This window comes from Lampetra fluviatilis, chromosome 31, assembly GCF_964198595.1.
Source record: "Lampetra fluviatilis chromosome 31, kcLamFluv1.1, whole genome shotgun sequence".
Classification (NCBI taxonomy): domain Eukaryota; kingdom Metazoa; phylum Chordata; class Hyperoartia; order Petromyzontiformes; family Petromyzontidae; genus Lampetra; species Lampetra fluviatilis.
In genome coordinates this window covers 8,987,435-9,257,382 of record NC_136305.1, presented here as the reverse complement: position 1 = coordinate 9,257,382, position 269,948 = coordinate 8,987,435, and the positions used below count along the sequence as shown (strand labels likewise).

General features: G+C 46.6%; 2 protein-coding genes across 4 annotated transcripts; both read left to right on the top strand.

Annotated features, from left to right (window-relative positions):
* Positions 1 to 40,467: 40,467 nt before the first annotated feature.
* On the top strand, positions 40,468 to 117,695 carry LOC144943523 (uncharacterized). The gene is made up of 53 exons (XM_078871051.1): positions 40,468 to 40,799; positions 59,825 to 60,016; positions 63,998 to 64,020; positions 64,627 to 64,668; positions 66,083 to 66,136; positions 67,355 to 67,465; positions 68,137 to 68,208; positions 69,332 to 69,376; positions 70,651 to 70,704; positions 72,535 to 72,588; positions 73,580 to 73,633; positions 75,305 to 75,358; positions 76,112 to 76,165; positions 76,878 to 76,922; positions 77,547 to 77,600; positions 78,553 to 78,597; positions 79,142 to 79,195; positions 80,131 to 80,229; positions 82,345 to 82,389; positions 83,862 to 83,960; positions 84,397 to 84,450; positions 85,573 to 85,680; positions 85,902 to 85,955; positions 86,293 to 86,391; positions 87,077 to 87,130; positions 87,517 to 87,615; positions 88,866 to 88,919; positions 89,385 to 89,438; positions 89,974 to 90,027; positions 90,636 to 90,689; positions 91,553 to 91,597; positions 93,322 to 93,420; positions 95,547 to 95,654; positions 96,505 to 96,558; positions 97,680 to 97,733; positions 98,631 to 98,684; positions 100,028 to 100,081; positions 100,612 to 100,719; positions 102,495 to 102,548; positions 102,803 to 102,856; positions 103,271 to 103,432; positions 105,136 to 105,243; positions 106,980 to 107,087; positions 107,724 to 107,777; positions 108,520 to 108,627; positions 110,029 to 110,082; positions 110,365 to 110,472; positions 110,825 to 110,878; positions 111,844 to 111,951; positions 112,795 to 113,077; positions 113,675 to 113,865; positions 114,991 to 115,230; positions 116,130 to 117,695. Exons 1-53 carry the CDS (start codon positions 40,712 to 40,714, stop codon positions 116,274 to 116,276), a joined length of 4,431 nt encoding a protein of 1,476 aa, XP_078727177.1. The 5' UTR covers positions 40,468 to 40,711; the 3' UTR covers positions 116,277 to 117,695.
* An 11,364-nt stretch (positions 117,696 to 129,059) lies between these two features.
* LOC144943522 (uncharacterized) lies at positions 129,060 to 268,426 on the top strand. Of its 3 annotated transcripts, XM_078871048.1 has the most exons (20): positions 129,060 to 129,252; positions 133,106 to 135,649; positions 175,375 to 175,504; positions 184,704 to 184,812; positions 186,501 to 186,605; positions 188,348 to 189,131; positions 202,421 to 202,630; positions 210,063 to 210,301; positions 211,140 to 211,263; positions 211,913 to 212,102; positions 221,266 to 221,787; positions 238,292 to 238,419; positions 238,868 to 239,018; positions 242,793 to 242,904; positions 245,462 to 245,530; positions 250,026 to 250,182; positions 256,118 to 256,165; positions 258,019 to 258,132; positions 259,810 to 259,998; positions 260,937 to 268,426. In XM_078871048.1, exons 2-20 carry the CDS (start codon positions 133,130 to 133,132, stop codon positions 261,135 to 261,137), a joined length of 6,102 nt encoding a protein of 2,033 aa, XP_078727174.1. In that variant the 5' UTR covers positions 129,060 to 129,252; positions 133,106 to 133,129; the 3' UTR covers positions 261,138 to 268,426. The 3 variants fall into 3 exon arrangements, with proteins under 3 accessions (XP_078727174.1, XP_078727175.1, XP_078727176.1); XM_078871049.1 differs by lacking the exon at positions 258,019 to 258,132; XM_078871050.1 differs by lacking the exons at positions 256,118 to 256,165; positions 258,019 to 258,132.
* Positions 268,427 to 269,948: the final 1,522 nt, after the last annotated feature.

Sequence of the window (269,948 nt, the reverse complement as noted above, 5' to 3'; positions counted from 1 at the left end):
AAACATTTTAATTTGAAAAAAAACAATCATCCGTAAATGATTGTACGGGAAGCCTCTAAACAGCTGGGAAATTAAAATGTAAATGCTCTGTGTGATTGCGCGATACTAACGTCATGGATGCACACCGTGGGGCGCCACGGTGGCTAGATGTTAACTACCTCGTCTGGTATACAGGAGGTCGTGGGTTCGATCCCCACCGTGCCACCTGTATATTTGGAGTTTGTGTTCTCCCCGTGATCGCTTGGATTTTTCTCCAGGTCCTCCGGTTATTCCCTTCACAATTAGAAACATGCATTATGAGTATATGTCTGCTCTAAATTTCCACACGATAAGCCATTTCGTTGAGCTGTCATTCGTGGCCAAGTCGCTTCTGAAAAAGCGCTAAATAGTTCACCTGGTAAAACTGAATTCGTAAGCGTTTTTCGCGGAGTTAAGAGCGAGCCACCTGACTGGAAGTCGCTCTTCACCTTGCTAACACCTGTGGGTCCTGCTGGACCACAGCTTCATTTGGCGCCTCAACGTTTAATGCCTCGTGTCCCCAGCAGCGCGGCCAAGGTAGCGGCTATTCATTACTGGCACATCTGGGCCTAATATTGTAATTTTGAGTGACAAGCAATTGTAAGTTAACAGCTTCCCTGTTTGGCGCATATCGTGAGCCACACACCAACATGTATTTCTTGATGTCATTATTTAAGTAGGAGCCAGAATAATAATATGCATTTCATATTCTATTTGCTTTTAATTTACCACAAATGTTCAGTTATTCATCACAATTATTTGCGTGACATTGAAAGAGACAAAAGTAAAAAAAAACTGAAAATTTTTAAATTTTTACACAACGTAATTAAACTGGATGTACGTAGCCAACAATTTCACATACTTACAGGGCGTTTACATGCGATGGTAACTAATACAGCCTTAATTATTTTGCGATGTAGTTAGGAATAATTTGTTAGAATAAATCCCCGCACGCGTGAAGGTATTTGTGCCACGTCTGCTGGCGGCAGAGGCACACACACGCCGGATGTGGCCCAGCTTGCTCCTCCGCCGCTTATTAAAACATACCTCCCGTTTCACACATTTTGTTTACCCTCGCCGCTAGGAAGGTGTTCAGTGTCAATGAAGTCCTCAAGTATCACTTGCCAACCGTTCAGAAAATCTGATGCAATATCTCAGCATATGCCTGAAATATATGCACTGGTTTTTAAACAGAAAATATATTGTTTTTTTTGTTGCACAAAATATGGCAGTCGTTCCGTGTGGTTTCTTTTTATTGAAGGAGTGTTCATGAAATTTAGCTAAAAGCCAGTGGCCCACTCCGCTGTGCGACCTCTGGAGAGGTCCTCGTTCGCTGCCTGCAAATGATTTTGTGGCCTCGTTGTGGTTGCTGACGATTTTCCACGTAAAAAAATAATTCCAGCCATTCTCAATCCACCACGCCATGTCAGTCGTAGATTTTTTTTTTGGCCGAGGAAACTCCAACTCGGATCCCTGGGTGCATGCTAACCGCTGCGCCACCGCTCTGCTCATTGCAGTGGACATCTGTGAAAAAGAACGTTTAAAGCTCATCGGATTCCTCCAGTATAAATAACTATTCTGATTCTGGCTTGCATTGTTCGCTTCGTTGTAGCTCCACAACGTTCGCGCTGCGCTCGATGTGGTGAAAATGTACAACAAAGAAAACCAATCTCTCAAGATTTGCGTCTCTCCAAGCTTAGCCATCGAGCTGCGGTGACAATTTGTTTTCTCGCGAGCGCGCCGAGCGGAGGCCCAAAGCACTGTAAGTCTCCTGGGAGACCCCGACCGCAAAGGCCTCCACAGCTGCGTCGCCCCCCCCCCACCGCTTGCTTCGGTCGCTGGAAGCGGCAACGGACGAAGTGTAAGCACCCCCCCACCACCACCACAGCTTCAGGGGCCCCGCGGTGTGCAGCTACAGCTCGGCCAGGCGTCGGTCGTGAATCGCGGTGCAGGCAGCAGCGTTGTGTAAATCCTGGTCAATCTGTCCTTTTTGTCGTGAGCCTTTGTAGATGTTTAATCGGCATCCAGCGGCTAAGTTTCAAGCAGCACGCAAATGCTCATGCCCTTTTGTTTGGCGTGATGAAAAACAATCATGAGCAGTTTTGGAAATTATGCAGAGACTAAGTGCTTTTTGTACACGTGTTTTTGTGCTTTGTTTGAAAGTTAATGGTTGTCCAGCCTGCACTATTTTTCTGTTATAATTATGATGATCATTTACATTTGTAAGAAGCATTTCATCCGTAGATCCAAATGCACCATGCATGGAAAGCAGGAAATTAACAGAACCAGCTGGGTAAACGGCCAGAACTATGGGGTAAAGGCCATTTTTACGAGGTGAGTTTTCAAGACAGGGCTTAACTATATTATGGGGTGTTTCTCGTCATTTACAGATTTGATCCAGCGCTAATGTCCTGTAAGGAGCTGTATGGCTTGAAAGTAAACTCTCTGGTCCAGGTAAAATTCATGGAGGGTTTGTTTAAACATTTGGTGGAGTTTTTTTTAATAAAATTAACTGTCATGTTACAATATAGGAACTCACAGAAAGGCGTTATACATTACATGGTTTTTTAAAAAAGTGTGGTTAAAATGTTGCCACTAATTCCAAAATGTAATTCAATTGCCATGAATGTACATATATATTACGTTTTGGGTATGTTTAAATCTTACATTGGGAAATGTACAATAAAAATGGGTTCTTGAGCAGTCGTCTCGCTTGCAGGTGCCGTACACTGAGCTTACAGTCACACGACTGGTCCCTTGTCATCGACCCTTTGCGAGTCGATGCATGGGGACAAGGGAAGGAAAAAAACCCAAAACTGGTGCCCTCTCAGCGAGCCAAACCCAGCCAGTGGTGTAACGGCTTACTGCTCAATGGAAATTCCTATGCTCCCTGAACCAATGGATTGCGGCTTTCGACAGGAAATTTACTCAGCCATTCCCTCCTCGCGTTTAAATTCCCTCGTTTCCCCCCCCATCACCACCACCATCTCCAACTTATTCGAGGCCTCAGGCTGCAAGACGGCAATAATGCGGCCAAACGCTTTGGGCTCTGGCCTGCTGACTCGAGTATTCGAGTGCCGATCGTTTCGGCAGTCGTTGTCGCGGGCGTTGCGTTTCGTTCGTGGGTTCTCAACGCAGCGCGCCTCTCTGCGGATGCACAGCTAACAAGAGGAAGCGATACATGACCACAAACACACGTACATGTGGCAGCGAACAAAGCATGTGCACGTGGCCTGAAGATAGCTGTTGGCTGGAAGTCCCGGTTTTGTATTTGGCTGAACGTGCCAAACTTCGACAAGCATATCCAGATGTTTCGTTGAGAGAAAAAAAACACGAATCGGACGCACACATGTAAAGACACATTGTATTTGTGCACGACATGATGTGTAAGAATGGAATTTTATTGTTTGAAACCGCACTAACCATGCATTCGAATGAATGCAGTTCTGTTTTGTGAGCGCGCAGCTTTTAAGCGTTATGGTTTACGAAGATAATTGTACGTGTCGTATAAATAACTCTCCCGCTTTCTGATGTACGTTCAGGGTGTTCACGTTTTGGCAGTTAACTGAAGGCCCCCTTAAAACACTTGTAGGTAGTTCTCCATAAATTAATCTGTAATTACCGACAGCTCGGTGTGACTGAATCAGCCACGTGTTTTCAAAGCTTAAGGTTGCACCATCTGCATGCTGAAGAACTTTCCCCCTTACTCGCCCGTTCATCCTTACGGCATCTCATTGTCCGTGCCCACATCTGGCACCGATGAAGCTGAGAAGATTACCAGGTTCACTATCAAGTGACCCACTGGGCCATGGGGGGATCTTTGAAGCTGAGTCGGCCACATGTGCCTTCATTACGCTACGCTTCTTTCATATCGGTGGTGGCACGGCCCAGCGGTAGCATGTTCACCGCTTGTTGCGGAGGATCCCGGTTTGAATCTGGAAGGCTGCCCTGGTTAATAACGTGGGTGTGCTAACCGTAACATATGCACCGCCTGCTTCACGGTGGACGTTAAATATCCCGTGCTGTCATTGGAAAAAGAACGTGCCATTGTGAGCCGACATCACGGTCCAAATTTGAAAAATTACCTCCGAATGGTTTGTGAAACTCATAGCAATCGTGACCAACCCCCAGGGCCCCCCCTTCCTTAATGTGACACTCCTGAAAAATACACGTTTTACTCATTGAGGCTTTCTCCGGGTAAGTGAGACTGGATTTAATATTCTCTCTCGTACCTGCGTCTGGTAGTGCCAACCACGCACTGTAAAATGTAACGATCGCTGTGGACAGAAGCGCCACAGTCATTGTTGCGTTGCCTTTATTCAACCCGTAAACCACAACCGTGTAATGTAAAACAAATGGATTTTTTTTTTGCATTTGCAGAATAATATCAGGGCGATAGGGCAAAACATGAAAACTGAAACAGGCGTCCACGTGGCACCTTCCATTGATGTGGTGCTGTAAATCAGAATGTAAGGGGCAATGCGCCCAAGTGGCGAGGAATGCGGCGCTCGTGATAACGTTGAATGCCGGTGGGGTTTTTTTTTTGGTGCAGCGTTGAATAATGTCGGAATGAATGGGCTGTTCGTGGGTTTACCGGCCGGAGCATGTGTGGTGTCGCGCTTCTCCTCTCGTGGACACTCACAGCGAAACTCGTTCTCTCTTTCTCGCCCATCGCGTAGCGAAAAACACGGCGGGGACACGGCATGGAAAACGATCCATGGACAACGGTATAGCGAAATGAATGGGTGTATTCCACGGGGATTGTTTGCAGGCCCGCGTTGAACGTTTTATTTATTAAACTTAAAGCCAGTTGGAATTTCCTGAATGCACACCAAGCCCTCGCTGGGTCGTGATAGATTCGTGCCGACGTTTATAGTCGGGACGCCAATGAGTCATGGAAACATTTATCCCGGCGATCGTGTCGGCGGGAGAGGTGGTGCGTTGCGGCTCGACCTCATGTTACATCCACCAAATAGTGGGCTTCAGTTGCGTCGCAGTTTCAAATTGTGACCGTCTCGTGTATGTTTTATTTTTTCCATTAGCATGGCTCGGGTAAAGTTGCAGGGGACGTTTTGGGCAATGGCCTTTCAAACAAGCAGTCAAAGTGATTTCCTGCTCAAATGAGCATTGAGGCGGTGCTCGTAATCTTGTTCGCAGCCTTGGTCAAGTGGTGGAAATTACACATTCCTGTGAACGGAGTGAGTCTGTCAATATGACAACCACTGTTGACCTCCCTGCAAAGTGCTTTTCAATGTATCAACCTCGGAGGGGATGATGAGCTGAGTCAAACTCCAACCAGGATTTGATCTCGCAGCCTTCTGTTTGTGAGCCGCTTCGCTCTTCCACGTAGCCACATGGCTGACGAATGTGTTGCGTTTTAGTTTTTTTTTTGCGCTTGTTCCAGCACAGCCAACGCGGGATTACGAAAAACATGTATCTTCGTACAGCTCCCATGCTGACTGTAGGCGCAGAAAGAACAGTGGTTTGTGTTTAACACTCGTATGTGTGACTCACTGCAAAAATCTCTACTGGAATCCATAACCTTTTGTGGCAGACGTGAGATAATTAAAACTGTTAGCTTGCAGCCCTTCTTGGGTGAAGATGACAGCCCTAATAAGTTAAATACAGGTATTTGTTGTTACCTTACGTCAATGAGCAGTTGTGTGTTTCGGGGAAACTTTGCACTGATTAAAAAAAAATCCTTACTGGTGCACAACAATGGCAGAAGATGTTGTTTTCTGGAGAATATCAATAGCAACTTTTAAATACTATATACACCCATTTTCTTTTTCCTTTAAACAAAAACATTGGGCTCCTTGTGTTTGTAACATGATGCCAAGTCTGTAATGCTCGTTCGTAAAACTGAGCAACGACTTGATAACATTTCCCCTAGTGGATTTATTCTTGCGAATCATTTAATGTGCAAAGGAACTTTACATTTAAGCCATTTAAGCCCAAGTTAAGATGTTGCCTTGGTGTCATTGTTAGCGCACTCGGCTTGCAATCCAGAGGTGTGCGGTTGATTCAATTTCCCGGCACGGCATTCAAAGTAATAGTTCCAGTTTCTTAACCCCCCCCTCCTCGCCTCTGTCCCCCAGCAGTATAAATGGTTACACCACAGTCGCGGCGTAATCCCACCTCATCCAAGATGTTTGATCAGCCGTGATATGCAGGCCAAATACCCCGTGGATAGGGGCTGTCGAGGTCTCCCACTCGTGCAGCCCTTTCCACGAGCAGTGACCGTGATAGCCATTGCAGGAACGCACCTCTGCCGTTACCTTCTTACCCGACGTACGTAGCGTGTCACTTTGATGTCACCATCTTACAACGGGGGGGGGGAGGCATTTGCGTCGCAAGTTAGCCGCCTTCCCTGGTGACGGAGCTTCGTCAGCGAGCCCTGAGCACCGCGTCCGCTGGGAAGGCACGCGTGGAAAAGAAAGGCACGCGTGGGAGGCTGGGAGTGAAAGGTTTCAGTGGGAATTGCTCCGAGCGAGCGAGCGAGCTAGCGGCGAGCAGAAGCGCAGGGGCGCGGGACGAAAGGCGTGCTGTGGACATGCTGTGGACGTGATGAGTGGTGCACAACAACAACGACAAAAGAGATGCTTAGCAGGGTTTTTTTTTAGCGTCTTCATTTTTTACACACATACAACAACTACTGCACAGTATTGCCTCTTTAAAAATAATACAAAGAATAATAATGAAGTTTGTAAATAAATATACACGAGGCTTAGCTGATCGCCCTGCTTCGTGGTTTAATCGTGATTATGTACTCATAACTAGATTATCTCTTTGTTTTAACGATGTGGCCGATGGAGTACTGGAATACATGTATTTATTAATTCATAAGAAATCACGACTCCGGGACTTGCATCCGATATGTAGCGTTTAGAGACACTCATGGGAGCCAATTACAGTGTGACCATTGACCCAATTTGCACTGCATTCGGTACTCCACGCAATCTCAATGTCGCAGCAGGTGCCTGTCTTCATTAAACTGGCCAGTTATTCCAGTGGAAAATAATTTAATGAAATTAGGATTTTACTCTGGCTTGTATATGCAGCATGTATGTCGAACTTTTTTCGCAGCGTACTTAGCCATCCGTGCTAATCAGTTGGAAAGAAAAGAGTTTAGAATGTAGGCCTAAATAGGTCCAATGTTGAAGCTAGCCTTGGCTTGCCGGTGGTTTAATGAAACGCTGGAGATGTTTTTTTTAGCGGAAGAGCTCCAACGAAGAGAGAGAGCATTTTCGCAAAAAGCTAGTTTCTGCTGACACGGGGATATCCGATCCACAGATGAGACATCTCACGGGGGAAATCATCGCCACGCACACACAGCAAACGCTTCTCCATCCTCTTCATAGCAGCAGCGTGTCGTCCACAACGTCACCTTTGTGACTCAAAGTTAAGAGGCGAACTCTTGTTTGAATGAGCATCGAGGCGTTGCTCATCTCATACTCGTGGCCCTGAGCCAGTGGTGGAAATTCCATGTTACCATGACGGGAGTAAGTCTCATCCCCAGCACGGACAGTTTCACTTCCCCGCAAAGTGGTGCTTATTGTTGATTGAGAAATAACACATTACGTTGGTGCCATACTAGTTCTAAACAGTGTATGAAACCTCTGAGAATTCACTCCTGGATGCCATGTGAGTCATGTGAGTTATTTTACCATAATTCTAGATTTGAAGCTTTCGTCACTGCAAGGATTCATATTCTTAGGTTTTTTCGGTAAAGTCACGTAGGTAAATGTTTTTTATTAATTAAATTTAATTTATTATTATTAATTTTAATTTTTTTACCTACGTGACTTTACCGAAAAAACCTAAGAATATTATTTTACCATACCTCACGATGCTCGTCAGTGTGGGTAGCACTTGCCACCAATTCGTCGCCGTGGACAGGAGTTCAACTCAGGTAGCCAGATTCACAGAGCATTGTGTGGACCCCATTTCCGGAACCAGCCGTTCGTTCACACCATGTGCTATGAATATGCTCCCTGGGTCTTTAACATACGAGACCAGGCAGTGTCAGTCGAAGCCAAACCTAAACAAGTGTTACTTTTGAAACTACTTTTTACGACTCTACTTTTTTTTATGGAACTGTGTTCACTTAGCAATTCATTTGCTTCCATTTATTGCCTTCTGTCATATGGAATTAATTTAAGAGGCCTGCAGGGTGCCACAGTTAATTGGATATTTAGGGAAACAAAGTTAATTTAAACCCGAGGAATGTGCTGTATAAAACATTGCATTCAACTACTGTAGCTGTGGAGGCTGAGGTCCCTTGCACTGTGCCTGAGAGGAATTTAAACAGGAAGTTTTCCAAGGAAGAAAAAAAGAATCTGCATCTGGCTTTTGAGATTTTCCCAGTCTCAATGTTCGTTGGAAATCATTGGGGCGATATTAAGCAGAAGGAGTACAGTTTTGAACTTTGTGGTGGTGCAATGCAATGGATGGCACTTAAAGGGTTCGTACTTTCTAAACTAAACTTTTATTTTATTTTACCAGGTAAGGCCGCACTGAGCTAGTTGACTCTTTTTCTGAAGCGACCTGGCCACAAATGACAGCTCAACGAAGTGGGGTTCAGACCATGCCTGCGGCATAGACATGCAACGTTAGAAATATGCGCTTTAATTGCACGTAAACATCCCAAGTCTCAACCTCTTGTTACAAAAGTAGCACAACGATGTTCAGCACATGGCATGAGATCACATTCACTGTCAATAAGTTGGTCCATGACTATTATTTTCCAGACTGTTGTTCATGGTCACGTGACGTGTTTAATAAGTCATGAGTGCCCTCATCGTGATGAATCAAAAATCAGTTATCATACTTTTTTGTATTTTTTGATAAAGTCACGGAGGTAAAAAATAAAATAAATTAAAATGAAAACAACTAAATTAAATTAAATGTAGTTGTTTTCATTTTTATTTATTTTATTTTTTACCCACGTGACTTTACCAAAACAAACAAAAAGTATGGATCCTTGCTGTCACGAAAACTTCAAATCTAGAATCAGTCATCATAATTAGAATCCCTTCATCATTATCATCACCGATAGTCACCGCTATTTATGATTAAGCATTACACTTATGTACATGGCTGCCTTGCCAACTGCCTTGCTGGAACATCTCGGACATACCCATTGTCTTGCAGGTCTTATTCTACGGCGGCAAGCGTGCGGTTGTGCGGTTGCTGTGCTCAGTGGTTGTTGTCGAGGCCAAGTCGGGAATGTAAGAAGGTTGTAGTCGCCATGTGTGAGGAGGCTAGGTGGTTGTTGTCGAGGGGATGTAGGAAAGTGGTTGTCGCCATGTGTGAGCAGGCGTTGATGGGTGTTGTTGGGGTGGTGTAAGAAGGTTGTAGTCGCCATGTGTGAGGAGGCATTGATGCTTGTTGTCAAGGGAATCTAAGAAGGTTGTGGTCGTCATGTGAGGCGTTGGAGGTCGTTGTTGGGGGGATGTAAGTTGGTTGTAGTTGTCATGTGTGAGAAGGCTCAGTTGTTGTTGTCGAGGGGGTGCAAGAAGGTTGTAGTCTTCATTCGTGAGGAGGCTCCTGCGAGTGATGTGTCGTTGGTGGCGGGTCGGTTGAATGGGCTTCCTGTGGTGCACGGTGCCAGTGGAGGTTTGGGCTTGGCCTGGGCAAAGAGGCTTCAAGGCTGAGTAGGGGGTGCACTCTCTTCAGCGGGGGCAGCAGAGGCAGTCACAGCAGCAGCTTGGGTCAATTTTCTGAAGAGGAAGAAAAACTGGCTTAGAAGTTGCCCCCCCTTGGGTCCCCATGTGCCTTGCGGACAGGGCCAGGGATTGGGTGGATTGGTAAAGGATCTCAACCATTTCACTCTGAGATACAGTGCTTGTATTGCATGTAGGGGTTTTACTATTATTCTCCGTGCCTTGCAGTTTGTACCTTTGAGAAAGTTTAACATATCCAGTGAACAAGCAATGCTCGTGTCGTTTTTTTTGTGATGGGTTAAATGGAGGGTGGGCTTATGATGCCTGTAGAATGGTGATGAGAGATGCAGACTGTAAGATGGTGATTATGTATGTTGAGATTGATCCGTTAGGCTGGTAGACCGTACCAAGAACACAATATATAGTACTGTAATATGCCAAGGGGCAGTATTTCCCAGCAGGAAACGTGTTTCCTAATAAACAAAATCAAAGCCTTTCCTAGGTCAATCCCTCTCGTCCTCCTTCTCACCATATACACGTTCTCCATATCTATACCCGTACACCCTGTGGTTTTCGTAATAATACTCGTACACCCTGTGGTGGTTGTCGTAATAATGCCCGAGTGTTCGCATGTTTTTGGTTCTTCTATAATTACAAATTCGCTGTTGGAACACGCAGGACAATCTGTATTTACAGCATGAAACATAAAAGTCTAACGCTTGATATTTTGCAAAGGCTCAATGCATTTATAAATGTTTGGGTGGAGTACGTTTCAAAGCCAAGATTTTTACAATAGTCTTGATTGACGAGGAGCATATCTGTTTTAATGCTTTCCAACCACATTTGACAGCATTAATGCATTTTCTTTGTCCGTCTGTCTGTAACGTTCGGTTATGAGATTACGCTCGGAAACATGATCCAATGTAAATGAAATCCGAGCATCAACGTCGTGTTGCTTCCAAGAACGTACCCTAGAGAAACTGGACACATTGATCGAAAACTCGTCCATAACTTGGCATGCTATTTATTTATCTCTACGAAACAAACAAACAAAACATCTAATTACTTAAATTTCGATTCAAAGCTTTCGTGACTGCAGGGATTCATCATCCCTTCTACGTGACTTTACCGAAAGAACCAAGTATATCTAAATAATTAGTTATTGGTGGCTGTAGGTGCCTCTAAGGACCGTCAAATTACAAAGCTCGTGGTAAAACGGGTTTAGGCTGCGAGTCCTGTGCTCACCAACCACTCCCCTGCGATGGTATGAGGATGTGGGCATGACTCAAGACCTTAGGCAGCGCCTTCATGTGCACGAAGCGCACAGTCCTCCAGCTTGTATGGCCTTCCCATGATGCGCTCGTGTCTCGGGGGTTTTCACAAGCTGTGTTTTACTTGGCCGTGGTCTTTACCGTCCTGGCCTTCACAATAATGACCGTTTCGCTCACTGGAAGCAAATGGCGAGTGCTGTGGTGCGTGTGTGTCGAGCGAGACAAAGTTGTGTCTGGAATAACCATTTGCATTGGCAATTGCCAAATCTGTTATACATTAAAGAAACGTTTAACATTAGAAATATCATTTCGGACTACAAATGTGGCCGTTGCTGATTGTGAAGTATAAAAGGGCGTCTTGACTTAACAAGTTACCAAGAATCTCTACCTTCCCGGCAAGCCCATTCTCTCACCATGTACCCTTCCACCTTGATGACTTTGGTAGTGTAGCGCTGCATTTTGGTCGCGAGTCGTTATTTTGCTGATGTTGCATTGTATGCAAATCCACACTTTTTCAAACGACTGATGCGATTTGTGCTTTGTTTGAAAACTGCAAGCGGTGAGCAAAACCTCTGGAAAGTTGCTAGTTCTTTCATGCATGATAATTAGCCACCACACCAATTAGCACCCCAAGGGAGGCCTCTGTTTAGTTTTGAGCTCACCTTCATTGTCCTGATCCATGGATTGGGCCAATGTGAAAGACACTCTTATTAAACTGACCCTGCCACCCGACGTAGTTGTGCTTTGCCGATCTCTTCTTGCATGTACTGCACAAGTCTGTGGACTCCATCCTGGAACACCAGTGTGGTATTAAATCTCACCTCGTGTGCAAAACAGTGTAAGCGATTCCCCCTGGAGTAGTGTGTACGTGGCATGGGCTGGGCCATATCCAAGGCTTGTGACACATCGCCCCCATTGTTCCGTAGGATATATTCTGGCTTTGTAAGCAGCTGTCTCTGCCTGCGTGTACACAAGTAAAGCATTGTCCTAGGGGTCGTTTATTCCTGTGCATTCAAGCAAATAATCGACACCGTTAAAGACAAATGTTGTACGTCTTTTTAATTATTTGATCAACTCCACGAGCTTGTACCATTGTACGGTGGACAAGTTGTGATGTAAACGAATCAAGCATTTACCACTTTAAATGTAACACGTTCAATGACTTGTGCTGAGACTTTCATAAATCTTGTGGTCGTGTTCTTAAGTGTAACTCCTGTATATATATATGTTTTTGCTGTTGTGATGTTATGTCGCGGGTTTTTTTTTATTAAGAAAACGAGACAAAGGCAGCAGCCACTCTCTTGCCACAAGAATGCGAGGAAATGCAGATCAGATGTTGGCGTTGGCGACGGCCAGCGGCCGTCTGTTTTCCATGACATGGTTTATTTTGAAGCTGCATGGCAACTCCACGAAGACCCCTCTCCTCCCCCACAGCGACCCCAACCAACTTCTCTGCAAAAGCCACAAAGCGTGTAAAAGACATTCGCAGGTTACGCGAAGGCTGACTGACGGGACAACGTGAAATCACAACAAATAGTGCCACCCTCAATGTTGACGCGTGCACGAGCGATGCCAATGGCTATTTTCCCGACACGGGTGCAATGAAAGGAGATTTCATTCATTCGTTGATTTATATTTCTCATAGGTCATGATCATCTAGTGCTGGATGGCAATATATCTATATACTGAAATTCGCATTCTTTTTTCCCCCATCCGATATAAACTCCTCTGTAATTGACTAAGCGTCGCCAGGCGGTGATAATGTCACGTTGTTACAGAACACAGTGCACGGCAAAGGTTTGTGAGAAAGGGCGATGAAAAACGAATTGAGAAATGTCTCTCCGGCTGTTGGTAGTTTGGAAAATTGTGGGTGTGACTTTTTGGACTTGGTAAATGATGTGTGTTTGTGGAATGACTGCGGTTAAAAGTGTATTTGAGTCAGTGGTGAAGGCAGAATGAGGCGGGCGAGGGGAGAGAGGGAGAGAGGGACCCCACACAAGAAACTAAACAATTTATTTATTTTAACATTAATATAGTTCATCTGCAAAGCGTAACTTTCAGCAGCTATATCATTAATGACAATTATTGTCCATTGGACGTTTATTATTACACGGTTAGAGCATAAAGCATTGAACGTCCCACGCAAGTTCTGAACATTTACCATCAATCCCTGAAGAAACGTGACGACCTCAAGTGCACGTTAATCACCGTTTATAGCCAAGTGCTAACCCTGTGCCCATTCACCGGACACTTGGTTCAGAATGGGAGAATATTTCATGATCAATGCACCTAAACCAGTGGTTCTTAACCTGGGGCGCATGCAGGCCCTGGGGATGCGATATGCCCTTTCTGGCGGGTGACAGACATGCCAGGTTTTTTTCGAAATTAAATAATCGAAATACAAATTAAGCACGGGCACATAAGTACAACTACTTTTGATTTAAAGCTTTCGTGACTGCAGGGATTCATATTCTTGGTTCTTTCGGTAAAGTCATGTAGAAGGGAAATAATAAAATAAAATAAAATACTTTTTTAAATAATTTTATTATTTCCCTTCTACGTGACTTTACCGAGAGAACCAAGAATATACAACTACTTTGTTTCATTCAACCTTTTTATTTATTGACATGATACATTGTTTAACGATTCAGAACCAAAGGGGTGCAAGGCTACAGTAATGGTTGAGAACCACTGACCTAAACCATGGGCCCAGTCGCCAGCAGCTCTGGATCCAACAATCATTGGCTTTGGTTGGGATGGTGAAGCGACAGGGGTGCTAAGACTCACAAGACACCTCCTAGATCTGACCACTGCCATATATTTTAAAGTGACGACTTTTAAGGAATTGATCGTTCTCAAGAGGGTCCACCGAGGAGATAAAGCCATGGCATCAGTTCGGGTGGAAGTGCTAGTTGGGTTATTGCATCGCAGGATAACGAGAGGTGGTGGTGGCTTGGGGAGCCCTTCATACAACAGTGGATTGAGCATGACTGATTCTAATGAATGGTATGTAGTATCATCCTCAAAGAGGGTCAGGAATAGGCTCATCTGCACATCACCTCGGGGGGGGGGGGGGGGAGTTAATGGGTCACTTAAGCTCATTAATGATTACTTACCAAAATATTGCTACTCCAAAGATTCTGAGTATTGTGATGTAAAGCTTTCGTGACTGCAGGGATTCATATTCTTGGTTTTTGTGGTAAAGTCACGTGAAATCCACAGCAAGAACATTTTCTTGCTGTGGATTTCACACCTGATGATGATTGCTTGTGTTGCAGTCGAAACGTCGTGAGAATATTTATTGTTTTATATTTTTATTAGTTTATTACTTCCCTTCTACGTGACTTTACCGAAAGAACCAATAATAAGAAGTCTGGGTATTGTTTTGTGATAAAGGAGCGGTCTCAACTGTTATGCATACTTGTGCATTATTTATAAAAGCAGTTTACTTAAGCCCAGGTTTGATTAAAATCGAGTTACCTCTTCGGTGGTGGGGAGATCTCCCAAAATATATATTTTTCTAATTCAGAATATACAATCCTCAGAAAGTGAAGAACTAAAAAATATTGATTTGTCATTGGTATTTTCTCAATGTGTTGGACTTACTGGTGGGCAGTAGCCTGAGCGAATTTACATCGAGTCTAATATTCACTTTGCGACAAGAGTGTAAATTAAAAAGCGTGCAACGTTTCAGTTGTAATTAAAGTGTCGCCCATGTCATAGCATCAACCTGTAGCGATTCCAACCAGTGAAGGAGTGATGCCCATTAAATGGACCTTACCACAATCACACCAACATGAAAACATCACCACACGCACAAGAATTAAAACCAAAACATATTTGTATATTTGACTTAAAGCTTTCGTGACTGCAGGAATTCATATTCTTTGGGTCTTTCGGTAAAGCCACATAGATATGTTTTCTATCTATGTGGCTTTACCGAAAAACCCAAATAATATTTATATTCCTGTAAACTTAAACGCAGGTTATTGTTGCCAACGCAATGATCCCATATTTGTTTTTGGGTTGGGCCACGTGGTTGGTAGCTTAATGCCAACATTAATGTATTTAACTTCACCACGACCCAAAGAGATTGTCAAGTTTACAAAGATACCAATTACTCGACACGTGCATGCAGGGTGGTCCAGATGTCGCGTGACTCCTATTTAGTTTTCTAAAACTTGCTTAACATTTTTAAAGGTTTATTTAAAACAGAAATGAATATGCAGAGGGGGAAAAATGTTAGGGGATCAATTAATTGGAGGTCACAAGACAAACTGGACCACTCTGTACAGTTCAATACTGAATTCATTCTGACCAATCAAGTTCCTCCCAATGAGCTGCTTGAGAATTTTCGTGACCGAATTCAACAATCAGCGTGGGCCGACGTTTACGAGTCCACGTTCTGCGTGTTCGCATTGCGTGTCACTCGACACCTCGGATGCCCGTGCAAACGAGAACGTTCCATCTCCGAGGAATTATCCCGATTTAAAAAAAATCTCCCAGTAAACCGTGCACATTTTTTTTTTGAAAATGACAACAATCAAATGTGCGCACGCGTGGACGTAAGTCGGTCGCGCAAGACGCGACAACTCTCCACCCCCCCCCCCAAGTCGCCATACTCGTGCCTCGTCCCACAGCTGGTTCTGCGCTTGATGAGCTCGAGAAGACCCCAACCGCCTTCTTCTGCTCGACCACGACTACCGCTCGATACCCGCGGCTCGGCGACGGTTCACATTTTCCTGGCATCTCCCCCCCACCAACACCACCCCCACCACCTCCTCCTCCCCACCACCTCCTCCTCCTCCCCACCTCACCCCCACCCTGGCCAGCACGCACGCCCGCCCGCTCGCCCACCCCCGGTCACCGGGGCCAGGCCAAACAACAGAGAAGAAAAAAAACCCGCCGCCTGCCAGACACATCTGCAAGAAATTATGGAACCTGTCTGCACGTGGGAGGGTAGAGGAGACTCCCCTGGCAGTGATAGCGGCCGTGCGCGGAGGCCCTTGGCGGGGGGGGGGAGAGACTGCGCACACGGCGCGATGTTCTTGGGGATGTACAGTACCCGAGCGGGCGTACAGTCTTCTCCATTTGAGCCTTGCGCACCCTGCAAGTTAACCTGCGCCGCGCTCGCTCGTCCGTTCTCTGCGGCCAGCAGAGTCCGACGCGCGCGGGATCTTGCCGCGCCTGTTGAGCGGGCACCGGGCAACGCCGAGCCCCGGGGGGGTGGGGGGTGGAGATTTGCACGTGGAAGAGACTTCGGATCGAGGACTCTTCCACGTGGAGCAGCCGCCGAGGTGGTTCGGGCGGACGACAGTTGAACAATCGAAACTGTAGCACAAATTTTTTTTTGTGTGGGGGGGGGGGCATCACGACGGAAGAATAGTGCAGGCCAGAAAACCCATAAGTTAGCCATAAAGCCCACAGGTTTTACACGTGTTTTTTTGTGTGTGAATGTCAGCCAAAGGTAGGGAACACACCTGAGACGATGACCACCATGGAGATGGAGTGATGCTATCACCTGGTGTGCAATAGTGAGACGATTTGAAATTTAACAATTATACTGCAGTTTATTTACGTGCGTTTTTTTTAATTAAAACTATTCGGCTCCTTGTGCATTAGCAATCTTTGAAAAAAAATCCCATAATCTTCCTGACATCCGCTTCGACTTGAAGTGCTGGAGAACTACATTTTTTCCAAACGTCTTCATAATTCAAACCAACAAAAACTTCAACAATGAACGCCCCTTTGCGTTTTGTGTGCATTTCGAGTTGGTGCCTGGCAGGCCCAGTTCTATTGGACGTAACCGCACGTCTTGGGACTCCCTTCGGAAGAGCGCCTGGTTCTCCCTAGTGTGCGTATAAACGCACTAAAGCACTCAAGAGAGATGGCTCCGGGGACTCATTAATGGCCACGTCAGATCACGGAGCCAGCACCACAGATCCTGGCTCCGGACACAGGTTGCACAAAGCAAGTTCTCGTTGTGTAGCAAATGGATGGCTGCGAACGGTCACCAGTGACGGAACACACAGACACAAAGTGAAGCCAATTTAAAACTTGGTTGTGCTCTTTGCTCATCCCAAGCTCTTCGAGATGAAATGTGCCACTATATTTGATTGAGTATCGTGAAGAGCCATGTAAGCACGTGGCCTAATAGAGGCCCATTGAAGGGAGCCCCGAGAAGGTCATTTGCCGTCTATTAAAACTTCAAAGTAACGACTGGCTCAACCAGTCGAGTTTAGGCCTACTGGAGCAGTAAGAAAAGTGTAAATGGCCCCAAAAAAGAATGCTCTAGAAGCATATTTCCAGTCGACCATCTACTCTCCACAGTGCCCTGTAAGGACCGGAAAAGGAAAGTTCAGTCGTGCAGAGTCGAGGCAGTTTCTGGTTGGCAACTCACAGTACCAACCACAATATCTTGTTAACAAATTGAGAAAAAAAAACGGAGTCGTGGACTGCCCATCTTGAAGTCTTTCTAGAATTGGCAAGAGTGAGCACTGGAAACAGGCAAGAAGCCAGTAACATTAGTTCTCTCTTTCCTGTGTATAGAGCAAAGTTAACGATTTCCAGATCGGGAGGGGTGGGTGGGGGCATATTTCATGTCTTAAAAAGTGAGGGAGCAAGCAGTGGTGAGGCGGTGCACATATGGCGAGACAAAAGCCAGTGTCTTGATGGGATGTGGCGCTGACCACAGACGTGTTCACTCGGTGTCTGGACCCCCAGCGCAGTCAGCGAGGCCGTGTTGCCAGCCGCACTGTGGTTATGTTTTCCAGCAGAAAGACGCAAAGCTACTGACGTTTTTTGTGTGAATGCGCGTTAGTCTGCACGACAGCAGATTTAACGCGAGGATTTGATCGTGCCAAATTGTGTGGCAGCAGTTGACTTGTTTTTTTTCGTTTCAACTGCATCGGTAGATGTCTGAATTACGTTGCTGTGTCCTCACTAAAAGCTGAACTAGACGTTTGCTCAACCAACAAAACACATTTCAAAGACTAAAGAAAATATCTCGTTTTAAAACTAATTTGATAGCATTTTGTCTTTCAGACTGCACGGATCTGCTTTTTCAGAGGTTGGAAAATATCTACACAAGCACTGTCAATGCTTTTAAAAAGCTCTGCTTATATGGTTTAAATATTTTCTTTTTCAGATGGGCCGTGGTGATTTTTTTGAAGAGGAGAAAAGGGGGAAACAAGAAAGAATAGCGAGCATTCCATCCTTAAAGGGGAAGGAGGCGTGAAGTGAGCCAGTGCAGGGAGGTGAGAGGACAGCGTGGAGTGGGTGCCCTTGCGAGGGAGGATGAGGGCCCCATCCATTCCCTCACCAGAGAGGAGGTGGTGTCACGTGATGCCAGGGCAGGGGACTGAAGGGATCTGGGAGAGAGGGCGGGGGGGTGCAGGAGAGGGAGAGTACACGAAGCTTGCAATCCGCCCTCTCAGCAAGTTCCAGAAGATGTATTAAATGCACAAGCTGCCAAAGTGTATTAGGCATCAAATTATGGGTGCTCCATTCCACGCACCCACTCTAGAGCCCCCTCCCTACCCCCATTTGGGTGTGGGGTAGGGTTGATTCCATACACGGACTTTACAGTGGAATTGTCTGTGCCGCGTCGGCACAACTCCATCCAGCAATAATACAACTTGGTGGATTTCGTGAGGGCCTCTAAGACGCCACACTGCCTTTAACGGCCCCTCGCAGCTGTAGACTGCTCTGGCGGGACAGCGAGAGAGAGATACGGCTACGCCCAGGAGCCATCGGCGAACCTGTTAATAGAACCGTCTCATCGAGTTTCATGCCGCTTGGCTCTATGCCGTGGTGGCAATTGTCGCTCGCCTGCTGTGGAATGAGTCATCGCGATTATCCTGCTGTACTCTGGTGGCGGAGCGTATAAGCTACTCCCGACATAATTGTCTGGCTCAACCGCCTCAATGTAAAATCAAATTTGCTGCACATCAAACATCAGCCATACGAATATGAATTGTTTAGCATGCTGAGATATGAACCCAGCACACCTGAGTTTTATCCCTGGCCATGGCTAAAAACCAGTGGCTCTTAATATCCTAAACCAGTCATGGGCATCTCTCTTCTACAACCCGCACTGAACGTGTGCGACAAAGTCGTGACTAACGGGGTTTGAGGAGGCCTTAGGTCTAGCACTGGAATTGATAATCACCAGTATTGTCTTTATTTCTGATTGTGAATGAAGCATGGACGGCATCTAAACACATTGCTGCAGCTGTGAGAGTGAGGATGAGGCCCCCGAATGATCATGCTGCTTAATAAGTCAATCTTATAAGCGACACAAGGGTCCCATCAAAATAAACTCTTGCCAAGCACGACGGTTCGCCAAGCACGATGGAATAATTTTCCTACCCCGGAGTTTCCATACCTGGTCGGGCCGAAATGCGTTGCAGAGCTCACTATGCGTCTCAGTCTCCGTATTCTTTTCCAGAGCCACACACATGCTAGAATAACAAACAAGGGGCAGTGTGATATACCACGTTGCAATAAAGAGGGGAACAAGAACAGGATGGTGTGAGTGCCTTCGGAGAGTTGAACATGATAGTGAAAATGAGCACACTAGTGAGTCATGAAGAAGACAGTTTTTTAATCAGTGCACTCTTCTGCCAGCTTTGAAAAGGTGATCTGAAGCATGGATATTGGCAAAGAAATGGAGCAAAGCAGAAAATTGCACAAAGAAGCATTGGAGAGATGCGTTGCTTAGAATTGCACCGAGGGACAGAAAAGGAACACACGGATCAGGAAAGAAACACGAACCAAAGACATCGTGTTGACAAGTAAGATAAATGAGATTAACCAGGTCACGTGAATGGGATGATGGCTGATGGGCGAGACTGGTGACGGAATGGCAACCATAGGAGGGAGAGTACATCCAAGAGCACGACCCCCTCGGGCAGTGAGCGATAAGATGAGTTCATGCGGAGTAGAGAAACGGACGATAGCAGCACTAGACCCAGATGGATGGTGACGGAATGGGAAGGCCTTCCTGCAATAGCGTATAGACAATGGCTTATGATGGTAAGGACTGTACCACATTATGCCTCCTAAAACACGTTAAAATATTAGCTGTTAAAAATTGCTTTATTATGATTTGCATGCAAATGCTGCTTGGATGCTGAGCGAGTTTGAGTGCCGGTTTAAGAGCCGATTTCACGTAAAAGTAGAGATCAATTTTACACCGGGAAAAAATGGCTTATGGCCGTCTGCTTATAATAATGATGACATGCGGTCACGAAAATGCAAACATCCCTTCATGTAAACTCTGCAGTGGTATGCACTTTTAAAAAAAAACTTTAAAAAAAAATATGTGTGGTGCTGCAGTGGGTCGTATTGCATTGTCATAGAACCTCTGATGTTAAATGCCAGGATTCTTTAAATAGACGTGTGCGTGTGCTGGTAACGCATGGCTAAGTTGTTGGTTCGCAATTAACGTCGTTATTTCCGTTGAGCAAAGGCGCATAGTTTTCTGTGCAAGTATTGGAATAATCGCTCTCATATTTGACTCTGCACTCTTTGACCTGTGTTGTTGCTCAGATGACAACTCCACGGCAACAGTGTTCCTTGCAGAGGCCTGGCACTTTGGGCCACTCAGCTTCTGCCACGTTCACTCATGGAAGGAATTCGATGCACTGGCACTGTGACCTAAATGCTTTTGTGTTTGAAAAAAAAATCACGTTCGTAATAAAAACTGAATAATTTTTCCACCCGTTGTTGATGCATAGCGTTTTTTTATATTTCCCCCCTGCTGACCTGTGTAGAGGTGGGCTATGTTTGTTATGAATAGCTCTTCCTAAAGGTGGTCGGGTCGCCCTGGGAGCTATTATCTTTTCAGAGCGCTCAACTGGTATCCCTAAAATCTTGGGTTCAAATCCAAACAGCCATTGCAGTGATTTTCTGGGTTCTCAAATTTTTGCTGGTTCAAAATCACCAATGACTTCACGAAAGACCATTATTTATTATTTCAAGATCAATGTCATCATTGCTTTCGGTAAAGTCACGTAGAAAGGAAATAATAAAATAATAAAAATAAAACATAATAAAATAAAATTCTCACGACGTTTCGGCCACAACACGAGCAGCCGTCCTCAGGTGAAGAACAGGTCTGTCGAAAAGACATCGTCCGAATGACAGTTGAAACGTGCATCATTTCCGACAGCCCTGTTCTTCACCTGAGGACGGCTGCTTGCGTTGTGGCCGAAACGTCGTGAGAATTTTATTTTACTGCTTTATTTTTTATTATTTTATTATTTCCCTTCTACGTGACTTTACCGAAAGAACCAAGAAGATGAATACCTGCAGTCACGAAAGCTTTAAATCGAAAAAAAAATTGCTAATCCTATTACATCCACGCTTCGTCAATGCTTTCTGCCCTTTACCAGATCCTGCAGCTGCTGCACTGTCGACATGCAACCTCCAGAATCTGTCCTGAAAGCCTCCCGCCATCTTCTCTTAGGTCTTCCCCTTGCTCGCTGAACTCGTGGAGACCACTCCAATGCCTGCTTGGTAGCAAGTCCTTCCCCATCCAGCACACGTCTTACCCAGCACGATATTTTGTTTTCCCTAATCATATCGACAACACTTATCAGCCATGTCCTGCATTGCTTATCCTGTCTGTTTATCACATTCATAGTATCCATCTAAAACATCCTTGCTAAAATGCCAACAACTTATCTTTGAGCTGCTTAGTTGAGTTTAAATGTAGTTAACTATTTGGCATAGTTCCTGCTTTGAGGGCAACAGTTTTGGTTTCATCAACCTTTGCAATAAATATCACTGCAGCTGGGCAAGTGACAGTGTGCATACGTGGCAATTGAAGGGTATTCAGAAGTGGTTATGCGACGGCATCTTCCACAGCCCGTTCTTTTTTAAATCCTTTATATTAAGTTCACTTGCTTGCTTGTTTGCGTGCTTACGACCGTGCAAATCTTTCGGTCGTTTTTAAACCCACTTCCCGTGATCCAATCGAGCTGACATTTTGCACACAGACTCGTTGTGCGTGACAATTTATTTTAGTGAAAAAATGTTTCCAAAATTTTACACTTTTTAGGAATTTTTTTTATTATATTTAATTACCAATTGCTTAATGGTGGCAGGCAATCATCTGACCCATAGGTGGCAGCCATCTCAAGCCAGAGGACGAGAGGACTCTAGCCGCCACGCATATAAAGGATTTATAGTGAAAAACTTTGTTTTTACGGGTTAATTTTTTCCCATTGCGTTCGCATTGTAATCCCCGTTGGCAACAGGAGCTACCTGAGTGGGCTGCACGGCTCGGGTGGAACTCAAGGGCTGCTGTAGCAATCTGGGATAGGCCCACTTGCCCAGTTCGCTATTAAGTGCTCATGGGAATGCATAATTTGACACAACGTGATGCAATGCTTACTGCAATGCGTTACCAAAATGAGTGTGTCCTCGTTTTAGGGCATGATGTCAATATGTCAGGAGGAATACGGTTGGGAAAAGGAATACAATTAAATAATAGCGTTTGCCTGCCGATATCCTCGTGCATTCCTGTCTGCCTGTGCGTGCCACGTGTTCACAATAGTGGCAAATGAAACACCACGTTGATGATGATGAGGTTTGATTCTTAAAGTATTCTGGTACAACCATTTACGTATCTTTTAACAGTGGACATATAAAAATGTGTAAATGCACTATAATTGCTTCCACGTGGGCAGAAGTTTTTGGATGCATGGGAATACTTATCTCCTTCACAGTTGAAACGTGCATCAGAGTTCAAGCGAGCATCTATTACTGTGTACGGTTTTCGTGTGACACGAGGTTTGTCTCCGTTTTAACAACGCTGTGAATTTCAACAAAACTGTAGAAAGAAGAACTATGCATTGCGATGTAGATTTTTATTTTTAAAAAAAGATGTTTGTTATTTCCCCAAGTTTTATCTAGATTGTGTTCGTTGTATCCCGAGACGAAGATTCATTTTGGAAGTCTCGCAACAGCAGTGCAACCCTTCCTGGTAGAGAACGGCCCACAGAAGTGGATATCACAGAGCTCCCTCCGAGAATCCTCGAGTGATTTCTAATTTACAGAAATGGGGAGCATCGCAAGGTAACGTTTAATTCTCAGACCTGCAATATTTCAAAATGAAAAGCAGAACCAAATATTTAATGTCATGTCTTGTGTGTGTGTGTGCAGTCATTGGTGACCAAGCTGAGACCAGATAACCCCCAGATTATACCACAGGCAGCTGAAACCCAGAGTCGAACCACTGCAATGCAGTGTTGATTTACCCGTACAATTGCTTCTCAAGAGCAATGGGAACGCAATTCAATCTCTCATGAAAGGGTAAACAACGTCTGACAGGTCATACTTGTACAGTGCTCACAGCAGTGATTACAGCTTACACTCGCAGAGTTTGGGTAAGGAAATGGAGAGTGCTGTTCGTGTTTTTTAGTCCCCCCCCTTCCCAATCCCCTTCGCTGTTGCTGTGCCAACCTCAGCTTTAATTCTGAGTCAGGAGCCACGGGAGAATATTATTTTTCTGCTCCGTTGCACGAACGTACAAACATGAGCGCATATGCAGCCACTCAATGCAGCTGCTCGAGCAGCAGCAGCGCACCGTCGTCGTGCCACATAACCAGGGCCCTGCATTTCACGCAGAAGAGGGCCCCCGCATATCAATTCAGAGGACCTCAGGTGGCATTCTGCCCCCAGGCCTCCAGGAACCTCTGAGTGGGCCTGCTTAAGAAGATTGACAGTGGGCTTCCTCCAGCAACATCCCAACTCACACACATTCTTTGACACATTTATCACGAGTGTAAGAATCAATGTTAATTCACACATTGATACACGCCTCTTATCAGTATAGGACAACAAAATTGCAAATGCCCTTCAAGTAATGGTATGAATTGTACAGAATTGTGCTTCGCACATACATTAGCACGTGCAAAACCTCTGCTCAGCATGGACCAGTGGGCCAGATATCCTCCACAGGGTCTCTCAAGAGCTCCCTCTATTGTAGACTCTTCTGCCAGCAGTGGCATGCGTGAGCAATTGCAAGGCTTTACCTGTAACTGTGGCTTCATCCGTGCTGCTGGACCCCTTCCTAACCCATGCAATATTGTCTCGTTTAGTGACTGCAAATACCTGAGTGATATAGGGCATCCTGTTGAGACACTGGGCCAGCGCTATCTGCAGATCGCTAGCTGTTGGGAGGACAGTAAAGATAGGCAGAGAAACGCCACGTGGGAAGATCAAAGCTGGGGGGGTGCTTTCGGTGACATTTTGGAGACTCGGTGGGGGGGGGGCCTTGCGGTTTCTCCGACATGTGTTAAGTCCAACAAAGGTTTCCTTTATACGGCATTTACACTCAAAACAAACGATGCACACCAGTGGCCACAACTATGACCAGATGCATTGCTGTGTGTCGCAGACTGAAGCAGCTCTTAACGTCTTCATCTCTGAGACGGAAGGTGGTGTCAATGCGCGTGGATTGAATCGGCTCAGCAGATTTGATATCGTGTCTGCTCGTGTTGTTTGGTTTCGAGTGCAATCCAATTTGTGTTTATAAAAGCGTCCAACTGTGACTGCATCTCAAGCCACTGTGTACGTGGAGGGAATGTACTCATCGAAAGGCTTTGAGGAACCTTGTTATTAAAAAAAAACATATGTTAAGGCAGTGAATTCTGGGAAGTATTTTACAAAGATGGAAAATAATCAATGACTGTCTTTACCAGCATCATCTTTCTTGTTTGAAGAGCGCACAAGCGTCGTGATTACATCTACCCCTCTATTTAAGGAACGCAACAGGAGGACTTCTCCACACATCTGGCTGTCGCCTGATGAAGCTAGTTGTAATTACTGGCGAAATGTTGTGGCTTGGCTCTCCAACACACCGCTGTGCTGTACTCGTAACGAATTGGCATGTTCTGTTTACATGACAAACCTTACTAATTGTGCGATGGCGGGTTAAACAACACATTTATATATTTACGCAATCTAACCTAAAAAAACTGTACAGTATTATGGATCATCTTTCTTCTTCGATCGTCATCATCACCGTCATTTTCACGTGCACGTCCGTCTCCGTATGGCTGCTTTCTGAAAATGTTTTAAGAGCTCCCAAACTCCTGCTCTATACTTTCTGTACGAATACATGAAGATGGAGCAGAACGGAGGCCCCAAACATGTGCACGGATTTGTGCGACGTGGTTTGCTACATCCTCTCAGCTCTCTCCCCATGCAAGGCACGCCCCCCAAACTTGTGATTGACGCGATTCCGCACAATGGTGGAGACATTCCTCATCGTAGGCTCTGCCCTAACGCGATCCACTTTGGGCCATTCTGAAATTGTGGACAGAAAAGTGGCAGAATTGGTGGGGGGATGGGATTGTGTGTGGAAGTGGCTGCACATAATTTACAAACCAGTGGAAATGTTTTCCAATTTTAAATTAAACGACTGTCATTTCCTCCAAAAAGTTGCATACCGGTGGACAAATAGCTGCATGAATTGGCAGCGCATCCCAGACATATAGTTACTGGAGACCCGGGGGCAGAAGGCCATTCGAGTCCCCAGGTCTGCTGCGTGGCCGTCTTTCGTCTGATGCCTCGGGCAAGTTTGTTCCTTTTGCCCCCCCCACTCCCCTTTGTGGGCAGCCCGAGAAATTAGGCCTCAGACCTTCTGTGAGTAAGCTGGTGCAGGGGATTTGTAGGCAATGCACGAAAAATATTTCTTGTGGTGACTTATAGTCCGGCGCAGATCTTCATTGAGTATTGAAGTGTGTACTCTGTACAGTGTAGTATTTTTGAGTCAAGTTGCACACAATTTAGTGTACAGGTTAAAGGTATTATTACCCCCCTCCACCCACCCCTGTGCGTGTCTTGTAAACACGAGCCCCTCGTTTAATCCAGCCGAGCTTATGGATGTACTGTGACTATCACTGTCTCGGTGTTGTTCCGTTTGGAGATTGCATTGATAATTAACTCCAATGAAGTAAAGTGAGCTCAACTCCCTTGGCTTAAATGGATCCAGTGTGTAAGGCAGTTGTTTATGGGCGAGGCTTAATTATGGACCCGCAAATTACACTGTGCCCATTGCTCGCGGCCATTCAATCGGTCGGTGAACACTGACAACGAGAGTAAGGCCATTTGGGCCTTGGGAAAATTTTGAGGAAACGGCACTGCCACTCAGGTCCGAGTTACACGACACCATGGGGTATTGTCGTGAATTCATTTAGTCGGCATATTTTATTTTAGTCATAGTCTCAGTCTAGTCGATAATAAACCTCGTAGGGTTTGAGCCAAGTCTTAGGCCTGTGGATATCATGTACTCATTCTCTTAATCTAGTTGTCTAAAGACACAAAAAATATTTTTTTGTTGGTTATTACATTTTCGCGAATAGCTGATTTTGTCTCGTAACATTCAGTCATACATTGGGGTTTGGAGAGTAGTTTAAGTCATAATTACGCTTGTATGTATGTTAAACTTCTTTCGCATCGTACATTGCTAACCGTGATAATCGGAGGTGCGATTTCCATCCACCCGCAGTCATTGTTGACAAAAAAAAGCGCTTCATTGCGAAAATTTTCCCTCTGATTTCATGAGCAAAAGATCCCACCGGTGGGGTGTGCAGTGAGTGGAGCGGGCCATGAGATTAGAAGTCAAGGAGCTGCGCCGTATGCTCACCACACGCGAAGCATTGGGAGCTTGGCGACTCCTCCGTGGCTCTTCTGTTACTCCCACAGAGGTCAACGCACCAGCCAGAGGTCGGTGTCCCGGCTCATCATGGACGAGGTCGGAATCCCAGGGCGCCCGACGGCATTTGCAGCGTGTAGCCCACCAGAGAGGGCCTCTGACGAGCGGTGTTGTCATGGTTATTAATGTTCCTCGGCGATGTGGAAACAAGCAGCGTACTTTACACAAATTTTCTGGTGGGTTATGTTGTGGGCCGCAGAGTGCGGCAACGATCCATTGTTGTACTCTGCTACGCTCCAACGCCTAAGTACTCCACCTTCACCAACCTGCACTCACCAGCGTGGTGATTTATGGGCAATAATCCTCATGCCCTGCACAGCGTGAGCGACCCTCATCCAGCAGCGGTTTTACAAAGTGTTGTACAAGCATGGGGTGTCAGGCTTGAGTCACAAGTTACAGGTTTGTTGGTGAACCAGTGTTGAGGCTGATCCACAGAGAACGTGGGACGTCACATGCAGCATCATGTTGTACATAGAGATACCCACAACCCTTCTATCAGAAGCAGGCCAATGCTTCTATTGGAGAATATACAGGGTGTTTAAAACAGTTAGACCCGATTTCAAATCGCTATATCTCTGCAACCACAAACCGCCCATGAATGAAACTCTTACCACTTCAAAGGGCGGGGCATAGAGAGGGCGGAGCGTAGAGTGTCAAATGATTACCGCTAGATGCCTCTCCCAGTGCACAAACAGCCCCTAGCCTCAGTCATTCGCAAGATGGTAACCCCGCAACACGAGGGGCATTTTGCGTTCTGCAGTTAGGCAAGACTGAATCTGTAATTGCGGTGCAGCGTGCGTTTCAACGGCGTTTTGGCATTGATCCGTCAATGTCAAAGAGCATTCGTCGTTGGTACCGACAATATGAGGAATCAGGCTGTTGATGTAAGGGGAAGAGCACAGGGCGACCACGCACCTCAGAGGAAAACGTGAGAAGAGAGGCGTTTGGAACGAATTCAACTATTGTCTCGATGTTGTCCGTACAGCAGGTGGAGGGCACATACAGCATTTATAAAATGGTTAGCAAAACTTGATAACTCATTAAACTATTTGTAACTTTTTGTGTAATTGTAACATGTTGACATCGTGAAATATACTGCTTTGAAATTAGGTCCATCATTTTAAACACCCTGTATTGCTAATTAAAAAAGGGACTCAAAGTCGGGGTTTGTCATCCCGTGATATTAAAGAGGGGACATGAAATACGCTAACTGCAGGAGTACAGTGCGAACATGTTTAGAGAATGTAGGAAGGCTTCCAAAATACTGTATATAATAATTTCACAGATGCTGGGAAGGAGGCCAAGAAGGAAACGAAGGACAGCTTGGGGAGTCAGCAAATAAGCTATATGAAAACAACACACTTGAATATACCAGCGTGTTTGCTATAAATCCGAACGCTGCAGCATGGATATTATCGTGGACAAACACAAAATAATAATTTAAGTTTATAAAGCGCCCTGAAACAATCCTTCTCAGGGCGCTTTTTGCATTCAATCTGGCGACCTGATTTAGCAAACACGCGCTTAGTTTGGGTCGAACACGGAGCTCGGCTCCGTTTGTTTTCCACCATCGTCAAGCATCACAGACACTGGGCTCCCCCTCCCAGTTGTCCCACTCCTCCAGGGAAACGTCCTCGTTATGGCCAAACCATCCCAATCTCCTCTCGGCCCAACAACCTCTTAATCTCATTCTTTTGTATGGCTGATGTAGATGCAGAAGCAACAACTACGGCTTCACATTCAGGTGGTCAAGCAAGATAACCGCGTCAGGAGCGGCGCAGTGTATCGCTGTAATGCCTCCGTCATATATGTAGATCTGGCATTGCGTTGTTAAACGTTGTATATGGTCTCTTCTGGATGACCACAGGGCGTACACTACTGGAGAGTTTTAATTTCCCACTTGTGCATCAGGTATCCGCATCTGCCATGGCGTGTGCGGATGCGGTTTATGGTTGACCACGGGCTCTTCAATTTAAATCATGAAATGAACACCTGTCCGGCCAGCATCCACAACACGTATGCCAGCCAGAGCGCCCTCTCTTCCTTCGACTGGCACAGATGAACTCATTACTCGCACCGCTGTTCTACACCCCCCCCCCTCCCATTGTCAATTGGCGCAATAGGAGATGGGCATTTCTCAGGCCGCGCGCGCATTCATTACTTGAAGCCGTGGATTGCAATGAGGATCGCCTCCCTCCCCGGGTGCATCCCAGGTGCTCTTGGCGAAACGCGCCCGTTTTGAGCGCTGATTATCTGCACGTGTGCGAAGCTGCTGCTTCGATTCACGCAGGAGTGGCGCGTAGCTGCGAGACATCACACCCCCCCCCTCCCGTTATGACGCCCGCTACTCATCTTGCTCGTAGGCCACGCGGGGCGTTCATCAGGCAGCGGGGTTGACGGCTCCTCCGGCGACACCGACCGCTGCTCGAACCCCCCCCCCCCCTCGGGTGACAACGATGGTGGAGGCGGGCCCTGCCCTGCGCTTTGTCTCCGGCAATGTGACACGTGGCTCGCCTTAACCCCACGGTGGCGAGATGTTATCTTTCTTCGGCTGGTATGCAGGAGGTCGAGGGTTTGAACTCGTCGACCGACGCCTTGTGGATTTGGACTTTGCATGTCCCTTTCTCGTTCTCCCCCGTGGTCGCGTTATTTTATTTTTCTCCGGGTTTTTTCCCTCCATATTTAGAAACATGCATTTATATTATTTTACATTTTTGTCTGCTATAAATATCCACATGTTAAGCCACTTCGTTGAGCTATTATTTGTGGCCAGATCGCTGCTGTAAAGAAGCTAATAGCTCAGTGGCTTTATCTGATTAGATTTTTAAAAAATTTAGTTAATTTTTTATTTTTACGTGATTTGCTTAACTTTGCGATACTCTCCACTTTCATCGTGTTTTTTTTATATTGTTTGTTGGAACGTTCTGAGCCGCCCCTACCTGGACAGCTGTAAAGCTCATCCGATTGCTCCAGCATAAATACATATTATGATTATTATTATTCTTAACCCAGTGTAAACAGGCGAAAAATGCACGTTTCCAACATGAAACACATTAGTGCATTTTGGTGTGTTGAGGCAGACAGCTGCAATATGGTTTCTTTCACGAATATTAAAGGAGTGCTCTCCATGAATAAATCATCCAAAATGCTCCAGACCTCGTCACATTTCAGACGCTAATCGGGGTTGAGCCAGGATAGTGCTTGAATGAGCTACCATCATGCATTACAGGTGGTATGGGTTGCTGTGGGGCTATGCTGTCGGCAGCAGAGGCGCTAGTGCAGCGAAGTACGTACGGTAGTTGTACTGAAGTAGGGGAGCGTACACCCACGTGTACGCTCCCCTCCTTCACCAACGCGCACTCACCGGTCTGGCGAACGTATAGCCAAGTAACCCCCAGCACCCACACGGCATGGTGAGGCCCTCATTCTGCAGTGGGATGATAAAGGGCAGCACTTGTAACGTACACAGAGACGGGCACTGCATCGCGCGCTTTCAGTTGCGTGTCTGCGGCCGTCTGGAACGCTCTTCCTTCCGATATTAGGAAGCCATTGGGAACTATGCACTTTTAAATCTATACTGAAAACTCATTTCTTTAGAACTGATTTTTGTGTTTAGTTTGTTGTCCTTCCCCGGCACCTCCGATTAGCACGGTTGGCTACGTACGGTACGAAAGAAGTTCAACATAAATACATTACAGGAGCGTTACTTAAATATTCAGCTCAAAGGTAAAATTCAATTCCATGCATTATATCTGGCCATAGTTTCCATGCAGTGCCTCAGCTCTGGCTCCTGCCAGATTCACAAAGATCCCTCCAGCCCTTCATACTTTTGTTCCACACCCCTCCCTGCCATATATGGCTCCGTACATATAAATAATGTCTTTGTTTCGTTTCCTGGCTCAAGAGCAGTGTCTCACAGTAGGTGAACTGGACGAGTATGGACCCAGTCGTTTCCACTGCTGCGCAATGGCGACTGCATTCGTTTGCGCGTGCCCACCGCAATAGGTGCTGTGCATTCCATCACATGGACCGTCTCGAAGACACAGGTCGCCTTGGAAACGCAAGTGTTTTATTTTAAAATCGATAAATGCGCACATATTGTTTGAGGTGGTGCTTATCTCCCGTGTACAGCCCCTGAGCCATTGGTGGACATTCCACATTGCTATGGCGGGTATGGGATTTATTATTCCATAGGACTTCGAATGTTGTCTTCTCCACAAAGGGGCGGTAACTAGTGTTATCAATCGGAATGGGAGACTGAGTCTAACTCCACATGGAATTTTAACTCGCAAGCTTCCAATCGGGAGCCACTCGCTCAAATGCTGAGTGACCAGACCAGATACATTTAACACATTCCTCCTGCGGAGGGAGCTGGTAGGAACGTCGGGTTGCTCGGTCAATGGCCAGGGTCAACGGCGGCGTGGTGTATTCCGCAAATATGCCCGACCGTGAGGGCGAGCACAAGCCGGCGTGAGTAGGTGAAACGTTGAGTTTTATAAGGGCACCACGGGGTGAGCAGCCCCTCCCCACCCAGCCCCACCCCTCCCACCGCCCACCCAGCCCCACCCTCCCCACCCAGCCCCTCCCCACCCAGCCCCTCCCCACCCGCCCCACCCAGCCCCTCCCCACCCAGCCCCTCGCCACCCTCCCCACCCAGCCCCTCCCTCCCCACCCAGCCCCTCCCTGCACGACGGACACAATAATCCCCTGTGGGCTGGTGTAACCAGGAGGTTTCTACCAGTGTTATTTGCGCTGCTTGTGTCAGTGGACTTCCTCAACAATGAACTTAAAAAGTACAAATAAAAACACAATTTCAGTAACTTCTTAAACATACAAATAATCTGCATTCGTTTTTATATGCAAAACATCAATACTTAAATATATATTAGACCTATTTACTAAATGTATGCACAGAATGCAATATTTCTGTTCAAAAGGGGAACAAAACTGATTTAAAGAATCGCAGACAGCATTGCCGATTGCACATGCAACATTATTCGCGAAGATCATAGGAGACTGAATAATGGACAATATAGAGGCCAACCAACCACATGAGCCAGCTGGATTGAGGAAAGGGTTTTCTACCATGATCACTTTCATAACTATCAACTAGATCCTAGAAAAGACAAAATGAGAGTCAAAGTCCCACTGTGTCTGGATTTCGGAGACTATGAAAAGGGCATTGTATGCAGTGGAAACTGAAGTAGTGATATAGGCTTTCACAAAGCAAGGCCTTAATAAAAAAAAACATATATAGTCTTGAAAACAATGTATAAACTGCTACATTGAGATGGCGTGAAGACAGCAAAAATATACAACTCACAAGTGAAAGGAGAGGCTCACCAAGCATATTTGGAGAAACAGAGGACATTCACATACAATTGTTTTAAAGGAATAAAAAGGAAAGTTTGAGCTCTCAGATTCACTCGTAACACAGGCGTCGTAACAACCGATGAAAATGTATTGCGGGAAATTGTTCTAGAACTGCACAAAGATGGTCGCAACGTTGGGCTCAAAATAAATTATCAACAATAAAAACCAATAGGGCAAAAAATAAAACCAGGTCTTAAAACGTCTCACCTAGCACGAGCTGATCTCCATTCACAAACACAGCACGCCCCCAGCCGCCTGCTCAGGTTTCACCTTCAAACGTGGGGCTTCTGGACCCCATTAAATCGCAATGTTATGGGAATCATTCATGAAGGTCCCACATGTCCATGTTACGCGTGGTCGTCGTGATAGCTTTTAGACATTTTTTTTGCCCTCGGAAAGGCGTTTGATATCCACGGTGTGTAAGTACAATGTTTGCTTACGAGTTTGGAACAATCCTGGGACTGGTAAAGAACCCTAGTCCTTGTGTGGATGGTGCTCATTTCATCGCCGAGGTGTGATGTTCTGTAAAGAGCCACCTGGCCTCGGTCATTGCAACTGAACCCAATCACTCCTCGCACAGACTTGTCATACAGCCTAGTACAAAGCAATCAATTTTAACTTTTTGTGTGTGTTTTAAGTCATCTTAAAACCAGGTCACATTTCTTGGGCTGTGACTGTGCAAGATGCATATGGTTCTCCAAAGCCTTCCACAATAAATCAGTGCTGCAGCAGGAGAGGTGGTGGGTGGGTGGGTGGTGGCTGTTGTGAAGGGAGATTTGATCACCCGCTGGGCTGGCAGCAATCTGTGTGGGTGATGGTGAGGGCAGCGAAGCAAGGGGAGGAGCCATAACACGACCCTGCTCCGTTGTTTTAAAAACGTGTGGACGGCTCGTTGCGTTAAGTTGTGAGCATAAAAGAGCACAACGCACCACTTGTTGGAATTTCTTACACCGTTTCAGAAGGGGTTTATACGGCGATTAAAATAATTGCCGTGATTATCATCATTATTAAAATAATTAGAAATCCACGCGGCGTGCTTTACATGAAATAAAGGACAAAAAAGGAAAAATAATGGGAGACAAGGGGGGCGGGGGCAATGTCGAGGCAACCGGGACTGGAGGTGCACAACGGCACCAAGGGGCAGAACCGCCAGAACCTGCCACTGACAATGGCCCAGCGCTGACAATGGCCCAGCAACCTCGACCAAACAAGAGCAATGAAGTCCAGAGGCCGATGTTTAAGACATTCCAGTGCCAGTGAGGTCCAGGGGCCCAACCAGAGGTGGAGTTTGACTTCTATATTTGGCGGGGGGTGGGGGCAGGCGTTCGCTTTGTCCCTCATATTATGAATCGTAGGTGCACATAATTACCTATTTATTTGTAATCACAATGGTAGATTACTGAAAATAAATTAATAAATGTGCCCAGTTTGGGCGGGGCTTCCCCCCCCCCGTAAACTCCGTCCATGGGCCCAATACCAAAGAATTCCAAAGGCCCAGCGCTGATGAGGTCCCACACAAGCCAGTCTGAATAACAGCTAAATTGCTGATGAGATCCAACCACAATGAGGGCCGGGATGGCCGACGCCAACAAAGTCTTAATGTCGATGAGGTCTTAAGACTCGGCGTAAAATGAGGCCCAGAATAAGTACGTGAAAGGCGGTGGTTATAAGGGCCGTTATTCGTTAAGTCAGTGGTTCTTAACATTTCCTGCAGCCATGCACCCCTTTGGTTCTCAATCGTAAAGAAAAATCATAATTTTAATAAATACATTGGTTTTATTCAACAAAGTAGTTGCATATTCTTTGGTTCTTTCGGTAAAGTCACGTAGATAGGTTCAAAGAAAATAACAAAAAACTACGACGTTTCGATTGCAACAAAAGCAGTCGTCTTCAGGAAAAGGGGGGTTAGCTTCCAAAGGCAAACCGTTTATAAGGGTTTGAAATGGACGTAGCCCAAATGTCAGTAGCCAATGTTAATGCAGGTGGTGGGCAGCCAACCTGACAGTGGTTGGTTTTCCACCAATCAAAGGGCTGACAGGTGAAAATTAGCATGTTAATGGGAGATTAGCATGTTAATGGTAAAATCTCAGAGCCATGATCAAGGAAAAGTTGGCGCGCGAAGTGGCTGTGTTGGTGTGAAGCCTGTGAAATGGGCGTAGAGCGCAACTAACATCGGAAGGTAGTAGGATGTCAACATTATAGCCAGTTATGATTTAAACTGATTGATAACGTCCTTCCAATGATTGCTCAGTTTGTACCCATCTTCTCGGTTGAAATTGTGTCTATGTCTATATATATGTGTAATGAGAGCCTATGTCCGGCTCACGTGGTGATTGGCTCTGCCGGTCCTGCTCTACAGCCAATGGGGGGAGAGCCTGGGAGCATGGCCCTGGCGTGATCGAGGGATGTCAGCTAGGATGATTGGTTCTGCTACTCTTGGCCTCAGCCAATGGGAAGACAAGTCAGGGGCGTGGTCCCGGGAGTTGATGGAGGAATCTGGAACATTCAGCGCAGGCTATTAATGATTGGCTGGAGCGTACCACGTGACCCAGGCATTAAATAAGGGAAGAGCCGAATGACACGTGGTCAGACAAGGAACGAAGAGAGAGAGGGGCCACGCGCGAGCGGGGCTCCGAGTGCCACGTGGCGGTGCGTCTCTTGCAATCTGTCTGCTCACTCCCCGTTGCCTGCCAGCAACGTGGAGTGCTTGTGAACTGAGGAAAGTAAATAAAAGGACCGATTCCACAAGCCGTCTCCAGAGTGTTATTACATATGGATGGATTCATGAACGAATCTTTGTTGATAGCCAGTGGGCTTTAAAAGTACCTTCGTCTTAGAGAAATCAATTTTGTGTGAGTCCACCGCATTAAAACAATGATCAGCCATGGCTGAGGTATTGGTCCTACCGTGTTTCAGATCTGCCTTATGTTCACGAATACGGTCCGAGACGTGTCGCTTAGTTTCTCCAATGTAACTCCTGCTGCAGACACAGCTTAGTTTGTAGATGCCGGGGTATTGATCACATCCTTCACAGATGGGATCAGATCACAAATTGTATTTCCTGTGTTAAATCGAACCTGGATCTTGTGTTTGCTCATGATTTTGGAAATATTTTTGGTTACCCCTGCTATGTATAGCAGGGTGATGGTTTTGATTGGGTCCTCACTTGGTTCAATCCCAACGGTTGGGGTGATAGCTTTACGGATTGTGTAGTCTGAATATCCATTAATCTTGAGAGCTTGGTGTACGTGCTCCAGTGCACTGGCTAGGTGATGATGGTCGGAAATACATCGAGCTCTATGGTGTCGAGTTTTGATGAGGGACTTCTTCTGGGATGGATGGTGGTGGGAGTCAGGTTTTAGATATGCATCCGTATGGGTGGCTTTCCTGTAGACAGCGTCCCATTGAGTAATCTGGTTTCTTTTCGATTAAAACATCCAATAATGGTAACTTACCATTCTTTTCCACCTCCATGATGGCTGTGTGTATGGAATTGATGTGGTTGAGGAATTGGATCAGAGCTGGTCGGCCATGTGGCCAGATGACGAACGTGTCCGCTACGTACCTCTTCCACAAGGACGGACGTAGAGTGGATTCTTGGATTGCATCTGTCTCAAATTTTTCCATTAAAATTTTGGTTACAACTGGAGATAAGGGAGAACCCATTGGGGTACCTTCAACTTGTTTGTAGAATGTTCCATTCCAGGTGATGTGAGTGTTGGTGAGGCAGTGTCTCACCAGGGCCGGTACATCAGCATTCAGTCCTTGTTGGACCAAATCTTAATTGATTGCAATGGTGTCAGATACAGGAACTTTGGTAAACAAAGAGACTACATCGAAACTAACGAGCAAACCACCTGGAGATAGTGAGATGTCCTTAATTAACGAAACCAAGTGAGCTGAGTTAAGTACAGCTGAGGTGGTCTTACCAGTGAATGGTTGTAAGATCTCAGAGATCGGGCCAGTTTGTAGGTGGGTGAGTCAATGGTAGAGACGATAGGATGTGCGTTCTTTAAGGGCAGAGCCGGCCCCGACCCAGGAGAATACAAGTCGGGTCCCCGCAGGGACCAGGGTTCGATGTGGCTACCGTCATCTGAAGATCTACGTTCTACATCCAGTAGAGTCTCCAACACGTGGTCCGGAACCCAATCCGGGGTCCGGTCCGTTGTAGCTAACTCGAAGTGTGTTAGTGTAGTTAGCCGGGTGGTCCACCACCCTAGGCTGTTATCTGGTAAATCGGCAGCTACCCCTTTGTGTATTCGTGTTGGAATAATAAATGTGTTGCTTCTAAGAAGTATGTCTGCTACTCAGTTGAGCCCACTACATGCATATTAAAATAGCCGTACCAACGGTAATCCCTTTTGAAGTATGGTGCCCTTTATAGGCAAGCATTTAAATAATGTATTACTTTATGATTCGCTTCCATGCAGCACTAAGGCGGTAGCTATCCGAACGATTACAATTATTTATATTTATTTCAATTTCGATAGATTATCTTATTAGTCTTGGCCAGTAGTAGCTAGTTTTGCACGGAACTTCAACATTATCAAAATCAATTGAGTGTCCTTGTTGGCACGCGTGTTCTGCTACTGCTGATAGTTGTATTTGGGAGTATTTAATATTTCTCTGATGTTCTTTTAGTCTCGTGCTGATCATTCGTCCTGTTTGCCCAACATAACATTTTCCACACGTGCAGTTAATTCTGTACACACCTTCTGTCGATAGCTTTGGTAATACATCTGTTGTACCAGATATTAATTTCTGTATTTTATGTACCGTGCCAAATCTGACTCGGATGTTTAGTTTTTCCAAACATCTGGCTAGTTTATGAGTTACTCCCGCAATCACGTCCTTCCAATGATCGCTGAGTTTTTACCCATCCTTTCGGTTTAAATTGTGTATGTGTCTGTATATATGGATGGCTTCATGCGCGAATCTTTGTTAATACCCAGTGGGCTTGCAAAGTTCCTTCGTCTCAGAGAAATCTATTTCCTGAGCCAACCGGATTAAAACAATGATCAGCCACGGCTGAAGTGTTGGTCCTCCCGTGTTACAAATCTGCCTTATGCTCACGAACACGGCAATCAATGGAAGGATGTCGTCAACCAGTTTAAGTCATAACTGGCTGTGATGTTTTCATATACTCACTTTTAAATATGTTGTAGTCATTTTGTATTACTTTAGTATAAATACATGTTAATTTTGATTGATGTTTTTTTTTTTCTCCTGACTTTATGTGAACGAAAAGACACAAATTCGCCCGTTTTCTCATTGATAATAGGTACATTTCAAAATATCACTGTCCTGGTCACAAAAGCAAAGTTTGTGGGGAATAATAGCCATTTGCTGTACTTTTGAGGCATGAGCAATTAGGAAATAATACTTACTACCCAGGAACAAAAAAATATTTGTTACACAGTGATATTAATTCTTATTATTCCTCAACTGGAGGCCCTTCCGACAGCAGTGGCTTGTGCAAGCAAATGCAGGGCTGCACCTTTACCTGCTATACGTTGTATTATGAATGCAATTTACGAATAAGTTTGCCTGTGTACGCGTCCGTTTTAGATTCATGCATGCATTACACTTCAAGGCAGAAGAATTTGTATACAGCATTATATTGAGTGCAAATTTGAACGAAAAAAACGCTGTGTGAGGATAATCCCGGCAGTATACGAGCACGGGGATAAAGGGGGGGGGGGGAACGTAGCATTCAACAAAAGGTCGATTGTAAGTTAGAGTGGAGTTTGAATGCCGACTTCCCTGTGCGTGAAGAATTGCCAGCAGGGCCAACACAAGCACTTGGAAAGAGATTAAAATTGATGAATCCAACTATTTTATTGCAATTATTGCTGTAAAAAACAGCCGCACACTTTACTATTGTGGAATTCAGAAGAAGTGCCGTACAGCGATGGATTGTGAAATTAAATTTGGAAATTTTAATCACGTGCCAAAAGTTCCATTTGTTATAGAATTCAAAATTCAGAGCCAAAACAAATCTACCTCCTGACACAATTTTCGTTGTCTTAGTCCAGAATTCAGCCACTCTTTTATTTTAGTTTGCGTAAGTTCGCCGACCAAGCTGCACTGCTTTGGATTTGAAAGTGAACTTGTATATGACAGACGAGACACGAAGAGTGGAAAGAGATTGGATAGACTTGGCCAGTGGAGCGGATTCACTGATCACACAAAGTCTAACTCTAGATCATGTCTTTGCTACCTAAATTAAGTGGCGAGCCATTTACGGCTCAATAGAAGTCATACTGGTGAATTGTGTCCACGTGGGTGTTCAGGTTTATTTATGCACGAGTGGTTGCCTTCGTCATTACCTACATGGTATTTTGTAAATACTTTGTGTAGCATCGCTTTACTTTAATGCATGCACACACGACGTGCACTCTATGGAACACGAGCGCTGACGCATGTATGTATGGGGATGCCACTTTAAAGTCTTGAGGCTCCAGATGCACATCCCTGGTCCGATAAAGAGTGCATAAATAGCCTGCCACTTCTGAGTAATGCCACATCCAAGACCACATCTCCAGATGCCCTGGCCTCTGCGTGCTTGAAACAGGCCAGGGTTTTATATCGTTTTGGTCAGAGGACCCGGAAAACATTTGCAACTCTATCCTTGCAGGTTTCGGCAGCACATTAAACTAAATTCGACTTATGGAACCAAATAAGTCTGGCCGCAGTACAGACAAATTGCTTCCGTGCTTGTGTTCAGCAGCAACCACAGTGTATTATCAGAATTTTGTCACGCCCCACTATAACTAAACTTTAAATACTATTAGAATTATAAGTTACAATCCATTGTCAATCCACTCCTGGGTGACGACGTTCCCACTCCCATGTCATTCATGGGGGTTTTTTGGACTATACTTCACCATGCCAGTCGGTGCATGTTGCAGAAAGGGTTGAGCCGGGGCGGTATGGGGAGTCTGGATAGGGTTATGTCACTAACATTATCTGCGGTGAGGAATAGAACGTATATCTCCACGTTCATTGCGCAGTGCGCGAACCACTGCTCCATTCCCCACCGTCGCGATGCCTGCAGTGCGTCAAACACAGCACGACACGCATTCGGTGGTTGAGCAGGACGTGTGCGAATCGAACCCCGACGAGATTCGTGATTTGTGCTGGGGGCGCATGTCGCTAGATCTGCCACGTGGCATCTTTTGATGCCGGAATTCTCGTGCCACGTGGGAGGCTGCGTCGGGGCAGCGCCGGGGCGGGAGAGGAGTTCCTGGCAGGCGGCAGAGGCCCTCACGGTCTCGCCGAGCGGTGAGGATCCGCAGGCCCCCCCCCCCTTCGCGCGTCACGCCTCCGGTGCCGAGTATGAACCCACTGCATCTGCCCGAACGGCGAAGCAGTGAGCACGGATGGCGATGTGGGGTTGGTTTTTTTCTTCTTTAGATTGGTACCACGTGCCGTCCGACGTTTCACTCCATGTGTTGGGAGCTTCTTGTAGGCATTGAATGGAGAAGCTCAGTATCTACCTCGATGTAAAGATTGACGGCTGCTTGAAGCTGTCCACTGGTACACACGCGTGGAAAAAAATTCCGACAGTTGAATCGTGGAATGGCTTAGAGAAGCAAAGTGGCTCGTGCATGTATGAGATGCGTCAGGCATCAGGTAAATGCAGCTCTGTTTTCCTACACCATGTGTTGACTGGGCCGACGGGGAGCCATGGGTGAGTCGAGGGAGTTTACAATGCAGGAAATGCACTGCTTAATTACCTCTACAGAGTGAGTTCAACACCAATTTAGCATGGGTGGATCTTTCTGCTGCGGTGGTAAAGATATACAAACTTTAGAAAACCGGCGGTAGCAGATTTGTGGAAAATTATATGCTAAAGTAATTGAAGCAGACTTGTCATGAGAAATTTGTGCAAAATTTGAAAGGTTTTAGGTCCACCGACTATGTTTGCTGGTCTGGTGGCTAACTCACGGTGAAAAGTTCTGCCATTGAAACGCCCTGTCCCTTAAGTTTCGTTGTCACATGTCACTTTTATTTAAAAAAGAATTATCCACAAAAGTAAAATCAAGTACTGTACCATGTGTTGCACATTCACGAAACTCTCAATTGTCCATGAAAACATGGTGACTAAAAAAAAGTCAAAATGCCTAAAGTTTTCCTTACTCCGTAACTTTTCTTTAAAAAAAAAATGTGAAACCTCAAAGTAGGTCGTTTCTGTTTTATTTTAATAGTATGGTTTTTTTTTTCAAGAACGTTAGAGAATGCAGTTTGGGCAGCAGACGTATAATAAGACTCCTGAGAGCGGGGAGGAGTCGCGGTGCTCCTTGGGCCGTCCTCCCGTTATATGGACGCGTCCGCGGCCCTCTCTGATTCGCTGGCCGAGCCGCTGAGCGGAATAATTCGCTAAAGCTGGGACCGGGCGGTAATGAGGAGGGTAAAATTTAAGTGGCCCGCTGAAAGGATCGGATTACAGCCATGTTGGGGGTCTTGCTGAGGAATACTTTACCCGGCTGTTAAAGCGGTGTGGTGCAGCCCTGCGCAAGGCAAGCCTTGGTATTCATTCTGCTGTGGAGAACCTGCTGGCAGACGGTCCGACCCCAAACATATGACTCCTCGGTAGTTCGCAAGGACTACACTTTGTTGGCGTGACAAAGAGTCTGCATGTCGGTGTAGACATGTTCAGCTCTGTGGATATACGGCAATTGGGAGTGGTGCTGCTGCTAGCGGCGGTGACGGTCGTCAGGTGCCAAGAGGACGACCTCTGTAAGTGACGATGGCCTTCGCACTCCAGCCTGGAGCCTGCCTCCAGGTGTCGGTCCCCTTCGAGCAACTTTGTACTCGGTTAAAGTGGCACTGCCACTGCAGAAGGGGGCGACAGCTTTGCGTTTAACGAACGTTTCGTTTTGTTCATTTTAATTCGCCCGTCAACGTGCAGATTTTTCGTGCAATTACACATTTTCTCGTGACAAGCGATGCGTGCGAGATGCCGATGTTCATGCAAACTGGCAAATGTTGCCACGAGCCCTACAGTTGAATGGTTTCCCGCTCGGTGGGGCAATTTGTGAGCGTTAATTGTGGCAGAGGGCAGTCTGGTCATGGGAACAAAGCCACCGTGTGTCGTAAAATACCACGGGTGTATGTATTCCTTTGTCCGCACTGCATAGTTCACGCGCGGTGGCGGCTCTGAATGCATCGGGCACTTGGGAGGGTTTTAGTTAAATTTGGCATGAACATCGCGGTCTGTGTGAAAAGTGTTACGGGATTTTGTCAGAGTTTAAATAAGGGGATGTAAAATTGTGATGACCGATGCTTATTTGGGGAGTGAAAAAGTGAATGTGTAAAAAAGTTATGGCCGTTGCATTCGCTCTATCAGAGCAATTGGGATGAGTTTTTGATGTATCATCAGCTGCTGCTGTGCATGTGGCATGCGGTGCAGTTCAGGAAAACTAAATAAAAAACGCAGCCGTAAAAAAACGTGAACGCAGTGACTGCGCCTTTCAGTTAAGAGCTATATAAAAAAGAATTCAGGTGCATTCTTCCGTCCATCATTTCTATTGAGTGAGAATTTTAGCCTGACTTGGTTGGCTTACGGAATTACTTACCTCGCACCGTTGCTGCATAGTGGACCCCACACACTGCATTCATTTGGTGGAACTGTGTTCACTCGTGCTTTGGTGGAACTTGCGGGGTGACTGGCGGGTTGATTGATCGATGTCCTTTATTTAAACAGGTGAGCGTTCATTGAGATGTTCCCTGCTGTAGTGGCTTTACGGGTCACGCTAAATCAATTGCTGTCATACCATAAGTGCCATAGTTTAAATAAACTTTTCTTTAAAAAATATCCTCAGGATTAATGTTTTTGCTTTTAAAACGCCAAAGTATTTTTGGCACAATATTAACACCAAATAAACTTTAGAACAGAAATAGGCTTGCAAAGTGCTCTTAGATTTTTGAAGTTAAAAGGTCCTCTTTATATCTGTGAGACCGTAACGTCTCCCAAGTGTGTAAGATAAATAAAGAATGTTTACAGTAACCAAATTTATAAATCCCTCTTTTCCTGCAATTGGATTCCTAAAGTTCTGGGAAAATATCCGAAAATAAAGTTAGGGGGAAAAATCTTCAGCTCGAATGGGGGGGGTTTGATGTTGCTTATTTCATGTTTTCATTTGTATTATTTATTTGTTTATAGCACTTGTATAGTATAAATACAGCTTGTACCGCACGCGGCACGTGGCAAAACCTGCATATCCACTTGTGTTCTATGCTCAGCCACTGTGTGGAGCAGGATGTGCGTGCATCTACCCTGGAGCGCAACCTCCGAGCTGGGAATTTAAAGCCCTCTCTGCGCAGTGGCACAGGGAAGACAGAGCAGCGTCGGTGGTTGTAAAAGGAGCTTGGCTACTTTATCACCACGCCGAGGAGTGCAGGGCGCTGCTGACACACAAGAGGCATGCAAGTGCAACGGGCTGGTTTACACCGGATGCGAGAACAGGCAGGGTTGAATATTGTAGTTTGGAAGCAAAGGTGGCCGTTTTTTCAAAGTTGTAGCGATACAAATGCGCTGCAAAGATTGAATTTATCACTCTGTAACGTTTGAGAAATAATGTAAAATTCCTTGTTAGCCCTCCAAGATTGCCTTCTAATATTTATGAGCATTTTTTAAACCATACAATCGTTCTTTTTCTGTTATTAAATAGGCTGTCTGTGTAAAAATGGCTATTTTGTTTCGCAATTCAGATTTTTATCAGAAGGTAGATCTTGGTGTCAAAACCAAATCATTTAGGCAATGTATGGACGTATGAATGTTGAATTTCTTTCGCACCGTACGTAGCCAACCGTGCTCATCGGGGGTGCGGGCGAATGACAACAAACTAAACACAAAAACAGTTCTAAAGAAATTAGTTTTAATCTAGATTTAAAAGTGCATAGTTCAAGTGGCTTCGTAATGTCGGAAGAGCGTTCCAGACGGCCGCAGATGCACATCTGAAAACGTGCGATGCAGTGACCGCCTTTGTTCGATGGCCAGCCAAAAGCGAGTTTGCGTGATGGTTTCTGCTCCTCGACGAGATCAGCGAGAGGTATTGCGGTTCATTTGTGGCAAGCACTTTGTGTGTAGTGAGTGCAAAAAACCATTAACCCATCAGACTTAATCTAAGCCTGATGTGATCAGGGCAGTGAGCAGTGAAGCCAAGGAGAACCCGAGTGGAGAAAACGGAGACCCCCACTGAGTCGAGCAATGAGGTGGTTTAGTTCGTCACTGGCGGAGCAGTCGAAGTTGTTCTCTGGTTTTCTTGCACAGTGCTAATCCCGGACAATCTCCCTTCCAGGCTTAGCTGAGTATACGCCGTTAAAAACGCCACGACAAAGTATTGCTTTCGTGAGAGTCGTTACTGGCGTGGCCGTACTGGCTCATGCACGTTGCACCCTGCTGCTCAGACTTATTTTAGCTAAAAAAAATGTTTTAATAATATTTTTCACGGAATGTTTTTTTCTTAACAAACTGAATGCTATTTCGTGGACTGAATTATTTAAAGGCGCAATGCTTAGCAAAAGGCAAGGAAGTACAGATTTATAGAATTTGTTATAATATTTTTCAAGTAGGTATGATAACACATATATGTACTGTGTATATTATAACTTAAATTCAAACTATATGTTAAAAGTATGCATGTTAAAAAAAGCTATTTAAGTCGATTTATTACGTGAAGTCAGGACTCTTGTTGTATAAATGTGTTTAGTTAGGAGACAGTGCAGAGTCCTTGTAATAATGTGTGTCTTGCTTACATTTTCTCTTCACGTATCAATTCAAACTTTGCTCATTTCACAGCAAGGGCAGTAATAGGACAAGCAAATTATTATTTTTTGCTCAAAGATTTACTACAATAGTTCTGGTTTACATTATTATTACATGAGGGAGGTCGGGCAATAACCACAAAATTGATTTCTTATGTATTTTTAACGAATGGATTGATTGTTGTAATCATCGGGTCTCTTGTTATAGCCTCGAGGCCACGCTTTTTTACTTGTTCCTTGGTCTTTGGTACTTAATCTCTGTCATGCCAGCCACGCTGTTATGTTGAGGGCACCGAGCCAAAGTGTCAGCCACCCTGCTGGCTTGCTGGTTTCTAAACGTGACTCCACCGGTTTGCCTTCACCGTGTCAGGATTGCAAACGAGGGAATGTGCTTGATAACCTCAGACAGAACTTTGCTTTGGTAAATGGCTCCGCGTGCATCTCAGTGTGCCTCGCCTGCGTTCACAACACTCAGTGACGTTACTAAACTTTCCATTGTCTACGACCAACTCAGCTGGAGTGATCTTGGAAGCTAAGCAGGCTACAGGCTGGATAGTGCTAATGGGTGTGGCCACAATGCATACCATGTATTAAAGGCTGCGGGCAGCAGAGGGCAGTGCGCCAAAATCGAATGTTGTAGTGTGTTTCTGTGCTGACAGTTTTATGTTTCCCTGCCTTCCCCAACGGGCACTTACCAGCGTAGTGAAGTACGGTCAGATAGCCCCCATGACTCGTATGGTGTGGGGAGGCCCTCATCCAGCAGTGGATTTGGGCTGTGCATGCACAAGCAACACTCATCTGTGGCAGTGTATTCAGATAACCAGTTACTATTCACAATAACAAGAAAATAAGGAACAGGTTTGCAGTTAAACGAGTTTGAGTGTGGTGGATAGTCATAGAATTATTTTGCTATAGTTTGATAGAAATTTGATATCTTTGTAAAGGAATGTAATGGACCAGCACAGTACCTATTTAACCCTGTTAATCAGTATATGTATGTATACTTCATGTCGCTGTTTTCAAATGATGTAGTAATCAGACATGCAGGATAATATATTAAAGATGTTTATTATTATTTCTCTGCTTTCCATGATATATATGGAATATCAGTGTTAATATGTCAATGCCAATTCGCAGATATGAATCATACAAATACTTACACCCGTGTGTCAGAATGAATAATTATTGGGTTTTCTTACGATCTTAGTCATTACCAAAAAATATCAATGCGCATCGTTGTGGGGAATTTAAGTAAAATAACAAATAAGCAGACACGATGCCTCCTTACCATATCTCTCTCCCTCAACATAGCCCCTAGCTTTGCTCTGTGGCGAGCGTGACGCGTCACAGTGGGACGCGATGCCGTGGAACCTTGTGTCATCACTCTGGCGCCGATGTTCACAACTTGTTTAGACAAGGGTGAGTAAATATAGCGGCGTGGTGGCATCGCGCACTGCCAACTCGGTGACATGTTGCAGAGGTTGGAACCTCCGTGAGGACGGCAAGGTGTCGGTTGCACTTACACACCTGGAGTGGCCGCTCTCTCATTGTTCAATTGCAGGAGAACAAGGTGTAAATGCTTACCCCGAGCTCTCATACTCTGATGGTGCATTGTCTTTGAGTTGTGCGCCTTTTGGCGTCATCTGGTCCAACACCATGTGAGACTAGGCTCTAAGGAAAGCTGTCTCGGGTGTGGACCAATCAACTTCAAGGACAGTGCATACATTATCAGAATGATGTTTTTTTGTTTGCATTATGACTGCAGGTATTGTGGTCTATGCAAACATGACTCCTTGTAAAAAATGTGTCAGTTTTGTTGCCAGATAAAAGGGTAAAACACCAATTATCATATTTTTTACTGGCAAATGAGGTTCCAATGGTGCAGGAGAACAAGTTAAGAAGGGGCGGAGGGTGGTAATAACTGGAATTTTTCGTGTAACCAAGCAAAGGTAATGGTGTAGCTATATCGGGTGTGCACGGAGTATTACTGCGCCGGGTCCGTGGCTCAGAGGGGTCCAGGGAGTGGACTACAAAGAATGGAGACATTGGACATTGGTGGCCCCATTTAATTCCTTGTGCCAGGGCCCATGCTAACCGTGTTATGCCACTGACCATCCACATTTATTGTGTGAGCAAGGAAATAAATGTAGGGTATGATTGCACAGCTTGCTTATCTCGGTGGCTGGTGAGATGATTGAAGTGTAACTCTATATTTTATACTTTTTTTTATATTACTTGCAATTGTAATTTTTGGCATCTGAGAATTAGACTTGTGGTCTGAATGGCCTCTCATTATCTGATTAAATAAAGACTTCTGTCTGTCTCTGTTATGCTTTACCGCATTGGCTTTTTTCTTCATTTCATTTTGTGTTACCTGATATTCGAAGCATCAGAGGAGCTCACAAACAGCAGCAGGCCCCATTCATTCAGTTGTTTTGTTAGTCATTCTGCCCTCTTTTTGGGTGGAACGACGGTCGTTTTCACAGAAAAAAATCAGACCTATTCTGCCTCTTCCATTTAACACGTGGCTGATTGTACACGAAACACATCCGTTCCACCGCTTCTCACTTCCCGCAATTGGAAAACGGGCAGGTGTGCGAGTGGTTACGGCAAAAGTCTGCGTTGGCAGAAAGTTTATTCTGATTTGCGGAACCGTGTCACTCGCAAGCCGCAAGTGTGGATTGTGCAGAGGGAGCGTGGCAACCCACCTCGCACCAATTCACGGGTTTAGCCTCTCTCCTCTCTTTCGCTACTCCTTTTTTTCTTTCACGCACTTCGACCCAAAATGTAGGGCAGCTTTTTGTTGCTGTTGCTGCTCTAAGTTCTGTGGCAAGGATCAGTGGGAGGTGCACGCGCGCATTCAGAAGGTGACAGTGATGAAGACAAAGAAACAAAGATGAGGATGATGTCCATAATGATAACAATGCCCTTGATGATTGGGATGAAGATTGTGGTGATGATTGTGATGGTGACTGATCATGATGATGTTCATGCTGATGATGAAGAGGATGATGATGATGATGCTGTTACTGCTGTTCCTGATAGTGCTAATAATGTTGCCTCTGCTGCTGCTAATGATGATGAAATTGATGCAGAAGTGATATGATTCGCCTCACCGAGTCCCGACACTCATTTTAAAGGTGTATGTGGGAGGAAGCTGCCGTTCTTAGAAGCTTGGAGAGTATGAGACTCAAATGTCCACACAGAGAGATTCAAGAATCCACTTTCTGCACTATCTTTTGCTGGCCATCTTGCAACCCAGCAGATTTGGGAGTTTCATAAATCTTCGTGTGATTCACTAACACATGCCTCCGATTTGATAGACTACAAACACCATGCTCACACCATACCAGACACCCATTAAAGTCTCAGTCAACCTAAGAGATATCCGCAACAAGTTCTGATACCACCCGCCACTGATGTGTGTTGGTTATACAACCTTCGTGGCCAGGTTCATGGCACATTGCATACCTGCACACAATTCCACACACACACATACGTTTACATACACATGCACAAAGACACATGCACCCACATACACCCATATTGGAAGACAATGATACCCCCACATAGCAGTATAGCTAACGGACACAAGTCACGGGGTAGCGCAGACATGGAGAGAGGAGGTGGGCATCACTGCAATACTAATCTGGTGACCTCAGTTCGATTCCTACTCACAGCTGAAGTCAGTGGTGAGTTATATCTGAACCGGTTTCTACCAACCCTACACTTCACCAACCTGGACTGACCTTCGTGGTAAAGTATGGTCTAACGACCCCCATGACCGATACAACACGTGGCGAATCCTTCATCTAGGGCTGCATATTATGGTCACAAATGTTTCGTTATTTAAAAATGCTACAGGCAGCCTTTGGCTGTAATGCCTCGATTTGACCACCAAATGTAGACATGGCTGTCATGCACGTGGGCTGTCTGCAGAGTCTTTACCACCATCATTGCCTTTGGTGAATTGTGAGTTGGGGGATCACCCATCATCAGCTGCTACAGCAGTAGCATAATGGAATTTATCATCATCTCCATCACCATGTATCAACAAAATCACATTCTTTACGCATCGGGACCAGCATCTTGAACTTGGGTGTGAAAGGTAAGCGGTTTCTGTAAGTAAATCCACGGGGGTGTGGTGTTTATCTGAATAATATAAGATTTTATCACTGTTTCTCAGCACTTAGGATGACATTAAAAAACCCCATAAAATTTGTCATATCTCCCGAAATTAGCATCAACATAGTAAATAACATACATAAACTGATGAAATTAGCAAAACAATAACTAAAGTAAATGGGAGAAACCCCATGTAAACAATTATTTGCCTTTAGTGAGCAGGCCACACAAATGCCCAAACTGCCACATTTAAACAGTACAATTAACTCACGCAGCAGTGACAGGAAGAGCTGCTGCGTTTGGTCCATGCAGGGGGATTCTTCTGCCACAAAGGAAAGAAGTTACATGCGTGACGCTAGCAGGGTTGGCCATCAAGTGTTGGGTTTATACTGCCCGCACTACGGGGGGAGGGAGGGGGGTCCCTCCTCTGTCAATCGCCACACGGGAAGGAATTTAATCTTAAAGTCAAGGATTTAGATAGACCCCATTTAAGTGAAAACCATCGTGTATTTGCTTACGGAAGTTATTTTCAAGAGACTCTATCTTAAATAGCCGTTCTGGCCAGATTGTGTTGACCCAAAGAAAATAGAGACACGGTTGCACACGTAGAGGACAATATGGAACGTTGCAATGTGGCCCCATGTAGTTGGATGGATCAATAACAATGACAGTTGTACTGCCCATAATTTGCTGGATTGTTGATTATTTTGACGAGAGCATAATGTCCGTTCCACCGACAAAGTAGGTTCCTGCTTCACGCTGTGTGTACTATCGCCAATGCTTTAGTTTGCCCGAATGTCACTTATAACCTTGTAGTGCTGTAACCGAGCAGCTTTAAACCATCAATGAATATTCACCGCGTGAATGTGACAACTGCACGCATCTATTGCAGCACACGAATGTGTATGTGTATTCATCATATCGGCACCTGACTATGCACAGCAGTGGCAGCTGGTATCTGTGACCTGACCTAGGTAGGTCTCCCCGTAAGTTGGCCCAGATTAAAATGATGAACCAGTATCCGTCTCAGCTTCACTTGTGGAGGGACTGATGTTGTTTGTGAGCTCGTGGCCTCACCTCCCTCTTGAGAGACATTTTGCTGGATGTATCGGGTGCTTACCACCAGCACTTACACCAGTCGAACATCTCATACATGAGCCACAATGCAGTTGTTGTTTGTATGTATACCTCGGCAAAGCCACCTACGTTAATGCTCAACATACTTCCATTGAAAGTGGTATCTGCTATGTTGGTGAACGTGTTTATGTTTTGCATTATTCCAGGTCTGCACGTTACAGGTATGAAAGTGTATTTAATTCATAACCGAGGCAAGAATGAATTAAAGGCAGGAGTCTCATTCCCAAGGGAGGCCCTGGTAAGGCTATACCCAGGATGTTTCCCGGGGCGCGTTCTAAGTTCTGGAGCCTTGTTTACTTCCTCCAACATGTTTTAAATCCACTTTCGTGCCTCTCTCGATCGTTGATTACAGAGTATTACATAGCATGCCTTTGTGCCGTGACTCGGCTTGCTTGTAGTGAAGAACGGTCTTTCCTTTCAAAATCTAAACCCTTAATGGTGCCATTAGTGGCAATCATCGTGGAGTCAGTTTTGTGGGTTTGTATGGGCTTCTTGTTACGCTTCTTATATTTATATATTTTTCTGTAAACTATACCGGCTCATCCTGCTTTGTGTAGCCCAACGGTGTGCCTCATGCTGCCATGCATACATAATACAGTTATTATGACTACTATTATTTCTTACGATTATTTGTGATTGTTTTTTTTTATTTAGTTTTGCTTTTAAAGGTTGCAAACCTGCTGCCCAACGCGGTCCCTTAGATTTTTTGTTGCATTTTTTTTTGGCACGCATCATTCACTAACGAATGTATAACAAGCCTCCCATCCTCACTTTAATTGGTTTGCCCCTGAAATCTGATTCTGTTACAGATTATGAGTGTATAGAGTTTTAAGGGGGGGGGGAAGTGCTGTTTATAGAGAACAAATGACTTTATAAGCATTTCCTGACCCTTAACTATCATGCGAATAATCAGAGGTCACTTAACGTAGTCGCAGTTGGGGTTTGTAAGCACCTCAGTAATTAACATTACACAACTTTCTCCATGTGCGGGGAGAGCGCTGGAGAGATTTCTTGAATCTGGGTCAGTAATGAACTCCGCCACTCCTGGCAATTATCTGGCTCCACCATCTCAATGTAAAATGACAGTTATTGCTCCACAGCAACATCGGCCATACGGGGAATAAGTGTACGTAATGAACATATGATCGAATTCGTTTGGAACGTGAAAGGGTGGAAATTGCTATCGAAGGAAAACCATTTATGACAAAATATTTTATTCAACTCATTGTGAAAACTAAATGGGTACTTGGGAAGCGTAAATGTAATAAGATGCCGTGGACCATGAAACTCAGAATTTGTTTGACCATGCCCTTCGTGGAGGGTGGTCAGGCTGCCACTGCTCTGAGTGGCGTCTGTTCAGGGTTTATGTTGCACACGGTAACGCGAGTCTCGTGCTCGGTATGGACCCGAGCCACAGATGCCAACTCATCTGAGCAGCTTCTTCGTTCCCGAGTACTCATGCTGCCATTGCACAGTTACAAATTACACACTCGAGTGTGGTCACCTTCCAAAATGACCTCACTGCATATTTACGCAACTGTGCATGCACAGGTGCAGTTTACAGTTACGTAAATTATATATATAGAAACAATCGTAAATTAAAAAATTCAACCCTTTATAAACCAAATACTGGATGTAAGCATTCTGCATGCTGTGTTAATTGTGGTATTTTATGGGTTTTTTTTTATTATCATGCTTCACCACTGTGGTCAGTGGACATTGTGAAGATGATGGAGGAGGCACAGGAGTGGTTAGGATATCACTCAACGCGCACGTTAGCCGTGGCTGATGATCGAACACAGATACCTGGGTTCATAGCGTGGTGTGCCTTAACGCAACCCTCTCATCGCCAACACAGACAGATAACTGGGCCACATGCACGTATAGTCTCCTCTTTATAACATGCTTACTAAGTACATTCGCCTTGAATTTTAACGCAGGATGGTTACATATATTATCTCTATAGTCACACAAGCCCCATATGATTTAATAAAGTATCACACAAAACACATTGACCTTTTTTAACATCGCGTCTGAATATGCGTAAATGGTTGATAGGACTATCTCAATTATTTTTCGCACTGGAGTAAAAAAAAAGCAATTACACTCCCCCGCCTTTTGATTTGGCTACAATGGCCGTGTGCAGTGCATCGCACGATGCCTTCGCCGCGCGTGTGATGCTGTACATGTCTCTGGAGAGGTCCATAGTGATGGTACTGCAGGACACAGCCCCAGCGCTGACCACACTTCTGTCCCACGATCTCTGCTGTCCTGAATTAATTGGCTGATGCCAGTGAGTAGTTACGCACCTTTCGGAGTTCACACAAATATTTACAATCTTTGGTGACGATTATTTTTCAGAAAGACGTGGTGTGTTGTTGTACGCACGTAATGCGAAATTGGTTACAAACAAACACTAGCGGTCATTGTAGTCCGGTTATTGGTGGTGTCTTTGAATTAATGTCACTTCCTTTATACGCAATATATTTTTTTATAATTAGTTTAGTAATACATATTTTATAAATGTATATATTTTAAAGGCTGCATCCCTATGGGCTTTTATGTTCAAAGAGTGTATTCAATTTCATGCAGACGTTTGGCAAATTTGGGTTCCTGACCTCATGGCGTAGTGCGCAAATCACTAAATCACAGCTGCACACACAAGTGCATCACAGCCAACACTCTGAACGTTTCCGCTACGCACACGCAAGCTGCAGTTCCATTCGTTGTCTGACCATGCCAGCGAAAGGGGACTGCGCCCAAAACAAAAAATATAGACATTTTCCTGAGAGAATGTCTGGAAATGTTTAAAGAGAGCAAATTACGTGAAACAACAGAGCAAAACACAGGCAAGTGTATCTGTAATTGTGGCTTTTAAACGTTTCATCCAAATCTGCTGTGCAGCTGTAAACCCCCACCCCTCCGTTCACTGGACGCGTACGTGCGCGTGTGTGTGTACGCATAGTAGGGGGCACAGGTGGTGCATCGGCCAGTCATCTCAGTCAGTCAACCCATGGCACCTGGGTCTGTCCCTTGACCTCCTGCCAGCGGGCTTTCGACACTTCACGTGGCCTTAACGTGCACTCAGCCTGGCACAGGCACCGTAGTAACGTCACCGCCACTTAGTTGCGAATGGCGGTTGTTGTAGTTGTTGTTGTGTGAGTGGTAGTGTAGCGGTCAATGCGCTGCGCTACGAACCCGGCAACTCAAGTTCGATTCCCGCTCACGACCAACACCAATAACGACTATCTGAACCGGCCATGGGCCTCCCCTAGGTCGACTCAGTGTGTAAACATGGTGTGTAAACATCGCCACTAGGGAGATAAAGGCGGCCGGGCGTGGTGCTGGCCACCCACTCCCTCGTGTGCCATGCCGGCCTTCATAGGTGTTGCTCGCTAACAGCACTTGCCCCAACAGTCTGTGCAGGGTATACAGGGGATCTTTGTCTTTGTGTGAGCCGGGGGGGGGGAGGTGGAAGGAGGGGGGGGGGTTAAGAGTTACGATTGTCCAAGACGCTTTGATGTGGACAGACGTGCCATGTGGAAAAGCCTTCAGCAAGGAACTGACTCCGGTAAGAACATGGCAGGCAAAGATTGATGACGCTCGCGTAGCCCAGCCACAGTTGTTGAACCAAAAACAGACCCGTTGCACACAAAAAATGCCCTCGTATACTTGAAAAAGATCTCTGGCTGCTGAAAAGTGTCATCAACGTGGTAATGGCACGGAATAGAAGGGAAAAAACCGTGAAGTATGCAAGCTTGAAAATTCAATAAACAGTTAAAGCATTGTGATTTGTGCACAAGCACAGGTTATAGCAAAACAATAACAAAACTACACCGTGAATCTTGCCTGGGAAAAAAATTAAGACAAATCAACCCACCTAATTTGCCATTAACACTGCCCGATAAGAGGAATATTTGTGTTAAGGCTGATGTTTTACGCAATGACCCTTCTCGGTGACTTGCATCAGCTCGTCAAGAAGGGTCACGGTGCTTCTTGAAAAGCCATGGCCTAAAAACATCAACCTAAATATGTTATTTTCTGTTGTCGCCAGGCATTGCTAATAATGTAAATAGTGAATTATACCATTCGCTAATTTTTGTTTTGCACTATGTTGTGTTCTATTTATTTTGCATTGCTTTTCAAGCATGAGTATTAAAAAAAAACTTTATAATTTTTACACCAGTGTGGTGGCTTCATCATGATGGTCTAACATTCGGCTTTCACTCTGCACCAGTAATCGTTTGGCTCCTGGCTACGAGCACTCGAGGGCATTCGTAGTTTCTCACCGCGTGGTGTTAAACGCGTGGTCGATGATTGCCAAGCTGTGTGTGCATTTAATCAAGGAACGCTTGATTAAACTGAACAACAGCAATGCCTAGAACTTACAAATTGTAACCATGAGCAAAAGTGCTGCAAACTGGAAATTAAGCGAGCATTTTTATCTGGTGAAATCAGTACCAATGGCGAGACTCTATTGCCACTGCAGATTAAAAAACAATCACTTTTACATTCATGCAATAAAAGTAAAAAGTCTATTGACACTAATTTCATCACATTTAATTAACTGTACTTACCCTGCACTGACCAGCATGGTGAAGTATGGTCAAACAACACCCATTATTGATTCGGCAGTGTGTTGCATATTTGAAGTCCAACCTAAGCTTGAGCAAAACACAAATGTGAGCACGGTCGATGCAGGCCTCGCCTCGTGCGCCCAGTGCAATAAATATGTTGAACTTCTTTCGCACCATACGTAACCAACCGTGCGTGTAGGGAGCGGCGTCTGTTATGGTGGCATTTCCCATCAATGCACCTTTCTTTTGCCGTCTCTGTTCTGCGTGTGCTTGTTTCACATTTAACTTGCAAAACATTCAAATTGCTATCCGCTCACGTGAATTGATCTTACGTGTTCCTCTGCGGGAAAGCGGTCTCGTTAGTGCGATGAAACCTGTCGTGATGTCACGACTCAAGAACTCACAATATTGCTTCCCAAGGGGACGTTGCTGCTGAGTCCGGCTAACAAACCCCGAAGATGGGCATGCATCTTATATTTGCATCGCATTCTAAAACAGGATGTAATGTATTTTCGTGTTTATTATTTCTAAAAACATAGCTTAATTGCTGTATTTTATTTACACTTCCCATGAGTAAATATACGATATTTAAAAAAAAGCAATACACAAACTCATATCCAATACATTGTCATAAATATCAAAACATGTTCTCTCATCTTTGATCTTGTAAAAGACACTCGTTTGCCACCCCCCGTCCCGCACTACGTGACTGTTTTCAGGTAGGGTGCTGTCTGCTATAGGTGAAAGAGGTCAAACACCATCTGTCTCACCGCTTTGTAACGGCTCCATTAAGACAGGAGGGCTTGTCCCCTGCAGCCTTCACTTAAGCGGTATCCAGGCACCTGGGCCACGACTCTGTCATCTAACGCGACAGCAGAAGTGACGGTCACGCACAGTCCGTGGGTTGTGTTATTGCTGAATGTACGTGCGTTGCACCTTTTGCCACAGAGGTCAGTATCAGCCGTAGATCAATCCAACCGCTGGTTGCAGGCCTCTCCCCGAGCCGTTACCAGCTCTCGCACTCATGCAACTTAACTACGCCACGTAGGTGGCAACCGCTTTACAATGCTGCACGTATGCACAGTTTTATAGGTCAGCCGTTACGTCTGCTGTGTACGGCCGTCACTCGTTTTAAAGGAATGGCATCACGTCTATATATCCCCCTTACCCCAGTGAGGTCTACATTTAGCAGGAGCGGGGGGGGGGGCTACCCCCCCCTTCGTAGTTGGAATCTCCCGCTACGTGGTTTGGCAGTGCCCGCATTGTTGTTGCAATAAAAAATATTATTTGAAAAAAAAAACCGAAAAAAATCCCTAACCCGATTAAACAATTCGTTATTGTAGGTACCGACCTGTCTAACACGAGTATGAAGCTTTGTTAATGAGAAACAATTTACTTTTAAGGTGGATTTCAGTTAACACGATAGTGACATCACCACTGCAGTGTGACTGCTGTACCTTTTGGGACTGTCATCACACTGTGTCAATGGAGTGCTGAAAGGCATTCATGATGTTTCAAATCCTTGTCAGACAGACAGCCTGGGACACACGGCCCAGGTGTGTATCGGCAAGGTAAGGGATGTTTGTTTCTTGGGTTATACCTTTAAATATGTGACCTCTGTATGCAGATGTTTAGTGGATGTAGAATCACAAGGATATTTTGGCATATTGAAGTTTTACGTCTTTATTAAAATGAAATCGTTGAATTTGCCTGCAAAATACGAATTAAATGTAATGACACTATCTGCTTCAATGTTATATAATAATGTAATAAACGCACAGCAACTAAATAAAATAATTTTTCCCCACGTATCTACCAGGGATAACAAAATGTAATTAAATTAGCGAGAGATGGGCGCGTGCGAAATTTGCCACATGCATTCTCTTGATCGTGCAAATTGAAAGTTACCGTAAGAAGCAATGGTATTGTGCCTGTTCATTCAGCATACATGCATCAGCACTGCGGCATTTCATTTGCTGCTTTGCACCCATCAAATATCAGATGGAAAGGAATAAGCCACTGAAGAGACATGCCGGTGCGGTTACTACCGAGTATTCTGCTGATCGTGCAAATTTTAAACTCACTTATTATGTATGCACACAAACAAAAATACCAGATAATGGTAATGGATGTGATTTTGTTATCGTCTTCCAAACACTGATCTTTACATGAATTGCGAGCGTGCATTTCCGTTGCCCTTCTGTTTTCCGTACAAATTTACACGGCACGTCAAAGGCAACAGTTCAACACTCACAAGGACACACCGCCTGTTACTGATATCACAAACACGCACGCGAATACAGTTCTAGATACATTTGAAAAGATACCCAAGGAAACTCATCACCTTGTGTCTGCCATGGTGTATGATTGAAACATTCTTATAATTGTCATTAATCCATTGAACAATCTACAATCATGTTGAGATTTTTTTTTTTCGCTGAAGGTCCTACAGGAATTCTTCTAAATGTGGCAGTCTAGGATGTTCATTCACATTGCTAGCAGGATGTTATGGGCCAGACACACATGTTATCGGCACATAAACAAGTGCGATGTGACACATTTACACACACACACGCAGATATAAAGTTCCGCTGTATGCCATTTAACAGACCGTTGGCGAAAGTGCTGTTGGCGAGCACCTATTGAGGCTGGCACGTGCACAAGGATGTTGTGTGGCCAGCACCACACCCGGCTGCCTTTGCCCCCCCCCCCAGCGCTGATGTTTTACACAAGTATAAATAGAGTCACACACATGTGGCTATCATTAGCTCCCCCCCCCCGCACTTTAATATTGAACATATGTTGCAATACATGTCAGTGCAACAAAAGGGAATGGTTTTATGGTAGCAAGACTGGCAGACCAACACGAGCCTCGGTGACTCACTCGGTCGTAGAACTTGGTCATAAAACGAGAACTGGATATCAGAGCTCGACCTCAGGCTTGTAATCTGTAGCAATGCCCCCCAAAAAAGCCACGCGAACGAAGTGGAAGAAGACATCGCAGGCGCCAACAACGTTTCGCGGATAGCATCCTCACGGCAATTCTAGTGGTCGTTGCACGGTGCGACTAAGTGACGAGAAACTTGCTTTCGCAAACGTTCCATCCAAAATCGACGTCAATTTGGAGAGAATTCTGCTGTGGTGATTTGCTTTCGTTGATATATCTGTCTTCTTGGTTCTTTCGGTAAAATCACGTAGAAGAGAAGTAATAAAATAATAAAAATAAAACATAATAAAATAATTCTCACGACGAATTATTTTATTATGTTATATTTTTATTATTTTATTACTTCCCTTCTACGTGACTTTACCGAAAGAACCAAGAAGATGAATCCCTGCAGTCACGAAAGCTATAAATCGAAATTGATATATCTGCCCATTTTTTAACGTAGCGACGAGCGAGTGCCTCTTTCCCCGCTAAATGTGGAAGCTCTTGGTTGGGCGTTGCCCTCAATTGGCTTCTGTGCGATGGAGGCATTCTCAGAAATGGGGACGATTAGAACGTAACGATCGTCTTCCTGTTTACACTCATCAGCTTCCGTTGAACTGCTCGTTTGTGGAGCCACTGGCTTGCGTTTAGCCAGCTACCGATATGCCCACGGCTTTGCCGAAAACATTTATCAATCTTCAACGAGATTGGTCTACTTCAAAATCCGCTAAGCCCTCCACAATATCAAGCCAACAAATAAGACAATATCTGGGAGTGAGCAAATACTGTAATCATTTTCAATGCTCCATACATTTTAAAATCACTAGAGTGTTTTTGGTGGTAAGCGCAGTAATATTTAAAAGTGTATTTTCCAGAAGATTATAACTGTCATCCATGTGCTCTCTGTGTATATAAAGGTTTAGACTGTTTATCAGTTGTATAGCTGGTCCGTGTTGTAGTACTGTAATGAAAGCTATTTAGAGCCCTGTAATACGTTTATTTGTGAAACATAGCCCTCATTATTATGTGGGAAGGGCCAGTGTTTTGCAAACAATTTCTTTTGAGTTTGGTTTCTTTCAATTTATGGTGGTAGCTACGGTCTCTTATTTACAGAATGGCATATTCTAACAGAGATTGCCTTTCAATGGCAATTACATTCACACATTGTTACTTTCTACAGCGTATTCCTGTTAGCTTTGAGGCACATTCTTCAGAGTTTTTGGCATTTTTTAAATATACATTTGTGATTGTGGAATTGGTGTTTGTTATTTATTTTATTTCACCGAGTCTTTCATTTTGTTCATAAGACAGGAATGCCTACCTCTAATCGTGATCTTTTATAAATACTTTTAGCATTTACTTTCATTTGCACAAGTGTAAGATTTTATTACCACTATTATTATTATTATCATCATCATATTTTTCTCTCCAAATTCCATTCTATTTGGGCTATCAGGCAAATGTCATGAGACTAATGAACATATGTTTTGGAACTATCACAGTGAGCAGTGCACCACCCTGTGTTCGAAAACAAGCCTGGAAGATGCAAACATTTATTTAAAAAAACAATTCGTGGGCCTCTCTATCCACATCAGTTATTATCCCGAGGCATATATTATTTTAACTAACTTATTCTACTCGCTATAATACACATGACGATGGTACACGTGTTTTTTAAATTTTGGATAATGAATACTGAAATGGTTTCTTCGTGACAGAATGAGATAACAGTTTGGTGAGATGTCAAGAAAGTGATTTCTCCTTTGAAATATGAGTATAAGTACGTTTACAAAGAGCCACATTACTTTTTTAGTAGCTAATATTCCCACTGGGCATGGATTTCAGAATACGTAAATACATCCAGTATCATATTTCAATCTGCTGCCCTTTAATTCAATATTGGTGAATGCCGTCCACTCTCTATAACCATGTGAAGGAAGTGCTGTTGTCATCATAAGCTGTGAATGTACTGAGTGGAAAAAGAAATGTTCGGGAAATTGTTTCCTGTCTCACCTCTGCCCTCGTTACATTGAAGTGTGAAGTCTTACCATGGTCCTGGCGGGAGCTCGATGTGTTGACAATGAATCTTGAAAAGCTCCGACAAACACATCTGTGGAGACGCAGACTGACGGCCAAATGTATCAGGGTGTCTAAACATGAATTAGGTCCTTCTTTAGTTTACCTCTCATTGCCTAAGTACCTGTGCACAAAATATGGAATTTAGTTGGAAGCAATTACAGTGAACTCTCAGGTGGCGTCTTGCCAGTATTGGTTTACTTAAATGTAAAGAAAAACTCATACATTGAAAAATCGTCCAGTTTGAATGGCAATCATATCCGTTCATGGGTACGTATTGTATAGCGCTTATCGGTTAATTGACTACATTAAAAGTGTAATTTAGATCCATGTGGAGAGAGTTATTTCTTTAGTGTGTGCATTTCGATCTCTTACAATGTGGATCTCGGAAGAATTCTCAACAAACAGCGAAAACAGAGTACAGTAGTTCAAATCGTATTGTCTCTGGAAGATTCAATGTGATGTATATTTTTACAAGCATGGGTTTCAACCATGTCGAAGTATTTTGTCCATTAGAAAATGTACTGTGGCTTTCTGTCAAATAACTCTAACGATGTGTTACGTTTTATGAAGTATAATAGGCTTTCCATTGACATTTAAACTTAAAGATTTACATTTAGAGTGCGACCATTCACAAAATCGGCAATCGTTGCTCATTTACAAATAACGGCACACGTGCATGCTCCAACAAGTCGAGTGTAAAGGTCAATTTTCGGTCATCACACGTGATTGCAAATGCATTCAATCACTGCCACTGGCCTACCTCGCTAAAATAATCATCTTCATCTGTGTGTGTGTGTGCTGTTTGCTGTGTCCACAGTAATCGGGAGAGGCAGTGTAGCGTTGAGCGCGCCGGTTTACAAACCTGGCAACCCGAGTTCGATTCCCGCTCACGGCCAACACCACTGACGATTATCTGAACCAGTCCTGGGCCTCCCCTAGGTCGACTCAGCCTCAAATGAGTACCTGGTGCAGTGTGTAAACATTGCCACTAGGGAGACAAAGGCGGCCGGGCGTGGTGTTGTTGACCACCTGCCCCCTCGTGCGCCATGCCGGCCTTCATAGGTGCTGGCTAACTGAACTCGCCCCAACCGTCTGTTGAAGGCTATACGGGGGACCTTTATCTGTGTCTCTTTTTTTTGTGCCCACAGTGAATTGTGTGCAGGAAGGGAATGTATACAGCGACAAGGACATCTGGAAACCGGAGGCCTGCACCATCTGCGTGTGTGACAGTGGTAACATCCTGTGCGATGACATCGTCTGCGCCGAGGACGTGGAGGATTGCCCCAACCCAGAGATCCCCGATGGAGAGTGCTGCCCCATCTGCCCCACAGATATCCCAGGTAAGCGCCACGTCAATCATGGACGTCTGTGCTACACGTGTACGTGTGTGTACATGTGTGTATGGGGAGCGGTAGTGTAGTGGTTAGCGCGCTGCACTACGGACCTGGCCATCCGAGTTCGATTCCCGCTCACGGCAAACACCAGTGACGATTATCTGAACCGGTCCTGGGCTTCCCCTAGGTCGACTCAGCATCAAATGAGTACCTGGTGCGGTGTGTAAACATCGCCACTAGGGTGACAAAGGCGGTCGGGCGTGGTACTGGCCACCCACCCCCTCGTGTACCGTTCCGGCCTTCATAGGTGCTCGCTAACAGCACTTGCCCCTACAGTCTGTTAAGGCTATACGGGGGATCTTTGCGTAACGAGTACCCGATGCAAATATTGGCACCGGGGAGACAAAGGTGGCCGAGTCTTGTGCTGGCCACACCACCCATGCATGTGTTGTGCTGGCCTTCATAGGTTCTCGCTTACAGCAATTACCCCCAATAGTTGATGTGGGCTACACGGGGGACCTTTGTTTACATTTGACGTGGTTCTACAGTGTGCGTACCACACGCTTCCCATTCGCTTGGGGTTAACATCCAGGCCATGACAGACATGCTCCAGTCACCATTGAGCACAATTATAATAGCTAAGCACTTCTTTGCGGTAGATTCAGTTATTGTCAAGCTGGTCTTTTATTGAACGTATTATTGCAATAAAGATTTTGATATAAACACCTCTCATTAGAGGCCTCCTCTTAAAAGTATTTTTTTTAATTCGGTGTGCAACTGATGACTGTAGTAGTTTGAAGCACAAACTGTTGCTTTCAAAAAACAGGGTCCTTTTCGAGGGACTAAAAGCGCAGGACAAATTAACCGGAACGTTTTCTCTCGTTGTGCTCCTTCCCTCATGCTGCTCCGTTTGCAAAGTCTCAGCATCGTCACAGCGTTTTCACTCGCGCAATAGAGGCCCTCCCCATATAATGGGCGTCTGGATGGTGGAATAAGGGGAGTGGGGGCACAAGTGGCGTTCTGTCTGGGCCTCCAGGGACCTCTGAGTGGCCTTGCATCCTAAGTGAAGCATATGAGCACATCAACGAACAGTATTTATAGGCATTTAATTTGAACTATGGTAGAGCTGATCGTTTTTGTTGTCGTAGCTTCTAAAGAATATACAATATCATACGATTATTTTGGAGTGCCATTCATTCAATGGTTCTATTTAAAACGTCAGGGGTCCTGATGCCTTCAGAAGCGTTGTTGTACTCGGTTAAATCGTAATATAGACAAGAGCAATAGCAAACTAAGTACCACCAGTGAGTGCACACTTGGTATGTGCTGAAGAAGCAAAGAGTGGTAACGCTGATGTCAACAGAGCGGATCTATCAAAACGTCCCCTTGCTCAAGAGGCAATTCAACAACCTGGAAAGAATGCTGCGCGCAAACTATGCGCAAGAATGGCAATGTCCCCTTGATATTCAAAAGCATGCTGGGATTCCTGTTATGGTTGACTGTTAATGGTGCCTTTTATGTGAATGTATTGCACGTGGAATTAAGTTGGACCCCCTTGGCTCCATACGCCAGATATGTGTTTAAACAATGAGCGTTGTCTGCACGTTTGTTATGGGTTTACGACCTGGTCCGCCTGTGAATATTCACTTTCATAGTGGCATGGAAATGCCTTGCTGACGAATGTGCACGTGGACGATACTGCGACAGGGAATAGAATGTGTAAAACAAAAACGTTGGGTCATAAAACCGGTGGGCACCTTGTACGATTACATGTATTCTTGTACGTTGTGGCACGAGACAATTTTGTTGCCAGCTCAGAATATGCTGCCTACGTAGGTTCAGGAGGCGCCCTACAAGTTTGTGGGTAAAGCTGAGTTGCGTGCAAAGAGCTGTTTCTGACTGGGTTGCGCTCAAGGGAAGTAGCATTGAATCAGCGGTTCGGAGAGCGGGTGGCTCTTGGAGATATGGAACATGTCTCGCACGAGCGACACGGACGGACAAGCGTTTGGAGGGGTGGTGTTGGGGTTGGGTGAGGGGTCTGGGGTGAGATTCGTGTTGTTGTGGTGCCTGCACGGCGCACAGCAAAACACCCGAGCTACTGTCCAGGCTGCTTTCCAAGGCAGCATCACGCCTCGTGTCCCCGTGATTAGCGTTCTCCCGACGTCAACGTCAATCAGCACGGCTTTTTGGTGATCTGAACTTTGCTGGAAAGATTTCGGTTTGTGATTGCTTTGCTGTGATCGTTCGCCAGCTCTAAAGTTTTTTAATCAAGGCGTCGCAGGATGGCTAGGGTTTTCAACAATTGTGCATTCTGTTCAATTTAGAAGTTCACACTCTATGAAGCCGTTATGATTCAAGGAATGTGGGTAGCTATAGTTGGGTGATATGTAGTTCAGATTTAGCATGCCCCATTGTACGATATGTACTCAATTAAAGTCTTCATCATCACCATCCATGGGCAAATATCCCGTAGGTGTCCACTGCACGTTTCGCCATTTGTTTCCACTTCCCTCTGTCTTCTACCAATATGCCCAAGTAGTGCTAAAATGTTTAACACTTAAAACGCTTGCGGTGATTGGTGAATCTTATGTGTGTGGTGTTTAAACACGGTGATCAGAGACAACATTTACATGCAATCCAGAGTGCAGAGGAATTCTGCTCATTCAGGTTTCTCCAGGCTCTCACCTGTGCTTTTATTACATGCTCAGCACAAACACCGTGTCACGTATTCGTGAAATTGCTTTGCATGCAAGCTCATCTCACGGTAAAGGTTACAAATGTGTGCAATTTACTTGTAACAATTTTCAAAATAGGGTCTTTTCACGCATAATTTATAGCTTCCACCTAATTCTTCCTCTAGCTGCGTATTACACCTTGTTTAGTTATTCGTGTATGTGTGTTAATGCTTATTGCTGTATGATGGTTGTTTGTAACTGACGCGTAAAACATGTCAGGTGTGCTGAGACAACTTTAGAATCTACTCCAGATAGGGACAAGGCTACCTCAGGTCCTGGTTTAGCTGAGACAGTCACAGTGATTTCATAAAGTCTGTACAAAGTCTTCTTGGTTCTTTCGGTAAAGTCACATAGAATGGAAATAATAAAATAATAAACATTTTACGTAATAAAATAATTCTCACGACGTTTCGGCCACAACGCAAGCAGCCGTCCTCAGGTGAAGAACAGGTCTGTCAGAAAGACAGCGTCTGAATGAATTTATTTTTATTATTTTATTATTTCCATTCTACGTGACTTTACCGAAAGAACCAAGAAGATGAATCCCTGCACTCACGAAAGCTTTAAATCTAAATCTGTACAAGGTATCGCGAAGCTTTTGTTAAAACTATGATTTCGCCCCAGCTTGATGTTCATGATACAGGCAGAGAGAGGGCAGGGCTCCCACCTGAGTAGTGGGGCAGCACTGGCAGAGGGGTTAGACGTGGCCAATTAGAAGTGGGCAGGGTCAATGTCACAAAGAACCAATCAGCTCACTGTGGGTGGGGCTAGTGGCTGAGTGGGCATGGCGATGTAAAAGGGGGCAGGGCTGAGAGAAAAAGAGAGAGGGGCCGCTGTTAATTCTGACCACATGTGTCCACATGTTAATCCTGCCAGAGAAACGTGGTGATCTCTAAGATGGGGATAAAATCGATCTCGCAGCGAAATATTACACGTAAAAGCAAACGACCTGCTGGAATAACAGCTCGCCTGCCACGAGAGAAAACCTGGCTGATAGCTGCCACGTGGGTCACCTCGTATTGCTGAGCAGCTTCGGAGACTGGGATTGAGTCGAGCACTTTGCTGAGGTCTTTGAGGTCTGCGAGGGCACACTACCTGTTACCATGGAGACGCACGGTGGGTTTGGAGATCGGCAGACATACATGCCAAGACTGTGGAGACCTCTAACCCTTGTACTAAAATCATCTCACACTTTTATAAATATAAAAAAAAATACATTTCTAACTCGTTGTTTGTTTTGTTTTGTTTCTAGGGCCGGAACCCACACCTCCTCCTGTAAGTCCTATTTATTCAAGTTTTTGTTTTGCTCTCTCACATCAAATATTCTCTTTCGCTGAGTGAACGCTGAATAATTACCAATGCCTCCCTTAAAATCAGCCATTATTGATCCGCTGCTGAACGAAGGCCTTCCCCAACATGTGACCATTTTCTGCCGTGCTCGTGTTTCTCCTTTGGTTGCCACTCTCGTTATTCTTGACCACAGTCCACCATCTGGCAGGGTGTAAGTGGGCATGAGCCCACTTACTTTCTGTAACTCAATATAATGCCTATTAACTTGCATATGTTCTCTCCGGTCCATTCGTTGCTCTTCCCGTCACTGCGATTCCAAGCGCAATCTTCTCCTTCGTTCTTTGTGCAATTATATTTTTGTTTCCACTTTTACCTTTTGCCAATGTCCCGTCTTTCTGATCCATACGTCATCGCGGGCAATTATGCAACGTGTTTAAACACGCTCCAACTCGCTGTGGTCCGTCTCTTTACTTCATCATCTTGATCCTGGTCTGTCCTCGGTGTTGCATAGCTAATACATAACAAATGAATTGGTGCTTTTAGCCTGTGTCGTTCGGTATCTAACCTGTGCATTATGTTTTGCTGTTGCAGGTAATAAAGCCCTCAATTAAGACTGGTCCCATTGGCCCCAAGGTAAGTTTGGTTTCTTTGCCAGTATTGCTACCTCTTTAAAGTGCAAAAATGCCAAACAAACCTTAAAACGCCACTCTCTGTCTTGTGACCGCCCTTCTAGAGTAATCAAAAACGTCACCAAATGACACTTTACCCAGTGAACTGATACAGGGTCCTTATACACACCTGGAATTGCTCCTACATTGGAATAATGTCCTTTACTCAGAAAGTCACGATATTTGTCCTCAGTTGCTTTGACAAAATGTCATCACTTGAGAATCCAAAAAAGTCGCAAGACCCAACGACAAGAAACACTAAATTGTTCTCTGGAAAAAGGTACGCAACTCGCTGCTGTCATAGTTTAGCGTCGTCTATCCATGGTGACTTCTCCCTTGCAGTGGAAATGCATTGTGACACCAACCAGGATTCCGACTAACTTTTTTTTTTAATTCAAATAGGCACCGTTTATGCGAGTGAAAGTTTATTTTTGTTTGGAAAATCGGGAGGTTGAATTCAAATGTGCACATCCTAAAAAAATAACCGTATCCAACCTGTAAACGGAATATAAATGCGTGCCCTATATCTTCAAATTTTATGCATTTTGCATGCAGCGAACACATTAATTTTATAATTAGCAACACATGATAGAATCTATCCATAATACAGGCTTTTTTTGGGTTAGATCGCAATGTAACCCAAATTGTATTGCTCTAACCCAAAAAACATGTATTATGGATGATATTGGTCATGAAATTAAACGTGTTAAACATAATATGTCCAATTGCGGGCAGGAAGAAACTTTAAATACAATGAGGAGATCACAGCACCCGGCAGCAGTGGCAGGTGATTATGATAAATAAGTTCACGTTGGGAAAAGATAAGTTACTCAACATGTATGAATACACGTTTTTTCTCTCGAAATTAGCCGAATTATCCTACTTCCTGTTGGAAGCCCGGTGAGTAATGATGTGTCCAGAATGTGGCCTGTGGGAGGTAGGTGGGTGAAATGTCCCTCTTTCAGCTGTTGTGAAAGCATTTCGAGCGTGGAGTGAAAGCCGCATTTTCGCATATGTCACGTGATATAAAGCAGCGCTTGAACCATATCTGCTGCTCATTTTTCCACTTTATATTGGGCTGTGTCATACCATACTGAAGTCTGAATCGTGTTTTTTTTATATGTAACTTTATGTATTTTATAATAGAATACAGTAAAGGTAAAAGTGCAGCCCGACAATTGTTTGCTAATGTCACTGCTGGCAGACGGCCTCCACTAGGAAAGCCCCCCTGGAGGGAATTTGGCCTACTCTTCCACACTAAATGCAGTATTCTAAATTTCACCGACCATTCCAGGTGACTTACTGCACTGACACATCCCGACTGCTTTGATGGAAAGGCGCTGTCATGGGCAGATGTCTTATCTCTTCTGCTTCTGCAGGGCACGAAAGGAGATCCTGGCCCAAAAGGATCCAATGGGCTGAACGGAGATCCGGTACGCTGTCCCACAGGGCTCACAGAGAGCAGTACAACCACGGTGGAAGCTGGCAGACCCAGACAAATGTGCACAAAGTAGGCACGCAATAATGCATCAGGGCCCTTTTTTCGATTGTTTTCTTAAAACACTCGTCATGACACGTTCATGGAATTGTTTCAAGGTTTACTTTGTTGAACCTGGTGAGAACCCAAGAGACCGGGATAGCTTTAATTGTAAGGGTGTGAGGATCAGTTGTTTCTTGAGTTATGCAAAGTATATGCACATAATATCGCTCCGTCATGATTATGCTAATATTATGAACAAAACTCAACAAACATTAAGAGAAAAAGCCAGACAGTAATATTGAAGCTGTAAAAATTAGACAGTTGATTTATTCTTGAATGTAATCACAAACTTGGATCATGGGAAAGTAAATTTTTGCTTACCTGAGAAAATGTGAAATGGAAGGAACATTAGAAATGGTTAGATTTATTTTGATTTTAAAACAAATATGTACACGAGGTTTGTTTAGATAAAAAAGGCCACATTGTGAATAATATTGTGAAAAATATGCTGGGATGAGAGAAATACCGTGAACAAAAGGAGCCTATGCTTAAAATACTGAGAAATTTTCTTTGATTTGTAAAAGAAAAAAATGGATTGTCTACAAAAGTATTCAAAAAGTTCATAATTGTTTTTACACTTGTGCAGAACGCACCTTTGAATGCACAATATCTTGGCAAGGGTAATTGCTTCTCAACTGTACCATTCCTCAGGTACAGCTTTAGATGGTGGCTCAGAACAAATCTGCTATACCCACGTCAGAAAAAACCGCCCTGGAATGTCTTACCGATTGTTTTATATTTATTTATGTAATACATATTTCCGTGCCATTTTACTCCTCAAGCAAATGCAGCACACAAAGCATTCTTTATGAAGCACCCATCAGCCATCGCATTCACGTCCCTCTCAAACGACACATCCCACATCACTTTCACCTGGTCGAACGTACTTCATTTTATTTTGGAATTAAAAAATAAAGTCCAACCGTTATTCATTCTGTTACTTTACAGAGGCGAAAGCGCACTCTTATCATGTCCGCTAGCCTACGTGTAATTTATTCATATTCGTGCACGTATATACTACGTTTGGAAAGTTGGCGGCGCGGACCGAGTGGAGACGGTTGCTGGAGCCGCGGTGCTCATGCTGAGCGGTGGCTGTGCTGCCATCCTGCAGGGCTCCTCGGGTATCCCCGGGACTCCCGGCAAGCCTGGCAACAACGGCCCCCGAGGACCAGCAGGGCCCCCTGGATCCCCCGGCCCATCCGCCTCCACCCGCTTTGGAAATGTGAGACCATTGGGGGTACATTTCTGCTCCCCGCCCCCCTCCACCCCCCTCCCCCCCTCCAACATCGAAGGTTAATTTGATCATTTTTAGTTGAGAAATACATTTCCAATTGGATGCTACCGTGGCGTAGCTTTTCACGGTCGTGCTGTACGGCGGCACTTGCTGTGCCGTCGGCTCGTAACCGCGTGTCGTTCGGCGCGACGTCCGCCGACGTTTTTCTCGCCAATTTGTTCGACTGGAGCTTCTTGAAGGAGCTGAATTGAGCGCAGATGCATGCGGCACAACCCGGAAACGCAACGGAAGACAATTTACGATAGGATTTTAAAATGCGGTCTGTGAGCAATCTGTTCTAGAAATGTTCACGTTAAAATAATGCGGCACATGCCGAGAATTATGTCAGATGACGATACGTATTTTTTGTTTGTATTGCTTGCTACAATTATCTAGGAGCTGTTAACCATCAAAATGCTACCCATTACATGTTTTTCTTTACTCATGATTTAGAATTATTTCAGTGTATATCGCTGGTAACGATACATATGACGATGGGCTTCATAGAGTGGTAACAATTCAGCGTTATGCCTCAGGTATTTGCTGTGCACGCGAAGGCATGTACACGTGTGCGCGCGCATGAGTGTGTGCGTTCACATGTGCGCCCCTGTGCATTGCAGCAAGCCCAAATGGCAGGAGGATTCGACGAGAAGTCAGGACAATCCATGATGGGAATGGGAATGACTGTTCCGGTGAGCCAATGCCCTCCCCCCATCCCCCCTGCCCCCACCCCCCAACCCCCCCAAGCTACCATTCATTTACAGGAATTCCAGTGGACTACGTTCCCAAGTGTATGTCTAATGAAGGCACCAGCAAAGGTCGTCAGCGAAGAAGAGTGGCAGAGTATGCTGCCTTCCTCTCGCTGCGTTTCTGAAACTGAACACATCGCAAAAGGCCACAGTACATATTCCTTAATTGGGTTGTTACATTCCTGTACAATTCTATAATCTGACATGTAAGCAGGAATGCAATGAGCAACAAGAAGCTCAAGAAGACAATTCAAGGTTTCGATTTAAAGCTTTCGTGACTGCAGGGATTCATCTTCTTGGTTCTTTCGGTAAAGTCACTTACAATGTGGCCGAAACGTCGTGAGAATTATTTTATTACGTCTTTTTTTTTATTATAATTTTTTTCTTTTTTTTATTATTTCCATTCTACGTGACTTTACCGAAAGAACCAAGAAGACAATTCAAGGTGTAATATATGAATTGATTTCCTGGATTTAATGCCTTGAGGTCAGAGGTGGTTCGCAAAAGGTGTTCCATTGACACTTCATAAATGACCCGCAGTGCAATGGATGTGAGCGTGGCCTTTTATTTCCGTATACGTTTGGGCTGACAACGGTGCTCCATGAGCAGAATATTTAGCCCCACGTATTGTTCTGTCATTAGATTTACTTTGATTTCGATTTAAAGCTTTCGTGACTGCAGGGATTCATCTTCTTGGTTCTTTCGGTAAAGTCACGTAAACCATTCTACGTGACTTTTACCGAAAGAACCAAGAAAACTTTACTTTGCATGTGAAATGGTGCACGTCTGCTTACAATATCTCATCTTCACGTAATTCATATAGCACCTTGACCAAATTGCTTCACAGAGAATAAAAAAAATGGTACATATGAACGTAATGGTGCAAATGAGGCGAATAAAATATATGAATAGATGTAAATGTGTTTCGTTGACTTGTGATTTATATGAATTGTTTTCAAACAAAAGTGTTGCCTACATGTAATGCTCGAGGCTGTGAAGAAGAATAAGTGTGATCTGCTCGCCATTGAACGCTTTTCAAATCCTTCTTCGTTTTCTCGTCGCGCAGGGCTCCATTGGACCTCCGGGTCCTCACGGACTGCCAGGGTCTTCAGTAAGGACACTTTTCACTTGTCGTCACCGTGGCCAATAGAAATAAGCAGAAGCACACTAATGTCAGTTGCCAAAAGCATATATTTTTTTAAATCAGTCCACCTAACTACCATCACGGTGCAGTCTTTCAATGGCTCCCGCAGCTTTACATTGATGGTAAAACGGCTTTGATGTACAACGTTGTTTTGTCGAGATGCCAAGACAAAGGTTTGCATTCATGAAAATCTGACAGGGTAAGCATTCCTCCAAGAGATTAAACACAATATTTTTAAATAAACATCAGTGCTTCTGTGTGTTTGTTTTGAGCCTGTATGCATCCTCACACGCGGTTAGTACAGAGCTTTGGGGAATTATCCACTTAAGTAGCACGGGGTTAAAAGCATCAAGCCTTTCGTCTGGAAAAGTGATGCCAACTTCTGGGATGAGAATGGTGGTTGTAAAGAAGAAAGAGGCTTTGGATAAATAATCCCGACAAAATAACATCCTCACTAGTGATCAGCACTTACACCTGCAGCCCATGGGACAGCGCATGTGTGAATGATTGACCGCTGCATTTGAGTTCATCTCGGGATTTTCTTGAGCAGTGAGGACCTCTGGCTCCCCCGTCTCCCAATCACGCCACCTTTGCCTCTGGCTAATCACGAGCCTTACTTTGGCGCCGTTTTGTCGTGAATGGGGGTGGGAGGGTGAAACAGAATGCACGTCGGGCTACCTTTGACGCCTAAGGGCTTAAAAATAATATCACGGTAGGTGCCCATTATGGGCCGAATCTGTCTTAGGGAGCCCTAACAGCTGCAGGCGACAGGCAAGGGGGGACTTTCGGGTGCGTGGTATGAGGGGAAGTGGTTATCACTTCTTCTCTCCGTGCCTTGAACGAGCCATCTGATTAGGAGTGTCGCTCCATTGCTGATCATGTTCACGAAATCTGATGAGAGGGTACAGTGCTAAATGTTGGTTATTGTTTGAGGAATTGTTAAAGGGGCTTTTAACAGCATCGTGTTGTTTAACTCCAAATCATTTTAGGAAATACATCTACTACGAAAAAATATATTTTTTTAAATGAGATTAAGGATAATGAGGCCTCATTAGATCGTATTTTTGCTCGACTAACCCATTACTGATTTGTTTCTGCTGGCATTTGAGCTGAAATACCCGAGGCTGTATCTAAATATGGTGATTCAAGATGTAGTAAACTGTGTCACAGAGCATTCTCTTGGCTCACTTGCTGTGTCACGTTTCACGCGTGTCTCTGACAAGTCCTCGTTCCTCTGACAGGGTCCTTCTGGTCCTTATGGTTTACAAGGCATCCGTGGAGAGCAAGGGTCACCGGTATATACGCACGCACGCACTCCCATACGCAACCACACGTGCACCAATGTTCACCACAGCTCATCGGCATAGCAGTTCGCTATTGCGACTGCTCAACGGGCCTGTCTCAACTATATCCACGGAAAAATGTGTCCAAAATCCCCCTGACTTATGGTTTTTGGCAGAGTACCAATTTGAATTCAACAAAACGTAACGCATGCTCACAACAGACTGAATTTGCAGTGAACAGTTTCTAGTCTTGTTCGTGCTGTATTTCATCGGGCCACGAAGACTATCTTCCATGCTAAGGATAATTCACTTTAATTGTTGCAAGAAGTTTTTTTTTTGTATTACAGTGCCCAACTACTTAGACACAACACGATGTGTTCCAATACATTCCTTAAAACACACTTTTTATTGTAAAAATAAAATAGATGAACGTTAATTATGTTTTAAGTCAGATTACCAAAGTTGGTAGTATACAGTTACAACTTTGAATAAAAAAAGTGCAATACCTGTTAGAGGTGGCTAAGCCCTTAAAACAGTTATTTTTTGTGCCCCCCCCCCCCTCCTCCGTTATAAAATGTTTACACCACAGTAAGTCTTATGGTAAATCAGTTGTGGCGGGGCATAGTGTGGGTACGTTCACATTTTACAATCCATCTGGTCAGTGTGGAAACATTGCTGAAATGTCATTGGAGTAAAAGTGTCTGTGTATCGAGTAGCACGGGCCTTGCATTTGTGGTGTCGACGCTTTTATGAATCGAAACGTACCCCTCGTGACAAGGCCTTAATTTCAAACAAAACATCAATCCGGTACGGGATTTGGCCAGTCTTTTCAGAGGAGAACTGATGACCGTGCAAGGCAGGGAGGGGGCCTTTGTCAATGTTGCTTGGAATTTTCAGATGAGGGAATTGGGCTTTTGATGCGGTGCTGACACTGGGAAGTTTGCTGCTGTGATTGGTGATGATCCTGTGTCTTCAGTGTCATTGTAGCAGCAGACAGTGTGGCTTGTAATGCACTCTGCTGCTTTCACCGGCGGTGGCAGTGTTTAAAATGTTGAACCCTATAAGACTGGGATATTCAGTGTTATGATTACATTTCATTCAGATTATTGATGAAGGTCAAAATTGACACATGAATGAGTGGGGTAAATGTTTACAAATATTTAAAAAATATGGTTGTGAATTAGTTATTGTCTGCCACTGCTGTTTCACGCCTCTGATTGTGTTGTTGTTGACATTTTAAAGAATAGGTGCTCTTGGAGAGACACTGATTTACGACTGTGCGGTTTTATTGTAAAGCCCCATTGGACGGGTGAACTGCCAAATATGTCACTGCTCAGTCGCAAGAGACACCCGCAACACGATGGAATTTACTGTCGTGCCCAGGTGGAATCAGAAGCAACACGCTTGCTTGTCTGAAATATAATACATCTAAGTTAGTGTAAAATAAAATAAAAACTACTTCAAGTAGGTGGCCCGCTTTCATGAGAGTACTGTATTCTGGGAAATCTGCTGCAGCTCAAATAATTGACTTTATAAATGTATACATTGTGCCACCGTGTAATTTAAAGTAATGATTCTCGCACATCGAGGCTGATCTTGTGGATTAATCAGTCTTTTGTTTGGGCTGACAAAAATAAATTCCTGAGGTTTAGCATAAACTTGGAAGCATGGCTCAATATTGGATGTTCTCACTCGAACAGAAAATGAAAAGTCCTTTCTGTGCACTTTTTTTTACAATTCGCCTTTCATTGTGTTTTATAAGAGGGGAGATGTGTGTGTGTGCGGTGTGCGTGCTGTGCCTGCTGTGTGTACGTCTAACACTTGTCCTTTTCTTTGTTCCAGGGTCACATGGGTCCAACTGGTCCCCCAGGCCCCCCTGGGCATCCTGGAGATGATGTAAGATGCTTACAGCTTCTCGCAGTCCCTACACCACGATGATAAAATGAGACCTTTGTCAGTGACCTCCGCTTAACCCCCAGCTCTCGCGTCCATGCGGTATACACTCACTCATCGTTGTGCAGCACCAGATAAATACGATATTTAGCTGTGTGCCACAAACAGTGAGTTTGTATGAATAACTACAGGCTACATACATGATTTATTTCATACTTTACACTGTGTATTTTGAACATGCTAGTTGCTGTATTCACACATTATATATATAGTGTATATATATTACAAGTTTTTGTGCTATTTTGAATATGTGTATATCGTGTTTTCGCTCTAATAAGGGATCCTGTTGGTATATGCCTCACAGGCATTTCAACTTGCTCCTTCACTCAGCCCGTGTTTATGCTGGTTGAGTGATGTGCATTCGTTTAACATAAACGCGAGGTATATGCAATATACATGCCATGTGGGGTTGGCGGTGCACCGGTTCGCGCACTGCCCTGGGTGGTATCTGAACCTGTCCCTGGGACCCATTCTTCAGCAACCCACACATGGTCTAGCGAAGGGAAGAAAGTTCAAACAACTGCCATGACAAATACGGGCCACGGGGAGGGCTTCATCCAACTGTGGATTGTCCACCAGCCGAAAATCACTTAGTCATTCGTGAACTGTAAAGTCCACCGTAACGAAGCCGTTGATTGCAATCATTATTCTGTTCATATTGGTGGCGTGATAACCTGTTTTTACATAATAACAAAATATATAATAAGCAACGTTTCAGGGCAGTGGTGCTTCTCCGCTATGAACGAGGGCCGAATGCGTTGAGGGTTTCGTTTTCTCTGCGTTCGAGCTCCACTGGCAGCGCGGTTTAACGAAAGACGCCACGTGTGTGTGTGCGTGCGTGTGCGCGTGTGTACATTGTGAACATTCAGGCCGGGCGATTGCGCGTTAACCTCCGCACGTGTGTGGCCCTCCTCTCTCCGCCGTGTTGTTTCAGGGCAAGAACGGGAAGTCGGGCCGGCCAGGGGATCGTGGCGGGCCGGGTGACATGGTGCGTCTCTCCCCCTCCGCTCACGCTGGCAATGCGATGATCGGTGGTAGTGCTGACCAATTGGAGCCCCTGAGCAGAAATTATTTTTCGGGAACCCCACCACACCCCGCCCCGTCCTAACCCCTCCCTTAAATTGATCAAATCCTGAGTGAGATGATATAGACAATAGATGGATAGATAGAGTGCGTTAAGAGAAATATAGTCACAATTGGGGCAGTAGTGAGATAAGTGCGTGGACAAGAGAGGTGACAGAGATTGAGACATGCTATGCTTTTTTGGAGGTTGTATTCGAGTTGCTATTTCATGCACATCTATTTAATTTATGAATCTGGAGTCACCGGAGCTACTTGGGGGCCCTAAGCTTGTACTTAGTTTGCATACGCCTCGTGCTGCCGCTGGCGATTACATCTGGCAAAGATCACCCCTCGTGAAAATGGGGCTTTAAGGCGCCACTCAAGGTGGCTGAGGCAACAGATGTTCGGTTTTACCCGCACATTCAGATGTACTACCTTCTGCTGCAGATGAACCTTTAATTAAAGGCGAACCTACCACACCACAGCCCATTAGCGTGTGAACCAAAAATAAGTAAATAGCATCATGAAGAGCAGAGGTGACAGGGAAGGGCATTTCCCAGGGTGGTCAGCCACCATCCTGGTCATCTCAACTTGCTCCTTCACTCAGCCCTGTGTTTATGCTGTCTTGACGGATGTGCATTCGTAGGCTGCCTGTGGTTGAACTAGTTATTCAACAAAGATCCTTGTGCCCGTCCATTGTATTGCACGTCACGGCAATTTGAATGAACTATTGCCCCCTTTTACAGGCCAGCATAGTAACTTCTGATATTGATTTTCCACCAGTAGCGTATATATAGAGATGAGAAAAAAGTGTAACAAGGCTTATAGTTGCAGGGATGAGAGGTTAGTTTTGGTGGCAACGCTGTATTCAGTTCTGCGCTGATCACTCGCTCAATACAATGCGCAGCCTAATACTACTTTATTATATGTAGCATTTTTATTTATCCGTATCTAGATACGTGGTATAAAACAGTTGGAAGTGCCCATTACAGAGAAAGAGGAGGAATGTAAATACTTAAACAAATATAAAATACAATATAGTGACTTAGGTTTGCTGTTGGGGTGAGAGGATATGGGTATAAAGCTAGCTTGAAAATGCTTTGTTAGAACTTGACTCAATCCACCCCCTTAATGTGATTCTGAAATTGAGTTAAGCCAATTGAAAAACCTTATGAAAGAAAATCCTGACAAAATGTAAAACTGTGTGAACGTTAGCTTGAATAGTTATTGAACAATTCATCTCAGTATCATGGGCTCAAACACTTAATGAACTGGTTGAAAATCTCAATGTGATTTATTTTTGTAAGGGTCCTAGTTTGGGTGTGGCGGAGATGCATGTACATCAGAGTGAGCTCATTAAATATGTATTGTCAAGTCAGGTTTCAGTTGACACCCTTAAGCCACTGAGAGCCAAACAAAGGCCCTCTCTAACACAACACAGCTGCTGAGACGTAGGCACAGGGTCTGTCAACCCCCCACCATCGTGTAGTTGCGCTGCATTGCCCCTTGCAGTACTCTACAACTGTTTGCGGCAGAGGTGTATTGCAACGTTCCAGGGATGGATGAGAGGTTGTTGCTGTGTCGGCTGGTGGTGTAGGGTCTTGTTGGAATGAACGGGAGCCCCGGAATGCACGGATCCAAGGGACACAGGGTAAGCGAGCCCACCGAGAGAGACGGTCACCACGCCCACCGCAACACCGGCAGTGCGTGACCCCGGACGGACCCCACCCATAAACACGCAGCAGCAGGAGCAGCGAGACGTCTCCCAAACGCTTTACACGCACACCTCGTGGGAACACGCAAAAGCGCTTGACTTCACCGAACACGTGTACAGCTCGGTCCTAAAACAACAACAAAATATAGCAAGTTGTATATAATGGAGCCGAAACGAAGGTCACAGAGTGAGCTTTGGTTGTTGTTGTTGACCAAAATGCAATTTTTGTTATCTTTTAGAAAGAAAATAATGTCACCCGTCTATTTTTATAAACGGTGGTTAAAAAATTATAACAGTGCTCTGTAAAGGTCTTAAGTAACTCTTGGTATGTCAAGAAATGTTATCAACATTATTTGCACATACAGTATATTATTGTATATTGTTGTAAATGCTACTTGATGTATTTGACTCACAGTAATTGATAATAATTGTAATAATTCAAGCGTATACATTTCTAAATGCTTTCAGTTATTGCCCACTTAATCTTTGCACCCTTCAGTTCCTGCAGACTGTTTGATAAAATGAGTACGGATGGAGCACGTTTTCTAAATACCTTATTAGCATTCATACGATAATTTGGAGAAAGTTTATGGTTGTGCTGTGCTTGATTATGAATTACAATAGCATTCGATTTTTTTTGTTATTGCAGCCATGTCGATAACAATGCCGAATACATTCTTCTGCCCAAAGGGATACAACGGGATTCCTGGAGCCAAGGGAGAATCTGGAGGGAATGGTCACCGGGTATGACTGCTGACATACACACACACACCTCATCGTAATTTATATCTTCCTAACCAACCAATCAGGCCCATCCTGGTTCTTAAATAGCATCACTGCCAAGAGAAACATGTACAGAGCTCTAATCGAGGTGGACGGTCCCCTGATTTTAAATTTAGTCACAATTGCGTAACCCCTTCTAATGCTCATCAACAAGATCGCATTGTGAAAATAGGAAGAAGCGCACGTGAAGAGTGTGGTTATTATTGTGATGACGTTACACAGACATGCGGATCTTTCAGAAGGCATTGGTTAGCTGAGGATTCGACTGAAACCCCTAAAAACAATACAATTAAGCTCAGAGGAGTCTTTTACAAAGGGCTGCCCACAGTCACTTTACATCTAAAAATAGCACAACAATGTATAACTTCTGCTGCAATTAAATCACAAAAGATAAAAAAAGGGGTTGAAACTCATTGAAACTACAAAATATTCAAATTTGAGAAATATATGATAAAAAACAGTCTTCAAACATGGCTGGAAAAGGTTCGACCACTCTGTCTTCATTGCATATTCAAATTGCACGGTGCCACCTGATATCGAAGGTGTACGCTGTGAAACAACGCATACGCGTAACATTCATTTTCACATTTAAGTTCTGATAGACTTTACAGCATCCGTGTAGACTCTACTGCTGTAGTTGTGGATTGACCGCCAATTCCTCCGTCTCTTGCAGGGGGAGAGAGGTGCGGCTGGAAAGAACGGTTCCCCAGGCAACGTGGTAAGTGTTTATACCCCCATTACTATTTGCATTCTTTTACATTATTTACCATTAAGTATTATTCAAGTGTATCACTCACACCCAAAAATATAACTCCTACGAGCAATAGCTATTCCACAGTGCTACGTGGTTGCTGAGGTGTGGATACTCACTACAGAGATCTAAAAATAGAATATTAGCAGCCAAAATGAGATACCTTAGCAAATGACCACAGATACCACAAGCAGCCTACCACACAAATGAATCGGTCCTCGTCAAAATCGTATAAAAGGTAGAACAACGCCTAGAGCCGCTGTTGGCATCAAATAAAACTGCAGTGGTTTGGACATGTGACAAGATAAGGGGGCGACTATCCAACATAGTCATCTTACAGGACATGACGTGATTAAAAAGAAAGGGAGAAGATGACCCAGCATCGACTGGATGACGAATGTGATACCAGGCACTGACCAGCCGGCACGACCCTGATAGAGACTGTGAAGGACAGGCAAACACGAAGAAAGTCCACGGATGAGGCATCACTGGCACCCCCATGACGGTTGCGATTTAAGGATCAGATAAAGAACTGATGATGATGATTATTATTGTTACATCACATTTCTCCTACCTCTCTCCGTACCCCAGGGCCCCCAGGGATCAACTGGTGAGCGAGGACGTCCCGGAGGGCCTGGTTCTAGCGTGAGTGTCCGCACCCCGTCCTTGACACAGTCACTCACACACATCCTCTTAATCTCTTCGCTGTGACACAGTCACTCACACACCTTCTGTCGACCTCCACACCACGAGCCATCCCCACGCGTCCCAAGCGCACGTGGCATCACTCACGTGCAGCCACAGTGCGAGCGATTTCTGGGATTCCAGTTAAAAGTAGCATCAATTATTCGTCTAGTACGAAAACGATTCTTCATTTTTTCCAGTGCGGCGTTTCCTCGGGTGTTTCCCGTGAAACGTAGATATGTTACTTTTAATGGTATGGGTCAATTTGAATGTTAGATGCAGGAATATGTTGTATCAGATAACACTGAATGCGTAATAGATGTGGGATTAAACATGCGGAATGCAAAGCAGGAACGTTATAATGTGGTTTCACTATAATTGATCAAAGTTAAGAAGACGTAAATATTTTGTGTGGTTTTGATACTTTTTTCACGAAAGAAGTACATGATATATTTATTTTCTTCTCACCAAATACACTTTCTAACCGTCATCCACTCAAACAACAACAAAAATGAGAGTATAAACCCGGTGACAGCCAAGGGGCACAGCTAACCAAACATGCTCTCAAATACAACTCCTTCAAATATTCCTGTACACGTTCACGCGCGACGGCACCTGTGCTTCTCGGGCTACCGCACCTCCTCAATGCTGACCACTTCGCAAACCCCCTGTGCACAACGCGCCTGAATAAAAACCATCTTCGCAATCAAAGAATGGAATAGGATAATCGATCGTTAACGCCGGCAGCGTTGACGACGTTCACCGCGTGGCGAACTCCAGATGTGAACACGCAGACGTCGCCGTCTCACTCCCTGCCATGAGCAATAAGAAGAGGAAGAGGCATTCAACGTTACAAAACAATCCTTTTAAGAGCATCGGTTCTAATGGTGTGTGTGTATGTTTCCTGACTCAGGGTGCCCGTGGAAGCGATGGGCTGGTGGGGTCAAGGGGACCAGCTGTGAGTACCTGCAGGCATTGAAAGTTATGATCTTGTGCTTTATCACGAATATGAACTGTTACACATTCATCATCATCATCATCATTGGCCATGGTCAATCCACTGCTGGATGATGACCGCGCCGCCCGTCGTATCTCATGGTTCTGCAATGTGATAATCCAGCTACCCGCACACGAGCTCATTTCATCGCTCCATCTCCACAGTGGAGCTCCTCTTGAATACTTTTTTTACGCATTGCCAAAAATATATTTATTTCTTTATTCATAATGGTAAAAATGTACAATCTCTCCTGCCGGAATCGTCAGACAGCAAAGACACGAGGATGTCAAACGACGCAGACAAATCCAAGATTAAACGTCACGTGTTTTCGGTCATTCGGCATCAGTGGGCTGTCACGCGTGCCGACGAGGGAGAGAAAAAAAAACATCGATACTCTTGTTTTGCGGAAAACGTTGAACGCGCCTTACACTTTGCCTATGCTCTAAGAATTGCTGACACAGCGTGCAGACTTTTAAACGATGCTGTCCTTTGCGTTCGCCTGCAGGGTCCACTGGGCAGCGCTGGGTCATCTGGCTTTGTTGGACAGCCCGGAGCTAAGGTGAGTTGGCAGCCTAATTGGTAATAGACCCCAGCCCTGGGCTGAGCGTAGGGAGGTAGAGTACCTTTTTTTCTGCCTTCAGAGGGAAAGAAACGCGGCCAAAAATGGCAGGACGAAGTTAACAATTTCGCCCAGGCAGACTTGGAAAATGAGGCTTAAAACAATGTTATCGTAGGCATGCTACACACTTCAATTTCAACAACCTCAAAAGAAAAGTCAAAATTTCAACACAGGGCATATTGATGGGTAGGCCCATTATATATATGAAAAAATATATATAATAGTATATACTGCCTGTGACTAATTTGGGTGTTCCTAACATACGTTCACGTAATATAAGAGCACAGCGTTAATGCATTTTTTATGCAGGTTTGTCCAAAATAGGTGGTTTGTACTGGTGGTTTAGTTTTGTCCCATCGTACACGACCATAGTTAATGGTGAAGTCAAATCAGTCATAGAGTGAATACAAATTGGGATATGTGGTGGGAGCAGGGGTGTTACCAGTGTCTCGTGGGAGAAGGCTGCCTCTGTGTGGTGGCACCTGCTGTTGGAACTCTGTCCTGCGTAGTTCAGTAGAGGTACCACATTTTCTGGATTATAAGATACACTTTTTTCCCTATGTTTAACAACAACAACAAAAAGTTGGTGTGGTGGGCACTTTAGAATTTGCTTCACGTGTGTGTGATTAGATTTGTATAACTTTATTCACACCTTACTCTCTGGAGCATCTTTTTTTAAATCCTGAGAATGTGGTAAAACAACAGCGTTGGGAAACATGTACGTGCGTATCTTGAACTTCTTTCGCACCTGCACGTAGCCAAACGCGCTAATCAGACCTGCGAGGAGTTTGTGCCTTGCCGTTGATGCTGTGTCCCGCAGCGCGCTCTCACCTGTACCGGTCTGACCAGCCCCGCCGTCGCCGTGTCGTTTGCAGGGTGAGCTCGGCATTGGTGGGTCGCGTGGGCCTGCGGGGCCACAGGGGTCACATGGTGAGGTCGGCCTGCCTGGGTCTCCTGGCCTCGTCGGGCTCCCGGTACGCTTCTTGCTCAGATTTTTTTTTCTCATACATTATTTGTTGTTGTTATTATTATTATTATTGTGTCCCCCCCCCCCCCACCAATTTATTCCCATAATGAGATGAAGAATCTACGGCCCACAGAGCCGTTTGCCACAGAGCTACCTATGAGATCCATTCACGTGACCATTGCATCACACAAGTAGAGAGCTGAAATGTCCCACCCGCACTGCCACAGAGAGAGGAAAATGTTCATCGCATAATTAAAATACATCAAAGTGATGTAATTCAATTATCCGAGCTAGAATTTTAACCAAATTTAGAGGCAGAACCGATTATTACAAAGAAATGTACTCGCTGCACTTGAGAACGCAGTTTCACCACAGGCGGCTGCTTGGTTTTGAATCCCGGGATCTCAGCGTGGTGGCTCAGCTCTCTGACCTCGGAAACCACGGCGCCACCCCCGTTTGTTTTGTTTTCTCTCTCACGCACTCAACAAACACGAGGGAGACGGGGGGCAATGCCTGCCTATGCGCCGTACGTACGGTACGCTCGCTAATGTGTAGAGTCCATTTCATGCACAAGGTCCGCACCGGTCACAGGTTGCCTGTGGACATTATGTAAAGACAGACGATGCGTTTGGCAGGTGTGCATAATACAGAGCTGTATTCATTTTAATAAAACATTTGAACTCTGGACCCGCCTGAAAAAAAAGTATCTTGACACCTGTTGAGGCATTCCTGGGTACATAATTGGATATTATTATGGAGTATATTTTTGAACAGGCGTTTGTCATGAACATTGCGCTGCATATACGACATTGCAGAGAGCATCTGTGTATTCTCACAGTGCTCTCTATCAGTCGTATGTGTGCCACAGTCAAGTGTTTTGTGTGTGTGTGTGCTATCTCTGCCCGCACCGTGCGTGCCCATGCGGCACGAACCGCGTGAGTGCGCAGCGCCTCTACGGGGCAGGGGCAGCGAAATGTGTTCAGCAAAATACACATTTAAGTCTTTTAAATCAATCACGTGTCAGTTTTTTTAATCAGTCACGTTTGCCCTCGGTGCAGCTCTGACCCAAGTGTCCTCGGAGTTTTACTCGAGGCATCAGAGTCCGCTTCGGGCAGTCTTACGGTTGCCATTCACTGAAGACTTCTTGTCCCAGCAGATACCTTCAAACCTCAGTCCACCACACAAACTGCTTATGCAGCGTGTCTGTGTGCGAGCCCCAATTTCTTCCAAGAGGCCAGTGCGTTGCTTTGATTCATTGTCAGAATTAAAACGCGCTGTGATGCACACGGTGCATTACCTCATTGTTTTGTTTGTGTGAAGTGGCGTTTTGTTTTAACCTACGACGTTGTTGAGGCCAGCCACTTTGAACTGCCAATCGTTGTTATTCATATGCGTTGCGTGCTTATGTTTTGTTGTAATGATATTGTTTAAAATTCGAGGGCTGCTATTGTTATTGTCAGCAGTGAAACATTTGAATTGGCGTTCCATGCCACCAAAAGCATTGGAAAGCTAAATATTGTCACATCTCTAACTGTACATAAGCAAGTAAGAAAGTTAAATACAACTTTGCAGCTTTGCTTTGAAAGTTTCTCACGATTATTTACGCGTTCAGATTATTTGGCGAGTATAAATTCCCACATATGATGAGCCACTTCGATGAGCCATCGTGTGTGACCAGGTTGCCTTTGAACAAAAAGAGCTAACAGGTGGGTTTTACCTGCTCAATAAAATAGTTTAGTTACAAATAAATAGATAGCGGTAGCGCATTCACCGCTTGTTGCAGACGTTCACGGTTCGAATCCAGTGGCCACCCTGGTTTTTATTACTGTGGATGTAATAACCATCACAATAACCGCAGTCGGCGGTTACCGTCCCAGGAGGTAATTCGCAAGAATCGGCTCTTGTGTGCTGACGTCAGAGTCCAAGTGGCCAAATTAATCCGCAAATTTCTGACTTGGGATTACACACAGCAGCAGGCATCGCCCCCCCCCCCCCCAACTTTCAGACTCATGCCCTGGGTCACTCTTGCGAATGAGACTCATCCTGGTCTCTCTGAGGTCTCGGCTGGTTACGCAAAATTAACTTGTATTCAAAAACGTTGTGCAATTTTTGTTTTTAACAGGGAAACAACGGACATAATGGGAAATCTGGAAGCAAAGGACCACTTGTAAGTATTTGTGTTTATGTATATATGTGTTATTTACGATGCTGTCATGTATTACTCTCCCTCACTGCACAATCGATTGTGACAAAACAAATGATTCCTTATCGATAATCGATCCAATATAATCACCCACGCTTTATTATGTAGTTACATCGTATTCCAAAGGTTATATTTTAATATTGGAATGTATCTTGCTCATTAACTGAGTCACGGGATGACACATGACTTCTAACTAGCTTAGACAATACACCTTTTTTTTCAAGCAAAGAAAAATCCAATCTCTTTGCGCTAACCGACAATAATGATATCAGAGCTTAACTTCTCACGGAATATTTTCTGCGCGCCCCCCCAACTCCCAGACCCCCCCCACCCCCCTCGCCCCCCCTCGCATCCGACAGTGTGGCTAAGGGGGGCTGGAGGTGGGCAATACATTATTCCGAGAGCTCAGCCCCCTAAACAGCTGCGGCTGACATTAAGCCCTGAATGACTGCTGCTGCTGCTGCTACTCGCGATCGGCGAGTGTGCGACTCCCACCGGGCGACTGGGCTGAGCTAGACGAGAGGACCTGGAGGCCATCGCGCCGAGTCCCAATGTCCCGGTCGCTCGTGGGTGTTTTGTGTCGCACGGCAGCGGGAGGCAGAGTCGGCGATGCGCTTTGTTATTCTTTTGCGAGATCGCCCACGCACCGCACGGTGTCCTGCCCAATGCAGCCAGCGCTCGCGTGGAATGTCATCTGCTTGGCACATTACGTAGACATAACATCGACAGAAGTAGGTTAGTTCTATGGGGGGAAAGTCAAAAAGGAAAATTAAATTTTTTTAAGGCATTTATTTCTGGCCCGAAATGTTGATCTTTCTTACCTGGAAAAACCTATGACGCAGTCGGAGTGACTGTAAAAAAAAGTCTGGCTGTATGGTTGAAATATGTGTTTATGTCTATGTGTGGTCGTCTGTAATAATATCAAAAAGTATTTAAACATTTCTGTAAATTATGCAGGAATGCTGTAAATATTAACTTGAAAGATCAATATGCACAGTATATATTAACCAACATATTTAATTTCAACCATCTTCAATTACATATCCCACAATTGATTCTACCATTAGTCACAATTAACAACCATGTTTATGATGATGATGATGACGATTATTGAGATGTGGATGATGATTGGGCACAAACATTTAAGCAAGTTATCGTGATTGACCAAACGATGCCCTCAATTCCATTACAGCCTGTCATCCACAAGATTGGCGAGTGCCATCCTAGGAAATGCGTCACCTCTGGCTGTCACCCATTAGTGAGTGTGTGGGCATGAGGACCCACACTAGGAGTGCAGCAGACGGTGGGGTGGAACATGGGGTGTGGTGGCACATGCAATGTGGTGGGACATGTGGTGTGGTGGTACATGCGGTGTGATGTCATGTGGCGGTGCTGTGACCGCGAGTGGTGTCTGTGTGACCCCTGACCCTTCACAGGGAAACCCTGGCATTTCTGGAGCCCCCGGCTTCCCTGGCCCCCAGGGAGTGTTGGGCCTCCCAGGTCAAACCGGCCTCGCTGGCCTCAAGGGGCCCTCTGTGAGTACTGCACGTGGCCTTTGCACACAGATCGAAGCTGCAGTCGTTAAACGCGAATGTGATTAACACGTAATGCACACACCGCCTAAAGAAAGCAACTTTATCCACACCGGATTGTTATGACCACTGATATGTATTATTTAAAACTGCTTACTTAATAAGGTATAATGGATAACAATGAGGCTCTTGTTGTACCCGTGGCAGTGACCCTTGTATCAGACTACAAAGACTCTGTGTGCGGCTCTGCTGCATGATGTAAACATTGCATGTGTTTATGAAACCAACTGGTGGAAAACTGAAATTAGATTATGTTAGGTTTCTGAACATTCTTCTATGGATAAAGTTACGAATGTTTGTGAGATTTACAGATCATCGGCATTTCACCTTCAATGAATGTCTCACACGAATTTTAATCCTGGATGTTTGTTCCACTCAGGGCGATATTGGAATTCCCGGCTTGAAGGGAGAACCAGGCTCCAAGGGTGAACACGTGAGTACACATGTCCAGCTCCCTCAATTTATAAATTACGCACCTCGAGATGTACTGCATGGAAGGGCGCGATATGAAGAATAAATGATTACGATGATTATCATGATGTACGTCGAATTATTGCAGTTGTCTAAATACTTGGCTCAGGAGGAGTGATTGTGCTGTGGGATGGTAGAGGCTTGAAAAGATGGTGGAGGTCAGGGGATCAGTAACCAAAATAACAAGAAGAGCCTTTTTTTTTATTCGGTAAAAAAAACTCGAATATTTCAAGAGCCGCAATGCATGTGGTGGATATCAGACGATGGGTCCTTAATAAATAACATCACGGGGCAGTATTTTAAGAGTCGCATGCGGCTCCGGAGCTGCGGGCTATCGATTCTCTGTTCCAGGTAGAGGCATGATGGAGGTTGAGGTTTAAGGACTACGTGGAGCATGACTAAACACCACATTCAGTAATGTCATTATGCATCTGTCAAAAGAAGAGAGCTCGCGTGCAGTGTGAACAACTTGGGGCAGCAGCGTGGGACTGAGGTCAGGTTAAAAGGATCTTCCCAAGCAGGTTTTTTCGTTCGGAACGCTCAGGGGCATCTCACCGCTGGTTTGAACGGCTGCTGTCACAGTTATCATTATTTCTCTCAAGCAAACAGGACACAAATTGGGAGCGCAGATTTGGTGATGCGGCAATTACGGCTGCAGCTGTGCATACTGCCGTGCGTCATTGTCACATGAGCAGAGCTGGGAGCACACCTCCTGTACGGGAGCCACATTGATATCCGCATGACGCACAAATGCTTAGATAGGGGCTCAAGGTGCCTGCCGTTGTTGTTTTTCCGACACCTCCAGACTTGTCCACTCAGATAGGGGCATCTTCCAGCAGGGTCGATGTCCAGCTCAATCCCTTCCCCGTGTTGCCTGGGAGGGGCATGGGGAACATCAACATTCAACGAATGAAGGAGGATGGACACAATGCTGACCGCACGACCCTCCCGCAGCACCACGCTGGCTTTAATAGGTGCTCGCCGACAGCACTAGACCGGGAGCCTTTGTCATTGAGTGTGTGTGTGTACGTGTGTATGTGCGTGTGTGCGTGTGTGCCTTGGTGGCTCTGTCTGTCCGATTCAGGGCAACGTTGGTCTCACGGGAGCCGCGGGTTTGTCTGGAGAAGAGGGCAAGCGTGGCAGCCCCGGCGAGCAGGGCAACGTTGGCTTGGCCGGCCCGGGTGGTGCCAGGGTAGGTTCACATTGTGCTGCAATGTTGTCAGAGCAACATACACAAGCCTGGTGTTGCGTCTACCAAACAGATGGACGTGTAGCTCAGCGTCCCATTGCAAGGACTTTACGGATCTCCATTGCTGGGAGGTCACATCTAATATCGAACTGAGCTAAAATGCTGCAAACGGTTTGTGAGTGAAAGTGCCTTAATGTCTGCCCTGATGATTGGTTTGTGTGCAGGGTGCCCCTGGAGTCAATGGCTTCCCAGGTCCCAACGGGGGTGCGGGTGGCATGGCAAGTGAACTCCAATTGCATTTCTCGAAACAGCGAACGAGCACAACGTTACCCATATGCAACACACATAACCTCTCATACATAATATACACGGAAGTTGCAATTACATAATACTTTAAGCACATGCATGTGTGCAAAAAAAATTGTATACGTTTGTGGCGTGCACCATCACCATGTATTGTGGTCGTTATTGGGCGCGCATACGTGCGTGCAGTTATTGCGATTGCGTGTCGCTGATGCGTGTGCATGTGTGTGTGCCCATGTGCGTGCGTACGTGTGCGTGCTTGTGTGTGCGTGTGCACGTGCGTGCTTGTGTGTGTGCCCCACCTCGTACCAGGGCCTGCCTGGTGATCGAGGAGCGGCCGGTCCTTCCGGAGCCAGGGGCCTCCCCGGCGAGCCCGGCAACCCCGGCGAGGCCGGTGGCACGGGAGCGAGGGTGCGTGCTGCCTCCTGCCCTCCCCCCAGCCACCTCTTTACCCTGCCACCACCGCCACCGCCGCCGCTGCCCCCGTGCCACGGCTCACAAAGCGGGGGCCCAGCACCTGCACCATGGCCCAGAGATGAGCTCTAGATGGGGCGTCACGGAAAGTCAAGTCTCAGAGGCTTACCGCTCAATTGAACCCTGAACCAGTGTGGGAAATTCCACATTCTTATGACGGGGCCAAGTATCCCTATTGGGCAACCACTGTTAACTTCCCCAGGAAGTGATGGTCGTTTCATTCCCCCAGGGGTCAATTACGATTGTACTTGCGTCGTTTGTAATGAATTGCAATCGCCATGTAATTGTGATTATAATTCCTGCTGACACTGCTGCTGCTGTAATAGTCATCATAATTGACCTCGGGTGTGCTGGATGGATGACGGCTGAGTTGATTCCCCGACGAGTATTTTGAACTCGCAGAACTTCAGATGGCGAGCCCGTGCGCTCTCCTGCTGCGCTCTGCCCGGCTGAATATCGTGCACAGCGCCCAGGCGGACGGGCGCGTGGCATGGCATGGCTATCGCTTGCCCGAGAGTGCGAAAGATTTTATTCTTGGAGTGCATCTCGGGCAATTGTGCGATGCCCCCTTGGCTTCGTCCGTTGGCCGTCGCGCTGACCGCATCCCGTGTCTCTTCCGCAGGGTGCGCCGGGGTCTACTGGCAGCAGTGGCCCTTCTGGAAAGGCTGGTGCTCAGGTAAACGCGCTTGCGAGCCCCTTTTTAAAGTGCGATGTACTTTTTCAGTTGGCTTTGTATTTTTTTTTAAGTGGTAATGAAAAAATATTGCATATTATGAGTTAACTTTTTTGCAAAAATAGTTCAGGAAATTAAAAAAATATACACGGTTAAAATGTAATCTAAATGCTCATGGTAGTGAATATTTTTTCTAAACGAGTCGAGTATTCATTTACGTAACATTTCTATAGAGTTGAAGCAAAATATATGTCGCATTCATTGAGTAGCGTTTGTTGGAAATACGTGTACAGCCCCGACAGCTTTTGATCAACAGCGGCCTTATCTCAGTTGTGACCGTGGGGCTTCGATGTCTTCCTGTGTGCGTTGCCGCGTGCGTTTTCCTGCAGGGTGCAGCTGGACAAGAGGGCCGATTGGGTCGACCAGGCTCCACCGGGAGCCGAGGATCTCCTGGTCCCATGGGATTCCCTGGGCCCAAGGGCATTGATGTGAGATCATCACGCCACTCACCTGATGGCTTTGTGGAGTTGTAGTCTTAGTATTTGGATTTAATTTAGTCATTCTCTTCGTTTAGTCAATAATTTAGTCCATTTTTAACCAGCGGTCTCCGTAAATCTTTTCATCTACAATATGTAGCCAATGGACATTTTGGTTTTCCTTGGTGCACTGCAGTCTCAATGCAGTGCACAAGCAAATCCCATCTCACGTAGGAACCTATGTGGGGTGCCATGGTGGCGAGAAGTTAACTACCTCGCCTGATATACAAGAGGTCGTGGGATCGATCCAGACCCTGATGCCTGTATATTTGGAGTTTGCATGTTTTTCCCGTCGTCGCATGGATTTTTCTCCAGGCCCTCCGGTTTTTCCCTCCACATTCATGAACGTGTATTTAGATTATTTGGCTGCTATAGGTTTCCACGCGATAAGCCACTTTGTTGAGTTGTCATTGTGGCCAGGTCCTTTCTGAAAAAAGAGCGCTGGAGCTGAGTTTAGTTTACCTGTGCACAAGTGTGACCATGCAAGGCACACGCACGCTGACACAAAATGCATCTCGAGAACATCTCGTTTCTCCGCAGACATGGTGATGTAACTGCAGTGTGGGTTTTACCCCTCGCCGCTGTTCGGTTCGAAGTCCAACGTTTCAGTCCCCTCCATGCTCCCGGCACGTGAAGATAATTGTCAGATGTTACAACCCGAAAGCCGACGCAGTAGTAACTGCAATCTGATGGAAATCGCTTGAGCAATTGCAAAAATGGAACTGCCGCACTTTCAAATCGTGACAATTTGGGCACAATTTTGAAGTGAAATGTGTTGTGATTTCACGCACGATTTGAAGTGGAGCAGGGATGCAAAGGAACCGTTTGTGCTTGGCAAGTGCAGCGGCGTCCGCGTCATCTGGGAGCATAAACCATCATCAAGCCATCTCCCGTCATTCTCGCAGCAGTGGCTTTTGGCTAACAATCAAACATCGCGTGCTCCAGATGTGGCCATCTGGACCGCTCTTCCTATCGACATTAGGAAGCCACTGGGAGCTACGCGCTTTTAAATCAAGATTGAAAACTAATTTCTTGAGAAATAGATTTTTTGTGTTTAGTTTGTTGTCCTTCCCATCGCACCTCCAATGAGCATGGTTGGCCGCGTACGGTGTGAAAGAAGTTCAACATACGTACAGGAGAATTTATGAATTCCACGCGTCGGATGCGGCTGATGGAACTGCTGTCGCTCCTCTGTTCCACAGGGGGAGGTTGGGCCACCCGGTGCCACTGGCGGCAATGGAAACCGCGGTCCCATGGTGAGTCAGAAATAAACAACAAATTTTTTAATAATATTTGTAAAATTGCTCAACGGTCACGCCGCCGGGCCGCGTTGGCCTGCAGCAACGCAGTGAATGTCGGGATAACCCTCGGTGTTGGGAAACACAACAAAGGGCAATGGTGGAGCCCAAAGTCTCCCACGTAATGTGTTTTCCTCTCCCAGGGTGTTCCTCTCCCCGAGTGTCCCTTTTGCTGGATGTCCCCCTTGTTGAGTATTGCCTTGCTGTGTGTCCCACTTGATGCGTGTCCCTTTTGATGAGTGGCCTCCTTGCCGCGTTACCCCCTTGCCGCGTGTCCCCCTTGCCGCGTGTCCCCCTTGCCGCGTTACCCCCTTGCCGCGTTTCCCCCTTGCCACGTGTCCCCCTTGCCGCGTTACCCCCTTGCCGCGTTACCCCCTTGCCGAGTGGCCCCCTTTGCTGACCGCAGTGTCTGTGCTGGCACAGGGCGAGTCTGGGAAGGATGGGGAGAATGGAGCACGGGGAGCGGGCGGCCTCATGGTGAGTGGCGCTGGGCTTTACGTGGAGTGCGGTTCTCGTGCCCTTCACTCCCCATTCACGGTCTCTTTCCATTCCACACCGGTTGGAGATGGGAGCTTACCTGCAGGGGATTTTAGGCGTTCATCGTGGTGTTTGGAAACACAGGAAACGTTGTTAAGTGACTCCTCTGCTACTCCAAGTCTAGAATTCTCTGCCCCCAGCCGTCCGTGCTGTTGACTCCCTGCCCCCTGTTCAAGTCTTTCCCCCACCTCCGATTAGCACGGTTGGCTGCTTACGGTGCGAAAGCAGTTCAACATCCACACATAAAAGTCCAGGCTCAAAGACCTTCCATTGCCTATGACTGACTGACTGTCTGCCTGCATCTCGATACAATAAATACGCCCACTGTTTCTGCAACAGCGTTCTGAGGTGTGGTCGCACTTAGACATTGTACAAATCCGCATCGTCAAAAGGGGGACTTGCACGTGACGACCCGAGGCCACGGGTGCATGGGTCGTGGGTCACACGGCTAACGCTCCTTGTGTTCGCGTGGCAGGGCGCAAGCGGAGAACGAGGAGAGCAGGGGGCCTCTGGACTGGGTGGCCCACAGGTAACGGGCGACCACGCACGCACAGACCAGCAGCAGATCGCTGCGAGAAACATCCGGGGATGTGATGCCGATGCGAATAAGACTTACCTAGGTTTGATCACCACGTTTGCTGTGCACGTAACGTGCCTCTTCGTGTTGTGTTCGGTATTTATTGTGCGGCATTTTGACATGCAGTTGCATGATTGACGCTGTGTTAAATTAAATTAGCGAGATGGTATTGATTGGATTGTGGGCAAAAGTACCACATCGCCTTGCTGCTCACACGTTGGATATATGTTCCTGTAGGAAACTACAAGCAATGCAGATGATAATGATCTTCACGGTGATAATGTTGATGATGATAATGATTGTGATGATGATTATGATGAGACAGATGTGACGATGATAATGATGATGATGACGATGATGACGATAATGTTGATGAAGATGATTGTGACGATGGCGGTGGTGGTGATAAAGAGGTGAGAGATGTGACGACAACAACGAAAATGATGATGACGATGATAACTCCGACGACGATGATAATGACGATGATGATGATAACGACGACGTGGATGATGATGATGATAAACGCAGCCCTAACCGAGCTATTTTTCTTTATATTTCAGGGTGTGCCTGGCTCCCCTGGTGGACCTGGCATGGCTGGCAGACTGGGTGACAGAGTGAGTATTGCTGCTGCAATCAGTTGGCAATAGAGTGGCAGGAACTGTGTTTGTCATCGAGTAAACATCAGGTGGACGTTGAGTGGCATTCATGCGAGCAGTAGAAACTTGTTTACCTTTCTCTTTGTAGTTGAATGATGCGCTTTTGTTTTGAGAGGCACATTTGCTGGGTTAAAGACGCTTTTACTGATATGCCCCATGGAACCTTGACATTGATGAAACGTGCGGCAGTCTTCATAAGTTAATAATTAATTGCATCACATCCGTGCCCATTCTCCTTATATATGTGCAATGGTGAGCCCTCTGCGTCAGAAAACCCGAGGCCTGATATCAGGTTTCCGGCACGCCTGGGGGTCCTGAGTCCAGTTTCGGAATCGATGTTGGCCCCCCATTCACCAGCCCGGACTGATCAGGACCATGAAGTGTGGTCAAATAGCTCCCCCGTGACCGATATATTGTATGGGGAAGCTTTCATCCAGCAGTGGATTAACAATGATAAATATAATCATTATAATTACGTTATCTACTATGAAATAGGATGAGTTGGATACAACTGAGACAGAAAAGACAGAATATGGTAACTATGGCCCCACGAATCAAAAACAGTGCCACTTGAAGTCGACGCCGCTGCCATTTGTGGCAGCACAAATCACTTGCGCACAACGAGGTGGAAACGCGCGATTCCACGTCGCACAGACCTCCGTTCAAAAAATAAATAACCACTCACCTGGCGCTACGTAAGTTGATGTGAGTTTGCCGGCAACCTCTTCGCATTGTGGATCATCGCCGTGTAACAAACACCGTGTGCTTCCCCCCCCCCCCCCCCCGTGTCCACTGCTCCCACTGCCACCTCTGCCCTCCAGGGAATGCCGGGAGATTCTGGTGCGCCTGGAATTTCTGGTATCAAGGTAAGAAAGACCCTGGCAGCCTCGGCACGTACATAGTGATGGCGGAAATGACGACGCATTTTAAACCGTTTGTGTTTATGAGCAACATTTGACATTATGATACACGGCGTGTCAATGAAGGTGTCATCCGGGATTAGGTAATTGTATTTGGATGTTGGTTTGGGCAGTGTGGTTGAATGTAGGAGAGAGGTCGAGTGTTTGACAAAAAAAAAACTATTGGAGTGATATTGAACAACTCAACACAGAAGCAAACGAAACTGTCCATGACATAACTCTTTTAAAAAAGCACACGAACATTTGTGATGCAGGACATTTACTCCTTTTTTTGTTTTACACAGCCAATGATTGGAACCCGTTTACCCCCATGACAGAATGAGAGATTTTTCCAACCAGCATCAGAATATTCATAACACGAAAGGTGTGATTTAGAATGAGCTTGACCTTTTGTAACTTTCTAACATGGGACACGAAGTTATTACGTGCGCTGTCGACGCCACCGGACAATGATCCACGGTCGATGGAGTCGATCGACTAAACCAATCACGTGTTGAACAACGGCATGGGAGTGACATGCAGTGTCTGAGTGGGGAGACTCATGCGGTCGCATCTTCTCACCACCGAGCGAGCGCGTGAGCGAGTCATTCCAATCAAGCTCACTCGCACCGCTGATGATAATCACTCTCACAGTGGATGCTCTCTTGATGCGCACCCTGCACATAACCTGTATTCAGATGAGTAAAGAAATGAATCCAAAACCAATCAATTCCTTTCTTGTGTATGATGGCATCAAAATGTTCCGAAGCTAAATGCCAATGTCGTGCTCTGCTAGCCACAACAGGAGGGCTTCAGGATAGAGTGCATGCAGTTTTGCTATTCCTCTGTTGAAGGAATGCAAACAAAACGATTATGCATTATATGTGCATGCATCAGTATCAATTATGTCAGTGATTTTTTTTCAGTTTTGTGTACATAAAATAATACAAATAAAATAAAACTGTTGCGAATAAATAAATATTTTTTAAATATCTTATTTTTTTACTTTCTTTTACAACCACCAAAAAAATACTTTAAAATAAAAAAAAATGGAAGAGCCATTTGTGAAGATGCGACACTTGCTACTGACGCTGCGAGATAAACAGTTGTGCTCCGTGCCACAGCAGCCCCGCCGACAGCATTAAGAGGCTCAGACATTCAGACCGGTGTAAACAAATGTTGCTTCCTCCCAAAAATTGTTCCCCCAAGAGAATTAATATAAGTTCCCACCACCGGCAAAACATTGCTCTCGTTAGGCATATGCTCGGCTTAATTTCTCCCTGAATATGTTTCGAATCACTGGTAGGTTGCAGTAGGCATTTGCCTCGTAGCCAAAGCCATATAAGAAGGTATACTGGATGTGGTGTGCCAGATGTGGAAATATTTTTACGATTGCTAGCCTGGTCTGACTTGGCTGAAATTCATTCCATTGGATTAGAGTTGCATTCTTAAGTGATGCAAATATTCAGAAGGGAAACCAATATTCCCAAATGTTTGTTGGAAGGGGAACTGAAATTTGTGGCAGAACAAATACTTGTGGGGTCCATATAATCTCTGACAAAGTGGCTTTGTCAAACACGTTATGTAGACACACTTACCATGTGCTCACTCACCCACGTATTCACTCACACATTTACTCACTCACTCACTCACCCACTCTCCCACTCACTCCCTCACGCTGTGTGTTTCAGGGTGAGGCTGGCACACCTGGTGAGCGCGGTTCTACTGGTTCCGGCGGCATCCAGGGCATCCGTGGTCAGGCTGGAACCCCCGGCACCTCTGGAGCCAAGGTGAGATGGATTCCTCGAGGGAGAGAGGCCGGGAGAGCGGGTCAACTCCTGGCACCCCACCGAGTGGTGGCGCATTGGTTAGCGCACTGCGATACTGCTATCTCGACAAACTGGGTGTAATTCCTGGGCTCGGGTAAAATCAGTAGCAAGTGATATCAGAACCTGTTCTGGCCTCTGCCTCCACTAATCCGATATTGACAATGGGTACTGGACATCTGTGGAATCTACTGGACATCTGTGAAGAAGATATTCATAGCTCATCGGATTCCTCCAATCTAAATAAAGATTCTGATTCTGTTAGCACTCGGGAGACTTAGGCAGCCATAACCACACCGAGCCGCTAGAGCGTCACGCTGGCCCAACAGTCAGTGCAGCAGCTACTGGGCGATGCTTTGTCCCCCGTTGTAACCACGGCCACCGTAGCAGGCACGTTGGGACCTAATCCGCATTGGAACCTAAAGTTGCCCAAAGCAGGGCGCCTGAATGCGTGTCAGCAGACGTGCTTTAGCAACACAACGTCCGGCAGTTTAAAAGGAGTAATGCGGTTGCTTCTGTAAAATGAACCTTGCCTGCATGTCGTCTGTCTGGTGTTGTCTGGGAAACGTTTGATGCACGACGACGGCAGCACAGCATTTGCTGTTTGTCACAAATGTGACTTCCTCGGCGTCTGGGTAGATTAGACCCCGGTTTGTAGGTGGCTCTGCTCAGTCATGTGAAATATGCACACGATGCACAGTGGCATAGTGCAATTGGCGTGGCGACCTCGTGCAATTCATGAAATGGAGTCACCTGTTCAAAGTATAAACCATACTACTAAACTCTTTTTATTTTACCCAGCTAAGGCCCACTGAGCTATATATTTTTTTTTCAGAAGCGACCTGGCCACAAACGATAGCTCAACGAAGTGGCTTATCGTGTGGACATTTATAGCAGCCAAATACTCTTAAACGCATGTTCATGTGGAGGGAAAAACCGGAGGACCCGGAGAAAAATCCACTTGACCACGAAAAGAGAGACATGCAAACTGCAAATATACAGCAGGCATCAGGGGTCGGGATCGAACCCACGACCTCCTGCATACCAGGCGAGGTAGTGAATATCTCGCCACCGTGGCAACCCTATTCGCTGCCCGGCATCAGCCCAGGGGGCACCCACGCAATGGCGCCAGCTGCACACCCGGTAGCTACTCCGCTGCTTCGATGGCCCAGTGTCTGTCCCTCCGCGAAAGCGTCGTGAAGCGGCAGTGAGCCACAGAGTCCCGTGGTCTCACTCCATCAGGGTGCACGTTTTGGTGTTCGTTTTCCGTTTGCTGTTGCTTTGGAGGCGGTTTCACGTTTCTGTTATTCCATCCCATGGCATCCTGATTGTGTTTTTTCCTAAAGTGTTTGGTGCGAGTGTTTTTTTGACTGCCGTTGGTTTTGTTATTCTTATCGCTGTACATGAATGGCGTCCTTATGTAAACGCTCTCACTTCTCCGTCGGGCCTTTGGTGAATGGGTGCATTTTTGGCACGGCAAAATCTTTGTTTCTAAGCCAAGATATCCCCAGATAAATATTATTCATTAGACCTAGTCATGTAATTTATACCCCTTGGATAAGAGTTTTTTTAACGATATTTCAAACGTCACATTTACGGGAAATTGTATTTAACTTTTATGATTTATGTAGGCTTGTGTTTTCAATTTGTCATGCAGTGATTTACTGGCCTCCAGTGAAATCTAGGCGATCAGATGCCAGATTACGTGTTACTGAGAAGGCATGTACTGTACAGATAACAGACGGCAATATATTGTGTTGCATCCTTTTTCCACCACAGTATCAATATAAAATGCCAACTAAGCCATGTTAATATTTACTCCTGACCAATTATAGCAAAAAACGGAGCACGCAGAAGCCGTGTGCACTCATCGCGTAAACGAGACGTTTCCGTGGACATGAGACGGAAAAAAGCATCGCTGCATATTTTCTACAGCAATGCCAATTCAAAATCTGATCATCAATACGATGTATTTATGAACAAACTGATGACAGCTGCACGGAATTGTATTCTGTTTTGGGGTAATGCATCGATAACGCTCACCCCTTGCCGGTGATTCTCTCCCCCCCCCCCTCCCGTTGCGATGGCAGGGCGAGGCTGGAGTTGTTGGGCCATCCGGTCCCATTGGGAACCCCGGTGCCTCTGGGCTGCCGGGTGAGAGGGGAGTAAGCGGAGGCCCCGGAGGCAAGGGGGACAAGGTGCGACACACACGCACGCACTCGGCCTGCTCACCCCATACGCTCACCCTAGTCGCGGACACTTGAACAAAGACGGTCGCCGCAACGCGCGCTTTCAGGTGCGCTTCTGCGGCCGTCTGGAACGCTCTTCCTTGCGATATTAGGAAGCCACTGGAGTTATGCACTGTTAAATCATCTGGATTGAAAACTAATTTCTTTACAACTGCTTTTTGCGTTTAGTTTGTTGACCTTCGCCGCACCTCCGATTAGCGCGGTTGGTTACGTACGGTGCGAAAGAAGTTCAACATGCATACGTATGCGTGCACTCGAACACGCACGCACCAAGGCGTCCATGCGTCTACGATTGCCCACTTGTGCAAGTCAACATTCGTGAACACACACACACGGTGACTCAAGCGAAAACTCTATTATGAGAACGTGCAACATGTTTATTGTAATGGAATCGGCAAAACATCCCATTGCACGATTCTCGTGCATAATTAATTAGTGTTGAGACTCAGTGAGGTTTGCTTTTGTAATATAATGACATTATTATTATGATTATTGCGTGCAATCACGTGAATGTCCGGCCGTGTGCAACCTTGCACGAGCTCATGAGCTGGTACTTGAGAATACAACGAGCGCGCACACGAACTGACGCTCATTCAGACTTTTGTGCGCCGTTGTGCGCTTACGGTACGATCTTTGCTGCACCCCTAATGTTATATTTAGTTCAACAGCCACACACACGACATCATTTCTAATGCTCGTGCTTTTAAGAAAAGCCCTTTTGAAATGATTCCGCGGACGTGAACGTGCTGTTGCGTGACATCTCTTTCGATGCTACCTCCTGACGCTGTTCCTCTCTTAGGGTAACAACGGCGAGAGAGGCTACGAAGGAAACCCCGGCAAAGACGGAGCCCGAGTGAGTGCGGTTTTTCTTCAAGTGTATTTCACATCGCGTAAATCAGCTGCATTTATTTTCCAAACGTTGTAATAATGCATTTGTGGCAAGCAAATTCTGTTTACTCACACGTATCAAAGAGTGTACTGGAAGATTACATATTCTGTATGCTTACATATGACATACACAGTGCTTTATTTCAACCGGTTATGTTCACACAGTGACCCAAATAATATATCCGCACCCAGCATACCACATCCCGTATACCCCTTGCGATGGCTGTGGCTACTGCTGAGTACTCAAGTCGACAGTGATGCAGAACATTTGCAGTGAGAAATTAAGCACCGGCTATGTGTGTATTCTATCCTACAAAACATGATTATAATACGTGCTTAAGCGTGATTACAATTTTCTCTGAGGGATACTCATTGGCTCGCAAGTGTCACTGTAACTTGTCGAGATAGGTTATACGGCGAGTCGTTTGGTAAGCTCTAGCCACAAAGTCTTCAGCACGTAGGCCAATAATTTCCGGCTAAATAAACTTGCGTTGCATGAACAAGTTCACGGACCGGTGCCTTGTCCACCGTGAATCCTCCCTGTGATTAATTCGTCCACGAGTCTGGAATACGACTGCGAGCTTTTGGTCAATTCTAGCCAACGTAAACCGTAAGTGCTTCTGTTTTTTAATCGGGGAATTAAATGAGAATGAGAAACGAAACCACAAGGTAGTGTCTGTTTTGGCTGGCAGCACCCTGTAGATTAACACACACAAAAAACGTTAAAACTTAAACAAGAATCATAATTTATTTTTCAGCCCACGATGCAGTGCACAGCGTTCAAACTGTTTTGGTTCAGGATAACGAGATGGCATTTAAATACTCCCAATGTCGAGCTCAAATGAAACCACCCCGTTACCTAAGATTGTTAACACTTCTATTAAATTGATTTCACGGCTTATTATGATTGCACGTGTCAGAGCTGCACCTTCAGAGGAAATGTAATTTCAAGTCGTTTGTAAAAAAAAATAGAATCTGCATAACGTAACACGCGCGTAGTGGCTAATGAAGCCCGGCTTGCGCAAATGCATTTTTTCCCCCGAAGCGTTGCTTAATTTATTGACCCGTCCTCTTGTCCCCACACAGGGCGTGATTGGTCCGGTTGGGCCTCCAGGCCCTAGCGGTGCTCCAGGCGACAAAGTAAGTGGGGAAAATGCTTTCCTGTTTCTCTTGGAAGACACGGGTCTTTGGCTGCGCGTTGTGAGGGCCCAGACCAGCCATCTGTGAAAACAAACCCTGGGCCCTGCTGGAAGCCTCGCCTCCTCACGCACGGGCGTGCCAGAGTTAGCAAATGCTAATCAAGACAGTGCATGCCAATTGTACAGCGTCGGTTATGCTTTACATGTCGGCTGTTTTAGACAATGTTAGCTTCGTGAGGTGTAAGTAAAAAAAAGAAATTGAACACCCCATGAGATTTAAAGGTTCCAGCAAGTGCTGCTTTTGTTATATTTGAACATCTTCACGTGGAACTGCTAATAGCCGTGTCACGTGCTTTTTGGGTTGTATCGCGCGGTGTGATGCCTGACGTTGCGTCCGACATTTCATTCCGGGTGCTGGGAGCTTCTTGACGGCTACTTAATAAGCTGTTGGCATATGGAGCAAAACGCCTGACAACATGTCCAACAAGATGTAGTGTACAACCCAGGCTATGCAGCACAACTGCGGGAACCTTACGTGGCAGTGGAACTGCCGGTGTCAGCCCCGCTGAGTGGATTTGTCGCGGGCTGTGGCTGAGTGGCGAGATGTTAACTCCCTTGCCTGGTATGCACGAGGTCGCGGTTTCGATCTCGACCCTGATGCCTGTGTATTTGCTTTCCCCGTGGTCGCGTGGATTTTTCTCCGGGCTCTCCGGTTTTTCCCTCCACATTAATAAATATCCACGCGATAAGCCACTTAGTTGAGCCATCATTTGTGCCCAGGTCGATTCTGAAAAAGAGCCATATGGCTCAGCGGGCCTTACACAGTAAAAATAAAAAAATTAATCGTTCGTTGTCGAGTTTTAGTTTCTCGTCTCTAACCGCGCTCACTCTCCCGCAGGGCGAGCATGGTGCCTCTGGTCCTCTTGGGTCGGCCGGCCCCGCAGGAGTGAACGTGAGTAGTGCCGCTTCGCCCACCGCGTCTCCCGTGAACTCGCCGGCGCACCGCTTCATCGCACGCCACTCCCTTCTCACCGCGCGGCAACACAACACGCGCGCCGCTTACGGGCACGGCGCCTGGGTCGGGAGTGGGGAGAGCACCGCTGTCTGTCAAACGAAGCGACGCACGGAGATCCGTGCGTCGGATAACAACGGTTGTGGTATCAGTCTGCGGCGAAGAGTGATATTGTGCGTACATTCCTTTCAGAAGGAAAAGATGAATCTTGGCCCGAACAGTATAATGAGTAACAAAGCATAAAGCACTGCCTGCATTTTTGCTGGATAATATACGCTCAGTCAAGTAAAAAAAAAGTGTTGTGGGCACAGTTATTGCTACTAATATTGTGGCCACAAGCTGACAAGTGAGAATAATCAATTTCAGCCTTCGTGTAGTATGAGATGTACACATTATGGGGAGGAAAATGGAGATTGCATTGGTTACAAGGGTAAGAATCCATGTTCCTAGGCTGCATTCACGTCTAAATTGAATGCACATTGAGCAGGATGCATTCAATTCGGCCATGGGATGTTGTTTTTCATAAGGGCGGTATGCGGTGTGTCTGTGGCTTATGTTGCCAGAATGTCTGGTACAACACACACATGTGCGCTAATGTAACCCAGTCCGTCTGTGCGATCAGCGGCGGAGCTTGCAAATGGTTTACATTAGTGTCGAACATGTACCAAGCCGCAGTGTGGTCAGCTAACCAAACCGACTACATGTGCCCACACGTGTTATACATAGCTACTGCACATCGATGCATTGCGGGTGTTACGCATGGCGACTTGAGTGATGTACGTGTGTTAGTGTGTGCGTGTGTGCACGTGTGTGTGCGTGCACGTGTGTGTGTGTGCGTTTTTACACGTGACGTAGTTATGGAGAGGGGTGGTTTAGTTGTTAGCGCTCTGCTATGATTCCGGTTATACCTAGGTTCGACTCCCAGTCACGGATAATATCAGTGGCAAATGGTATCTCAACCTGTCCTGAACTTCCCTTCAGTTGACTCAACTTTAAATGAGAACCGGGGAAACAAATATAAAAATATAGTCCAAAATAGCGCCAACGGCACATTGTCTGTGTTCACGTGCATGCGTTTGCGCACATTCACGTGGACGTGTTACACGTGTGAATGTAGTCTGCTCGTGTACACGCGCCTGCCTGTGTGTGCGGATGTAAGCCTGTACAATGGGTAACACGTGCGTGTACACGTAAGGTGCGCCTCTGCGTGTCCACCACTTTGGCTGCTTGTACACCGACATGGGCTGAGTTCACGTGCGTGCGTGCGTGCGTGTTGACTGCAGGGCGAGCGAGGCAGTGTCGGCTCCGCTGGAATCCCTGGACTCGTCGGATCTCCCGTGAGTACACGTGCCAACCGTCACCCGCGCAGCCACTCGTGTCGCTTGCTGATGATGATGTCAGCGCTGCTGCTGCTCCTGCTGCTGCTGGTGCTGCCATCCAGCAGCATGAGCAGCAGAATGGCAAAATGAATGCACTCACAAGACCGTGAATGTGGCTTTCGTCATTATCATCGAACTCATCCCAGTAATCGGAGGACGACTCAATGCTTAATTGACGTTAATTTCTGCACGATGAAACCTTCAGCAGTTAAATAACAAACCAACATAAATTTCCACCTCATGTGTTTCGGTCAACCCACCATATATTTACTCGCTCACATAACGGACAAAACACATCGCCCCTGGCAATTTCCCTCAACGCCGGTGATGAAAACATCGAAACATTGTCGCCCTCCCAGAGCATCGCTCACTGTGAGCATGTGCAATCCACCGGAACGCGGTATTGGAAGCTGATGCTTGTTTTTACGTGGCCCGTGCTGGGGGTTCTAACGCGCGGTGTTAATGTTTCCTCTCTCTCGTGCGAGCAGGGGCCGAGCGGCCACAATGGGGCCAAGGGTGAGAAGGGAGTGGCCGGTGGGAAGGGTGATAACGGTGCCCCTGGCATCCATGGATACATCGGGTCCTCGGGCCCACAGGTCAGCATCTGCATGCGTGCCCTACCCACGCAGGCCGCCTCACTCGAGGCCTATCACACAGCTTCTAGCATCACGCAGCTCCGCCAGCGTCACACGCAACTCCTAGCATCACACACAGCTCCTAGGATGACATACAACTCCTAGCATCACACACAACTCCTAGGATGACATACAACTCCAAGCATCACACACAACTCCTAGCATCACACACAACTCCTAGCATCACACACAGCTCCTAGGATGACACACAACTCCTAGCATCACACACGACTCCTAGCATCACACACAACTCCTAGCATCACACACAGCTCCTAGGATGACACACAACTCCTAGCATCACACACAACTCCTAGCATCACACACAACTCCTAGCATCACACACAACTCCTAGCATCACACACAACTACTAGCATCACACACAGCTCCTAGGATGACACACAACTCCTAGCATCACACACGACTCCTAGCATCACACACAGATCATAGCGTCACACACAGCCACCTAAAATCGCACACAGCTGCAAGCGTCACACACAGCTAGCTCCCTAGCGTCACGCACAAGGACAGGGTCAGGCCATGCGTATTGCAGGTGTCCAGACACGTTTTGCTATTTCGTTATTAATGGCGACCGTAACAGTGGTCGTCCTATGGAATGACTCAGACCTTCCAGAGGAATGGGGATTTTCCACCACTGGCTCTAAGCTGTAAACAGGAGTTGAGTAGCTCCCCGTGCTGGATTGAGCAGCAAAACACGGAGACTCTTTTCACAAAAATGCTTTGTTTTTCGCAACGAACATTAAACATTGAGAAAAATATCTTCCGTGCCGTGCGTGAGTCGTTTACAGGCTTGTGAATCACCCCTTTAATTTGGTGACTACTGGTTTCGTCTGTACTTGACGCTACTGATTTTTGTTTCTGTTTTACTGTCTATGCCCACATACATATGATTCATTGTTTAAAGACTATGATGATGTATGTAGTTTAAAAAATGTAGCCTCTACAACCATTCTCGATTAAACACTGTACCTGAATTATTAAACGATTCTTCATGGTGATTTGCTCCATGGCACTGCGCTCATCGCGAGCCGTGTGAATAGCTAATCAGCTGCCTGCTGCTGCTGCTGCTTAGTCACCCTTTTGTGTATAACACCGCAATCCTCCACTGCTGTCAACTAGGGACGTGCAATGCGCTATAATCCTGAGGTCATATTGATTCCTAATGTCTCACGATATACGTGCATCAAATTGAGCCGCGCACGAATCGACGCGTTGACGTCCGCGTAATTTGTACGTAAGATAATTTGACCACGCGTCGTTAATTCACTGTTGGATGAAGGGAGTACTTGAAATCAGTAAGTCATGCCCAGGAGTCGAATTCGGTTTATCGCGCAGTGCGCATATCAGTGGTCTGCCGATGTTATGATTATAAGCTCATGTAACGTCTCAGCTAGTGGAGCAAATAATACGGAATAAATTTAAGATAATATTTTTTAAATAACTCAAATGAGGTGGTGGAAATAAGACAGCATCCACCAGGGGGTGGAGATGAATGATCCCCCCCCCCCACCCCGCATTGTTAACGTTGACTGATCTCCCATCATGAAGTGTGGAAGAGTAGGCTAAATACTCTATAGAGAGGCGATGTGCTCTCGAGAGCTCCCCTGAGTGGAAGCGCTTCCACAAGCAGTGGGGCGTGAGCGAGCAATTGCGGGGCTGCATCTACATTTTTACCGATTCCATCATACGCTGAGATTAATACTTCGTTTCTCACCAAGGGACCGGCTGGAGAGGGCGGCCCCAAGGGAGCTCTTGGGGAAGTTGGCGGCATGGTAAGTACCACGTGGGCACTGTCCACGCCTTTCCCCCGTAACGCCTTCGCGTCGCAAACGCACGTTTCAGAATTTTCGCCGGATTGATGAGGTGTCTTCGTCTGCAGACACTCAAAAAGGCTGTAGATTCTGATACAAGAATCCTGCAGCAATTGGGGTAGTTGTTGCGGTGTTGACGTAGCATTGGGTGGCACTGCCTCGTTGCCCACCTTTGTGTGCCTACACTGATGCCTGACCTGTGTTCTGCAATACAGGGCATGACTGGATTCCCAGGAGCGCCTGGTGAATCTGGCACTGGTGGTCCTCCGGTAAGTCCTCCACCCCATCTCCTACACCCCCACTTAGCTCCAACATACTTACCCCGGCCACCCCCCCCTTACGACACAAAGGAGGTGAACATTACTTTTAAATTGGAATCGTTGAACAGTTAATGTGCGTACGTAAATCGCGTGTCTGGTAAGTGGCACGAGATTAGTCTCAGCCAAAGGCGGCAATTGCTCAATGGGCCGGGCTCGCAATCTCTCACCCGTTGCATTATCCCTCAGTGTCCTTATCACACCTGGGTCCATGTCGACTGCTGCTCTCTGCGAATATGATCACGCACCACAGTTGCCGCGTGAGTGCATCTGGCTTTTACGCGGAGGGACGTTTATCCGGGCGAAAGCGGCTCTCTCGACGTGCCAGCGTTGATTCTCTTTCCTCTTATCGTGCTCTGCGCGCAGGGAGGCCTCGGTCCTCAGGGTTCATCGGGAGCGCAGGGCAAGGACGGCAGCATGGGCCCGCGCGGCGAGACTGGCACACCAGGCGAGCCCGGGGAGCCCGGCCCCACCGGCCTCCTTGGGAATCACGGAGAGCGTGGCGAGAGGGGCCCAAGCGGAACCCGGGTAAGTGAGCGCCGTGTCCGCAGCGGAGGTCCCGCTGACTTCCCTGCTACACCCCCGGGGTCACGTGACTGGGAAGCTGCCCTTAAGCCCCTGGGTCATGTGACTGTCAGTCAGCTTGTCTCGCTGTATGCTCCAATTCGCTGCCCTCACTTATGGGTGCGTGGAAATATTAATAATAAAAGCTCCTGTATATATAGAGCATCCACAGTGTGCACAAGCACAACGAACAGAAATTCAACACATTCATCTCTCCCGCCCGAAACATCACATATATTATATCTATTTTACTTTTACGCCAGTGACGGCCCTGCTGCTGCTGCTGATGTGTGAAGTCCATCAAATACGGTTGACGTATTTTATTTTATTGTGTTTCCATAATGAGTCATCCTAAGGTCATTTACAATGTCATAAAGTAAAAAATAAAGTAGAACTACAACTATTAATGAGTACGATAAAATATTTAACAAAGAAATATATTTATTTAAACTGCACAATTATTAAAAGCGTGATGAAAACCAATTCATGAAATATAAAATTGGCAAAAAAACTTTCGTTTTCAAAATGTGATTAAAAAAAAATTAATGACTCATAGTCCCCGGTTAACTATTGCTAAGTGTGTTTTAAAATGACTTAAGTGATCTGACAATGAACTAGTATTATTCATCAAGCGACAGAAGGACAGCATAGCAGGGTATATTTATTTATTTTTACATTGCGCCAAGGCAGATTATATCATTTCAACTCTCTTCTACAAGCCACGTTTTGGTGAAACGTGGCACAGAATCGAGCTATGATACACAGGGATTTCTTAGGTGAGTTAGACCTGAGCTGCAGATCTCTCCCTGGTCGGTGAAAGGGGTGTTCACAAGAACTTTTGTGCATCGAGTCTCAGGGATGAATACAGATTCGTTTGAAGGGCATCACCTCTTGGAGGCAATTTAGCTCCAAGGAAGTTTCTCAGTGCTAGCTTTTGAACTCAGAACTTCTTACTTCCAGTCGAAGCTGGATATCAGCGCACCATCTCAGATTAAGGCCACGTGTGCAGTGTGCATTTATCCTTTCATCTCGGAAGTTGCCCCTTGCCTTCTTCTTCCCCCTCGCCAGTGTAATGTGAGGATATGTCAGTTATATGAGACCTGCACTTGGACACGGCGCCTGTATTTGTAATTATTTCGATTCATATCACCGCATACAAAAGAGGTTTTCTCCACGCAGTGTCGAAATCTTTAACGCTCAAACTAAGTTTATCACAATATCTGCACAATGACAGCCTGCCATATTTGCACTATGTTACCCTATTTGCATTTTTTGTAATTTTATATTGTATATTATAGCTATTGTATATTTTAGATTTTATTTTATTACATTTTCACATTCTTTAGCTCCTTAGTATTAGTTAGACTTGTACCTTTAGTATAGTTAGACTTGTAAACCACTTATTTAAGATTTAAGATTCCTACATGTTGAATGTATGCACCTTCCGGCCAAAGTAAATTCCTTGTCTGTGCGAACTTTCATGGCGAATAAAACCCTTTCTGATTCTGATTGTCATCGTGCGTTGGAGGCTGAACCCTCCGAGCTGCGGTTCATCCGATCCCAGCGGTTGTGCGATTGTGCCGTGCGGGGCGCGTATCTATGTCGCACTTCTTTCGCAGCGTGCGTAGCCATGCGTGCTCATCGGGCTGCGTGTGTTTCTCTGCCAGGGTACCGCTGGGGCACCGGGCAGCAGTGGCTTCCTGGGTTCTCATGGTATCCAGGGTCTGTCCGGCCAGCGTGGTGAGAGGGGCGTCCCTGGGCTCAACGGTCCTACGGTGGGTGAACTTTCGAGCACGACGCTGAATGCGGCGCTCCGACGTTGTTTGGCACGATGTCCGACGTTTTGCTCCACGTGATTCTTCGTGAACAGAGTCGAGCAGCTCACGTCGTCAAGCGGGTTTGTACGACGTGGCCGGCTGCTCCTGGTGTTTGATGTACACCAGCAGCAGCTGGCAATGCTGTACGGCACAACTGCGAACACCTACCCACTGGTACTCACAGGCCACGTATCAGTGATGGCAGTGGAAAATGCCACTCGTGACTCATATTGTATTTTCTAAATATTTATTACCACAGACATTTTGTTCCATTTCTGTTTTTTAATTGCAAAATCAGTTTGGTTCTACGTGAAAAGAAGTTTGACACTGGATGCAAATTCACTTATCACTGCACATTCTCATTCTTATGCTTTCACCCAAACGACCGATCAGCTTTGTTGAGGCCAAGAGCCCTCACGATACCAGGCCCCAGGCCCTGGGAGAGCTCTCACACCAGACACACACATTAATTTCGTGTAAAACAACCCGCGCTTAATTTCAGCCGGGTCTGTCCATCGTGTCAGAGACCCAGAACATTGTTCTATAGCCGTCACACCACATCAAGGATACGTCTTGCTGTGGCTATTCGTCATATGCTCACTCTAGTCTTCCGGCGACGTAGAAACTATTCAGTGAGAAATTAAGCCATGGGTACAACCAATCCAACGAGGGCTTTGGCAGCAAAAAAAACGGATGGCTTTCAATCTCCACCACCATTTTGACAAGATCAACATAGGAATATTGATTCATTAATATCGGGCAGCAAGCTATATTTGGAAATGGAATTTCCAGCCTGCAGTTGTGATGCATGCGAGGAACATCGGCAGCCGCCGTAGGCGACACACGTATTTTGACGCGTTGAATCCCACGTATTTTGACGCGTTGAATCCCACGTATTTTGACGCGTTGAATCCCACGTATTTTGACGCGTTGAATCCCACGTATTTTGACGCGTTGAATCCCACGTATTTTGACGCGTTGAATCCCACGTATTTTGACGCGTTGAATCCCACGTATTTTGACGCGTTGAATCCCACGTATTTTGACGCGTTGAATCCCACGTATTTTGACGCGTTGAATCCCACGTATTTTGACGCGTTGAATCCCACGTATTTTGACGCGTTGAATCCCACGTATTTTGACGCGTTGAATCCCACGTAAATTCTCCATCACTTTACGCGACTCTCTGTTCAGGCTATTTACCTGAACGCTAAGTTGGTTACTAAATGTAGGCAGGCTGAAAAGCTGTGAAGGTTTCTCAAGGAAAGAAAAAAGAACTTGTATCTTTTGTGTCCGCCACTCGGAGGGTCATTGGTTTCTTGTCGGGTTTCGAAACGTCCATTAGTCGAGTATCGCCGCGTCAGACGACGCGGACAATTGCTCCACAAAAACACCCTCCTCAAAGCGCAGCCCGAGACGGGGGAGAAAGAATAAAAGAAAAGAAACACACAAATCCCACGAACTAAGGTGCACGACAAAAAGGCCACATGATCTCGTTCTCTCTGTACGGCCGTCCGGGCCGGTTAGTGACGATGTCCCTGCGTGGCATCTATTGTTCGGGGCAGTGCTGTTGGTTGCTCGGATTGAGCCACGGCTCCGTGAGGTTGGAGTTAGAGGTGGTGGTGACGGCCGGTGAGGGGGGGGGGGTGTGTGGCGTGGCTCCATGTGGTGCACGGTCTCTCTCTCTCTTGCAGGGCTCTCTCGGCAAAAGCGGTCCCACGGGTGAACAAGGCGAGCGTGGAGCTCCGGGTAACGTGGGCTCCCCGGGTCTCAATGGCGCTCCCGGCGAGTCCGGCCGTGAGGTGAGCTCCTCCACCCCCCCCCCCGCACCATTCACCACCCCACCCAACCACCCCGTCCGCGCGTTTGCATTTTATTTATTCGTTTATTTACGCGACGCCGTCTTCAAAGAAGCCAAGCGACTCAAAAGAGAGGGGAGTCGTCGGAGGGTCGTCAAGTTACGGCTCCGCGGGACAGAACGATGCGCGAGTTTGTACGGTTCACGCGAGAGCCGTCAACGTGAGAACTCTCCCCCGGCGTGGCTTGTGGATGACTTGGAATTAATCTCTCACCCCCCACCCCCCACCACTTGAGAATTGCAGCGGAGCTTTTTTTTTACTTTTCCCATGTTTTTCATGGAGAGGCAGCGCCCTCTGCTGTCGAAACTACAACTCTTCCGTGCGCGTCGTTTTTGAACGAGACTTTGCTGTTGTGCATTCGACTACTATTTGGTGATAATTGCCACGATGTCCAGCGCTGCAAAAGCACATTGCCAACGTGTTCAACTTTTTTGTTGTCAATTGTTCATTGTTTGCACATGCTTACGTGTGATGTCGGTGCACCTACACACACGTGCTCGCTAACATCACTTGCCCCAAGTGTCCGTTAAAGATTATAATACATTGGGATTGTTGTCTTTTTAATGTGGTTGTAAACAGGGTTCATCTGGTACTGATGGAGCTGCCGGTCGCGATGGCCTTGCTGGCGTGCGGGTGAGGCCACCACTGCACTCCCCCCCACCTCATGCATCGAGGGCTGCAATGCTGCCACCATTTCCCCTGTGTGCTCACTTTCCGCACATGTCCCCAAACACCAGTCACCTAGAGTAATAATTGTCGTTGCGTGTACATCCTCGCGCGTGAAGCAAAGGTATGCCCACTTGGCTTGGGGTTCATTTTAACCGGGTTTTGTCTTGGGTCAGCCACCCAGAAAATATATGTCCGCACCCTGAGGACCAGAGGTGGGACAAAGTCATTGTTATGCAAGTCCAAGTCGAGTCGCAAGTCATCAAATTCATGACTCGAGTCTGACTCGAGTCCAAGTCACATGACTCGAGTCCACATCTCATAGGTGGGACAAAGTCATTGTTATGCAAGTCCAAGTCGAGTCGCAAGTCATCAAATTCATGACTCGAGTCTGACTCGAGTCCAAGTCACATGACTCGAGTCCACACCTCTGCTGAGGACACATCTCACTTTGACTGTGGCTACTAGTCACTTGCCTACTCGGTGAGAAATTAAACCCTGAACAAGGCCAAGGGAAATCTGTATCAATTGCTGGCACGTTATCTCTCAATAACAGCGAGGTGTAACGGTGTCTCGGCATTTCCAATAGAGCGACAAATTGTAAGGGGCCTGCTACAAGAGACACCGATTCACTAGCAAGCTCAGTTTCCCTTTTGCGGGAGCCCTCCTCCCCACCGCCCCGAGGCTCATCGCCGCTTGCTGTGCGTAGGGAGACCGCGGTGAACCTGGGACGCCCGGCCGCCCAGGCAATCCAGGCAACATGGGCAACCCTGGTCTTTCAGGAGCCAACGGCAAGGACGGGCACAAGGGTGAAACGGTGAGTCCAGCCCGTCCACACGCGAGCGAGCGGTGCGGCCGCTACACCACCTCAAGCTCTCTCTCCGTCGTTCTACTCCCTGCTGAGGATTCGCGACCTCGATGATGAAACTGCTCCACTCTCCGTGATGTTGGGCTTTGCTGCTACATTGCTATAAAGGGCTCGGTTAAATGTACAATACTACGTGTGCATCTTAGTCTGACTACCTCTGTTCCTTTTGTCTTCTACTTTACCAAGCATCACCAGTTTCTGAAGGTTATTACCCCTCACACTTAGCCATGTGCGCAAAATACTTTCGTTTTTTATTTTGCTATTGTGGTGTACAGTCGCGCTTTTTCATCACTCTCACAAATTTTACGAGACATCCACATATTCCAGTTTTGTTACATATGGCCGTCACACGGTGGTATTTAATAATGGTGAAAACGTAAAAAAATTGTGATTTTTCAAAATAACTTTTGTCAAAGAGCAATACGAAGAGTAATACGATGGTGTTGTTTATTAGCATGGCTTGGGTCCCAAAATGTCACGCACAACGAGGCCCCTAGACGCCTTGACCCACGCGTTGCTTCTTGGGTAGCAGGTTGGCGCAGTGGTCAAATTTGTGACTCACAGCAAGAAGCGCCTGGGTTCGATTCCGGACTTGGGCGCCTTTCTCTGTGGAGTTTGTGTTCTCCCCAGTTGTGCATGGGTCTCCTCTGGGTTCTCCAATTTCACCCCCGTAGCTAAAAAAAACAAGACCAACATAATTGGTGTTGGCCTAATGCTGAAAACTTACCTGCCAATTACTGAATTTTGATTCCACATTCCGGCATCAACCTCCTACTGTGAAATACTTATCAGGACCCTTCGGAGAGAATATTGAGACTCAGTGAGGCTTTCCTGAGCAAACAAATGTAGTAATAATGTCATCAACGTGACTGTGAAAAATGTGTGGATGCAATTGCGATTCAAGGACAAAAAATACTGGCCTTTGTGTGGCACAATTGTGCTTCTGTTCAAACCGTAAAAACAACACTCAATTATTAAGCCATTATCTACACGAGGAATTGATTTTACTTTCAACTTCTTATAAACGATTCCACACATCAACATATCAGGAGTAGTGACAGGTGACTACATGGGACATTTAATCCGGTCAAGGTTATCCGTTCAACCAGGTGAGAATTCAAGACACAAGGGACAGTCCCATTTGCAAGCGTGACCTGGGGCCACCAGAACCTCTCCACTGCTGGTGGCTGTGACCGTCGCTGAGTGCTGTGTGCGTCACGGGTCAGGAGGTGCCTGCCGGGAGGACGTGGCGCCTCGCGGGAGAGAGAGCGCGTGCGTTGGGAGCGAATCCTTCCCTTGTGCACACTGCCCTGCTTCTACAACTGTGGGTGCGACGCTTCTGTCTTGCAGGGCCCTCACGGAGAATCAGGCATCGTGGGCAGACCTGGCTCCGCAGGGCCACTTGTAAGTGCCGCGTGTTGTTTAGCAGAGAGCACACAATACAAAAGAATGATAATTATTACTAGAACAGTATTCAAAGTCTATTTTAAAAGTTTTAACATTTTCAGTTTTTACGAACGATCGATTGTGTAATATTAACATCTCGTGTTTCTCAAGTGTAAGTGCATACATGTGTTTGACACGTGCATGCGTGTGCGTGCGTGCGCGAGACATTGACGTCTCTCATTTATGATGGTTGTTCCTGGTTGACGCAGGCGTGCGTGTGTCTGTGTGTGTCGTTGGCAGGGCCCTCAGGGGCCGAACGGAGCCCATGGCGAGAGGGGCGACTCAGGCGAGAGGGGAATTAAGGGCCACCGCGGCTGGAGCGGTTTCCAGGGTCTGCCTGGCCTGCCGGTGTGTGTGTGATGCCTGGAGGCGGTGCTACACAGCTTGCACCGCACCGTTTGCTGTGGAGAGTTGAAAAGTTGCATATTTATTAGCGCCAGCCCAAAAGATATCTAATTTCTTCATATAGCATAGTTCCGTACAGCTTTTTTTTAAATCTTCCTTTGCAGTAATTTGTTACATTACGGCTATATAAACTCCGACAATGTAGGCAAGATTTAATGGAATGTTGGCTACGTCTAGAGTTCAGATTGAAGTAATGTCCAAATAAGGTTTTGATGCGAATGGCATGCACAAGCACAAATACCGTGTGTGTACAGTAACGGAGAAAGATCTGACGATGTCTTTTGGCTACATTTAGGGTCCTCATGGTCATCAAGGAGGCCCTGGTATCAATGGCGGCCATGGTCCAAGGGTGAGTAATGTCACATTTACCTCATTTTCCCAGTCCGGCAGAATGGACATTGGGCATTTTATAAACATTGCACATATGCTTATGTGAAAGGGTCTGAGAACTGAGAAAAGTCTGATACATTCAGTGTTAAAAGCAGGACTTTTGTGAAACCAAAAAGTTATTTACGTAAAGAAAGTATCCTTTGTAAGTATACTGTAAACTGTTGATATCTTAGGCATATAACCTTTGCTTTTTCTTCAGACGGTTCTGGTTTGCTGATTTTCTTTCAAAACTGAACGTTATTAACATACATATCATTCGTGAAATTTATATTCAGCTGGTATAAAACTGTCTTCTTTTTCCCTCCCGTCAATGTCAGAGTGAGAATGGAGCCAAATGCACTCCCTCCAACTATGTCCCTTAGCAGCTTCTAAAGCTTTCATTGTCCAAAAAATATCGACATTTTAATTCAAGTCCAATGATATAAAAATAAAATCACGACGTTTCGGGCACAACACAAGCATCCGTCATCACGAAACAACTGCTGAGCAGTTGTTTTGAGCTGTGGTTATCCCACCTGATGACGGACGCTTGTGTTGCGCCCGAAACGTCGTGATTTTATTTATTATGTTTTATATCTACATGACTTTACCAAAAAAAATAAAGAGTATGGATCCCTGCAGTCACGAAAACTTCAAATCGAGATTTAAGTCCAATGAACCATCGTTGGTGATCACTAATTTCCAGGGCTTAATTTCAACCGAGTCTATCCGGGTAAATGACCGGGAAAATATTTCCACGCCCGTCACACCACGTCCAGAATACCTCTTGCCTGGGCTGTGGCTACCGGGACGTGCCACCTCCCGGCCTACTCCAGTCGCCACCAGTGCCCCCGAACAACACTGAGTGACGAGTGAAGCCCCGCACATTCCCACTGCTGCACGGAGTGACCGTGTGCTCTGTGTTGTGTGCCTGCGTGTGCTCAGGGACCCACGGGCCCAGCGGGCGGGCGTGGCAAGGATGGGCACAACGGACAGTCTGGCCCCCTCGGGCCCTCTGGCCACCGCGGTCGTCCAGGCGAGGCTGGCAGCTCTGTGAGTAAATTCTCAGGACTTGCAATCACGAGTAACGCGTCGACGACTGCCCCGTTCCTTTTGTTCGTGACATTACAGTGGCGGAAATGTTCGTCAAAGACCTGAGCGTGACTCTAATGAGATGTAATTAATGTGCCTGATGAAATAGGCAGTAGGCCGCAGTGCACTGACAAAGACCAACATCAAAATTGGCTATATACGTATATGTAAGATGACTCGCCTGATATTGGGCTTGAGAAAATGGGTGCCCCTCTCGCACCGATATTTCATAACTAAGTGTGAACAGAATTTTTGATGGCATTAGATAACTAGACAAACTAATACTGTGAATAAAATAAGAAATTGTCACCTGAAATTCACTGCAAAGAATCCAAGATTAGTACTGGACGTCACCCTCCTTGGCAGGACCCACACAAAGCATCCGTTCATAAGGCCGCAGCGCTTACGAACACACCTGACTTTACACCATTGGTACCTCATTTGCCAGTAAAAAATATGATAATTGGGTTTTTACCCTTTTATCTGGCATCAAAACTGACACCTTTTTTACGAGGAGTCATGTTTGCATAAACCACAATACCTGAGTTGTGCGCCTTTTGGCGTCATCTGGTCCAACCCATGTGAGACTAGGCTCTAAGGAAAGCTGTCTCGGGTGTGGACCAATCAACTTCAAGGACAGTGCATACATTATCAGAGTTATGTTTGTTGTTTGCATTATGACTGCAGGTATTGCGGTCTATGCAAACATGACTCCTCGTAAAAAACGGTGTCAGTTTTGTTGCCAGATAAAAGGGTAAAAAAACAATTATCACACCTGACTTTGTTCCTTACCATTCTTCGCAGGGCCCTGCTGGTCCACCAGGTATCCCTGGGCCCCCAGGCCCTCCCGGCCCCGCAGCAAATGGCTACGGACTGTTGCCCTTGACTGGCATGGAGAAGGGACCAGACCCATACCCTTACCGGTACCGTGCCGATGAGGCGCTCATGGAGCACGATGCTGAGGTGGATGTGACCCTCAAGAGCCTCACCAACCAGCTCGAGAACATCATGAGCCCTGAGGGCACCAAGACCGACCCGGCTCGCAGCTGTCGAGACCTCATGCTCTGCCACTCTGACTGGAAGAGCGGTGAGTGAGAGCCGAGGTTAACGCAGTGACTTGGTTGGGATCCCCCCACACATTTGTGCCGTGGGTCCGATTCAAGTGTTCTCTAGGCTCCCAATTCACTGTTCATGAGTCTTGCAGAATATTGTCACAAAGCTCTGATTAACAAGTCAACCCAGAATCATCACCTTAGCACAGGGGTTTCTGAGAGGAGTACTGTGCTTTTACAGAAATCTATAACGAGTTGTTTTATAGGTAAGATTGAAAGCAGGAGAGACGTCTGCCAGAGATTCCTACCTAGGTATGGAGACAATTTAAGGTTGTCAAAATCAGCATAAAGGTCGAGGAGATCTATAAGTGAGTGATTCACCATCTGGAGAAGGTCATTTGTCGCATGTAGGAGAACACTTTCAGTAGAACTGCCTTAGCAGAAACCATATTCTGCTGGGTTATGACAACCATGAACGTACAGTGGTTTGAGAGATGAGAGAAGCTCGCCATTTTCAAAGAAAATTACGTTTTTTCTACACCTGGTACTTGAATACTTTCTGCTGCTTAATAGATGCAAAAGTTGCGGCACCATGTGCGCGTGCACGTACTGACTGCCGCACGTTGCCACAGGTGAGTACTGGATCGACCCTAACGAGGGCTCAGTGCTGGACGCCATGAAGGTCTGGTGCAACATGGAGACCGGGGAGACCTGCGTCTATCCCAAGCCCAAGAACGTTCCCAGCAAGAACTGGTGGAGCAATAAGGGCAGCCGCGAGCACAAGCATGTCTGGTTTGGAGAGGCCATGCCAGGTGGCTTCCACGTGAGTTTTCGCATCAACGCGGCACCGGTCCATTCCTGTCGATCACCGACGGCAAAGTGGAAATGGGATCGTCGTTACGAAATCTAAACGCCTTTCCCAAGGGTTTTTGGACATTCTTCGTAATTAAAATTGGAGGTTATTACAGAATTATGTTCTTGAGAGGGTCACTGTTGATAAAAAAATATATAATCCAGTGAGCATCAGAAAGATTATTGGAAAGGAAATCAATGCGTTTGGTCTGCTACAGGTCGATGTCAGTGGCCATACCACTGAATTTCAGGTGCCCATTGTCTAAAGAGGGAGACACCGTTTACACGCATGCCAATATCACAATGAATACACATTTTCATCCACAATCAACGGCTACGTTGTAGAAACATAAAAAGTCCATAGGTTGAGTGCTCAAATGCATAACGTTTACACATATTGCAAAGAGTCCCCATGTAGCCGACAAAGGCTGTTGGGGCAAGTGGAACACTATTGAAGGTCACCACAGAACATGAAAGAACGGTGTTGCCAGTACCACGCCTGACCACCTTTGTTTCCCCCACTGCTGGTGTTTACACACCGCACCAGGTACTAATTTAAGGTTGAGTGGACCCAGCATAGGAGAGGTCTCAAACCGGCTCAGTTGTACACCACTGATATTAGCCACGAGCCGGAATCAAACACTATAGCCACTACGCTACTGCACTCGACAAAGACAAAGATCCCCCGTATAGCCTTAACAGACTGTAGGGGTAAGTGCTGTTAGCGAGCACCTATGAAGGCCGGAACGGTACACGAGGGGGTGGGTGGCCAGCACCACGCCCGACCGCATTTGTCTCCCCAGTGGTGATGTTTACACACCGCACCAGATACTCATTTAAGGCTGAGTCGACCTAGGGGAGGCCCAGGACCGGTTCAGATAATCGTCACTGGTGTTAGCCGTGAGCGGGAATCGAACCCGGGTGGCCAGGTTCATAACGCAGCGCGCTAACCGCTACACTACCGCTCCCCACACTGCACCCGACACATACATGCACACACACGTGCACAGCACACATGCACACGCACGTACGCACTCAAGCGCGCACGCACCTCCTCATGAAATAACCGCCTCCCCCCGTCTGTGCACCCCTACAGTTCAGCTACGGAGACGACACCATGTCGGCCAACATCGCCGAGGTGCAGCTCAACTTCCTGCGCCTCGTGGCGGCCGAGGCCTCGCAGAACATCACGTACCTCTGCCGTAACAGCGTGGCGTACGCGGATGCCACGGGCAGCCTGCGCAAGGCCGTCCGGCTCATGGGCTCGGGCGAGCTCGAGCTGCGCGCAGATGGCAAGAACCGCTTCACCTACTCCATGCTGGAGGACGGCTGCGCGGTAAGAGGGTGGCGAGACGCGTGCGAGGGGGCGACGCCGTGGTTGTCCACGCTCCCCCAAAAATTTCTAGACGTGGCCTAAGGGGAGATATCCCCCCCCACCCCATCCCCCCAAATCAATGGTATGTTTGGTGTTTGTCACCAGGTAACAAATGGCAATTATGCTGACGACGGAACGTTTACATTTGCACGAAGGTTTTGGGGGGCTCAATACCGAGTTCCGTAGCCAGAAGATTTAATATTAAAGCGCAGTAGATCGCCTCTTGTCAGGGAAAGAAAAAAACAAGTTCGAAGCCGAACTCGTGGTTCCCATCTGTGATCCTCGCCAAATAGCCCACTGGGAACCGTTCTCGAGTAGGACACCTCCGGCTGACTTGCCGTGCGATGCTGTGAACACCCGTAGGTAGAACCAAAGTCAAAAGGCAGCAGAGATGGGGTGGGGGCTTTTGTGTGGGTCAGAGTCCGGAGAGTGTTCATGCTACGAGGACTGGTTGTCCATAGTTTGTTTTGTCGGAGGAGCACGCTCGAGACGGATGTATGTTGGGGGGAAATGCCAAGAGGTGGAAAAAAGGTGCTACTCGACAGCCTGAAGAACGGATGCAATGTCGAGGAAGGAACAACATTCATGTGTTGAGGAAACTAAAGCGCCTTTAGGCAGATACCTCAGAGATTATTTATTTCTATACATTGTTCAATTATAACTCATTACAATATTTATTTGCCTTCCATATTGTGGAAGTTGTATTTTTGCGAAGGTGCGTTACGCCAAGTAGACGAATATCACGAGCTTTGTTCACAGACGCTATTCGCTTAGCACCTTGTGCCACATTGTTTGCGCAGCCGGTTGCATCATCTGTCCGTGTCACGTGTTCTTGTGGTCCGCTCTCTCACCTCCTGCAGAAACACACTGGCGAGTGGGGAAAGACAGTGCTGCAATACAAGACAAACAAGCCGTCTCGTCTGCCGATCGTGGATATCGCACCTCTGGACATTGGTGGACCCGAGCAAGAGTTTGGCGTCGAAATTGGCCCCGTCTGCTTCCTGTAAACCCAATGGACTTTGCAACTCCACCTCTGTTCGCCATCCACCAAACCCTTGCACTGAGCGGCTAAAGATTGACCGTTTAACGTTGCTAATGGTCTTCCATCCACAGGCTTATGTTTGGATTTCATGGCAAAAAGTGTGAAAATGCCTATCTGTATTGTTCTGTGTAAATTAGAAACATTTGATGTTGTTCATATTGCTGTGGAATTACTTTTACAGGAATTCACTTTAATATTCTGATCGCAACAACAGGAGTAGTTTTTTGCCCCCAAATTTTTTTTACAAAAAAGTGTCAATGGATTTTTTTTAAATGTGAGTCGAAGATTTCTGGATTTTTTTTAAACAAAAGGCTATTTTTTAAATGACTAAAATGGTAATTAAACACATTTTCGGACTGCATAACTGTCCTGTCTTATTTGGTTTGCAGGGAGACGGCCTTCACAAAACACACCATGTGTTGTATATGTTACATTTGGTGCTTTTCGTAGTGCTTCCAGTTGTATCTTTAAAGGTGCTACTTTACTATGGGTTTGGTTTTATTTAAGCATAAAAAAAATCAGCAAACTTGAAGAACCCAGTAAAGCTAAAGGTGCTAGCTGCCTCATTTGACTCAAGTCACTCTGGTCATGAACAATTCACCTCATTTTCTTGATGTGAAATATATCCAGACCAGAACTGTTTTCTTATGGAATTACTAAATCCATGCTACACCAGTATGGCCAAGCGAACAAGACCCAAAAAAAAGACTTAAAAAAGAAAGCGTCCATGTTGTTTGGAAATAAACATATTGTTTAAAAAAATATATATTGAAAATTAAGTCTTTTTTTGTTGCAGTGTTGGCCACAATTTTTTGGATGTCGATTCCACATTTAAATCTTCCGCTTACCTGGGGAAAGCCTTTAAGTTGTCCTCCTGCTTTAGTTGACCCCCTCTTGATGACCTTGCTGCCGCCGACGTCTCGTGTAGTGGCTTTGCGTGAGTCGCTCTATGGTCTCCAAAAATAGGCATGTGGATCCCCGCTTGCTCTCTCACATAGTGGTTCCCCTCTGTGCGTGTGTTGGTGTTCCTGTGTAATATCCAACAAGCAAAGGGATAGCCACCTGGACATGTACAATTTTTGTATATTTCATTTAGTGCCGATGCAGAAAGCTTTGATTTTTGTAAAATGCTATTTTGTATGCAGTATAGACAGGGAACTTACACATTTGGGAACGTAGAAATTCATCTCGGCATTTATTTTTGTGTGCCTTACGAATGTGTCCTTATTCGATTCATCCCATATGTTGTCCACGCCAGTAGATGCAAACTTAAAAAAAATAAAGTGTTCAATTTTTTATTTGTATGAAATGTCACATGATGTGTTTTGTGGAATGTGTAGCCGTTTCCTTGGCTATTTCGTAAAAAAAGAGGGACAAGGAATAAATAAAAAGTTAATGAAGTGCCTAACAGCATCTGCTAGACTATGGTATGCATCGGGAATGGCTTGCCGTGAATTTCGTTCATGGCGAGTGTTGACACTACAGTACAGTACTGTTTTAGTTCTCTGTATTGAGCACCACAATAACGAGTTTGAAGCACTACTACCCTGTGTACCGAGAAATCTGTAAGTGGCCACCATTTAGTGTTGGTTACGTGTGAATTGAAGTCAAACACTCTGCACCATAGTTGAGGGATCTGGCTGAAAGGGCCATGCTGGATCACTTTAAACCTGCTCTTGGGCCCATGCCTGCACATGACAAATCCACAATCGAGGCGGTAAGCCGTGATCCCCGGCTGCTTGCTGAAGAGACATCGAAAGAGGACCAGGTGGGTCTGAAACGTCAACTATGATAAAAATAACTGGACGACTTTCCACGGCAAGGTAAGACTGGTCTATAACAAAATTACCATATCACCAGGAACGTTCTTGATCTGGTCACAACTCCAAAGCCACTAACAGATCTGAACCTGGACAGTGCTTCGATGGGCGACCACCATGTCTAGTACAAGTGTTGTAGGCTGCTGTTGGCATATGTCAGTAGAGGGCATGGCAGCAAAATTATGAGTACGTACAATGATGCTTCAACGTCAATTATGCTCCGCTGCCTTTACCAACTGGCACTGAACAACATGGTAAAGTACACGGATGGTTAAATGTCTCCGACGGCCCACAGCGTGGGGGGGGGGCTCATCCAGCAGTGGATTGACAAAAGGGCTGTATGTGTAAAAGGCCTCACCGACAGCAGAGCCCCTTTGTCACGCAAGACCAGGAAGTAATCGACATTAATTAAAATACATAAACCGTGTTATTTTCAGGGGAAGATAATTAGGATTAAAGGTAAAGTGTTGCATTTTGGAGTACTGTATTGCTTAAATAAGAAGAAAATGTGGCCGAGACCAATTTTAAAAAATATATATATAGTAAATATATCAGACAACGGCATTATCCCCCACCAGTATTCCACCTCGAGTTGCCCCCTCATATATCCACGTGATATAGGCCAGCAATTAGTACATGGAGTGGTGTAAAATACTCAGGTGGTGCAGCCGCCTCCGCCCCAATGTAGGTGAGCCAACCTTGCTATCGTCATTGAAGGCACCTTCTGCTAAATGTTATCCAGGGTGGGCCAGACGTCTTGTGACCGCCACTTAATTCTCTATTCAGTAATATTTTAAAGTAAGGTTAATGAAAACAAAAATGAATATTCAAAGGATACAAAAAAAATTGTTAGGGGTCAATTAATTGGGGCTCACAAGACATCTGCACTACTCTGTTCACAACACCGCCAATATCTACATCAACAAGCCAAGGAACTGATTGAACAAAATTACCAAGGATTTTTTTTTATCTCTGATGGGAAAATCACGACGTTTTAAACGACACAAAGCTAAACTTCTTACGTTTAATACTACAGTACATTGTAATGTACGGTTACCCAAACTCCAGCCCTCGCGATCCACCACGCTCCGCATTTACCAATGTCCTCCCCATTCAAATACGAATTTACTCGTTCCACGCTGCACGCGACCGATGATTGTTAAACACGACCCACGTGATGCGCTAAACAATTAACGCTGTCCGCGTTGATAAGAGCCGCTTCAAATTAAGATCTCAGCGTGAGCATGTGTGTGAACAAGCGGTCCACGTGACGCACACATCGTTAAATGCTTGGCGCGTCACGTGGGACGTGTTAAGCAATCATAAGGCGCGTGCAGTGTGGAACGAGTTAATATGTATTTGAACGGGGCAAACCATTGGTAGATGCGGAAAAGGTAGCGTGGTGGGTCGCGAAGACTGAAGTTTGGGAAACCCTGCTGTCATCAATCAAGTATTTATTTCTAGTGCCCGATTTCGTGCAAACGATGCATTTCAAAGTGCTCTACATGTCAAAGAAAACATTCTTAAAATACTAAATCGCAAGAACAATAAAAGCAATTTCCAGATATACAAAATGGCATTATAATACATTGCTAGAAAATGCATATTTAAAAAAATAACACTATCAAAGAATGTTAAGTAAAAGCAAGTTCAAAAAAGTTAGTTTTTAGCTTTAAATTAAAATTGCTTAATGATATTGGTGTAATTGAACTACCACCGTATTATAGACTTGAACAATTCCTGCGGCCAATCCATTGCTATGCCCTCCAGAATATGCCTTTTAAAAGGTTTAGGACTTTAGGTGAACCACTGGTGCCATCTTCTGGTAAGTGAAAGCAGCGTGAGATGGATGTTTAAACATATTAAAATATATATACTGTACGTGCACATATGGTATCACTACTGACAAAAGATGCACAATAATATTGATGAATAGGCTTCACCATATCTGGCAATAAAACAGGTGTTAATATGTTCAAACACAAACTAAACACCTATTGCAAAGCATCAAATCTGCATTACCCACACATGTAGCAAAGCGTGCAAACAAACATGCCTTGATAATTAGAAATGCATTGTCTTTGAAACTGATTGGTCTGCACCAGAGACAGCCTTCTTTATGGCCTTGTCTCACCAGTGCTAGACACCAGAGAACGTCAAAAAGCGAACAATATAGAGGCAATTCAAGTATCAAAGCATCAGCACAGGACTGTAGTTCAGGTTGAGCAGTTATATCTATGGGGCCTTTTTGCCTTTCGGCGTTCTATGGTCCAATGGGCGAACGCTGGTGAGACAATGCCATAGAAAAGGCTGACTGGTGTACACCAATCAGTTTCACATACAATGCATATAATATCAACGCATGCTTGTTTGCACGTTATTCCACATGTGTGGTTCATGCACAATTGATGCCTTGCAATAGGTATCTATTCGGCGTTTGAACATATCAACACCCCCTGTTTTATTGCCAGAAAGGGTAAAGCGGATTCTTAAACTTTCATCATGTTTATGCTGGCAAAAAGGTCCCGTAAGTCTATCGTTGCATGGGTTATAGAGAGCTCTATAAGTAAAGGCATCCTGGATCCCTGCTATCACTGACTTTGCTTGACAATGTGACATTTTTAAAAATTAGAACAGACCCTGGTGTGTTTTCGGTGGGGCAGTAATATCACAGTGATCCGCGTGACACACACTATCAACCCGACAACTTGGAGTTCGATTCCCGGCCACGGCTAGCATCAGTGGGTGTGATATCTGAACGGGTTGGCAAGCTGCACTGACCAGCATAGTGAAGTATGGTCACGCGTTCCCCATGTCCGACGCGGCGTGGAGTAGTCTTCATCTAGCAGTGGATTGACAAAGGGGCAGTACATAGCTATTTGTCGTAATGTGTTCAAGCATAGGCGAATATTCAAGTGTTTCCTGAGTATTCAATTACACCACTAATGTAAAACAACACGTATTCGCTATGAATTCAAGTTTCACCACTTAATTAGCCTATAGAGTACATTAGTTCAAACTTCAAATGCAGAGTCTTAAAAATGTACTACTCTACACAGTATTATACTGGTAGGAACCACCTGGTTCCACCAGCCCTTAGGGGATTATTGTGTCCGTCCGTCCGTCGTGAATCCAAAAATGGGAGGGGTGGGGCTGGGTGGGGAGGGGAGGGTGGGGAGGGGCTGGGTGGGGAGGGTGGGGAGGGTGGGGCTGGGTAGGGGGTGGGAGGGGTGCCCTTATAAAACTCAACGTTTAACCTACTCACGCCGGCTTGTGCCCGCTCTCATAGTCGGCCATATTTGCGGAATACACCACGCCGCCGTTGACCCTGACCATTGACCGAGCAACCCAACGTTCCTACCAGCTCCCTACGCAGGAATGTGTTGTCGAACTTCTTTCGCACCGTGTATAGCCAACCGTCCTAATCGAAGAACAACAAACTAAACACAAAAAGCAGTTCTAGAGAAATGAGTTTTCAATCTAGCGGATTTTAAAGTGCATAGCTCCAGTGGCTTCCTAATATCGGAAGGAAGAGCGTTCCAAAAGGCCGTATAAGCGTATCTGGAAGTGCGTGGTTCAGTAACCAACATTTAATACAACTCAAAAATCCCGCACCGTATATGAAAAGGAAGTTAATCACAGTCCTGTCGAGTTTGCACCCAGGAAACAGTAGCCCCATTAACTGGTACTGCATGGCAGGGAGGTCACCAGGTTTTTGGAACCATACATTAGCACCACATCACTCCGCACATGCACAATCATCAGGAATGTAATATAAGTGCCCTCGAGGGAGAGAGGAAAGGTGATGTTTGCTATGGGGGTGCGCATAGGTGTTGACACATTCCACACTGGATTCCTGGAGCTGATGTTGGGTGTGAAAAGGTCCTTTACATCCGAGCTTTCACACGACCATATAGAACTGCCTAAAATAAAACCTTTAGAGAGGAGCCCATTCGTTGCGTATGGTTTGAAATGTCCTGAGGTGCTTGCACTTGAAAGCGTCCTTTCCCACGAATCAGCCAGCAGCCTCCTTGTGGTTTCTTACAGCCTACAGTGTGAATGTTTAAATTCTTTGGTTCTTTCGGTAGTTACGTAGATAGAAATAATAAATAAAAACATTTTATTTAGAAAATAATACAATGAAATTAATATTTTTATTTTATTGTTTTCTATTTATGTGACTACCGAAAGAACCAAAGAATATGAATTCCTGCAGTCACGAAAGTTTTAACAAAAACATTTGCCTTCTTGGTTCTTTCGGTAATATAAATATAAAACATAATAAAATTCTCACGACGTTTGTGGCCGAAACGTCGTGAGAATTGTATTGTTTTATTATGTTTTATTTTTATTATTTTATTATCTCCCTTCTACGTGACTTTTACCGAAAGAACCAAGAAGATGAATCCCTGCAGTCACGAAAGCTTTAAATCGAAATTTCAAAAATTTGCGTGAATTTTTCTTGAATTGGCCACCAGATGGCATCACAGCTACTCGTAGAACGTTCAATGATCGGCCGCCAGGTGTCATCGCAGCCATCCGCAATGCTTTCACCACCCCATAAACTAGAAATTAGATCTGTGCGATTGCTTCGTTTGATACATATTTGCTGTCAAATTAGTTCGCATTTAATGTTACATTCTACTCCTATTGAGCGTGGTTTTGTAAGGCACCTTTTAAATGCCTACAAAAAACTTCCCCTCGCAAATGTGCCCGATGTTCGTCATACGGTTTCTTGGAACTGCCCAGGCAGGGTTGCATTTCACATGTGCAGTATTTTCATAGGCGACCTCCTGAACTTGCCAGGTGTTACAATCGTAGGGGTGCGAGATGGTCAGGAAGTGCCAGTGTTCAACTTTCATCGTCTTGTACGTAGGTTTTCTGCAGTGAGTCCAGTTTTTTTACCCCACATGCCATTCAACGTGATTGGCCAAACATCCCCACGCAAGGATAGTTCTGATTCTCAAAAAAGTAAGGCTATCCTGGCATTAATTGGCATGTTGTAATTGGTCAAATGTCCAGTCCACCAAGTGTCAAACTGCCTGCGCGGTGAAGGCAGATTGCTCTTTGCAATGATCGATGACTCGGTCAGAATGTGTCCATCTGTTAGTTCTCTGCGACAGCAAAAAAGGGACTTTGACTCGTGCAGGAAAAGCCACCAGCACATTTTTCTCATTTCTAGATGCAATTCTTACTCCGAACACTGACGGACGACTGCAATGGCTTCATTTGCGCCAGGGAATTCAACCGAACCCAAAACATCGGAGGAATGAACCGGTTTAGAACGCGATTATTTTCGGAACGAAAACCGAAACAATACCTATTTAAAATCAACCAAGGGGATGATGTTTACCAGTTTAAAACACGCAGCCTGGATGGTAACAACTATTTTAATATGCTGCAATCTGCAAGCCAATAAATAGCCCGACAGGGTCACATTGACCACGGAGCCTCTGGCGTTCAGTCAATGGAGTGAGACGTCATCATAAACACAGAGCCACACACACAGAGGGTTGAGAGTGAGAGGGTTACAACACTCCCCGGCACTCAGCGACATAAACACACAAAGACAAATAGATATGTACACACGAAGCAGAAAGGGTACGGGTTTCGATGGGGGGGAGGGGGGGGAATGTGCGATATTTAACAGTAAAGTTTCGCGATGAATGAAAGGCCACCACGAGCACATTCAAATAGTCATAAAAAAAACTGTTTGACACGTAGGCTTACGCAACCAATTTTATCTATAATAGAGTTTTTTGGGTTTAATCGCGTTAAGTATAAATGTGTCGTTAAATCCGCCACCACCCGACACAGTAAATTAGTACGGTTTGTTACGTAAACAAAACGTGCCAGTTTATTACTGGGCACATCACACCAGTGTGTCGGGAGAGTAAACCCCCAACATTCGGGCCATAAGGGCCGTCATCTCTTAAGTCCTGCGGGAGTGCTTAGGAGGCCTTCGGGCTTCAATTGTAACCAATGAAGCCTTTACATGTGTAGTGGCATAGCGCTGGCTGCTGGCTCAAAAGGGGGACTGCGTTGTACGGCAGTACTGACGTCAGCAGGCGACGAGAGACGCAAGAGGGGGACATCTAGGGGGGAAAGGTCACAGAGTGGGGGGCCATCGAGAAGCCTCGGGAAGCCGCTAGAAGGTTCCAGAAAGGGGGCGTGTCCGGGGCAGGGCGAGGCCACGCTGAGAGTATAAAAGGAGGCCCTGTGAGAAACCTCGGGGCTGTTGCCGGAGTGAGATCCCCGTTGCGCTGTTCAAGAGCGTTGCCATCGTCACCTTCACTCGATATTGCGCTGCTAGATAGTTGTTGGCTGTCTCGGTTCAGCGCCGTCAGTGTTAAGACGGTTAGTGTTATGTTTCGGCTAGCAACAGTAATAGTGCGACAGTAGAGTGTGTACCCACGTAGGGTGTGTATTATACCGATGGTGCTCGTTAAATAGAATAAGTGCCTCCAAGTCTTATCGTCTCCGAGTTAGTCACTACACATGCAATAATAAAATCGAAACGACTCTTATGTAAAGAATTAATAGACAATAACATTCAGGAATATTTTGTATTTACTTACATTGCCTTCTTATTTCCTCTGCTTCAGTGACTTGACCTTGTGTGAGAGAGGGACAAAAACTCGCTGACCTTCTACTTAGTTTCACAGTGGAAACATCGCTGTTTAAATGTGTTCGGAGTAATGTCCGAGTTTGCGTTGTGAATCTATCCACGACGGCATATAAACGTAAATGTGGGGCGTTAATCGGACCGTCGTAAACAGACCACGTGCAATATTTACAAAAAATATTAACTCAACATTTTTACTGACATTTAAAAATACGCTCAATCAGTTTCATTGAATATTAATGTTTCACAGATTTCATGCGCTCAAAAAATGGGCTTAAAAAAATCCGGACAAATTATATGATGTATTGTTGCTGTGTGTGTTATTACTACCGTAACCGTGTTTGTTATATTGCATGTATAGTATGTACTGTGCTTTAGTGCTTGTAATACTGTAATACAAACACGATATGCCCAGCATTCATAAAATATATACTTTAACCACAATTTCATTGATTGGAATATAGAAAACGCTGAAGTTCACGCAACTAAATATCTCCATTTGTCTTCGCATCTTACTCTGTCTTTGCATCTCCCATTGCTACTGCATCTTCGTTAGCCTTTGCATATCCGTGTATCTTTTGATCTCCAATTTCACCGTCCATTGGGAGTATTTCAATGGCTTCAATAAACATTGCATATTTACTTTAAAAGACGGACAAACGATCAAAACAAAGGCCTCGCGTGAAGCTTGCGTTGTCGCCTGCAATGTAAGTTAAACGGGACAGGTCTTTATTTCCCGAGTTTAGAACAAATATGCACAGTTTCACCGGCACGCACCAGTTTGTTCACAAACGGATAACCGTTCTGAACCCTTCAATTCATTGAACTGTAACCGGTTCAATCTGTTTTAGGTGCACTCGAACCGCACCAGATGAAGCAACCTGGAGCCGCATACACGCCCGAGGGAAGAGGGAAGTCGGTGGTAAACAGGTGTCGAATCTGCAAATCCACGAGTGTTCACATTATGATGCCGATACTGTGCTTACAACACACTCTAAATGTGAATTTTAGTGTCTGTAAATCGCAATATTTCACCGTGGGCCTGCCGGTTTGCTTACAGGGCAGCTCCTATAAACATGTAGGCTGTTGCTAATGCGTGTTTAGTTTGGTCTTCTTCACCCGCACCTCCGATTAGTACGGTTGGCTAGGTACGGTGCAAAAGAAGTTCAACATACAGTACATGCATACTGTACATGCTACTGCACTCATTTTAACTCGGTAGAAGCATGGAAATTATCTAAACTAAAGCCTGCGCTTTAACCCGAAACCTCTTTGGAATATTTTTTTAATACGTATGGCAGTTAAATATGTAAAGGTATGCTCTTTGGTTCTTTCTGTAAAGTCACGTAGGTAGACAAAATAATAGATCACGACGTTTCGATCGCCACACAAGCAACCGTCTTCACCTGTGTTGCGATCGAAACGTCGTGATTTATTATTATTTTTTCTACCTACGTGACTTCAAACCAAAGAGTATGGATCCCTGCAGTCACGAAAGCTTCAAATCAAGATGTGAAGTTATGTTTGTTTTTTACGAACCTACTGCACCATGTTACATGTGCCAGTACAGCTAAAAAACAATGCAATGTTGGTGCAAGTGAGATTTGTAAGTTTGAACGCGCTACTGTTTGTTTACACGTGGGCTTCGGTGACTGCCAGAGCCTGTCTCTTCCTGTATGTAAATCTTCTTTATTTAGCCCTGGGGCAGGGTGGGGCTTGAGCCACACTTTTGGTGTTTGCTGCTGGTCTATCTGTACAGGTGGCGCAGTGATAATTCGGCTGGTGGCTAGCATCCTAGAATGGTCATGGTGTAAGTCTGTGAAATTACACATTTTGCTTGAGGTTGCACAAGTGTTCTCAATGAGCTCACCTTGACATTATCTCCGGAATCTCAAAGTAAAAATGTGCTGCTGAGATTTATTTTGACTTGTTGCCTTGCATTGGGGGTAACAGCAGTGGCAGGTCCCACCTCGCATGCAGATGTCCATTCACTTGGGAGTATCGGCTACCGCAATTCAATCCAACTACCCTTGTGTTTTCCATCACCATTAGGTTGCCTGTATGTATGTTGAACTTCTTTTGCACTGTACGTAGCCAACCGTGCTAATCGGCGCGGATTAGGTATGCCCATACCATGTAATTTACAGGGCTTGTTTGACAATATGTCACTTGTCAGAACACGTTGGCGAAGGTTAGCCAGGACCGGTTTCAGTATCACTGTGACCACGATTGTTGCCAGTGGCTGAGAATGAAAGTCGTGCGGTACGCGAACCATCCAGCCACCCCAGCTTATTCAGTTTGGAAACATCCAGTTCATACTTTGTATAAGTATACAAAAACAATGTCATACATTTTCTGGAGGAGCGAAGACAAAACAAAATAGCAAAGGTTCAAAATTTAATCGTGAATATATTTTTTTAAAAGTCGACGCTTTGAAGTTCCCATCAGCACACAATTCGTTTTTATGTGGAGCTGAAACGGAGAAAGAAGTTAGGGTTATAGCTGGGGTTAATGGTAAGGGATATAGCTGGGATATATAATTCCGGGCATTTATTCTTACTCATTATCTGTGGGAGCAGTAGAGTCGGCCTCTTTAACAAAATAGTGCCCATTCAGATTCATTATCCTTTTCAATTGAATAAATGGGCTTGTCCAGAAACCACTATCGGATGATCATTCACGACAGTACTAGGAGGAACAGTCAATGCTGTATAGTGGTACAGTCAGCACTATGCCTCCACTCAAATAAGGCTTCTCAGTCACAAGCCAGATGCCACTTTAGGCAATCCAGTCAGCACTACACAGTTTCTCGAGTCACCAGTAGGCCGGTTAGTATTCAGCACTGGTAGATGGCCCAGTCACTCAGTATGCTTATGAGACACCGAAGACGACACGAGATAGGCTAAGGTGCTGATGTGCTCAGTCATTATCAGATTGGTCAGTCACTCACCACGAGGCAGCCCAGTCACGAACAGGTTGCCCAGGAATTTAGTCACCAGTCGGCGGTCTGCATTGCCTAGTCACTCATTACTGTACAATTATACTGGTAGGAACCTCCTGGTTACACCAGCCCACACGGGATTATTGTGTCCGTCCGTCGTGCAGCGAGGGGCTGGGTGGGGAGGGTGGGGCTGGGTGGGGAGGGGAGGGTGGGGAGGAGAGGGTGGGGAGGGGCTGGGTGGGGAGGGGCTGGGTGGGGAGGGTTGGGGCTGGGTGGGGGGTGGGAGGGGTGGGGCTGGTCACCCCGTGGTGCCCTTATAAAACTCAACGTTTAACCTACTCACGCCGGCTTGTGCCCGCCCTCACAGTCGGGTATATTTGCGGAATACACCACGCCGCCGTTGACCCTGCAGGCCATTGACCGAGCAACCCAACGTTCCTACCAGCTCCCTCCGCAAGAATGTGTTGCTCAGGCACTAACACACCACAAGGCGTCTGGATTGCTCAATCACCAACAGGCTACGCAGTCACGACCTCGCAGTGTATGCTGCCATTCAGTCACGACTAAGATGTCTGTGCTGCCCAGTCATCGCTGGGCAGTCTAGACTGCCCAGTGCTAGGCTGTCCAGTCAATCGCCAATGGTCATTCTGAACTGCCCACTTCCTATGGTACTCGAAGACCTAACCACGACTATCAGAATCTATATTTAGACGAGCTGCGAAGCCTTTTCAGAGACGTCCAATACTGACTAGATAATCGTTACTGCCCATTCAGTGACCGCTTGTCAATTAACACTGCCCAGTCAAATTTTGATTTAAAGCTTTCGTGACTGTAGGGATTCATATTCTTGGTTATTTTGGTAAAGTCACGTAGAAGGGAAATAATAAATAATATAAATATGAAACAAAAATTCTGAGAATTTTAGTGAGAATTTGTATTGTTTTATATTTATATTATTTTAGTATTCCCCTTCTACGTGACTTTACCGAAAGAACCAAGAATATACTGCCCAGTCAGTCACCGAAAAGCCAGTCCACACTGCCCAATCACTCGTCATTAGACAGCCTGCACTAAGAATGGCCCATTAATTCACCAGCACGATGTAGACAATACTGCCCTGCCCCACGAAGCTCAACGGACCGGACAGCTGCCCGGCCCGTCACCTCCCCTCTGTGGCTGTCAAAAGCTCTCGCAGTCGGGCACCCCGAATGCGCTGCTTGCTACTGCTGGGCGGAGCGTGCGAGTCTCGTGGGCAGGTCTAGGGGCAGGGCCAAGAGCGGCAGGGGGCAGGGGGCTCCTACCCGGGTATCGCACGGCTGTAGGGTAGGGGATGTGCCACTGCCGTCCGTGGTTGTTGTTTGTGCGCCGAGAACTCCTCCCGGAGGACATCGTCAGGCGCTCTACCGAGCCGTAGCTCCGGTGGCTTTTGCGCTCCAGCAGCTCATTCAGCTCCAGCAGCTGATCCAGCTCCAGCAGCTGATCCAGCAGCAGCTGCTGCTGCTGCTGCTTGGGCTCTGTGTCCGCGTGTGCTGGGGGGTGGTGGGGCCGGCTTCAGGTTAGTCCAGCACGCACACGCGCTGTCGTCCACGTGGATTTAAATGCCCGCTCACCAATTTGCACTGTTGACACTTGCGTGTGTGTTGTTATTGTGTGTTCATCACGGCGCTCGGATGTGTGAGTGTGTGTGAGTGTGCGTCTGTGTGTGTGTATATGGGCAGCGGTGGTGTAGCGGAGAGCGCTGCGCTGCGCTACGAACCCGGTGACCCGAGTTCGATTCCCGCTCACGGCCAACACCAGTGGCGATTATAATTATCTGAACCGGTCTTGGGTCTCCCCTAGGTCGACTCAGCCTCAAATTAGTACCCGGTGCGGTGTGTAGACATCGCCACTGGGGAGACAAAGGCGGCCGGGAGTGGTGTTGGCCACCCACCCCCTCGTGTGCCGTCCCGGCCTTCATAGGTACTCGCTAACAGCACTTGCCCCAAAAGTCTCTTCAGGCTATACGGGAGATCTTTGTCTTTGTTTTATGCACTTGCCCCAACAGTCTGTTCAGGTTATAAGGGGGATCTTTATCTTTGTTTTATGCACTTGCCCCACCAGTCTGTTCAGGTTATAAGGGGGATCTTTATCTTTGTTTTATGCACTTGCCCTCAACAGTCTTGTTAAGGCGAACACGGGGGATCTTTGTCTTTGTACACATCCACAGGAGTATTGTACACGGATGTTTGTGTTGGAGTGCTGTGTATTCGCGCACACACACACACAGATATGTATGCTAGGTGTGTGTTTCCACGTGTGTAGGTGTGTGTGTGGAACGGCTCGGTAGCGTAGTTCGGCACTGTGCATGGCGTGGTGGTGTTCATAGGACACGCACGCTCCTGCGTTGCGAAAATAGTGATTTCATGCATAAGGATGACACACTGAACCACAACACCCACCCAGCCACCCTCTTACTCACCCACTGACACACCCCACGATATCTCTTATACACCAACTCACACCTAGGAACGCGCCCATCCATAAGCCCCATCCACCCACACACGCATCCACCTATTCACCCATCCACAAATTCACATACTCATTCACTTTCACCTCTACTTTCAATTTACACTTACGCACATTCACTCACCTGCTCACTCACCCTTCCACTCACTTGTTCACCCATTCACTTATTCATACACGCACTCCACCAATTCGCATACTCGCCCACGAAAATTAGTACATTTACCCACCATTTAACCACCCTATTCATCATTCTCATCTATGCAACTACTCCACCTACACACCCTTTCGTACACTCGCAGACCCACAGTCATTATTATTATTATATTATTCTTTATTTGCATAAAAAAGACACGTGAAAGACAAGCAGTGGAAATAAAAAAAAAAGTCTATAAAGGTGTACAGGTGAGGTTGGAACCCCAAGAGGGCTTTTATGAAAACCACACCAAAAAAAAGAACAATGTAGCTACAAAACAGAGTGTTCAATCAATTAAACAAAACTAATAATTACAATTAAACATTAACTCAATGTAAAAAAAAATGTTTGTTTTTTGTGTGCGAATGTGTGCGTATGTATGTGTGAGTGTGTGAGAGAGTTTGGCTACGTGGAGGAGACTACTGGGTCGCTTTGCTCATCATACCCATTCGCTCACATCTCGCTGAACGTCCACTCTGTCACTTCTCTGGAGTGTGTGTTCAAGGGGGCCCTGTGCGTGCTAAAAGCTGACTTGAAGCTGACCCCCCCCCTTATCCACTGTAGTGTTATACCGTGTGTGCCTGCCCTATTTTTCCACTTTCGCTTTCCGTGTTCGTTGCTCGAGATCACTGGGTTATAAGGTTCCTCTTCGGTCGATGCTTTTTTGAGCTGTTTTGAAAGCGGGAGTAGTGTGTGTGTGCTCACGAACAGGTGTTCATCCATCCGCACGCGTGTGTCTTTATTGTAGTACGTGCACGCGCATGAACACAAGACTTCTCACCGTACACTGTGCTCAGGGCTTCTCAGACTTTATTCAACTAACTCCCCAGAGGTATTTAGTTGAAGCCAGCATAAATGTAGTTCAGCGTGGTGACAAGTGGGTGTAGTTCAAACCATATTGCGACGTTATGTTCCATTTTCACTTGTTAATTAAGTTGCCAAAAATATTTAGTAATTTGTTACAAAAATGTCAGGAGCGATCACTCTTTAATTAAAACGTGTAAAGTATTTTCTCTTCTTCAATATGCGGTTGGAGTACTGCAATACAAATTCGATGGTGCATGTCTCTTGATTTTGCTACCCTATTTTTTTACCAATACAGCCGCCAAAGCAATCAGCTTCACTGAGGCATTGCTGTTAACTGTTTTTAGTACGTACCGTGTAATGTATACAGCAACTGTGTCCTGTCCGACCTGTAGTCAGTTTAAAGACAGGCTTGGTAATTTGGTAACTGCACTTAGAATGAGTTCACTTTATCTTGATAATGTGGTATCTGGTTTACTCGTGGGCTGGTATGCGAGCATTTTCCCATTCAGCTCAGAGCCACAAATTGGGGCTCAGCTGTTTTCAGCCCTCTGCTACATACCCAAAATAAACTTTGACCCTTTATAGCCCCACTGTACCCAGCATCTGCCACATCGCGGATACACTCTGACACGCAAACAAGCGATGCTTGCTGTAAGGGACCTAACTAATTGGGATCCACTAAGTGGCGATGGCAATTTACTCAAACGCTGCCAATTAAAACGAAACATTAACATCACAATTGCCGTTTGTGTGTGTTTTTTTTGGCCGCAGTTTATATACACCGTTCAAAGGGCACCACTGTTAAAGCAGCTTTGCGTGTGGATTCAACACATTGGTTTTTTGTTCATTTGCATATTCTTGTGAATGTCTGTCCCATAGGATCTCTTACCTAACCTAGCAGAAATAACGGCTTGGAAATAAATGCCACCTCAGTGGTCACCAACCAGGGTGGTCTGGCAGTCTGTAGCATTTGCCACCGGTACAAAGTTCACTCCCGACATTGCGGCTCCTGATAATCTTTGATTATCGCTGGCGGCCCTGGCTTCACATTTATCTCTGCGAAAGTAAAGATCTAAAACATGCTGGCAGCCCTCATGTGCCATTGTGTGGGGATAGTTCACAGAGTTGAGTTGAATAGGGCTTTTAAGGTTAGCCTAACACAATTTGCACAAATGATATTTGCAAAACTATTTGACAGCTATTGTTTAGTACTTGTGTTACGAACACATTTGTGAAATGTACTCATATTTATATATTTATGAGTACATTTCACAAATGTGCTACTGTGGGTGTAATGGCTTTGACACTGGCAGTAAAGGGTGGACCCTACAGTTGATCAGCAGGTTTGCGTGTGGTGGGGTAAAGTGTGGGCACCCCACCTTTTTGATTATTTTGCTGCTATAAATTTAAGCATGATATGCCACGTCATTGAGCTATCATATGTGGCCAGGTCACTTCCGAAAAAGAGTATATAGTTGAGTGGGCCTTACATGGTAAAATACAAATAGGCTAAATAGTTGTTTGAGGTTGAGTCGACCTAGGAGAGGCCGATGGCTGGTTCAGATGATCGTCACCGGTGTTGGCCGTGAGTGCGAATTGAGCTATATAGCTAAGTGGGCCTTAAATGGTACAATAAAATCAGTTAAACATTTCTAGTTTAGTTTCAAAATGTCTGGCTAGCATGGAGCAGTAGGCCAAATGCCCTATAGAGGGGCTCTCTAGAGCTCCCCTAGTGGAGGCCCTTCCACCACAAATCAGGTGAGTAAACAATTGCAGGGCTGCACCTTTACCTGTTTATGTAGCAGGATGCTGTTTTTTTTATATATACTATGATGCTTTTGAGGATTAGTTGTGTGCAAGGCGAGCAGCAGGTTTTGAAATGTGCCTTGTGTGCCTGTGGCAGGTCTGTCATCGTTGAGCAGCAAGGATGTCAGACGACAGCAGTATGGAGAGCGAGAAGAACAGCGTGGAGGAGGTGCAGAACGCGAACAACAACAACATCGTCGACAAGACGAAGGAGGACGATACTCAAGACGAGAACGACAGCACGAAAGGTTACGGCCTCAATGTACGAAGAATCAAAAACATGTTCTCTGTGGACTCGGACCCACCAGAGCCAAAGAGACCTGTGCTGGCACCACGGCCGTGGTCTGCTTTCATGTCGAGGTCGAGCGTCGTGATGGAGTCTACGAGTCCCAATGGGAGGCACCGCAGCACTGGCGGTGAGGCCGTTTCGCCGTGTCACTCTGAAAAGAAATTCTGTGGTACAAAAAAGATTTTTGAAAGCGGCACAACCACAACACCCGCCGCCCTGCCTTCGCCTGTTCCGAGGGAAAGAATGACGCCCTTGCCCCTGTTGACATCTTATCCTGAGGGGAAAGACACGTTGGATCACTCCCCTGTGAGCAGTAGCTGGCGGTCGTCGCCTGGTGCTCAGTCCGTGTCTCCCAAGACAGAGTTTGCGATGCCCACCGCGCAAATTCGAAAGTCAAGTGGAATTGAAAGTCCAGGTGATGACCCTGCACGCGAGCGCACGAAAAGTGACAAGCTCGCACCCATATTTGGGCACCAGGTGAATGCTGGACCAATGTCCAAAAGATTGGAAAGATTTCTTCAAGATGATGATGATGTTGACGATGAAGCTGAAGATGTGTTTCACGCTGAAGAAAAGGAAAAGGTAATTAAAGCGGAGCTTCATCACACCAGGGACAAAGGACCCGTGGAGAGTAACATTTCTCCAGTCCTTCAATCTCAAAGCTCATCTTCTCCACCCATCGCACAAAAACCAGAGATTCTGCCACGGGTTGCAGCTACTGCCACATTCGCGTCACGTCCAGCAAAGGTCTTAACTTCACCGTCCACCGCTTCAACATCGCCAGTTTCTGGCTCCGAGTCACCAGTTGTCGACAAGCCATCGCCAACTGTGATGAAGCCATCGCCAACTGTGACGAAGACATCGCCAACCGTGGTGAAGACATCACCAACTGTGGTGAAGACATCACCAACCGTGGTGAAAACATCGCCAGCATTGGTGAAGACATCGCCAACTGCAGGTTTGCCAGCAGTAGCTTCTTTCAAGACATCACCAACGTCTATTTTGACATCGTCGACTTCTGTCCTGGCGTCGCCAACAGAAGACGAGCCAAGATTTGGACAACCGCCTATAAGTCCATCTTCACGGGAGTCGTTCAAGAGAGCGAGGCAGTTCAGTTTAGAATGCCCGAGGCCTTTCAGATCACAGCACGACAGCCAGGGTGTCCGCTGGAGTCGGATAGAGGTGCCGCTTTCTCCAACGGCCATGGACACCAGCGGTGACTTTCCTTCAGAATTTCCAGCAACCGATCTAACCACAGCAGTTTCATTTGCCCAGAAGACATCAGACACAACAAAGGTGGTCTCGCCTAAAAGTAAGGCATTCGAAACAGACCTGGCTTTTCCGAAAAGAAAGATATCCGAAACAAAAACTTGTGCTGCGTCTGAGACAAAGATCGTGAAGAGAGAAATGGATTTGCCTGAATGCAAGGTACCTGCGGCAGACACGGCTTTGGCTCGAACAAAGACATTGGAAACTGAGATGACTTTGTCTGAAAAAGAGATGTCTAAGAAAGAGGAGGCTCTGCCAGAAAGTAAGGTGTCAGAAACAGATGGCCGTCATTTTAAGAGCAAGCTATCAGAAGCAGAGGCATCGGTCATTAAAAAGCAGCCCGACGTGGAAACTCACTCTGTCACTGGGGTGGACACTAAGGTGGAATATGTTCGCAAAACTTCTCCTGGTGTCTCGTGTGCAGTGTTTGAACAACAGCATTTTATTAGCACAGATGCCACGGCAGAGGCAGGTCCTAAACAAGAGGCCATGAAAGACAATGACCTAAAGAATGCACATATTCTGGACAAAGTCCAGGCTAGATCCACATACTTTGAAATCACAACTGACAAACCGGTGAAAAAAGACGAAAAGCAAGAGCCCTATAAAAGAAGCGTCATGCTTTCTGAAGAAGTGGATACCGCTGCAAAAATCATTCTAGATGAGAAAATGCATGCACAGAAAGAACTCCTCGATGAAGAAGATCGAGATTATACTCCGATTGTAGATGCCCACGCCCAGCTTTCAAAAGTGTCCGATGCTCCTGCAACAACGGTGATTGAAAGTAAAATGCATGCGCAGAGGGAAGTTATTGACGACTCTGATGATGACGACGAAGAGTATACGATGGCCGTAGAGAATCAGGTTGAGGTCAGCCGAGTAGAGACGGCGGCCCACGCGGTAGATTTGAAGAAACCTAGCCGGGTTTGCTTGCAGAAGCAGACCAAGGCCTTCGTCGATGGAGACACCGAGTTGGGGCTTGGGGTCGAAGGTCATCGGGCAGCACAAGAACTCCGGGGAAATCTGGAGCCTCAGCTGGTGGCCGCCGCCGCACCGACCCACTCTGCAAAGAGCTCAATCAGGGTAAGTGCCACGCTTGCCTTTCCTGATGGCTGACTGCTTGCTTGGGTGTGGCGGGTGGGGCAGTCGAGATTAATTGTGTGTTGGGAGTCAATATTAATTTGATGCCTCGCGGTAATTGAACAGATCGAATTTGACCGCGGTCCTTCACGGTCATTTTGCTACGCACGCGCTCTGATGTGCAAAAGCAGTCACAGCTGCGGCTCGTTTATTCTAGCCATTCTTGATTGTGAATTTTTGATGATATTCAACCCAAGTTCTGGAATCAGTAAAATGCCCACAAGCTTGGGGGAGGGGGGGGGCGTATGTAAGCTTGCAGGATGTCATCATAATGTTATTGGTTCCCATAGTCCATGACCTGCTTCAAAGGTCGCGTGGCATGACCCCGCTGTGCTTGCTGGCCATGAGCGATGCTTTGATAACATCTATTAACTCTGGGCCAGAGCCATCGTCACTCTGGCCCGAAGTAATTAAAAAGTTACTGACGTTCGTTGGAGTTGAAAAGACAGTGCTGGTTTTATTTTTTCTGATTAAAAAATGAAAGAAAAACCTCGCTACGTACACTGCGGTTGTGCAAGGATAAATAAAAAGATGTCATACTATGGGGCATTTGGCCCCAAATGAGTGTTTTAATAGATAAAGAATTTTGCTGTGCATTAAATAATTCTGTAATTTTGAGTATTTGAATTTGCTCTGAAAGTAAAATGAATATAAGACTGGTGATTTTAGAGTACAGTATCTACGGAATAAATAATAAAATATACCATGTAGTTTAGAATGTATGTTATCCATCGTTGCGTAACATGTTTTCTCTTCATTAAAGTACGCGTGTGATATGTGAAGAAAGCAGTAACTGTGCTTGCATATGCCACCTTATTTTAAGGAACTATTAATTCAATGTTGCACAATAGAGTCGTCTTGAACCGCCTTGCTTGACTATTTAAGCCCTGGCATTTGTCCACATCAAATGAGCCAGCAACTTACAGTTTTTGGCCACACCAAAGTCGTTTACGATGACTGGGAGCGGATGTTACTTGTCGAGAGAGAATGATTCACAGTATATATTATAATAACATAAAAGAAAAAGAAAAACTCCTTATGCAAGTATTAAAATTTCGATTTAAAGCTTTCGTGACTGCAGGGATTCATCTTCTTGGTTCTTTCGGTAAAGTCACGTAGAAGGGAAGTAATAAAATAATAAAAATAAAACATAATAAAACAATTCTCACGACGTTTCGGCCACAACGCAAGCAGCCGTCCTCAGGCGAAGGATGAGACACAGCTCCTAGCTTGATAATGTCTCATTCTTCGCCTGAGGACGGCTGCTTGCGTTGTGGCCGAAACGTCGTGAGAATTGTTTTATTATGTTTTATTTTTATTATTTTATTACTTCCCTTCTACGTGACTTTACCGAAAGAACCAAGAACAAGTATTAAAAGTTGACATGAAATGTGCAGACGCTGAAAGGTGCTCCCTGGAACATATTTTTTTCAATTTGCCTACTGGCACATTTTTCACATCTGTGTACTGTATTACTTTGCAGAAGACCATTTTGATATGTTGCAGGAGATAATGGCTTCTGCGGTTTGCTCATGTGCCTTTCTGCATTAGAAAGAAAACAACAGCTGGAGATATACGTCTGGCTTTTAAGAACCAGCATGCTATCCACCTTTTATATTTATATTAATTGTGCTTCATTTTATTACATTGCCCATATACACCTAGGCTTAGCGTATTTTAAAAAAAAATTCCCCTTGCAATTTGCTCAACATGTATTTTAAGCAGTTTAGCAGCTTGTGATCATCAGGCAGGATTAAATACTTAATTAGGCTTAGTTCATTCAAGAAAAAATTGCACAATACTTGGGAATTTCCCACATGTGGTTGATACAACGATGTAAGTCCTTCACTGCTTGTTATGGCTGCTGTGGCCTTTTTTAAGAACCCAGTTGGATACTTGTTGTGCTTGATTAGCAGCTCAATTACCATATGTTACAAAGATCCTCCGTAGCCTCTTTTAATAAATTCCTCTCTCCTGCTGCATTTCCATCTTGCGCCGTGTTAGTGCATCGCTGAATGCTCAAATCATTTTAGCAAATGGCTTGGACAATAAAAAACATTCCAATTTTCATCCGTTCCCCGGTGTGAATTCGTGGGAAAAAACCCCCACAGTGCACTTAAATGTGGAAATTGTGCAAGAGTGCACAAGGAGGTCCCATGATGAAGTGCACGTGGTTGTTTAAAATTCTTCACCTTGGGTTTAAACTGAAGGTGGCACGCAGCTTTGCTTGCCTCTGACCAACTTGCACTTTGTTTAATTTGTTAAAGCGTATGACTTGTCAATGCTCACTGCGCATCGTAAATAATGGCCTCAACTGCAGTACACGGTCTGCAACTCTGCAACTTGTTTGTCAAATTCTCTTTTTTTGCATGAGATTATCGGTCACGGGCGCTGAAAGCCCTGACGTTCCAGCTTATGTTACCAACCACAAAATCATATAACCACACTCAGATTCCCCTTCTCCAACATTTCAGTATTCAAGCGATTTTCCACTTTATCCAGGTGCCCCATTTGTTCGGCTCATTTCCTGGATATGTTTTTGTACCATCGGAAATATGCTTCAAGCGAAGATGACCACTGTACTCTACTACAGTTTAAGAGGTAATGACAAGACCTGACTGCCAAAAATAAACCTACAAGACAATATTGCTGTGTTTTATGGTTGTTTAAAGCGAAACCTTTTTTTTACTTTTAAAAGATAAATTTACACTGCCAACAAGCACACACAACGAGTGTGGCTGAGAGTGAGGTGTCGTGCAAGCTATGGCTTATAACATTCTCAACCATACTTTATATACAGCTTACAAAATGGTGAACCCTTTGGTGGAAAAATCAAAAATAAGTCCCCTTACAACTGTAATTCAGATTAATATGCAACTTAAGAAAAACATTCACAATCAAGTTTTTTTTTAGTTAGACCGCTCAAGTATAAATGTGTCGTAAACCCGCCACCACCCGACACAGCCAGTTAGTAAGGTTTGTCACGAAAACAAAAGTGCCAATTCATTACTAGTACAGCACACCGGTGTGTTGGAGAGTTAATCCACAACATTTACAATTTGAGTACGACGTTTCTCAGGTAATTACATCCAGCATCATCGACACATACTTATGCGATCTAACACAAAAAAACCTTGATTATTAATAATATTGATCGCGAAAGCCTACGTGTCAAACTTAAGAAAAAGCGTATCTTGTTTTGTTTCCTTAAAGTGCAATGAACAGATTCCAAATAATAAATATGTGCTTGCCCACGACATTGTTTCACGATAGTAATACCCAATCATTCACCTGGTGCGGATCATCCGCACAGTGGATAGTGCACTGCACTCGAGGTCTGGTGAGCCGAGTTTTGATTCCTGGATGTGTCCAACATCAGTGGTGAGCGATAACTGAACCAGGCCTCCCTCCATCACCCGGAATGACCAGCCTGGTGCAGTATATTTAAACAGCTCTCTTTCCCTGATTCAAGATCTCCCCTTCTCTTGCGCTTGTGGTGAGCGAAGCCCGCGCGAGTCGGCGCTATATTTCTGTGTCACCTGCTGCCAGTGTTGCCTGAGCGGTGCGTGGCTTCGATGTTGTTTTTCTTCCAATGTGTTTGCTACCCAATGTCTGCAATGTTATGATTCATTCGCTGCTATAACTTTCTTTTTCTTTATCATCAAGGTCCTCCGTGGGTCACGCTTGTAAAACAGCTTACGGTTGGTTGTTTCTTACAAGCATCAACATAAACAACAAAACTAAATTTAAAAATGTAATCGAATAATGTGGGGAGGCCTTCGTCCAACAGTTGATTGACAATGTGGCTGCAACTACAATTTTTATTTATTTATTCAGAAAAGCTTCACTGAGTCTCAAGACTCTTTTTTTCATAAATATATTGCATTGGGACGATTGGGCAATGCCTTGATAAATGAGTGTCGAATGGAAAGAAACCAGGAGTGTCGAAAAAAAACCCGGTATAAAGGGGATAACACTTAACACTGCCATCTCCTGAGCCTATATTCTGTATCCTGGCCACATCTCAAAGCCCCACAACCTACAACATCGAATAACCAGGCTCAATACCTGCTTAACTTCTAAGCTTGTCCTGAGACGGAGCACATTTAGGTTGATTTCTCCTTCGCATATCCATCTTCTGGTATTTTTTTGAGTCCGAGTTAGCAGGCAGCACATTACTCTACGTGGCAGTTTTTCCAAAACATGCCCAAGAGCAGGCAATTTGGCAATTGTTTTTAAATTGGAATCCAATGTGGAAAGGGTAGCTATGTATTTTATTTTGCTTCAGGGCTTTAGTTGGGTAATGCATGTCCTTTGCCACGCACAGCTCTTTTTGTCAATCCACTGTTGGCCCCTCCCCACACTGTGCGGGTCTTGGGGTGTTTTTGACTCCATATTTAACACCACCACACTGGTTTAACACGTAGGCTTTCGCGACCAATATCACCCATAATAGAGTTTTTTTTGGGTTAGATCGCGTAAATCAATTTTTTTCTTTTAGCAACAATTCACGAGCTTTATGTAGTATTTGATTTCCACGATCTAACCCAAAACACCTGGATTATGGACCACCACACTGGTCAGTGCGGATCGGTGAAGGCGGGGAGCATAGATGTTGCAGGCTTGCACAAAACACTGAAATGTTCTGCACTGCCATTTGCTTCCCACCAGGTAGCGGCCACAACCTATAGCACCTGTTATGCACCCGAGCACTATCCGCCCATCCAATCACTGGCCAGTCTCAGCCCTACTGTGCTTCCGCGAACTGACGACGTCGGGTGTTTTGTTCCATGGCGTGTACACAGTGCCTGCGTACAAAAAAAAAGTCATCATTGAAAAGGCCGATAGCATTTTACATGAAAGAGTTCAGATAAAATACATATACATTTAAGTATTCTTTTTACTTCATTTTTGTAGAACACATGCCCAGTGTCACCAAGAGACGTCAAGTATAGAAGCTTCAGCCTTGGTCAGACAGAGAAGCAGAGCAACATGTTTCGGGGCTTTGATTCCCAGCGGCGTTCCCTGCCGTCTGTTGAATTCGGTATGGGCCGGATAGTTGCCGTGCGGAGGAAGTAATAAATAAATACAGTGTTGTACTTGAATGAAGTTGATACTCTAGAAGGGTGGTGCTGGGGGACATATGATCACGGTGCACGCACACACACACACAAAACTAGGCAAGCAAGTCTCGGTGTGTGTAATGTCACAACCATCATCCTTAATGCTCTGCAATGACACACGTTGTGATCCACGTTAACGCGGTGAATTCTTTCAAAGCGAAAATGTCACCGGGGGACGAGTACTGCACACCTCGAAGAATGGTCGGGTTTAAGATGAAGACAAAACGGAGCCTTTCTTGCGGGTCGCGAGTTTTCACTCGTTTGAATTGTGGAATTGAATCCATGTAAAAGCGCAGCCCTTTTGCTAGGACCTCCATAGCGTGCAGGTCGGGGTGGGGGGTGGTGCCCATTCTGGACTCGGAATTAACATAGCGTATTGTATTTTTATCAAATTAGAGCCATTTTATTAGATCAACCTCATTCATTTGCGAAAGAGAATGTGGATTAAGGCCCGTGCAAGGTCGAACCCCAGCAGGGCACCAACGTTTGGGAAACTATTGTTCTGCGTGTACAGTTAATAAAGGGCCAGGCTGATATTTAATGTTTTGAATGCTTGCGAATTGGCAAGAGGCTTGGAGCAAACGGCTTGTGCACGTGGCGGCAACCCGCATGTTTCAAAGGAATGTCTGTAACACGCAAAGTCGAAAGCCCTCTTTTTGTTTTAAAACAGCTGTTAGCAACAGTTTTAAGCCTGTTTAGCCCTGCTGCCATACAAAGGGAGACCCCGGTGCTAAGTGAGGGGAAATGACAGTGACACAGTGACATGGCGAACGGGCTAATGGGTGCCTTCCCATGTGTGAAATTTGCCATGCATTCCCCCCCTGAGCGAACCTGACTTGAGTGGAAACGCAGCCGAGGTAGTCGTAGTCATTGTTGTGGCAAGTCATCCGTCAGATGTTGCTGTGTAAATTGGATTAGCTGGCACGTGAACAGTCGTTGCGACCATCGCGAGAGGTATACTGGATGCGGTGTGCCGGGATACAGACATTTCTTCAGGGCCACCGACCCTGGCTGACCTGATTGAAATGCAGCCTGAGGCACAAGCCACTTTACTACTAATAATACTTTAAATTTACAGTCCAGCCAGTCATTGTTAGGAGTGCTAGAACACAGTGCCTGCCGAGTTCAATTAAATGACTAGATTTGGGGGGTGAGGCAGTTGCCAGCGCTAGAGGGTGCTGGGTGGGCCCTGCACCACCAACTGTCCCTTTGGCCCTGCCATGTTCACTCCTCTCCTGCGTGGTGTGTATTGCTGTCAATCTGGCCCAAACAGCGGCTCGACTGCCCCTCCCCCGCCCCCCCCCCATTCGGGAGGAGCTGGGACTGGGCCTGGGGTGAGGGCTTGGCATTGCGGTGCAGTTTAGATTTGTTGTGAGGGGAAGCGTTGTGCCCCGAAGCACAACTGCTGCATAGTTGTCATTGCATATAATGCCTTTGCAGGCAACCTCAGAAGATTAATCTTCTTGGTTCTTTCGGTAAAGTCATGTAGAATGGAAATAATAAAATTAATAAAATAAAACATAATAAAATAATATAATTATTATATTGTTTATTTTTATTCTTTTATTATTTCCATTCTACGTGACTTTGCCGAAAGAACCAAGAAGATGAATCCCTGCAGTCACGAAAGCTTTAAATCGAAATTTAACCTCAGAAGAATTAACTCTGAATACAGAGACAGGGGGGTGCTTAATGTACTATTGGTAGGTATGATGCCAGTGGTCATGAGAATTATGAACACTGTATGACTTAAGAAATTACCATTGATGGCTAAAATAAAGCATTGCTTGGTGGTTACATCAGATCTGTTAAAATGCAGATACTGTACAGGGTGTGTTTCTTGGGTTGTGTGAGGATTAGGGTTGACCTACTCCACGTTGTGCAGTAAAAATAAAGACATTTTAAATGTATCCGAGGCTAAGCAAGAAAAAACACAACCAACGTTTAGAAAAGTTAGAATTTTGTCTGACTGGTCCTGAGCAGGCTTGAAACCATTGGCCATAAAGGAAGTGTCTATTTATTATTCATTCTCAGTAATTTTCCATTTCTATATCTTTTTTAAACATCTTTAATAATGTTTTTTCGACAGTATACCTGTGAGGATTACGCTTGAGTCCAGTAGCTTTTTGGTGGGGCTTCGTGAAACATTCGGCCCTTTGTCTGCTGTGGCTGAGGCACAGCAATAGAACCATGGATTCAGGGTCACTTGATTTTGTTTTCGGATCACGGTGGGCCGATGAGTGGATGTGGCAAGGAACGTTGTGGCTGCAGGGATATATAGGGGCTTGTGGGCTGGGTACCGGTTTGGGCTGGTGAAGAAGGGACCTGCCAATGGGGGTCTGGTAATATGGTTAGGTCACAAATTTGAGTGCGTCTAAGAAGTACAAATTTTCACAGAATGTGCACAAAACAGGTTTTTTTTTATTCGTCAAGCTGGCGTTTCCAAAACAAAGTGACAATTTAGAAATGCAGTGCCGGTGCTAGCTTAGTTGTGTGGAATGTTTGTGGGTTTTTTTGTACGATTCCTGGAGGATTTAAGTTGCAATTCCCAGGATCGGGAGTGCTAAAATGTCATTGCGGTACAGTGAGAGTAATTTGAGAGAGAGTTTTGCTGTAAAAACGCTGCACTGTAAGAGGACGTACACAAAAGGAATTTACTGGGGCATGTTACAAATGTCTTTGTTTTGTTGTTGGGTGTGGAGGGGAAGGGTTTTGTAGTTTCCAAGGGAGGTCAGGATTACTTTTTCTATTTTTAATAAACTACCCCTTACGTGCCACCAGGATGTGGGGGAACAGCAAAAAAAATCGCTGCATTGGTATGTGGCGTATAAAAAAGTTTCGTATGAATTATTATGTTTTGAGAAGTAAATTGAGTGCAAGGTTCTGCATACTTTAACTGTCTCGTGCTCCACAAATGTTTTACTTGCTTGCCTCGTCTACAGTACCGTATCCTGTATATTCATAATTTATCGTGCACCACCTCTTTGTATAATGGTCCGTGAGCCATGATCTATCCCCTGATGGATGAAAGCTCTCCCAAAGTCATCACCACCCGTAATGGTCTCACGATGCAACGTATCTATATTGCTCCTGCACACGAGTTGGGACTGTGGATTTTAAAGGATGAATAACTAAATGAATAATTTTAGAGACACGTGATTGACCACTAAAAATACTAAAATAACAATTCGTTTGGGCATCCTATCGGCCGTATCGACCAGTGTTTTCCAGTGAAGGTATAACAACATAGACGCCAAAGTATAGATGTACGATAAAACAATGGATGTTATTGCACTGCGTTTGCTGCTCGCCACGTTGCACCACAACCTAAAACATGCGTTACGCATCCAAGCACTACTCGCCCGTCCCAGAACTATTCGCCCATCCAAGAACTAGCCAGGATCAGCCCTGCTTAGCTTCCACGATCCGACAAGATCAGGTGACTTCTTTGGCGATTTGGTCGTGGACTTAACCACGTATATCATCTTCTTGGTTCTTTCGGTAAAGTCACGTAGAAGGGAAGTAATAAAATAATAAAAATAAAACATAATAAAATTACGTATATAATATACACACAACACTTGTCTGCATGCCTGTCGATGTGGTTTCCAAAGGAAGACAGGGACCGGGTAGTTGATTTACTAATTGTGTTCCTCGGGCAAATGCACCGGGCCGAAGAAAAGTGGAGGGAGGCGGACAGGCGAGGACAGACGGATTAGCGGTGCGGTGCACCGTCTGCCTTCATGAGTCTTTGGTCTGCTCTATAAAGGCGGGATGGGGGCAACAGGAGAGGAGCGGGGGGTTGAACCTGCCTCTGTGATGGCTAATGCAGCTGCATCATTCAAACTAGTAAACCGAGAGGGGGGGGGGGAAGTCGAAGTTGACACGACTTAGCACACTCCCCGTGCCAGTATAATGGCTCGCCCCACTTAAAACGGCTTAATACAAAAAAAGATAAAGATCTTGTTACGATTTGACGTGAAGTTAGCGCTGCTGCAGAAATTATTTTATTGCCCTTGGTTTGTTAGGTGTGGGATGTGTGACAGTTTGCGGGAGGGAATTGATGTCTGACAGAAGGCCTTCTGGGTGAAGGCGTGCACACGACTGTGGCCACGTGTCCACTGGCCCGCGCGGATGAATTGCACTCGCAAAACTCCACCGTGATTAGTCAACGTTAAATTTTTTACATATATAGAGTAGATTTTAATTGAAGCCAGTTTATAGTTGCAATGCGGTTGGACTCCTCTTATCCACGGTGATATGGGAGATCACCATTGTGGATCCTATTATCCATGAATCTACTCTGTCCACAATTTGAGGCAAATAGGAATGGGGTTACGGATAAGAGGAGTTATCCGTAACCCTATTTTTTTTGTTCTGTATTTAGCCGATTTGTTGTCTGGCTATGCTCATGGGGTGAATACTTGAAGTTGCCCATGTGGTTAAACGTCAAAAAAAAGTTTGTTCGTTGAAAATCTATTCTGGAAATAAATTAAGTCCGAATGTTTTGTTTATAGTCTGTGGCGTGGATGGAATCTTGATGTAAGGCACATTCTTGCAGCTTCACTTAGACCTTATCTTGCTTGCAGGAGGTCTCCCGAAGCCTGATAAATGCACACTCAATGCAGTGTAAATCCCAACCTATTTTTTTATTTACCAGGTAAAGCCTGCTGAGCTATATAGCTCTTTTTCAGAAGTGACCTTTCCACAAACGATAGCTCAACGAAGTTGCTTTTCTTGTGAACATGTATCGAAGCCAAATACCCTTAAACACATGTTTCTAAATGTGGAGGGAAAAACCAGAGAACCTGGAGAAAAATCCACATGACCACAGGGAGAACATGCAAACTCCAAATATACAGGCATCAGGGTTGGGATCTAGCCCATGACCTCCTGTATACCAGGCGACGTGGTTAACATCTCGCCACCGTGGCACCAGAAATGAAGCATACTTATTGGCGATCGTTACTCAGCACGGGCAGCTGCCCTTGCACCCCTCTGCCTATTTAAGGGGTGCCCTGGGACAAGCCGATAGCCTATGCATTCAGGCCATTAGGATATCCAGTTTTCCTCGCGACACCCACGTGTTCAGTGTGTGCCCAGCTGTTCGGAGTGGGCTAATGGGGAGCCGTTGATGTGTGGCGGAACCGGTGCATTTGACTAAAAGGTAGCTGTGACGAGCAAGAGAGAGACTTTCACACAGAGTTCTCTAATTTTGGCAGGGGGCCGTGTTGACATCTGATTTCGTAGACTTTTATTTTGACGTCGGCAAAAATTTGTAAAGCGGAGCACCTGGCCTCTCAGGTCAGGTGAGCCGCTAAAGAATGCTCGATTGGTTTTCTTTACTTCGGGGTGTACTGGGTTAGAGCTTTGCTATTACAAAATCCCTTTTGTAGGGGATTCCAAGGCACACGCTTTGGAACTATGTGGTTAACGACGACAGTGACCTTCAACCGTTCACTGTGGTCTTCCATGAACATTCAGTTGGTTTAACACGTAGGTTGTCGCCTGATGAAGCTAGTTGTAATTACTGGCGAAACGTCGTACTCAGATTGTAAATGTTGTGGCTTGGCTCTCCAACACACCGGTGTGCTGTACTAGTGACGAATTGGCATGTTCTGTTCACGTGACAACCCTTACTGGATGGCTGTGTCGGGTGGTGGCGGGTTTTAACGACACATTTATATATTTACGCGATCTAACCCAAAAAAAACCTCTTGTGGATGACATTCAGTTAGTCTGCAACATTTACTTATTTATGTTCCCTTGAGCTGAGATTAAGACCAATTGCCTCAAATGACTCCACGTCAAAATCCACTGCTCAGCTTGTAGCATTGTCCAACTTCAGTTGTAAATTGCTTTGGTATTGACTACGCTGGAGGCAAAAGCATTTATGCTCAACCCTGACTTCGGCGAAGTTAAATTTAGAGAAGAAAATTCAATGCGGTGGTGTTGCTTTGTCTCTCGCAGGCATGTAGAGGACTGCAGATATCTGGGCTATATCCGATTTTAAAGTAATTGTTACTCGCTCGATTATCTCCTCAATTTCAAAAACTAATTGCACAATCGTTTGAAAATAGGTTTCCCCTCATCCTGCACGTGTGCCGCTGAGCGGGAGGTCATCGACGGGCCTGGGTGGCCATCAGCAGCGGCACGCTGTGTCTGCCTTGACGAGGTTGCCCACCTTGACGAGGTTGCCCACCTTCGGGAGGCCGGGTGTGGGGGGGTAGCCACCATTTTTAATGGGGGCCCTGAGTAATCAACCACGACAAAAAGGAATTGATTATTAATTTTAGGCAATCGACTTTTACTCACGTCCCAGCTCTACAGGATTGCATCGACACGATGCACTCGTATAGATTGCGTATGACCTGAAGTGTCTTTCTTTGAGGCCTTCTGAGGCTCATTCACGCCAGCCAGATCTTCTCTCGGGTCTGCAATGTCAACCGCACTGTGGTACTTTTCCAATGGCGGGGATCCAGGCAGTAGCTTTCGCGAGAGATGAAACGCAACTAAGGGAGCACCTAATAGATATTTCTGTACAGGAGAGGGTGACCGTAAAATGTTTACTGTGCCTTGTACGTGACAGTGGGCCACAGCGCTGCATAAAATAACACGTGGAACCGGTGATTCATTTGAACATTAGAAATCAAGATTTATTCAGCGAGTGGACAACTTGCCGTTGGACGCAGTCTGGTTTCAATGTAAGCCATGTGTCGAGGCTCGAAGAGCGAGAGTTATGGCACCAGCAAAGGCATCTGGGCTTCCTGCAGGGCCAGCGCACCTATTAAATTATAGACTATCACGAGGGCCCATTAATCCAGTGCCGATTCTGGGGATTGTTCCAAGGAAAACAGATGCATCTGGGATGGCACTTTGATTCTGTCACTGAGGAACGTGGTGTAATGATGCATCGGTTCCCACAGTAAACATTGATTCTTACATCCGTGATACGTGTATTGTATTAGGCGTGTAAAAATCTACGGGGTTTTTTCCTCAAGTGTGTTCTACGTAATGGATTAACGTGATCCCTGAATCCACGAGTGGGCTCTACATTCGTCTTTAATGGGTTCTTGTGTCAGATCGCTTCTTTGAGTCGTAACGATTCATCACGAACCGTTCTACCCCAACTGGCAATGTCCAATATTCAACATATACAGTAGAACGCTTATCCACAATGATGTGGGGGGTGGACATTGCAGATCCTACTTGCAATGTTACCTGTGAATTTACCTCACTCGTCTACAAAACACCCCATAATCGTGGATAATTAATTTGAAGAACAAGGGGCATTGTTTGTCGAAGTTTCTGTGTACCCTATAGGGTTGCACAGACAATAGGAATCACGGTTACAAGGGCCACGGATTAGAGGAGTGTGTACTCTTCACTCAACTCCGCTATTCCAAGACGGAATTTTACAGCGTGGAATATTACTACGGGAATGTTAAATGTCCATGATGTTTACACGTTCAGTATTGCTGCCACATTCTCAAAGTGAAGAAAACAATCTCCCTTGCGTTCACGCGAACTGCTCCGAGGGGAAAACCAAATAATGCACTGTGCATAACGATCCTCCGACCGAATTTTCATGCCATGCCTTTTGTGCACGCACCGCCATTGTTGTGGAAAGTCGCGGTCGTTGCCTAGGTTTCACAAGAAAAAAAATGTTCCGTGACACCTGACACTCGTTGCTCATCAGCAGTGTTGGGTTAACCCAGGTAAGGGAGGACTTCACCAGTGCGGCCACACCCTACTACACGCATCTCTCGGTCTGTTGGGACCAGAATTTCTCAGGGTGTGGCGTTCCTCCTCCCTGTGGTTGTTTTTTTTTGGGCATTTACCATGTCAATGGGAAAGACACTACGTGATTGAAACTAAACTAAAAACTAAACAAATTTTTATTAGTTTATTTTTTTTCAGAAGCTACCTGACCACAATTGATAGCGCAACGAAGTGGCTGAGCACGTGGCAATTTGTAACAGCCAAATACTCTAAACGCATTTTTCTAAATGTCCAGGGAAAAACCAGAGGACCGGGAGAAAAATCCATGCAGACACGAGGAGAACACGCAAACTCCAAATATACAGCAGGCGTCAGGGATTGGGATCGAACCCACGACCTCCTGCGTACCAGGCGAGGGAGTTAATATCTCTCCACCACGGCGCCCTATTCCTGCACCCAAGATGATTTCATCGCTCCGTCTCCCCAGTTGACGTTCTACATCCGTGGCTGATGATTAACTCGGCTTATTTCCAATCACAAATGAATTCCACGGTCGAGTAGCTTATCGTTTTCCAATGCGGAATTATTTCCCGTGAACGGTTGCCACTGGTGCTGTGCGACAGAGATTTACGAACAGTTTTCAGTTTCCTATTGTGACCCTGATTGGACGGAATCCGTCAAGTGTGGCTTAGCATGGCTTAAACACAAACTCGCTGCGTCCAAAATGCAAATTGTATTTGAAAAAACATGTAAAGGACGTGCATAGATTTATTCTAATTTGTTGGAAGGATGTACTTTTTTGCATATATCCTATGGATTTTTCATGTACATTTGTAAAAAAAAAAAAATTGTCACCACAGGTTCACAGGTTTATTCACTGTGCAATACAGCAATATGTAGCGTAATGCATTTCCAGTTCGTTCTTTAACGCCGACGCTTTAGCGTGTGCGCTTTCTCATGGCTGCGGTATCCATTGCTGCAGGTGAGGTGCAATAATTTGACAGCTCTGCGTGGGATACGAAATCCGCGCAACATTAGGGTCTTAACTGCTGCTTTTCCATTACGAAACTTGTTCAGACCCGAGACCTTGGACATCGCCATCTGCCAGAGTCTGATTGCAACAACAACAAAATCTGGGACAAGCAGCAGGTGCCTCAGGGACGACCATGATGAGAAGGGGTGGAAGGCGGGAGGGTGGGGAGCTCAAATAACACAGTTGGTGCGACCACAAAACATCTGCCTTGATTTGAGCCAGCGGTTTTTTTCTTTTATTAATGTGCAGTTCAGTGAACCTCGAGTGATCATTGTCTGGTCGTGGATGCCAATTAAACAAAAGGTTTGTCTTGGGTATGATAAGCGATATGGTACACTTAGAAAACAGCAGAGCATATATTTACATATTTAAGTGCCGCCATATACAATTATGGCTGGCTCTTCTTCTGGGTGTGATCCTCTTTCATTTCATCCTGGCCAGAAAATCGGTTCCTGCAAGCAGCACTCGTCTCTGAGATCCTTGGGATCTGCACGCTTGGCCACTTGTATTTTTTTATATTACAGCACAGACTCATTTCCTGCTGTATGCATTACATCCCTTTTATAGTCTTGAGTAGCGAGCTTAAAACTCTGGCTCGCCGTTCATGCCAGTGGCGTAATTGTCCCCCGTAATTTCAAGTGTAACGAGTTTATTTGCCCATGGGGAGTGTTTATCCATTCGGGTGTTTATCCGCTTGTGTTATCTTTCGCGCCAAGTTCAGCGGACAGCTTTCGCTCGTCAACTTGCAGGTGACCTTCTCCTTGACTTGTCCCCGGCAGTTTTGGACGTGCGCCTGGCTCCGTTCAAGAACCGTGGAGCTTTTGTTTGCGGTCTCAGGCGAGCCTTAAAAGGCAAAGATCCGATGCCCACATTCCTTGTAAACAGACCCCCGTGTTCCCATCCCCTGGTGGCTCTCGACTCGCTATGGAGGATGTGCCTGGGAAAAGGCTCTGGGCTGCATTCCTGGAGGGGCGCTGGCTTGGAGACGCGCTTCAGAGCTGCCGAGCAGCCCCGTGTCTCGCCGGCACGCGATTGGTCCGCGTCTGTGCGTGGCGGATGGCACTTTTTTTTTGTTTTGTTTCGCTCGCGCGCATGGGAACCGCGTGTGACAATACGGCCGCGGTGTGAATGAGCTTCTTGTGAGTGTGCTGCAAAGCCACCGTCTCATCACTGTGTGTGTGTGTGACCAGCGGTGCGGTGTGTAAACATCGCCACTAGGGAGACAAAGGCGGCCGGGTACGGTGCGGGCCACCCCCCGTGTGCCGTTCCGGTCTTCATAGGTGCTAGCTAACAGCACTTCCACCAACAGTCTATTAAGGCTATACGGGGGATCTTTGTCTTTGCCCAGTGGTGGTAGCTGGGCGTGGTGCTGGTCATCCACCCCCTCGTTCGCCGTGCTGGCCTTCTTCATTGCTCTCTTGCCCCAACAGTCAGGTTAGGGCCACATAGGGGATCTTTGGTGCTGGCCCACTGGGGGTGCCCTAAGCAGAAATGGTTTTTTGGGGGCCCTCTATTCTTTCAATTTATAACGTCCTATGTAGACAAGAGATGTGAGATTAAATAAATATCCTCCAAATGTGTATGTAGTGAAATGAATAACAGAAATGGTGATATAATATATATGACAGATATTAATTGGCCTTTTATTTCATCTTAAGGTGTATTTTGTTCGCTGCATTTTAAAGCAAAAATTTGTTGTGCATGTTATAATCCAACCAGAATGGCATAACTTGACACCAGGTACAGTTTTGGGGTGCGTCTTACTTTTTGGAGCATCGAATGACAAGACTAATGATAAGCTTGTTAGATTTCATCGATTTTAATTTGAGCTGGTGGTTTCTCATGAACTGCTTGGGGGGCCCTAAGCTTGCACTTGGTTTCCTTATACCTGTTGCAGCCATGGTAGGTGACACTCGATCCCTGTGTGCCGTTCGCTCTATGTAGTGTAGTGTTCTTCAGTATTTGCCAGTGTGAGGGGCTGCACTAAACGCCACCAGAGGCCGCCAGTGGCCCCACGGGCCTTGCATTGAAGAACGCCGCTGTCGCGTCGAGAACGACCTGCACCGCTCGTACGATCGCTGCTTTGCGTGGGTTTCTTGCGGCTGTCGGCAGCACCCTTCACAATCCTCGTAAGCTGCGTGACAGTTCTATTGACACCTTTACCAACGGTCAACCGCAACAGTGAAAGCATCCCTCCCTCTTTTACAGCGAGGTACAATAGAAAAAGAACAGATAACGAGATCATGTAGATAAGTACAGACACTAAGTTTGCAATCTTGTTCGTGAAGATAAATGACTTTAAAGTTATCGACATGTACGCCATCGTCGTCCGGTATTGACATGTGCGTATGTACGTTGTGAACTTCTTTTGCGCCGTACGTAGCCAACCGTGCTAAATCGGAGGTGCGTGGGAAGAACAACACATCATGCACAAAAAGCAGTTCTAAAGAAATTAGTTTTCAATCTAGATTGAAAAGTGTATAGTTCCAGTGGCATCCTAAAATCGGAGAACGTTCCAGACGGCCACAGAAGCACATGTGAAAGCACGCGATACAGTGGCCGTCTTTGTTCAATATATTTGGTATGTAGTCAAAAGAAGACATGGTACGAGGTACGAAGGAAGGACAACAAAACTAAATGCACAAAAAACATAACCTGCGCGAACAGGTTCCAAACCTGCTTAGCTTCTGATGATTGTGGGTGATAAGGCACGTTGGAGGTGGTTGGAGTACAACCCCCGCTGTTTCTTTTGCAGCGCCTCGCACACACCGTGTCAAAACTTTGATCACTCTGAGAATATGTTCCAGCACGTAGGTATGCCGGAAAGTTCGTGGCACTAATAACCGATACTCATGAAAGGAGACACAGTGCCCTATCTCCGTACTATACCCATACCACGACATGCTCATGTGGACTGAAAGTGTAAGCCGTTCTGCCGGGGGGGCATTTTACTTCATCGCAGGTCTGCATGCTTGTGGCTGTCGCTCTCCATTGCAAGGACGTGTTTCCCACCCCTCCGGAGGGCCCTTTTGGATTTGTAGAGGCTGCACAGAGCCAGGTTAAGACATGTTCAACCTCAAAACAGTATATTTTGGACGGCAACCTCTATTTTGGATACAGTGTTTTTTGCACAAACCAAAGTGCGGTTTTCTTTCGTTTCTCGCTTGAGCCAACGGCCTCTTTGTTAGGTTGCACCGATGAGCCCCTGCGTGTGCTTTTTTTTGTCTGTTTCCGACAAAATAAATTCCCGCAAAGGCCCAATTAGTTTGGGAGCTCTAACAAACGTTTCGATGATTAGCATCGATTGAAATTGTATGTTCTTGCGCACGAACAAAAAAATCAATCCCACATCTTGCACCACGATAGCTGAGGTGTTGTATCCGTAAAGCTTCTCGACATTCAGTCAAGACCATGTGTGTGTTTCCGAGGGTAGTTTGAGTGTAGGGACCGGTTTCAACGCGCGTGCAAAATAGTTTGGGCTGTACCGATTTCTGAAAAACGTCCGCTATCGCGGCAGAATTTTTTCATGCGGGTCAGAGGTGGCCCAGCAGCAGCCTGGCTAATTGACTTGCACACGGAACTGCAGGATCCCTCCTCCGTGCCTGTGTGGCGAGAGCACTTGAAGCTAAATGAGTGCATCTTGCATAATGAGTTATTGGCCAGTGTTTTACTCTTTGAAACGCTGAATATTTCCATTTGCCCCTTTTTTATCCAGAGCCACCACGTTCTCTGAACTTTAAACGTTTTTGCTGTAGAGATCGCAGAGTAAGTATGAGAGTGTCACGCGTGTTTGGGGGGGGGGGCAAGCCGGACGGCCAAACCTGTTCCCGCTGCGCCGGGTCTCATCCCCGTCGTTGTGGGTCGCGATCGGGTCACCGGCAACAGTGGAGGTCTATTTCAGCTGCTATTCCGAATGCTGATGCTGCTGTTCATGCCCAAATAAGGGTGTGCTGCTGCAGAAGTGCTGCTGCTGTTGGAGGAGAAGTGCTACTGCTCCAGACGTGCATGCGAGTGTAGCGGCACACACCTGCTCGAGCCGTGGTGGCTGTGTCCGATGATGCCAAACCTGGCAGCGCGGCCGTGCCAGCGATATCGGTGTGTCATGCTGCTCGTGTCTTTTTATTCAAACGTCTATGCCAGTGTCCTTCATTGCAAGGCCCATGGGCCAGTGGCCTGCCCCTGGTGGCCTTTAGTGTGGCCCCTGAATATGCAAATGTGAAAACACCCCCAATCATCGCGTTGTCAAACATCAATGGTTTCAAATGTGTGGGGGCCCTCACACTGATGTCTTATCGGCAAAAGGGGCCCCCATCTGAAAATGAGTGAAGAACACTGGTCTATGCTGTATCTAATCTCACTCTTTACTTTTTGCTGGCTGTTATGGTACCCCAAGCTCATCTGTGTAATCTGCAGGTCCATCTGTGTTTACACACAGTAAAATCAAGTACAGTACGTCAGTTTACTGCATTTCATTGTCTTTGAGTGTTTTCTCACCATGTGAACTGATATGGCCATTTAGCAACAACAAAAAACAATGCGGCAGTGTATTTTTGCGGATGTAGCATTAGGTGTTTGAGTGTTCTCACAATGGCCAGGGTCATTACCACCCTCCCCTCCCATCAAACACAGCGGCAGGTAACACAATAAAGCCACTTCTAGATTGAAGCGGATGCCTCAGAAAATTATTTAACCGAGTAAACGTGAAAGTCGTGTTGGGTGTTGCGGAGTGTCATTCTCCACGTGCTCTGTCCTGTGTTGTAACCAACACACGGGGGGCACACGTCCGCAGGGGACACGCGCGCCACGCAGAGCACGACGCCCTCCCGTAGTGCGACCTTCTAATGCACAACTGCAGTGCTAATGAATGTTTTTAGAGCCACCTTGGGCTCAACGCAATTCTGCAATTAACGCAGCTGGTAAACGCGCTGCCGGTGAGTTTAACCACCGCAGAGCAATGTGTGGCGGCTTCTCGCAGTGCTGCTCATGATTGGAGTCTTAAATTGCTTCTTTGCACGGTATATGGACGCTTTTTAGAGCCGGGATTGGTAATAGATTATTAGTTTTTGCAATTTTCACGTTCAGAATCGATAGAATAGAACCCGGTTCAATGAATCGTGGGACGCGCGAACGCTCAAACCGCACGGCGCCTTCAAATGCGATTCGGTCAGCCATCGGAGCGCACCATCGGCAGGGCTCGACTTGGGACACTGTAAAACGTGCGGCAAACACACAGTCGATTTTCTCTATCGCATGCGACTATCGGTTGTGCAACCCCCCCACACATGACAACTCTCGCTCCAGTTACTGTTAGCCTATGCAGGCGGTTATACCTGTGGCCAACATACTTATGGCCAAAACTTCCGTCTCCGTGCTCGGCTTACACCCTTTGTTCGGCGCTACATTGGCGGTGGCATTGGCAGCAGCGTTTGGGATGTTCCCGTAGGGGCTGTGCCATGGAGCTGGGGGTGGCGGGCGGTGGGGGTTCCCGGCGACCGTGGGAGACTTGGAGGCTCCGGGCTGAGTGGGGGCGTGCAGGGCGTGTCCCGGGAGTTGTTGTACCCGCGGTGGACGGAGGCGTGAGGCTCCGGGCCCGGAGCTGGCATGCTGCGGAGCAAGTCCCGGCTCGTCCGGTCACGCAAAAGCCCTCCGCCTCACTTCTCGTCACGCTGGGGCACGAGCTGGCTTGAAGCCTGTCTTCTGTTTTGATGTGGGATCGCGCAGTCCCGTCATGGCTGATGCGGCAACTGCTGCTGCTGCTGCGGCGGTAACTCCACAAGTCAAGGCTCATGAAGTGAAATCACTCCGAGTGTGGACTCCTGTTTTGTCCCGTGGAATAATAATGCATGGTGGTTTATAAACGGAAAAATGTGCGGTTGTGATTGTTGGGTCCATCCTTCCATCACAACCTGCATGTCAAGTGATAACAGCATACCGTGTGTATAAGGCCACACAAGCCACCAACTCAAAAGAGTCAGAATTGTGGCTGTATGAATTTCGACTGCAGCAGCAGCAGCAGGGCATTGAGACAACTGCAGTACGGTGATTTCACTTGGCATGCACGGGATGATGGGAGGACAGATATTCTGGTCATGCTCGCAACTAGATTTGAAGCTTTCGTGACTGCAAGGATTCATACTCTTCGGTTTTTTCGGGAAAGTCACGTGGGTAAAAAATAATAATAATAAATAAAATAATAATTTACAACAACAACATTTGCTGTGACGGCCCCACCTGAAGACGGAGACTTGTGTTGCCTCCGAAACGTCGTGATTTCATTGATTTATTTTCATTTATTATTATTTTATTTGTATTATTTTTTACCTACGTGACTTTACCGAAAAAACCTAAGAGTATGATCGCAACTTTTACTCTCGATTGATCGCCTTTTGCTCGTACAGTATTATAGTGACATTTCATTTCACGACCTTTAACTTCACTAATCGCAGCACCAGTTGCCTACGAGGGACAGTGCGATCTGACCACAAAAGCAAGACAGCCTCATGCCAGTTGTGGAAGTATGAAGACTCTTTCTTTTTGTTCCAACCTGCAAATACTTTTCCGTCTTCATGAATTTCTCATCATTTGGGGAAAGTGCCCGAGTTTATTTATCGTCCCGCCGAGTACAATAACAATGCAGTCCTTCCGATAAATTATTTTTCTTATTCTCTCAACAAAAACGTTAAGTAGTACCCGCTCTGCTGACAACACCCCCAGTTGTACTGCCAGGCAGGCCCCCGTGGCAGCCCTGAGCTTTGCTTGCGTTGGCTCGTGGATCTGACATTTTGCAGTTTTCCTGAGAAGCCCAGATATCCCTACAGGCTGGCTGTGCCATGGCGTGCCAAGGGGAAGCCACCAACCCCACCGCTTAGAGCTCTGCCCCTCCCTCCATCCATCCCCCCTGTTTATTTGCCAGCTTTAAAAGCTGCCGTTAAGCACGCGATATAACCCCAAAAAAGCTATTATGGATGATATTGGTCGCGAAAGCCTACGCGTTAAACAGCACGTTTGGGGTTTGTTTGCGCAAATTTGTCGTGCCCAGTTCTGCCAGGGGTTAGTTCTGAGTTAATTTGGTTATCGATTGAGTTAAAAATTGAACACGACAAACAAGGCCTGTTTACAGAAAGCGATAAATCCCACAATACTGAGAAGTCCGTGTCTGTTTTTTAAACGGTTCTCGTTGTCATCTGAAGGACGACACGGCTCAAGAAAACAAGTGTCTCTTGAGGCTTCATCGGTGTGAAAAACACACCAGGAGTGCACTATTGAGGCACTGCCGAACATTTTAATACTTCACCCCAGTGACGGCGATTTTAAAACCTCCCCCCCCCTCTTTAATGAAGCTTCAGACTTCCATCACGCCGCTCAAGCATGCAGCTTACGTACCAGAAGAGTGTATTGGTTCATCCCCTCCCATACCAGCAATTTCATTAATGGCAGCGATTCAGGGGGTCATGATTTGATTTGGGGAGAAAAAGGAATTGATCATTTATTTATTATACTTTGTGACAAAGCTTGCGGCCATTAGTGTGACCACAGGGTTCACGTGAACGAATCCTTACAACATACGAATCGAAAACCCATCGATGCTTACACACGTGAGTAGATGCGTGTAACCGCGAGCGACTGATGAGTCGCTGCATTTTTTGCAGCCTCTATCAGCTGCCTATCTGATCTTCCTTAACCTCAGGTGTGGCCCAGAGCACTCGCATGAATAGCTAAGCTCTTCGCTCATCCTTCACGTGATGGACTTTGCAGAACCTGTTCTGGCAAATTTAGCTGGTGGTGGATGACATCAGGCTAATCTCTAATTTCACTGTACCACACAGTGCAAATACAAAGATCTAACCACCCCCCCGTATAGCCGTACAGACGGTTGCTGTTGGGGCAAGTGCTGTTAGCGAGCACCTATGAAGGCCGGCACAGGAGGGGGTGGGTGGCTCACACCACGCCCGGCCGCCTTTATCTCCCCAGTGGTAATGTTTACACGCTGCTCCAGGTACTCATATGAGGCTCAATCGATCGAGGGGACTATGAGTGGGATTCGACCTGGGGTCACCGGGTTCGTGGCGCAGCGCGCTAACCACTACACTACAGCTCCACATACACACACGGGAACACACGCAGGTATTCATAAAAAAAACACCACTGAGGAGTTTCGATATCGGACTTGGCTCGCCATCGCCCGCGTGCACACAAAGCACATTTCATCGCGTATTCACGAACGTCCGAGCGCGATCGGCGTTTGTCCCGACAATGCGTCCGTTGTTTATTGCCGCCACGGCACGGAATCCCAAGAGCCGCCGGGAGAAAGGGGCTTGTCCAGGCAGCGGCTCCCGTAAAGCCACGGCACGCCATGGCCCGCTGCCGCCGGCTCCTGCGAGGGAGGACGGTGGGAGGGGGAAGGACGTGGACAGTTGCCTGCGGTGTCCCAGTGCCAGGGAATGAACGTTGCCCGTACAAATATGTGATGGCCATTGTGGCGGCCGGGGAGGAAGGATTGTGAAATAGAAATTGATATTTTGTATCGGTGATTTATTATTTTTTTTCTATTATTATTTCCATTTTTTTTTTTACCTACGTGACTTTACCGAAAAAACCTAAGAGTATTTTGTAAAGGTGCCCACGATTCGTAACGTTGAGGGGCCTGCGCGGCTCCGGCGGTTGACACGAGCGCGCAATGGGTGGGCAGCACTTGAACCGGAGTGAAACTGGTGATGAGCGGCCAGCGCAACGTGAGAACACTGCCGTGGCGTGTAACGCAAGCCGCAGAGCTTACACCTGACGCTCGGCGTCGCCTTCGGTGTGGGGGCCGAGTGAGTCTTGCACTGGTCACCTTGGCAGGAGAGGCAAAGTGGCATTTGAAGTGAGTTTGGATTGCGAGGGAAATGTTTACAAACTTGTGCAGCCGTTCAGGGAACAGTGGTGAACTCTGTTTGATGAGGTCAGTACATTTTTGCTTCGTTAACGAGCAGTTTAAAAGTGAAATTCAGGCGTAATATGCGATGGCATGACCGCACTTAGTATTTATTTACAATGTTGAATCATGCATTTAATGTGTTCACAAACACACAGGCGTAATTGAAGATCTGTTGCGTTTCATTGCTTCGCTCGATCTTGTCAGTGAATGTCAACAAGCTCGCGTGTCTCGAATTGCACAATATTAAAAACAGAAAAAGCATAAACTTTTCAAACTAAGTAAACACTTTACACAGACCACCGCATTCCAAGGAAATGTTCACTTCCGCAAACCGCGAGGTTCACGCGGGTTCGGCTGTGGCAGCTCCAAATAATTCCACGCAAGAAACACGTTGCAATAATAAAATATACACAACATGAAATTCGAACAGCGAATTCTGAAAACTGCACCGCAGGGAACTTGCCCATACCGAGTGCCCAATAATGCACGGGTCTCAGTTGCTCCGGTTAAGAGGCCAGTGTGGCAACAGGCAGCTAGCAAGGAGGCTTCAACATTCACTGCCATGCACACTTTGGATTAGAAAGTGCCCCCCCCCCCAAAATACATCGTGGTTGCGTGCAACCGGACATTTGAAAATTGTTCTTACGAATTATTATAAACAACTTAAGGCCGAGGTCTTGACCGAAACCGAGCTGGGCATTGTGTTTCACATCCTGTCGGCGCGGCGCAGGGCGGCCAAACGCTGAGCACTGCCTCGTCTCCCACGAATGTCGGACAAGAAATACACATGCGCGCACACACACGGAGTAAACTGCATAGACGCTTAGCGATATAAACAAAACATTCCTGAGGGACTCTCAACACCAAGTTCTGTCAGCGACTACGGACCACATCACTGGGAATGGCACCCGATCGTGTCAGATCTGGGAAGCTCAACGGGTTTGAGCCTGGATAGTGCGTGGATGGGTGGGGACCAGCAAGCGCGCACGCCAGGATGTCGTAGGTTGCCGAGGGGGCAATGCAGTCAAATAACCTCCACGACCTGTACGTAGTGAAACGGCCCTCATCCAGCAGTGGATAGACTAAGAAGGGCTGTACCACACCTCGGGTTCAAGTTCTGTGCAGTGTTATCGTCACAGACTGAACCTGGATTGGTGGGAATGTTGCACAATGCGTTTTTAAACCACAATACCTCCGCGCCACACGGTACGGTATTGAATTTGGATATTAATTTCTCTCACAAGAAAGTAGTAATTCCAAGTGGCCAGTATTAATTCAGCGATTTAAATTGGCAATCTGTAGAATGAAATCATCACGTTAAATTATTTATTAAATTTTGCTTAATAATATGAAAGTGGCTGCTTAGTATACCCTGATTGGATTCCATGCTGCTGATAAAATAAAAACTCCCGTGGAATATTCTTTTTCAAATCACTTCACCCACTCCCTGTTATCTTTTGGGCGCTTTGGTTGTGCACTGAGCATTCATTCCGAGTCCGCCATTGTTGCTTAGCAACTTTAAACATGCTAAGACGTCGGCTGCCATTGTACACTGGAGCATTTAATTAAGATATCGTGGCTGAATTCCAATAATTAGCTGCATCGCGTATTCACTGGAGTTGGTTAAACCTTGCTTGGTAACATGCGTGTGTTGCTATGGTGATGTGCAACCCCAGTCATGCAGACCGATCAAGGGACGCAAACATTTGCACAGAAAGACTCGTGGCAATGACCCTCGGAGGCTATGAGCGTGATCCTGTTAAGTTCACATGTTGTGAACATTAACCTCAATGTTGTTTTTTTGTTATGTGCCGGGAAACAATTTCAGCTTACAGAAGGAAAGCATCTGAACAGCAATCGCCAAAGCATGAGTGAGCAATTCCTTGAATTTTGATGTCGCATTCTGATACAGCGGCGTGTTATTGTGGCCTATGATGACAGTCATCTGGTTTTTTTTGCGATGCGGCTGCAGAAAACTAATCAGGCCACTGACATTGGGCGAAATCCATCACCCTCACAGAGCGAGTACTGTGAACAGAAAAAAAAACTCCTGCCCCCACGTTCCGACCCCGCCATTGCGTTAAGATCTTCGTCAGAAAAGAAAAAAAAACTACAAACAGAATATGTTAAAGAACATGTTTGAAAATAAAAGGAAAAGCATACAAAACATCATCATCGGCCATGGTCAATCCGCCTGCCACCTCTCACGCGATGTAATAAACCCACCGAACACTTGCACGTGAACCCCGATTTCGTCGCTTTCCTCTCCTCGGTGCTCGGTGGACGTCCTCTCGTACCAGTTCCGTTCCTCGTTCCAAAGACACGTTTTGTCTGTAACCATATACGGCAAAATTTCTTCGCCGAGTCCAGCCGTGACCGGCGGAGATGGCTGTGTGGGTGGGGTTTCAGTGGGAGGTGGTTTGCGTGATATCACATCGTACATGTTTTCCAAGTGACCTAATGTGCGGATCGCTTCGTAAATCCATCCCAAACACAGGATGGATTTGTCCCTCGGGTCACATGCACTCGCCGCCACCCCCCCCCCCCACACTCTTTAATTGCGGACAAATTTAACGCCGTTAAAAAGAGGGTGGCTTTGAACAATTTTCGCTTAAACGTGTGACCTTGGAAAAGGGCGTAAATCTTCTGGATATAGCCCTTTAATATAATTTGCTTTGGCGGAATAGTTCACAAACGTTTCGGCTGAGATGTTTGGTTCCGTTCGGCCTGGTCCTCTATCCGTGCCGCTGCAGCCCCTTCCAGCGTTTGGCAATGAAAACTATTGATCACGAAGCTTCTTAATTTAAAATGTTCATTATTTTCTACATTCCTTAAAGACTTTTTTTAAATTGTATTCTCATCCGCTTTATGTCAATGTATCTGACTCTCTGAAGCAGGACAATCAGTTATCATGAGCAAATGAGCATTATGGGGGGGGGGGTAGAGCAATGATGCAGTGGTGAGTCCATTATGTTACAGCCCTAGTTGGGTTACTGGCCATGGCGAACATCAGCAACTAGTGATATCTGAAAGAGTCCTGGTCACCTTTTCACCAAACCCCAATGACCAGCATGGTCAAACAAACCCCCTTGACCGACATAGCATCAGCCGGGAGGGGCTAAATCCAGCAGTGGATAGAGAAGTGCCTGTACTTTATGTGAATTGAATGAGCTTTAAACACCGTGGCTTGGTTTCGATCGTTTCCTCGATGTGGGCACATTGCTTGACCACAGGGTTAGCTGAACTCCCAATTGGGTAATTTGTCATACTTCTGAGCTCTGTAAACTTCTCTAATAGCCGTTAAAGAGTGTTGTGTTGACCTTGTTTGTCTTACTGAGGCCTATCGAGCAGTGGACGTGATTTACTCGTGTTGTCAGCCAGGCGGCAGTGGCTTGTTATATGTTGAGCACGTGTGAAATGAAGTCCAAAATCTGGCCTACGTGGTAATGCAGAAGTTGGGATGGACACGGCTTCGTGGGGTTTCACGGTTGTGCCTGCGTAGCTCTCTTGGGCTGCACCGCGTGCAGTTTCAGCATGGTTGTCCAACGTGCTGAGAACCGAATCTGGAACTGTGCAAGCAATGAAGATAAGAATCAACATCGGCCGTCATATCCGAGTGTAGTGTTACATCAAACGGCAGCCGCAGCCCAGCGAGATGCTGTATGATCGAATGAGAAAGAGAGCTGCTCCTTTCAGTTCCTGATGACGCTCCAAGCATGTCGAGTGAAACGTTGGACAACGAAGGAACGCACGGGACTACCGAGAGCACAACGGGGAGCTATGGAGGTGGATTGATGCGTCCCCTGTGGACGGACTCCTCTGTGTTGCCTGTCAGTTCACCTGCCCCCACAATGCAGCAGTGCTCGTTGGCGACGATGGTGCCGGATGCTGCTGCTGCTGCTGATGCACAGCGTCACACGTGACAAGCAACTAATCCTGACACTTTCTGTCGTTTTCTTTGTATGAATGATGTCGATATAGAGCAGCAACTATAATCGTACATTGAGGTGGTTGAGCAAAATAATGGAATTGGGGGTATCGGAGTTCATGGCTGTGATGACGCCTCCTTTGCGTGTGTGAATCGGGCATTGAGTCGCCGCTACATGTTCTGTGCTATGTTCTGGGTGGAGATTTTTTTTTATTTCCCTCATTTGTGCATCAAGTATCCGCGTCGACCATGGTTTGCGTAGATGCGGTTTAGCGTTTCTCAAATGCTTCGCAGAAGAGCGAAGCCATTGATCTTTTTTTATGAGAGCGATGAGAAGCTCATCGGATACAAATTGCATGTGGGAGCAATTCAGAGTGTAGCATTAGGCCCAACTATCACGCCTTTCATGTCACATGACACCACGTGCACAGCCTTGGTGTAGACCACTAACTCAGACGGGTAAAGTCACAAGGCCATGCGCATTATACTCACAGCATGGTGATGTCACGTGACCTGCCAGGCATGATGCGGGAGGGACGAGCCCGTGGTCACAATCGCACCTTCTGCTGCCGAAAAAAAAAAACTTTAGTGTTTTGTTTTACTCTTACTGCGTGACCGCCCTCATCCCCCTATTCACTCAACGGTTCATTGTGGTGTTACAGGACTCTTATCATGGCGATTCTTTACCAGCTTGTTTTGCGCTCACTTTATTTTTATGGCACAAAGCGTACTGGTCTCTGTGTGGTCGTTTGTCTTCATGCGTATCTTTGCTCTTTCCCCCGCATGTGATCTCGTTCAGCAGCTGCCGTTTCACTGGGATGAAAACAGTGCTGTATCCGGCTGCATTATATGTGTATGTGTATATAGAATAAAAAAAAACATATTTCATTTTACACACTTGTATTTAACTCACTCCGTCTGTTGTATCCTCAAAAAGTAAATATTGTAACTCAATTTTTTTAACATAGGGACCGGTTTTAAGAAGCTGAAAATGCCCCTTGGATCACATTATCGCGTGTGCATCAGTGATCACTGATTATTATTATATATAGAGTTTAAAAGCAGAAAGTGTGTATTCCTCTACGGCTTCACATCTAGGTTTTTTGTTGACACAGACTACCGAGTGACATGTCACATTATGTGGTACCGGAGTGGCTTTCACCTGCCACGCAAAAGCAATATGAGTGGCAGGTGAAATGTTCACAGATTTAGAAGGTAAGCAGGTTGATTTGTTTTCATCATAGTTTTCTAGTCACGAAAAAATGCATGCAAACATTGTCCGCGAGTGAATATGCTCTATCGCACGTATCGGCAGTCTTTAAAACAAACCGAAAGCATCTATACGCGGTGCGTCATGTATGCATAAATAAAAAGGGTGGCAGTGCAGTGGTTAGTGCACTGACCTGTGAATTAACGACCTTCATTCGACACGACAGATACAATCAGCTGGTGAACCGGTCTCGGCCCACTCGCCTTCAGGTCACGCTTGCAAATGAGACTACCCTGCTCATTTGAATTCTCACCTCGTTAAGCAAATAAGTGTGAGCAACCCACACTGACTGGCCAGTGCGGCTGAAGTATGATCACAAATCGTATGACTCAAGGGCATGAGGAGGCCTTCATCCAGTCGTGGCTGGATAAAGGGATATATATTACTTCTTGATAGAAAAAAAACCTCATCACATTGATCGTTTACACTCATTAGAAATATAAATACAGTTATGATGACGGTGTTAATAGGTTAATGTTAATGTTAGTGTCGTAGGGCAGCGTTAATGACGAACGCTAGTGGTGTAGTAACAAGGAATTGATTCGTCAATATCAATTCTTGCACTCGTGGTACATGCATCAAATCACATGCGAAGCAATCGATGTGATTTGTTTTGCGTATGCTCGATGCAATGGGTTAATTTCATGCATGCAGCCAGCCACGAGTGTAGCCCCGTATTCACCACAAAGTTAAAATAATACAATCGAGCCTTCAATCATATCGTCACTCTGAATTACGCCGATTCAACAAATTACTGGTGGGTGGGTGGGTAGGTGGAGACATTTTTCTAGTGCAGCTCTGCCAACACGGTCACTGAACATTATTTTTTGCTAGCGCAGGCCACTTAGTTGTTGTATTTCATAGCGTAGATGTGTGGTGACTATGCTGCTGGTACCAAATATCGCCCGATCTATCCATAGCCGGTCCCCAGTGTTGGGGCTTGGTCACGGTGTGGACCGCTCGCTTGTCCCTTGGCTCAGAGATTTGTTGCTGCCTCGCTCAGCGAGAGAGAGAGAGACGTGACGGGTTCAAGTAGCTTGCAAGGCGCGAGTGCATTTTCTGGGAGAGTGACTTTGAACAATTCCAGTTTGTTTAGGAACCAGGGAGGGACCGGCTGCACAGGTCGCCCAGGTTTAGGATCACGGCCCACGGACTGCCCCCCACGACTGCCCCCCCACGACTGCCCCCCCACGACTGCCCCCCACGACTGCCCATGCGAGCGACAAATCACGATCTCGTTAAAACAATCACAATAAACGTGACATCCTTATTTACTGGGTGGGCAAAGTGAATTGGATTGGATAAGTGCCACCCAGTTATTCAGTGATCATGTATCGAATGCGTGTGTATGATAAAAAAAACGTAAACATTGCCAACCATTTCGCTACAACTGAGTGGAGGAACTCTGTAATAGACGCACTAAATACCATATTAAGTTAAATAAGTATAAGCAGTTAAGTATCTCCACATTTAAATACATGTTTTAAGTCCATTCATCTCTTCGGCTTTCCAGACCAATATTTTTCAAGAAAGCATTTGTTTAAGCAAGCAAACTCTGCACCCTTTTCGGCATTCTGGGTTTCATCAGCAGCAGTCAGGCGCGTTAAACCAATGCCGCTGGGTTAAAATGTTATTAGTGAGAGCACTCCCTTTGTTCAACGCTAAAAGCAATATTGTGTGCAACCCTCATTCGATAAATGATCTCCGGTGCTATGTAAACACAGACATGCTCAATCAATCAACCTTTAAATTCACATGCCATTATCGCCCTAAATAAAGTAGGCATCGGTGCACAGTACAGCTGAACGGGAGAACAATGCAGGGGTCAGAGCAAAACTGTGGCATTTCTCTGCGCTGAGGGTCTAGGACAGGGGTCGGCAACCAAAATAACAAGAAGAGCCATTTCTTTCCAATTCGGTACAAAATTCAGTATTTCAAGAGCCGCAGTGCATCTGAGTACATACTGTACATACGTACATATCGTCAAGAAGCAGCCCGTAAAGAGCCGCATGCGGCTCCGGAGCCGTAGGTTGCCGACCCCTGGCCTAGGATGAGTCACTGCGTGAGTTTGAATTACCAAATCGCGCATGCAGAAACTATGTTGTTGGCATGCGGTGCGCAAGATCGACAGCAGTGTTGCCACACATTATAGCTACAATTGGCGAGGCAAATGTGTAAACTCTGCAGCACTTCATGTGACAAACACAGAATAGAATGTACGTAAAGGTTTTTTTTTTATTGGGTGCAATTATGAACGGCCATATCAGGCATTAGTACATCTAATCGGCATTAATTATTGGTTCACTGCAGCTTAAAGTGTCAGTCTTACAAGGCGTGTGTGATATTAAGATATGTCCAGGAATTTATGTGAAGGAATGACACAAATGCACACCACGTTTTCTCATTGAAAATAGGTACATTTCAAAATATCACTGTCCTGGTCACAAAAGCAAAGTTTGTGGGGAATAATAGCCATTTTCTTTACTTTTGAGGCATAAGCAATTGGAAAATAACACTTACTACCCAGGAATAAAAACATTGTTACACAGTGTTGTTATCTCACTGACAATGTGGTCAGGGAGGCAGTTCCATGTCCGGACAGCAGAGTGAAGAAGAAGTCGGAGCTTATGTCCAGTGAGGACGTTGTTTGCAGTGTTTATGATTTACCAAATGTACCACATTTTTACATTTAGATTTAAAGCTTTCGTGACTGCAGGGATTCATCTTCTTGGTTCTTTCGGTAAAGTCACGTAGAATGGAAATAATAAAATAAAAAAATAAAACATATTTTATTATGTTTTATTTTAAATAAAACATATTTTATTATGTTTTATTTTTATTATTTTATTATTTCCATTCTACGTGACTTTACCGAAAGAACCAAGAAGACACATTCCTGTAACATGTTGAGCACATTCTGTTTGTCTCGCCGCATACTGTGTAACTTCTGTACCGTCACAGGACGCCAATGAAATGAAGCCTAACAGCTCATTGGTCGTTTCCTACTGAAATAAATCAAATGTATTCTATAATCCATAAATCCTAAAACCAAACCTCCGTGAATTCTGGCTTCAGTCATGGTGCCTGGGTGTATTTGCGTTCTACATATGGGTTGACTTTTGTATTTGACTAAAGTAAAAATGTGTGTTTCCTATGAAAACACAATGCTATCAGGACGCTGGCATCTTGGCAGAGAATGGTCCAATGATGGTGCTGACCTGACCAAACACCCGGCCAGTCAATAACACGATTTGTTTTCAGAGTCTAATGAGTAACGAGCTGCACCTGTGATGGAAGCCAGTTGGTATCATGCTCTTGTTTAAACCGTTATGTGTTGAGATGGCCGCAGTTAACATAGGGTTTTCAAACACTGTCATTAATATTTAAGTCACTTAATTGGGTATCATCTGCTTGGCACATGTGTTTAAAGCGACTCCTCTCATCATCATAATCTGCAGCAGCTATGATCTATCCACTGCTGGATGAAGGCCTCTCCGAGCCGCGGGGGGTCTTATTCTCGAGCGTAAACCCTTCTTGGGCTAAAACTTAATTTGGAGCTTTCGTGACTGCAGGAATTACTCTTTGGTTCTTTCGGTAAAGTCACGTATAAATATAAAATAAATAAATTAAATACTAGCATACGACGTTTCGATTGCAACACAAGCAATCATCATCAGGTATAAATGAAATAGAAACACAAATCTAGTATACTTAGAAATGTAATGTAATACAACAGAGAGTCGGATAACATAACAATCAACACCCTACTTGGTTGATTACGTTCTTCCTGAGAATGCTAAATTTGAGAGAGAGATAAAACACAGAACCAGAGACATATAGACAGACATATAAGCAGACAGATATCACAGAGATACATAGAAAGAGAACAAACATAGGCAGCCTTCTTGGTTCTTTCGGAAAAGTCACGTAGAATCGAAGTAATAAAATAATAAGACGGCTGCTTGCGTTGTAGCCGAAACGTCATGAGAATTATTTTATTTTATTATGTTTTATTTTTATTATTTTATTACTTCGATTCTACGTGACTTTTCCGAAAGAACCAAGAAGATGAATCCCTGCAGTCACGAAAGCTCTAAATCGAAAAATAGGCAGCCTTCTTGGGCTGCCACTCCATCATTGCTCTCGACCAACGGCCATCGTTCCTTCAGACAACGAGTCCCACTCCAAGCCCACTTACGTTGTTATCTGACAGTCGACATGACGTCTCTAACTTGTGTGTGCTCTGAAATGCACGTGTTACTCTCACCTGCATCTCGGTGTCATTCCAAGCTTGCACCTCTCTCCATGCTTCTTTGTGCAATATTCACCGTTTCTAATTTCATTGACAATGTCCTTGTTTCCGACCCGTATGTCAAAACAGGTACTAGATACGGTTGTTTTGTTGATTTTCAGCATTAAGTCCACTTACCAAAAGCACTCGAAGCGTCTCTCATCTGCCTCTTTTTTATTTCATAACTTTGAACCCGATCTGCCTTCAGTAACTGCCCAAGGTATTCATGTTCAAATGTGTTTCCCAAGTTTCTTTGTCTGCAACATATCTTCAATTGTTCATGAAACTTGATTTTAAATTAACGAACCTTTTTTTATTAAGCTATTCAATCATTCCTGTAGTTTAGTACCATTGATTGTTAAAAGATCTCCGCCGCTCCTAATGCAATTATCCGGCTTAGCCACTTCAATGTAAAATGATGGCTGTTGCTCTACATCAAAATCAGCCGTACGAAGAAGGTTGTTCAATCAACTATGTCTGGAGCAAATCTGAGACGGGTCAAAATATGTTTCTACATTCGTGCTTATCATGCCCTTGTTGCCCCATTACAATTTTCAGAAACCGTCACTTGTGAATAACAACGATGCCAGTCCTCTGCAGTGCGGTGGCGGCCAGCACGTTTGACCTACAATTACAATGTAGTTAAACACTCGCTGCCCAACAACAACAAGAAGGGCTTGTGCTTGCCACTTATAGCCCCGGGGGCATGGATCTCCGCGTTACGATTTGAGGATCTTGTTTCCCTCCAGATTGGAGACCTTTTGTTTGAAGGTAATGATCTGTGTAAGGCGGTGGAGGCAGTCTTCTTATTTACTGATTTATCGTGTGTGCAGTTTTCTAAGCGAGAAAATAACTCGCGGCTCCCCCGGTTTTTAATTCACGTGGCGCGACACACAGCGGATGAGATGCATGGAAATGAGCGCCACGGAGTAAGGCGAATGGGGCGGCAATTTTAGTTGCCCAGATTACACTGGTCAACAAAAAAAAACCCATTTTTTTCTGGCCTGGACTTTTGCAGCTGTTTTAGACTAATTTTAGGGTACCGATTCCAAATCTGATCTCAGATTTGCTCTATCACATCTCATTTTATGCTATCGGCATACCCCATTTTCATTGATTTTACCCGAAATTAACTCTGTCACCTATGATTGCAAGTTGTTGCGAGTTAGTGACTGCTTTAGTGTTAAAATATGGTGCTGTATTTTTAGGATAGTGTGTTTATAATATCATTTTATGTAGATATCCACATTTATTTAATATTTTTCTTCTGCAGTTTTTATTGAAAATGCAATATTTGATATCTTAAAAACCTGATGTGATAGACAAAAACTGATGCCAGATTTGGAATCAGCACCCCAAAATTACCTTAAACCCGTTGGAATACCTTATGCCAGAAAAAGTGTGTTGACCAGTGTTTTCCGAGTACATCAGGTTTGTTGTCGCATCACTTGACGTTCCTGAGCTGAACACGAAACTCTATTTTATTTTAGCAGGTCAGGCCCACTGAGCTATGTAGCTCTTTTTCAGAAGCGACCTTGGCTGTCACAAATGATGGCTCAACATAGTGGCTCGTCACGTGGAAATGTATAGCTCAGATACTCTGAACGGGTAATGTTGATTTTAAATGTGGAGGGAGAAACCGGAGGACCCGGAGAAAAATCCACGCGACCACAGGGAGAACACGGACACTCCATAGACACAGCAGGCGTCAGGGTTGGCATCGAACCCACGACCTCTTGCATACCAGACGAGGTAGTTAACATCTCACCATCGCTTCCATCCTCTCTCGTTGTCACCCACTAACCCACCGTGCACACCCCAATCACTCGTTAAGCCGCAGGACCAATGAGAATTTTCGCCTCCGAATAGTAAAGGACTCCCTTGGCTCACCTCCTAAAGCTTTTAAAAGAGTAAAAAAACAAAGAGGCCAATTTTAATATCTATAATATAACTTATCAAAGTTGCTGAGCACAGCGCACAAACAGTAATACTTTATCGTCAATTGCTTTATCATGAATTAACATTTTGCATCTTCTTGGTTCTTTCGGTAAAGTCACGTATAATGGAAATAATAAAATAATAAAAATAAAACACCCACCGTGCACACCCCAATAATATTATTTTATTATTTTTTATTATTGTATTATTTCCATTCTACGTGACTTTACCGAAAGAACCAAGAAGATGAATCCCTGCAGTCACGAAAGCTTTAAATCGAAATTTAATATTTTGCACTCGTAAAGACGAAGAAGTATTACAAGTCGCATTCTGTGCTGTGCCTGGAACCCACTCGCTCGTGCCAAGACTCGCGTAAGTGAACACGAGTGTGCAATGGGAGACTGGCTTCTACTTTGAAAGGTTTCCATTGTCCACAGGCCATCGGAGACACCTTAAACCGCACTGTCTATAAACAGGTTCAGCAGGGGTTGCCATCTGATCCAAATACATATCGCAAACATCCTTCTCAGGAAACGCCCATTGGCCAAGCACACTACAGGTGCCCTTGTTGTCACGATACACGTACATCATGACCAACACCTTTTGGCAATATTAATGAAGCAAAACGTGAGCAAATGAATATATGTTATATGTAAGATAGCACCCATAACCTTAATAGTGGATGAATCACAGTTTATGGCTCGATGCGCAGTTGGCGGCAGAAACCGTGACTCGTTGTTGCTCGAGGTGTAAGACCGCTCTCTCTTTTACATCAATAAGCTGACACTTTTAATTTAAACTAAAAGTTCAATGCAAGTAGCGTCACTGCTCCAGGTGTATTGCATATACTGTATTCACAAACGGGCGATACATTACCATACCTGTCAACCCCTTATCAGTGCCGAGCTTATTACAGACCAATTCAAACCTCGTTGGTCGCCCCGTGCTCCTTATACATCTCAACGTTCATCCTACAAAGTCCCATCGCAAGGGAGAAACACAAACAAATAGACACTCACCACTGCTACACACACCACTAGTACACTCAGCACTACACTCACCACTAGTACACTCACCACTCACCTCTAGTACACTCACCACTACTACACTCACCACTACACTCACCACAAGTGCACTCACCACTTGTACACACCACTAAGCTCACCACTACTAGACCTGTCAACCCCTTATCAGTGCCGAGCTTTATTACAGACCAATTCAAACCTCGTTGGTCGCCCCGTGCTTCTTATACATCTCAACGTTCATCCGACAAAATCCCATCGCAAGGGAGAAACACAAATATACCAAAAAAAAGTCTTAATTTCCCTCTACAAGAATACGGGAAACCCGTACGGGTTGACAGGTATGCATTACTTTGTTTTAACTGGGTGAGAGAGAGTCAATTGCAAGTAAATCAAAGAAGACCCGGGTCACAACAGTCGACCGTGTCGTACACGTGAACAGACTTCCAGAACAAGTAGCAGTCGCTTCGAATCAAAGCGAAACAGAAGGCAATTAACTATTGAGCGGGGTGAAGATGTTTACACGAATTAGGATTGTTATTCATCTTCAGTGCTCTCTTTAACTTTTGTCAAATGGTATCATCATCACGATGGACTGCACATATCGTCTTTTTGTAAATGGTATACAGAAAAAAAATCCTTCACTTCAGTGTATAATGGCTCTGCATCAAACCTAGTTGTCCATTAAAATAAAATAAAAACTGACGGGGATGTAAGTTTGTTGCATAATATTGGAAAGATGTGGTGTATAACCAGCACATACTAGTTAACTCCTGTCACGGTTTCAACAGTAAAAACAAATCTTTCACAACAGCAAAAATTACTTGCTTTGCTAGAATGGGGGGGGGAGGGGAGCACGTGTGGATGAGGGAACATACGGGCGGATGTCAGAGACATCCTATTGACTCCTTCAGGGCATCAACTGGCTTGGGCAGGACACATCACTGGGATTTTGGCCGATGGATAAGATTGAGAAGAGAATGGCAGTCAAAGGAGAGGGAAGCGGGGGGGGCGTTGATTTTTGAGAGGACAACCACCGTGGAGATGGAGCGCCGAGATCGGCTTGCATGCACTCTGTAGGCATGTAGAACTTATTTCGCTACCGTACGTGGCCGTGTTGATCATCGCATGGCCACGTCAGTCGGTGACGGGGTGGAGGGAGAGGAGACCTTTCCATGTTTGATGGCGGTGGAGATTAACAAACACAATTTATACAGTTTCAACTTTTTAATTTATATCTCGAGGGCATTTACCCCCCACTCTTACCCCACCCAAACACAGGTGCGTGTGATGTTTATTAACGAAACGAGTGGCTGTGTTTACGCGCGCATTTCCCTTGGAGCCTTTCTGGCCGCAGCTCGCGGTACGCGCGTCTTCAAAACAGCGGGGAGGGTGGCCTCCCCATCTCTCTCTCTCTCTCGATCGGCATCGATCCTTTCTAATATATTCTTTGAAATTAATTGCGAATCGATCCTTCCGTTTGTCTTCTCGACGGCGAGATGTTAACTACCTCGCCCGGTATGCAGGAAGTCGTGGGTTCGATCCGGACCCTGACGCCTGCTGCTGTATATTTGGAGTCTGCGTGTCTCTCTCTCCGTGGTGGCGTGGATTTTTCTCCGGGTCCTCTGGTTTTTCCCCTCCACATTTAGAAACATGCGCTTCGAGTATGTAGCTGCTATACATTTCCGCATGATAAGCCACTTTGTTGAGCTCTCATTTGTGACCGGGTCGCTTCAGAAAACGAGCTATATAGTTCAGTGCGCCTTACCTGATAAAAAAAATTGTAATCAAAAATAGTAATTGCTGGTTTTCGTGAGCCAATAATTTCTCATCTCTTCCCAATCGCTCAAGACCTCTCTGTTCATTTGCCCATTGGCTATCGAGGATAATTATTATGTGCACGTGTTCATTTGGGTGGATTTGTGTTTGCCCGTTCGCGCTTCGAGATTGCTCTGCCCTGACACGGGCTCTGAGCCGTACTATGGCGACACGTATCAGAAAGGGATATATTTTGTGAAAAGCCCCCGCTGCTAAATAAACTTGGCATGTGCGGCCAAACATTCACCAGATCGACATAGATTGAGTGCTTCCAGACACCCACTGTACAATTCGGTAGCTCGTCGATATATTTATGTTTATATATATATGTGTGTGGGTATTGGGTATGACTGGCATGGATGCGTCTGCCTCATCTGCACGGTAATTAGGAGCACCATTCCAGATGTGCAGAAAAGCCAGCATACAGCAAGCAAGCGCTGCGTGCAATTTTATTGTTACGTGGGCAGAAGTTGCCAGCAGTGTGAGAGACTATCGAGGTTTACAAAATGCAGTTGTGTTTTTCTTCTCCTACCGATACAATACGGATCCTTGAGCTTGCCGCCAGTTCAATGGCTCTGCTTGTAATTAACGGCAGGCAATTGATTGAGTTTTATCTCATCAAGTCCCAGTGAAGCTGCTCATCTTTTGGCCCCATGGCTGCCATTCTGTTCACTACCTGTGTAGGTTGCATGTATGTTGAACTTCTTTCGCACCGTACGTAGCCAACCGTGCTTATCCTCGGGTTTTCATTATCGTGCTGCTACGTAGCCCCGTACGTACTGGGAGCTTCTTCAGGAACAATTTCCGAAGATGCTCCCCAGCATGAATAACATCACGAATAACACGCGGAAATAAAGGTGAAACAGAATCAGAACATTTATTTATACTGGAGGAATCCGATGAGCTATGAAGCTCTTTTTCACAGATTTCCAGAAGGAAACACATCAGATAGCTATTCCACTCATTTGTCCAAACTTAAACTTGCTGCTCGTGCAGAGCTTCCTGCAGCAGCGTCTTCTCACAGATGCAGACAAATGACCGTGCCATCGTTATATTCATTTATCAACCATCATCGAGCAGTGTTGGGGGTCTGTTGGCATGATTGATGCTGGGTCTCACACTGCTTTCTTACAGTGGCGCAATCATCCACCATTGCCTTTGCAACATTGCAAGACGTTACAAAGACGACGATGGTTCTGGCACGTTGCTAAATTGGGCTCCGTGGTCGGCATGCGCGTCGCTGTGCGCCGAGCGGTCGCTTCAAACCCCCCACTCGCTCGCTCGTTGTGGCTCTTGAGTGAAGGCCGCCAGCGCAAGTTGTGAGCAGGACGGAGAGAGTTGGGCTCCTTGCCGGGCACCAAGAGTCAGCTTAGGTGCAATGACCCGCCAACCCGGCGTACCTGGCATCGGAGCCGCGTGCTCGATACAACACTCGCGTTTTGTGGAGAATGATCAATATATGGATCCTCGAGTCTTTATCGCCTTCTGATTCTTCGTATGACTGATGTTGGTGTAGGGCAACATTGAGGTGGTTACACAGGGAGACATTGCATCAGGAGTAGCGGAGTGTATCGCTGTGATGCCTGCATCGTATTTGTGAATCCTCCGGTGGAAGTACAGCTCGGCTACCAGATGGTGCCAGGGTTGACTATTCACACTATTTCTAGCGGAGGGCACTTTTTTTTATTCTACTTTTAGTCTGCCATTGTTGCAACAATTCTTCTGTAACCGGTCCAAAATGAGCCATGTGCGGACTGTTAATCGCGGCAAACGCGCCGGTGCTCAAATTATAGCATCATTTCAAGAGTCTGCCGGTTCTATTTTGGTTTCCCGAAAGTTGCGCGAGGAAATTAGCAGGTGGTCTGGGTCGAGTAAATAAATTACGCTATCGCAGCTGCCTTTATAATTTCCATGGTGGGCACCGCGGCTTCAACAAACCTCGTGCCAAGACCATCGTCTCATGTGCCCCCCCCACCCCCGCTGTTTTTGTAACGTACAATCGCCACCCAAAGTGTGGTTTCTGGCCAAGCAGAGTAAACATTCGCTGCGGCCACCGCCACCAGTCACCGCATGGACAGTGTGGTCTATAAACCTGGCTGCGTTGAGGTTTTCAGTAATTTTCTCGTTGTAATTACACAATTAGCGAGATTCGGCAGCGCTGTGTATCAAACACCGGTGGCCGCTGCCACTCGGGAAAAGAGGCCTAAGTCGAACCCGTTACCATCACTCTTCAAGTCATAAGCTCCACGGCAAAGGTGCTGCCCTGCGACATGCCGCTTGTGGCGGAAGGGCCCCCACTAGAGAGAGCTCTATAGAATCCCTCGAGAGGGTATTTGGCCTACTCTTTCACACTGGCCGCACGCCTTGGAAGAGATGGGAGTACCCGGACATTTACCCCCCACCTGCTGCTCAACTGACTGCGGTGTTTCTCGTCTTATGGCTGGGTGAACAGTAGCAGGGGGATTTAAAAAAATGACTCGCCCATTACTAGGTACCACGTGTCCATTTTATTCACGCTTAGCGTCAAATGTTCCATTGGATGATTTTGAGTGGACATAAAATGATAATTGAGATGAGTATCTAATTTGAATGTTCCGTGCTCACAGGTGCAGGAGATTCCACCAGTGGCTGAAGAGGGGCGTCGAGATGCGGCTCTTCCAGTCGTTGCGCAGACTCGCAAGCCGGTGGCGGTGGTCGCAGCAGATCTGGAATCGTTTCCAGTGGAGCTGGAGAAAGGTACGGGCGCAATGGGGGGCCACGATTCAGCGCTTGTGGCGTTCAAATAGTTTTGGCGTGATTTTGGCCCCCACTCAGAGGGGGGGGGGGGGGGAGTCCTAAAGCATGTTTGCGTCAAGCGCCGCAGTGTTAACACGCGTGGCTCACGGCACGAAGGGCCTGGGTTCGATTCCCGACTTGGGCACATTTCTGTGAGGAGCTTGTATGTTCTTTGTGCACGTACCTGTGCGTAGGAGGGAGGCCTAAATTCATTTGGTTGCTTTTTCCAAGGGGTTTTGGAAATTATTTTCCACGCACAAGGAGCGTGTGGCACGGTGTGTCATGCGTAGTGACTGCATGGTTGAAGAATTGCACTGGCACGTGCGGGGAATAGCGGAACATCACACTGACATCCCAGCTGCGATGTATCCATGGCGCTGGTCGCCACTCGCTATCGGTAGAATTGGGAGTCTGGAGGCCTCAATCAGTTACCCCATAACAGTATTTTGTCAAGAACATCAGCCATGTCGGTTGTTTTTCTACATGATTATTAGTCACTCAGAAAAGTTACTTCAGCAGCACAGGGAAAGCCTCTGCATGATGAGCGATGGATCGTGTGGCTCGCTGCAAGCGACTATGGTTATCCAAGTACCGGTAACAGCAGATGACGTTGCTCAGTTATCAACTCATAAAAATACTTTATAAGCAAGCGCAAATAAAACAAGCTTACTTCAAATGCACCACTTCACCCAAAAGTGGTTAAATTACTCAATGTAAGTAAGAAACCCGTTTCAGTTTTGACAATCGTTTGGGCATTTGCAGAGCCGTGCATCAGAATGCTGTATGTGGCAACTCTCACGACCTGATATTGCCTTTAGCAGAATGCTGCCTCCCGCAAAATGCACTTTGTCAGCCAAAGTGGAGATGTTTTCCAGCGCGATGTCGAAACGCAGTGTCTGGGGTGCACCGTGATCAACTCTGTGGCGACATGTTAACGATCTGGTATACAGGAGGGCGTGTGTTTGATCCCGACCCTGACGCCTGCTGCATATTTTGAGTTTGCATGTCTCTCTCCTCGTGGTCGTGTCGATTTTTTTTGCCGGTCCTCCAGTTTTTCCCTCCACATTTACAATCAACATGCGTTGATGTGTTTTTGGCTGCTATAAGTTTCCACACGATAAGCCACTTTGTTGAGCTATTGGTTGTGACCAGGTCACTTGTGAAACACATTCCTGCGGAGGGAGCTGGTAGGAACGTTGGGTTGCTCGGTCAATGGCCAGGGTCAACGGCGGCGTGGTGTACAGTATTCCGCAAATATGCCCGACTGTGAGGGCGGGCACAAGCCGGCGTGAGTAGGTTAAACGTTGAGTTTTATAAGGGCACCACGGGGTGACCAGCCCCTCCTCAGAAACGGCCTGCAACACTCACCTAAATATGAGTTTACGTCCGATTTTCATGCAGGTTTAAATTGGTATGTGCTTTAAACATTATCATTGCATCTTACTCAACCAGTCTATGTATCTGCATTCATTAGAGCAACGCAAAAAGCACATTAAGTGACTGAAGTAAACCTGCTTTTGTTTATTTGCACTTGCTTATGAAGTCTTTTGAATAATTAAGAAACATCATCTGCTTTTACTGGCACTGTACTTGCATAATCACGGTCACCACTAGCAGCAAGCAACGTGATCTATCCCTTATCAGTGGTGCTGTGCGGAGAGGCACTCTTCAGTAAGACTGATGTTACTTCTCTGAGTGATTCATTCGGCTTGATTTTGTATTCATCACCACCCACACATCGCTTGCCAGAACATATTAAACAGGGTCTGTTTGCCTCCACCTCTGCGTGCGCCTACCAACGGTGCCTTTGGAAAGACAGACTTCCTCCACATGTTAGAAAATGTTGAGGTTTCAGTAGGAGGCTCTGTATTCCTAGAATGGTTTTCCAGGGCCAGCACCACACAATTGCAATGCATTCGTGAATGCGGTGCAGGAATCATGCGCTTTGATAATCCAGCCAACATTCCATCTCTGCAAAAAATCTGGCAACACTATACAAGCGGCGTGAAGCCCCAACCTTCGTAAACCTTCGTCTTCTGGGTGACATCTGACTTGAAGCTGGTGGCGGTGGCCGCCGGGCTCACGGGTCAAAGCACTGAGCTGGTGGCATCAAGACCCCTGGGTTAAAACCCAGGCAACCACCTGGGGTTAAATTGGGTTCCTGAAGCGCTGTGAGTTCACGGTCTCAGGCCCAGTTACCAATGACTGTCGACACAATAAAATATTTAAAAATACTTTGTTTATAAAACACGCTTTAATGAAATGTACTGTCCGAGCTGCCCCTCCCCCTGCCCCCTTCCCCCATCGCCCCTCCCCTCCTTCCACATCCCCCGCCCCTCGGCGTGGCTCCCCGAGGTTTGCCGTGACGTAAGGTACCACGTGGTGATTTACAGGCAACGTGAGTTGAGTGTGGACAATTAGAGCCGTTAAAAAGATTGTTTACAAATATTTTATTTTTATTTTTAATGATAGAATATAGTATTGTCATCAGTATGACATACCTATACGAAGTTTGCAGTCGATACGACATTGGGAATTCGGTTGAAATTGAGTTACAAGATTTTTGGATATGACAACACACACAGTAAGTTAATTAAAAGCGTGTAAAATGTTTAAAAAAATATGTTTTGGATTTTTTTTATGACAGAATATAGTGTTGTCATCAGTATGACATAGCTATACCAAGTTTGCAGTCGATAGCACATTGGGAAGTGTGTAAAATTGAGTTACAATATTTCTTTTTTGAGGATACCACAGACGAAGCGAGTTAAATAAAAGCGTGTAAAAATACATCGTGTGAAATTTGGTTCTGTAACTTAATTTGCCTGAATTCCTAGCGCTGATAATTAGAAATGTCAGTTTGAGCGGCATGGAATGAACGTAACTTGAAGTGACTTCAGAGGTAGTTCTGTGATATCAGCTTCCGTGGGCCTGTTCTTTAACGTCTCGTGGCACAATCCTGATGGCGCAATCGGGATAAAATTGTGGGGTGGGAAATGGGCTGAAATGTGGTCAATATTAATAAAGGCAGCTTTTAGTTGGTGTGTTTTCTTTTTAGGCAGGTGTAGAATGGCTTGCACCTTTCCGTGCATGACCAGAGACAGGGAATTCCTCTCGAGGCAAAAGGAAAACAGCCAAGGTGTACGCCTGCTTGCTAATGTAAACAGCGGAACCTTGAAAGAGAAAATAAATGTGTTATATGTGCAGCGCGAAAAAGGGCGGGAGCTCTATGAAAATAACGATTGACATTTGCCCTCAATCACTGGGGGTGACAAAACCAAAACGTAGCCAAAATCTTAAACCGTCACAATAGGTGTTTGTTTTAAGTGACAGATTTACATCTTGAATTCTTCACCTCAACAAGAGTGCAGACAAGTTCATCTTCTGGAGAATCTTTCTTCCACCACAGTTCTTTGTTGGATTTGCAGCAGGAACCGAGCAGCACAGATCCGTCTTGCTCATGGCATATTTCTCTGACAGCTCTTTTACCAGTGGCTTTGTGCACGAGTGGTGCAATGAAACGCTTGTTTAAAAATTGGCTTCCTCGTCTGGCGGGTAAACGGACCATTCGCCCGACGCTTGAATTGACCGGCGCTCTCTCTCTCGGTTGCAGAGAACACTCCAGGTTTGGGCGTAATCATGTAATCGTCGGCGGTCGTCATCTCTTCATCTCTCTCCTCGCGTACGGCAAAATATGACTGCTCGTCCATCAACTCAGGAACCAAGGAGCTACTATTTAATCTCACCTTACATTTCTTCTGTCTGGGGGTTTTGGCGTTCAGGGTAATTTTAGCTACTTTTATTTATTTGGAACATGACTCCCCCCCCCCTGCCCTCGCGAGCAGGGTTTCTGCATGGCGACGTACGTGAGCGTTTGGTAAGCGCACCAAAGCGGACGTGTGGTGGCATGGCCACTCTGTTTGCGTGGGGGGGGGGCACTGGGATGGAAGCAACGTCCTCCGCCCCCCCACCCCCAACCCCCTCCGTACCGGAACGATGGGCGGTTGAGGTTGACTCTGTTTGGGTGTCATCAGAGGGGCAGCCTCTGTGGCTGCTGACGATCGGCCCCCGTCTGGTGTCGTGGTGTTGCGTTGCGTACGGAAATTCTTCTCTCTTGCACGTGCATGGATTCTGCACCACTTTCCATCGATTTCATTGCCTTTGCTGAAAAGGTTCAACCATATCACGCTGGTTTTTATCGCCAAGTTTCAGGCCACCCATTGGTCAATTTGTATTGTTTTCTATAGGTTAAGTCTCGAACAAAAACACAACTTTATGCAAAAATGTAATTTACATTGGAGTTATAGTGACCCTCCCCCGTTAGACAGAGTGGAACAGCGTTAATACGGGCCGCTGGGTTCAATTCCCGACTTACTCTCTGTGTTTTTGATGCGTATCTACGCTCTGTGTATATTTGGGCCGTTATGTATGCACTTCATGACAAAATACAGTTTTGAAGTCTCCATCAATTGTTCCAGCATGGTGCGCTCTAATGCACTGCATTAATGTATACAAATGTATGGCAGTAAAGTCAGGATGACATCTCTAAGGTGCCTTAATAATGGTGCATTTCCCAAAAAGTTAAAGCCTCATTAATAACAACCCAGAAAACACAGCCAAGGTACCTATCTAAAAGATAACAGCTGTTTATCTTTTGGGTTACATCTAATATTTACTAACCAAAGAGCTGTAATTAATCATTGCTACGTGATGTTTATAGACAAAAACCTTGTATGGCCTAAACAGACTTTTGGGGCAAGTGCTGTTGAGCACCTATAAAGACTGGCACGGTACACGAGGGGGTGGGTGGCCAGCACCACGCCCTGACGCCTGCTGTATATTTTGAGTTTGCATGTTCTCCCTGTGGTCGCGTGGATTTTTCTCCGGGTCCACCGCTTTTTCTCTCCACATTTAGAAACACGCGTTTCGAGTATTTGGCTCCTTTCCATTTCCGCGTGATAAGCCACTTTGTTGAGCTATCATTTGTGACCAGGTCGCTTCTGAAAAAGAGCTGTATAGATCAGTGGGCCTTACCTGGTAAAATACAAAATAGTTTAAATAGGAGTAGTTTGAGGCTGAGTCGACCTAAGAGAACCCCATGACCGGTTCAGATACTCGTCACTGGCCTTGGCTGTGAGCGGGAATTGAACTCGGGTGGCCGGGTTCTGAGCATGGCACACTACGAACGTGACATTCACTGCCAGTTCTGACACACGCAGGCCATGACGTGACGCGCACACTTAATTGCTACGGCGCTGTACGTTCCTTGAAGTATTTTGACCTCGATTTTCCGCGCCTCGAGTCAACGCGGTGCTGGCACGCGCAGTCGTTCTCGTAAATACGAGACTCGGGGGGTTATTGCGCATCCAGGAGAAAGCCACACCGCCTCTCGTTGCCGTCACCCTAACACAGCGCGCGGCAGCTTTAGCGGCGGATGACGCTCGCCCGCTCGCCAGCTTGCTTGTCGGTGTTCACCGCGCGTCATTAAGTGCCAATTACCAGAGGTGTGGACTCGAGTCATGTGACTTGGACTCGAGTCAGACTCGAGTCATGAATTTGATGACTTGCGACTCGACTTGGACTTGCATAACAATGACTTTGTCCCACCTATGAGATGTGGACTCGAGTCATGTGACTTGGACTCGAGTCAGACTCGAGTCATGAATTTGATGACTTGCGACTCGACTTGGACTTGCATAACAATGACTTTGTCCCACCTATGAGATGTGGACTCGAGTCATGTGACTTGGACTCGAGTCAGACTCGAGTCATGAATTTGATGACTTGCGACTCGACTTGGACTTGCATAACAATGACTTTGTCCCACCTATGAGATGTGGACTCGAGTCATGTGACTTGGACTCGAGTCAGACTCGAGTCATGAATTTGATGACTTGCGACTCGACTTGGACTTGCATAACAATGACTTTGTCCCACCTATGAGATGTGGACTCGAGTCATGTGACTTGGACTCGAGTCAGACTCGAGTCATGAATTTGATGACTTGCGACTCGACTTGGACTTGCATAACAATGACTTTGTCCCACCTATGAGATGTGGACTCGAGTCATGTGACTTGGACTCGAGTCAGACTCGAGTCATGAATTTGATGACTTGCGACTCGACTTGGACTTGCATAACAATGACTTTGTCCCACCTATGAGATGTGGACTCGAGTCATGTGACTTGGACTCGAGTCAGACTCGAGTCATGAATTTGATGACTTGCGACTCGACTTGGACTTGCATAACAATGACTTTGTCCCACCTCTGCCAATTACCGTTCGGCTCTCCCCCTCGCTGTGCGCGGCCGGAGCTGCCCTGCGCGTGCTCGACCGTCGTCGGCGTGACGCGATGCGGGGGCAGTGACCGCGCGCGCGCGCGCACACAGAGCGGTGACTGTGCGTGGAGGAGCAGCAGGTCACTCGGCATCTTCATTTCTCCCGTTGGGAGGTAATGCCACTCGTAGCCCGTGTTAGTGCGGCGTGTCGTCGTTTGATTGTGTTTGTACGTGGGGAGCGGTAGTGTAACGGTTAGCTCGCTGCGCTATGAACCCGGCGACCCGAATTTGATTACCTCTCACGGCCAGCGCCAGTGGCAATTATCTGAACGGGGCCTCCCCTAGGTCGACTCAGCCTCAAATCAGTACCTGGTGTGGTGTGTAAACATCACCACTTGGGAGACAAAGGTGGCCAGGCTTGGTGCTGGCCACCCACCCCCTTGTATGCCGTGCCGGCCTTCATAGGTGCCACTCGCTAACAGCACTTGCCCCCACAGTTTGTTCGAGGCTATGCGGGGGACCTTTGTCTCTGTAACAGTGTAGCGGCTATCGTGACGACCCGAGTCTAATTCCCCCACCTCGACTACCGTCAGCGCAAATGATCTGAACCGGGCCTGGGCTTCCTTTAGGTCAACTCAACCTTAATCGAACACCTGGTGCAGTTTGTAAACATCATCACTGGGGACATACAACATGGTTAGAGCACTGCTTTACTAACCCAGTGACCTTAGTTTAATTCCCAGCCACGGAATAAATCAGTGGCAAGTTGTATCTGACTGTGCTGTAGGAGTCCTAGGTCAACTCAACTTTAAATGATGATCTTATATTGTGTATGAATGCCAGCGCTGGTGCCGGCCTTAGCGGGTGCTCACTAACAGCGTCCGCCCCATCCTTCTCAAAGGCTCTTGCGTGTGCACCCCTGGAGAGTTGGCCGACTGCTCTGTGCGTTCCTCTATAGTGGTTCAGGTGGCGTGTGGCTTTAGCGGAAGCAGCAATGGGCAGTTGGCATCTGGGCACCCGTGTGGCTCGTGAGACGAGAGGAGAGAACGAGCGTGGTCCTGGCATCACAGTCGCCTCGTATGTCATCCCGTTGGATATACATCATCGGTGTATTTTTTAATATTTGTAAAACAACTTGGTGTTTAAACAATCGGTATAACCAGTCTTTCCAAAGTGTGCCATAAGTTTGCATGATACTCCCAATTGGCAACCTTCTCAGCCCACAGAGTTGTCAAGACTTGTTCACAGTGTGCTGGTTTTTTTGTCGGCATATGTCTTTGTCTTGTTGCCAGATGTCTTCCAATTTCGCACTCGTGTCATGTCGTGAGTTGAAGAATCAAATTTGGAACTCTCGCAGAATGAATAACCCCTCCACCCCCCCCCCCCCGTTATTGCTATCACAATTGTTTCCGAGAAAAACAAGTTGTCCGTGGAATATGCCAAATCACACGCAAAACTGATTTCTTTTTTAAAATCCCACAGCTGGAATTTAGCCAATATTAAATATAATAATAATACGATGGGGATTTTTTTTGTGTGCAGTCAGTGGTTACCAGGGCGAGACCATCATTTCACACCCACAGCTGAGAACCCGGTTTAATCACAGCCGGCTGACACACACCCCCAGCTCGGTGCTTTGCATTACATTCTTCTGCTTTGCATTTTGTTCCAAATTCACAGCAACTGCCCCGCACGTGTGTAGAGTTCGTGTGTTATTGGCCAAACAGTTTGAGCACTTGCAGTTTCTTTCGGGTGAAGCAGGCGCCGATTGCTTATCTCTGTGGGCTCAGAACTGGGTCACCGATAACACGTAGCCTCCTCTGCACACAACAAACCAAGATCCCGTATAGCCTGAACAGACTGTTGGGGCAAGTGCTGTTAGCGAGTAGCACCTATGAGGGCCGGCACACGAGGGGGTGGATGGGCCAGCACCACGCCCGGCCGCCTTTACCTCCCTAGTGGCGATGTTTTACACTGCACCAGGTACTGATTTGAGGCCGAGTCGACCTAGGGAAGGCCTAGGACCGGTTCAGATAATCGTCACTGGTGCTGACCGTGAGCGTGAATCGAACTCGGGTCGCCGGGTTCATAGCGCAACGCGATAACCGCTACACTACCGCTCCCCTCTGCACACACACAAACACGCAAGCGGCCCATCTCTTTAAACTGCGGCTTCTGGCTTGCGCCCTCAACTGGCAGAGTTCGGCATCCAGCAAGATGTTTTATTGGTCACATGTGGACATGGCAAATTATGCGTTGTCATTTATGAATAATACTCGTTGGACCAATGCGTGTTTAAAATCTATTATTAAAACGAATATTAACTTTGACAGCCTTCATGCGTAACGTTCGCTGCTCGGGAACATTCTGAAACGTTCAGTGTTGATGTTTGTTAAGGCGGCATACCCGAGGCGTGTTATAACAGTGTCACGTTGCGGCGAGGTTGAGTAACCTAACAAGTGGCAGAGTTGAGGAGTCGTGTATTGGATAAAGGTGGCTCAGGTATAACGGAGTGATTGAAAAATCTGCAAGGCTGAGTTCAGTGTAAAAAAAAAAATCGAATTTGTTCATTCGCTTGGATTAGGGTCTTTTTTTTACCAATCTAACCAGCAAATCTTGAGTGGTCTTAACAAATTATTATATTATATTATTTTATTATGTTTTATTTTTATTATTTCCATTCTACGTCACTTTTCCGAAAGAACCAAGAAGATGGTCTTAACAAGTCTCTAAGAATAATGTTTAGTTAGAAGAACCTGAGTCATACAGGCATTCCCATGGGAAAGATATAACATTTTTATGGCCACATTCCGTCTTGAACACACCACTCATGAAGAGCCGAGCCTGGTTTCCACCGGTCATGTTACATGTGCGCCCACAGGCCCCAAAGGTCTTGGAATCGGCATCTTGGGGAGAGGCCCCAACCCCGAAGAGCAGAATATCCACGTGGCAGCTCTGCTGGACGGAGGAGCTGCCAAGATGGACGGCAGGTGAGGGGGGGGGAGGTGTTTTTTTTATTTTGGTTTAGGCACTATTAAAAGGTGGGGCATATCAACCGGAAAAAACATATCAAACACTTTGAGCGTTTCTTTTGAGTGAAGCAGAAGCGATGCTCATCAAGTCTGCTTCACCCGAACTACCTCGCCTGGTATACAGGAGGTCGTGTGTTCGATCTCAACCCTCGTGCCTGTATATACGGAGTTTGCATGTTCTCCCCGTGGTCGCGTGGCTTTTTCTACGGGTCCTCTGGGTCTTCCCTCGTTTAGAAACACGCGTGTTGGTGTATTTGGCTGATATAATTTTCCCTTGATAAGCCACTCGTTGAGCTGTCATTTGATGATGGCCAGGTCACTTCTAGAGCTATACAGCACAGTGGGCCTTACCCTGGTAAAATAAAATGCAACGCAACTTCCACCTGGGCACGTTGGTGAACACACGTGTTGGTGGATCGCGTAGAGATCTGTGAAACCCTCGCACCAGCCGGGGGCTGCAAGGTGGCAGCACAGCAAGTGGGTTCATAAAACCTGTCTCGATGCGTCGATTTTCTCCAGAAACATTGGTGTTCTCCCACCACACAAAACACTTCTGAAAAGGGAACCGGCCCAAACGACCCGATGTATGGCCCGAGTGAAAAACCTTGAAGAATCGCCGAGGCTTTTCAGGATAAACAATTGACATTAAGTGACCTCTATGTGCATTGTTGCCTCCAGTGTTCACAGTGGGGAATCCACAGTTTGTTTCTTATCTCTTTTCAAAAGGTACACGTTACTGAATCATGTGCTTACACCGCCGCCGTACATTGCAAAAGAACATTCTTCCTTTCCCCCCTTTTCACTCTGTCCACGCCCATCAAAATCTGGCTGAGACCACGGCCATGCTTGTGAAAAGTCTTTGTGGCAGTTTCGTTTTTTTTGCTGCGATTGTAATCATCAAACGCTTGCCACACACACAAAAACCCCCGACTGCTGTTTTTACTTTGCCTGCTCCTCGGCCTTCAACCCGGGATTACTCGGGGTCCCCGGGCTAAAGGCCCTGGTGGTGCTGCCTTTTGACCCCCCCTCCCTAAATCCTTCCGCTTGCCTCATTTTCACGAGCTCGCGTTCTTTAAAAAAATAAAGAACAACGCATTTTCCGAAATATAAAGGGATTTGCGGATTCCAAGTAACCCTTTTGATGTTGGATATTGCAGCGGTGGCTGAAACCGAGGTCTGTTGAATCACCTGGGTTCGTGGAGCTCCGGATAATTGACGGCGACTGTCACCGGCCATCCCTGGCATTGGGCCTAGATCGGAGCTTCCCTTTTTTTGAAAGTGCGCAGGTCCGAATCGCGCGTTTAGAGATTGTTCCTTCCGTTATGTTGGGAAATTCTTCTCCTGAGCTTTCACCCGCAGGCTTGCCAGCTCCCAAAGACAACCGCAGACAATGCCTGGTAAAAGCTTGCGAGGAGAAACGCTCAACCCGCGGCCTCATCCAGAGGGACCACAACTTAGGCAGATCGCCAGGGCGATGTGCTTTGGCTGTTTTTCCCCGTAATGGGTGGGGCAGTACAGGTGGTTCATGAACTCTCGCTTCATCGACGGTTCTCTGTCGGAGGTTCGGTGTTGCAGGCCGGGCGTCGTCCTGCACCCCGCTAGTGGTTTTCCCGACCTGCGAGCGTGGTGCCCTCTCTGTTGTCCAGGATTGACGTCGGTGACCAGGTGCTGGAGGTGGATGGCGTGAGCCTGGTGGGCATCTCGGAGGAGTTTGCAGGCAACTTGCTCAAGAACACCATCGGCCGTGTCAAGTAAGAAGGGGGGGGGGGGGGCGACCCTGCCACTCAGCGTGGGTGGGAACTTGGGGCCGGTGGAGCGGCTCTGTAAATCCCCTGGATTTTTTTCCTGCTGTCCCTGTAATGCTTTTTCAAGGTTACGTATCAAGTGTGATATATCACAATGCTCTTGGATATCACGGCTGCGTTATGTAGCATCGCTTTAAGTTAATTTTGGGGGTTTTCAATGCCATGTTAATTGAGCAAATGCTTTACGTCATATTAAGTAGAAATGATTTAAGATGCTTACAAAGTAAGACGCCAACAGTCGAATGTGCTTAGCGATTCTGCGCAAATAAAGCTCCCATCCGTGAGCAAGACGTGCCCATTTTCGCATCCTCGGTTTTGCAAAGATCTCCCGCGCTTATTGGAATCCTGACAAAACATCCATCACTCGTCCCGTGAAAAGCTTTTAAAGTGCGGCTTATGTTGGTCGCCTGAATGGGCTCGGGGCTTCTGCGCCGGGCCTTTAGTGCCCGCTGCCAGACGCATTAACTCCAGCTGGGCCTGTTTGCTCAGGAGCCACGGGGCACGCTCTCTCCGCGAGATGCACGCGCACATATTAATCAAGCGGTTGAATAAAAGCCGGGGCTCTTGCCAGCACCTTTCCAGTGCGAGGGCTCAATCAAGGGTGGTGTAGCGGGGGGGGGGTGCAGAATAAACTGGCAACGAGTTCGTTCCCAAGCCTCGGTCCCTGTCTGACGTCATTTGGCAAAGTGGCGTGTGCGTGCTCTGGGAGGTGATCACAAGGCACGGCTCGCATGAGATAGCGGAGCGCACAGTCTCTGTCTTTCCTGCACCCGAGCTATCCTCTCTCTCGTAACCAAAATGCTGTTTGCCAACACGTTTGATCTGTGGTTTTGTTTAACGCGGTACGATGGGGATGATGCCCCCGTGGGTGTGTAACGGTTAGCGCACCTGAACTTGCAACACGGAGGTCACCAGTTCGATGTGCGTCTCCTGGCGTTGAAACAATGGGGGCACGTTTCTTAACTCCCCACACACCTGTGTCGACCCAGCTGTGTAGATGGGTACAACATAGCTCGTTGATTGGCAAGTCACGTGCGGGGAAGTAAAGTGTGGGTACTCCAACGTCTTCCCAGTTGTGTGGCCAGCATGGTTGGGAGATGTTAACTTCCTCGCCGGGTATACAGAAGGTTGGCGGTTCCATTCCGAGCCTGATGCCTGTATATTTGGAGTTTGCATATTTTTCCCCGTGGTTGTGTAGATTTTTCTCCGGTTCCTCCAGTTTTCCCCTGCACATTTAGAATCAACATGCGTTTAGAGTATTTGGTTACTGCTGTCAATTTGAACATGATAAGCCACTTCGTTAAGCTATCATTTGTGGCCAGGTCGCGTCTGAAAAGGCGCTGTATAGCTCAGTGGGCCTTACCTAGCAAAATAAAACTAGTTTATAGTTGAGCAGTTTAGTCTAGAGCATGCTCTAGTGGCGACACTTCCGCCAGCAGCGGTGTGAGTGAGCAATTGCAGGGCTGCACCTTTTACCTTGAACGTGTCTTTGTCTTGGAAGTATTTTTAAAACCATTATTTTTTTTTTAAACAGGGGTGTGATCGGTACTTTTTAATACTCTTAAGTTTTTCACGACCTTAAAATCGCGTGAATGCCACACAACCATAAAATGGCACGTATGTTTTAAAACACCGATGAAGTGCCATTTGACCTCCAAGTGAAATTGCTTTTTGTTTATATCTTGTAGATTGCTCATTGGCAGGCAAAAGTCTGCTGCAACCAAGCCCAAAAGTCCATTGGCTCGGGAGGCTCTGCACAAGGAGCCAGAAAAAAAGAAGGAAGCTGAGCAGAAAGCGACAACAAAGGTCTTGGAACAGCAGGCTGTCCCAGAGCAGTTAGCAGAACCAAGAATCAGGTTTCCAGGGATTATAAACGTGGAGTCCGATCAAATAAAAGCAGACCTCTCTAATCTGCGCCAGCCGCCAAGCGTGCAGGAGGTGCCAAGTGCAGAGCTGGGCTGGCACAGGTTGGAGGAGTCGGAGATTAGCGTAAAGCAGTTGCCAGGTGTGTTCCAGCCAGAGGTGGTAGACCACAGGGAAATCGTAGAACCAGGCACAGCTGAGCAGGTGGTCCCAGAGGAGCACACAGCAAATGAACAGATTGCCAGCAACGCTGCGAGCGAATCCCACGACACGCGTCAACCCCACCTTGCGGTTTGTCCAATGGCCACGTTTCACTGCGAGCACCCCAGCACCGCGGTCACGGACGAGGCCACGGAGGAGAACAGCACGGTGAGCTGCACGTCACAGATTCCGCTTAGCTTCAGCGAGTCCAGCTTTGGGACGACGAGTGTCCTAAAAAGCGAACGAGCGGCGTTTGTTCCCCAGCCGATTCCTTGCGACGGTTCCCCATCTCTTCTCGGAGGCTTGAAGCACGCAGCTCGGCAGGAACCAGAGCAGGAGGCAGTTGAGCAAGACGTGCGAGGCCGAGATGGAGACTCAAGTCTGGAACACCAGACAGAATACGTGCAGGTGAGACTGGATACACGTGTGGGAATATATTTTGTGAGCAAATTATGTTGTGATAATTCCTTACTTGGAATGCACAACTATATGAATACGTTTTTATTATTATTATGAACCTTAGATTTTACATTTTTAATTTATTTTTAATACAACGCTATGAGCATCTGCTGCCTGTTTTTTTTGGGTCAAAGGTCATTGTGTCATCATTGTATTATTTGTTCTTAAAACGTTATGCGCTGGAAGGTTTTGGTGAAATTGTTATTCAAGCGCTTAAATTACATGAAATATTAACACGATCCGTTCAACACGTTCGGCTATTTATTCGTCAAGATTTGCACAGTTTGTCATAACAATTAATTCTTGTTGTTGGGAGGGAAAGTGCTTTAGCTGACACATGTTTAAGTGTTTACTCAATCTTCTTAGATGTGTGCGTCACAGTGAGTATATCGTGAATGTATTGACAGCGCCAGTGTACTCCTTTGCAATATGCAGCAAGCATCTGGAAATTTGATATAAAACAAATGTTCCCGCTTGACACACTAGAAAAGTTATCAAAACGCATTCCCACGTGATTAAACAAGAATATTGGCTGGGCCTGTTGAATGTAAACAAATGATTACTTATCAAAAACAAATATGACTACAGGACATTTTTTAAAGTAAAGACTTTAAAAATACATTTAAAAATACTTTAAAAGGCTTCACTTTAAAGCTTGGCTGCTTACTGTATTATCAATGCTCGTGTATTTACAGAGCGAAAGCTTTGCTGAGTGCCCCTTGAATTGCATTCTAGATGGAAACAGATGGTCATTTCAATCTTTTGTTATTCACGGTGAAATGTCTTAACTTTTTCATCTCCGCAGTCCACGTCAAATTTATATGTTGTTACTCCCATCTTTAAATGGGATCGTGGATTCGATTTCACCCACACAAGTCTGGGACAGGAGATTTATTTTTTTCTCTCTCTCAAGTCCAAGGGTTAAAAGTGCTCCCTGTGGGGTCACGGTCATTGGATGTGAAGTAGCCAGTCCCCTTCATCACCCATGGGCAGAGGTCGCAACCGGGTACCCGATACCCGTACCCTACCCGGCTACCCGTACCCGGCCGGGTACGGGTACCCGTTTGCGACCCTGGTGCGGCCGGGTACGGGTAGGCCGTGAGTCACTGGTGAGTAACCGTTTGTCACTCATTTCGGATAGGGTACGGGTAGGGAACGGGTACCTGTACCCGGCCGGGTACGGGTACCCATTTGCGACCCTGGTGCGGCCGGGTACGGGTAAGGAATCAAAACCCGTTTGCGACCTCTGCCCATGGGCCCCTTCTTCCCAGGAGGAACTTCTTTCCCTTCTGGGCACCGTAAGGATCTTGACGTGATATGACGTGGATAAGGAGGAGGTGGTGATCGGCACATGTTAAGGGAGAGCACGTTAGGGCAGAGTGGGGGGGGGAGTCCCTACATGGCCATTTCCTCCGTGTTAAAAAAGTGTGAAAAGATGAACGCGAGGCTCGGAGAGGGCCAGGGAGGATGAGGCAGGAATGAGAATTGACGCCTCTTCACCGTGGTCACCACAAGGTGGCACTGTTGCCTCTGATGTATGTATTTATGTTGAACTTTTTTCGCACCGTACGTAGCCAACCGTGCTAATTGGAGGCGTGGGGGAAGGACAACAAACGAAACAAAAAGCAGTTATAAACAAATGAGTTTTCAATCTAGATTTAAAAGTGCATAGCTTCGGTGGCTTCCTAATATGGGAAGGAGGAGCGTTCCAGATAGCCGCAGAAGCGCATCTGAAACCGCGTAATGCAGTGACCGTCTTTGATTGAAGGCTAGCCAAAAGCCACTGCGAGGATGACCGGAGTTCGCATGATGGTTTCTGCTCCTTGACGAGATCAGCAAGGTATTGTGGTTCATTTGTGGCAAGCACTTTGTGTATACCGAGTGCAACCTTAACGGCTAAAAACTATGAATGTTTGAGCAAGTGTCAGAATACGCACTACCGTCATGACGCCTCAGTGAGGTTTGGCGCATTCAAATAAGCGTTACGAAGTAATTATATATATATTAACAAACGTGTTTTATAGATTAGACATTAACATTGTACACTTTAATAATATACACTCTATTTTTTTATGCGAAGAACCAACTAAAATAAAGCATTCGAAATTGTATTGATAAATAGCAAACTAAATATTTGATTGATGTTAAGGGTGGAAATACCACCTTGGTAGCAGAGATTTGGTCTGTTCTGACCTGTCACTCACAAGCCTCATTGTGGTACCATTTTGCCCCAAGTGTACTTTGTGACAACCTTTGCAGGTTGCAGTCTTGACAATCAACGGCGTCCTTAGGGCTTTAAAGATTATTCGTGCTTGAGTGGCGGTTTATAAAAATTGCACCGAGCATCATTATTTTTCCAAATCACCTTATAATTATCGAGTGAGAGCCGAAAGGATGATTTGTGTAAGAGCAGGTTGTTCCTTCTGGGAATTGCGCTTTTACCAGTGGCGAGACGTTAACTACCTCGCCTGGTATACAGGAGGTCGTGGGTTCGATCCCTACCCTGACGCCCGTATATATGGAGTTTGCGTGTCTCTCTCTCCGTCGTCGTGTGGATTTTTCTCCGGGTCCTCCGGATTTTCCCTCGACATTTAGAAACATGCCTTTAGAATATTTGGCTGCTAGAAATATGCTCACGGTAAAGCCACTTTGTTGAGCTATCATTTGTGGTCAGGTCGCTTCTAGCGATAGAGCTCAGTGGGCATTCCTGTTAAAATAAAAAATAGTTTCGGTGTTTTATTTTCTTTTTTAAGTTCTAAAAATGTATATTAAGAGCATCTTGTTTAGTAATCATACATGTTATTTCGACTGAACAAAGCCATTCATAACCTTAGCAGACTTTTACTCAGCACCATGACGCACCATGCCTTCTTAATGAAGCCTGGCTACCTTTGCTGCCAAGCATCGACCGCTTAACCGAAGCCGGAGTTCACTGCCGAACTATTTTGGGCTTAAAAGTGGGCGGGTGGCTCTTCTGCATCGGCATAACACGTTTAAAGCACTCGCACTGTTGGGATCTTCGTGGATTTCGTGTTGAGGATTGATATCGGTGGAATTTACGAGCCGTTACTAAATTCACGCTAAATGCTTCAACCCACGCATGCAACTACAAGTCCCATAGCACAAATATTAAATCGTGCAAGTTGCGCGTTGAGTAATCGCCGTTCAGAATGGATTTAATAAATACAAATCAAAGGGTGGGGGGGAAAAAAATCTCTTATCATATCTGAATAATGGAATTGGGAGTGGAGTGTGCAAGAGGGTGGGAAATGAATCATAGGGCACAACACGATTGCTTCCTGCTTTTACGACCTGCATGGTTATCGTTCGGATGCCGTAAAGTGTAAAATCATTTACAGTTTTTGGCATCTGCACTGCGCCCTTTTGATGTGGTTCAAATTAAAATCTTCAGTCGGCTATAAAACTATTCTGTTGGAGGCCATCAACTAACCCTGAGTCCTAGACATGCACACACACACACATCTCCTGCGTGAGATCACAATCTCACGTTTACTATAATGGGGGCATTTTTCTCTTTGTCACCTGCCTCTCCACGCTAGCTTCCACAACGGGCACTGATATAACAATGAATCCTCAACAAGCATAACCCGTAAAAACAAAGTTTTTCACTATAAATCCTTTATATGCGTGGCGGCTAGAGTCCTCTCGTTCTCTGGCTTGAGATGGCTGCCACCTATGGGTCAGATGATTGCAGTGCACCATTAAGCAATTGGTAATTAAATATAATATTTTTGTCCTAAAAAGTGTAAAATTTTGGAAAAAAATTTTCACGAACATTAATTGTCACGCACAACGAGTCTGTGTGGAAAATGTCAGCTCGATTGGATCACGGGAAGTGGGTTAAAAAACGACCGAAAGATTTGCACGGTCGTAAGCAAGCAAGCGAACTTAATATAAAGGATTTAAAAATAGCGTCGTGTGCTTTGAAATTGGTCATACCTTCGTCTATTAGTAATACAAACATTATTGTACACCCTTTTGTCACCCTACCGACAAGACGAAGGGCTTGCCACATCATGCGAGTAATGGGGAGTTGTTTAACTATACGGAATCATGCAGGTCAGTGCAAGTTGGCGAATGAGGGCCCAGAATTGGTTCAGACACCACTCACCCTTGATGTTCTCTGTGGCTGGGAATCCAACTCTGGATGCTGCGTTTATCGTGCAGGTCGCCAACCGGTACACCCACCCACCACTCCACCTCCTCAACGTGCATTGTGAATCATCTCAAACGTCGTAGCGAATGCTGTGTGCGACGACGACTCTTCCCCCAAGTCCCGGTTAATCGCCTTCGCGGGATGTGGAGGTTGCTGTGTGTGTGTGAGGTGGGGCCTTACCATCAGCCCCACCAAAACTAAGCACCTGCCTGGGTATTTTGTACCATCGGACACTCCACCCTCACAACTCCCAATTGGTGATGGGGCAGTTGTGGAGAGAGTGGAGAGTTTCCCATACCTGGGCAGTGTGCTTATGACCGGCTCCAGTTTATCAGCAGAGGTCTCACTCCGAATCAGTCGAGCGGCAATATCTTCTCATCGGTTGTGTGGAAGCTACCTGGTCTGTCGCTCCGCACGAAGCTTCAGGTCTTCTCGGCCACGGTCATTCCCTCCCTTCTCTACGCTTGCGAAACGTGGACCCCCCTAGTGGAGCATCTTCGCCGGTTGGAAACATTTAGGCTGGCCTGCCTACGATCCATCCTGGGTTTAACCAGGCTGGATTGTGTGAGGAGCTCACAAGTCCTTGAAAGATCTGGGCAAAGTCCCATCAGTGAGCTCCTCCGGCAGGCAAGGCTGCGTTGGCTGGGTCATGTAGCCCGCATGCCCAGCCACCGCATGCCTAAACAGCTTTTGTTCGGCCGGATCGAGGGGGCTAAACGGGCGCGGCACGGGCTAGAGAAGAGATGGAGTGATGTGGTACAGGAGGACGTGGAGCTGAGTGGACTTGCCGATGACTGGTACCAGCGGTGTCAAGATCGGCCTCAGTGGCGGAGGCTCGTGAAGGACGCTACTGGGCAGTTGGAGGCAGTCGCCCCCCAACAACAACGGAGGGCGGAAGAGCGACGCTCACAACAACGAGCGGAGCGCCGGGTGGCTAAAGCACAGCAAGTTGGCACAGTAGGGGGCACAGGTGGTGCATCAGCCAGTCATCTCGGTCAGTCGACCCATGGCACCTGCAGGGTCTGCCCCGTGACCTCCTGCCAGCGGGCGTTCGACACTTCACGTGGGCTCAAGGTGCACATGGCCTGGCACAAGCGTCGTGGTGACGTCACCGCCACTTAGTGGCGAATGGCGGTTGTTGTTGTTGTGTGTGTGTCCACGTGTGTGTGTGTGTGTCCACGTGTGTGTGTGTGTCCACGTGTGTGTGTGTGTGTCCACGTGTGTGTGTGTCCACGTGTGTGTGTGTCCTGCCTACGATCCATCCTGGGTTTAACCAGGCTGGATTGTGTGAGGAGCTCACAAGTCCTTGAAAGATCTGGGCAAAGTCCCATCAGTGAGCTCCTCCGGCAGGCAAGGCTGCGTTGGCTGGGTCATGTAGCCCGCATGCCCAGCCACCGCATGCCTAAACAGCTTTTGTTCGGCCGGATCGAGGGGGCTAAACGGGCGCGGCACGGGCTAGAGAAGAGATGGAGTGATGTGGTACAGGAGGACGTGGAGCTGAGTGGACTTGCCGATGACTGGTACCAGCGGTGTCAAGATCGGCCTCAGTGGAGGAGGCTCGTGAAGGACGCTACTGGGCAGTTGGAGGCAGTCGCCCTCCAACAACAACGGAGGGCGGAGGAGCGACGCTCACAACAACGAGCGGAGCGCCGGGTGGCTAAAGCACAGCAAGTTGGCACAGTAGGGGGCACAGGTGGTGCATCAGCCAGTCATCTCGGTCATCTCGGTCAGTCGACCCGTGGCACCTAGGTCTGCCCCGTGACCTCCTGCCAGCGGGCGTTCGACACTTCACGTGGCCTCAGGGTGCACATGGCCTGGCACAAGCGTCGTGGTGACGTCACCGCCACTTAGTGGCGAATGGCGGTTGTTGTTGTTGTTGTTGTGTGTCCACGTGTGTGTGTGTGTCCACGTGTGTGTGTCCACGTGTGTGTGTCCACGTGTGTGTGTCCACGTGTGTGTGTGTCCACGTGTGTGTGTGTCCACGTGTGTGTGTGTCCACGTGTGTGTGTGTCCACGTGTGTGTGTGTCCGTGTCCGCGTGTCCGTGTCCACGTGTGTGTGTGTCCGTGTCCACGTGTGTGTGTGTCCGTGTCCACGTGTGTGTGTGTGTCCGTGTCCACGTGTGTGTGTGTGTGTGTCCACGTGTGTGTGTGTGTGTGTCCACGTATGTGTGTGTGTGTGTGTGTCCACGTATGTGTGTGTGTGTGTGTCCACGTATGTGTGTGTGTGTGTGTCCACGTGTGTGTGTGTGTGTGTCCACGTGTGTGTGTGTCCACGTGTGTCCCACTCGCTGCGTATGAAAACAGCCACGCTCTTTGCATCATGTGACCGGTAATGGGAAGGTGGGCAGGGGGGTGTGTGAATTAGTGATTGCTATTGTTTGGTTAGAACGGGGTGGCTGATTGGGAATGCGTGGGTACCTGTGGAGGGTTGATTGGGTGGTGATGCAGGTGGAACGGGGGTGGGGGGTGTAATAACGGAGTGCGGGGAAGATGATTGGAGGGGTTATCCATGGGGAGGGGTGGAGAACAGCAGAGAGGTGCGCTGCTACGATGTGGAGGGGTTTGGAGGGACGAGGGCGAGCAGCGGTTTTACGTGACAAGCGGTTTAATTGTAGATTCAGAAAAGGATAGCTGCCGCGATGAATCGTTGTGTTTCTAAAATACATCTTGGGTTAAGCGTTCACACACACACCTACTCTCACTTAGGTAGTCAGCCGGTTCTTTTTTTATTGTTTTTGTGAGTGGTGGTTGACACGAATTAAGAAATATCACGAAATAGGAAGTTGTGTTTTCGTGGTTATTACACTTTGGGTCGTTCGGTAAAGCCACGTAGATGGTTCAAAGAAAATAATAAAAAACTACGTCTACGTAAACCATCTACGTGACTTCACCGAAAGGCCCAAAGAATATGAATTCCTGCAGTCACGAAAGCTTTTAGTCAAGATTTACACTTTGTATCGTTCAGCACTCGATCAAGCTCCTGGCTGAGTGGCTGGGTTGGAAAAACTGGGCTCACAAGGTGGAGCCCGCGTTCCCATTGCGCCCCCTACTGGGCCTACCCCAGCAGGGGGGTGCAGGGGTGCAATGTGGGTTAATTTGCAGCAGAGGTCGCAACCGGGTACCCGATACCCGTACCCTACCCGATACCCGGCTACCCGTACCCGGCCGGGTACGGGTACCCGTTTGCGACCCTGGTGCGGCCGGGTACGGGTAAGGAATCAAAACCCGTTTGCGACCTCTGATTTGCAGGCGTGCTGGAGGCAAGAGCTCTTGCGTAAAGGGAGCCCACAAGCTTTCACCCGGGCAACGCTTGGAACCAACTGTGTCACCGCAAACTCAACGCAGCACTGGGATGCGCTGCACGTGGCGTTCCGTACGCTGACCGTGTTGTTTTTTTATATATATACATAAAAGCACATGGGTACAAAATGACTGAATTGAAATATTTTCACTTTGGATAACCGAACCTCACTCAGAAACAAAGCAAGCTCACCTTCCTAGCCGCAAACCCTCGGCTTTGTCGGGTAGGGAGAGGAAGGGTGGTGGGAGCGGTGTGTCGGGAAGGGGCCGCGCCACACCGCTTACATTGCGTGGGAGGGACACGGATCCCGGTCCGTGCTGCTGATCCTGGACCGCAAGTGAGTTGCTCCAGGGCACCAGTGGTCATGGAAACGCAGCGATGGAGGAGGAGGAGTGACGCTGCTCACAAGTTCGTTCGCACGTGCTCCGTGCTCAACTGAACCGTGGGCTCATAGTGGCCGTGACACCCTCAGGAGTGCTGCCCTTAAAAGCCTTCTCCGCTGCAGAAAGGGTTCCTGTGGAGTGGTTGTTGGACACGGTCTTTTTTAGCTTCATTACTCTCGCGGGCCAGTCCAGAGTGTTTGCCGCGAGGCCCCCGCGGCGTTGAGCCGGAATGCTTTACGGCCGGGTGTCGCGTAATCCCCACTTGTGGAGTCGCTCCATGATTTGTTTTGCCACATTTAATTTTTTCTACGAAGTGTTTGTATATTTTCAAGGCTGGGCTTGGGCTGGGCTGTGCTTGGCTGGGCTCGCCGACGCAGATTTAATTCAGGCTGAATGGTTATCTCTGTCGGAAATTAACCGTCCAGTGTTTCAGCGCGTCGCCGGCATAATGGGTAAAGATAAAAACCCAGCGTAAGGCCAACAGCGGCTTTACGGGACGTCGTGCGGGACTGTCGTCTTTCAGTTATTTGCATGCTAATGACGTTGTGAGCCGTCGAGAATGAAACACGATCTTGAGTGCATTATGTTCGTCCAGCCCACGGACTTGTGTTGAAGGTGTACAGCATCGAAGGCATTGCAGCTATTAGGTGCAACAGAAATAATGATATGGCCGCGTACGGCTCCTCGATGTGTTTTTGGGTCGTGCCGCACGTCGTTCAGCACGATGCCTGGATGTGAAACTCCCGAGGAAGCTCTCAGAACGTGAAGCGAAAACGTAAAATGTCTTGTCAAAGAACACGTTCGTAAAACACGAACACGCAATCGTAAAGCGATGTAGAGAGCAAGCCCGAGAGATGTTTCTGATCGATCCTTTAGAAAAGTGTAACGCTTTGGAATATAACACTGTTTTTTGCTTGCTGTGTCCGAGCTCCCGAGTTTTATTTGTTTGTTCTGGGGAGAACGGAAGAAATGTGAGAGTTAGTGGCCCTAAAATGTATCTTTGTCGTGTTTTATAGCATTTCCCCAAATATATTCCTTCTGACTGGCGAGAAGCAGAGGCATTGATTTTCTGTGATGAACCACACGGCCGCGTGACCCCGGGGCCATGCATGGGGCTCCTTGTGTGCTCACCCCATGACCCCCTGACCCCACGAGGCTCTCTTTGAGCAGGGCTGTGAGCTTGGGTTCTCATTGAGAGCTGAAATTCATCTTTATGGGCTCAGCTCCAAAAACATTAATAATGAGTGAGCACTACCCTATTCTGAAACGCTCCACGTTGGACTTGCAATACAGAGGTCGCCGTTTTGATCTCCCAGCGTGGCAGTTGAAGCAACGGGGTTAAGCTTCTTAAATCTCCCTCTGTCCACCCAACGGTACGGGTACGCCGCACTGAGTCGATGGGCGGGTCCCGTGTGGTGGGGTAAAGCGTGGGTACTCCAACCTGTTCCCAGACGTCTGGCCAGTGTGATCGAGTGGGCCGAATGCCCTCTGGAGCGGGCTCGCTAGAGCCCCCTCTAGCGCGGTCCCTTCCACCAGCAATGGCGTGAGCTAGTAGTTGCAAAAATGTGGCCTTTTCATTGTGACACCCCTTTGGTTGGCGACATCGCATGGAGCACAGTTTTCATTTCGAGGCCGGGTTCATTGAGAGCCGTTTTCCTTGGTGTTCCAATCTGGTAATCACACTTTGCCTCATTATTACCACAGCATAACGTACATAGCTGGAATGTTATGAAAAACATGAATAACGCTCCATAATAGAGGGGTTTTTTGGGGTTAGATCGCGTAAATATGAATGTGTCGTTAAACCCACCACCACCCCAACACAGCCAATTAGTAAGGTTTGTTACGTAAACAAAACATGACAATTAGTTACTAGTACAGCACACCGGTGTGTTGGAGAATAAACCCACAACATTTACAATTCGAGGACGACGTTTCGCCAGTAATTACAACCAGCTTCATCAGGTGACAGCCAGAGTAAAAAACACTTTGCAACCTATGCTTGCCAGTGCTGAACCAATGAAAATCACGATTTATATGACGAAATTCAGCCATCAATTTTTGCCGGTATGAGGCAGGAAGACGTGAAGGCTAAAGCTAACAGAAACCCACGGGGGGGGGGGGGGGGTACACTTTTTATTTTGCAAACGTGGTTAGGGGCCGTCCATAAATGACGTCATGCACCTGGGGGGGGGGGGGGTCCGACATTTGTGCCGATGTGTGACGTAATATCAAAATGCGCAACTTTAAATAAATATGGACAACACGTTCTACTTAATTCAATAGACTTTTTTAAAAATGTTTTCTCCTACAACATCAGAATGCAGCGCCACATTAAATACGCACTACAATGACAATAGTTTAAAGCGATTTGAAGCATGTTTTATTTTTGGGGGGGGCAGAGCTTTGTGACATCATATTTGAGGGGGAAGGGTCTGACTTTTTGTGACGCCGTGTGACAAAGGGGGGGGGGGGGGTCAAAAATCGTCCAAAATCGCGTGACGTCATTTATGGACGGCCCCCTACATCTGAGCGAAACAAACACAGTGACTGATAATTGTTGTCCCGGTATGCGAATCGGTTCTATTTATGCAACGTGTGTACTGTACGTTCATGCATCTGCTGGAATAAGGTGAAGGCACAAGCCCTTTTCACCTGGCAATAAAATACTCTCCATGTTATATGGAGATAAACACAGTGTCCGTTTTATAGGTTTTCATCCATAAAAATCTAATAGCTTATTCGACAATGGCCGTTGAATAACAATGAGTGTGTCCCCTCTCCAGTTCTGTCTAGGTGCTAAACCCAGCAGGCTCGCTACCTGGACCAAAAATCCGCAGACACTGTCTCTGTTTTCGCACACACAAAAATTAACCACGTTTGCAAAAGAAGAATAGCGTCTTCCCCGTGGAATTCTGTTGGCCTTAGCCTTCATATCTTCCTGCCTCGTGCCAGAAAAAAATAATGGCTTAATTTCCTCATAGACATCGTGAAACCTCATTGGTCCAGCACTGGCAAGCATAGGTTTGCGTCCCCTTATTTATGTTTTCCATTACAATCCAGCTATACGTTATACGGCGCTAATGATTAGGCACAGTCATGTGGCTCGGGCAGGTTAAATTCCTTAATCTCGCAAGTTAAGACCTTTTCAGCTTTAATCCTGTTGCACCTCTTAGACACACACATACACAGTCGAGATGCTCATGCAAGTGCTTTTGGAGGACACGATATCTGTTCTGGGCCATATCAATACAGACATTGTCCCAAAAAAATCCACACATTTGTCAGTAACATTAACCTTAAAACGGAAGAGATATAACACATTCCTGCGGAGGGAGCTGGTAGGAACGTTGGGTTGCTCGGTCAATGGCCAGGGTCAACGGCGGCGTGGTGTATTCCGCAAATATGCCCGACTGTGAGGGCGGGCACAAGCCGACGTGAGTAGGTTAAACGTTGAGTTTTATATGGGCACCACGGGGTGACCAGCCCCTTTCCACCCAGCCCCACCCCTCCCACCCCCCACCCAGCCCCTCCCCACCCTCCCCACCCAGCCCCTCCACACCCTCTCCTCCCCACCCAGCCCCTCCCTCCCCACCCAGCCCCTCCCTCCCCACCCAGCCCCTCCCTGCACGACGGACACAATCATCCCCTGTGGGCTGGTGTAACTAAGAGGTTCCTACCAGTAAAATATGCAATGTATTGGGCAATGACTTTTCATAGCAGAAGGCGTTTTTTCGGAAATGGCCCTTTTTTCTTATGATGAAGGAAAATTGCAGGAAACTCCGTCTATTACATATTTATTCCTTTCAGGCTTCGGGTTATTGACGAACGTTTTGGGTTGCTGTTGTTGCGTGTACTATTGTACAACTGCTAACACGCTGTTGTAGTTTGTATTCGTTTATTTTTCATTTTGTTTGTGCCAATGCGAAACTGATCATTTTCATCCACTGAATACTTCCAATGTTTATATCAGGGCTGTTCTATAAATTAGACAACCTCAGTCAAAATTTGAATTCCATCTTAGCAAAAACATATGGGGTATCGTTTTGAAATGATTTGTATTACATTTGAAATAAAGCAATGTTTTGACAGAGAGGAAACTGAATGCACCATCACGGCATGGATGAAGGGGCCAGTTTGTCTTAGTACGTCCGACACCGCGGTATTTTACGAGCATATCTCCCTCGTCACGAATTGTGGACAAATAATTTCACTCCCAATCGCAGTCCCGATTTATTGACATTCCATGTCTGAGCGAAAATCCGCTTAATTTTAATACCAATGATTAACCACATCGTAGACGCATTTTACAATGTACATCTGATGGGACGGCTCATAAGCGGTAACATTAGTCAGGACATTCAAAAAGAATTATCACCCATGGCAGCATTTTAAATTATGGAACTGACGACAACAATCCCTGTTCTCAGGTATAAATTGCTTTGTAACGTATTGCTAATTTGACAGTTATTCTCTCGACGAAACTGACATCAGCAGCATGATAATTCTCTTTCTAGGGCTAGGATTGCACTTTCCGGATGCTTTCAGCTGATGTAATAACAACTTGAGTGCCAATTTCCTGAGAGGAAAACACCAGGTCAAAGTTACACCCAAGGAACAACAACTCGGTGTTGCGTAATGCTCGCAACTTCAAAAAGGGTTATATAATTATTGTTAAGCGCAGCTCGAGTGTCACTTAAGTTGGCCCCTTTTCCCCCACTGCTGCCCCTATTAAGCGCGGCCCCAGTGTTCGATGAGGACACAGATGAGGGTTTTTATTTACTGGGGGGGACGGGGGGGTGTCGAGGTAGCCGGGCGTGCGAGAGAAGCCAGCAATCGACACGCCTAGCGGACCAATCAAGTGCTCACTCCCAGCGGCACTCGCTTTGACACAGTCAGCCGCGAAAGATGGAACGCTTCAAAAGCTCGGAACAGAACTGCATTGTGTCAGGCTCTCTTCAATGATTTCCAACGGAGGTTGAATGTGTTTATTCGTCCGTGTGGCCATCCGTAACGGTGGGGTTGTGGTGGGGGGTGAAAATGATAGTTCCTTTCAAAGTTATAATTTGTGAACCAAACAAAAGTAGAAATATGGTTTTGTTATTAAATAATTTCCCTATTTGAAAACTGTCCAAATTGATCGAAGCGTTGCTCAAAACGTGCTGGTACACACAAGCACAACAATGGCCATTAGCAAATATGCAAACACGTTTGTGCATTTGTGTTACAGAGTTCGCTTTGCAGAAGCCACGCATATGCATAATTTATTCCACTGTATTACATCTCCCTTTGCCAGGTGACTTCTGTGTAATTGTTCAACCTGCACAGACATGGGCCTCCCTCTGAGGATTCGCTTGTGCTGTTTGTTGCGCGCAGGCCTGGGGCTTACATTCGGTGGGAGACGAAGAGGAGGATGATGACAGTGCCGCAGAGCCGGAAGAGCCGACCGTCCCGCAGCGAGACGCGCCGGAGAGCCGCGGCGAGCAGCGAGGCTGGGACACGGCGCACGAGGAGAGAGGGGACGACGGCCAATCAAGCGAGCCTGAGGGTGACAACGCCACCGCCACCAAGTTGCACTTCACAAAGGTGATGCCCGTTATTTCATTTGACTCCTTCTATTCTTGTATGTACTGTACGTATGTTGAACTTCTTTCGCACGGTACGTAGCCAACCGTGCTGATCGGAGGTGCTGGGGAAGGACAACAAACGAAACACAAAAAGCAATTTCCTGCACCACAGTCGTCAATTATTCCAGCATCGGGAGCAGGATACAACCCGGTCTTGCTTGATTGTTACTGTGTATTCAGTGGTGCGTTTCCTATTCATGGCTACCACATTATTATTATTATTATTCAGTCTCTGGTCTTCCTGGTCTTTCCGTTATTCTATATTAAGTTGGGAAATGTTTTGGCCAAACTGCAGCAGAAGGTGTTTAATTATTTATTTTTTGGCCATGAACCACAGAAAAATTAGGTTTACTCTGGAGGTGGCATGTATTTAGTGAAATGCAAGTTGCAGCAATGGCGAATAAAAGTAGAACATGTGATAACATATTTGTTCAATAAGGTTATGGAATAATTCACTTTTATTGGCAATTTAAAGATATGGATACAACTCGGGTTTAGCCATCTCAGGCAATGGCAGAGCCAGGATTTTCAGGTAGGGGGGGCAACCCCTCCAGCAATGGAAAATGATAGAGGAGTTGATCATTGTTTTTTTACCCTTTTATCTGGCAACAAAACTGACACCTTTTTTTACGAGGAGTCATGTTTGCATAGACCACAATACCTGCAGTCATAATGCAAACAAAAAACATAACTCTGATAATGTATGCACTGTCCTTGTGTTGGACCAGATGACGCCAAAAGGCGCACAACTCAAAGACAATGCACCATCAGAGAATGAGAGCTCGGGATAAGCATTTACACAAGGAAAGCTGTCTCAGGTGTGGACCAATCAACTTCAAGGACAGTGCATACATTATCAGAGTTATGTTTTTTTTTGCATTATGACTGAAGGTATTGTGGTCTATGCAAACATGACTTCTCGTAAAAAAAAGGTGTCAGTTTTTTTGCCAGATAAAAGGGTAAAAAAACAATTATCATATTTTTTACTGCCAAATGAGGTACCAATGGTGATAGAGGAGTTGTTAGTAAGTAAGGACTTGTCCCTTGCTTTTTATTTGACGCGTGTGCGGCAATGGCGCAGCCATTGATCGAGGGTCAAATTCGAACCGTGTGTGACCAGCATCGCTCTCGCTGAAGGTGTTTTCCTTCAGGGAAGTCGTGTACTGCATACGCAACTGCGCACAATTATGTGAGTCACTTATAACAGCTTTGCCGTTACTTATTGCCAATTTTGGACTCAGACTATTGTCCTATCATCTCATAGAGTCCCTGGCACATAATAATATGCTACACAGTGGCAGTGGGGGTCGCAAAATGCCGATTTATTACTAATAAACCCCAATGATCCGATCGAAATCTCTAATTTCGATCGGATCAATGGGGAGCACGTGCCACCCCCCCCCCCCCGGCTTCGCCAGTGATCTCAGGTGGTACCAACAAATACATATTTGGTCTTGGCCCATGGAATATTTGTTTCCTGCCATGGTGGTCTTTCCGTGGAATGTTTTAATGTTCAAGCAATCCGTAAGGGATCATAAAACAGGGCCGTGCAGGTTATAGAAATCGTTTGGGTCATCCGACCTGCGCAAGTATATTTTCCAAGATAAATGTAACGCTTCAAAATATGAGAGTAGTTTAAATAATTGAATAAAAAAGATACATTATTAATGTGCATTGGTGGCAGATATTCGTCCATCCTGAGCGCTTAACCTACATTTTCAGTTATATTCCATGATTCATTACACTGATGCCCTAATCACACTGTAAAATAAGTTAATGCTGTCATAAATCTATGTAATTTATGTGGCGGTAAGCTCTAAATGCCCTCTGACATGTGAGAAATTCACGCGCGTTGCAGTACTTTGGGCGTGCGGGCAAATTTTCTAATCCAAGCGTCGCTCGAGTGTGCGGCGAGGCGATCGACCATAAATATCTCACGTGGCCTTCCGCAGTAACGCTCGCGCACCTGTGTAGGTAAGGCCGGTGACCCCTGCAGGTCACCAGAGTTAGAATGCGATGAGAGGGGATGAGGTAGGAGAGTGCGTGGAGGTGAGTAGAGTGAAAAGTAGAGTTTGCTCTGCGATTGCTGTTACAAGCAGGTAGAGAGGTGATGGCTTGATTTTATTTCCAAAATCTGTATGTTTCTTTGCTTGTGCTTAACATCAATTGTGGACTCGTGTCTTGCTTGAACACAAGACATGCTCAAATGGCTTTTGTGGCTCACGATGGTGGTTCATATCATCCGCATTATGAAATGCGGTGTATTCCACTCGCGTTTTCAGATCCTTTGCTCAGATGCTTTTTTTGTTCATGAAAAAGAAATTGAGTTTGTTGTCGATGGTCAGGATGGATAAAAGTCGGTTGAATTATGCGAACAGATGAAAACTTACCGTTTATAAGAGATATCCGTGTATGAATCGTGGATAAGTAATCATTACGGCTAGATGTGCCAGCCGACAAAGTATCTTGTCCAAGGAAATCGATTCTTGATACGCCACGGGCACGGCATCACTGCAATTGAGAAACGGGCACGCTTGCCCGCGTCAACAAGTGCAGCACTCGCCGTGCCGTGTACAGGTTAAAGCGATGGCTATTGAGTAATCCATATTTTTAAGGGCCTTGTCGATTCAGTCTGAGATGAGCAAACCCAGCACTGGACACAATGGGGGAGGATTAAGTGGCTTGGCCTGGCTTTGCTCGTCCAATACCCATCATGTTCTTTCAACTAAACAAGGCTCTTTTCTTGAACACGTGTTGTTTTTAATTCAGAACTATAAATATGGCATATGTATATACTGCATTGGCGGTGGAACATAAGTGCAAAACAAAAACTCAACATATTCGTCAAGAACTGCCCTAAAAGGAAAAAAAAGAACAAGTGGTATTTTTGGCAACGGCCCCTTTTCTGCTTCTCTACTGTAAAGAAGGGACATTGGCTGTACCGTCGCCTGTTGTTCGACGTATGTGTTTTCCTTTTAGGGCAGTGTTCTTGCGGAGCGTTTTGAGTTTTTGGCAGAAATATGGAAGTAATTTATGGCATTCAGTGGTTAATATTGAACAACGAAATGATAAAAATGTTTTGAATAGTCTGTAATTAGGCACGTGTGTGGTGTGTTTTTTTAAAGCAACGTTTTATGAAAAACGTAGAATTAAAATTTCACACATCCAGTGGATTGATTTAATAACGAATTTAACAAATAATTTGCGAGCATCGGTCTCGAGCGACCTCGATTATTCTGAATATTTACAATTCTGTGCAATCATACCATCGCGTGTCACCCTCCTCCAAGGCCAAAATAAATGTGCACACATTAACATTGTGCAGACGTGTACATCTATCTGTGGCATTGAGATTACTCCAATGCATTTCCTTGGCATATTTTGATACAAGTGCACATATTTTCTGTTGTAATTTTCTCCAATTATTTTTTTTGCTATCCTTTACATTTTCTTCGCGGGGTTTCCGGTCGTGGCTTTTTATCTGTGTCCCTGACCGCAGTGCCAGACGTACAGTCGCTGGCTTTTCTGCTCCGTCGTGTGTGTCACATGGGGCGAGAGCAGACGCACAGTCAATATTTCCTCGAGTTAAAATGTTACTGCGCTCCTAAAAACAAAAAAATGATCAACATTTTTTTTTTGCACGGGGTATCCAGCGCATTCGTTTTTATTTATGTAGATGATTACAATTCTCAAATAGTTTGTTTGCGTTTGCAAGACGAGAGGCGATTTCGTATTTACAGATTGCACGTGCCGTACTGTGTGACTGTACCTTGGCGAGCAGTCTGGGCACGTGCAGGGTAAATATGACGCCTTGGCAGACCACTGCTGCAGCCTTATCATCAACGGCGTGAATCTATTCGGCTCTCAACATATGGCTTGGGAATCAATTATTATTGCTTACATTTCTAACGGGACACGTGCAGCAGCCATATGAAATGCATAAACATGTTTCGCAAATCTTCCGGCAAGAAAATGGCAATCGTTGGTTGGGTTTACCCTTATTTATTTAATATTTCACAAGCGCACATTTATTTTGACTTTATTATTGGCGGGCTTGGGTGCTCTTCCCTCATCACTAACCCGTATGGTGAAGTATGGTGGAAAAAAAACTCCCATGACCAACATAGTGTGGGAAGACCTTCATCCAGCCGTAGATTTAAATAGGACTGTAAATCTATTATTTAACAGACTGCTAGCTCGAATTTGTATTAGTTACAAACTAAATCACGAATCCAAAACGGCAGTTTAATGTATCTATCGTCACTGGCCTGCCCTAACGGGAGTAAAAGGCTGCATGGTTCTCCCAGTTAAGGCCAACTCAATTCTTCTACAATTATCCACGATAAAACATGGCAGCAAAATTCTATATTTGAAGTTTTCGTGACTGCAAGGATCCATACTCTTTGGTTCTTTCGGTAAAGTCACGTAGATAAAAAATAATAATAAAAAAATGAAAATAACTAAATAAAATCACGACTTTTCGGATGCAACACAAGCTTCCGTCATCAGGTGGAACAGCCACAGCTAAATTACTGTAGTGAGCAAAATTACTGTAATTTTATATAAAAAAAACTTTTTTTTATTTTTATTTTTTCATCTACGTGACTTTACCGAAAGAACCAAAGAGCATGGCAGCAAAACTTCCAGCCGAGGATGCCGGCTCGCTGCACCCAATTGCACAGAAGATTGCCGTCTTTTATCAAAGCGCCCAGATGCATCCCGGGAATTTCGCTGCTCGCTCAATCCAAGGCAATGAAAGTTAAGGAGTTCCTGATCATTATTCAAGTGCCAGATGGCAGTCGCGTCGTCGGCACGATATGTGCATTGGCAAAGAGCAATGCATCACATTTAACAGTTCTGCGGAATTACGTAAATTCACCAGAGTGGATAAATCTGTGAATAAATTGAGCAAACAAATATAAAGGGTCATAATTTGCGACATCCACGATACTTTTGTGCTTTTCCCCCTCCCCCCCTACATTTTCATGCAATGAGAGTGCGAAATGCGCTATTATAACTGGGTGCGTTTCGATCGTGAAAATATTATCCAAGAGTGGCCATGAATAGTATCCTCCCTTTTCTCTCGTTATAAACCACGGCGCTTAACTAAAGTCTTGGATAGGGCTGAGGAGTGTCCCTCGGAAATGTTGTTGTTGTTCTTGTTGATCCTTTGCCAGGGATCTTCCCAAGGCCCGTAACTCTTTCAGGCACACAGCAGCGGGCGTCACCGTGCGCACCCCATCGCAGATGGTCCTCCGCTCGTCCTCGCCTCATGATTTGCCTCCCTTACTCTCCACACTTGCACTGGAGACTCCTTGTCCATGTGTGGGGGGGAGGGGGCTGAAAGGGGATAACCCCCCCCCCCCCCGCTAAAGGCTCAGTCAAATTGATTTTCTACTCAGGAGAGGTGCTCACCTCTCATTCACAGGCTGGAGCCAGTGGTGAAAATTCCACAGTGTTGCGACAGGTGAGGTCCACCCATAGGAAAACCACCGTTTGGTTACTCCACAGAGTGACATACATTTTGTGAAGCCCAGGAGGGGTGATCGGCTGAGTTAATCCCCAACCAGGATTTTTTTTATTCGCAAGCTTCCGATTGTGAGCAGCTTACCCCTCCCGCTGGGACACCGGGCCCGGGTTTTGCCACCAATTCTTACAGTCGAGCAGAAAAAAAAATGTTGGCACAAAACTGAGTACGATGTAGCAATGGGCGATGCAGCCGTTTCTTCGGAACACAGCGGGCGAGAGACAGAGCAGAACGCGGGATCGACGCAAGTAGATCACATCGCTGCCCATTCTGCTTAGAGTAACACTTGTTTAATATCGATTGTGTCGAGCACCCCCAACCCCACTTTTTTGTATGGCCCCCTCTTTAACTAAAATCATGTCACAGGGTTGCTAGCCATGTTGTACAGATGGTGGCAATGTAAATGCAGAGTAATTTTACACGTGCGGAAATGTTGCCAATCCACTGCTTGACGAGGGCCTCCTCCCGCGTACCCCTGCGGATCTTGGGGGTAGAAGAATGTGTGGGAACCTACGTGTCGGAGCATAGTATAGTACAACAATGGATATTGCGACACTGCCTTTTGTTGACACCTTATCCCTGCAGCAGCCTACAGCACCTGCGTTATGCGCTATGGTCACCCATCAAAGCACTGTCCAGGCTCAAACCTGCTTAGCTTCCGAGATGAAATGAGATCGTCGTGCACGTTGCCTGAGATGTCGTCATGTTAAATTACTGCGGAATTAGATTTTCACGTGGCTGGAAACATTGTCTGTGAAAAACAATCAGGGTCTAAGAATCTTTCATTTGGAAGCATTAATTGCCAAAGATCAAATGTAGCTCTCACTAGTTTTAGTTATTTTATTATGTCTGTGGGGGCCTTATGTTGGTTATAGCAGCAGCATCGTTGTTTGTTCAGAGTCTTTAGATGGTGTGATTTTTTTTCTTCCCGACCGGCTCTCGGTGAGAGGCTCGTGACCTGCAATGTTGACGCACGTACGCGCTCGCAAAACGATCCTGAGGCTACATTAGTGGATGGATCCCTGTGTGTGAGCGTGAGTGGGCGCGCATGTGCGTGCGTGTGCTCAGGTGTGGCGCTGGCCCCCCATTGATGCTCGCTAACAGCACTTGCCCCAACAGTTCAAGGTTATACGGGAGAGCTTTGTCTTTTGTGTGTGCGTGTGCGCCCTGTGCTTATTGCAGCGTTGGTACCATCGCGTAATGCACCCCGGCTCCAATCCCGCCGCAATCACAGACTCGCCGCTCGTTAGAAAATTTGCCTGCGCTGTGCGTTCCGCTTTGGTTGCCTCAAGTGTTGTCTATCGTGCCGATAATTAACTACTGCTGACGATTTTTCCATAAATTTAAACTGTGAAAATATATTATGCTGTTAGATGAAATAAGATGCCGCCTTTTTTCTATGTGTTTTTTTTGCTAATCTTGCATGGGTGAGCTTCACGAACAGCGTGGAGAATGTGGTCAGTATCGTGCATTGAAATGCTTTCTCATTTACTTGTCCACATAGACGGGATCTGTGGACAGGCCACACTGCATTGTTATGTCTACACAATTACACAACAGCATCATAACATGAACGGCCCGATGCATGCATCACCTTCATATATGGAGAGATTAGACACAAGCCACAGCAGCGTGACTGTGGCCATACAACCAAAACTACGGACCACACAGTAAACCACTCGTGCGCGCTCCATCAACGGAGGAGGGGGAATAGCGAAACAACACTAACTCTGTCCGGATGCCCTCTGGTCATGGCTTGCAGACCTCGACATTGGCATTCGCCTCCTGAACACGTTGCCACCGTGCGCAAGAACAAAATAGTCGCCGACGATCTTGTTGCGTGCGTCGTTTGATCGTGTCGCAGGTCTCCGTGGTGGAGTCGTCGTCGTCACTTGAGCTGCGCGGGGAGACTTGGGGCCCCGGCGAGGGGGAGTTGAGATGGGGGAGCGGAAGGAGCTTGGGCAGCGAGGAGGACGAGAGCGGCGAGGAGCGAGCCCTGATGGAGCTCGCCGAGGACTGCGACGGCGTGAAGGAGCGGCTCAGCGAGCGACTGGAAAAAGGGCTCGTGTCGCATTCTCCACCACCTGGCTCTCATGACCACAGGTCTGCCTCTTCATTCATTCATTCATTTTTTTTTTTATCATACTCGACCATCGCTGGTCAGTGCGAATAGGTGATTGTGGGGAGCATAGAGGTACATCACAACAACGGGTTTTCACACACAGCCCTCTGCTGGCCACCATGTAACGGAGGCCTGCAGCCTCCCCATGACAATCGGTTTGTGCTTAGTGGTCGCCCATTCAAGCACTACCCAGCTTAGCTCCCGTGATCTGACAAGAGTGGGCACATTCCGGGCGATTTGGTCATCAGCTCTATGTAGGAGTTGAGTCTGGGTAGTTTCCACCTCTTCCAAGGCATCCAGGCCAATGTGGAAAAGCGAGTAAAAAATACCCTCTAGCGGGGCTCCTGGAGCTTCCTCCAGCGGAAGCAGTGGCGTAAGAAAGACATTGCAGGACATCACCTTTACCCATCATTTATTACGTAGCACAGCCTTCTATTAGCGTACCGCAGCTTTAATGTGCTACTGCGTGACCCGTGTGTGTATGTGCTGTTAAACTAAACAATTTTTCGTTTTGCCAGGTAAGGCTACACTGAGTTATACAGCTCTTTTTCAGGTGCGACCCGGCCACAAATGATAGCTCAACGAAGTGGCTTATCGTGTGGAAATTTATAGCAGCCAAATACTCTAAACGCACGTTTCTAAATGTGGAGGGAAAAACCGGAGGACCCCGAGAAAAGTCCACGCGGCCATGGGGAGAACATGCAGCTTCCAACTTTACAAGTGTCAGGGTCGGGATCGAACCCACAACCTCCTGTATACCAGGCGAGATAGTTAACATCTGTGGTCTTACCCATGAGTGTGCTGCTCTCTCACTGACAGAGAGAAGGTGCTGCCTGCGGAGCATGTGGACAGTACAGGAAGCCCTGGCGCGCCTGCCCAGCACACTGCCCAGCACGCTGCCCAGCCCGCCCCTCTCCTGCGTGACGTCGCGCTTGGCACGGTGGTGAGTGGCACTCGCACCCACCGCAGGCGGGCCCCCCCCCCCCTCCCCACTAATGATGCTACTAAGCGGTGTGATTTAATTTACAGTGTTAATTAATCTGTTTATAAGGACCTGCATCATAACTGAGCCTGTGTCTTGGAATAGAAAGGCCTATCACTTGTTCAACCCTTCCCTTTTCTTTTCAGTGCAGTGTGATTCACCAAAATTGGAGTGTGCATATGTGCAGTAAATGAAACATGAACTAGTCCTGGGCCTTCCCTAAGCTGCCTTAAATGAATACCTGGTCCCGTGTGAGATCATCGGCACTGGGTAGACAAAGACGACCGGGCTTGGTCCTGGTCACACCATACACTCGTACACCATGGCAGCCTCCATAGGTGCTCACTAACGGCACTTGCTGCAACAGAGTATGTAGGCTTTATGGGGAGATCTTTGTGTGTGTGCGTGCACCTGCTGCGTTAGTGTGAGTCCTGCGCTCAATGAAGTGTGTGTTTTAAAGGGCCTCATCAGCTGCTTCTATGGCTCATTTTGTGGCAGCGAAACACTTGACCGTACAACATAAATCACCCGAGAAATATTTTATCTTTTTTGTCGAGCGAGGATTCCCCTGCGCGCGTTTAACCAACAACCCGCACCTCCCGCTGTGCAGCAGCATGATCTGATGCCGCGGACGTCGGATGAGGGCCCGTCGGATGGAGGCCCGTTGGGTGAGGGCCCCTCGTTTTCAGCCGACCCCGAGTCCGTCACCGACGCACGTGACGTCCTCTCCAAGACGCTGCTGCACAAAGGCCTGGCGGGGGACCAGGCCCCCGAGCCGTCTCCCTGCAGCTCCGACGAGGGTGAGGCGGCCATCGCAGAGCAAACCTCCTCCTTCGGTTCCGTTTTGTCCGCTCGGCACCGACAATGAGCCATGCATCAGTCGTGCCGCCTGCTGACAACTCCAGGCTCATTTCTTTAAGATCTTTCTTTGCCACGTCTCTCCCGTCTTACTTTCCTCGATTCTTGCACGTTTTGAGTTTATTTTCATTTGTTGCGCGGAATAATCCCGTTTAGCTGGTTGCCCGGCTATTTGTCAAGGCACCTCGGTGGTGTGTGAGCACAGCAACAACAAGATAAAGGCAAAAAACGTCAATATTGCAGATACCGAGAACAGGGTCCTGAAGGAATATTTCAGAACTAGCAAACGAGGTAATTGACGGTCGTTATACATACGTCATCGTAAACTTCATCATCATGAGCAGCTATAATCAAGTCACTGTTGGATGACCCATCACCATCTCTCATGGTCATGCAATGCAACAATCCACCGACATCACTGTGTCCAAACCATCGCAAACTTCACAGCCGTATCGTCCCTACCAGAGTTGTTTTGTATCATAGTCGCCTTCGCATTTCTGCACTCCTCAATCTTTGCATGTCGATACACCCGGGGTTCCTCCCAGGCGCAGAACATGCGGGGAACTAAATACGCAGCTCATTAATACGCTCCCTGCAGAGACAGCGGGCACTATTTTGGTGAGGAAGGCATTCTTCATTGCTGCTGGAAGGTTTAGTGGTCACTGAGCAGAGCGAGCAATTTGATTCCCCTCGCCAGCTGCTAACGTTGGGGCGCAGGCGGCCACGGAGTGGGCGGCATTTGTTTTTTCCTCCGCTGTGCACGTTCCTGCGCACGTAATGCACAGGTAAAACGAAAAAAAAAAACGAATATTCCAAAAACCCAACCTCCCATAAACAAACCACCGTTCGTTCACGGAACGCCGCTTGACGGCTCTAAAATTTTGCGGGGAACTGTGGTGGCGTTTTGTATTGGCGGCACCGCGTTGCGTCAGCGGGCATATAAACAAGCACACTGCGGTCATCACTCATCGTTATTTCGCGAGCGGCTCAGCCTGCTGCTGCTGCTGCCACCGCTGCTGCCGGCAGTAAATACTGCGCTGCTTACACCGCAGCGCTTGCGTGCCGTGCTCAGTGGAACGAGAGCGGCGAGGATCAGGTGCCTGCAGCCGGCTGGCCACCAGGGGGGGGTGATGTGTCGACTTGCATCACGGGCGCAAAGGAATCGTATCGAGAGGAGTTTTTACTGGTAGGAACCTACTGGTTCCACCAGCCCACAGGGGATTATTGTGTCCGTCCGTCGTGAAGGGAGGGGTTGGGTGGGGAGGGTGGGGCTGGGTGGGGAGGGTGGGGAGGGGCTAGGTGGGGAGAGTGGGGAGGGGCTAGGTGGGGAGGGGCTGAGTGGGGAGGGTGGGGAGGGGCTAGATGGAGAGGGTGGGGAGGGGCTGGGTGGGGAGGGTGGGGAGGGGCTGGGTGGGGAGGGTGGGGAGGGGCTGGGTGGGGAGGGGCTGGTCACCCCGTGGTGCCCTTATAAAACTCAACGTTTAACCTACTCACGCCGGCTTGTGCCCGCCCTCACAGTCGGGCATATTTGCGGAATACACCACGCCGCCGTTGACCCTGGCCATTGACCGAGCAACCCAACGTTCCTACCAGCTCCCTCCGCAGGAATGTGTTTTCTTCCTGTCAGGCAGCGCGCACTTGGTCCGGGAGACGCTTGAAAACTGACGTTGTGTGCCTGAAGTGTTATTTTTTTGCGGCTGATGCAGATGCGCTGTAATTGATGGGAGCAGGAGCACGTGGGTTGGAAATAGAGTGTGCACTTTTTGTCAACGCCCAAACGCGTTGTTACTGCTTGCGTTTTGGCAGCATCGCGCACTGACGTGGCTTTTTATTGCGGATGCATTCCGTGATTTGTTGGGCTTCCTTGGTGTTGCACATTTGCCGTGAAGGACCATCGCTCTTAAGGCTTTTATTTCAAAGTGTCCTATCAGTGCAGTGGATTAACCGCACGACTCGCAGAAAGCGTAGGAGTTAAAAAAAAATCTTAATCGAGATTTCGACTCGGCCTTTCATCCCTCTGCGGTGAATAAACCCAGCAGTGAGAAGTTGAACATTTAGGGATGTGCTTTGGATGAACTCTCGCCCCGCTCCAAAGGAATGTGGAATTTCCACCGCTGGCTTCGTGCTGTCAAAAGGGAGCAGAGCTGCGGCTCCGTGTTGTTCCTTTGGGGCCGTCCATAAATGACGTCACGCACTTGGGGGGGGGGGGGGTCAGACATTTGTGCCGATGGGGGGGGGTTTGAGAAATGTGACGTCACATAAAAATGCGCAACTTTAAATAAATATAGACAACACGTTCTACTTAATTGAATAGACTTTTAAATAAAAAATTTCTCCTACAACAGAGTGCAGCGCCACATTAAATACGCACTACAATGACAATAGTTGAAAGCGATTTGAAGCATTTTTATTTGAGGGGGGGGTCTGACTTTTTGTGACGAAGGGGGGGGGGTCAAAAATCGTCCAAAATCGCGTGACGTCATTTATGGACGGCTCCTTTGAGCTGGAAACCACTGGCGTGGCTTTGATAATGGGGGGGGGGGGCGTTGGTAATTAAGAGCGCAGCCTCAGCGTGGTTCAAACAAAGTGTTGTTGTTAAAGCGGTGAAGCATCCCCCCTTCAGTGAAGCCATGGCGAGGCCTAAGCAAAAACAAATGTGTGGCAAGAGCCTGGGGCCGCCATACGTCCACTCGGTGTATTCCTCGTTGCTAAGCAGCCTCGCTGTTTGCAGACCCCCGTGTTTATCCATTGACAAAATCGTTGCCGTCCCGAAAATTGCAAGGAAGCGGGATTCTTTTGCCGTGATTGTCTCAAACACGCAACGTTTAGAGCAAACGCGCACAGCTGAAATGCATTTGATGGCCTCTCCGGCTATGGCGAGTGATGAGAAAGACAACGTTTTCGAGCGGCTAATAGGGAGAAAATGTGACTGGTGAATAATAAGAATGATGTGTGCAATATTTGTGTGGCAAGCTTTTTGCCGCGATAGTCGCTGACTTGGTCGAGGGCTTGTGTGGGTGTGAGCACCTCGCCCACCTGGGAGAGCGGACCCCCCTCGCCGCCTCCCCCACGCCCCCACCCTCATCCCCCCTTCGAACCCACTCCTCCCCCCACGCCCCCCACCCCACGCCCCCCACCCCACGCCCTCCCCCCCTTCGTCCCCCTCCTCCCCCCACGCTCACCCCCACCTCCCCACACCCCCTCCCCCACGCCCCCCACCCCACGCCCTCCCCTCCTTCGCCCCCCTCCTCCCCCCACGCCCCTCCCCACTTCCCCACACCCCCTCCTCCACCTCCCCCACGCCCACCCCCTCCTCCCCCCTTCGCCCCCCTCTTCCCCCCACGCCCCTCCCCACTTCCCCCCACGCCCACCCCCTCCTCCCCCCCACGCCCACCCCCTCCTCCCCCCACGCCTACCCCCTTCGCCCCCCTCCTCCCCCCACGCCCACCCCCACTTCCCCCCACGCCCTCCCTCTCCTCCCCCCCACGCCCTCCCCCTCCTCCCCCCCACGCCCTCCCCCTCCTCCCCCCCACGCCCTCCTCCCCCCACGCCCCCCCCCTCCACCACCCCCCTTCGCCCCCCATTCCCCCACGCCCTCCCCCTCCTGTCCCCTCCTCCCCCACGCCAACCCCCCCCCCCCAGCAAGTGCCTGCCCTGGTACCCGTGAATCGAGGTGGGGGTGTTGCATGCACGCTGTGTTCCCTTTTTGTCCCACCACTCTCAGTTCATTTCACGAATCGCGTCGGCTTGTTTTAGACTCTCCCGCCAACTTATCCGTGTGAATATAGCAGCGTGCGGTCTCGAACGAAAATAGCGCGTGCACGGTGTTACATATCGCAGTGTTTATTTATTGTGTTACTGGCAGGGCAAGATTTTGAAGATGGCTCTTAATAGGGGCACAACTGGAACGCACATCAGGATATGCTATTGAAGGTGGACTAGGTTAAAAATATGGTGAATTGCAGAGGCGAGGAAAGAGCAGGTTGGAGCGATTTTGGAAGCTGAACTCGATAATGGGAAGTAACGTACCGACGTGAGTGAAGAATACATGTTTCAATACGTGCATGTGACCTGCTATTACGGGTGATGTGCATGAACGCTGATGAATGTAATGGAAAAAAAAGCTGAAGGAAATTGCACCAAGCGTGGAGAAGTGCACGCTTGGAATTGCACTGAAAAGACGGTAGGAACGCATTGGTCACAGAACACATTCCAGTTAGAGATATCGTGTTTTTATGGGTATGTTGAACTTATTTTGCACGGTACTTAGCCAACCGTGCTAATTGGAGGTGCAGGGAAAAGACAACAACCTAAACATAAAAAGCACTTCTAAAGGAATGAGTTTTTAATCTCAATCTAGATTGAAAAGTGCATAGCTCCAGTGGCGTCCTAATATCGGAAGAAAGAGCGTTCCAGACGGCCGCAGAATCGCATCTGAAAGTTCACGATGTGGCGACCGTCTCTGTTTGACGGCTAGCCAAAAGCCGCTGCAAGGATGACCGGAGTTGGCGTGATGTTTTATCCTCTTTGACGTGACCAGCAAGGTACTGTGGTTCATTTGTGGCAAGCACTTTTTGCACAATGAGTGCGGCATAAATAAACTGACTGTGAAGAGGAGTAAAGTGGGCTTGGATGGAACACGTTGCCGGAAGTGACGATGCCCGATTTATCGAGCCTGATGATGATCGGAGTGGCAACCAATGGAGGGAAACGCACCTGTGACAGGACATTCACCGCGGAGATGGAGCGATGAAATCGGCTCCTGTGCAGGAGCTAGTTGGATTGTGGCATCACGAGACTGTGATGGGTGATGGCAACCTTCATGCAGCAGTGGATATATCTTGTCTCATGTTGATGATGATGAAAGCAATTTAAATTTTGGGCCTCTTTTGTTTTAGTTTGTAACGGAATTGTGAGCTGGGTTATCTTACAAACTTTCATAATATTTTGTGTACAGGATTGTCTTTTAGGTACATTTGAGGTGACAGCCGGTACATCTTGATTTAGATTCTTAAACATAATGGACTAAGATCGACAAAATCTTGTCACATCCCGATGACTTTGTCCCATGTTTTCCTAAATCACGTTCTGGCACCAACGTATGTGCACGTCATCTCATAACATAATTCATTTATATATGTCTCAGTAGTTTTTAGTACTGAGCTTCAGCCAAACCAATACAATAAAGAACCCCACTAATGGGCCGAGTCTATAAAGCAAGGAAGGATATTGTTAGGGTGAGGTAATCGCCAACGCAGGGGGCTGTTTAACATGCCACGATGTATTATCTGCTTCTGTTAATTCAATAAAATATTTCTGAACGACGTACGGGAGTCTGGTAATAATTAGAGGGCATCCATCAAATGGCTCGTAACAAAATAACATTTGGATTTTCTGCCCACACATTGCACTAATTGTTCTGGACCTCACCGTGGGGCTTTATGGTCTCAAATAAAAAATATATTTTTTACATATACAGTAACCTTGCGTTTATTACAACAATAAAAATCTACAACGAATTACTTTCTTTTTTATAAAACCCTTTTCCGATTTATTAACAATAGTACTGTAAATAGTACTGTATATAGAGTACAATATAGAAGCCACGGTTGCTTATGCAGATGATTCTTTTAAACATCGCAGTACTGCTTAGGTGGAGGGCTGTTTCGGTAATGATTGCGTCTGTGCCATAAATTAGTCGCCCTAATTAGCAACAGCGGGGACGCATCGCGGCAAGCGTTGGGAAGTGTTTTTTTTTGGTGGAGGAAAGCCACGACGGTCCCCCACGATCGGGCACGCGGCTCCCGGCCCAAATGGCACGCGTGCTGCCCGGTCTGGGCCATCAGCATTCGGCCGGCAACGTCCATTCATTACGGCACTTTGAGGGACTTCGCACTCCCGCGAGCATGTCCTCTGCCGCTCGTTCGCTCGATGAGGAGGTGCTGGAGCGGTGTGGCCGTGTCACTGTGTACACCCGCAGAGGGATGGACTTGTGAGTTTGCAGCGCGCACTGATTGCTTGCACAATCTGATTGCCCACCTGTCGTGGATTTCCCCCCAATTGTTCTCTTTTTGAAGTCACTTTCCGGGGAAACCTTGGGACATTAAAAGTAAGTTGGGTAACAATGGGCCCATGCAGGACGAGATGCCTCGCGTGGTATACAGGAGGTCATGGGTTCAATTCCGACCCTGACGCCTGCTGTATATTTGGGGTTTGCGTGTTCTCCCCGTGGTTGTGTGGATTTTCCTACGGATCTTCAGGTTTTCCCCTCCACATCTAGAAACACGCGTTTCAAATATTTGGCTGCCATAAACTTTCACGTGATAAGCCACTTCATTAAAGCTATAATTTGCAGCCAGGTCGCTTCTGAAAAAAAGATCTATATAGCTGAGTGGGCCTTACCCTGGTAAACTAAAAAAAGTGTATTTAAGTTTTCAAGATAGTGCATTTACACGTCATCGACCCTTCTCCGATATCGCTTGAGACGCTGCCCCTCACAATGCAATTCACGGGTTGGCATCAATCCCACGCCCGATCCCCTCCTCTCCTCCACCGATGGTTGTCGCACCGCCTCCGCGAATGTCGTAGTGGCCCGCAAGCCTTCGGAGTCGCTCACCGCCAGGAGCGTCCCGCCGTGTTCCACTTGAATGACCCCACGGTGGCGTTCAACCCCGGCTGTCACCGGCCACCGCGCGGATGAGATTCCACTCAGGAGTCTCAATTTAAATCGCGCGTCTCAGGCCAGCGGCAGCTGTTGCTGCTAGGGGGTGGTGGTGGTGGTATTCTGCCCAGTCCCAACCCTCGCTAATGTTACCCTTTTCATTGGCAAGGAGGTTCCTTCAGCGAGCGGTTTGACACGAGGCGCGTTGGTTTCATGTTGCCGGCGCGTGTGCACATTTTTGTAAGGGGATATAAATGACTTGTCGACTCGTACCATGGCAATGCACTGTGGCGTTTCTTATTATTTTGAAAAGGCACAAGTAGGCCCGTAGAAGTTGCAATGGAATGTTTGTTTTGGTGCTGAAAATGCTGAATGCTTCGTAAGCTTTTATTTTTCAGGTGCGTTTGATGTTTGGAAATGAGTCAACGTTTCAAAATCTACAAGCGTCGCACTTTCATCGCCAAAATGCAAAGTACACGCCCGTTTTCTTTAAGTTGAACGTGGGATTTAACTTTGACCAGATACAGTTTTGACTTGGGCACGAAAAGATAAGGGGAGGAGGTTTAAGTATAATAAGGATAAGGCTGGTTCCACCACAACAGTCGACAACAAATGAGCTCATAGTGGAAACAAGGAGTGGATATTGCCGTGTAATCATTATCTAACTGCTGCCTTTTGTCTTGAGGATAACAATGGAAGAATGCATTTTTGCTCGCTCGCGCAATCGACGAGCAGCAATAACGGAGTTTAATTGGGTGGACGAGCAGCAGATTCCTTTGGCTAACTTCATCATTTGCGCTGGTGATGTCAGCATCCACGTGTGGCCCCTCACCCCCTGAACGCTCACACGCACAACACAGCCCGTGCCGGAGCGTGGTCCCCACTTCCTGCCCAGCTGTGGGGGAATGTAGCCTCGCTCGCACGCTCGCTGCAGCCCTTCTGCGTTTCGTGCGCTCTCCCTCGCGCCGCTCCGTCACTGTCTCCTTCTCCCCCTCGCTCTCTCGCTCGCTGCCTCCTTCTCCCCCTCGCTCGCTCTCTCGCTCGCTCGCTACGTCGTCGCCGCCGCTGCCTCCTCCTTCCTCTCCCTCCCCCCCACTACCACCACCGCCGCCGACGACGCCGCCGCTCACTCCCGCATCCCTTCCGCTCCGTTCGCTCGGCGAATTTCCACGGCTCCGCCCTGCCCTACCCAGCCCACGGCTCCGCGGCGCGTGAGAGCGCGACTGTCGGCGGGGCTCTTCTCCTGCGCGCGGGTCCCCCGGCCGTGGCGCGCGCGCGCGCGAACGCACGCGCGAGCGCACACGCACGCACGAACGCACGTGTACGCACGCGCGCACGTGCGCACGTGATCGCACGCCGCGTCTGGGTGTGGTGGGGGACGGAGCGCGGCCGCTTGACGCACGAGGGCCCCCGGCACTCCATGGACGTGCTCGGGGGGGGTGGGTCGGCCGCCGGTCAGCAGCGACGCGTCGAGGCAGGATGTAGGAGGGATGTAGCCTCTTCCTGATTTCCCAGGGGCCGGCACAATGGAGTTTTGCGGTGAGTGTCACCCACCCCCCCTACACCGAGTCTGTGTTTGTGAACTCCTCTGATTTCTCTGCTGCTACAGCACTGTGGTGTGTCGCTTCAGTGGGCCTCCGCTGCTTGCTGCTGCTGCTGCTGTGGCGGTCCCGAGGCCGTTTGTTTGTAAATCAATGAAATGCATTCTCGCAGGAATTTAACAAAACACGTTGTCGTGTGTGGTGTTTGTGTGTCGCGGGTTATGGATATGGGTTGCAATGAGGGTGCTCAGTAGAAGCTGTTGGAGCACACACGTACGTGAACTACTGCGGTTGTCAAATGAAGTAGACTATAAATGTATTTAATAAATATTCATAGTTTCCTCATTTGAGTTTCAAGTGACATTCGCTCGGATGCAAAGTTTGATTTTGTTGTGTTAACGTTATCCACGATTTACGCGCGCGTTTTGCACCAAATGGAGCGTGCATAGTCGCGGCGCGGAGATTGGGACGCTGATGGGTTGTAACGCTTAAGGGATGTCACAATCTTTATTATTGAGGCGCATCTCCAGATACATCCCAGGAGAGCTACTGCCCCTCTGAATGCTAATACGCACGGCCCGGCAAAGCGTGTCTGCCTGTCTGCGCGTGCGAGGGTGCTTTTATCATCTGCAGTTTTTTTTTGTTTGTTATCGTTGACAAGCTGCAGAAATTCTTCCTCTCCCATGCACATGGAGCGCAGGAAAGGGGGGGGAGGGGAGAGGCAGCGGCGTGCGGGCGAGATTGATTCACTCCGACTACCGTGGGGCCGCCCGACCGGGAACGGCGACTGAATGGGGGCTGGGAGGCTCGTGCCGTCGTGAACGGAGCCTCCGTGCGCACGGCTCTCCACTCCCGCGTCTCACGTGCCGTCCTCTCTGTCTGTCTCTCTCCGCCCGTCCGCAGAGCCCGAGCCCGTGGTCCTCAAACCGCCGGCCGAGGACGACGAGAGCAAGTCCGCCGGCGAGCCCGAGGCCGGCGACGGAGATGGGAAGAAGGCCGAGGAGCCCCAGGCCTCGGTTCTCACCGACGGAGCCGCCGCCCACGCCGCCGATGAAGAAGAGGAGAAGTTGGACGCCAAGACGGACACCAAAGTGGATGCCAAGGCAGACGCCAAGGTGGATGCCAAGGCGGACGCCAAGGAGGACACAGAGGTGCCCGCGGAGGACGAAGACACCCGGGAGACGATAGACGGTGAGAAAGCGGAGAAGCCGTGTGGGCCCGCCGAGGAGGGAGATGAGGAGCCCACGGGGTCCCTTGCTGAGCCTGACGACGACGACGACGAGGAGAAGGGGAAGGAGGACAAGAGCGCGGCGGACGAGGTAGAGGAGGGCGACGCGGAGAACGAAGATGAAAGAGGAGGAGCCGGCGAGGTGGATGTCCCGGAGACGCCGGACACCGGGACAGAAGAGCCGGAGGATGGGCTCGGTGAGTCGCTGCGTTTCACTCCGCACGGCCATCGTAGAACCACACACTCGCAGGGTGAGGAGCACGTGCTCACAGGGTGAGGAGCACGTGCTCACAGGCTGCTCCATGCATTTTCCTGTGTTTGGCTAATGGCCTAAATGAATCGCTGTGCCACTCAGCACAGTCCCCATATATAAACACTCTCAGGCTGCTCTATGCAGTTGCGTTGTTTAGTTGAATACATGCTTTGCATGTCACTGTATCACGAGTCGCAAGTTAATGTAGCTATTCATGTATGAATCGTAATTAAATGCAGAATCTGTAGACGGCATTAGGCATATGTTTAACAATAACATTTATTCTTAAACATGCTTATCCTGCAAATGCTACCTAATGGGTTTATTCAAATGCCAGCAGAGCATGGCATATGGCGTGAAACTCCGCGCAGCTCATCTCTTTATCATCGACGTGGCAGCGGTAATTGCGCCAAACGTGTCTCATCTCTAAACCCGCTTGCATGCTAAACGGTAGTCTCATCGTTCAACAGGATTATCCAGCCGCTCCAGTAAAACCAATAATCCCGACCCGCCATTATCGTGAGCAGAGGTTTGAACGGGGAAGCCGAAAAGCTTCGCCTCAGACCGTGAGCGATCCTGAGCCGCCTCCCAAACGCTTCCTGCGTTTCACAAGGCGACGTTCATTTGCGTGTCTTTTACGTGCCAGGTAATCGACATTTAGTGTTTTGTTAATATGACGTTACGTTTGTGCAACAAGTAATACGCTTGCACACTTGAGTTTTTTTTATATGTGAGATTTTTTCAACTGTTTACATTTTTATTTTTTTAATTTAAATGTCCACGCTCGCACACAGCTATGAGACACCTAATTTTGTGCTCTCATCAGGGCAGGCCTCTGTCTGTGTTGAGCATTGGGGGCGGGGGGGATCTCTGAGACATTGAGGGGGGCAGGGTGGCTCACAGCTAAAAGTGCCCTGGGTTCATTTCCCAACTTTGGGCACCTTTCTGTGTGGAGTTTGCGTGTTCTCCCCCCTGTTTTTCCTGGTTTTCCTCTGGGTTATCTCGTTTCCTCCCATCGCTTAAAAAATCACATGCAGTGGAATTGGCCAAAGATCCCAATGCTGAACATTTACACGTAAATGTACGCGTACATTTACGCGATCTAACCCAAAAACCTCTATTATGGATGATATTGGTCGCGAATGCCTACGTGTTAAGCTGAACATTTACCTGCAATTACACCATTGGTACCTCATTTGCCAGTAAAAAATATGATAATTGTTTTTTTACCCTTTTATCTGGCAACAAAACTGACCCTTTTTACGAGGAGTCATGTTTGCATAGACCACAATACCTGCAGTCATAATGCAAACAAAAAACATAACTCTGATAACGTATGCACTGTCCTCAACTTCAAGCATTTGGAGCAAAACATCGAACATTTGCAGGCTTATTTTTACTTCTTATTCAACTAAGTTCTACTTATTGTCAATGTCCTTTAAAAAAATGTTTAAATAATTACAGCGATACATCTCCGCTGCTCCTTACACGTGTATCTGGCTTGACCTCCTGAATGTGAAATTATGGTTGTTGGGCTGCCGTATGGAGGAAGAAGATTTTAATACTCATAGAGCAGTGATTTATTTTGTTCGGATGTAAGATGGCAGTTGTCCACATGTGCTTTCGAGTTGTAGTTTGTGCATTTTGACTTGATGTCTGACATCTCGCTCTACGTTCTTAGTCGGCTTCAGCGAAACGCCGGACCGACGTGTCCAAAAATGCTTGAAATAAACGGAAATCACGTCAGGAGAGAGAGAGAGATCCTCTTTAGCACACGTCCGCTCCGATAGACCGGTTCGCCTCCTGATAATCGTGGAGTTGCTTTAAGAAGTGTCACACTTCCCCAATAAGGATGAATTTGGTTCGTGAGCTTGTCTTTGTAGACCTTTGAATGTTATCCCCTCACCCGTATGGGTTTTCTTCAGGTGTTCCAGTTGCTTCCCTCATGCAAAACGCCCCTTACATAATACATTCACAAAAAAACAATCCCAAACCCCGTGGTAAAGAGTCGGCGATGTAATCCTGGATAAACAATTACAATTTTCGTTTGTTGCTGTCCTGCTGCTCTCATCCCCTTGCGGCTGTCCCATTTATCTTGGGTCTTTCCCCTGCACGTTTACATCGGTCAGCCCCACACGCAGCAAAAAAACACAGAAGAATTGCCATTACCATCTACGGGGAATAACATGTTGCCCCTGTCTAACACATCGCCGTTCAGTTTTACTGTTTTTTAAAGGGGTCTGTCGGTAAACAAGCCTGCGCCACAAATGTAAAGCACTTTGTTCAAGAGGGTATTTACCGCAGTCGTGGAACCATTGGCTTTTGGAAGTCAGAGGTGTAGTGGAACGAGTTTGTTACACATCACAGAACACCTGCGGTGATCAACGGTGCAGTGCATCCATCGTAAACGGGTCATATATACTGCCGCGTTATTTAAATTTATATAGACACCACCGGGTGTGGGAGCTGGGGGAAATGTGAGGGGACAAAAAAAAGATTACATTGAGAAGCGTTAAAACTGAGAGCGTTCAAGCCAGTGCCGGAAATGTTTTCACAACGCGTTCCCAAGCCTCTGCCACGCCTTGCCAAACCTTGTCCGCGTCCACTTGTGGATGTATTGCGATATATACGAACCGCGCATTTTTAATGTGTTTCATCCGAACATTTTCTTGACAGTGTCCGTCAGCTGCCGTGTATAAAACACGCCGTCCGGAACGGTGTGGAGATTACCTAGACTGCTTGGGCACCCAGGTGTGTTTTGTCGCAGCTGATCGACAAGCAGTGGCAGAGCGGGGAGACGTTGCGTGACGAGCGGGTGGTGACGATAGTGGCCGCTGGTCTTCACGCATCGGCGGTGTAGCATATTTGCGGCTTACGGGTCCCTTGTATCTCCTCGTGTGGCCGGATGAATAGCAATGTCTGAAGTCCAGGTCAGTTTAGCCAGGAAAATGTATTCAGTTGATGTACAGTCGATTGCTTCAGTGTCTCAATTGAATTTCAAACCTAATGTCAGAGGCCGCAGTATTTTCATCGTGATGTGGTCACTAGTCTGATGGCAACATTCACCAGGCCCCACCTGACAGAAATCCTAAATAATTTCATCGCGATAACTGAATAACAATGGAAAAAGTGGAATGTATACCATTAGTCTTGTGGTGTCAAAGTGTAAAGAAAACCCCCATGGAATCCAGGTGTTTATCTGTGGCTGCACGTCAGGTAGATACTAGATAGAGGTTGTTGAAAAAGAACAGAGCCATTTGTATAAATGGTGAGCTGTTTTGTCTCTGAAGAGGGTATTAGTTGAGTACCTGCACATACTACCTGCAGTAACTGCACCTTAAGTACCTGTACCATAGCCAAATTCCATTCCCCAAACGTCAAGTCCCTTCAGATTAAGATGAGGCATCTGTGTGTGTGTGATATAGGCAGTTATGTCAGGAGAACTGTAAACGTTACAAAAAAATCAATGAACGTACGAATCCCGAGACACCGGCGCGTGCGTCGTCTTAACGCATTTCTAAAAACGTTCAAACTCTGGCTGAGGCCCCCCACGAGATTTGTGTAGATGCACAGAGGCCACGCCGTGTCTCTCCACGAGCGCATTTATATCGGTGGAGCGAGCGATCGCGAAGCGCACGCCGTTCATGTGCGCTATCTCTCTCAGGAAATGTATCACCGCTTCCTGCGGCTGTTTTCACCTCGGAATACAGCGGCCGTGGGACAGGATTTCGAGGAAATCATGCCGATCGGGAAGGGGTATTTGCGGAAACGGCCACACGGGCCACAGAATGGAAATCTGGCACAGCTCTGAGCCACACGGAGACCCGGATATCCCACCTTTGCTGTAATATTGCTTAAGAATAATGGAACATATTTCTATTAACGACGGGTGGCATGGAGCGCACGCTGGTTCAGATTGAATCACGAATTGTTAGTTGACATCGCCAGGTGTGAAATAGGTCGGCAGTTTTCGAATCACTTCACACTCGTACTGGGTGTCCATGACCTGGGCCCTGCAGCACAGCCTGGCCTCATAATCTGCCATCCGCATCTGATAATTAGTTAAACGTGCGTTATCAATAAGCCGCATGATGATTATATTATTGTGCTACTTGCAACGTTAGCAATAGGAATCGTATACACGTTAGGATGTGAATATGTCTTAGCTCTCCACTGTTTTTCAGCCACATGGTGCAAATCTGCGATGTGTAAGAACGTTGAATTAAAACAAACACCCAAATTACCCCAGGCACATTGACATTCTTTTGCATGAGCTATTGAAAAAAATATTCCTGTACCGCACTTTGTCAATCCACTGCTGGATGAGGGCCTTCCCACACTGTGCGGGTCTTGGGGATTATTTCAACAGACTTCACGCTGGTCAGTGCGGCATGGAGCAATAGACGTGGGGACGCAGAAGTATAGTACAACAATCGAGTTTGCCGCTTTGCCCGCTGCTTACCACCACATAGTTGCGAAGCCTATAACAACCAGTTTGTTTGTTGTGATGGTGGCACATCCACGCACTTTCCAGGCTCAAACCGCTCAGCTTTCCGATATCTGATGAGAATCGAACTCATTCCGGGCGATTTGGCAAATAGGCATTGAAGCAATAATACCGTTGCCATAAATTAGAGCTAATGTGCAGAATAAAGAGAATGACAAAAGAGAAGGAGGAGAGAGAGATGGAGCACTTCATGTGAAGTAAATCGAGTGCACGTAATGGACTTTGACAAGCACAAAGAAGCTGGGAAACACGGTGTTGCTTAATGTTGCCGGGCAGCTGCAGGAATCGATGTGGAGGATGCGGCGTCGTCCTAATGGAATTAACATTCTGGCCGCAGGACCGCGTACACAGGTCGCTGTGTGAATTCCTCTTTGGAGCCAATGCTTGTGCGGCGTCGTAAATACTTGAGGTATAAATGAGACCGCCACGGCGCCTTTTTTTTTGTTTATTCTGCCCGGACCAGATGCCCTTTTTTGTCCGCAAAGCGTTCCTTTACATTTTTTGTTTTGTTACAAACCGGTAGTGAATTTTTGTTCGTCTCAAATCGTGTCTCGTTGGCGTCAATATCGCGCATTGGTTGCGTTTAGCATGTGTGCCTTTTATTCTGGGCTGAAATAAAAGGGAGCGTTTGTCAATAGTAATGGCGGTGAAATAATTTGGCCTGTGCCAAGAAACCTCGCTCATGTCCGTGGATTTCTATTGATTTTATTTATACCCTCTCTCTCACACACACAAAGACCCCCCCCCCCCGTATAGAATTATTGGACTGTCGAGGCAAGTGCTGTTAGCGAGCACCTATGAATGGTACGTGAGGGGGTGGGTGGCCAGCGGCACGCCCAGCCGCCTTTGTCTCCCTCGTAGAGATGTTTACACATCGCACCAGGTACTCATTTGAGACTGGGTCGACCTAGGGGTAGGCCCAGGACTGGTTCAGATATTCGTAATCAATGTTGGCCATGAGTGGGAATCAAACTCCGGTCGCCGCTCCCCATACACACAATACACACGTATAAACACACATATACATAAACACATACCCACAACACCCACATACACACAACTACATACAGCCTTGATTTGAAGCTTTCGTGACTGCAGGAATCCATACTCTTTGGTTCTTTCGGTAAAGTCACGTAGGTAGAAATAAAATAAAATAAAATAAATCGCGACGTTTCGATCGCAACGCAAGCAATCCTCATCATACATACAGCATACAGTATCCGATTATAAAATAATACATTCCCACCGACACAATTTTATTCATAAGAATCATATTTAACACCGAAGCATCGCTCCACGCCCGCTGGCTACAGGTGCACGACACACCATTGCCGTGTCGTGCAAACACGCAGTGCGCGAGTGTGCGCACAGTGCAGCAAACGATATAATTACACCGATAATAACACCACGTCCACCAAGCGGTAGTGACCATCGCAGCCAAGTACAGTCCAAGCAATCTCCACGGATGACAATGCGTGGGGATGGGGCCTTGATGCCGCTGCAGCGGATTGACGAAGAGCTTGACTGCATTTACAGTTCTTCCTCCAGTGAGCTACGTGGGAGCTTAATGGCACAGAGGAGATGGCACGCGATATTAACTTGGCATCTTTTAGCAACGTTGAACGTGCGTGATTTACGCCGGTGAATGGTTGCCATCATCGCTTTGCCACGCCACAGCTCGGTCTTGTCAGCCCTGCTGGGAGGGGGGTGAGCGGCATTCTGTGGGATCCGGCGAGGCGGTAAGTTGGGAAGTTTACCTCTGCGAGCCCCACGGAGCATTGATCTCTCGCATCCTTCCCCACCACGGATCATCGTCGGACCGGCCGATAGGGCGTTGGTTGGGGGGGTTGGTGGCCTTGGCGTTTGGGAGGCAAACGTGGGGGGACCCGCCTAGGCCACGCAGCCAGCGCTATCTCTCCGCCGTACACTTTGTTGTTTGAATAATGGAGAATGTGCGGTGAGCGGTTTGCAGCCAAAATGAGGAACATTTCAGGAATGCCGCGTGCAGCAGAGTTCCCCCGCGCCTGTGAGAGGTGGGCGGTGGGAAATGCGTGGGATTTCGCCGACTGATCTAATGCAGATCAAGATTCCTCAGCCGAACCAATACTGCAACATGAAATCGCACTCAGAACTCCTATCTTTGTCGGGTTCGCTTGAATCACGCCCGTTCTCGCGCCGGGTGATCGTCTCTTTCCCGCTGGCAGCGGCGAGCACACGTGACAGCGCTGCGATGCCGCACGTGCGCTTGCCCGCACGTGGATCGCCGACACGTGTACGTGTGAGGCTGGCAGCATGAAAAAAACGTGAGGCATTTTGTGTGTGTGTTTAGTTTGTCCCCCCGCACCTCCGATTAGCACGCGTTTGCTGTACTAAAAAATATATATGCCCCGGCCAAATATGCCTCTTAATGCTTCTTGAATGACATCCCAGAAATAATGGCTTTTATCACAAATTATCCGTAGCACACGATGGGTGGATGCGGCCTGTCGTGGGCTGTGTTGATTCACGGTTCAATTATCTGCGCCAAAATTGGGAGAAGCCTTCTACAGAGAGAGAGATGCGTGCGAGGTGGGGGGTGGTTGGTCTACAGGTGCTGCCAGTGGAGAGTGGGTCAGTGGAAGAGGTGTAAATCTCTTGCGCATAGTGGCGGCAAACCGCATCGCCGCCTTTACGGCCAAGTGCAGTCAAGGATGGTACACATCTTCAGCGCCTAAACTACGTTTCAGAATACTTCATAAAATCTGCCTGCACAAATTGTTATAGGCCGCTTAAACCGACTAACGATTGGGTTTGGCAGTTTAATTGTGCATTGTGCTCTGAGGAATAAATGTTTCCGTTACGGCATCCACTCAGCGTTTACCTTTGGGTGCGCTTCATCTTATCTGGCCCATACATAAAATTTGAGCACGAGGCAGACGGCAAGCTGTGTGCAACGCCGTGTTTCTATTAAGAGGGTCGCCCTCAAATATCAAGCTTAAATCCAGCATCGTCTAATTTCGATCTGATCCCAAAGTCTGTACGATCGTCCTGGCCGAGGGGGCATTTGACAACCGGCCCAGGCCTGGCGGGAGGAAGGGAGGGGGAGGAGGTACTCCCAGTGCCGGATTATTGTAGTAGCAAAAGTAGCAAATGCTACGGGCCCCGCACTTTCAAGAGCCCCGCGCTAAATGCGTTCAAGCCATCAATTCCGGTTCAGTGATTCTGCACTTGCTATTACTATAGTACTATACTGCCTTCAACTTTTATGAACGATTTGTCGTATTATCTGGCTGTGTAGCAAATGAAATAATACAATTACTTTACTATGCAAGTAAAACATGTATGTGTTTTAATATTTACGTGTTTTTTTTTTTAGAACATATGCTCCAGGCCCCGCACTAGCTTAGTCCGGCACTGGGTGCTCCACGTGTGTGTCGGGGACAACGGTGAAAAAGATGCAGGATGTAAATGGAGCCAACTGCGTTGCAGGTTTTTTTTTTCAAAGTCATAAATGTATCGCCATTCCTGAATTAAAGAAAGTTCTCGTGTTTAGTGACGAGGCTTAGGAAGATGAGCTATGGGGGTTGTCGTGATCACCCCGCAGCTACGTGCGGGCGTGTGGTGAAAATCTTCTCACCGAAATCAAACCTCGCTGATGTCGCCCTACGCCCAGCGCCTTCTGTGACTTTCAACACCAATTTGTCCAACACCCAAGTGGGTACCATTACTCGGTGGCATTTCCCATGCCTTTGCACGAGCGTGGGTTAAGCCTGTGCTGGTGAATGAGGCTTTAGCAGTGAGAGAGTCACGTGGCCACCCCCTCTAGGCATACTGCACGTGATGGAGGCCCGTGCGCTGAGCTAGCACCACTGAGAGCTTAGGTTCGGACCCAGGCAACTGCCTTAAATTAGACTCAGCCCAGTCACCAATGGCTGCACAGAAAAGCAAACACGTTAAATGTTGCTCTGCACTTCATTTGGCTAAATTTCAGCTCTTCGAATTTTAACTATTAGTTTGGCTGTCATGCAGTGAACATTACTGTCTGAAGTAGGGCGGGTGGCAAGGTACTGCCCCTACTTTGTGGATCTAGAAGTTATTTGTAGGGATCTCAGAGGTAGCTCTGTGATGCTCGCTTCCGGAGGGAATTCTCTAACACGGCTGTTGCATTCGCTGCATGTTGCAGAGTTTTTCAGTTTTTTTTCAGTTTCATTTATTTGGTATAGCCCTGTGAGCCATTCAGCTCTTGAATCGGGTGCAACCGCAACAAACAAAAACAGAGGTTCACGGTTCGGGTCCAGCAACTGCCCTGATTATTACTGCGGATGCGTGAACCAACAAAGTGCACGCCGTCTGCTTTACAGCGGGCGTGAGAGATCCCTTGACGCAGTTCGCAGGAGTAGGCCAATGTGTTTCCCCAGCATCGTGGCCCAACTATTCCAAATTTGACAAATTACTCAATTGTACTCTGCAAGGTGATCATTGTCACTGCCGATGCTTGTCAGGACCCTCCTGAAAATAATCTTGAGGCTTTTATGGGCAAACAAGCGTAATAATAAGAATAACATGATAGGTTTCACTGCTCTGCGAGCCATCTGAATGAATTCTTGGGGTCTCATGACATGACACACCAACAGCACAAAAAAATGCTGATGGGTAGTGTGAGTTGCAGCTTGAGGCATGGCTGTGTGATTGTGATGTTTGTGCCAAGTCTGTGAGCACATAACGTAGGCATATATCCCACCATAAACATCACACTTTCAATGAAAATTTGTGTGAAAAATAGAAAAAGAAAGATAAAAAAATATTCAGCATTCTGTGACACATAACGTCAAAAAAAGTCTAATTTTTGCAGTTATGGAGAGGTGGAATTTATGTTTTGTGCGTGTGTTTCTAACAGTCACTTTCCTGTGCCATGCATTCGCATCATAATTGTTCGGCAACATTTGGGCTACCCGCCTAAACACACGCCGCCGCCGTGACTATTAAACACACACATGGAGAGCGTGTTCGGTTGTATTCTCTGTGGAGGTTGAGAGTGGGCTGGTCGACAGGAAGACATTGTTTCCGCAAGGGCCACACCCCCCTCCACCACCACCACCCCACTCCAATTCTCAACCTTCGCCCCCCCCACACTCAGATATAGCTGCAGCCTTTAGCGTGGCTCGAGGGGTGCAGGAACACTGGGGCCCACGGGGTCTCACAGCAGAGATTCGACGAGCCCCTGTGTTGATAACGTTCGGAAGCGGGCAGCTGCAACAGACGGGTGTTGCCGCGCCATGCGTGCGAATTTATTATCGAGCGGCGACGTGGGGCGTGATGGATGAGTTATCTGGCAGTGGCAGAGCTGTCGCGAAACAGAGCCGCACACACACAGGCCTCCGGGGCCTCCGCTTTCCCCTCATCCTCCACTTCCTCCCTCGCCCTTTTAAGGCAGGAATGAGCGGATGGCTGCACTTTGAACTGAATGTTGAGAGCTCGCGAACACTCGCACGAGCACCGCCGAATGCAACTATGGCCTGTGTTTTGAGAATTACCTCCTTCCTCCTGCTGGTTTCACATGCACACGCGTGTCACCTGACTGCGAAGGTTTTTGGCGGTTGTGCCGTACGGCTATCCGATGTGTTTTCGGGTCGTTCCGTGTGTTGTTCGGCACGATGTCTGACGTTTCGCTCCCAGCACGTAGAGCAAAACGTCAGACGTCACGTCGAAGAACACATCCGTACAACCCAAAAGCACACTAGAGAGTTGTATACGTACCCGTTATTTTGCGTAAAAATCTTAAGATGCTGTCAGATTGAATTGATTATAAATAAAAAAATATATTGTAATTATATTGGTGCACAGTTTTGTCAACAAAATGCTGTAGTGATAAAGTGATAATACACCTCTGGTTGTCAGGTTCATGGCGTAGCGCGCTATATCCACTGCAACAAAACTCTACTCCACAACAAAACACTCAGTAAGATGTACTAGTGTCTTCAACTTTAAGAATGGATGACGTTTTGCTGCTGGAAGTTTGCATTGCTACGGATAGGTTATATTTACAGTACAATGCAACAGCTTCTCAACTTTGTACACTTTATGACGACGCATAATTAGTTTAGTTGTGTGGGTCTAACGTCAGTTACATTTTACCCACACGATCTAACCAAAAATAAACCAATTGTCAAGCATAAAACGCTTTGTATTATTGAAGTGCATGGTGCTCATACGTTTTTAAGAACAGAATTCATTACATGCAGACTTGCTACTCCATTTTTTTATATGGTGTAGTCATCCTTGACTTAATCACGCTTGTTGCATTAATCTAAATGATGTTGACATCATGGTGGCCTGTAGTAATTGAGGATAATGTTCCGTTGCTGTGGGTGTTTCTTAAGAGTTTTGCACTCGGATCTTTCTGGCTGCAATCTCGAGTGTGTACATGTGTAGATTTAACTTCTCCGAAAGTAAGTAAACTGTCGCGGGAACTGTAAACATTCCGTACAGATAACATACCTTACTTGGTTGTGCGCTAGATCATTCCAAAAATAAATCTAGTTCCCAGTAAATATATTTTCCCAAGAAAACCAGAACCCATGCACGGTGCAGGGCTGCGTGAGGGCCTTCAGGAGTTGTCCTCATTCTCCAGCTCGAACCCTCGGAGGCCACAGACACAGACCCGCAGGCTCTGTGGCCACCTGCAATGCTTGCCACTTGAGCTGGGACATCCGGTTACCTAAGGCATCCATTACTCTGCTGACTATCACTTCGATCGTTCGAGTAATCGCACGTATGTATGCATGTTGTACTTGTTTCGCACCGTACGTAGCCAACCGTGCTAATCGGAGGTGTTGGGAGACACAGGGAGAGACACTGGAACACCTGGGGAGAGACACGGGGGCACACGGGGAGAAATGGTTTAAGACGGTAGTAGTTGGAAAACAAATATTCTCACCTCTGTTCCCACGTTATGCTGCTGGATGAAAGGTGATGGGCAGGGCTTCGCTATGTCATCGGCATCGTCAGCCACATCACGCTTGGAGTGGCATATTGGGGGTTGCTCGCTTTCGGGATGCAGGATATGGGGGTGGACGCTTTAAATTTAAAGGAGTCAGAGGAATCCACAAAAATTAGTAAATTACCAATGTTTGGTCAATTACTCAACGAAGTTGACTGCTGCCTACAAATACGGGAGCAAAACCTGTGCGGAGGCAACGCAGCGGTCCGATGAAAGACTTATCCTTCCGAAGAGATAAATAATACAATAATTCACTGCCGGATAAAAGCCTCACCCTGCCATGTCAGTCGTGGGGATTGTTTGATCATTCTTCCCTGTGCTGGTCACTACAGGTTGGTGAAGGAGAGAGGCTCGGATATCACTCGCCACTGATGTTAACCTTGACCAGGAATTGATCTCAGGTTGCCAGACTCGGCGTAGTGGCGTGCCAACTACCAACCAGGGGCACAACGTGGTAGGGCAGCAAAGCAGGTGAAAAGTAAAGGCGCAGCCCTGCAGTCACTTTGCCCGCGCCATTGGCGGTGGAAGGGCCTCCTCCGCTAGAGAACGCGCGAGAGTGCCGGGGCACGGCGTGCAAACGAATGAATCTCCGAGCACCTGCACGATCGCGCACGCTGGGGGCCGAGGCGGCTGCTCGCGCGTGCCGCGATTTAATTCGAAGCGTTCCGCTCCGCGAGGGCTTCTCGCAGAGAGCGCCTCTGCCATGCATTGATGCAGTGCCTAGGTGAAAGAGGAGGGAGTGGGGGGCGGAGGAGGAGGTGAGGGGGGAGGAGGAGGGGGAGGAGGGCACTGCACATCCGTCCATGTACAGTGTTTCGGAGCGTTTCCAGGATCTCATCCCGAGGGCGAACACTCACTCGGGTTGATGCAGTGGATGGGAAGTTATGTTTAATAGTAGAAACCATCTTATTTGTAAACGTATTATCCGCATTGTATGTATATACGTTAAAAAAAATTCGCACTGTACATTAGTAATTGTCTGCACACCCTTATCAAGCCGAACTAAAGTAATTTTGACCGCACCAATTCTTCCTATTCAGCTGAAACGGCCTCCCAGGTGCACTGATTTCATCCCATTATCCGAGCTTTCATGCGGATAAGGGGGGTGACCCAAAATTAGTGGCCGATGCATCCTATTCACGTTTATCCGTGCATTACCATCCGCATAAAAGGCGTAATCTTTGTGCATTAACACTGACAATAGGATCTGCCATTAAATAGGACAGGAGTAGTTTCACAGAACATTGTTGCTGTAGGTCTGGCCAAAGCATACAACCCCTGGACAGTGGGCTGTTGACAGCCCATTGCCCCACCGGTAAAATAACAAGCACACGTTCCACTTTGTGCAACGTCCACAGCGTTGTCGCCCAGTTTTCAACGGGAAAAACGGGCATCGGGCGACGCTCGTTTCCGCTGCGCAAGGTCTGTCGACTCTGCCTTGCGCGGATAAAGTGATTAATGCCGGTGCTGTCAGCGCCATCGCTAGATTGTCCTCCCTTTATTACAGCCGTCGTCACGACACGAAAATAACATCCATGATAGAGGTGTGTTTCGGTTTAGGATCGCGTGAATATAAATGTGTCGTTAAAACCCGCCGCCACCCGACGCGGCCAATCGGTAAGGTTTGCCACGTGAACAAAACGTGGCAATTCGTTATTGGTTCAGCACACCGATGTGTTGGAGAGTAAACCCACAACATTTACGTTTAGTGCAATGCGGCTGACGGTGATTGACCTCGGATGAAGCAGGAAATGAACAGAATGGAGTCCCCCACCCGCCAGGCATTGTTGAACTCTGAGGCAGGGGAAGTCGCGGGGAAGGGGTGGGACAAGGACATTATGTGGATTTAGGAGTCATTCCAGGTCTCTATCAAGGTATCAGTTTTGTCAGTTTCATCTTTAGTAAATTCTCCCGTGATATTTTTGACAAATTTAGGTCTGTTGGGTGACAACCAGTGGCTTCTTGCAGATTCGTTTTGTGACTTTGCGCCCGAAGGAGTTGGCAACGGGGCCTCCACAGCGGTGTTGGACAAGGGTGGGGCGTTTTGTGTGGGCACGTGTCACGCTCGTCGTGGTTAAATTCGACACAGACGCCTTGGGAATCAATTCGGGCCGAGACGAGGACGGAGTCCCACCAATTCCTGCCCTCTTGCGTTTGGCGGTTTTCATTTTGCGGTGCTGTGCGCATAAACAGTTGACATTGGAACAGCAGAATTCCAAGTATGCGAGGAACTGCAGATGCGTGCATACATAGAGTACTGTACGTACGTAGTGTGCAACACCCCCCCTCCTCCTCCCCCGCGTACGTCTGCCCCTGTCTTGCTATGCACCTCCCAGCCCTGCCTCCCCTGCCAACAGCTGGCACCAGAGGCCAGCGTTGGCTGAATGAGATTCCAGTAAACGGAAAGGAACCGTGACGGATGGCAAGTTGTGAACGGATGCCGCCGAGTGGGCCGGAGGGGTGCTGGTTCCGAGCCCGACCTGTACTTTATGGGCTTCTTCGGAGCCAGCATTAGCGCGCCGCCTGATTGCGAGCGTCTGCAGTCCAATGCTTGAGAATGGTGTGTGGTTGGTGGGTCATACAGATTTTGTGAAACTCCCAAACTCTCGTGGGTTCGTTGACCCTGTTTGGGCAGAGATGTGCATGCTCTCGCCCCTCGTTCGTGCACAGTGGGTTTTCTGTGGGTACTTTGATTACTTTTCCTTTCCTCCAACTAGATTAAAAAGCACATGGTCAAACGGCCCAATGCAGCCATATTTAGAAAGAGGTTTCTTGAGACCCTGTGAGTCTTTCCTGGATGATTAAATGATGACACTAATTGTTACCAGAGGTGGCAATAGCGGGTGGCTGATGAGAGTCAAAGCACTGGTGAAAAGAGGGGGGCTATTGAAGCGTTTCACTACTTCGCCACCACGCTCCAGTACAGGGGAGAAGCCTCCATTCGAGGGAGTTCTAGAGAGTCCCTCTACAGAGAGTACTTTGTCCGACTCTTCAATGCTCGACAGACATCTCGGAAGAGGTGCAAGTACCCACGCTTTATCCCACCACACAGGACCTGCATATCGACTAACTTGTGACCTAGCCATGCGGAGAGAGGAGGGGGGGGTGTTAAGACAGGGGGTTTATTTAAGCACTTTTTACATCTAAATTTAAACGTCATATCTTTATAATTTATTTTCGTGTTTAGTTTGTTGTTCTTCCCCCCCGTGCCTCCAAATTAGCACGGTTGGCTACGTTCAACATACACACATACGTATGAAAGAATAAGAATAGTTTGACGTTTTCTGGCAATAAAACAGTTGTGTTAAGATTATCCAAACTCCCAATTTAAACCTTTTGCAAGGAATCATGCCTGCAATAACCACACGTACTTGTTGTGTGGTTGGTGAGACTAGGCCCTAAAGAAGGCTGTCTCTGGTGTAGACCAATTCGTTTCAAAGACGATGCATATATAATTATTAGAGCATGTTGTCTGTTTGCACCACAAGTACGTATGGTTAATGCAGACATGATTCCTTGCAAAAGGTTTCTATTTGGTGGTTAAAAACCTCTTAACACCTGTTTTATTGCCAGGAAGGGTAAAAATCTAATCTTATTTTTTCATACTTTGCTACTGCCAAAAACGATCCCATGTTTTACACAGATGCATTAAAATGTTCCCATTGTTTCAACCGTAACGTTATATTCGGTGCATGTGTATCGTGAGACGAAAAAGAATCCCAGGTTATTAATTCCCGATTGTAATTAACGTGAACTCACCACGGCACGTTATTTTTCTGGGCACCGTGGGATTGCGGCAAAGGCGCGTCTCGGATGTCTCCAGACGGCCGAGCTGCGAGCCGGAGGCCTAATTGAAAGTCAATAAACGTCCCATCCAATAATCTATTAGAACCACAAATAAATATGCAGTGGTTTACAAAAAGAAAAACCGGTGAAAGCATTTTGTTCCTTGAAGGGGTGTCTGTCTGTTAATCAGATTGGGCCTCTTTGCTAAATGAATCTGGCAGAAGCCTCACATTTTCATTGCCTATAAAGCGTGAATTGCTGTCTGTTTTTCTGGTAGTGTTATGCTTGTGCTCACGAGAATTTCCACGTTGAATAGGCCAGAGATCAGATGTGTTCAATGTCACAATAACTCTTCCCAATCAATTTCTACTTATGTTCATGTTTCCCACACCTCCGATCAACTTACACACATACATGTGCAAATGCAGTGGTTCGCACACTGTGCTATGAAGCAAACGACCCGAGTTCAATTCCTGGCCACGGCTATCATCAGTGGCAAAGGGATATCACAACTGGTCCTGCTTTCCTATAATTTCACCAAACCCACACTAACCAGCATGGTGAAGTATGGTTGCCCCACCCCTCTGCCCATGACCGACATGGCATGGGGAGTCCTTAATTCATGAGTAGATTGAGTTTGGCTGGAATAATTAATTAATTTGTACTCTAAGTGTAATAATAGCTTTCAAAATGTCAATGAAGTATAAAGGAGGTTATTATGGAAATAATTATAGTAGCTCACAGATTTAGAAAATCCTGTTTTATCTTGAATTAATGGTCATTGACAGCCAGTGGTATGTTTTGAATATGTAACCGGCAGTAGGCGTGTGTATGTTAATTCCAGAAATAAATTACAAAATGTAATTAACTTTGCACAACACGTTGCCCTCCCATTGGGCCACATAAAAATATATAGCGTGAATTATGGGTCGTTTGCCCAAGTTAAACAAAGAACATATGTTCTTGGGCAACCGCCCACCGTAGCGTCAATCAATGCTCATCGTGGTGCAGCGAGCAGGGCTCGCGCCCGCCTGGGTCGCATTCACGGCGTGGGACATGAGGACGGTGATCCAGGTTTCGTCTCGTTAAAGCTCCGTACGTGGCCGCATGGGCTCCAGACGTTGGCCCTTGACCCGTGCCGTCGCCCGCGCGCTTTGTTTTTTGTGCGGCGTGCAGACTTCTCAGCCGTGGTGCCGCTCACAGAGAGGCTCGACACCAGCGCTCACAAAGCCCGCGCGCAGCTCATCGTCAAAGCCAAGCGGCAGAAACCCTCACGCGGGAAACTCCGCAAGACTGACAGCGAGGTCCGTGCCGTCGCACTCCGGTCGTTCGCCTCGCTTGGCGTCACTTACGTGTGTGCGGCTCGTGAAAGTTCGCTCGGTTTTTATCGATGCGTTCACACGGTGGTCTCTCGACATCTTCGCTCGTTAGTCTCTTCCGTGAAATTCTGCGTGCTTCGAAAAGAGTCGCGCTTAAGGCACTGACCTTTCTCGTTCAACTGCCCTCAAGCCTTTCACTCCATGACCACGACAGCAATCATCGTGGGGTCCTTGAGGCTTCGGGCTGCATTGCGGGACGTGAGATGAATACGAGACAACCCACCAGGGGCCGCACGCCAGCCACTGCGGTTTTCACTGCGGCGTGATCATTGTCATCGTTCGAGGGCCGCTGACGCACGGACGCACAGTTCATGTGTAGCACGTGCGGCGTGTGCGGGCGTGCGCACGGTGACCAGTCGCTCGACGTTGTCAGGTGGCGGAGGAAGAGCTGGAGTCCACGCCGTCCTCCCCGGCCACGCAGACCGTGGTGCCGGGAGCGGCCGAGACGTCGTCGCCCAGCCAGCCCACGGAGACGCCCATCGAGGCGGCCAAGTCCACCTCCCTGGCCTCGCCCGTCAGCCCAGGTACTATAAACTAAATTTCGATTTAAAGCTTTCGTGACTGCAGGGATTCATCTTCTTGGTTCTTTCGGTAAAGTCACGTAGAAGGAAAACAATAAAATAATAAAAATAAAACATAATAAAATAATTCTCACGACGTTTCGGCCACAACGAAGAGCTTCTTCTCACCTCCCCCCCTCCAACCCAGCTTAAATATAGGCTCCAAGCTTGGTGGTGTTCCATTCTTCACCTGAGGACGGCTGCTTGCGTTGTGGACCAATCAATTTCAAGGACAGTGCATACATTATCAGAGTTCTTTTTTGTTTGCATTTCGACCGCAGGTATTGTGGGCAATGCAAACATGACTCCTTGTAAAAAAAAGGTGTCAGTTTTGTTGCCAGATAAAAGGGTAAAAAAACAATTATCAGCAACAATAACCGTTCGCCACTAAGTGACGGTGACATCCCTAGAGTGCTTGCGCTAGGCTAAGTGGACTTGGAGGCCATGTAAAGTGACGACGGCTCATTAACGTATCATGGAACAGACCCAGGTGTTATGGGTTCTTGACGTGTTTAGGCTGCCCGGCACTCTACTTATCGTTGTGAGCAGCTGCCTCAAACGAACCATGAGTCACCCCTACAGTGTCCAATATTGAAAAACAAATACATACACACACACGCACGCGCAAACCACAGACGCGTTGCAAGACCATGAGCAAGAGCGTGATAACGATCGCAGAGCAGTTGGTCAAACGAAAACACCCGTATTATCACGTGCACACGCACGGATGGCATCCATAATAATATCGATGAGCAACGCGCAGAACAGCGTTCGCTCACTCTCGAAGAGAGCAGGTACGACTCGGAGGCAAGAGGAAAGCAACAGACGAGCGGGAGAGTTCAGCCTCGCAGCGAGCCGGCGCCAATTTTTTTTCCCAAGCTCTGCGGTCCTCTATACACATCTAGGCTTTGTCGTTCAATCGACGGGTGTCTACGTGTGGGAGGAAACCGGAGCACTCGGAGAAAACCTACTCGCACGAGGGGGGTGACACTCTATCCCATAGAGACGGAAACGGGTAGAGTGGGAGCGGAAGATGGCAGGTCACATTGGTGTTGGGTCATCAGGACGGCTCGAAGCCGGGTCCCCTGTACGTGAAGCACAACCTGAGTCAGAACCTCAGTTAGGCCGAGTGCCACGACCTGTTTCGTGGTAATTATGTTCAACGTGGCATTTACATTCCGTACATGTTGTCAATTTTTCACGCTCTTTGCCTCTAAAAGGCCAATCAGTTGAAATTTTAATTGCATGTCATACAAAGAATCGGATAGTTCTTTTTCTTACTCTGCAAGTATAGAATAGGTGCCGCGGTGGCGAGATGTATAACTGCCTCGCTTGGTACACAGGAGGTCATGGGTTTGACCCCGATCCTGATGCCTGTTCTCCCCGTGGTCGCGTAGATTTTGCTCCAGGTCCTCTGGATTTTCCTCAACACATTTATAAACCCGCATATAGAATATTTGGCTGATATAAATTTCCACGTGATAAGCCACTGAGCTATAATTTGTAATGGTCAAATCGATTTTGAAAAAGAGCTCTCTCGCTCAGTGGGTTTTCCCTGCAACATTTTATTAATATTATTAATTATGGAATGTAGCATTGCATTCAATCTTCAATCACCTGCAAAGTTGTATCTTTCTCTCGTGACTTTCACAGCTATGAAATGATATTGCACTGCTTTAGTGCCAATCGGAGAGAGGGAAACAAAGGGATAAGAGCAGGAAAATAAAGTGGGAAATGCTGCGCATGAGTTGCTGTAAAAGTTCCCTGCACTTGCTAGACAAAAACTTTGGCATATTTGCACAGTCACACCAGTTCACTGATATGTACAGGGTGGTCCAGATGTCTTGTGACCCCAATTTAATTCTCTAAAATTGAATCTTTTTTTTTTGTAAGGTTTATTTAAAACCGAAATGAATATGCAGAGGTAAACAGTGTTAGGGGTCAAATATAATACATCTGGACCACCCTGTATAATGGGATTAATATTCGATAGGTCTCATCCCCCCAGATTTCAGCCACAATACACAATCGGCATGTAATTAGGGTAATCAGGAATACAGGCTTACCGATTAAAACAACTTGGAATGTAAGTACAGTGGTGGCAGCTACAGACAGGCCACGACCCTAAATAATCAATACCTGAGTAAAAAGCAGCCTGGTTATGGCGACATGGCCTAGCGGTAGAGCATTCACGGTTGGTTGCAGAGGTTTTCTATTCGAATCCAGCCACCCGGCCCCCTGATTGTTGCTGCTGCGGTGTTGTGTAACGTGGTTCGCAAGAGCGGGCCATTGCGTGCCGGATTCGTGGTCCAAATTTACCAATTAAAAAATAAATTCCGGAAAGGTACTCAATTGGAATTCGCAAATAAAATCATTGCCCTCTATAGTGAACAAACAAAGTGTCGTCAACCGGAATGTAAATAAATAAATGCATCCACACCAGATGTCTCAGGAGATGCATCTTTTAAAAATGTACCTTCATTTAAAATGCTCAGCCGTTTTGATGACGAACAAAGTAAATGCGCGAGCTTGGGGGACTTTGCGAGCATCATGCGCCCCAGTTGCTGCACGCGAAACCGCCGAGCAATTAAACCCCCATGGGAAAAAAAACCGCTGCGCATCTTCACTCTCCGCAGAATGAAAGCGGTTACTCGGAAGTAATTTAAAAATGCGTCCTTTGTTTCCGATGCTTTTGTCGCAGCGGCACGGGCATGTGTCCCTGGCATTGCGAGGTGGTACCCTGCTCGCAAGTAAACACGCACACACGCTGTGGCACTGCCGAGTTTGGGACTGCCAGGAATCAATTCTCAAAGGGAGTAAATCTGAACCAGCATTCCTTTGGAAAGATAAAAAATTGTACGGACAAAAAAAAAACACGTCGTAAGTTCAGGCTTAGTGAAGCGGAGTCGACAGGTAATACAAGAGCTGTCTCGGATCTTTTTTTTAGAAGCAATAAATGTTGAAACGAGTTTGTAAATCGAAGTGCCACGTTGTTTATTGTATGCTGCAGAGTAAACAGGGGGCAGCGTTTCCCTTTTTACAAAATGTTACTGTTTTGTAAAGCTGCCCGAGTGCTCTGTATTTTGTTGTCCACTTCTGGCTGTGACGTTGCTTGACAATAGCACGGACGGTGTGAGAGCCAACACCGGCAAGCCAATGAGCCCGAAACTCCTGCCGTGTGTATCCTTAATCGGCGTCGCATGGTGGGATCTCCTGCTGTGCCAGGAATAATGAGACCTTGGATTTGTGGAGACGGCTTCCTCGTTAATTCCATAATGCGCGAGTGATTGGACAGGGTTGTTGTCCTTTTAAAGGGGAATCTAATGTGCTCACTACACCCCCCACCCCCACCTTCCTTAGCCTGTGCTCCACTCTTATTTTGTTAAGGCTTCGTAGCCACCAAGGAATAGGAGCTTAATGATGAGAGGCGGGGGGGGGCTACATGGCTGATTAACCTTCCTCCGTCGCTCTGTCTCACTGGATTTGGCCTCACTATGGCACACCCATAATTAGTGCAGGTGAGTTGAAGGATAATTGTGGGATACTAGGTTGGTGGGTAGGTTTTGTAAATAGCCTGTCAGCTGTAGTACAGGCCCTGGCGTTTTGCCGGGTCATGGAGACGGGGGCAGTCTTCTGGCGCTTTGGACATCTGCGAAAAAGAGCTTTGTAGCTCATCGGATTCCTCCAGTATAAATACACATTTTGATTCATTCTGCTTTTGTTTTTTTTCCCCCCCAGCGTCGGATGCTCGTACCGGAGACGAGGACAAGGATGCTGGCTTCTCCAGCCCGGGAGAAGGACCCGAGGACACGCCCACCAGCAAATCCCGGCTCAAGTTCCTCGACATTGGGTTCGTGACCGCAGCCAGAAAACACTCGTATCAGGGTCAGCAAACCCAGCACACCACGTCCAACGTACCTCTCACTGGCTGTGTCTACTAGTCCCCGTACCACCTTACTCCTTTCTGCCATTGGCCCGGGAAGTATTCAGTGAGAGATTTAGCCCTGAATAAATCTGATTCACTTTAGCTTTTAAACTATTTTAAATACTGCATCAAACACACGAGGTTTTAGACGACAAATTCCATTGAGAGATATTAGCTTCGCGAACATTCCCTAAACGAGATAATTATTCAGAGGAAGCATGGATTTTCTGACGACACTTTGTATTATGCTGTCTCTTACATGCGATGTAAATGAATTCACAATAACTTACCATTGACCTATGAACACATTTGTTTTTAACGTGCAAAGATTGTTTTCTCAATATTTTCCCCATCCTATATGTAATGTTAGAGTAAAAAAATATTCAAGAATAATACATTTAAATTAGCAGCAGAATGTAAAATCAATTGCTTGTAATGTAAAAAGACATTGCATTCTTGGATAGATATAATTTATATATCCATATCTAATTTATATATACTGTATGTATATATAGATAGGTAAAGGAAGATGGATTATCAAGGTTTCGAGACAGATAATTCGTTTTAAAACAGTATAGATTGCCTGGAGCAGATGTAATAAAATTGTAACCTAATAATAGAGGGTCTGACATATTCAGGACACGTAATCTTTATTTTTGTTAAATAAAAAGACAGGAAAACCGAATGCTGCTTTTCTACTGATTTCAAACATGACGTGCCTGCCAGAAAAATGTTAGGTGAGAAAAGTGATAGGTTGACAGCCACTTGTGTTGAGCAAAAATGCCGTTTGCAAATCAACACAACGGCCGAACAACACAAATAAAAACTCTTACCATGTCCCTGAATCCCACATTGTGAACACTGGGGGGAAAAAATGCACGGTAAAAGTAACAGGCCACTTTAGACACAACAGTGTAAGTGTACTATTGTAGCCTTCTAAATATTGGCATACAAATTGCACCCCAACAGTGGAGCAAAAGCGTGCTACGTTTAAGCTGTACTTTTCCTCCACAATACATTTTGAAATTGCAGTGATTTCCAATGTGTGCGCCCAAATAACACGTCACGTCCCCAAGTGTCCGCTGGCGTCTGTGTGACAATGCGGGGCGAGTTTAACCCCCGGAGCCACCGCCGGCATCCGCCTTCAGCAAAGTGCCCTTTGATGTGGCCCCCGTTTGATTGGTCGATGCTCGCTCCCCGATTGCGCTCCCTCGGGACGGCAAGGGGCAGAACAACGAGGCTGCTTTGTTCGCAAGAACAGCGCCAAGGTTAACCGTGAGTGGCGAACCCTTCGCGGAGGGAAACAGCAAGGTCGATGAATAAGCCGAGTCAACTGGGCCTGATGTGTGTTTTTTTATCAGCACGGCCGCTCTGACCCTTTGCCTAAGGATGCCGGTTATTAATAGCCAATCACCGAACACCGGTTCCCTGCACCGCGACGAATGCGGTCAAGTAAGGGATCGGGTGTTCCAGCGTGGCAGTGGGGCGGCCGATCGCCGGCATTCGGGAGTTTTGGGATTTTGTCATGGAACCGCCCCGGCAAGGCACCGCAGCTGTGCGTAACTGTCGTCGGAAAAATATTTCATGTATGCAGGCTTCGTTTTTTTTACAATGTTGCCAATTTACACCTGTTATGTTGGCTTTTACTTTTGTACATTTCTCATTGAATGATCGCGAAAGTTTTTTTTTTCCCTTGGGACGTAATATCGTAGCTTTTCATTAGTTTCACACGCTGGGAGCATCTTCAGCGAGACGTCAGGTATCATACCGAACAAAACGCGCCAACAAGCCTGAAAATACATCAGAAAGAAATCCAGCACAACTATGAAATCCTACGCACTTGTACGTAACATCATGGTTAACAAGACCTGGTAAATTCTAATCAATAGAAGCCACATGCAGTAGCCGCATATTCCATCACGCTTCCTGTTTCGTTCAACTCGGTGTTCCATTTCATGTTTTACACCGCAGCTCTCAGTGCTGGTGGAAGTGACTTTCTTTTATTCTCATTGCATAATTATTATGCAATCAAATCGATGTGGTGCGGCGCTCCGGCTCCGCATCATTAGACCCCCATGTGCCTCGCGCTTCCCGAGGTCATTCCATTTTTTCAGCAGGAAGGCCCTGGAGGCTCGCTTAATATTTGCCACATACCTTGTGTGACCACCTTGGGACCAGAGCAAAGCAGTTTCAGAATAGGTCATTCACGTGAGTTACAGTGACGGGAGGTCGTTATCGCCGCCTGCTTATCTGCGAGGCGAGTTCTTTTTTATGGATTGGAGTTATAGGTATAATCGTAACTACCGGGAATCGCTTCGGACACCGGTGTTGTGATGCAGCAGCAGCAGTATGCATACCAACAGGGATATTTTATTGCCGGCAACAACCTAACGAGCATGGCGACGACGATGATGATGAGATGGGGAGGCCTTGTCGTCTCTCCCGCACGGTGACTGATGGCCGTGTGTTCTCTCCCGCGCAGGGCCTCGCTGCGCCGATCGGGCCGAGGGAGGAAGTCTGAGAAGGACCAGCGAGCGTCCACGCTGCCCAGGTGAGTCGCAGTGGCTCGCAGACCCAGTTGCCTTCAACACAGACATGCTGCATCTACGTATGTATAATAACTAAGATCTCGCAGATATAAGTACGAACCGTTGGCGCAAGTGCTATTAGCGAGTGCCTGTTAAGCCCGCTCACGGCCTACACCAGCGACGATTATCTGAACCGGTCCTGGGCCTCCTCTAGGTCGACTTAGCCTCAAATTGAGTACAGGCAACCCCCGCACCTACGACTTAATTGGTTCCTGGACGGTCTCAAGTCGAACCCTCATTCCCCATAGGCGCGACGTTATAAATTGGGGTTCCGTTCCTGGAAACCCATTACATACCATTCAAATACCAAAATGGACCCAGAAAATACATGAAAGTAACCCTAACAAACATTTATTGTACCTTAACATAACTTTTACAAACATTAAATAAAAGCGAACACATTTGAAATTTCTTCATGTGCATCACATTTCCTCTTCTCAGACATAGCGGAAGGCGACAATTCTTCAAAATGTTAATAAAAAGTGAAGAGCGTTGCTAACGAGACTCTGTCGGGCTATACTGTACATACCCATACGGCATAAGAGCAAAGCAGCGCCATCAGGCGACGAGTCTGAGCATAACATGTCGCCTGTACACCACTACTATACACTACTATACACTACACTACCATAAACTACTATACACTACTATACACTATGCTACTATACCAGGGGTCGGCAACCAAAATAACAAGAAGAGCCATTTCTTTCCAATTCGGTACAAAATTCAGTATTTCAAGAGCCGCAATGCATCTGAGTACATACGTACTCATCGTCAAGAAGCAGCCCGTAAAGAGCCGCATGCGGCTCCGGAGCCGTAGGTTGCCGACCCCTGTACTATACACTACACTAAGAGTCTGCGCACGCAGACTCGTCGCCAATCGACGCGGCGTCGGTAGCAGTCGTTAGGCGGTCGTAGATACGAGTTTTGGTCGTTACTGTGTTGGGGGGGGGGGTTTACTGACTATGAGAAAGGTCACAAAAGCAAGTCGAGTCATCGTAAGTCGGGTGTCACCTGTACCTGGTGCGGTGTGTAAACATCGCCACGAGGGAGACAAAGGCGGCTGAGCGTGGTGTTGGCCACCCACCCGCTCGTGTGCCGTGCCGACCTTCATAGGTGCTCGCTAACAGTACTTGCCTTGTTAGAGGCTATATGAGAGAGCTTCGTCTTTGTTAAGACCTGCGCGGCTCACGAAGGGGTGGTGTGACCAGGACACGTGCCCAGTCGCCTGTATCTCACAAATCGGGATAGCTTCGCACCGGAATGCCAAGCATGGGTCCAATCGTCACCGATATTGTCATTGATACCATGCATGCATAGCTTGTCATTTAGGTTCGGATTGACCGAGGACTGGCTAAGGACCGGTTCAGATAACCACCGTTGATGTCACCGGGTTCGTAGCGCGGCGCACTGACTGGGTGACCATGGTTCAGCCCGTGCACGTGCAGTTATTGGCACTCGCTCTGAATCGCGACATTCACACGGGTGACATTTAACCACCAGTTGGAATTACACGATTAGCTCTGGTGGCATTTGCAGACGAAAGTAGGCAAATAAATTAATGAAATGGCCTCATTTGTAAATGCGTCTTGTTGAAGCTTTCATTTGGAAGCCCAAATTGCAACGGTGATGCTTATTACAAGTTAATTGATGTCTTCATTTTGCTAACCATCTTTGCAAAAAGTCTCAAATCTAAGCAGTGTAGATTGCAAAAAAGTTTTTTGGATTATTAAAATACAATGAGTGGAGGTGGCCAGGTGGCTCATGGGGCCTGAACAATGACAGAGCACTGAGTCGGCAACACTGAGACACTGGGTTTAAATCTGGGTTTCAGCCACCCATGATTAAACCATGTTTTCAAGTGTAATGAGTTCATGATCTTAGCCTGGTCGCCAATGACTGTGCACAAACTTGGCTGTTCACCTAATCCAGCTGATTTCCAGCTCTGACAATTCTAAAATGTTTCATTTGATTGACTGGCAGCAAACGCACTTCGCAGGGGTATATATAATGTGTACTGCCAGTGTAGACAAAGAGGCCCCTTTGAAGGGAATTCAGAAGTATAGCACGTAGGCTTTCGCGACCAATATCCTATATATAGTTTTTTTTTATTAGATTGTGTAAATATAAATCCGCCACCACCCGACACAGCTAATTAGTAAGGTTTGTCACGTAAACAGAACATACCAATTCATTACTAGTACAGCACACCGGTGTGTTGGAGAGCAAATCCACATAATTTTTCAATCTGAGTACGATGTTTCGCCGGTAATTACAACGTGCATCATCAGGCAGACAGCCAGATTTGTGGAGATATCCCCCTGTTTTTCCACAAATCAGATTGTAAATGCTCTGGATTTGCTGTACTAGTAACAAATTGGCATGTCATTAATTCAGAAGTAGTTCTATAACACCATCTTTCAGAGCCATTCTCCAACAATTTGGCACAATGCTCACTGTGAGGGTTCAGAAGGGGAGCTTTTCCTCATCTCAAAATACGACGTGGAAAGCTCACCAGGGAATTAATTTGCGAGGCAAAAATATGCACTGTTATGCGTGTACAGTGTTACCTCGTTATTCATGAACTTGCTATTCGCGATCTTAGCTATCCGCGAATCGCATCTGGAACTCGACACGACTGCATCTCGAGAGAGAGAGAGAGAGAAAGTTAGTGATGAGATAAAGTGAGGAGAGAAAATGTGATGAAAGATAAAGTGATGAGAGAGAATGTGACGTGAGAAAGTGATGAGCTAAAATGACGAAAGAGAAGAGATGAGAGAGATAGAGAGAAAAATAACTTTTTGAAGCTTTAGAAGCATCTGCTAACGTTGCGCATACGATATTCGTAGGCCAATATCATTATCCGCGAAATTTGCTATTCACAAGCATCTCCGGAACGCATCCCTTGAGAGTAACGAGGGAAAACTGTAATATATGTAAAGTCCGTGCGTAGGGAAATAAAATTCGTAAGAGAACGTAATTGAAGACAGATGGCCACAGATGAATTTAACACTATTGTTCGAGGCGTGGCATTCGATTTGGAAAGTCGCTTTTACCCACGCAGATTAAAAAAAACTGCCCTACACTTTACTTCGTAACCATTATACAGTGTAACACTGACTAAAATATATCAATCACACCGACTTGCTCCTCCAAATCGCTGCACAACCCTAAAAACTTAAAAGGCACCACTGTAATAAGCCGCGGGAAAGAGCAACATTCCCCGCGATTCCTATTGTGGTTTTGTATTCCCTGTGCGATCAATCACTGAGCCCCATCGCCACCTTATTACCTATTAATACTCCTTGCCAGGGTTGTAAACATTCCCAATTAGAGGCTCGTAGGTTTACAGAGTTGGAAGTAGTTTTCGTTTCATTGGATGGCATGTATTCACTGCGCAATGCATGCTTGCTATTGCACCAATGTTGTGCCCGTCTCACTACATTTGTATTTTTTTTTTTACAAAGTCTCCCATTGACAAAGAGAAGCACTATCTATTTGCAGTGGGTCTCCTATTGGGTTTAAATAAACCCTATTGCATAATATCAATGATTGCACTGTGTCTGGGTTGTTATCGCATTTCATGCAAAACCACAGCAAAGCCAACGGACAAAACAAATGTTAGCCCAGCCTACTCTGCACGCACGTGACCTGGGCCTCCCCTAGGTCTGCTCAACCCAAATTGAGTACTGTGTGTGTCAACACTGGCAGTGGTTTTTAGAGAAAGGCAGTCTTAAGCGGTAGCCCGGGTGGCTCTGTCGTCTCGGCTGACACTGCTGAGATCCTGGATTTGAATGCATTTGATTAAGTTTGCAAGTGCAGTCGATGGTATAAGCCCATTCGTCAATGGATAAAAACTAAACACTAAGCTATTTTTATTTTACCAGGTCAGGCCCGCAGAGCTATAGATCTCTATTTCAGAAATAACTTGGCCATAAAATGATCGCTCAATGAAATGGCTAAATGCAGAGGGAAAACCCGGAGGACCTGGAGAAAGATCCGCAGAACTACAGGGAGTTAGACATGCAAACTCAAAATATGCAGGCGTCAGGATTGGGATCGAACCCACGACCTCCTATGTACACTAGGCAAAGTAGTTAACATCTCGCCACCGCTGCACCCATAACCTCCACATGAAATTTGGTTCTGTGCTTAATTGGCTAAACTCCAGCTCCCCGTTTCCATGGACTGTTCTCGTAGCTCATAGGGTCACTCGCACGGCTCTGCAAGAGATCTGAATGGATTTTTCATCTGTTGGAAATGCCGATAGCACACTCAGAATAAAACTGACAAGATTTGAAACGAAAAGAGCACAGAACCGCTCGATAAAACAAATCTTTTAAAACTATAAGGGTAGTACGATATGCCTGTCGTTGGCCACACCGCCGCCTCGTATGTGCCACGGCTGTCTTACTCGGCGCTCGCTAAATGGGGAATCGGTGTTCTTTGCATCCCCAGAGATGGAGGGGACGCGGATGGCGGTGTGGCTGTGGGGCCAGACATGGCCTCTTCGTCTTGCATGCCCTTCCTCTTCACTCGCAAGGGCTCTTTCTCTTCCACCAGCTCCGCCGAGCCGGGCTCCGTGAACGCCAGCCCCGAGAAGCGCCGTGCCAGGGTAGGTACCCAGCACTTGTAGGAACGGACGCGTGGGTCCGATTTCCTGCTCACGGCCAACAACACCAGTGACAGTTGTCTGAACCGGTACTGGGCCTCCCCTAGCTCGACTCGGCCTCAAATGAGAACCTTGTGCGGTGTGTAAACGTTGCCACTGGGGAGACAAAGGCGGCCGAGCATGGTGCTGGCCACCCTGTGTGCCATGCCGGCCTTCATAGGCGCTCGCTTAACAGAATTTTCCCTAAGTCTGTTTGGGCTATAGGGGGATCTTTGTCGTTGAGTATGGAAAACGATAAGAGGTATAACAATTATCTATGGCTACTTGCTATGTAGGTTTTAGCAGTTATGTCCAATGTGTTTAGTTTGTACTGCGAATTTTTCGGCATGATGTCTGACTTTTCGCTCAATATGCTGGGAGCTTCATAGGATGTTCAAGTCGTATCGAAACGTCGGACATCATGCCGAACAACATGCGACACAGCTCAAAAACGCCTCAAAGATTTATTAATTTAGTTGCTACCCATAGTTAATTATAATGGACCGTACATATTTCAGATGACTCTCCTCAGCACTATCTTCTTTTGCTGCTAGAAATATCTTACATGGTTTGATGCTGTTGTCCTTATCACCAATTTTTGCCAGCAGGGTGGTGCATTGGTAACACTTGCCTCAGAGAAAGAAGCACCTGGGTTCGATTCCGGGGTCTGACTGCTTTCTGTGTGGAGTGTGTATGTTCTCCCCCTGTTCTGCATGGGTGGTGTCCTCCGTGTTCTTCGGTTTCAGCCCAAGCAACAACAACAAAAAACAGTGCATCTGGTATTGACCAAACATCACATTACTCAATTGAGATTTCTCAAAAAACAATCCCCCCTACTGTGAAAACTTGGCAGGGCCCTCCTTAAAATAGTTTCTTGAGACGCAGTGAGGCTTTTCTGGGTAAGCAAGTATAGCAAAAAGTAATACTCTGTATTTGTAGTGCAACACTTTATTTGTGATCTTTGCTCCTATTTAAATTCAACATCGGTAATCCTATATTTAGTTCCTCTAGGATTCACTGAGATGTCTTTGTTCAGGATCATGATTCAGTTCACGAAATAGATGTTATATTTTTATTGTAATAAAATGAAAAAATAATACATAGCGGTGGAATAAACATACATTTAGAAAATAATAATTTCTCGTATTCACAGTTGAATGCATGTGTCGTGCCCTGAGCAATCGATCTCAATTGAATTTTTTTTACGTGCCTAGAAAAAACAGTGCGTCCACACTCTTGGCGAGGTTTTGTTCCTGAGGGAATTCATCCCATTTAGACTCAGCAGCAAGGCCCCTGTAGCTCTTATGAAATGACAATTTTAACGTTCTAGAGATTCGTTTAGAAAATTTATATCTAACATAAAATGTCAACTTTTCAATTCTGGAGTGGGTGAGTGGGTCCAATGTGGTGCTGACGATGCAGTGCCATAGTGACTGACCTGTCAGCTGATAGGGAATGCTGATTTATTTGTCTCTAGTTCAGAGACAGACAGTTTTGCATTGGACCAATTTCCACGGGCGACCGCTTGGAGGTTTCTTTTTAATCGTGGCTCTGGCGGGCAGGTTTAATCAGCAGGGCTTGTTTACTGCAGCAGGGGGCAGAGGTCACTGCAACACTGCGCTGGCATTTCCTGCAGCGGAGCCGACAGGATGGCAGGGGGGTGGTGCTGCCCTCTGCCATTGTGGATGCCAGCTGTGTCTCATTTTTGAGCTTTGCTGGAGTGTAAACTACCGGTGCGTTTACGTGCGTGCGTCTCTGGGTCTCTCCAAGAGCGGCGCTACGCTCGTATTTGACATGGCAGCAAAACATTTTCACCTTTTACGGCAAACAAAAAATAAATTATCTACTTGGTGTAAGGGATGTCAATAAGATTCACGTTAACTGTCAAGGAGCCCCCGACGATGGTATCGCTGGGAATTTGAGTGAAGCCACTGAATGCAGCGGAGTGTTTATTTGATAACGTAATCACGGTCGAATTTATCGGTGGTGCAATGATTCGCTCCGCTGACAATGTTATGAATCGTTGCTATTTATGACCACAGCTCGATTCAATAAATTATTATTATAATTATCATTGTTTTAAATTGTGTGGAATGTAGCGGACGCTTGTGTCTGCAGGTGTGAAATGAACCTGCTGCATGCACCGTATACGAAACAAAAAACATTGATTCTTACGCATGCAGCTTTATGCGTGTATCCCAGGCTTGAGAGTCGATATTTACTGTTGATTCGATGCATTGCTACGTCATTTATTATATGATTGTACACAATATGCATTTATGAAGCATCCAAATGAGATTGCTTTTGAAGGTGCTGTATACGTAAAGGTAAATACAATTTCTTAGTGGAATGGGAACACATTTACTCATACTAGTTTCACATAGAGTGGCAAGATCTCGTCCAACAATATACCCTATCTGGGGTGGCGGGCCATAATTGACACCTGCAGATAAAGCTTTATACCCTTCTCATATCGTTCCCTTGTGTTTTCCCTATTATTTCTATAATTGTAAAATAGATTTACTCAGTGTGCCGAGTGTGTTCCGCCACGTGTCTAAATTACATAATCCAAGCTACATTTTATCTCCTGTTATTTTATTCATGCGGTGACCTTTTCTCGAAGTTAATATCCCGTGCACTGGTTCAGAGGAACAAATCACGGCAGCGCTCATTCAAAACATCGACATCAATTTCCAAAAGGGCGAGGCCGGATGAGCGCATCGTGACTAAATAAATATCCATATCGGCCGGAACCACAGCGGAGAAAATCACGCCACTCAAGGAACCAATGGGGCCTCTTGCCCAGCAGTCGCGTTAACCACGTGCCATTTTACTTAACACTACGTTCATATTTTTCATCAAAGCGAACACAGAAACACAGGAGCAGGATGATACAAGGGGAAGATGTGTTCATTGTAGGGGGATGGATCTCCGAGAATAACCTGGTTGTAAGTTTAAAGCAGGAAAGGGGGAAGCAAGAGGAAAGAGTGAGAAGAGTGGAATTATGCGGTAAGATGATTGAGCTGGCAGGGAGCCAACCAACTGGCGGGCAACACCTTGCGAGGGTCGGCCAGCAAGCGCTGTACAAAGACACCAAGGTGTCCTTGTGTGCGCGTACACCTCCACGCATAAGATTCGGCCAATATTCTCAAGTGTCGGGTTTCAGGTTTATTTAGTTGATCCAGGCGAGAACCCAAGAGACCAGGATTAGTCTAATTTTCAAGAATGACCTGGGGAAGGGATCTGCCAGGAGGGGCGATGATTGCTGCTATGTGTAATCCCAATTGAGTAATTTGTGATGTGCTTGGTGAAATTTTACCCTGAGAGTGGGTAGATGGTGAGTTTTCCGTGTTCTGTATTTTAAACCACTCAAAAGCAGGTCTGTAGGTTTTGTTTTGGTTAGATGAGTGCGTGTACATGTCATTTAAATACACGCAATATCCACCAGAAAAAATACTGTTACGAAATTTATCCTCCACATCTGTACATCTTGCATAGCCTGATATCGGCCATGTGCCTTAATGGAACTGCAATCGATAAACAAAGCACAGCTTCCAAAATAACAAAGTAGGAATTATGCAACACGGCGCGTGACCGCGATACCATTCAACTCCGGTATATACAGTATCGTGTGCTGTGCAGCGAGATGGCTCGGACTGCAGCACCACCTCGCGTGTGGATTTGCCGTGCACGTGCCCCCTACCCCCAGACGCCTTCGGCCACGATGCATTTGTTATGCTGGCCACAACGCTGACCCTTGCACGCCCGCCCGCCAGCCGAACGCGTGCAGCTACCGAGCGGAGCTTCCAGGGATATGGGCCGTGTTGGGCTCCAGCGCCCTAAACGAAGCCAGCCCACGTGTGAATCCATCGTAACAATCGACACGCGAACCACCGATGTCAAAGCAAGGGAATTTGGGGCTGTGGCTTTGTCGTCAGCATCTTTACGGGTTGCTCCCGAACGCACCGGCGACCGGGCAACGTCCACCGAGGAGATGAAGTGGACATTGCTCGGAGATGGCGCGTAAACACCGCCGTGATTGAATAGGCCGTGAAGCTGCGTCGCGTCGAGCGAGCTCCCGGCAGGGTGCGCCCGTTTTTGTCGCTGAAGCCACGTTCGCCATAAATGGAGGCCGCGTACTGCGTTCAGCCGGGAAACATTTGCGGAATCCCGTGAGGGCTGTCCTGAGGAGGGGCGTCCGGCACTTGACATGCCGCAGACTGCGAGAGGCGCGGCACAAGGCGGAAGGAGCGCCCCGGGCCCTTCCCGTCGCTCGCCTGCCAACATGTGGCCCGCGCTGCAGACTGCAGACGTAAATAAGCTTTGTCCGTCTTGTGCTATACAATAGTAGCCCTTAATCCACACCCCTGCTGCCCGAGGAGGATTATCGATTCGCGCTGCTTTTGTACACGTGCAAATTCGTTTTATATTCACTAACATTTATCTACTGTGTAAAAGTTTTTCAAGATGTTTTTTTTAAACATCTGTGCATTGGCTCAGATATGTATTATGTTGTTACAAAAACTTGTTTTAACCAGCTTTAACCAAAGAGGCCCAAAATGAGAAACCCTTCTCCCGATTGGACAGCAATGTGTGATTTGGTTTCGTAAGACTTGGAGGTCATCTGGCACCTGTAGGTGAGGGCAGAGCACTCAACAATTACAACTATTTCAATTTACATAGCATCTAAATTCAACGGCATCTCAAGAGGCTTTATGCTGTATATATGCGGTAAGAAGGTGCAATGGGGGTGGTTGGGGCCCAGACTCATGGGAGAGAGAAGAAAGAGCGACGCTGTATCCCAGGCCTCCAACAAGGATGCTAAGTCCAGGGGGACGGAGTAACCGGAGCGCCAATGTCAATGGGTCTCGGGGATGACAAAGGGAGCCGAGAACCAACGGAGCCCAGGCACGGCTGGGGCAGCCAGGGCACCACCAACAAACCCAGGGCAGGCCTGAAGTGCCGGGGGGCTCTTCCAGTTCCCCTTACTGCCGTGTCCGATGATTCTGTAAGGAGTGGAAACGTCCTGCATGTTCAGTGTGTCCCCAGTGCGGTATGAGCCCAGTGCCACAGTGGCGAGATGTTTACTACCTCGCCAGGTATGCAGGAGGTCATGAGTTTGAGCCTGACCCTGTCGCCAGCTGTATTTTTGGAGTTTGCATGTTCTCCCCGTGGTCGCGTGGATTTTTCTCCGGGTCTTCCGGTTTTTTCCACCACATTAGAAACATGCGTTAGAAAAATCGATCCTCTAGTATGCGTGGGTTTCCTCTGGGTACACCATTCCTAATACAATAATCATAAAAGGATTTGACCAAACATCCTGCTCTAGGATTCTGCTGAAAATTATTTTTTCTAAGACTTAGGCTTTTCTAGATAAATAAAGGGATATATTAATATTTTCATTTGGCTTCATCAAATGTACTGTGGAATGATTTCCATGGCTAGACTGAATGTACGGTTAGCCATGTGCAAAATAAAATGTCCAAGCTTCTAGGGACATCGTCTGATTTGTGCTCTGCCACCATTTCGATATTTCTGTTACGTTCTTTCACCGTCTCGTTCTTCAAAGTTTTGTGATAAAATCTGGTTTAGTCTACCAAATGTATTGCTAATGCAAACTGGTTTACATTGCTCCTGATGCTGTCCAGCTCCATAACGCTGATCTTAAAGATCTTTTCGCTGTATCAGGTGTGTAAGCGCCACCCAGTGGCTCTGCGTGACATTGCTGTGAATGTGCTCGACGGTGAAAGATTTCTACTCCCGGCGTACGTTTCACAGTTGTGCTCTGTAGCATCCCAGCGCGTGGAGGAAAACGCCCTAACGACCCGAACACGCATCCGAGATCCGTAAAGAGTTCTGTCTGTTACTAACCAGCCTTCTGTGTCCTCACCTCTCCCAGGCCACTCTCTCCTGGCCCTCTGTTTTCAGCCGAACCTCGCTGGAGACGGTACGCCTCTCGCTTTCCTTCCTCACTGCTCTCACCTAAGCTGTTCCGATCTCCCAGGGGGCTGACTGACCCACGTAGCCCCCGAGCTCCTGCCAAGTGAATCGAGCGGCTCCGGCGCATGAGTGTGTGAATTCCTGAGCGTTCGCCGTTTTGTAAATAAATAGGGGCGTAATTTCATCGTGTATTTGAGGACGTTCCCTTGTGCATTGCAATCCAGAGCAGATCCCTAGTTGGGACTCAGATTTTAGTGAAAATAAATGCACTCTTCAAAAAAAATTACATTCGGATATTGCCAAATAACACGGGCTGTGAAAGCGCATGGGAAGGACCAGAATTACATGTTGCTGATGGAGTTTGTTCACGTGCGACATTCAGCTGTTGAGAAATGTCCGCTTCCTTGATTCGGAAATTAAAATTAACTACGAACGTTTCATAATGAATCCACTTATGAGACTGTCATTTTTCCAGACGCGCAAAGGGTAAATTGGCTTTGGACGAGACGAGGAATAACTGGCATAACGATGGCACAGTGCACCAATATGCGGTTGTCCCATTATCCGGCCATAGGTGTGACACATTCCTGCGATTTGGTGCGATGTTTACCACACGAGCCTAAGGAACTTGAGAAACACCTTTGTAACCCTCACGATGACTGATGCGGTCGTGCATGCAAAAACTCGTTTTTGATTAACGTCTTTCTATCCATTTGCCAAATGCATGTCGAATATTGTTCACGTCTAATGCTGCATATTTTGCCTTGCTCTAACGACACAGAATTCACGGTGCTTACAGTGACAGATATGTCACTTTCTGTGCTGGTGCTGGGGAAAATCTGTTTGATGATGTTATACAATGTCCGTTGTGAATCGGATAACTTTCCGTTCTTCAGCGGATTGTGCGAATGTATGTGAGCTGTTTGTTCGTGTCCATGTGTAGTCGGTGAATCTGGTGAAATGAATGCTCTGTGGGGCCCCCATTGGTTGCATGTGGGTGTGCATTTGTCTCTCTGTATGTGATGTGTCATGTTGAGGAACACGCACAGTGGTTCGCACTGTACTCTGAACCCGGCAAATCGTAGTTCGGTTCTTGGCCACGGATAGCATCGTCGGCGAGTGACATCTCAACTTGTCCACGGATCTCACCTCGGTCAACTCTGCCTTAATCGCGTTCATGGATGGTGTAAACATCGGCAGAGGGGAGATGTGGTTATGGCCACACTACACTCTTTGGAAAAAAACACCGTTCTCTCGTGCGTTATTGTGCCAAGCTTAATACCTTAGGTGCTTACGTAGAGTGCTTTCCCCAACAGTCTGTATCTTATATAGGGGGGGAGTCTTTGTGTGTGTAGTGGTTAGAAAACTGCACTACAAACCCTGTGGCCTGGGTGGAAATGCTGGCTATGGCCAAACGTAAGTGACAGGTAACATCTGAACTGGTCCTGGGCACCTTATACGAGTACCTGGTGCGTTGTGTAAACCTCAGCACTGGGGAGACAAGGTGGCCAGGCGTGATATAGGGAACACCACCACCTCGTGTGCTGTGCAAATCTTCACAAGTACTCACTAATAGCACTTTCCCCAAAAGCCTGTTAAGACTATACACCTTTGTCTTTGTTGGTGCGTTTAAGTGTATATATGTGCAAATAGTTTTTTGCAGTTGTGTCTGTCTTGTTATGTATTTGTGTATGTGCGCGGGCGTATTTGCACGTGCTTAAGTTCTGTATATGCGTCTGTGTGTATGTAAGTAGGTGTGTGTGTGTGTGTGTGTTTGTCTTTGTGCATGCGTGGAGGGGGGTGTGTGTCAACCCTGCCGTGATGGCACTGCTGCTCCCCCGCCCCCCCCCCCATTGCTAGGCATTCAGTGGGGAATTCAGACCCAGCAGCACGAGCTCGCTGGAAATGCCCGGTCTGGTGGCAGAGTCCAGAGTCAGGGGCCGCTCACACACACTAACCCTTTCCTCTGAGGAGGTATGACCACTGACTTGTCACGGGCCGGGACGGCGCCTGCCGAGGACACTGCCGCTCGCAGCGAGGATTCTCAAGATTGTCGCAAAAGCGAACCGTTAAACGGGGAGAGAGAGAGAGAGAGAAAAAACAGAGCGTAAATGTTTGATTACAGCCTCATTCTTTGCCCCCCCCCCCCGACCTCTCTCTCTCTCCAATGCTGCGGCGAAAAACCAACTCTCGCCAGTCGCCCTGTAACTAGAGCAGAGTGCGTGGCAATGCATGGGTTGGAGTTCACGCAGACGTCCGAGTGGAGCAGGACTCTGGTGTCTGTAGTTAAAGTGAGCATTGCTGCGTTGGAATGGGCAAAAACGAGCTTATTTGCCAACGATCGCTTCCGAACCGGAATAATTTGTCACGAATTATTTAATGAATAAGCGTTCATTGTGTAAATATTATGCCACGACCTATACAGTATGTATGCTTTGTAAATTATCAGTAAAATAATAATATGTTCAAAAGCACTCTCTGGGCCTATGCTTCTGCTACTGATGCTCCTAATCAATGGACCTTTTCACTCTTGAGAATCCTGTTCTGTGATGCTGGTGCGTCATTTATCATTTCTTGCGCATCCCTGTGACTCATTCTTTAATGGCGTCTCTGCAACATCCCACATCCCTCCTGCTTGCGAATAAGAGTTTGTAACCCTTCCTCACGGTTTCCTTTCCACCAAGGTAAATTCGTCCATTGCATGGCTTCCACCATCACATTCTAATCAAATAAGATGTGCCTGGACAGTATTGGTATGGCATTGTACTGCCATTCATTCATTCAAGACTGCCTCATGGGATATTTCAGTTCAAGTCAAAGGTTGTTTACGAGCTGTAAAAAAAAACATTTAAAAGAGTTTGTATGAAATATTATTGTATTGTTATAGTTTTTTGTCACAGTATAAAATAATACAATGCTTTCGATAAAATATTGACACAAATATAGCAAATCCCTCCCTCCTCACCAATAAAACAAAATACAATCGCATTGTAGCTGATCCAGTGGATGGCATGTTTCTCCTTCGCACGCTGCTAATTTTAACAATCTTGATTCTGCTGCGTTTGCATACGTTTAACAGAGGTCCAAACTCACCATTGGGCTGTTATTGTGCCTCTTAGTCACTCCCCTGTCGAGCAGCTGAGCCTGCCTCAGAGGTCGCAAACGGGTTTTGATTCCTTACCGGCACCCGTACCCGGCCGCACCAGGGTCGCAAATGGGTACCCGTACCCGTACCCGGCCGGGTACGGGTAACCGTTCCCTACCCGTACCCCACCCGAAATGAGTGACAAACGGTTACTCACCAGTGACTCACGGCCTACCCGTACCCGGCCACACCAGGGTCGCAAACGGCTACCCGTACCCATACCCGGCCGGGTATGGGTAGCCAGGTATCGGGTAGGGTACGGGTATCGGGTACCCGGTTGCGACCTCTGTCCTGGCTTTCCACTTTAGGATTGAGGCCACCAGCCTCGTGGCACCCAGTCGACTACGATTTGGCACGGCTGCTCTAGCACGAGTTATTTGCGCAATGCCACTGGATGGTGGGGGGGGGGGGGTGATACGCTCGTTCGTTCGCTCGTTCGCTCCTTCGTTCGTGTGCAACTCGGCTCACGGAGCGAACCGCGGTGGCTTGTTGCGCGGGTGTCGCAGGGCTCCGAGGAAGCGCTGCAGTCGCCCGCGAAGCAGCAGCAGTGGGCGAACCGCACCGTGCCGGAGTGGACGCCTGAGCAGGTGTCCCAGTGGCTCGCGCAGCTCGGCATGGAGCAGCACGTGGAGGCCTTCACGACTCAGGGCGTCGACGGCAAGCAGCTGCTGCAGCTCGACAGCACCAAGCTCAAGGTTGGCCACGGCCTCCGTTACGACGGCTCTCCGCAGCCTTCCGTCGGTGTCGCTTCGTCCCCTGATCTTATTTCGATCGTGCTGACATTGTCACGTCCCTTGAGACCAGTGGTGGCAGGTGGGTAAATAAGTCCAGTGGGGTTGTTGGAAGCCTGTAGAGCTGGAGGAAGGTGGAATAGGAAGGGAGGGGAGAGGTGCTTGCCGTTTATCATCTTTATAATGATAACATTGCAATTTCTCGGACATAAATGACTGTGGCTCTAGTGAGCAGGTAAGTATTGTTGAGGGGTTTCCCCTCTCTTTTTTCCCCTTTGGTCACTGGGCTGAAACCATCAACTCACTATGCTTGTGAAGCCATATCTCAGCAATACCAGCTGAGTAATCTGAAGTCTGAACCACCTGATCACCTGGGTACATGGCAATTTTAGTTTTTGTCTGGTCTCGAATTAAGTTAGGGCCTCATAAAGGGGGTCCTCATTTGGCATTTTTCTCCGGGCCTCCAAAAACCTTTCGACGGCGCTGACCTTCACACTCGTGTCCTCACGTACGATGTGCCAACAGGCGCGCTGCTTGTGTATCTGCGTACATCCTGCAACACGTGTGTGTGTGTGTCCTGCAACACCATTGGATGCTGTTGCTTTATTTTCATGCGTTGTGCGCAAATCATCCTGGTAGTTTCATAATGCACATTTGACGTGTTAACTGTCAAGAGCGTGTAATACGCCAGACCAAAACAGCAATTTAAGTTGGCTTTCTACGTGAATTTGAAATGATTTTACCAGGGCGTATCAATGACTAATTAGTCTACCACAAGCTATTTATTTTTATTTCACAGTTTTGTCATGGAAGTGTGTGTGTGTGTTTTATTCGGTTTGTCAGCGGGAAGGTTGCCCAGAAGCGCGGCGTGTAGTGAACCATCTCCCGTTCACCTTCTGCAGGCCCTGGGCGTGACGAACCTTGCGGAGCGCTCCAGCATCAAGAAGAAGCTGAAGGAGATTAGGACGGCGATAGAGAAGGAGCGCAAGGCGCAGGAGAAGATCGAGCGGCAGCGGGAGAAGCTTCGCAAGAAGGAGGAGGAGCAGCTTAGGAAATCTCAGAGAGCCAGCAAAGTGGGCGAGGAGTCGCCTGCCACTCAGTAACACTGCGTCAGTGCGGGGGGTGGGGGGAGTGGGGGGGGGAGGGCGAGTGCCGGGACGCTGCTTCGGCCAGGCTGAGCAGCCGCGCGATTGTGATCGTGTTTGCCCGGGAATCGACTAGACTCACCGGGTACTAAAAAAAACACACACCCCGGCCTCAGTTGATAAGCAGTTGCGTGCGCAAAACAACAACAACAACACTACTGCGAGTGTGGGTGAGTCCTTTGCATTGACACTCGTGTAAAGAAAAAGATAATAATCGTAGGACAGTTATACAAAAATAAACCTCAGAACAACTGTAGGAGGCTCAATTGAATTCTACTCAGCTGTGACTCACCCATTGCAAAGTGCTCCGGGCACTGTGATGGACAGCCGATGCTAAAGAGTAGTTACCGTCCATTGTGCAGTGGAGGAGCCCGAATGAACATCAGCTTTACTGCAGTGATCAGCAAGTAGGCATTTCCCTTGCACCCAGACCAACCTTCGCATCCTCTTCAGCAACTAGCCCGTGATCCACTACCAAAGTCGATGCCGTTTGAAAGCGGGAGCGGGGGGGGTATTAAAAATCTGAAATGCCGCGTACTGCTGGAGGCTTGAGAACGCATCGTAGAGTTAGTGGTGAACACCAAGGCATCTGGCGGCGGCAGGCAGTGAGGTGGCACGGCACAAAGGGTGCGCTGACCTGCACTGCCCCGTGTTGCTACCGTGATGCACGGAGTGTTTGTATACTGTTTTTTTAACTTAAAGCATATTTAGGTTATGGTGTTATTTCAAATGGGGTATTTCTCGCAACATTGTAAATATTTCTACTAAACACTATATGCAGTGTTTGCATGTTTTACGTATTCATTATGGCAGGTTCTCTTTAATTCTATATACATTTTTTTGTTTAACATTTTTACTTTTTGGTGGGTTTCTTTCAGAGGTGTGACGCTCTTTACGAGGCTTAGACGCGAAGATTAATCTTAAAAAAAAAATTGTGTCGGTTCAGATTTAACGCATTTTACTTTACGTAAAGCCAAAACATTATACAGACTCCCCAAAGTAGATGGGGGTGGGGGGGGAAGTGCTGCGTTCCAACTCTGCATACTGGACAGCACCGGTGGCACAATCGACAGCGCTGGGGTCCTGACTCCCGAGCGCAGTCGCAGCGAGGACTCGTGCGTTTTTGCCCAAGTTTCTCATGGATTGGCACCCGGTTACACCTCGATTGATCACATGCATGGTGGTGGTGGGGTGGGTGTGGCGTTTTAACGAGACAGTATCTTGGTGACTTGGCGATCCTCAAACTTGTGCACCTCGTGCTACAGAACAAACCGACGTTGCCCATTCCTGCCAGTTTTTTTGCCGCTCGGGGGCAATTCGCCCTCTTGCTCAACATCGCACGCTTGAAACGTTGGATGCACGCGGACCGCGATGGGACCCGAGGTGCTGAAGTTTGAAAAAGGCGTGAAGGTCTGGTTGTCTTCAGGAGGCTTAAATGCTGAGGCCTTTGCCGTCACGGTGGCCTCACTCGCGCTCTTGTGAAAACCCTCTCCTTGTGTGGTCATGTGATCTGCCCCTTGGTGCAGTGATGCATGCAGGTGCCCAGCCCATAAATTAATAAGTTTTCCCATTCGTCACTGATGATGACCTTGAACTTACTCCTTTGTTTTTCTTTCCATTTAACATAACAGCGTATTGTAAAATAACAGGTCAAATTAACAATAATATTGATAGGGGTTTTTATGACTTGTTGAAAATGAAGATCTCAGTTTTTTGGCCAACTTTTGCCTTCTTTGGCAAATAACATAAACAAAAATGATTCATTATCGAGCTCGTTATTTTGGGGAGCCACAGTGGCGAGACGTTATCTCCCTCGCCTGATATACAGGAGGTTGTGGGTTTAATCCAGATCCTGACGCCTGCATATTTGGAGTTTGCATTTTCTCCATGTGGTCACGTGGATTTTTCTTTGGGCTCAGTTTTTCCCTTCACATTTCCACGTGATCAGCCACTTGTTTGAGCTCTCACTTGTGGCAGCCAGGTCGCTTCTGAAAAAAAGCTGTATAGCTCAGTGAGCCTTACCTGGTAAAATAAAAACAAAAGTTTAATAGTTTAGGTTAAGTACTATTTCTGTGACTACTGACCTTTATTTGACCTGTAACCCCTGGAAACGTTTTGCACATTCCCGTGTGTTGTTCTTTGCGAACCCCAGTTTTCTAAATTTCCACATGATAAGCCACTTTGCTGAGCTATCACTTGTGGCAGGCAGGTAACTTATGACAAATAGCTAATAGCTCAGTGGGCTTCACCTGGTAAAAAAAAAATTCCAGTTTCCCGGTCTACATACGTCTCTTATGGTGCAGTAACATGGGAGTACTTCATTTAAGAAAATATCGCTTCGAGAGATGTACTCTCTCCCTCTAGAGGAGGCCCTGCTGTCAGCAGTGGTATTAGAAAGCAAGTTTCAAGGCTGCAGCGTGAATCTTTTTGCAGTCCTTTTCGTGTCTACAGACGTGGCATGGCCAGCATAACAGGTGAAAGTGCATTTCCAATGTAACATTGACCTCGGAAATATTACGATGTATATGGAATGTCATTTTGGTAATTGATTTGGAATATTAAATTTCTCATTGCTTTTCATGTTTAAAAAATGTTCAGCGTAGCGTTTATGGTAATACCGCTACACTTTAGGTTTATATAATGGTTTGGCTTTACGTACATTTTTGTTGTATATTATCTTTGTCATTGAAACGAAGTGAATTCTTCAGTCTTTTATGGAACATTCAGTTTAGAATATTTTAAATGTTTTTAACAAATTATATATGAATACATTATATACCAGCAGGCAGGAGTGCCCACCAACTTTATAAAAATTACAGAAACCTTCGCAAAGAGAGTGAGAAGATGACAATTTGATTTTCACATCATCATTACTCCCCTTTGAAGTCACCGCTTTAGTCTGACACAAATGTAACGTGGCATTATTCACGTGCAGACAACTGAGTCAAACAATAAGGGGGCTGGAAGAAAAGAAAAAAACCTCACTACAGTAATATGCTGTAAAATTAAGACATGTCAAAAAATAATACTATACTCTTAACACTGCATCTGCATATTGTTTGTAATAGTGGTGGTGCTTACACCTGAGGGAAATTTTTTTTAAAATACTGACTTGACTTGAAATGTCGCCATCACAATTGACCATTTCACCTTTACAATTTTCCTGTCACCCATTACAGTGTAAGCGCCGTGCAGCGTGTACACGTGTCCCTTCCGTATTCGTCAAACGTTCGTTACGCACGACATGCAATCTTTCACTAGCTTGTGCCGTCGCTGCTCCCCAATAACGTCTGGCTTTTATTTTTTAATGTGGCTTTTGCAGGATTGCGCGATGCGTGGACTAATATCGTGGTGTCCAGTGACGTCGGCGCGACCTTTTGAGACATTTTAAAACATCTCCAAAAACATCTCGCTTTTATTTTTAAAACTTGTTATAAACCGCCATCGACGGTACACGTGCGACGCAATCTCCTTTGCCGCTGGAAACGAAGGCGATTTTTTTTCCATCTCCTCACGTTGCACCAATTCTCTACAGTAGAAATCGGCAGCGACCAGTGCCGCGTTCAGACCAGACATTTTTAAGTTGCAGCCTTGGGGGGGGGGGGCGGGGGTGGTGGTGGGTCGGGCCCAATTTTAAGAGAGTACATCCCGTGTCGGACAATTAGCAGATCCGACAAAATCTCCAGTAAAATGTGGAGAAGGGATTTCCTCCACGAGAGCGCGTGGCCTGCCCTCGCTGCCCACGTCACTAAGAACACGGCCGGGTGAAACAAATATCTCCGCAAGCGAAACGTGCACATCGAACACTGTCATTCGATACGGTAAATTTAACACGATGTAGAAATGTGTTAACGTACATCGGTAACTTTCGATAAGGGCCGGAATTTGAATTACAGCAACAACAAATAAGACTTATCTCAAATATAAGTTTGACAAAACTCCGGCTGACTAAAATGTTACAGAAAATAAATTTGGCATTGACGACACACGCGCGCGCCTTCATGGCTTGTCAGTAGTCAAGGCTGGAGGTATGTTTAGCTTTGTTGACATACAGAGAGAAAGAGGATGGCCTGCCAGGTGTGGTTTCTCTATCTTTGTAACAGATTTAAAGTGGTTATGTAACAAGGGATGAAATGATCCCCCCCCCCCCACAAGACCACCAATGCAATAAATAGCCCATTGAGTTCCAAAATGTAATTGGCAGCCTGCATTTTAGAAGTGCGCACTTAAGTGGCAGTTGAAAAGGTTTGCTTTATTTGTGAACGTACGCACCCGCCTCTGTTGTCTGAAATTACCTAAAGGTTTGGCCGTGCAAACAAATGCAGGTGCAGGAAATGAGCATTCATTTGGCTCCATTTAACACTTCACTAGTAAACTTAATTTTCAGCAGCTCAGTTTATTAGAGACCAGAACGCAAATACGGTTTGTTTATTTCAATGCAATTACTGAACTATGTTTCTCTACGCTCAAGCATAAGGCACAGCCATCTTTTTCTAACGAGTCCAATGTTAAGGTGGGGTTTTTTTTTCTCTTCCCTTAAAAGAAAGTCTTTTATTTTCATTCGAAGCAATGCCATATGTCTAAAAGAATACTTGTTTAGCATGCGGTGACGGCAAATCAACCAAGGGTGTCGGCATAAAGTGCAGTGCAGCAGAGTTTGAAGTTGACTTCGACGCCGTTTACAGGACAACGTAACGTACCCGTTACGTTTGTCCCACGTCTGAAAGCCAACCTCTCTGTACTATGCGTGCGTATAAACAAAGCCGTTTTTACCACATGGTTTACATTTGGTATGATGATGATTGCAGTCTGTGCCTGCATATCTCAGACTGGTGGGGCTCATGGACAATGAAAGCAAACAGAGAATGCACAAAAAAAATGTTAAGAGGTTTCACTGCACACTCTTTAGCTTGTGTGTAAATGCATGGGAAATGTTTGCTTTACAAAATGCCTGGTGAAAAGAATGTCTACTTTTGTGTGACCCTGGTGTACAGGGTGGTCGAGATGTCTTGTGACCCCCCCCCCCCCACTTTATCGACCTCAAAAATGTTTTCCCTTTTGATATATTCATCTATGTTTTAAATAAACCTTACTTTAAAATATTAAGTTTTAGAGATTTAAATGGGGGTCACAAGACATCTGGACCGCCCTGAACAGCATTGCCTTTTATGAAATGTGCCCGTCTTCCCCCCATGGAGCTACTGCCATCAGCCTTTCATGTATACGTTGTACATTCCATGAAGGTTCTAATAAACATGTTCGCGAGTGTTTGAGGTCCGCAGGATAATGGTGAGAATGCTTTCCTTTAATTAAAACCTCGCTCCTTGCGCGTGTAGTGCATGTCAAATATGTAATGATTAGAACAAGTGGCAGCGGGCAAAGTATGCCAGAATAAAAACTACTGAACTGTACCGTTTTTTTTCCCACCGGCTATGCAATGAGGAGGTTAATACAGCTATAACACCACTAGAATAAAATGTGACGATTTGGGGGGGGGGGGGGGGTGCGGGGGGGGAATGTGATATTTACTGTTAAAAAGAGAAATGTATAACCCGATGAACACGAACAATGGAACTGCAAGTCTCTAGCCATTGCGCTCTTGCTACGATTGTGCGATTAATCACCCAGTCCCCGATCCCTTAAACTGGAGTAATTTGACCCTGTTTGCAAGCGTCGATAACATGTGCCTAGGAAGAACATCTAAGCTCGTGTCTAAAAGCTCCTCCACTCTCGTACGATATTCACGGACAGCCTTCAGAGAAAGAAAAAAACATGTTTTTTTTATTCTTTACCGTTTCTGGACATCACGTTGGGTTGAGTATAATAATTGCTGTGTTAATAAGTATTGCTGAATTGTCTTTCAGAGTGGATGGTTGACTTTGGGAGATTACAAATGCCCTCCTTGTGCGTTATTCAGCAGCAGCAGTAACAGCGAGGAGTATTGGTTAAAGATGTTTAGCACACTGGTGGAGGGAGAAGATAGGGAGCTTGCGACAAGCTTTTGCTTGTCAGTTCTGTAATGTAACCTACCAAGTAAATGGCTGCTGGTGTGCAGTCGTTAGTGTAGGCTGCACTACAAATGCGGTGCAATTGTTTAGCAAATATTGCCATTTTATACGCACCTTGAATGTTGGCGAGGATTTCCCCCCCCCCCACTCTCCTTTTAAGAAAAAGAACAGGATGTTTTGCCCGTGGTTTTATTCCTAGCGGCGAAAGACGCTCACCGAGCATTGGATTCGCAAGTCACACACGTCGCACATCCTGAAACTGAGTTTTATTTTGTAAAGAATTGCCAACTTTGTCAACGCCGCACATTCCTCACACGAGTACTGCACCAATTTTGCGGTCATTACGTTTTTTTGCCAATATGTTTCAGATGTCATGTTTATAGAAAAAAAACGAATTTTAACGGAACTTCTACAAATTTTTTAAGTCGATTTATTTCCACGGACAACTACTCTAAAGCATGTTGATCATTTTGATTTAACGGTGCCTTGTACCAGAGCAACTATTTTTAATGTTTTGATTAAAGGGATGCCGCTTCATGGGGCCTAGATGAAGATTATATGCTCAAATGGTAGCAAGGGGCGAGTTGTTTTGGTAAAGTTCTTCACTTTATAACTTCTGAGTCGGGTCTCTTTGTTTGATGGACGTCATAAAGGCCATTCTATCAATTCCAGGTGGAGAGGTTGAATCCATATGTTTGCTCAAGTTTAGTGGGGTCGTATGTTAAAAGTGGTGTCTGTGCGACTGCATCGGTCTGTTTGTTCTGCTCTCCAAACTTTTTACATATATTCCACGTGAAAGAGTGCATGTGTGCAATCGTATGTGCAAGCTCATACTGGGGTTTTGGCAAACATTTATTTTTAAAACTTGTTATTGTTTTTCCAAGGCCAATCTTCAACGCTTGGAGACAAACGCTTTTGTGATGTGCTGGATGGCCTTTCAGTTTGGCCTTGCTTACCAATATATTCACGTGTGAGTTATTTACTGACATGACCGTTACGGTGGTCTCTCATACTACCAAAAACACTCGCCTTCATCTACCTGATGTATACAACGTAGATTAATGTCGACTTCAGGTGTTCGGTTTAATTTTGTTCGGGGATTTTTTTTTACACTTTTCCGCTAGCAAGCGGGTTGCTGCGTCCGTGTAAAACGAGGTGTAAGGAGTGTAACACGATTCTGCTGCTTTTTCTGTTGTTGTTGCAAAATTTACTGCAATAAAGCATTTGTTGCATCGATAATTGCTGCATCGTCGAGTAAACAAGGGTGTCTTTATGGAGGGCAAATGTGCAAGGAAAATTAGGATGACATGGACACGTGGTAAACAACTTTGTCTCAGCATTCATTCCCTTGTGTCTTTTTTTTACGTGACGTCCAAAATATAGTGGGGCGCACAGGCAGAGTTCTGTGTTTTACGTTTTTTACTGCTCTGTTAAAAATAGTTTTTGACACAGACCGAGTCAAACTTGAATGCGCACATCCTCATTGCGCCGTTTTCACCGTGTTGTGTCGTGTGTGCGTATTGTGTCGGATTTTTGTTTTCTATAATTTTCTTCGTAAGTAGACCTCGTGTTGTATTCCTCTCCCCCAGGCCAAACCGCCCATCGGAGAAATGTGACTTGATACAGAAACGTAATTTGGTTTTTAATTGAGTGTAGACCATAATTTGCATACACATTGTTTACACTACCATGGAGCCCAAAGACGTGGCTGACGTTGTTTTCAACAACAACAAACATCCCCCGTGTAGCCTTAACAGACTGTTGGGGCAAGTGCTGTTATCGAGCACCTATGAAGGCCGGAACGGAACACGAGGGGTGGGTGCCCAGCACCACACCCAACCGCCTTTGTCTCCCCAGTGGCGATGTTTACACAACGCACCGGGTACTCATTTGAGGCTGTGTCGACCTAGGGGAGGCCCAGGACCAGTTCAGATAATCGTCACTGATGTTGGCCGTGAGCGGGAATCTTACTAGGGTCGCCAGGTTGGTAGCACAGCCCTTTAACCGCTGCTCTTCCGCTCCCCACATATTTGTATGATAAATATAAGGATAGTTGTTAATTATTTTTGACATGAGTACCCTTTACACCAGGGCTTGACCGGGCACTTTACACGCGATGGGCGACTTATCTCAATAATTTGAAAGGGCACCCTCATTGGCAGATGTCCCTGTGGACAAAAGCTGGCGTTGCACATGGCCTGCAATCTGGATGTAGTCTTCGTCTGCCAGTATGAGGCGGTGATTGCTCTGTGTAATCCCAACTGAGTAATTTACAGGTAAATTTGTATAATTTGGCAAATTTGGATTATGGTGTCAGCACACAATGTTCTCATTTCAATGACGGCAGGGATCTTTTTTACGTCCACTTTGTAAAGCAGACACCAACTATTTTTGTATGGTTGTGCCCACGGTGATAACCAGGCCAGCCGACCAGATTCCTCCGATTAGCACGGTTGGCTACGTACCTTACGAAAGAAGTTCAACATGAATACATTCTAAACCGTAAACATCTGCAACTCGCGGGGAACGCGCTAATGCTGGGTCAAATATAAGATACAGAAAGAGGAACAGACGGATTAGAAAACACGCTGGTTAAAGACGTCGTTCTAACTATTAAGGAAAGTCGGTGAGCTTGGGCAGGACACTTCACTAGAAGGCATGATAACTAACTCATGGTCAAGAATAATATTGGTAGCCAATGGATGAAATGCATCCAAGAACGTCCTCTGAGGAGATGGAGCAATGGAATCTGCACGTGTAC

Bases quoted from the DNA above. Each gene is read 5' to 3' on its own strand.
- LOC144943523 (XM_078871051.1), top strand. From the start codon at position 40,712: ATGTTCAGCTCTGTGGATATACGGCAATTGGGAGTGGTGCTGCTGCTA. The intron at 84,451-85,572 runs GTGAGTACACAT...TGTCCGATTCAG, and splicing joins CAGGCTCCAAGGGTGAACAC to GGCAACGTTGGTCTCACGGG. The intron at 107,088-107,723 runs GTGAGCTCCTCC...GGTTGTAAACAG, and splicing joins CCGGCGAGTCCGGCCGTGAG to GGTTCATCTGGTACTGATGG.
- LOC144943522 (XM_078871048.1), top strand. From the start codon at position 133,130: ATGTCAGACGACAGCAGTATGGAGAGCGAGAAGAACAGCGTGGAGGAG. The intron at 212,103-221,265 runs GTGAGGCGGCCA...GCCCGTCCGCAG, and splicing joins TCCCTGCAGCTCCGACGAGG to AGCCCGAGCCCGTGGTCCTC. The intron at 259,999-260,936 runs GTTGGCCACGGC...CACCTTCTGCAG, and splicing joins TCGACAGCACCAAGCTCAAG to GCCCTGGGCGTGACGAACCT.